A 288,358-nucleotide genomic window follows, 5' to 3' on the forward strand; every position below is an offset into this window, starting at 1 on the left:
TCGGTTAAGCTTAGATGTTACATTAAACATATAACCTGTCTGCGTCATCTATGGCTAATTTCACACCGCAACGGTCGTAAAAATCCATACAATACGGTTAAATTATGCTGAATGGTTTTTCATTCTATTATTTTAATTTATCTGTTGATTACTTATAGGTAAAATCTTGCAAAAGCAAATCGAGTGGAGTGTACTGGATGGTGCATTTGTTTGCATTACATAAATAAAATTAGTTATGAAATATGGGTGATGCGATAAAAATTGATCCACCCTGCGCAATTTAATAAAAGTATCTAAGGGCAGTAGCTCAATCACAAAAAACCATCGACGTGCTAATAAGCAACGTGATAACAATTTCTCAATTTGGTTGTTTATCGTATTCGCGATCACAATGGAACTTCCGTGAACACCTTATATTAAATGTCAAAATATTTACGTTTCACGATGTATAATCCTGCTGCGCAATCACATATTTGAATTTCACCTGTGTAAATATGGAAAATATTCCAAAACTGCTATTTGTATTTATTTATTTTTATTTATCATGATTTTTATTGCACTTAGCTGGCGGTTGGCAGCCAAATATCAAGAAAAACAGTCTTCATAGTTGTTGTAATTTAATTTTAATTTTTAAAAAAAATTGCATCAGATACTCCTTACTTTTTTGCAAATGCAATATATCGTATTAATTTTTATAGTAAACCCATCATCAATGAACTATATTTATTTACAAAGAAAAATAAAACACAAACCGGCACGAGCGTTGACTTAGAGATTACACACGCGTTGACTTATGACTGCGATACCTTAAGCATGTTCATTATTGTTTATTATGATCGCTCAAATGCTTAGCATTTTTTAGAACGTCGATAGTTACTTGTGATTGAGCTACAGGTTTTATAAACAATCTATCACATTTTTGTCAGTGCTACGAACCGTAAACCATTCGTAACAATAGCTGACGGTTGCGTGTTTTACAAACCAATTTTCTTAACGGACCGTCACCGGTTTATATTTTAATCGAAAATATTTTTTTAATTGATATTTTAGGTTATTAATATTTAAAGCATTAACTTTGTGGTCAAACATTTAGCTAAATGTTATTATGTTAAACGCATCCCTCAAAATCATCTTGAGTTTGCATCTGTTGTTTGGAATCCTCGATATACAATTTATATATCACAACAAGATAAAATACAGAATAGATTCCTTAAACTTCTAGATTATAAATCTCATATATTTTGACTCGTATGAAGACTTTTCTTCCTTTCATAGTTTAACTTCCCTCACTAAATGTCGAAGCATTTGTAATACGTCTTTCCTCTTCAAAATTTTAAACAATTTGATCGATAGTCCATATTGCTTGGAACGTATTTAAATCAATTGTCCCGTAAAGTCAACACGACAAGTTAATTTTTTTAATAATTCATTGCCCAAAAAAAAAAATGTTTAAAACTCGTTTTTTTATGTAGCTGCTCCAAGTTTAATTTACTTTGTTCCCATTTAGATAGTTTTAATACAAAATTTTGTGACTTCAAACAAAAACTTTTTGAAGCACTGTTAAATGAAACATTTGTCAGTGTGTAATAAGTTTATTTTTCTTTAATTATGTTTATTTTAATATCAAAATTTTGAATTGGTCAACTATATTATGAAAAACCCTCTCCTCCACTCTTCCACTCTATTTCCTCGTTTAACCTTCTTAGGAGATCTTTTTTTTTCTCATGTCTTATATAATTTTTTTCTTTACTGCGTAACATGTTTTTTCATTATATTTGTGAAAAACTTTAACTGGATGTAAGTACTATTTTTTTATATTTTGTATTCTTATATAACAACTGTTGTTTTTCCTGAATAAATAAAAATTAAATAAAAAATAAAAATTAAATATTTGTATATAACCATTTACCAACCTTTCTATGTCTACTGGTTTCTAGACGTATCCGTCTCTTCATCAGGACACGATTAACGAACATCAATAATCAAATAGAATTTAACATTTTCCGAAAACCAACTTATACGGATATCATCATTGATAACTCATCCAACCATCCTACTTCCCAAAAACATTCCGCAGTCCATTCAATGTTACATCGTTTAATAAATGTTTCTCTTTCTAAACTTAACTTTAAAAAAGAATTAAATTTAATGAAAAAAATGCTTTTAAAAATGGATATACAATTAATTTAATAAAAAATCATTTCAAAAAGAAAACTGAAAAAAAAATCTATCAAACAATTTTACTATCGTGTCAACAGTAATTATAATAAAACTAATAATGATAATAAATGAAGAAGAATTTTTACAAAATATTATCAAACCTGCTTTTTATACAAATAACAATATTGGTAAATTATTGCTTAATAATAAAGAAAAAAATAGTTTATTAAATAATTTGGGTGTTTACCCATTAAAATGTTATTCTTGTCCTTATGTTTACGTTGGAAGAACATCGTGAAATTTTGATATTCGTGTGAAAAAACATATGAAATGTCTTCTCAATAATAATTTCTCTGAATTCGCAAATCATCTAATCAATTTAAATCATGACTTAAATAAAAATACAGGAGTCTTATTCTTACTTATAAATAATAAAGGGTTAATAGGAAATAATATGGAAATATTTCACATTAGGAAAGCATTAAAAAAAAAACTTACTTTGATCAATAATCAAACGAACTTCCAATATAGTCCTTAATACGATGTTCCACTATAATAGTCACTCAAGTAAACCTTTTAAGCTTACCCTCTCCCTCCATCCCCTGTACTTTTTTCATTAATTCTCAAACAACAGAATATTTTCATAATTTAATCAGTGCATGTTCTTTTTAAAATGCATGTCGTGTTGGTTTTATATTTTTGTGCCACAATTATGGTGAAGGTGTATAGTGGGTATTGCATGTTAATATTTTATGTTTTTTTTCGGTTATTACTTTTTATCTGTCTAGCCATATTCTAGATATACGTACATATTTGACATTATTTTTACAAAACGATAATTACTTGACAATACATTAATTACAATACTTGACAATCAATTATTTTACAGCTATCTCATACTTCCGTTAGTTTTGAATAGTTAACCTTTCAGAACAATTCCTTTAAATGCCATGACTTTATTCCTTAAAATAACACCCTCTATTCCGGAGTTACTAAGCAAAAAATATGATTTATGTATGTTTTATTTTAAATGTGGCAGGCGCCATATTATGAAGACAAAACCGTACGTGCGATATCAACCATTTTGTAGAAGAGAGGATTTTGAATTAAATGGCGTTTGCTCGACGTGCCTACTTAGATAAACACGTCGAGAACTTTTCAGCTATTAACAGCACGTGACGTGTCCTGAAGAGTTAAAAAGAAGCGTCGGAAAAATAACAAATCTACATGCATATATATAAACTAAATATATTCTAAAACGCGCGTAAAAATTTAACTTTTCTGGCCACGACTATTTTGTGTCCACGTAATATGAGTTAGGTAATAAAAGATGTGGGTGTATAGATTACCCACCACATACCGCACACCACATCTGAGGACATAAGTCTCTTTGGCGGTGCCCACATACTCGGAAAATTTACTCGTTGTCAAGAAAGAAAAGCTGCTCGAATGAGCTTTCTGTAATCTAGTAGCCTTAGCATCTTTGTGCTGAAAGAAAGTAATCTAAAAATACATAATACATACTTTATTGGATTAAAAATAGAGGGAAGAGAGTTCTTCACTGACTGGGATTAAATTGATTGGACATGATCAATTCGCCAAAATAATTACAAAACTTATTAAAAGCCTTAAATTAAAATTAAAAATAATAATTATAAATTATAAAACCGATTGAAAAAGGAAGTGCACGACGGATTTATAGCCCCAACTTTTATGTATGGAAGAGAAACGTGTAACTGGCAGAGGAAGGATGTAAGCAGAAAAAACGCGGTCCAAATGCGATTAGTTATACAAATATATGAGAAATCAATGTATAAAAAGGTAAGAAATGATGAAATCAGGCGAGATTGCAAATCTGAGATAGGTTTTATTCATAAGATTAGAAAAGGTTTATTGTTAAGTACTGAATTTTCATTTTCTATTCTGGCAACTCATATAAGACTGTAAATATCCCGTTTCTACCCAAATCCTTCCTATTTCAAATCCTTGTGCTTCTTACCGTCCTGTGAGCAAGTCACAAGTGAAAAGTTGTCTCTCTAATAAATTTTTATCATTTACTGCGTCAGCATATTTTGAAGAAATATTTTGAGTTTGTAAAAATTTTTGTAGACAAGGACTGGATTCAACTCCCTGGGGAGCTGTTTATATTAACATATTACAACAGAGATGAAGAACATTTAAGAGAAGGTAATATAGAAGTCCAGGCATCTACAGGGCTTATGACCTGTCAATGGCTGGTTTAAGTGGCCACTTTACACACTGTGTAACATTCACCATTCTGCCTATATCTGAACATCTATATTCCTTCAATTCTTTCATCTGTTATATTACCTTAACTTAAATGTTCTTCATCTCTGTTGTAATATATTAATATAAACAGCTCCCCAGGGAGTTGAATCCAGTCCTTGTCTACAAAAATTTGGACAAACTCAAAATATTGTTGATAAATTACCTGGTCCATGAAGAAGTATAGAAATTGAAAAAATAATATTTTCAGGCGTTGCCTAATATGTAGGTGAAATAATTCAATTAGATGAATCTCACCCGCATAAATAAAGGTTTCAGCTCTTTAACTTCACAAACATCAACAGATGAAAGAATTGAAGAAGTAAAGATGTTCAAATATAGGCAGAATGGTGAATGTTACACAGTGTGTAAAGTGGCCACTTAAACCAGCCATTGAAAGGTCATAAGCCCTGTAGATGCCTGGACTTCTATATGACCTTCTCTTAAATGTTCTTTATCTCTGTTGTAATATGTAAATTTTATTATTCTCCTTAAAGTTATTTATATTTTTTACTACTTTTGTGTAAAAGACGTGTCTGTCTTTACATGTATAACATGTAAAAGCCTAAAATGCGTTTAAATAAATAAATAATGTTCAACTTTTGTGTCGAAGTACATTTAAATTCGAGCGGAATTTCTATGATAGTTTTGTTTGGTATTCAAGTTCTAAAACACATTTTGAAATATTTTCGACAGGTCCTAAATTTGTCAAAGATATTGACAAGCTGTCCAAAATCCTGATCGTTAATTTCAGTAGACAAAATGAAAGGGATTCAGGTATTTAACCCGCAATAAATTTACATGATCCTCCTATTTATCTACATATATTACTAAAAGCATTTTTTTTAAGATGATAATTAATGACAACCCAAAAAACTTTGCCACTTCTTTTTTATCAGCTCTGAATTCAGAGATTATTCAATATATGGTAAAATTTCAAAATCAGTTGATGTGTTAAAGAAAGATGAGTCTCCGTGGTACACAGTCAAGCGTCTTAACAACAACAGTAGTTAAGACGTTTGACTCACGCAGGGAAGGTTCCGTTTTCTTTTCCAGATGAGAACAAAAAAAATCAACGAGACTTTCATGAATCCTGGGTGTTATGTGCCATTATTTACCACTATATTTGAGCCTCCAGGCCTGTTGTGTTGCGAAAAAATATAAATAAGTAAACAAAATTAGAAGCCAGACAAGAAACTAAGACTTCTTTCATGGTGGAAAAAATACAAACTAATCTTAAAACAAAATCTTACAAAACAAGTATTTTTCAAAAAAAAGTGGAAGAGGTATGGAAATTTTGGAATGTAAGTAAAGGAGAATGCTAATTGTTACGTTGTATATATGTGTGAAATGCTAACACTTAACTTGGACAGTTGAATTATTTGACGAATATTGTTTACAAAATCGTATAAGGAAACAAACATGACGATAACATGACAGTAACCTAAAATACGTACATATATTAAAAAAATATATTTCCCGACAACAACAACACAACCTCGTTTAAAAAGCAAGGACAAATGCAGGACAGTTGAAAATACGAAACAAGGGTAGGTTTTCTTTTCCGTTTTTATTTGCTTTCGTATTTTCAAAAATTTAATTATCAACATTATTTTGATAATTTTTTATTACCTTTTTTAAAAGTTTTTTATGTTTATTTAATACGCATCTACACCATATATTTTATAATGTTTTCTTGATTAGTATACCCACACACATCCCATGCTTATGTGGGATTTTTTTAATCATAAATATATTATTTTATTTATTTTATCCATTTCATCCATTTCATCCATTTCACCCATTTAATCCATTTCATCCATTTCATCCATTTCATCCATTTCATCCATTTCATTCATTTCATTCGTTTCATTCGTTTCATTCGTTTCATTCGTTTCATTCGTTTCATTCGTTTCATTCGTTTCATTCGTTTCATTCGTTTCATTCGTTTCGTTCGTTTCGTTCGTTTCGTTCGTTTCGTTCGTTTCGTTCGTTTCGTTTGTTTCGTTCGTTTCGTTTCATTCGTTTCGTTCGTTGTGTTCGTTTCGTTCGTTTCGTTCGTTTCGTTCGTTTCGTTCGTTTCGTTCGTTTCGTTCGTTTCGTTCGTTTCGTTCGTTTCGTTCGTTTCGTTCGTTTAGTTCGTTTCGTTCGTTTCGTTCGTTTCGTTCGTTTCGTTCGTTTCATTCGTTTTATTTGTTTTATTTGTTTTATTTATTTCGATTATTTTTTTTATTTTTTTTTATTTTTCTTTTTAATTTTATTTTTTTTAATTTTTTTTTATTTTTTTTATTTTTTTATTTTTATTTTTATTATTTATTTGTCAATATCAGTCATAAATGACAGTATGTTTGAAAATGAGAAACAAGTTATGGTAGAACAGGGTTTCGAACTTTGGACCTTTTGATCTTGATTCCTCGACGACTGACTACAAACTTAATATTAATCACATTTCTCGGCTTCTGTTTAACATGCTAATTTTCTCTGGGAGGTAGTTAATTTTACTTTATAATGAAGCTTGTTTTATATCAGATTCTTAATGCAGCTTTTTGTCATAAGGATGACTTGTACTGTTCCTACGATCCTTTGAATGTCAGTATAATATACTCAAGGCATTGCTTTCCTTCAAGCATAAATTATAACGTTACGTCATGTAGTAATAATAAGGTACATGGTAAAATTAATATTGCCCTAGACGAGATAAAAGACAAATTATACTATGATATTAGTGAGGACGTATCACTAAGAACTTTGACAAGAGAAAAGGTATGAATATTGATGGAAAGAGCCTTCACAAACTTAGTTTGGCGAATCATTTATACTACCCGCATAAAAGGCAGCTATTTGAAAAAAAAACATTTGAGATTCGACGCTTTTGAGTATTTTTTTAACTTTGTGCAAATCTGTAAATTAATAATTAATAAAACCACAAATTAACCATAAATCATAAATAAAAAACACAGAATGTAAATATAAAGTTTATATTTGAAGCACTAACTTTGTCTTAGAAATTAAAAATGCCATTCATAATAAGAAAACAATAATTAATAACCATAAAACAATATTTTTTTTGGTCCTCTCCTGTCTTACTTCGAAAATAATGATATCAAATTACCACCCGTGTAAAGAAAAAACGACTTGATTTATTGGGTTCACGTGTAGTAATTAGTGAACAAGATAAATTTAAAAAAAGGAATCAATTCATAGTTACGTAAACCTTGACGAAGAAGCTTGTTTGCTTTGAAACCGGTCGGTGAAAAATAAAAATAAGTGGTTAAAAACAAAGTTGTTTTATATATTTTATTAGAATGTAAATAGTTTATAAGCAATGTCATACGTATTAAACTACAAAATATAAAATTAACAATGAGGAGAAAAACATAGTTTTAAAACTCGTTGTATGGCTTCGTGGTGTAACGGTCAGCGCGTTAGCCTGCCATGCAAGAGGTATCGGGTTCAATTCCCGACATGGTTGAGATGAAATATTTATTTAAAATAATGTTTTCACACTAGAATATTTCATAGTCCCTGGACTGGTACCTGAAGCGTAAGACTGATCATCTTACCTTTGTATAACAAAAATGATCAAGATACGCTGCGATTGGTGTACCTATGCAGTTTCTTATTTATAAAGGTTAAAAACATTACAAAATGAAACATGAAGAAAAAAAAATAATTGATAATTTTGAAATATTTAAAAATAAATTGTTGAAAAAAGTTCTTGACTTATTACATGAAGTTAAGGTGATTAGTTTTATGCTTCAGGTGTCAGTCCACGAGAAATAAAATATGTCTTAAATTTTAAACAACCATCAAATTCTGTTCAAATTAAATGAAACATTTTACGTCCACACTGCCAGAGAACCCAGGACCTCAAGAATAGAAGGCAAACGCGCAAAGGAGGCGGGCTTATCTACATAATTTCCTAATAGGACTTTTTCCTGAGAGCAGCCATCGAGTTAAAAACACTCATCCAAGAATTGTATTCTTCATCCACCTGGACAAAAAAACCATAAGTAAATAAACACAAAAAAAAAAAATAAGGACTTACGAAAATCTCCGAAAAATCGTGGACGATTGTTGAAATAATCTAGCATAAAGATATAGATGAAAACAGTTTAATAAGTTTATCGGAACCATCAATCATCAACACCTGTCAGATTTAATTCCATCATATATTACCTGTATCAAATATTCACGAGGAAAACTAATTTTATCGGACAGCAATAAAGAACATACTCCAGTGCCGCGATTATAAACGCTATCTTCATCTGCACATATCCAGACGGTACATTTAACTTCTGTACTATCTGTATCTACCCCGGTTTGTTCTACCGACTTGTCATCTTGACGTCATTTGATCGAATCCAACCAATGAATAACCCCAAAAATATGGCCTGCGTTGCTTACTTCACTAAAATTCAAAATAGTTCTTATTTATATATTTTAAATGGGCTTTTGCGATAAAAAGTTTCCACTTCAAAGCTTTTATCAACTCCGAAAAATCTCAATTTAAGCAAAAAATGCTTGCTTGAACATAGTTTTTCTATGATTTTTGACATTTACCAAGACAGTTTGCTTAACGATCGTCTTTATTTATCTACCGAGTGATTACAAAAACAGGTCCTTTAACTTACACTCAGGAAGATAGTAAAACAGATTAAAAAAATATGATAACTACATTTATTATTTAGTGGAAACATTTTACGCCTAGGTGCTATTATCGGACAGAATCTAGCATCATTATCTGTGCATCTAGGCGATCATTTTCAAAACTGACTTGTATGTCAGAATTCAATTTGACTTCAAAATTTACTTGTTTCTCTCTCATATTTTTTATAGGCTTTTATGAAAAAAAGTTCTTACCTCAGAACGATTGAAAATTAAAAGTCATCGTAAGTAAAGGAAAAATTGCAAGCTGAAACTATTTTATAAAGTTTATATTTGAAGCACTAACTTGGTGGTTATTCATTATAATTAAATAAATAAAACAACTTTGTTTTTAACCACAATTTTTTTTTTTTTTAATTGGTGGTTAAAAATAAAGTTGTTTTATTTATTTTATTGAAACTATTTTTTTTACTTTTGATGCGTAAATATGCGTATCGAGGGGTACTAAACCCATCGGTACAAACCGATGTACTTACTTCAAAACTTGATGGTGGGGGAATCGGTAGTAAATCTTTGTAATCGCTCGGGAGAATTCATCTTCAACTATGACGTCATATTGAAGCTATGTAATAGTGCCTAGGTATGTGTACCGTGGCGTAAGCTTCCCCTTGTTAAATATCGATGTATCTACTCAAATTTGAAGGTGGGAGGTCGGTAGTGTATCTTCGTAACCACTTGAGAGAATTTATCTTCAACTATGTCATCATGGCGAAGGTATGACGTCTGTAGCTTCCCACCGTAGTCACGGTCCAGGGCCCCGATTACAATGGGAGAGTTATCTTCGACTGTCTATAAAGAAAAACCGATATTTTTGTACGAAAATAAGTATATTTGCATAAACATTTTAAGTATCTTCGTCGGCAACCTATAATTGAACATGTTAAGATAAAAAAATGTGTATGCCTATTCTGCTTTTCATACAGAAAACTTAATTTTACCTTATTGATAAAATTGAAGATAAATGCCTTCCTGTTGTAATCGGGACCCAGGCTAGTTATATACCTTCTAATTGCTAATATATATTTTTATATTATTATGCCACGGCGAATTGGCGATGAACAAAATTAAGTCAAAAGTGATGGTATTTGAAAGGAATAGTGAGGTTACTGACTGCATAATAAATGTAAACAACGAATGTCTTGAACAAGTAGAAGAATTTGTGTATCTGGAAAAAATGTTATTAAGAAATGGAAGAGTAGAAAAAGATGTTGAAAGGAGAGTGAATGCGGGCAACAAAATGAACGGAGCACTAAGCACAGTAATCGCTAATAAAAATATGTCAATCGAAGCTAAACTGGCAGTGCACTACGAAGTTTTAGTCCCGACACTTATGTATGGACGTGAAACATGGAACTGGCAGAGGAAGGATGAAAGCCGAGTGAACGCGGTTGAAATGCGATCTCTTAGACGAATGTGTGGGAAATCAATATATGACAGGGTTACGAATGATGAAATCAGGTGAGAGTGTAAATCTGAGTCAAGTATAATTGATAAGATTAAGAAAGGGTCTCTGAGATGCTTTGATCACGTAGAACGAATGAACGACGAGAGAATTGTAAAACAAGTACATGTGGCAAAAATGAACGGTAACGTAAGACGAGAACGATCAAATAAGACGTGGCATGATCAGATAAACCAAAATCTTAAGTCTGGTCATGTCAAAAGCAGACATAACCGAAGGGCATGTATGACAAGATGTATAAATGAGGAAGAAGCTAGGAATGTATGATAGGCTAGACGTATGTGGCGGTCCATTCTCTCTTCCTACCCTTACGGGGAAATTGCGTGATGGTAGTAGTAGTAGTATTACGCCACGATAAAGGAACAGTGAACAGTCGTTATCCTAAACCTATCAGATGACAATGACGATGATGATGATGATGATGATGTGTAAAAAATACTAATTACATGTGTGTCATAAAATACTAATTACGTTTTTTTAATTCTAGGCGTAGAGACATCCGACCAGCTTCTTTTCCGTATAAACACTGGATCTACGTATGTTAGCGTGCGAAGAAACACCGCGCAGTTCGGTTCCAGGGCTCTGCTAGGGGGGTGTTCTGCCCCCCAGCGCCCCCGCTCTGCATACCCCAACGGACAACAGAACCGAGTATGATTTTAGGACAAGGTGGAACCCTTCCACCTTGAAAACAAATCAGAGAGACATAAGCTGCCCTGTGAAAATAAGTATTAAGTGAAAATAAGTGAAAAGTGAAAATAAGTGAAACTGAGAAAGGTTCAATAACACATTTTCCAAGACTTTATGAGTACCTTAATTCATATGAAGGAATTAAATGTGTTACTTTAAAAATAAATACATATTCTTAAGGGTATTTTCTATATTCAAAGCATTAAATTTACAGTCAAACATTCCTGCAAATGCTAGTAAATATCAGTAGATAAACGTTTGCCAAATTTTAAATGTCTACCGATTTTGAGAACCTACACGTTTTTGTTGTAAAATGTTGTTTTAAATATCTTAGTTTTTTGGCTGTTGGGGTTAGAACTCTTACTCTAATTGAAGATCGACAGAAGAAACTTTACATGGCGAATAAGATACAGCACTTTGTTATGGAGCGCGAGAGTAACGAGGATAATAAGTTGAACTGACTGACGTAGGTTACATGCTGGAACTAACTGACTGACATTACCACGCCCTGTGATCCTTTTATAGCCCAATTTTCTTTGTTTTTTATGTCTTCATGATGAAAATGAAGCTACTGTACTCCAAAATGTTGCACTAACTGTGCCATCCGATTTCGTTATTGAGTTAACGTCCGATGTGCAATACTGTTTATCGTGTAACGAATAAAAAATGCTATGTTGCTTCTTGGGTCATTGTTCTATATTTCAGGTAAAATAATTTGGTGCCCGTGTGTCACTAATTCGTGGACTATGACTCCCAGGAATAAAGTGTAAATATAACTGTTTATTCTTGTATTATTTGAGCATAACGAAAATATGAATACCAATGTACGTCTTGATTACGATTAACAATATAACATCGGTTAGTGGTTATGTATTTATTTTTTTAAACAACATTGCTGAAACGTTTTTATTGATTTGATTGTGTGACTTACATCTTACATTTAACATTATAAGAATACAAAAGCTTTCTTTGGACGTCTAAGATGAGAGTATTGCGCACTATAGCAGAGATACTCAAGGGAGTTGAAAATTCTGTAATAAAAGAGACCCGTCAGACAGAAGATATCGTAGAATGGACAAAAAGAGACCGTGGTACTGAAGATACCACGTGGATAGGGTGGATTGCAAAAAAATTCCCCATGTAGGTGTCCGTAATTCACCCGTCAGACAACGCCAGCCAGCAGATTGCCAAAATTAATGAAAAAATAGTTGCTACGCCACTTCCCTAGAGGATGGCTGCCGTTTAAGAACAGATCAATAATAGTGAATAAATTAAAGTAGAAGGAAAAAACTGTTGTCATTACACCAAAAATATGATTGAAGTTTGCCCAGTGTTATATTTAGTCAGCAGGAACCAGAGGTAGTTTCTCAGTATGTGCAAACGTGCAGTGCGCTGCGAAGTAAAAATATGTGTAAATAGATTAATAATTGATAGTAAAAATCTTTTTATAATAAAAAAATAAGAATTCATTTCAACATTGTACTTCTACAATATTATATTCAATAGTAGTGCCAAAGCAGGTTCGACTATAGTCTTATCTCCGCACGCGTAATGGACACCGTACATATTTTGTTTTCACAATATTTTACTATGAATTTGAATGAAAAATACCAGATCTGCTAAAACCGTGATTCGAGCGAAATAAACTACGCGTCGTACCTGTGAATCGTGCGTTCGAGTGAGATGACAATATATGTAGATATACATACTCCGTGCATTTCCAACGAATACGCAAATATGACATTCGAAGTTTATTTGTAACGTCACTTTGATATGCGTACTGACAGAATATTAGTAATTATTTACTTACGTGTAATGTACGTACAATGTAATTGCGTATTAAACAGTATGAAATCAAAAACAATGGTGGATTTAGCGTTACTGGTTCCGATGTGCGGGTTGTCATTTTAGAATATATCATAAATATTATCGCTCGTTTACTATTTCAGACATATTATATTGTTATTATATTATTAAACTTTATCGACAAGTTGACAAAATGTAAATAAATGCACAGCCAAGGTTTTTGGTTTTTGGATCTATTTATTTGGGAGTGAAATGTAGACATTCAAGTGCCCACTAACTTACAAAGCAATTTATTTCATAGTTAGTAAAAGACACCAGCTTTCAGACTTTTGTTTAGTGGCAAAAACTGACGTACCTCGGCCACATTATACGAGGAAGTCAAGATTTATTCTGAATAAAATTATAGGAAAAAAGGGTATCGGCCGAAAGAAATATATATAAATTATGCGCCCGTGGACAGGACAGAAGAATGCTGAAGATTGAAGAAGCTGGTTGTAGTGGTACTCTTCAACGCCTGATCTTAGGCAAGATAAACAATGAACAAGGAGTGTTGAGCATATATAAACATGTACATAATATCAAAAAAGTAGTCACATTGCGTTTTAAAAATTGATGTTAGAATAAGTTAGGTATTAAAAATATATAACTACATCATAGAATTAAGAAAAGTCAAGAAGGACAGTAGAATCATATTTGAATAAATCGGACTGTGTCCACAAACCCCCTACTTTTACCACGCGTATGCGTAATGTCACCGCGTAATGTTGCCATATCACGAAAGGTATAATCATAACACAAATGTCAGATTTGAAAAAAAAAGCAATTTGTTAATTTCTTTAAAATTTTATTGTACACGCGGAAACATTGATTGACACAACAGAGAAGATAAATGAAAGGTCATTTAATTAATGAACTTTGGACTTTAAAAATTAAACAAATTTTATTTTACATAAAACTAATATGTTTATTTCATATTAAATGATAATTGATGTTTTAAAGATAATGTCGGTCAAATTTCCACCACGGCTTTGTTTAATCCGAGAGGTCCAATTTTCATTAGTTCTTTTATTAGACGAGCAAAATAGCTTGAAAAGTTTAAAACTAAAAACTTCCCTGGCAATACTAACAAAATGTCTATTTGAGTTTTTTTTGACAATCTGACAGATGGAAAAATAATTCACCTTTTTAGTAATGTCTCTGCTACTTACCCATGCATTTGCTACTTACACATGAAATGTGATCCCATCCTGTTTCTTTAAGATTCTTCAAGAAAATGACACAACACGACATAGTTAAATTCAAATCCGGAGTTGCGTACTGAGCGACGTCTACAAATAAACAAATGGGTCAAAAGGTAAAACGTATTTACGTGGCCTTCTGTTTGATGCACGAATGCGGTTTTTGGACTATTCTTAATTATATGAACTACATTCTTGATTCATTGTAAAAATGTGAGAAACAATTTTTAAAACCAAATTTGTATTTGGATGGCTTAAGTAAGTAATTAAATTTGATGTGTAAGAATATATTTGTTTGTTAACAAAGCTTAATTTGATGTGATATGAAAATAAAATTTTTGTACATACGAAAAAAATCATCATTCTATTTTGAATTCATGAAAAGGAACGTGTGAATTGTTGGTTTAATTATTGTGATGTTAAATTTTAGGTAAGTACTAAATAAGATAAATTTAATTATAATAAGCAAAAATTTAAGTTCTAGGTGCACATATTATTATTAATACTAATGAATACCAAATATGTTTATGTATTATTTATTTTAGTTCATATCATAAATGAAATAAAAGTTAAATGAAATGTGAAATTATTTTTGTACCTACCATCTATTTCTTGCAACCATAAAAAAAAGTGTAAAAAATATAGTTTTAAGACTCTAATCGTGTGTAAGAAATGAGTCAAGTATAAATCAATTAAAATATTGTAACGAGTAGGCATTTTTTTTTTTTTTTTTGAAAACCGTTAGTCTCTTTTCTACGACAGTGATTATTTAAAATTTAGTACTATAAAAATGGTAACACAAGAAAAAACATCTCTGAGTTTCTCTATTGAAATTTCTAAATTAAATTAAATTTCCAAATAATATTTATTTTTTTTGAAAGTGGAAGTAAGGGTTGTCAATTACGAATAATTACAATTTTATGAAAACCGATTTTAAGAGTTTTATTTTTTTATTTCTATGTTTTAATAATTTTACAAATTTGAGTATTGCTAGAATATATCAATATACTAGTAGACCCGACAGATGTTGTCCTGCCCAAACGTTGGCTTACCTGCTATTAGCTTGGAAAATACTTTTCATTGATAAGTAGGTTCCTAGGTACTTGTTTATGGTTGAGTTCCAAAACATAAAATATTTCATTTTTAAATGTAGAATTCATTTTGCAAATGTCAAACTCGGCTCTTCTCACCAACAGGGGTGCACTTTATTCACGAATGTGATTTACGCTGTTTGTAAACATTAAAAAACAAACATTTTTAAAATGCATTATATTTTTTTTTTGTGTACGGATTCTTGTTGAATGCAATCCTGGTAGGTCGATGAATAAAACATTTATGCTCCTCACTTCTGTTTACATATTATATTGAAGATTTTATTAAATTAAATATTATTAAATATCCACACGTGCAGCGTAAAGATCTACATTTCGCTGAAAATCGCACCTAAATCGTTGAAGCCGTTTAAGAGGAGTTGAGTGACATCACACGTACAGAAGAATTATATTTATAAAGATATGTATCCTGCGCGGTCTATCTATAGATTGGATCGAACTAATACTTCCCTGAAAATTCGACTTTATAACAATAAGTATCTATTTTTTTTAATTAGCTATAAGTTAAATAATGTTTTAAATAACCACAAAAAATATTTTTTTTTAAATACACTGCGCTTAGTCTAATTCTGGAATATGGATCTGCGTAAGTGTTTTAGTACCTTTAAGGCGGTCTCCCAGTTATGAATTTCACATGTCTGAGCATACGCAAATTGAGATCTTAAGTATCTCTGGAACCAATTCAAACATACACATCCAGGTTAATTTTTCATATATTCTAACGGTTTTATAGCAAATTTAGCCCTAAAATCGGGTGATAAGATGGTACATAATATTTAACTATAAATATATAATATTAAATTATTTAACCTTTTTATGTAATATCAAAATGTATCATTGTTTATATTTTAATGGAAAATAAATGTTTGTTATTTGGTTGGTTATGTCAAGCGATTAGGGTCACAAAACCCTGTCACTGGTGAAAATAATTATAAATAAATTTTTAAAAATAAATACATATTTTTAAGAATATCATCTTGGTGTTTTTGTGATGTAAATAAAATTTTGTACAAATTTGGAATTATGAATTATTATTTATAAAAATATCTTCCTTAGCAAAATGATAAATGTATTTGATTGCGAGTACTTCGAAAACTTATTCAGCTCATAAGTAATAATTGTTCATACTGTAAATTTTATTGGGTGTATTCGAAAAATACTTAATGTAATTTAATAGAAAATACTTAAGGAAACAAAATAATGTAATTTTACTGTTAATTATTGCATCAAATAAGTAGTACAAAGTACATATTGTAGTATAAGGTTCATTTATAAACTATACAAATTAAAAAATATTAATAAGACATGAAAGGGTATTTTTGTTTTATAAAAAAATCAAATAAATAAGTATCATTCACATATATGTATCAAGGTATTGCATGTACGTATCATCTTTAAATAAATATTTGTGTATATGTAAGTAATAAAAATCTTAAATGTTTGAATTGTGTTTTAGTAATAATCATTATCATCGTCATGCTTTTATCCACACCATGTGGTACATAGGGCACTGTATTGGCACAACAAATGAGCACCTGTTACATAAAAGTAAAGTGGTCTTATGCTACAGATTAAGTCAAGGAAATATTAAATATTTTATTTAAAAAAAATATTATACCTACATCATAATCATAATATAATATTTAAATAAAGATTTTTATAATTATACTCTGATCCATGCATAGTGGTGCACAAGGCACTTCAGTGATATCTCGATAGCAGTGTATCAGCGTTCATCCGTAAAATAAATAAGGGCAAGATGATCAGGCACTTTTATAAAAAGAGTGAATAAAATAAATAAATAAATAATAAAATATACATAACAGTTGAAATGTTTTGGACTTTGACAAATGATAAAAAAAGAATACATATTTTTTTTATTACAAACAAGAATCTAATTTTATGTTTTACCAGTTTTATTGATTTTTAAAGTACCCACGTCCAAAATTTTTCTGCGACACCTATTCTCAAAACTCAGTATTTTGATTTGTATTTTGACGATTCGCAACCGTAGAGGAAAACAGGAGTAATTCCGGTGTTATAAGGACAGCATTTGAATTTTACTGAATAAGTATCCGATCTCCAGACAGCAAAGGCTGCTTAATATAAAGATATTAAATGTGGCGCAGCGACTCTTAGCTGCACTCAAAAGTCTTTTAAAAGTTACCATTTTACGTTACATAAACGAGTATATACTCGCGGGTAGTTGAAACTCTCGATTCAAAGGATTTTGACCATCAGAGCATCAAGTGTTACACATTACATGGGTTTTTGCAATATCTATTTTTAAACTCATGCATGTGAAATACCTATTTAGCTTATTTACAGTGATATGAAGACCCCTTACTGTATTGTCAATTAAAACCGCATCACCGGCATAGTCTAGGTCTGCGACCTAGACTATGCCGGCAGACCTTTTTGGGGGGATTTGAATTGAAAATCATTGTAACAAAGTAATACAGAAATTGTAAAAGAACAAATAAATAAATACATATACCTCTTGAAATTGACTTTCTCAAAATGAAGTCGATAAGGTTTATAAAAAGGAACGGCACAAAGACGCAACCTTGACGAACTCCGGTGGTGACCTTAAACCATCTTGTTACAATAGCGTTAATTCTGATTCGGCATTCGTAATACACTTTAAGGCTGATTAATCTTCCCTCGATTTAATTTATCAGGATTTCGGCCTACGAGTAGTTATTGAGTCACACGTCCAGGGTTTTTGTTTTATTCCACCCACAGAACTATATGCTTCTGGCGCGTCGGCGCCGAATGCTCAGCGGGACTGACGCACGGCGCGTACGGCGTGTACAGCCGCAGACGACTTAGTGGTCTTATTTTGTAGCTTATTCGTTTCGTAAATTCATTCGTATCGCATGAGAAGGGACAAAAACCAAATACGATTTAAATTGCATTAGAATAAGATGGATATATGATGAACGGACGAATTTACGAAACGAAATTATGACAGAATAAGCCTGCAGCGTTGACGAGGGTCAGCGCTGACCGGTCGGCGTTACACAGTACATGAATATGTATTGACCTGTATGAAATACAAACGTATATCTATCATCTGTTATGATGATAAGATGATCCGCCTTAGGTTTCAGATGCCAGTTCAAGAACATGAAGTATTGTAGTGTAATCCTACATTTTAAATAAATGTTTAATCGAATCCAAACCGAGGTCTCAAGCATGGTAAGCAAACGTACGCGTCAATCATTACACTCCAAGGAGAACTCATTTCCACTAAGTTTCCTCATTTATGATTTAAACCTGAGAGTAGCCAACGAGCTGAAAGCACTCGTCCAAAATTCTGGTTCTATTTTACAGTTTACGGTACAGAAATGTGTTCTTAATCTGCCCGGACACAGAGATTCCGGATTTAATGCTTGGTATTATTGCTCTTCCTTCCTGCCGACGCGAGGGGACATTTCAGGCAGCATTACATCGTCCATTATCCTAGCTGTTGAAATCATTGGTATCCGATAGGCCGTGAAAATCTAAGAACTTATGAGGTTATAAATAAAGGTTTTGGACTATGAAAACCAACGATTTTTTTCTTTAATCTTAAATAAAAGGTGACTTTTAAAGACGTAATACATTTTTTTAATTTTAAAAGCTCGTTAAGAAGTCCATGAAAAGTTTTCTGAGAAAGTTCTTAGATTTTCCTAATGCTTTTCTTTTATTCACAATGTTCCTTAATTAGTTATTTTAAGCGAAAAGATTTCATTATCCTCTAAAAATCCGCAGGCAGTTACTTGATAAAAGCGTAAAAACCCTAATTGTTTCATTAATTAAAAAGTTTTAATAGGGCTGATTGGTTGGAAGAAACAGTTTATTCAACGTGTATTTTAATTAATTTACTTCCTCTTCGATTTCCGTATCTCTCGCAGAATGCATGGGTTCGAGTAAAGTTAATTGTATCAAAACAATACATCAGCATATTACTAACCGGATCCATTGCCAGTGGTGCGAATGGCTCTGCATTAGTAGTAGTCTGTGTCATACATCAGATTCAGTCCACGGTCTTTAAAAAATGTTTTATGTCGACGTTGCTAGGAATTGAACACGGGACCACAAGCATGATAGGCAAACGCGCCGACTAATACACTACGAGGCGGACATGCATATCTCCACTCGATTTCCTTTTTCAGGATTTTACCTAAGAGAAGTCCTATTTATTCTTCTTCCGCCTATCCGTCTAGTTTGTATGACCTATTTGTGGTGGAGAAATATCCTAGGGTGACATTCAGTCTTCCTTTTATCTTTTTTTGCGGCTTTCCTGGTAGTCTCCTGCTACGGGGATTTTAAGTCCTGAAGAATTTCGCCAGCCTCGTATCTTCCATGAGGTCCCTACAAAATCGCATTTTGCTTCTTCCTCCCCTCACTATGTCTCCAACACCACAGACCCTATAGTTCTCATTCCGATCCGATCTCGAGTTCTGCCTGCGATGGAGCCTAGGGTTCTCTTTTCCACTACTCTTAGAAGGTTTTTGTCTTATTGATTTCAGCTCTCGTTTCCATTTCGTAGGTCATGATGGGTCAGACGCATGTCTCATATGTCCCGATCTTATTTTTCCTTAGCATGTATTTGTTTCTTCATATAGTGTCCCCCAAGCAGTCAGCTATATGGTAGGTGTAGCTTTATTAGTCCATGCTCTTATTTTACTAAAAAGGTCACTGTAGCTGGAAATCTCTTAACCAAGTTAAGTAAAACTCATGATTTGTTTTTTTTTTTTTTTTTTTAAATAGGAGTCGCTCTATTATTTACATTGCTTATAATGTAAAAGTTTTATATTTCAAAAAGTAAATTTTTCTGCGATTAAATTTCTTTTAATTTATCAAAACTGTTGGGATCAGGTGGGATAAACTAATATGGGCCAATATAGATCTTCTCAGCATTTGCTCATGTGGAGAGGAAACCACTTAAAACTCTTCAGGAGAAGCCGGCCTGTTGGCAGTAGTCACCAAGCCTTCCGCTCCACTGGGCCATGACTTGCTCGATAGGTACATTATCAATCATTGCATTTGAGTGACTCCTTTAAAATGGTTAAGGACTTTGTTTTACTGACGGAGAGCGTTATACAGCTAGCCCAACACATATTGCACACCACATTTGAGGACATAAGTCGTCTTAACGGTGATCACATACACGGAAAATTTTCTTGTTGTCAAACGAGCTTTCTGAAATTTGGTAGTCTTAAGTAAAGTAGTCCAGAAGTACATAACATGTATTCCATTAGACTGAGAAAAAAGGGAATTGAATTCTTCACTGACTGGGATTAAATTGATTGGTCATGATTAATTCGCCGAAATGATTACAAAACTTTTTGAAAGCCTTGAAATTCTATTTGGACCCCACCAGGTCTGTATATCTGACAGGACCTATAACAGGCCCACGGATAGAAGTGAGAAGCTCCATTTGATAATCATAGAGAAAAAAAAAGGAACAAGATCACAAAATGGGTTCAGAAAATTGATTAGGATATCCGAAGCAGCACAAAGAGGAGTCAATAATATTGAAAACAAATCATTTTTATTAAATTTACCATGACTTAATAAAAACTGCGTTGTCCGGTGATCGGGGATAATCCAAGAAGATTTTTAGCGCTGAGAGCGTTAAACAGAAAAACTTTAATAAAACGGACCTCTATTTAACGAACTTTGGATAAAGCGGACGAAAAATCCAATCAAATGTAAAAATAAGTCCAATTAATATTTAAAATGATTAAATTTAAGTGTCAAGCATGTAAACAATTTTTAGCGGTCATTATAATCACGTCAGTGGTAAGATCACATCTCGACAATTTAATAACATTTAGTGACTTTTCGTCAGATAACGAAGTTCAACTATATAATACGCGTTTTTGTAAGTTTAGAGAGTTGATTATAAAAAAAAACAGCAAACTTCAAAATTGCAAACAAAACCTGATTCCTTTTTTAAAACAGGATTACCGAACGCAATCCTGTTGATATAAAACAGCAACGTCACTTCACGACGAGTGTTCGAAGACAATAAATAGAATTTCTTTTGTGTTTTGTATTGTGTTGTACGTACATATTTTCTAAAAAAAGTTTTTTGATTTATTTGAAACCTATTTTTATGTACCGGACTTTTGGCTTTAACGGACACCCTCTTCCCCCAATTAGTCCGATATATCGAGGTTTTACTGTATTGTATTTTTTTTAAGCAAGCTGAAACTTTCAGAGCATTTTCTGAAGATCATCTTCGTTTTCTGCTGACATTGCAGTGTCATCGGCATAACATACTTTGTTGATTAGTTTTTTCATTCTGTATCCCACCCCCAAAGAAGTCACCTCTTGTATCATTTTATCGATAATAATGCCAAAAAATAAAAGGCGGAGACTGTTTTCTAGTTTGACACCGGTTGAGTGGGTATCTCCTTTGTTAAGAGAAGTCAAAAAATCGAAACACTCGTCGAGGATTCTGGTTCATTTGCGATTTTTTTATTTTGTTCAAATTTTTGTAGACAAAGATTAAATTTCACCCCCTTGGAAGTTATTAAGATTACTTTATTGCAACAGAAAAAAAATACGTATAATACGCAGGTCAGATTAATATGACTGATTTATATCACCTATTATGCAACGGTTAAATGTTTTTTTTTCATTTGTTACACCTATCTATTCGAGGAACAGTTATTTTAATTGATGGTTGTTTTGAGTTAATCCGAAAAAAAAAATAATAACTTTATTTCTGTATTCCTTTCCACAAAATGTTCTGCATTTCTGTTGTAATCACTAAATAGATATATATCTGTGGTTTTAATACCAACTGTTATTGTTTTTTCAATTTTCAAACGTTCTATGTTCACCCACAAAATGGATTTGGATATTGTACGTACATTTTTATTACAAACGTTGTAAGAATATCTGCCTTTATAACTTTGTATTTAAAATACAATATTTATATTTACACAAACTAAAAAATAAAGGTATGTATTTTTTTCCGTAACAATAAAAATCACTTATATTTAAAAATATACGTAAACTTAATTAGAGCATTCAAAATAATGTAGCTTAAAGAAAACATAGTTCGACAGTTGCCGAGGCGCAGTGGTTGGAAGGCTAACTTTGAAACTGGTGTCGCGGGTTCGATTCCCGCCAGTTGCATGAAGGAAATCCTAGAAATATTTTTTTTCTAAAAAAGTCTCCGTGTTGTGGCGTATTTTTCATATTTCCTTTCCACGTCCTTTCTTTCCCACCTGCTGACAAGCCTCTAAAATAGAAGCTTAGCGGATTATTCCTTTTAAACAAATCAAAAAAAAATCATAAGGAATGACTGGTTTTCATAAAATCAATTAGGTTTTCAATCAATTTACGATACAAACGACATAGGCGAAGGAATAAAAATTTGTTCATTTATTTGTTTTATTGAGGAATTAGGAAAAAAACAACTGAATATACACATAATATAAAATCTCGCTTGACCCGTCACCCTTAATAATGAAGAAGTTCAGTACTACGGGAAGTTTTTTATAAAATTATTTTCACACGCGCGGTAAAAAAAAGTTAAAGCATTTAATTCTTCGACAAAGTTTCTTGAAAATGCACGAAAAAAATATGTAAATGAACTGCTTAGAACTACGTCACGAGTTTTACCGACTCAACCAATGATGATGTTGTGATAGATTTCCAATTTATGGTAAGCTAACTCGCCAATCAGCAGAACTCACCGAAGAGAACTTGTGACGTGACAAGCGGAGTAATTTCAAACTAACTGAACTTTAAAAAATCATAGCGCTAATAAAAGATACATAAAAAAAATATGAAAACTTTTTGACTTAGTTTGATCGTCACATATATATTCTTAGTATCACTGAACTTCCTTGGTGTTCACAAAATACTAACAACAACAATATATTTTTTACAGTTTTGGTATTTTTTCCAAAATAATTTCATTTCCATTTATCGAGACACAGGTTCCAACTTTAAGTCCTGTATTGAGTTTGGACGATAATTATACTAAAATATTATGAACGCTGTTATGTTTGACTTGAAATGCGCGTAAACTCTCATAAATATATTATGATTAACACATGATTTTTAAAATCTTTTTTATACTTTTTCGATAAGAGTTTATTTTACAAAGCTTTATCAATTTATGTATCACAAGATTGGTAATACCTCATGGTCTAGGTAGATTCGTCTATTACATCACGTGATTTGTGATATACTTTTTATTTATTTTCTTAACCCCGGATATGGATAAAGTACTCGAAGATTTATGGGGAGTCCTCGAAAGTAAACCGATTTCGTTCTTCATCTAAATGGGATTATTTGATGAAATGGAAAAACGTATCTTCTGATTAAAGTATATTTTTGAAACGATCATATGAAAAACATATCATATATTATTTTTGAACAGAAATGAAAGAACAAATAATCATATTATTACATTTCTTATTCCATTTTTAATAAAAGAAAAATTCGTACTGCTAGCGTACTATTTTTTCCGTGAAGTTTACAAAACTCGAATGGAAGAGAAAAATTTTATTTTTAAAATTAATAATCTATGATCCAGAAATTTATTTTAATTTCTGGATCATAGATTAATAATTTGAAGCTTACTAGTTTGACCTCATCTCAAATGTTTTTCTTCAATTTGATCTCCATTCTGATCGGGTTGTGGTCCTGGGACTAGTGTCTCGGACTCACGGACCAAAGGTCTGTGGTTCGAATCCCACTTTACCCCAACTCGATTCCCATTTTCTAATAGTGAGTTATTTACAACTCGTTGAAAATATCCCTTAAAATTAAATATTTGGATAAATCATAAGAAAGCAAATATTTCTTTTTTCAATATTTAATGGAAGTTTTGTGGTTTTTAAATTTTTACTAATGCTTTTATTTTAATTTTGATCTGTACACTTTCTGATTTATATTTATTTTATTGTGTAATGAAAATCACACAGTAAAAAAAGAAGGTCTTCCCTAAACACCAGAACTTCCCGGTTTGTTGGGACCTAAAACAAAAAACTATGTGTATTTAGAAACAATGAAATAAATAAAATAATAAAGATATTCTAAAAATATCTCTGTTCAAATAAGCAGAATGGAAAAATTGATTTACTTGCCCTCCTGTCTGTTTCATATAAATCTGTAAAACTATTTTTCATTTCCGACTGACTATCACTTTTTACGGCTGAACACCCCAAAAATTATTCAGCAATAACAATAAAATAATATTATCCTTTCTGTTTTCAGTCGGCCTTAAGAGCTAAATTCAGCCACCTTTCTGGGTTCGTAGCTTTACCGAATTTTTTCAAGTACAAAATAGTACGAGTTTTCGACTGCTTGTCGCGAATGAGACTGAGGTATCATTTTTCGAGGCTTTGCTAGTTTTTTTACATTTAATTTAGTTTTGTCGAGAAAAAAGTAAAATAAAATGTTGTAAATAATGTCAAACGTAAATTTTATTTGTGTCTTTCCATATACGTAAGATCAAATGCTTATTTTTTTTTCCATTTGTAATATTTAATAGAATGAAGAAAAATATTCTGTATTTGTAATTTAAAAGAAACCTACGCAACTTAACTGGCTTCTTCCAGGTAAAAATCCTGAAATAATAAATCAGGCAGACATAAGTCCCTTTCGTGTGGTATTTATATTTTTTTATTATTTTGCTCGATGCTTGGCGTCGTAGTCTGTTGGGATTTCAGGCACTTAGTGTATGATACGTCTCCATTCCCAGTTAAATCAGTATGATTTTGCACTGCTTCAGCCTGTTACATCATATGGAATAATTGTATACAGTGGTTGTTCGGAGTCAATTTTTAAGCCACGCGCTATTCTACAAAAAATCAAAATTAAGGGGAAAAGCTACTCCAGCGCATCAACATAAAAACTATTTGAAAAAAATAAACAGTGCACTAAAAGCAATAAAAATTTAATTGGAAGACTTTGTTATGCACAGTTTGAAGAAATCATTTTTTTTAAGTTTGAAAATTGCAATATTACAGCCAGAAACCACAGATTATTTTTTTCTGCAAAGAATTCCGCAACCGGAAAAATTTCTACTGCAAAACGGTTTTTTTTTAAATAAATTTAGACAAAAATTTATGGAACTATTTGAGGAAATTAGAAAACTCTGTTAAAAAATAGTAGTGCAAATTTGAATGAAAACCTTCATTTTTTAGCAAAAAATGACGTGATTTGTTGTTAATAGCTAAAAAAGTTTCTAATAACTAAAAAAGACCAATCGCAATTTCGGCAAAGTTTTTGATGGAAAATGTGTCTGAGAAGATATTTTTCCAATTTCTAATAAATCAATGCATATTCGGCTAAATCACATGTCCAGCTAGTTTAAAAAATGGTTTCGAGAAAAACGCACGCAAAGTTTAAATTAATATTTAATTATTAGAATTTACGGTTTACCTTTAGTTTGCAATACCAGCTCCATACTTTTAACCTTCCAAATTAACATTCTTCTCTTTTTCCTTCCTGGTTGACTTCAAAGACTATCGAGAAGCTTTTTCACCTTAGTAAGCGATCGCTCACAAAACTGGGCCAAAAGAGCATCGATGCGCATAGCGAAGTGCCTTGAAAACTTATGAAAACGACCTCCTAAGAATTTTATCAACTTATCGTTTCTTATTTTTCAGACTGAATTAAAAAAACTGAATTAAACTGCTTGTTTAATACGTCTTTGAATTTTTGTTTCAGCTACAAAGATTTTAATATTTAATAAATGATTATTTGATATCAGTACACGATAAACACTAATCAAATCAATTATTTTATTTCATTTAAATTCCGTGCTAACTACTTGTATACACTACGGGTGGTTAATCAATCTTAATTTGTTTACTTATCGTTTCATCTCTTACTCGAGTATTCACGTAATATTATATTAAGAGTACGCTGAACAAACTGCTTGTGTATAATCCACGTGATTAATGATAGTGTTCCACAGAACTTGACAGGCAAGAAATATAATGCAAATATCGAGTTTGCAAATGTTGCGTTATTCCAATTGGATATTTTATCAACTCTGAGTAATTTTTTTTTAATTATTAAACTTTATGTGCATGGAAATTATGTTTGTAAAAATTAAGACTCCTCCTTATTGGGATAACCAGTTCTAAACAGAAAAATTTCATTTATATTGACACAAATTTAAAAAAAAAAATATTTTTGTACTTTACGCTTTGGCCAGTTTTTTATTTATTATTTATTTTCTTTGTCAACTCAATTTTTTGGGGAGCATTTAAAAAAAATATCTTAGAAATAATTCCCAAAACTTTAACTAAATAATGTTGTTTTCAAATTTATAATTCAACGTTTAAACATGTTTTTAAATACAAATGACATAATACGACACGACACGGTGCGACTTTTTTTTCGACGTGGAATTATTTCATACTTCGAGTGTGTAAAAAGGGTCTATAATTCCAACCATCCATGCTCTCTGAAGAAAATTTTTAATAACAAAAATGTAAGTGGAGATAAATTTTAGAACCGCTAGACCTGTTGGAATATTTATTACACAGCACCCCTGAGGTGATTTTTTTCAAAAACGTATCATTTATAAATGCATTATCAATAATAATAATAACGATCATACTGTATAAATAAGATACATTCTACAATAATTATTATGAAATCATTCCCTTTTTGCGTTATTGCTTCATAGTTCACTGCTTTTGTACAGCAACCGTAAAATATCTTGATCATTTTTAGAACATAAAGCTAGTATAATTAATGATCAGCATAACGCTTCAGGCAACTGTCCAGGTACTATGATATTAATTAACCACCTGAACATCCATATTTCTTACATTTCTTATATTAAAATCAACATATGGATCAGTGGATTTCGTATTTTTGTTGTCTAAGCTCAAAACACCAAATATGACAAAACCGGTTATGGTTCGGATCGTATTTACGAGCTAGACAACAGTGCATCAAAACACCAGCTCATCAATCGGAATGGATTGATATTGCCGCTGGAGTACCTCAAGGTGGAGTTTTATCACCATTACTATTTTCCCTGTTTATCAATCGGATTGCAGATTGTCTCAATTGTTCATATCATTTCTATGCAGATGATTTACAATAATATCTTCATTGCAGACACCACCAGCGAAGCAATATAATCGATGTCTAATACACTAAATTGCATGTCAACGTGGACAAAAGAGTATGTTTTGCTAATAAACCCATCTTAAACACAAATTATGTTTGCGGGTAGTCACGGATTGCTTAGTAAGCTAGACGTATCTTCACTCAATTCTCTTATTGCCGATGGTACCAATATTCAATACAGGAAATCCGTAAAAAATCTAGGAGTACAAATGGATGAACATCTCTGCTGGCGAGCTCATACTAATGAATTAAGCCGCAAAATATTTCTCAGTCTACACTCACTTAGAAGGTTGCAAAAATTCTTACCCATTAATACTAAATGCACCCTTGTACAAGCATTACTACTACCCATTCTAGATTACGCTGATGTTTCCATGACTGATTTAAGCTGTGAGCAACTCGATAAACTTGAACGACTTCAGAATACATGCATAAGGTGCATTTTTGGTCTTAGGAAATACGACCACATTTCTGATTATCGTGGGCAACTGAAATGGCTCAAAATTAGACGACGGAGAGACTGTCACTTCTTCTCACTTCTGTTCAATGTACTTCATAGTCCTAACGCTCCTACATACCTGCGTGAAAAATTTCAACGCTTTTCAGTTCATGGTTTACCTCTTCGTTCTAATTCTCATGGCACTCTCTTAATACCCATCCACAATTTCTTTTTCTTCTCTAACTCATGTAGTGTTCATGCGGCTCGACTGTGGAATCATCTCCCATCCACCATCAAAGATGTTACTTCATTATCTCTGTTTAAATCACGTCTGAAGAAACATATTTTTTCTCTTCCTTAATCTCTCCTCCTTTTCTTTTTCCTCTTTCCTCTTTTTTCCCTTTTCCCATTGAGTAATAGTTTTGATTTAAGGTAATTTATAAACAAATACGTTTATTACTATTTTTATATATCTTAAGCTTTTTAATCTTTTTTTTCTATTGAATATGTTCTGTTACTTGAATTATAAAAATAAAACTTTTATTTTATTGGTTGGTTGGAAGAAATTGCCATTTGGCTATAAGCCCGGCAATGTACAAATAACATTATGTACAAAAAGTTAAATAATAAAATAAAAAAAATGGAAGAATGTAAGAAATATGGATGTTCAAACATAGACAAAAGGGTGAATGCTACTTAGTGTGTAAAGTGGCCACTTAAACCAGCCAATTATAGGTCACAAGCCCTGTAAATGCCTACACTTCCACATACCCTTCTTTAAGGTATTCTCCATCCCTGTTGTAATTTGTTAATCTTAATGACTCCCGAGGGGGTGAAATCCAGTATTTTGTCTACAAACATTTAGACAAACTCAAATATTGTAATATCACTGTTATTATTGTACATGTAGGGTGAATGAGGATGTGTGTATATATGTATGGATGTGTGAGTAGTGTATTTATGTGACGATGTGTAGTGAATATAAGTGGACTTATGAAACAATGATTATATAAAAAAAAATGTTTTTTTTTTAAACCTTAATGAGGAAACCTATCAACAACCCTATCGATCGATGTAAAATTGTAAAAACGCTCTGGCCTAAGATCCTAATTTAAAAATATCCAAAAAATAAAAAAAAAGTAATAAAAAACAAAAAATAAAATACAAATATATAAGTTCTTATATACACACATACAAATATGATTACATGTATACCAAGTCGTGAAATATATCGAGATCTAATTGTTGCTTATTTTTAGTATAGTTTGTTGCTTGGTGAATTCTTCGCAATTTTTGTTTTTATATTTCTTAATTTGAAACGAGGGTGTATGCCTTGTATGGCGTAATGGTACATATACATTTATAAGAAAAGTAAATCAATAGTTCAATCAATAATCAATAAATAAAATATAATACACTCAAAAATAAAAATTAATGTAAAATGAACTGCCTCTCTAAACACGTGCTTTTATTTTATGAGAGAGCTAGAAACGTTTTAATTATCTATGTATGTACAAAAAATTTATAACATTATACTAACTTTGTCAAATTTATTTTTTCAGTAAACAAAAAAAAACTGTAGAGGTTTTTGTGGTTAGTACAGACGTACAAATTACAACAGGGATGGAGAATACCTTAAATAAGGGAATATGGATATCAAGGCATTTACAGAGCTTATGACCTGTCATTGGCTGGTTTAAGTAGCCACTTTACACACTGTGTAACATTCACCATTTTGCCCATGTTTGAACATCCATATTTCTTCAATTGTTCCATTTGTTGATTTTAGTGAAGTTAAAGAGCTGAAACCTGTATTGGTGTGAAGAGATTCATCTTACTGAATTATTTCACATACTAGGCAACGCCTGAAAACAAATTTTTAATTTTTACACTTCTTTTTTTTCTTTTTCTTCTTTTGTTAATCTTAATGACTCCCGAGGGGTTGAAATCCAGTCTTTTGTCTACGAACATTTGGACAAACTCAAATATTGTAAGTACAGATGTGCTTTTTTAGAAACATATTTTTAAAAAAGACAGTTTTATGAGTTAACTTGTACAAAGTTAAACAGTAAAATGAAATGTCGAAATTAAATATCATCTTTCTATTAATAAAAATGAAAAGAAAGGTGAGTTTGATTGCAAATTACTGCCATCTATGAAGAACGTAATAACTAGTAACTTTAGAAATCTCAACAAAAGCAGTATAATCCGCACGTTTACCGGCATCTACGTCCCGTTTTACAAAGCTTTTAAACAAAAAAGCTTTCAAAATTTTCATAAAAATACGTGCTTCAAAGAACCGTTAAATTTCGTTTCATAATTTGTCAAAAGATCGTCATATATTATGATAACTAAATATGTCAAAAATAATACTGCACTTTAGCTTAAAAAACATTCATAATATAATATTACAACAGAGATGGAAAATATTTTTGAAGAAGGGGATGTGCTGGTCTAGGTATTTAAAAGGGCCTCTGACCTATCATTGGCTGGTTTAAATTGGCACTTTACATACTGCGTTACATCCATATTTCATAATTTTCTTCGATAGTTCATTTTTGTGAAGTTAAATCTAGTACAAAAATTTAGACAAACTCAAAGTATTCTTGTTTTTCCATACTGTATTTCTTAATACTGCATTTTTACTATCTATATTGAACTGTCTTATAACTGTATATTGTTAGTTTTATTATGTTTTCTTTAATTTTTATGTATTTAAAAGCCTTATGGGTATGACAATTGTGTAAATAATTTAAGAAGATAATATTTTTGGTCTATGCTTAACATTACACTGAAATATTGAAAAACAAAAAAACACTTTTTTTTCTCCATCCAATTTTTTTTTAATGTCCTATTTTGAAACATCAACAACAGATAGTATTTTTTTATATTATGTTTTCGCTTCTAGGTAAAAAAAAATCTGTCCCTCAATACGTGTTTTTTTTTCTAAATCATACATTTCCAAAGGAAACAATTAATTTATCTTATTTTAATATATACCTGTATTTTTATCTTATTTTAATATATACCTGTATTTTTATCTTATTTTAATATATATATATATATATATATATATTTGGTTCATAAATTAACCCTACAGCGGTCGTTTGTCAATATGTGACGCGAATGGTCACGCGGGAGACATGTCACCCAATTTGATTTCGGGATATTAAAATAATTTGACTGTCCACTGCAGTTTTATTAATTGAAATTATAACACAAAATTTACTTGCATTTCAAATTTAATTACAAAAAATATTTATCTCTTTAACAATTGTTAAAAAGGGTCATTGCAAATAATACATTTTTGGACGCCAATTTCTGTCAACCAGCAAGATACAGAGATAAACAGTCTCACTCGATGTTTTTTGTCAAACTAACCCCTTACCCAGATGATACAAATATAATGTTATATTGGCGAGTTTTTCTCTATTTGATGGTGCGTTCTTTGTCTAAAAGGTACTGTCAACGTCCTTTTAAAAATCGCCTTACGGCAACTTACTATCTCAGAATGCAGTACAAGCTGGAAATACCTCTAATGCGTCACCTGTTTCTTACTTCGATCCAGATTGATAATCTTGTTTTTTGAGAAATTCTCGCTGAAGATCAAAACTTGAATCTTCTTAAAATAAGGTTCCTTGCCTGGTTCACGAAGCCATGACTCAATTTGCGTTTCTTGTCAAACGTAAAACTACTCATTTATGAGTTATTATGTCAGCTTCAGTTTGATGTGCGTACGCGGTTTCTGGATAATTTTAATTCAGTTTTAGCATCAAAGTGCAATGGTCAACGTGTTTGCTTATTATGTAAGAGGTGTCGAGTTCGATTCTCAACGTGGTTGATATAAAATATTTGTTTAAAGGGGTGCTTGTACACTAAAATATTTCACAGTCCCTGAACTGGTACCTGAAGCGTAAGACTGATCATCTTACCTTCATTTAACAAAAAATGATTTATCAATTTACTATTTTCAAATTGTAATACCTAAATAATACTATGTTGATTTTAATTGTTTACCGTTTATTGACTTATATCTTTATTCTAAATTAGTATTTTTTTCTAAGTTCTAATTATAAGATTATTTTAATATAATCTATACGGAAAAATGAACTCCTGTTCTCCACTGCGATATATGTATGTATTTTTATGTATCCCCATACCACTACCCATGTATTCTACTAATTTGTGATAATTTTTTTTTTTTTTTTTCTTTCTCTTCTTAATTCATTTTTATTTTTTGCTCTTTTTTTGTGTAAAATTAATTTCTGTCTTCATATATAAAAATGCACTTCTGTTCTCAACACTTTTATACTCATATGTAACGATGATATTTTTCTTTTTCTTCTAAAAATCATTTATATATTTTTTTGCTACTTCTGTGTAAAATACATGTCTGTCTTTATTTGTATGTGTGTAAAAGCCTAAAAGGTGTTTAAATAAATAAAGATACGCTGCGATTATTGTATGAATGCGGTGCCCTATGCACCATTAGTTGCGGAAATGGAATAATGATGATGATAATAATATGTGTTTTACTATAAACATTTCAAAAATACGCTTTTGTATAGCAGGTTTAGTGGTAAGGGGGCGGAAGCACTCTGCTCGCAAAAATTCGTGCTTCAGCCATTTAAGGTATTATTCGCGTTAGGGTATTTCATTAGTATGTATCAAAATTGAAAATTATTAAAAAGCCCGGTAATTTCCTGGAATCCGTATTGCTTTTTTTCAAAAGTTCTTCATGTCTGTTGAAATATTATGTAAAACATATGTTTTATATTTGTGTAACGATATTTACGTAAAATCGTTGTTCATGCCATGAAAAAGCAAATAAATGTAAAAAACCCGCCCCGGAATTCCAATTTGCGTCCATTAAAAAACGGATCAAAATTAGTAAGGCCTTGTTTGCTTCGAAAATTGGGCGAACGTTAAATTAACACGATCCATTATTTATTTTGAAACCAACATGGCTGGTACTTCATTATCCTTACATCACATCATTCCGGTTCATTCTTTTAAATCGTGGACGTTTTTTATCTATTTATTTGATCATGAATGAACAAATATTTGGTCCTTTACTGGAAGGGTTCCTATCGGAATAATTATTTTGGATCACCATCATTATTCTTTCCAAATCTAAAGGCGAATATAGGACTGCACTAAAACTCGGCATATTTGCGACCATTACAGTAAAGCTAACATGATCAGTTTTACGCATACACTAGTAAAATAAAACATAATTCGAATCGTTTTAGTCATTCTTGTCATAAAACCTGAAAAACGTATTACAATTCGAAAAAATGTAAGCTGGAAAGGGCTTTTTAATTAAGATTTGAAACACTATTTTTATGTAATATTTTGAGTTTATCCAAATATTTGCAGACAAAATATCTTCACACTACTAGTACTTACGAAGTAACACAAACTGCATGGAAAAAAATTCAATAAATGCCACTAGATATTATGAAGAAGCACTGAAAGAATTTTCGTGATACTCGTTCATCGATTATTACTGTGATAAGTATCGTGATAATAGGACAAGTACGTCTTAAAACCTGTAGATGGAAAATAAGCTGGTAAGTAACACTGATCAAAAATAGTCAAACCTATGTTTTTTCGTTATTATTCGAAGATATGAAAAAATTCATTATTTTGGTAGCCAAAAATACAGCAACGTAAAATAAATAATATTATATTTGTAAGTAAAACAATATGTACTCGTATATCTAAAAAAAAAAAAAAACCCAAAAAAATATTTAAACAAGAATATGTTTGACCCATTGCTTTCTCGGACTCTCCGCGACCAATTTTACTAAATAATGCAGTAAGTAGCATTTTTAACTTGAGGTTTTTAAAGCTCGATATTGGACTTTCGAGTCATAATGATGAGAAGCTGATGGGTGTCCGTCTCTGTTATTTTTATATTTTTTACTAATTGAGTCCTGATTGCATCCCTGATGTATGGGAGCGAAATATAGACATGGAAAAACAGGGATGAAAGTAGGCTGAAAGCTGTCAAAATGCGTGAATGTATGGTAAAACTATGTACGATAGATGCGCAAATGTGGAGATACATACCTTATGTAAGGTTGAGATAAGCATTATCGAAAAAATCAAGAAAGGAGCTCTGCGCTGGTCTAAACATGTAGAGCGAATGGATAGCAAAAGAACGGCTAAAAATGGATACTTTAGAAAACTGGAGTTGGTAAAAACGGAAAAAAAATATTTTTAAACATTTATCCTTTCGAAATGACTAACAAAAAACTGTACAAAATTAAAACTGTTTCGTTGAACTATTTTTAAAAAGAACAGTTTAAAGCAGTGAAAGCAAAACGAAAAACTAGTCGGGATATGCGAAACTGATTATAAGATAACAGTATAGACGAGTTTTGCACACACTGCTCTGAACTGCTTTTTTAGAAACGATTTTACATATCCTAACTAGTTTTCTGTTACTGTTTCAGCAGTTGCATGAATTAGATTTTTTACCAACTATTATTTTAAAGTCGTTGCACGAATCAGTGATATTTGTGAAACAGTAACTTGCTACTTATTTATTTATTTATTTTATTTGGGAAATCAACAGTTCTACATACATATTTATAGTAAAAAACAGATATAGTGTATAAACTCAGAACTAATAACAGATTTCCACATAGTATACAAAGTTAGTAAAGAGAATATATAACATATCAAAAAAATACATATTATTTATAGATATAAAAATGTTATTTTCATGTACTCGTAAATATTTTTCAATAATCAAAGATTTTTTGTATATTTATTTTAAGAACATTAAGTTGCTGTAAATTGGGCGAGATTAGGACAAGAATGCTTGAAGAGAGGATAAGGAGGGGAAAGGAGATGTACATATTTATTATTATAATGTCTACTAAGTTACATAATGCATTTTAAGTGTAAATTTTAAATCTGACAAGAGTGATGTTTGTGTAATCTATATTTTTAAATTTTGTATTGTACACTGAAAAAGTCCTACGAAAAAAAGCATTTCAAATAACCGAAAAAACAATCTCTAATATATGATATGACAGGCGCCGCGCCGTGGGGCGGTTGGTTAGACGGCCAACTGTGAAACTGGCATCGCGGATTTGATTCCCGCTAGTTGCAAGAAAAAAATCAAAGAAATATTTTTTTATCAAGTCTGGGTGTTGGGTATTTTTCATTACCTCTTTCCGTATCCCCACAATGCCACCTGCTTACAAGCTTCAAAATAGAGGCTTATCTATTCCTTTTTTTTAAAATATCGTATATACCTCAATAAAAACAGTAGATAAATTTTCTGTTTCATAGCCAATTGAAGTAATATTTTAGAAAGCATGACAAATATATCATCTTGTTCCCAAAATTCCAGAACTTTTACTATAGAAATTTATTACATTGCTTTGTAGAAGTTTGGCAGAATAACTTTTGTAATAACGATTTTTAGATAGAGAACATTCTTCGATCTGTAGAAAATTTAGTTAGATGTAAAGATGACTTACGAATCTGCCATAAAGAAATTATGATATTGTATTTTGTAAAACGTTTTTTTTTATAACTCTACGTAAGATTTTTACTGAGAGAAATTTTAATATTGACACATAATATGTCTGTATTCTTCTTCTTCTTGGTATAGATTGGTTGATCTGTTGTTGGCTAAAGATTGATTCCTGAGACGCTGAATTTCAACTGCATTTCCATCTCTTTGGTGGTCTTCCGGGCAGACGACGACCAGCTTGGATTTCATGGGCCACGGTAAAGGGTATTCTGGGGCTGTCTATTCTGTCGACGTGATCTCTCCAGAATCTTCTTCTTGTTCTGTTTAACCGTACTATGTCTTGGGTATCGCAAGTTTGTCTGATTTCTTGATTTCGGATTCTGTCCCTTAGAGTTTTTCATGCTATCGTTCTTAGTACTTTCATCTATGACGTTCTCAGAAGATTTTTTGTTCTCGTCGTATCTGCTCTTGTCTATACTGCATACTGGTCTAAAACACGTGTAGAACATTTAGTCCTGGTTTTCAAACCGCATGTGTTTATAGTGTCAAAACATATTTCTCAAGCATCCAGGTATTGCCAAGGCTCTATTAGTTTGTTCCCTTACTTTTGAGTAAACGTTGCTGTGGCTCGAGGTTTCAACACCTAAATATTTCAAAGACATAACCTGTTACACTGTTTTATCATCTTTTATTAGTTTTCATATTTAAAGATACTTTGATATCAAGACTGAGACATGCATTATTGACAGAATCAAGAAAGGGGTGCTGCGTTGGTTTGGACATGTAGAGCGAATGGACAGCGAAAGAACGACTAAAAGGATCTACGATGCAAATGTTGATGGATGCAGAAAACGAGGAAGACCGAGAAAGACATGGCACGATCAAGTCCATCAAATACTTGAAGATGGACATGTCAAAAGCAGGAATAATCGGCGTGCGTGCATAAGAAGATGTATGAATGTAGAGGAAGCGAGGTCTGTATGCCAAGATATAGTGTTATGGCGTTCTTTCCTCTCTGCCTATCCCTACGGGGGAACGGCGTGATGGTTTGTTGTTGTTGTTAGATATCAACAATATTTTGAGTTTGTAGAAATTTTTGTATACAAGGACTGGATTCAACTCCCTGGGGAGCTGTATATATTAACATATTACAACAGAGATGAAGAACATTTAAGAAAAGGTAATGTAGACGGCTAGGCATCTACAGGGCTTATGACCTGTCAATGGCTGGTTTAAGTGGCCACTTTACACACTGTGTAACATTCACCATTCTGCCTATATTTGAACATCTATATTCCTTCAATTCTTTCATCTGTTGATTTTTGTGAAGTTAAAGAGCTGAAACCTTTATTTATGCAGGTGAGATTCATCTAATTGAATTATTTCACCTACACCTCACCTGAAAATGTTATTTTTTCAATTTCTATACTTCTTCATGGACCAGGTAATTTATCAACAATATTTTGAGTTTGTCCAAATTTTTGTCGACAAGGACTGGATTCAACTCCCTGGGGAGCTGTACATATTAACATATTACAACAGAGATGAAGAATATTTAAGAAAAGGTAATATAGAAGTCTAGGCATCTACAGGGCTTATTACCTGTAATAACCTGTTTAACTTCACAAACATCAACAGATGAAAGAATTGAAGGAATATAGATGTTCAAATATAGACAGAATGGTGAATGTTACACAGTGTGTAAAGTGGTCACTTAAACCAGCTATTGACAGGCCATAAGCCTTGTAGATGCCTAGACATCTATATTACCTTTTCTTAAATGTCCTTCATCTCTGTTGTAATATGTTAATATATACAGCTATATATATATATATATATAATAATATATTAAGACATTATTTAGCTTTGCTTCTAAATGCATTTAATAATATATGAGCCCATTGCAGGTGAAGTCAATTAACTGACATAATATTAAACCGCTATAGGGCAAGACTTTGCGAAACGTTGAAATCATTTTTTTTAAACTTGTATGCGTTCACATATTATTTTATTCAATGGACGAGGTTTTTTTTTTATTTTGGGAATGGAACAGCATGGTAAAATGTTTTACCTGAGAAATTCGAAGAAGCAAAATTTAAAAAAATATTTATAGGGGAAGGGTGTACAAAATGACCTAAGCGGGTAAAATGACACAGTAATCATATCTCAGAAACCAAACTCTTGGTCATGTTTGAACCTGCACAAGAATGAGCACTGGTACGACACATAAATACTCACCAATATTTAGGACGCTTATGGCGACCGCCCGAGAAGGACGTTTTGCGAGTTACTTTGTGAAATAAAACAATATTTTCGTTGCGCGGACACCGAAGGTATTATAATTATTTTATTTGTATTATTCTACAACGCAAACTGAAAGTATATGTTGTGTCATTGTTAATCTTCATGTAAAACTATAATTTTGTTAAAATTTACTAAGTGCAATGTGATATTTTTTTTATGTTTTTTAAAAACAAAACGACATTGTTGGGGCAAAACGACATTTGTACAGGTAGGGTAAAATGACATACTTTGTCATTTTTCCCCACTTAATACTTTTATTTCTTTAGAAGAATAACAATGCTTTGCTATTATGTGCGTAAAACATGACATTTGAATACAACTCCAAATATATCAGAGGCTAAAGCTAAAGGTTCCAAAAACATATCCCGGAAAAGTGTAAACAAGGTTTATGTAAAAAATTGATTATTGATTTAAACACTGAAGACCTTCTACTTACAGACAATGAAGATGACTGCTCATACATTTATTGTAATGAGTTATATACGAGATCAAAACCAGGTGAAACATGGTTAAAATGCATTAAGTGTGGAAACTGGGTTCATGCAGAATGTGCTGGTTTAAGAATTTTTTTTTTTTAAAAAACAAGATTTTTGTTTGTGAAGTGTGCATTTAATATTTTAATTATTTAATATTCATAAAAAACTTATAAATTCTGTTTTTAAAAAGTGTTGAATAATCATCCCATCTAAGTTTATATCGTATGTCATTTTGTACACCCGGTGGGTCAAAACGGTTTTTTGCAGTATGTTTTTATTTTTGTATTTTTATTTGATAGATTTGTATTTTTTTCTACAACAACAGTGCTAAGATGTTAAAAAATAGTGTACATTTTGAACCAAAGAGATTTTTTACTAAATAAGTTACCAATGATTTTTTTTTTCATTTTACAAAAAATCTATGTTATTTTGTACACCCTTCTCCTATATTTTTTTTATTTTTCCCGCTCATAAAGCTTTTACGCACATTGTAGAGTTATTGTAAACATAAATTTATAAGCAACATAAAATTTTAAAAATACCAAAAAATAAATAAATAAATATTTTTTAAAAAAATTAAAAGAAATATCACTAAATACGGATGACCACTTTTTTGTGTATTTTATTTTATTGAAAATCATGGTTTTGTTTAAACGGTCTCTCAAATAAGAAATATAAATTAAAAACACAAAAAAACAGATACATTTTCATTTTCCAATAAAAATAATATTGAATTTACTTGAGCATTATAATGATTTAATCAAAAAAATTCTCTAGCGGAATTCTTTTATAAATAACATCTTCGCGACTAAAGTTATATAAAAGGTATTAATGCAACAGTTGTAAAAAACAACATATCTTTAGGGAAACATACTTATAAATAGGTTATTTATAGAGTAATGGTCTGTTTTATTGATTTAAAAGAGACTAAAGTTTAACATATGTATATACTAGACGCTCAGGAAACATTTTTTTAGTCAATCAATTAGTATTGAAATAAGAATATTTTATATTAAAGAGATAAATTACAATGTAAAAAAAAATCACACCATACAACGAGGCGGACTCATTTTCACTCGATTCCCTTATTCATTACTTAAACCTGAGAGCAGGCATTGAGTCGAAAACTATAACTCAAGGCTCTGGCGCTATTTCACACACAGAACTGTATTCTTCGTTGGCCTGGACTCATTCATTATTCGTTAATTTGCGTTTGAAGTGTTAGACTGATCCCCTTATCAGCATTTAACAGATTATCGACAAACACTGCATTTGGTTAACCGATCAAAAATGAGTTCGCCTTGTTGAGTAGTGATTGTAAAATAATAAAATAAATAAATGCAATGTGGTCCCGGATTTGACTTTTAGCAAGATCGATGTGAATGATTGATTAATTATGTAGTTTTTCCGTACAATATTTCTTAACAATTAATTTTTCCATAAACAGTTATTGCATATTTAAGGTTTATTTTTTTATTAGAAGTACCTATCATTGCAACTCAATTTGCTTTAAGGCATCGTTATTTCAATTTGAAATATATTAATATTTTTCCTCGGGCGAATAAGATACCTGACATCCATTATATTGAAGCATGTTTAGAAATGTAACACTTCTTTTGAACAATCGTATTTAATATTTTTGATATAAAAAATACCGTCTTAAAATTTTTGAAGGTCCATGACTTTAAGCTTTTGTCTAGGGAATTGATATTTATGCCGAAATCATAAAATTCTCAATGAAAGAACTAAAAAAATTTGAATATAAATATTTTTCCCTTTCAACCCACGTTTGACAAATATTTATTGTAATTTATTTAATGAAAAAACTTAAGCATTAGGTTATATGCTTTGTTTTTTCCTATGTTTTTTTACTCTATTTATTCGATATTTTGCTACGTTTATTTAAATATGTTTTTACCATACACATAATTAATTTTTAATAGGACTTTTAAGTGTTTCTCACTATGTTTTGACTACATTCATTACAATGTTTTTACTTTATTTTTTGCAATGTTTTTGCTTTATTTTTAACGATGTTTTTACTACGTTTTAACTATGTTTTTCACTTTGTCCACTGCCTATATAATTGTTTCTATATTTTGATTACTGTTTTTTTATATATTTTTTTGACTCTCAGAAATATAACTCTAATTCGATAGTCAAAGCAACTTTGTATAAATTATAATTTTGTAAATATCATAAATAAAAATAATAAATAAAATAAGGCTACATTTTTTAATGGATCGAATCATCTAAATTTGTTGCAACACAGAAGGAAAACATTTTTGAGAAGGGACTATGGAAGTCTAGGCATTTATTTACAGGGCATATTACCTGTCATTGGCCGATACAAGTGGCTACTTCACACACTGTGTAACATTCACTATTCTGCCCATATTTAAACACCCACAGTTCCTCAACTCTTCCATTTGTTGACTTTTGTGAAAACTTCTATCATGTGTGTGAGATTCATCCGGTTGAATCAAATCACCTACTAGGCAACGCCCGAAAACAATTTTCCAATTTTTATACTTCTTTTTTTACCAGTTAGTAGATTTAACAATGTATGGAGTTTTTCCAAATGTTTTCAGACAGGCTGGATTTCCTCTCTATGGAGTTTTTCCAATCGCTATTTGGTGCAACAAATAGAGGAACGATTTTCGAGAAGGGCATATGGAAGGCTTGACATTTACAGGGCTCATGGCCTGTCATACGTGGGACTGATCACCTAACCATCAAATAACAGATAATCGAGATAAAGTGCATTTAGTTAACAAACGCAGTGCTTTATGCACCACTGAGTGTAAAAATGGGGATGATAATAATGATGACGACTAATAAAATTTTAATCTTTATAAAACTTTGGACCCATAAACTAAGTAATTAAACTAATTTCTTGGCAATGTATCCTTTAGGATATTTTCACAAATGCAACAACATAACAATGTTTTTCATTTTTTATTTCATTTACTCACTTCATAAAAAACTTATATTAGAACAAAAAAAAGGGTTGAATCATTTAACATGTGTGTAAGATTCATCCGGTTAAACCATTTCACCTACTAGGCGACGCCCAAACACAATTTATTTTTTTAAATATGTCTTATACCGGTTAGTGTAATCAACAATATTTTGAGTATGTTCAAATGTATATATTTATTATAAAGATAGTGATTAGCCCCTACCCTGCAGGGAAGGAGACATTGTGAGTAAATCGATGGCTCTAAGAAGGATGTACAAGTAGGTGCTGGGGTACACGGGTTAGACCAAAGAATTTATATTCTCTCAGACAGTAAGGCTGCTGTAAAAGCAGTGAGCTCTGTCGAGATAAATACCTTATTAACCTTGAAGTGCCTACGGGCGCTAAATTGTGTGACAATAATTTGGGTACCTGGACACTCAAACATAGACGGTTACGAGGCAGATAATGTATTGGCAAGGATGGGAGTTAAGACGGCCCCTATGGGCTCTGAACTCTACTGTGGGTTGCAATATTTCAGGCAAATTATTTTAAGCGGACAAAGGCAACCTCTTCTGGCTCTTTCTAGAGCATATAGGACATGCTCAACGGATGCACTCCCGGTTCTAACGGGCTTGTTTCCTTTAGATCTCCTAGACGCTCCTAGACGCATACAACAATACTTATAACAAAGTGTCACGCTTTGAAATCTTCTCCTACAATTAAATAAGTTTTTACCAGTTTAAAATCAAAATTTCACTCTAATTTTATAACAAACTAACAAATTACGCATTTTAGATTGACTTGTCTATTTTAGAATCGGTGTTTCGCTGTGTAAATCTTCTTAAATTATCAAAAATCAAACTCTTTTATTATTGTGCCTGTCGTTAATACAAATAATGGCTTCAACAAAGTGCACCGTATGTCCCGAGCCGGTGAGTGTCAGTGACTCATTTACATGTTCGGAATGCAAAGGTGCATTCCATTACAACTGCGGCGGGTTGCCTGCAACGGCCTCTAAACGCCTTACTGCAGACAGGCGTAAAGTGCTGAAATGTACTGCCTGCCTACAATCACCTGTAAACAGTACATCGCCGGCAGGGGTCTCCAACCAAGAGGACTCAAACTTGCTAGTCGCGCTTCTTAAAGAGGTAAAATTAATGAGAAATGAATTCAAAATTCTCAGCACAATAAAAGACGATATGAATGCGTTCCGCGAAGAACTGTGTAGTACCATTGCATCTTTATCTTACAATATGGAAGAAAACAATTCTCAAATTAAGAGGCACGAGACAGAAATCGCAGAACTTAAATTAAAATTAAATAACGTGCTTCGTTTTAATGAGGACCGCGAGCAACGTGCACGAGTTTCAAATATTGAGGTGGTTGGGGTTCCAGAAAAATCTGGAGAAAATACTGCGGAAATTATTATTTCCGTCGCAAAGAAGGCTGGAGTAAACATTGACCGGCAGGATATTGAGTTTTCCTCAAGAATAACTCCTAAAGTTGCTAATCAAAGCAGACCGAAAAACATAGTAGCCAAACTTAAATGTCGACAAACGAGGGACAACATCATCTCTGGCGCGCGTAAATGCAGAGGTATTAGCACACCTGATATTGGGATCCACGGACCGAGTCGATCAATTTACGTGAATGAACATCTGACTCCGTGTAATAAGACTCTGTTACAAAAAACTAAACTACTGGCTAAGGAAAAAGGACATAAATTTACATGGACAAAAAACTGCCGTATATACGTGCGCCGCAACGAAGAATCGCCACCCATACTAATCAGCGAGGAGAACGACTTAAAAAAAATAGTTTAATATTTGTTTACATACTATACTTCACACATACATTAACACAAACACACGCATACTCATACATAATATGCTTAATCCTATTTTTGCAAAAATTTTATTTCGATTCTCTTACTTTTTCTTTTCCTAGTAGAACCACTTCAATACCTTTTCTTTTTTATACCTCTAATATTTACCAGTGGTCTACCATCCTATATTTTGCCTATGTTACTCTAATGCTTACACTTGGTATATTATTGATATACATGGAATGTTTAATGTGCGACACCTATATAATACTTGTAATTTCTCATTTTATATTTTATGCTGACTTCTGTTTATTTAAACTATTGAGTTACCCATCACCGGCGAGTTAAGCGTATACTATCAAAATGTGCGGGGTTTAAGAACAAAGCTACTGAAATTTTCACAAAGTGTACTTAATAACGACTTTGATATAATTGCTGTCACGGAGAGCTGGCTTACTGATGGTATAGCTGGCCCCGAAATAATAGACGATCGATATGATCTGTTTCGATGTGACCGTGATATATCCAGTACCGGCCGATCTCGCGGAGGTGGTGTCTTTATTGCAGCACGACGTACACTACGCGCCCAGCACAATATCAACTGGCAGTGCGAGGCTGACTGCACTTGGGTCACCATTCCTTCAGGTAACTTTAACCATAACAATCAACTTCACGTAGCATGTGTATATATACCTGGTGGCCCCAATCACACCTCTCAGTTACAAAATTTCTGTGATTTAGTAGACCAGCTCTCCATCGACAATCCTGACGACCAATTCCTAATAATGGGAGATTTTAATCTACCACACATGACTTGGGAACGAGATCCTGTTTCGCTACCTCTTAAACCTCATATCATAGGTAGCACAGATTATATTTTGAGTGAGTGCATGTCATTTTCTGACTTGCACCAGTATAACGGTACAGTGAACTTAAATGGCAGGTTGCTTGATTTAATGCTTAGTAACGTAGAATTAAGGGTTCAACGTAGTGATATTACATTGGTAAAAGAGGATAGTCATCATCCAGCACTTCTTGTTGAATTGAATATTTTAAACGCCCGGACACTACCTGAAGTGGAGCGTGTTGCGTTTAATTTTAAGCGCGCGGAATTTGAATGTATTAATTCCTTTCTTTCGACTATTGATTGGGAAACAAAATTTTCTAATTGTGATTGTGTGAATTCTGCAACACGGAAATTTTATTTAGAGTTAAAAAATGTTCTCAGTGCGTTTGTACCTCTAAAAACACTGAAAAATAACTCATATCCTCGCTGGTACAGCTCATCTCTCATAAAAATTATTAAGGAGAAATCCAAATATCATAAAAAATGGAAGAAATACAATAATCCACGTGATTATGATACATTTGTTTTGCTTCGGGCCAGGCAAAAAAAATTACAAAAATAATGTTTTAAAAAATTCATACTCGAAAGTGAGAAAGCTATTGTGAACGATCCTAAATATTTTTGGTCTTTTATTAAAAGTAAACGTAACTCTAACAACATTCCCTTGAATATGCAGTATAAAAACCAAGTGTCTAATAATGCCCAAGAAGTAGTCGACCACTTCTCTAATTATTTTAATTCGGTCTATACTCAAAGCAATTTGATCGATGAAGCCTGCATAACCTCCCCACTCCATCAAAGCACACGCAATGTTGCTACATCTTCAATTAACTTTTCTTACGACGATGTCCGTAAAATTCTTACTAAATTAGATTCTAGCAAAGGCGCTGGAAGCGATGACATTCCTCCATTATTCGCAATCAAATGTGCAAATCAACTTGCCAAACCTCTAACAATTATATTCAATCGCTCATTAAAAGATGGAGTCTTTCCGAGTCACTGGAAAAGAGCACTTATCATTCCCATTCATAAAAGTGGCCTCAAAAATAAAGTTGAGAATTATCGACCGGTCTCAATCTTACCAGTGTTTGGCAAAATATTTGAAATGTTAGTTTATAATCACCTTTTATCTGAAGTTGCTTTACACATCCCAAATGAACAGCACGGTTTTATGCGGAAACGATCAGTAGTTTCTAATTTAACGCTCTTCACAACCGATATTGCTGAGCATATGGCCAAGGGATTACAATCTGATGTTATTTACACTGATTATTCAAAGGCGTTTGATCGTGTTGATCATTCAATCCTCTTAAAAAAGTTAATAGCAATCGGAATTAATAGAGATCTCTTATGTTGGCTTGGTTCTTACATCAGTCAAAGGAGTCAGGCAGTCGTCGTTGGCGGGCACTCTTCTGACTTTTCCTTGCTTCCATCTGGTGTCCCTCAAGGTAGCCATTTAGGACCCCTTTTATTCAATGTATATGTTCATGATATAGGCGATTGTTTTAATAACTCTAAATACATTATGTATGCAGACGACATGAAGGTATACTTAAATATTGAAAATACTAATGACTGTCATAAAATGCAGGAGGACCTCACTAGACTGTCGGTTTATTGTTTAAATAATAAACTATCGCTTAACCCTGAAAAATGCCTAAAAATAACATTCAAAAGAAAGACCCGTGCCATCGATTTTAATTACAAATTAAATAATACAAATATTAAATCTGTCGAAACAGTCCGTGATTTAGGTATCCTCTTAGATGAAAAATTAACTTTTAATCGTCACATCGATGGTATTACTGAAAAATCTTTTAGAACACTAGGATTTATACTACGCACAGGCAAACCGTTTCAAAATACCGATACTCTTAAAAAATTATATTTTTCTTATGTTCGTAGTTTACTAGAATTTTCTTCACCTGTCTGGTCTCCTTATTATAAAATTCATTCCTGCAAAATTGAAAGAATTCAAAAAATGTTTATAAAAAACTTAAACCGTAGATTACATCTCAATTTTCCAGATTATCGCCAAGCGTGCGTTTTTCATAATATCCAAACTCTCGCTGATAGACGAACCACAGCTGATATAATGTTACTCACCAACATAATATCTGATAAAATAGATTCCCCCGAATTGGTTAACCGCATTCATCTTAAGGTACCACAGAGACAAACGCGTTATACACAACTTTTCCACATACCTAAATGCAGAACAAATTCGTCAAAAAACGCTACGATTAACCGTATTATGGATACGTATAACAGGAAATTTAACGAAATAGATATATTTACCAAAAATATTAAATTTATCAAAACTGCCATAGGTAATAAATTGTCTTTGTCCGCATCCTCATCTCCGTTGCTCTCTATCCCTGAACATATATAAGTTTTATAGTGAGAAGATCTTTTAATATAATTATGTATCCCCGTACTGCGGGCCAACTGTTTGTGACACCTGATTTTTATAATCCGAATCATTTCTATTAAACTTATATGTTATTCTTATTTATATATTATGTAGGTGCATATAATATGCATTTGTGTGTTCGTTTTGAATCAACGTTCGCGTATTGTCAATCCTTATTTTATTGTTGTCATTATTTCGTATTTACTGCATTTTGTGATTACCTACTGCATTGTATAGGACTCGTCCCACATTATTCATTCGATGTGTATCAGTTAAATTTAAAAAATAAAATGCTTTTTTTTTCTTCAGAATACGGTTTTGAAATTTAACATACTTAAAAAAAAAAAAAAAAAACAATTTATATCATTTCGTCATTTGAATTTTAACAAAAAGGTTTCTAACTTTTTACTAAGCTCTTTATTGTACCATTTTTAATACAATTTACAAGTTTTAAGCAAATATATTATTTTCATACTTACGTACCCATACAAACGCACCCTCTCCCTCTTTCATTCCCACACGCACATGTATCCTCTCCCTCATTCATTCACGCATACACACATTCACATACACATGAATACAAACGTCACACAAATACAATTACTAAACTTCTTTTCTTATATATTATGTGTCATTATATTTACAGTGGATTTTTTTAATTGGCTTTAGTATTTTTAAGATTTTTCTAATTATTTTGTTTATGTAATAGCTGTAAAAATCCCAAATAAAATGAAATAAAATAAAATAAATCTGGAGGTTCAGCGACGATCTGCAAATTTCCACCTAAAATGAAGGCGTTCCTCTGTTATTGGTGGCGTCCGTCTACTCCCAACTGAACGAATGTCTCAATCAAATATTAGAAAAATGACTTTAAATGCTCTTCTTAATGCTTGGCAATTGCGATGGGAATCTTCCTCTTCAGGGAGGGTTACCTTTCTTTTTTTTCCTTCAATCCGTTAGCGCTTAGAATCTTCTTGGGTTATCCCCGATCACTGGACTACGCAGTTTTTATCAGGTCATGGTAAATTTAATCAAAAATTATTTGTTTTTAATATTGTTGACTCCCCTTCGTGCTGCTGCGGATATCCTAACCAATCTTCTGAACACATCCTGTGGTCTTGTCCCTTTCCTCTTCTCTATGATTACCGAATGGAGCTTCTCGCTACTATCCGTGGCCCTGTTATAGGTCCTGTTGGATATACAGATCTGGTGGCTTCTAAAAAGAATTTCAAGGCTTTTAAAAAGTTTTGTAATCATTTCGGCGAATTGATCATGTCTAATAAATTTAATCCCAGTCAGTGAAGAATTCACTTCCCTCTCTTCTCAATCCAATGAAGTACATATTATGTACTTCTGGATTACTTTCTTTCAGCACAAAGATGCTAAGGCTACCAGATTTCAGAGAGCTCCTTCGGGCAGCTTTTCTCGTTTGACAACGAGCAAATTTTCCGTGTATGTGGGCACCGCCAAGGAGACTTATGTCCTCAGATGCGGTGTGCGGTATGTGGTGGGTAAGCTGTGGGTTGCCTAAATGTGCTCCTTGTAATGAGCTTAGGTCATGGGCCAGGAAACAGAGTGTTATGTTCTAGAAAAAAACATCTGGTCAACACTATGCCAACCAACTAATAATTTGTTTTTGACCTAATAAAAGTTGGCATATTAAACACGTTGCTAGAATGAACCTTTCCGAAACTTCTAGATGTAAGTTCAGCAGTGCAGATGAGGAAATATCTATACGCATTCCAAGTGAATGTGACGTTTTACATCATAAAATGATCCTCATCTACGGAGGACCTCTGATTAAACCCGAGAATGTTGAAGAGCTCGCATTCTACCTAACTCTCCGGTACTTTATGGATCTGGGCTTGGAGGGGGAGATTTAGGAAAATGTAAATTCCCGCCTTCCACACAGTATCCAGGCTCTTTATAGACCTGAACTTGGAGGGCGAGAACTATTCACAAGGACCCGTCTCAATAGATGTTCACAGGTCGCAGTGATGTCATGAGCTTGGATAGCACTGATCCCCACCTCTAAGAATTATAATAAGAATAATGTTCAAATGTTTTTAGACAGGCTGGACTTTTTCTCCTGGAGTCTTGTCTGGAGGTTATTAAGATCTAAATTTTCTAAGTGCTTTTCAGTTAAGTGCAAACACTTGTACGAGACAGTAATTTTAGAAAACTGTTTTTTTATGTTACCAAATATACACATTTATTAGATTGTGAAGGTCATCACCATCAAGCCGTACAGTTGGCAGGGCCGAACAACGTTCTGGCTCGTAACGCGTAACTCGACGCAACGTCAGCTCGGACAAGTAATCAAACGTTGTGCAGCGAAAGAATGTATACATTTCATTTTGCCATTTTGTGTCGCCCGTCCACCAGCTCTTCGCTAGTGTTCGCAATTGTAAACTTCTTGTGTACAAAATTGTAAGGATGTAACTCGTGTGTATCTACTCAATAAATAACTTCAATTGTAATCCATCTTTACCATTTTACCTCAAAATAATTCGTACCCATCCATACAAGATAATTTTTCTTATTCAAGGAAAAAATGTTTTATTCCTTCCCAATCCCTATTTTCAGTCGCAACTAGTTTTGCTGAGTTATTTAAAGCATTAAACACTATTTTGAATTATTTCAATAATGATCTTAATATAAAACATAATTTTAAAGCCTGTTCAACAACCAAATGCGCCATTTTTCGATTTGCCAAAATAAAGGTTAATGATATAGATTTCTTTAAAACAGTGTTTATACGAATTTTATTGCAGCAGACAGAAAAAACATTTCAAAGAAGGAATATAGGCGTATAAGCATTTACAGGCTGGTTTAAGTGGCCGCTTTACACACTGCAACATTTGCCGTTCTGCCTACGCTTAAATTTAAACCTTTATTACTACTCCCCGGGGAGTAAAACCCAGCCCTTGAATATAAATGTTTCTTTAGTCAAATCTTCGAGTCCAATTTTATTCGCTGCTATTCTTTTATTATTTTTGTAAAACTTTTTTACACATTTGTAAAAGAAAATTAGCCCATTGATGCCTAAATATTGATTTAGTTAAGTTTTTCAACTTTTTATTTTTGAATTATATCATTTATAGATTGAAAACGCACATTTCAAAAAAAATAGCAAGAATATGTTTATATATTTACAAAAATATATGAAAAACCTTCATTATAATAAAAAAACCTAACCTATAATCATAATAAAAATATTGAAGTTTATATACAAGTAGTAATTTTATGAAACCAAACGGATGGTATATTTACACAAAACTGAATCCCTAGAGTTATGTTTTTGAACTAATTACTTCGAAATGGCCGAAATTAATACAAACCATTTAAATATGTACAAATAGTGATTAGTTATATCAAATGCATTATCATATAAAAGATACATATAGTACAGCGTACTAGAATACTGTTCCATAATATAAAAAAAATAATAAAAAATTACAGTTTAAGTACAAGTCATCTAATTTTTAAAGTAATCGTTTTGCCGCATTTCAATTATTGTTTAAGTGATCTCTTTCTAAGCACTGAAAATCAATATAATGTCATGCAGAAAGCTCAAAATAGAGAAATGAATGCAATATTGAGATGTAGCAGAAACACGAAAATTTTCTTTCGGTAAAGTAAAAGGTAATTTGAAATACTTAAGAGTTAATATTTAAATTAAAAATAAATTATTGCCCGAATACCTGTTTTGTGATGTTCAGCAAAATGACGAAATTTGTCGCTATCCTACGAGGGGAGGTGAGGGTTTCAGACTCCCTAAAATAAGAATCCAGGCAACTCAAAACAATCTGTATCAAAAAGGACTTATGATGTTTAATGAGTTGCCAAAAGAGATAAGGAATGCTGGGTTTATAGAATCGTTTCGTGGGATGGCGATGACTTTTGTTAGAAGCAATCATCCATATGGGTAGATTGTCATCGGAAAGCGTCTGGATTTTATTTATTTATTTATTTTATAAAAATAAATTTACATGTTTATTTTGTTTATTAGTTAAGGTATAACTAAATGTTCAAATTTTACTTGTAAAACTATATAAAATAAAAACAATACAATAATTTTAGCAGCTCTAAATTGAACCACATTTTTGAAATAGGGATGGTTCAAAATAGATTTTTGCGATACTTATATCTTAATTAAAATAATAATTATTCATTCTTGTGTCCATCATTATTTCTAGCATGGGTGCCGGATTATGATCTCGAATCTCGTCGTCAAATTTGTTTTGGGAAAAATTTTCATAGGCTGATTTCTAAATACATATATTTCAGCAAACTTGGATTATAGTATATAATATAATCCAAGTATGCTGAAAAGGGTAACTTTGTATGTTCCCAATAATTATACTAGAGCGTGATCTCGTGCATTATTTTATGCACCCAGAAACCACACGATTGCAAGTCAGAATTCACCCATGAATTGGCAATTCGCTTGCTGAATACGGTTTTAGCAGACAACATATACCTATTTTTCTACACATATATGCAGTTTAGTAGGTATATGCTTTCTCTTCATTAACTTTTACCTTATATTTACAGCTTGCATTACGTGTTAAACAACGCGTTAAATTATGCAAACAACAATTGACGAATTAATAAAATTGTGTTATTTTACACCAGGTATATGCTTTCTCTTCATTAACTTTTACCTTATATTTACAGCTTGCATTACGTGTTAAACAACGCGTTACATTATGCAAACAACAATTGACGAATTAATAAAATTGTGTTATTTTACACCAGGACAAATTCGAGCCATTAGGGAGCAAAGCGTTAAGGGCATTAATTGACCGTATTAAAGCAGAAACCAGCCAGTCAACAATTTTGAACAAATAAAATATTGATGTTATCGCGTGTAATAAGGTCAATTCTATGTTCAGTTAAAAATAGCCTAAGCACTTTCATACAAAAAACTGTATTAATCACGTTTTGAAAATGGTGTTGATCACAAAAACGTTATTTCTCTATTTTCAAAAAACACCTACAGCGCTAGAAAAGTCTTATGGTACTTAAAAAATCATTAAAACTGGTCAAATACACACTTTAATTCTTGATTGTAATATTTTTTTTAAAAACCTATGTTTATTCATTGTTTATCATTTTTTCAAGTCAAAAACAGTCCAACTGTGTAGTGGATTTGATTATTTACTCTTTTTACAAAAGTGCAATTATCTCAGTTTCACTTTTGTATGGCTGGCTGCTTTCTGCATAATAAGTTCAATTTATGTTTATTTAAATTGGGTTGTTATTATTCCACCACTGATTATTTCTTATCACAGTGATATTATTAACAAGCGAATTCCAACCAGGGAGGCGCGCCTCCAAGGGGAGGCGCGGACTATTGACAAAGGAGGCGCCCAAAAATAAATGAATTGAAATTAGCTCACTAAAACAATTTTTTGAACATGAAACTTAAATTTAATTTTGCATCAATCTTAACAGAGAGTATGAGTCTTTGTATTTTTTTTTAATCAGCACTGGCTGCAATGAAAACCAAATATCGAGCCAGGTTAGTAGTCGAAAATGAGATACGAGAGGCCCTCTCCACATTGCTTCCAAGATTGAATAAACTCTGTACCAATAAACAAAAACAACGCTCGATTAAAATTTTTAGATTATTTGCCATCCTTTAAAATAAATATATATGAACGTTTACGTTATAACATAAGCATTATAGCATGTTGATTGTAATTTACCGTTTTTTTGTTGCAATCAGGTTTTTTATTATTTAAAACGTGTCAATATTATTAAAACTTTTTTTTTTCAATGTAGGGAGGCGCGGATTTTTTTTTCGAGGAGACGCAGGCATAGTAACATAAAGGTTGGAAACCACTGCTATGGACTATAAACTTTTCAAGGAAAAATCGTCCCCTAAAATATGTTTGTTCTATTTTGTCAAGACCTTGAAAAGTCAACACTTTTCAAGAAAAATGGGGATTGAATGAAAGGAGGGTTGAATGATAAAACATTCAGAGCACGCGTTTTATTTCACATACCCACTGTTGGAGTCTACGTTCACGACGCACAGACAAAAGGAATGTAGCAGTTTTGTGACCTCAGAGAAATAATTTACTACCCGCTAATAGAGAAAAGACGCCAAATATATTTTTTTGGTTTATTGAGATAAAAAATATATGGGTATAAAATATTGCTACTAAACACATTTTTTATTATAAATTTAATGCAGTCATGTATTTACAATAACGTTTTCCATTACGTTAAAAAAAACAGCGATTCTTGTGTACATAGTGGGGAGTGATGCTTTACAGTTATTTGATTATTAATGTTTTTACTGTAACTTATAAATTAAAAATAATAAAATGAATGGTGTTTTCAATCAGTGCGACACAAAAAATAATTATATATATATAAGATTTCGCTTCTTTCTTAAATTTGCTGTATATCTGAATGCACTTTATATGTCTTTTGTTCATTTCATTGTAGAAAAATATTTATCTTTAAGTATATTGATGTTGTGTTGTAGTTGCTGATGTTGTGTAAGATGCTGCCGGATGTGATCATCCCCGAAATAGCCGTTCTGCTGAGAATATCGCGGCTGTGGCTGAAGACAGCGCAGAGGACCCCGGAGTATCGGCCAAACGACGTGCCTCGCAATTGAGCATCAATCTGCGGTCTTTACAGAAAACTTTGGTGAAAGATTTGAAGATAGTGCAAATAGTGCATCAACTGCTAGTCGTTGACCGCAAATCACGTGTAACCTACGCTCAAGCCATCCCGAATCTCGACCACGAGGAAGTCAACTTTTTATCGTAAATCATCACGAGTGACGATACCCATTTCCATCTTTGTAGATATGTGAATAAGCAGAATTATCGCTTTTGGGGCATTAAAAATCCACGTTTATCCCAAAAAAGCCATTACACTTGCTCAAAATTACTAAATGGGGTGGTGTTTACGCTAACATTGCATATGCACGAGCCACAGCTAATATTCCGAGGTCTGCATTTCCAGGTCACCTCTCTCGTTTTGGTGATTTGCACTGCCCGGCAAGATCATCCAATTTAACAATTACAGACTTCTTTTGTGGCGTTTCTGAAAATCACGAGTTTATGTCAACAAGCCTTAGACTTTTGAAGCAATTAAATAGAATATCCGTCAAGAATGCGAGAACCTATTGCAAGAAGTTCTGGATAGAGTGATGGAAAATGTCATAAATCGGGCCCACGTGGTCATCAGTTCTGGCGGCGGTCACTTGGCCGATACCATTTTATTGACTTATTGAAAAAAAAAAAGAAATCAAATAAACAAAATTCAAAAGCAAAACCAAAAATTTTAATTCATATAAAAAATCACAGCCAAAGAACATCGGGTGACAACTTTCACGCCACATTGTACATGAAGTATTTATTTTACAAATATAATTTAAGAGTTCTCCTTACTCAGGAAACCTGTTAAAAGGAAGATTATTTTGTTCATTTTATAAATAACCGCTTTTTTTTTTTTTTTTGGATAAAAATACATTTATATTTGACTAGAAATCGAAATATCGATCACGCACATTAGAACGGCATGAACAGAACAGCACTTATGGCAAGGGCCCTTTGGGTGTTAGACGCGGGAGCGGGGAGTTCCACTTCGCCATCACCTCTTACCGCGCACGTCATAAACGTGGACGCCGACAGTACTTACGTTGAGATCCTAATTTTCAAAACACATATATCTTCTAATAATGCGTTGTTAATATTCAGTCCCCAAGGTTCTCAAGCAAATTTTTCCTTGACAAAAACAGCACAATGTTTCTAAATAAAACCTCCTATTATTTACGAGTACCTTTATTCGAAGTTACATTTTAGTTATATAAAAGGCAAAGAGAAAATAAAAGACATAACCCCCACATGCAAATAATTTAATCACTAGATCCCCAACACGAAGACAACTTAAACAAATACAAACTAATACCTCTTTTGGACAAAGGGATTTTGAATAATATTCATACTCAATATCCCTTTGTTATTAAATTAAATATTAACCTAAGTTAAAGATTTTAATTGAATATCCAAAATCTTAAGTTTGGGCATGTCAAAAGCAGGCAAAACCGAAGGGCATGTTTGACAAGAAACTAAAAATGTATGTCAAGATAGACGTGCGTAGCAGTCCATTCTATCTGCCTACCCGTATCGCAAAATGGCGTAATTGGTTAACTAACTAATGTGGTCACCTTTCATACTGTGTAACATTCACCATTTGGGTTGAGTTTTTATATTTATATGAAGAATGATACTTAGATTACAAAATTAAGTACGGCAAGTGATTGTTTTGCCGTAAGAATAATATTCATTTTTGCACCATGCTCAAGCGCCGCAATGCAGTTGGTTACACGGCCAATTTCAATATTGGCGTCGTGGGTTCGATACCCGAAAGTAGTAAGAGGAAAATCTAAGAAACATTTTTTCTCAATTGGTGTGGGTGTTAAAGGCTACGCGGGTTATTTCTTTCAAAATAAAATAAAAAATAAAACTGTTGTTATTTATTTTATAATATAATTTATTTATTTTATCCATTTAAAATTTATTTTATATACCCACACACCATTACACACTCATACAAACAAATTTACTCCCTCTCGGAAACAAAAATGGGCTAAAACATTTATAAATTTTGGTAAGAATCTTTAGAATTATTAAACTCAGGTACTAAGAAAACGTTTGAAAACACGTTTCTACATTTTAATTTTTTATCATTTATCATTTATTTATTCATATATATGTACATTACAAAATAAAATATCTTAATTCATACATATAGAAATAATTAGGTCAAATTAGGTATATATAAAAAAAAACACATTAGCATACATAATATCCAAAGAATAATATGTTACAAAAGTAAGAGAATCTTGTAACGAAAAACTCAGAGACGTGAAATATTTCAATATCCAAAGTGATATTGTTCAACATAGAGATAGCCCTTCTAACAGGCATAACCATTGGCAGGTTGGTCCTGTATATTGGAATGTGAAACAGTCTATGTTGATGCTGTCTAAGGTAATTATCAGGAACATAAAAGCTAATGCTCCGCATAATTTCAGGGTTGTCAATAATACCGCGCAACAATCGAAAGAAGTGCGTTGTTAAATACACATTCCTTCTAGTCTGCAAACTGCTGTAACCAAGCATACCCTGGAGAAACTCAGTGGGATAAAGCCATGAATAATATCCGCACTCCCTCATGTAGAGAAACCGAAGAAATTTCTTCTGAACCCTCTCCACCATAAGAGAGTACTTCAACTCACACGGTCCCCAAATCATCGAGCCACTCTCGAGTCTACTTCGCACCAATGAGTTATAAAGAATTCTCAGTACTCGTGTACTACCAAAAACCCTAGCAGTATGCAAGACGAATCCTAACATCTTCAATGATCTACTACAAACTGTTTCGATCTGATCATGAAATGTCAGGGAACTCACAAAAGCGATGCCTAGATCTTTAACCTTCGCAATCCGCATAAGATTCTGGTCATTCATTCTATAGCACGTAATTAATACTAGTCTAACTATAACAGTTCTCCCAGGAACTCAGTAAAAATTTAATTGGTTATTTGAGATACCACATAAGTCAGGTATTGAGTGGATGTGACTTTGACTTAAAACGCACTTCATTCCGTTAAGAAACCAATGTGTTATCAAATATAAATGTTAATAATAACAAAATTATGTTTCTTTTTCCTTATTTTTTGGCATTTTATTTAATTTTTTTTTTATTCACAAACACAAGGTTATTGTACATTTTTTGAGAAAATAAGTCCCAATTCCATGGGATTAAAAGTCCTGTGTTGAGATGGGACTAGCAATAATATGACACAGACACATGAGTATATCACCACAAATATAGGATCAGAAACATAAAAAAATATTTAAAAAAACATATATATGGCACATCAATATGGTAAACAGTAAACTCAAGCATTATGAAAATCATCGAGAAGTTTCCTACTCAAATCCCTCTCACTAAAGAAAATCCAGTTCTTGACTCCTTTCTTGAAAATATTTTTTGTCCTCGTGAGCTTAATAAGTTCTTCCAAAATATTGAACACTCTCGGTGCGATAAATGAGAGACATCATTGAGCAAAAGTCGTACGGGTTTTAGGTATGACATAATTCATGCTCTAAAAAACCCCGTACGGACATTCTGCTGAGACCTCTCTTTATTGTTTGACCAGAAGTGTGTAATTGCTTCTTTTAGGTACAGTTGTCTCATATCCAGCACTTTCATGCATAAAATACGTATATAAATATGTATATAATTATATGTATAAAACTATAATTGGCCTATAGTTTAGTTTTTGAATACCCTTTTTTTGTAACAACGGCTGTTGTTTTCTTTTAGTAAATAAATAAAGTTTAACCATCAAAATTATCTATGTTTTTTCTTTATTATGTTAACATGGAACTAACAACCAGCGCCCCCTGTTATAGTTTTAATTGAATTTAAATAATATTATTTGAATACATTTTCATTAGAAAATCATGTAATTTACACCAGTTTTTATTTTATACATTTAAACCAAACTTATATTCATTTAATTGTTATTACCTTATACTTGAATGATTTTAATTTAAACTCTTTCATTTCCATATTTATATAAAATCATAATTAACAACCCCTGCTTGCACTTGTATATAACAAAGAAATTTGTTTAGTCACCCACCAGTCTGACGATGTCGGTCACGACGAAACCCGGTCACCAGTAAAAATTTATAAATAAAAGTGGAATAAAACTATATGCGCAGATTTATTAATATAATAATATAACATTGTATTTAACTTGAATTTGGTACGAATTGGCTACGGCCGTTAGTTATAATAATAAATAAGTAAATAAATAAAATTTTTTTTTTACTAAAGTTGAAAAATCAAATACGCTATTTTAACCCATTTTCATCTAAATGAGATAAAAATTTCATAAATTAAAAAAAAACTGTGTTTCTGTGATTTCTAAAAAATGTACATTGACTGATTTATGGGGTTTCTCAAATAACGTGAAACTGAAAATGTACTCTTGGTAATTTTAAAGAACCAGACGAATCTGCTCGTGGTTTCCACTTTTAAATATGATGAATATATCTGAATACAAATCTTTGAATACGTGAATTTTATTAAGGCCAGTAGGGCTTATATTACGATCGACAGGTATTTAAAAAGATATGAAGAACCAATTTATCCCTTTGTTTAATGTCCCGAAAGAAACGCGTAACGGACAGTCGTAAATTTTATCTTTATTCGGTGTCCGAATCGCAAACCATGTTGTTGTGGTCGCTTAATAGTAGGAGTGGATTTGTTAAGGGGAACAATTAATTAATTACTTAATTAATCTCCCACTCCTGACCGCGCCCTGAGGTCACGTGACATCACACAAAGACGAGAACGTTTTTTTGTTTTGTTTGAAGTAAATTTTCCTGGCAAGAAAAAGACCCGTAAAAGGGGCATAGAGATATTTACTCTCAGTAATAAATATCTCAGCGTGTAAAGCTTCAAAACAAATGTTATATAAATTTTAATGAAATAATTACATGTAATATGATTTGTGTTTTGTAAGAGTCGGTGTAAACGAAAATAATCCCGAGCAAGTGTTTCCTATTTGATGGCGGCTCAGAAGAAAATCCAGAAAAATGAAATTAGATGGAAAAAAATCCGCCTCGTACTGTAGTGGTTGATGTCTTCGCTTGCCATGCTTGAAATCCCGGGTTCGATTCCTGGGAAGGTTGCCATATTTTAACGTTTTATTGTGGTTTTACACTAAAAAATTTCACTGTCCCTGGACTGACATCTAAAGCATTAGACTAATCACCTTACAATAAATAATAAATTTAAATAATAAAAAAAAAGGATAAAAAAAGTGAATGGTAGGGTTTTAGTTTTAGTAAACATATAAAAATTGAAATTTTTAAACTGTTAAAATGTAAAATTATATTAATAACATATTTTAAAAAAAAACAAATATTTTTAAATTTCATGACTTTGACGCCCTTCGTATAAGTCACCAAAAGACAAGTCCTATTATCATGCTTGTAACACTGCTTATTTAAAGGTTATTAATTTCATCAATTTTATTCAAGTTAAGTATTAGTTCCTTTAAAATCACAATACGATTTTCGGTTATTAATCTTCTTCTTTTTAAGAGTACTACATCAGCAGCGGTCGTTTTGCCAGTCAGCACTCCTGCTACCTCTCATGTCAATCCGGCGTCTCTAAGCTTTGCTGAGTACGGTCGAAAGATTCTCATCAACGGCCTTTCAGAACGACGGGAGCCCACAGGTGTGAAAATGAGGCAGTTGAGGTTTTTCAAAGGCATCCACAAAACATCGTCGCTTCAGTTCGTTTTTGTCGAACAGACCAAAAAAAAACTTCAGAAATAGGGTATTAAAGTTATTTTACGAAATAGACTTAAATAATGACCACAATTCAACACTCAATACGTTAAAACACCCCTTAAATATTTATTTAAAAATACATTTAAATTTGAATTTAATAAATAAAGGCTTTCACAGGGCTCCTGTACACTCAATTCATTTTTTTAAACGGTCTGTTGGACAAAAATGAACTAAAATGACAACATGTCTGAGTTAGGTGCAACGTCTTACCATTAAACAAATTTTAAAACGTTAGTATTTCTTATGAAATCAAACCACTGTTTTTTTATATTTTTATTATGAATCTTGGTTTCTAGGACTTTTTCAACCTTATCCTCACTGTCCCAAAAACATCCGAGCGTTACTTTATTTTATTTTAGTTTATTTTATTTAGTATTTTTACAGCTATGACATAAACAAAATAAGTAGAAAAAAATTAACAATACTTAAGCCAATTTAAAAAATCCACTGTTAATCTAATGACACATAATATATCAGAAAATAATTTACGTAATTGTACGTGTGTGACGTTTGTATTCATGTGTATGTGAATGTGTGTATACGTAAATGAATGAGGTAGAGGGTGCGTGTGTGTGGGTGCGCAAGTATAAAAAAATAATTGTTTAAAACTTATAAATATATTAAAAATGGTACAAGAAAGACCTTGGTAAAAAGTTCGAAACCCTTTTGTTAAAATTTAAATAAAGAAATTTTATAACTTGTAATTTTTAGAAGTTTGTTAAATATCAAAACCATAATATGAAAAATTAGCATTTAATTTTAAAATTGAACTGATACACACTGAATAAATAATGTGCGACGAGTCCCATACAGTACGGTAGGTAACCACAAAATGCAGTAAATACGATACAATGTCAACAATAAAACAAGGTTTGACAATACGCGAACGTTGATTCATTCGTTACAGTGCTGTGTAGTCATTACACATGCAACAAATGAGAGATTAAAAAAAATATATAAAATATTCATAGGCAATATTTTCAATTATTTGTGATTCAAATTTATAATTTGATGTGCGGATTCAGAGAAATTGAAATTGTGAAGACACCTCTTCCACAACATAAAATATTTTAGTAACCTAATCAGTGCATATAAGGGTTGCATAATAAAATGCATGGCATGTTGGTTTTATGTTTTTGTGCAGCAACTAGGGTGAAGGTGTATATTGGGTTCTGCCTGTTGGTTTAATTGGTGTCGTGACAAAGAGACAGTTACGTCTCGAAACCGGTAGAAATACAAAAGTCGGTAAGTGGTAACATACAAATTTTTTTTTTGAATTTATTAAATATTTGACTTTAAAGTTAATGCTTTAATTATTAATATTATACAAAAATAGAAATTTTAATTGAATGGTATAGATAAAACCGCAAAAACAATAATCAGACTCGAACACGATATGGCTTAATGACGCAACAAATTTTATCATTAATATAAGTCATTTTTTAAATTTCGATATTGAACAGCAAAAAATACCAATAGAACTGAGTTTATCACCAAATTAGTGTTGTCTCTGAATAGGCCAGGGTATTTAATAATTAGAACTAGATTTGTTAATATTTAATAGCTCTCCCTGTTTGTCATCAATACACAATTAATGGAAACCAAAAGCTTTATACCCACCCCATCTGTCAAGTTCTGTTTGATTTTGAAACCTTTATTAATGTCTACAAAGGTTTAAGAATACTCGAGAATTTATCGAAAAATACTTCCTTCTAAAATACACACATCACGCTACAAAATACAAAATATTTTTATTTAAATTTATAAACAGGAAAAGGGCGACAGCTTGAGTGAGACATTTATCCGTGAATTTCGGGATTAAATGTATCCTGCTTGTCCCGGCATAAAATTAAATATATATCTCTCGTATTTTTATGGAGGTAAAAGCTGTTTAATTGCATGACTTCACATTTTAAGGACTACTTTTTTATGTTATGGTTTTAAAACTGTAAAACCCTGACGACTTTACAGTTTTAGAATTTTTATAAGAATTCATGTGAATTTATGTATGCTGTGTTACATTGCTGTTGTGTTATAATGCAACCGTCACGCCGTTTCGTTGAAAAAAATTGCCAACCTAGAAACCGAAAAACTGTTACAACACAAAACAACGCTATAATTGATTGATTGTTCACCAGAACTTGTGACGTGTCAAAGTAGTTAATTTTTATTAATTTTTTCATACGTTTTTGAGAAACTTTGCCATACAATTCTCACTTTTACCCTGTGATATTTTTTTATCCACTTGTTTCGTAACATTAAATTTTCTCATAAAAATGTTAATTTTTTTATAATGTGATTATTTTCTTAATGCAATTTTTGTAAATTAAAACATTTAATTATTTTTTTTGTAAAATGGTATATTTTGTAAGCTACAATAAAATAAATAATTTATTACTCGGGGTTGAAAACATGGATTAATCTTTATTTTCTGGTTAAACGAATGAACTGTGAATTTTTCGTCTGGAGTCTAGACGAAACGTATTCAAGCAATATGAAATTATGTCAAATAGATACGTTTCATTTCGATTTATCACTCCAGTACCAATAAAAAATACCATTTTTAAATTTTATTTTATAAGGTAATTCAACAAAGATTAAAAGTATTTTTAAAATTTCATTGGCAAAACAATAATTTATACAAAGAGAGCGCGTATGCACGGCAGTAAAAAAATATAATTAGCTTCCCAAAAAGTAATTAAGGAAATAAACTGTTTAAAAAAATTTGCAGAGTTGCTTAAATTTTTTCTAATAAATAAATGTTTCTTTTCTATAAATGAATATTTGGAAGACGAGATTTAATTGATTGAAATGTATTAAATATAAATAATGTAAGAAATATACACCATAATCTAGTATAATGTTTGAACTTTTTGTGTCTACTTAACTCTTTTTTAATTTCCAATTTTGTATTTTTTATTTAGTTTTGGTTAGACTGTAAGAAATCCCTAGTAGTAATAAGTCCCTCATTCAACTGTGTATACTTTTGTTATTATTTTTGTATGTATGACATTGTATATTATGGTTTATAAAGATTCATTATTGTATAATTACACAAAATAGATAGAATTCCATTTGTTGTTGTTTTTTTTGTTAATTAATATATTAATTTTTTGATTTCTTATACATAAAAATACAATAGAAAATAAGTTGTAATCGTGTACATACTCGTATTAACTAAGATTTATTCCCAATAGATTAAACGCAAAAGTTGGAAGAAAATTATGAGAAATGTCAATTTTGTTTTTTTGGCAGTATTTACCTACATTCAAAACACATACAGGCCATAGGTGTGTGGTATGTAGCATTACTTGAAAACAATTGCAGTGTAAATGTGTCCCGATGTATGAGTGTTCTCAATCCCACATTTATTTGTGTTTTATTGAGGAGATTAGTATCTACTTTATAGTTTAAGATTTTAAAGATTCATTTTATATCGAAAACAAGGCGACATTTTGTCAGAAAATCAAAATGAAAAAAAATTGGAGGTTGCCGGTAATTTGAGTATGAACGAGGGTTCGAAATTTGGGATTTATATAAAAGGTACTTCAACAAATTATTTTTAATAGATTTCACCGAGTTTATACGATTTTAATATTGCGAACTCCTTACGCATGAAGCATACTCAAGTTACTGCAAATCAAACTCATATATAGACATATAACAGTTTCTGGTTTTTTATAGGGTTTGGTTACTCATTTTACCCTCCCTCCCCGGTGATGTGTAGCTAGTACACATTGCGTCTTATAAATATAACATTTTCATAAATATAATTAATATTGGGTTTAGATTTTCAGTATTCCTCCATTACACATTTACGTATCGACTGAAATAATTTGTTTTTTCAATTTTTATATATCGTATTATCAGCGCTACGATTTTTTAAAGTTTTGTATTTCTGAAATAACTCCGCGTGTAACGTCAGAGGTTCATTTCCGCTTATTCTCATTCAGTTCTTCCCATTGGTCCAGAAGCGACAAGCAGACCGGAAATCTTCCATAGCTCTCAGATCATAGGTTGATTCACATGAACCAGTGACGTCATTCAAAGTAGTGCGTTTTTATTAAAATGTTTATTATTATTTTTTCCGTACATTTTCAAGAAACTTTGATGTACAATTTAAAGCTCTAATTTTTACTCCGCGCAAGAAAACATTTTTTGTATCCAATTTCCCGTAGGGCTGAAGTTCCTAAATGAAGAAATATGCATTTTTAACATAGGCAAAATGGTGAATGTTACACATTGAGGAAAGTGGCCACTTAAACCAGCCAACGACAGGTCATAATCCCTGTAAGTGCCTAGACTTCCATATTCACTTATTTGCGTATTGATTGAAATAATTTGTTATAAAATAATATATAATTATTGGGCACAGAAAAGGGATTTTGTAACAAATCGGAGATGAATCACTTATTTAAAATTTTACCAATGTGTCGTATGTCGTAAATAAGATCGAATATACGGCTGTCTCAAAAACTTTTTACGTCTCTTTTCTTTATGCTATAGGTATATATATTCGTACGTGAGTGAGACAAACGCGTCACGTAGGCCAGTAGCAAAGTAACCTGAACTACTGCCACAGTACGCTAAGTTATGCACAATTGCTTTCGAGCCTTTGTCTCATTATCAAATCTGCGAACGTTTTTTTTATTTATTTATTCTTTTATTTAAAAGAAATATTTGCGTTCTTATGATTGACCCAAATATTTAATTTTGAGGGCCATTTTCAACGAGTTGTAAATAACTCACTATTAGAAAATGGAATCGAGTTGGGGTAGAGTGGGATTCGAACCACGGACCTTTGGTCCGTGAGTCCGAGACACTAGCCACAGAACCACAACCCGAATTAAATTTAGCCATTGAACTTCTGTATATTTTTATTAATAAAATTGAAAATACTATTTTTTTCGGCTTAAACTATAAGTGTATGAGCAATTGCCCATGAGTAATTAATTTTTTGATTTAAAATATTTAATTTTTTGCATGTGTATTGACTACTTAGCATCGTAACACGCGAATGTTTTTAGCGCAGTAAGGGAAGCGATAAAATGAGTTTTTTTCACTGTACTCAAAATAATAAAAATACCCACACGTCTTTTTAAAATGATATCTGAAAAATGAATAATGTAATATCAAAGACGCACATCTGTCATGTAGATATTTTGAGCTGGCTTCATATTTTCGACTGATGGATTTGTTCGTAAAATTTTTCTTTTGGCAAAATAATTATTTTACATATCAATCACAATCTGCCAAGACAGATTAGTATTCAGGGTACTCTGATACCAACCTTCTATTGGTAAATTGACAGATGTCTGATTTTTAATAACAAATAAATATGTATATGTAGATGTCCGATTTAAAAATCAAAATCGATTTTTGACGATGTTTTTTTGTTTCATTTTTGTCACACTTTCATAATACCATTCTTGTACTTTGAAATAAAATAAAAAATGTCCTAACTCCATGGGATTAAAAGTCTTGTGTTAATTTGATTGGAAAACCTTACTGGATGTCAAAAATAAAAATAAAAAAAATAAAAAAAATAAGGAATAAATGTGTGAGTGAAAATCTACTGATAATCTCCTGTTCGATTCCTGGTAAAAACATTCGAAATAAAATGTGATTCCCCGGATATTCTGTGCTGTAATTTACCAATATAATTAGGCAAACCTAGCGTTTTTTCCAAAATTAGTATTTTAGTTAAATATTACACATCTCATTATTAAATTGAATTAAAATTTCAGAACTTTAGATAGCAACAGAGATGGAGAACATTTTCGAAAAGAGAAAATGCAAGTCTAGACATATACAAGTCTTATGGCCTGTCATTGGCTGGTTTAATTGGCCTCTTTATACGCTGAGTAACATTGACCATTCTGCTTGCATTTAAACACACGTATTTCTTCAATTCTTCCATCCGATGACTTTTGTTGATTTCAAAGGCTGAAACATTTTTGATCATGGTGGTGAGATTCGTCTGACTGAAATATTTCACCTACATACTAGGCAATGCCTGAAAACATTTATTAATTTTTATACTTCTCTTTAAACAAGTTGTTTTTTTTTTTAATGAGTTAGTATTTTTTTTGTAGACAAAGACTTAATTAAACCCCTAGGGATTTATTTAAATTAATACAACAGAGATGGGGAACATTTAAGAGAAGGTAATATATGGAATCTCGTCGGTTTCGTGGTGTAGTGGTCAGCGCTTTTGCATAATATGCAAAAGGTCTCAGGTTCAATTCCCGACATGAATGACATAAAATATTAATTGAAAAAGGTGTTCTTAAACTGGAATATTTCATAGGCCCTTGACTAGTACCTGAAACGTAAGACTGATCATCTGACCTTCTTGTAACAAAAAAAATATCAAGATACACTGCGATTGGTGAACCAATGCAGTGCCCTATGCACCATTATGTGCGGAAAAGGAATGACGATAAGTTTATGGAAGTCAACGCATTTACATGGCAGAATGGTGAGTGCGGCCACTTAAACCAACCAATGATAGATCATAAACTTAATATATGCTCAGACTTTCATATTCTTCTCTCATAAGTATTCCCCAGTCACTGTTTGCAAATTTTTTGACAAACGCAAAATATATTTTAATGTTTTAGTGGGAAACACCTTCATAAATAAATGTTCCATGTCAACCATACCCTGAATTTAATCCGAGATCTCTTGCGCGGTAGGCAAACGTGCTGACCATTTGACCGCGAGGCGGAAAAATAATTCTACGTATTTATTTGTCAGGATTGAACGAACCTTAGGGTTAATATCAAATCTTGTTTGGATAGGAATGCTTGAATTCTTTGTCCTTTATACCGGCGAATACACGTTTCTTGTATTCTTACGCATTAGATAAGCCATTCTACTCACTACCCCATAAAACGTATTCCCGACAGTGAGAGTAATTCCTGCTATTTTTATTTAGAGAAATTCTACCCGTGAATTCGGAACTGGGAATTAAAAGGGTGTTTCCGCAAAACTGGGATATAGAAAAGAGCCCGAAAGGGGTTTATATCAAATCCATGTTTTTCTTAAAAACTTTAAAAAAAGGATATTGACCCGCGCGTGCTTGTGATGTGCCGGCGTTTAAATTGCAATTAATCCACATTTCGCAAATACTATGACTTTTACCAAGATTTATGTCATATTCAAGTAAACCTTAACATTTACATATTACAACAGAGAAGAAGAAAATTTTAGAAAGGACATAAAGAAGTCTAGGCATCTACAGGGCTTATGACCTGTCATTGGCTGGTTCAAGTTTGATAAATTATTATATATTATAATAAAAGGATTGAAGGAATATAGATGTTAAAAAATGGGTAGAATGGTAAATGTTACACAGTGTGAAAAGTGGCCACTTAAACCATCTAATAAAAAGTTACAAGTCCTGTAGATGCCTTCATTATTACCTTCTCTAAAATGTTATTTATCTCCGTTGTAATATGTTCATATTAACAGCTTCCCAAGGAGTTGAATCCAGTTCTTGTCTACAAAAATTTGGACAAACTCAAAATATTGTTGATAAACCCTCCTGGTCGATGAATAAGTACAGAAATTGAAAAATGTTTAAGGCGTTGGTTGCCTAGCATGCAGGTGAAACAAATTAATTAGATGTATCTCACTCGCATAAATAAAGGTTTCAGCTCTGTAACTTAACAAACATCAACAGATGAAAAAATTGAAGGAATGTAGAGGTTCAAATATGGGTAAAATGGTAAATGTTACACAGTGCGTAAAGTGGCCACTTAAACCAGCCAATGACTGGTCACAAGCCATGTAGATGCCTAGACATCTATATTACCTTCTCTTAAATGTTCTTTATCTCTGTTGCAATATGTTGATATTAAAAGTTTCCCAGAGAGTTAAATCCTGTCTTAGTTTACAAAAATTTGGACAAACTCAAAATACTGTTTATAAATTAAGAGTTGAAATTAAAAGTTAAACTTATAATGAAAAGTAGGATATGTTGAATATGTCTATTATTGGTACAAATTATTCGAATGTGTAAATAATAATCGATTTCGCAAAATATGTGTTTTGTAAGAAACGCATGAAAAAAAATCACATCACATACTCGTTTTAAGGTATATTCGATATTTTTTCCACCAGGATCTCATAATATTTAAATCATTCATTTTAAATAATGAGATGTTATCTAATTAGATCACTTAGCAAGACAAAAATATAATTTTACCAAATCCTCACCCGAACTAAGCATTACTAGATTACGCTGATGTTTCCATGACTGATTTAAGCTGTTAACAACTCAAAAAAATTGAACGACTTCAGAATACATGCATAAAGTTTATTTTTGGTCTTAGGAAATATGACCACATTTCTGATTATCGTAGGTAACTGAAATGGCTCAAACTTAGAAAACAAAAAGGCTGTCACTCCCTCTCACTTCTGCTTACTGTACTTCATAGTCCTAACGCTTCTTTATGCCTCTGTGAAAAATTCCAATGCTTATGAAGTTATGGTTTACCTTTTCGTTCTAATTCTCAAAGCAACTTCTTAATACCCATCCACAATTCTTCTTTCTTCTCTAACTCACAAAGTGTCTATGCGGCTTGACTGTGGAATCATCTCCCATCTATCTATATAGCAAGATATTAATAATTTGTGCAAAAATATTAAACAAGCCAAAATTCTACCAAATCCCTTCACCCTAAGAATTGTCTTCATAGGGAATTATTAATAATACAAATGAAAGAAATATGGAATCTTAAACACAGGCAAGATGCTTAATGTTACACAGTGCGTAAAATGGCCACTTTATCCAGACAATGAAGGGTCATAAGCTATAAAACTTCTACATTACCTTCTCTAATATGTTTTTTATCTCTGTTGTAATCGGCAATCCTTGTCTAAAACTACGACAAACTTAAAATATTGTTGATTAAACCAACCGCTGTGCATAAAAATTGAAAAATGTTTCCAGGAGTTGCAAGTATGTAGGTGAAAGAATTCAGTCAGATGAGTCTCATCAGCCTCAATAAAGGGTTCAGCCCTTTGCTTTCCCAAAAATCAACAGAAGAAAGAATTGTAGAAATGTGGATATTGAAACATAGGCAGAATAATGAATGCTACCCAACGTGTAGAGTAGGAACCTAAACTAGCCAATAACAGGCTATCAATTTTTTTGATTAACTAGACTTCAACATTTCCTTTGCCAATAGAGTCTTAACCACTGTTTTTATATTTAATTAATAAGGTTACATTAAATAATAATGACACATGCTTTTTTTGTAACGATCTACTTTTACATTTATTTAGTTAGCTTAAAGCTGTAACTTTCCAAATAAGCTTATGTGCTTTAGTTTTTGTACATGTGAAATTAAATAATTTCCTTTGAAAAATATTTCAAGCGTTATTTGATGCAACAAAATACATATATAAACACTAGTTAAGAATATTTTTCAAAAATACCTTTGATCACTTAGTGAATAAGGCGATATAAAAACGTTTTTGTGATTTTACCATCTGCTTTTAAGCGTTTGTGCTAATAATTATTCGATAAATGTGCTAGCATATATCATTCTTAACAGCACTAAAACCGTAGTTAGTGTAGTGACAGCCTAACTTATGATTTTCGTACCACAGCCATAACTAAGTTTAATTTGTGAATACTATTCATTTCGTAATGCTTTCTTGTCAAATGTCATATACAGGCAAAGGGTTGAAATAAATACATGTCGTTTATCACTATGTAGCGACGTAATGTTATTCTTTGCATTTTCATATAAAAATAAAATATGTTTTAAGAACACATTTTTTTTTATGATCATTCTTTCTCTTTCTGTATCCAGTGATGCATAGGTCATGGATTTGAAACCTGACATTTGATGGGCAGATATAATCGTATAACGGCGAAAAGGCAACTTTTCAGAATTTCAAAATTATTTAGCTACAAAACTCATATTTCGCGAAATCGATTATTATTTACAGATCATTTCATTTGTCTTACTACATTAGAATATTTTGTACCAATAATAGAAATATTCAACATATCTTACTTTTAGTTTTAACTTTTAATTTAAACTTTTAACATATACTTATTCATATGTATTTATACTTATTCATCTACTACCTGCATCTAATTAATTATTGTCGGTCGTGAATTTTTACTAAGAAATATAAATATTCATGGATGCCGAGAAAGAGCGGAGGAAAGTAGATTTGGAGCTATACAATGTCTTCTCCCTTTTATGTACTTTTTTTTTTAAATTTTTTTTTTTAGTATTCAATTATTATTTTTTCTCTCCTCCTGCATGCAAATAAATTAAAATGAAATCTGTTATTGGTCTTACTTTTTTAAATTGTTCTTTTGTATCTTGTATTTATATAAAGACTATGATTTCCTTAATAAATAAAACAAATAAATAAATAACCCATTAAAGGTAGATTTCACCACCTTGGGAGTCATTAAGATTAACAAATTACAACATTGTTGTAATTTGTTAATCTTAATGACTCCCAAGGGGGTGAAATCCAGTCTTTTGTCTGCGAACATTTGGACAAACTCAAATATTGTAATAAAACCAACCGGTCCAAAAAGAAGTTTAAAAATTGAAAAATTGTTTTCAGGCGTTGCCTAGTATGTGAAATAATTCAGTCAGATGAATCTTTTCACAACAATAAAGTTTTCAGCTCTTTAACTTCACTAAAATCAACAAATGGAAGAATTGAAGAAATATGGATGTTCAAACATAGGCAAAATGGTGAATGTTACACAGTGTGTAAAGTGGCCACTTAAACCAGCCAATGACTGGTCATTAGCCCTGTAAATGCCTAGACTTCCATATTCCCTTATTTAAGGTATTCTCCATCCCTGTTGTAATTTGTTAACATTAACGGTAGGATAGAAATAAATCTTATTAATATTTAAAGCATTAACTTTGTGGTCAAGCGTTTTCTTCTTATTCACATGTCATGTCAGGTCCCCCCGACGTCGACAACCACTTGGTAGAAAGCTTTCCTATTCTGAGGAGTGCGAAACAGCTCCTCCACAGTTCTAATTCCGGTCCATGCTCGGATGTTTCGAAGCCAGGAATGCTGTTTTCTTCCAACCCCTCTACGTCCCTCGATCTTCCCCTTTATGGCATGCTGAACTATGGCGTATTTATCACCTCTCAACACATGGCCAAAATATGAAATCTTACAGAGCTTAACGGTGATAAATAGTTCTCTATTCATTTTGACTCTACGTAATACTTCATTGTTTGTTATCGAATCGGTCCAAGATATTCTTAACATTCTTCGCCCTCAGTGGATACACATTTTAAATGCTTCAGGGCGGTTTATGCTATTAACTTAAAGAGTCTATGCCTCTACGCCGTACAGTAAGACCGACCATATAAAACATTTGACCATTCGTTATCTCAGCTTAAAGTTTATATTATCGTCACAAATATTTTTTTTTTGTTTAGTTAAATGCTGTTTGAACTGCTTCTGTTTTGCATTTAATCTTAATTTCGGGGTCGAGATTTACAGTGATGATACTGCCCAAGTACCGGAACTGTTTTACAGGCAGACATAGAAAAGTCGGTAAGTGGTTATATACAAATATTTCATAACGTTTAGTAAAGTTTTTTGTTTTCTTAATAACTTCATAAAATATATCAATATCACTTCATTCTTTGACATGCGTAATTATATGATCTCTGATACATATCACGTAAATATATGATCTCATTATTTTCTATAAGGATTTGTCAAATGAGCACTAAGCGAATTCATTTTTACTTTAAAACGTTGTTTTGATATTGAATAAAACTGGGTGCAAGCTTTTATTTTGTTTGAAAATTATTTTTTGGTTGTTTACCTCGCTTAACAATCCGTTTTGTCTTTCAAACATACAATTACTTTTGTTCGCTTGGTTTTCGCCATATTTTCGCAACCTACTTTTAACACGACAGAACATTTTTATTGGACAAGGCGTGTCAGTTTAGACTATAATGGCTTTTGTTAAATTCGCTATTATTTCGTGACACTTTTCATTCTGAAAATCGTTTTCACTTGGATACTGGTGCCTCACCAATTTACAAAAATACCGAAATTACGTTTTTCATTTACCGTCTCAATTAATTTTGAGAAGTTTTATTCCAACTAAGAGAATAAAAATACTTTTACTTTATTCTTTATATTTTATAAGAAAACAAAAACAGGGTCATAAACTTGTAAAAAAAACAAAAAAAACTACAACTAGCTGCAAATAATCGGTCATTAGGAGGATTCGCCCCTGACAACTAGTAATTGGTAAAGTTAAAAGATATACATAATTTACGATATTTTGAGTTGACCCAAGGACTAGATTTTACCTACATTACGTTTAACATAAGAGACAAACTTGTCGAAATCCGTTGCTCGCCGAAACTAGATTTGGAGATCGTGTTTTTACCGTTGTCGGCCCCTCTGCCTGGAACCAATTGCCTTCAAACTTACAAATCATCGACAGTCCCAGTCAGTGCAGATCTCAAAAAAAATCTCACTTCTTTAAATTATCATACCCTCAATTTTAAATCAGAAAATATAAGATGTCACTTTAGCTAAGTTAGAATGTAAGTTTAAGTATACAATTGTAAAGCGACCTAAAAGTGTTTTTTTTTAAATGGCGCTATGTAAATCAGACAAATATTAGTATTATTATACAAAAAAAGAGATGAAGAATAATTTAAAGAAGGAAATCCGGTAGTCTGGGCATTTAGAGGACTCATACATTTCATTGGCTTGTTGGACGTTCAAACCTAGGCAAAATGGTAATTGTTACAGATTGTGTAAAGTGGTCACTATAACTAGCCAATAACAGGTCATAAGCCTTGTTAATACCTAGACTCTTTTTATCTTTCTCTAAAATGTTCTTCATATCTGTTGCGATATTTGAATGCACAGAAAAATTAGATTGTTTTTAGTAAAACGATTTTTTTTTAAAGTTTTGTTGTGTTCACATGAACAACATTGTGACTATTTAACTTACCATTTTTGGCTGACTAGTCACCCTTTGAATGCTAATAAAACGCTGTAATTAGCGGGTGTAAAAAATATCAAATATTATTTTAAAATAGTGTCAAGCGTGCTTACCTGTGTTTATAAAACTGACCCTTATGGAATCACTTTTTGCACCTTTGCATATTATACAGATATGTCTTTTGTATATATTAATATTGCATAGTCACATTCTATATATAAATTGAACATAAACGTGCCATGCAGATTCAATTTATTTAGACATGAGTTTTTTTGTAAGTTAAAACAGTTCAGTTTTTCAGTTCGCCGCGTTTGTTTTTATTTAATCATGTAATAATAGTAATGATACCGTTCTTATTCAAAATATTTATGCATGACTATCGCAGCTAAAAATAAAATATGTAAAACATATGAAAACCAGTTCCGCAAGTCATAATCTTTCCAATAATATGGATTTATGGACTGGGTTAGACTTCGTAAGAAATAGGTTAAGTATATTTTATCAAAAAGGGTGAATAATAAAAAAGTGATCTATCATAATTTACCGCGGCTCTGTATAGATATGTAATGTATGTCTTTCGTACAAATACTTTGACTATGTGCACGGTCCGCCGCCAAAAGCATTGATCTTTTTCATATCGAATTCAATAATTAATTTCGGGATACCGTAATTTGATACGGGCAGGGATATTTTATTAAGGATTTGTTTATAATCTGAATACAAATATCTGTACAATTTATGTATGAAACATTAAGAAAATGTTTAAAAATATTAATAGTATATAAAAGGAAATGTCTTCCTCCTTATTCAAATCATTAAATTTGAGAACATGCTCAGTAAATATCGTGCAACAAAATCAAATATTTTCATACAAATTTGCAACAGAGATGGAAAATCATCTTTTGAGAAGACAGAGAATAAACCTAACCTAACCGTTACTGTAACTGTTACCGATACTGTAACTGTTACTGTAACTGTAACTGCTACTATTACTATTAATGCTACTGTTACTGTAACTGTTACTGTTACTTGTTACTGTTACTGCTACTGTAACAAATACTGTTACTACTACTGCTACTGTTACTGTTTTTGCTACTGCTACTGTTACTGTTACAATTACTGTTTTTGCTACTGCTACTGTACTGTTACTGTTACTGCCACTGTTACTGTTAGTGCTACTGCTTCGGCTACTGTTACTGTTACTGCTACTGCTGCTGCTACTGTTACTGTTACAATTACTGTTTTTGCTACTGCTACTGTACTGTTACTGTTACTGCTACTGTTACTGTTACTGCTACTGCTTTGGCTACTGTTACTGTTACTGCTACTGCTGCTGCTACTGTTACTGTTACTGTTATTGTTACTGTTACTGCTTCTTTAAGTATCTCACAATACATGCATGTAGGTCAATAAATACTAACTTTGTTATAATTTCTTCCGTAATTCAAATATAAATACCTAAATTCCCCATTACATATTAAACACTTACCCTCGCTCTTAACTATTGGTTTTTCCCACAATTATGAATAATGTACATGTTCATAAGATTATTTTTGATTTTCTACTTAAGCCCCTTGAATTATATTAACTATATAAAGGACATTCAATCCACCTATTCTTTACATTCGTTTGAAAATGCCCTAACAAGACGAAACAATCGTCACGAAATCTTGTTTTTATATTTGTAAAAATAAAATAAAGTCACCCAAAAATGAATCATACTATTGATAAAATAAAGTGTTCAGAAGACTCAAACAGTATTTGATTTTTCTACAAAATAAACACCAAATAAATCAGTTATCTATTGGTATGGTATACGTGATATTGCACGCATATTCTAGGTATTGTGATTGTTACCAATAGTTTGCTGACGCTTTGTTTGTGTAAAAGAGAAAATGTTATTTTGTCGGTCTAGATGGAACTCGGGATTCTCGAAATTCTTTCAAGGAGATTAGGGGAATTAATTAAATTATTCATCAATTTGTAAAAAAATAACTCATCAAACATAATTCTTTGATTTTTTAAGAGGGTTTATTCGATGGTACTGCATACTAGCAGTATAGTTTGAGAAGTTAAGGTTTAACCGGTAGTCGACTTGTTTAAAGAATTTTTGTTGGACCCCTTCTAGTCTATTAATACTAACATTATTGTTTCGGATTCATTTTCTTTTATTCAAGTGTCAAGCCATTCCTTCCTTTGATTCCGGTGGTCCTTGTTTTGAATCCCAATGTACCTACTTCTCCCTGACGGCGAGTCAAGAAAGCAACGCGTGACAACACAACAAAAAACCGTACCGCGAACAACAACGAAAACCGTACCGCGAGCGTGACAGTGATTTCGAATCACCAACATACAAGAAAACGTGCAAAGGGACCAGTGCAAACGATAAGGGTGTCTTCTGGACCAGTGCCAAAGGGAGGAAACCGTAAGTCCTTACTCCTTTCATTAATTCCAGGATTGACAATCAAAACCATAACGTCAATTAGTTTACCTAAAATCAAACGTTCCCCGTTTTCTTCGAACACGCGTATCGCGAGAGGGCAGGCCTTGTTTACAGTCCCGAGGTCGAAGGTATCGAGCATCCAACATTTGGTCTATCTTGCGAACCGGATAATTAATATATTCGGACCTTTTGCCCTTTCGCGACACGTTGTCGATGAAAATAAACCTGCATTGGTTAACGATTAAATTCTCATCGTATCATAACATATCATTAATTTATATTTATATATAATATATTATTAACCTATAATCATCGTAAAAACATTAACAACATTCATTTACATAAATCTCTGTGAGCCTTTTCGTCATACTCTTTTTCTTATTTGCATAAAAACTTTTAAACTACCTTCTTCGCGCGTCAATAATAAGCGCGTGTACTGTCCCGCAAAGCAAACGATAATTTTTAGCAGTAGCATTTAGCATTTAGCATTTAGCATTAGCAACTTATAAATCATTTTCACTTATTTTAACATAAAATCATGAGTGTTAGCGTAAATGTTTATACAACTAGGCGAAATCACGCGCTAAAAAGATTGAAGGATGCTTTACGATCGACAAAAAACGCTATGTCCGATCCAGAAAACATTCCACGTTTTTTATCGTGGTGCGAGCGGCTAAATCCTATAATGGATATGTTTAACGAAACACAAATAAAAATTTTGTGTGAAATTTCTGAAGATGAAGCTGCCGTAAGGGAAAACAATGAGATTCAGGAACGAATGGATGAAATCGCGTGTGAGATTTTCAGCATCAAGCGACTGGTTTTACCACCATTGAAAAAAGAAGTCCAGTCCGAATCATGTGAAAAGAAGCACTACGCAAAATTGCCGTTAATAAAATTACCTTTATTTACAGGTAAAATAAAAGAGTTTCCTGCGTTTTATGATTTATTTTTAAGTTTAGTGCACAGTAGAAACGACTTATCGAACGTGGAAAAGTTCCAATATTTAATATCGTCACTATCAGGGGAGCCTGTAAACATTATGCGAGCATATCCAACCACAGCTAATAATTATCGTGACGCATTTGATGCGTTAGTAGCGCGATATAATAATAAACGACATCTTGCATTTTTATGTTGGGAAGAGATTTTATACAATAAACAAATTACTACTAATACTCCTCAGGCGTTAAGAAAAATTCTAGACATTTTTATGGAAAATATTTCTATCCTAAAGGGATTAGGACTTCCGACATCTGACTGAGATTTTATTCTCTTTCACACTCTTTTGACTAAACTCGATAAAAAATCACGCGAAGCATTTGAATTATCCATTAAAGGGGTAGATTTTCCAGTTTTTTCAACATTACAAGAGTTTATTGTAGAAAGATGTCAGGCTTTGGAGAGATTGCGTCTTTCCAGAGATCGTTCTCCTGACGTCATCGCCAAGAAGACTCTGTTTAACAAACCGAAATACTCATCAACCTTATTGGCGAATACACAAACGTGTCTTTTGTGTTCGGAAAATCAATTCATATGTTCATGCGAACGGTTTAAGGAGAAACCCACGAAAGAACGTTGGAATGTCGTTAAGCAACTAAAACTGTGCGTCAACTGCCTGAGATCAAATCATAACTTATCAAATTGCAAATCAACTTTCAATTGCAAAAAATGCAATTCACGTCACAATACAAACTTGTGTTCTTCAAACGTCTCTGAAGTTCATAATTCACCAGAAGTTATCGTTTCCACTTCTAAAAATAATTATATTATTCCCGCCACTACTCTTAGCAATATGCATTCGGCCTCACGCCCTACACCTTCTTTTGTCCTCTTAGCGACAGCTGAAGTTGAAGTAAGGGATTATTATGTCAATTATCAAGTCGTTCGTATTTTACTCGATCCTGGTAGTCAAATCAACATAATTTCAAATCGCTGCGTAAACAGATTAGGTTTAAAACGTTGTAAGGTAGATACCCCGATGTCAGGCATTGGTCAGGTACCTACAACCTCTTATCATAAAGTGAGCATTGAGCTACGTCCAGTAGGTAAACCGGATCCAGTATATTTTACCGAAACTGTCACACTAGAGCGTATTTGCGGTGACATGCCAACCCACCAAATCACTACTCAATATCGTCACCTATCGAATATTGTGTTTGCTGATAATCGTTATAACCAACCTCGTCCCATTGATATTTTGATAGGCGGTGAGTTGTTTCCCAAGTTTCTTCTTTCAGGCAAATTAGAAGGAGATGAAGTGGCTCCAACAGCCGTAAATACCGTATTCGGTTGGATTTTAATGGGAAGAGTCTTGTCTGCAAACTCGAGCAATCAAATCAATTTACTGTCACATTGTCTGTAATTGATGACACCCGACTGGATTGTGCTGTGCAACAACTTTGGGAGATTGAAAACATATCTAACATTGAGTCATCAAATTTCTCTGCGGACGATCAACGATGTGAAGAGATGTACCAGAACACTCACTCCAGAGAGTCCGATGGGCGTTATGTAGTGAATTTACCTTTCCGCAATTCAGAGACACCATCGTTCGTCAATTCTTATTCAATTGCCCTGCGGCGATTCTATCATCTTGAAAAGCGCCTATTAAAAAATCATATTTTTTAAAAGGAATACAATGATCATATCATGGAATATTTATCAAGCAATCATATGGAGCCCTTTCCTCCCGGTGAATGTCAATCCTTATCTGCATATTATATTCCTCACCACGCAGTCGTGAAACCCGAAAGTCTTACGACAAAACTTCGCGTCGTTTTTGATGCTTCGGCCAAGGATGAGCGAGGTTCTTCATTAAACAACACCTTGTTGACAGGGAGTAAACTACAAAGAGATATCGTAAAAATTCTTTTGAGATTTCGTCTTCATGCAATCGTCTTTACGGCGGACATACGTCAAATGTATCGCCAAATCAAAATGACTAAAAGTCATCAAGATTATCAACGTATTCTATTCCGTTGCTCTTTAAATGAACCCATTCAAGAATATCGACTCAAACGAATTGTTTTTGGATTTTTTTCTGCTCCTTTTCTTGCTATTAGAACTATGCATCAATTAGCACAAGATGAGAGAAATTCGTTTCCCCTTGCATCTAGCGTAATAATGAAAGACCTGTATGTTGATGATGTAGTATCGGGCTGTGATTCACTAGAATCAGCTCGGAATCTCCAGACTCAATTAAACGGTATCATGTCTTCTGGAGGATTTGAGTTGAGAAAATGGTCAAGTAATGAACCACAATTTCAGAATACTATACCCGAAGAACACAGAGCTTCGTCACTACAATTCGATTCTAATCGTGATTTTATCAAAATTTTAGGACTTAAATGGAATTCTGTGGAAGATCAATTTATTTATCACATCAATCCACTTCACCGATCATGCACAAAACGGACTATGCTCTCAGAGCTAGCCCGTATATTCGACCCCCTAGGATTTTTATCGCCTCTAACATTCTTGGCCAAGTTATTAATACAACGACTTTGGCTGCTCGGGGTCTCTTGGGATAACCCCGTCCCGAGTGACATACATAACCTATGGGTAAGGTACACTACGCAATTACCTAATCTTACACAAATTAAAGTAAACCGACGTAAAACTAACAACGGATCTCATGAATATCAAGTTCATGGATTCTGTGATGCCAGTGAATCTGGTTAAGCCGCAGTTGTTTACTTACGCAGTTTGACAGTAAATCATCATCACCAGGTGGCACTTGTATGCGCCAAATCTCGAGTATCACCCGTAAAGCGCATGACGTTACTTACCGCGTTTAGAACTCAGTGCAGCTTCATTATAAGCTGATCTCATGCATTACATTCTTAAAACACATTCAGAAATCAGCAATATAACAAAAGTATATGCATGGTCAGATTCAACTATCGTATTATCTTGGATTCAATCACAATCAACCCGATATAAGGTTTTTGTTGGAAATCGAATTTACAACATTCAACGTAAGCTACCGTGTGCTGAATGGAGGCACGTGCCTACCAGTCAAAACCCAGCTGATTGTGCTAGTCGAGGTTTGTTGCCCGATGACCTGATACATCATCCACTTTGGTGGATCGGCCCCTCATGGCTGAAATTGGAGCTTAACGATTGGCCGAATTTGATAATTGGTAAATCTAATGACGTAGCAAGAAATATTGAATTAGAAAAACGACCTAACGTACTTGTTAACGACTCATGTCAGCGTCCATTAGAAGTGCTAATCACACCTAATTCTTCACTTAGAAAAATACAACGTATTGTAGTATACATATTGCGTTTCAAAAATTCATATCTTATAACAGATAGAGCACTTCGTCAACCTACAAATCAGAAAATGCATAAAGCTTTGATGTATCTTGTAAAATCTGTTCAAAACACCGCCTTCATTTGGGAAATTCAGAATCTGAAACTGGGAAAAGATTTACCGAAATCAATGAGAAAATTAAATCCCTTTATTAACAGTGAAGTATATACGGGTCGGTGGGGGAATAAAATCTTCAGATTCATCATACGACGCAAAACATCCAGCTTTATTCCCTCGAAAACATCTTATCGTATCAGTGCAAACAGCAAGTGGTTTGATCAAAAGACCATTTGTAAAGTTATGCTCTATTCTGGGTGAATAAGTATCGAGTTCTCATTCATAATCATCCCTCATTAGACATTGTTTATAATCACCAATTATCACTTAATATCCATATTCACGCAGTCACAATCGTATTATTCAAACCTTCATCATATCATACATCACATCGGTCGGCATATTTCTTTTACCGTTAACCAAAACAGAACCATTTACTGGGAATATGTCGTCATATTCCGCAGCGCGGGGGAGTATGTTTCGGATTCATTTTCTTTTATTCAAGTGTCAAGCCATTCCTTTCTTTGATTCCGGTGGTCCTTGTTTTGAATCCCAATGTGCCTACTTCTCCCTGACGGCGAGTCAAGAAAGCAACGCGTGACAACACAACAAAAAACCGTACCGCGAACAACAACGAAAACCGTACCGCGAGCGTGACAGTGATTTCGAATCACCAACATACAAGAAAACGTGCAAAGTGACCAGTGCAAACGATAACGGTGTCTTTCTGGACCAGTGCCAAAGGGAGGAAACCGTAAGTCCTTACTCCTTTCATTAATTCCAGGATTGACAATCAAAACCATAACGTCAATTAGTTTACCTAAAATCAAACGTTCCCTGTTTTCTTCGAACACGCGTATCGCGAGAGGGCAGGCCTTGTTTACAGTCCCTAAGTCGAAGGTATCGAGCATCCAACAATTATAGTAAGGTGACCAAATAGGTAGAATTAAAATCAAATTCTACAAATACTAAAACAGGTTATTAAATAACTCAAATACGTGTTAATTTTTTGTTTTAAAATACGTATATTTCAAAATATGTCGTATATTGCTAACTGTAACACGACGTCACAGTAGTCTTCAAGAAGATTTTTGAGCAAGTCTTTTACGAGTTAAAATCGGTTTTATTATCAAGTATGACGTAAAACTCTGATTCATTGGTAAATTATTGTATTGACCAATATTTCTGTGACACCGTGTATTCAGATAAGGTAATACTGCTCATGAAGGCTGCACGTGGCAAGATTATATTTCTACCAACATGTAATATGCCTCACTTAAGTTAATCGATGTACCTTTGTACGTTTTCCTGATAACATAGGTAATGTACAAGTGAATACGAAAATTAAACATACGACTTGTATAACATCCCTTCATTGCTTAACCTTTCCAAAATCTGTGATTAAGCTTCCTATTAGAAAGCATCCCTTAAATCCTCAATTAAAGTCTTAACCTTAAAAACAATCGTACGTTGAAGTATGATATATTAATATATTCCTTACATGGCTTGGAACGTGGTTTGTTCATATTTATATTTGTTAGCCAAGTACATTCAGTTTGAGTTTTAGTCTCAAAATACGTCATTACAACATTTGAGTGTTTTCAAATGTTCGTAGACAGTATGTGAAATAATTCAGTCAGATGAATCTCTTCATAACAATAAAAGTTTCAGCTCTTTAACTTTACTAAAATTAACAAATGGAAGAATTAAAGAAATATGGATGTTCAAACATAAGCAAAATGGTGAATGTTACACAGTGTGTAAAGTGGCCACTTTAACCAGCCATTGACAGGTCATAAGCCCTGTAAATGCTTAGACTTCCATATTCCCTTATATAAAGTATTCTCTATCCCTGTTGTAATTTGTTAGTCAAAATACGTAGTTCATTGGCAAAAAAATGACATTTAATTTACTTGGAACCACAGTATTTTAAGAGTTAACTTTAATAAGAAATTTTGCATTCTTTTAAGGATGTGACTAGGGGGTTTGCTGATGATTATAATAAAGAACAATAAGTTTACATAAAAAAAAAAAACTGTGAAATCTTACATCAGGATTTTTTTTCTACTGTATTTGAAAAAACGTATTTATAACACTGAAATTTAAAGCAACAAGCTGGAAAAACATTTTCAAGAAGGAATATCGAAGTCTAGGAATTTACAGATTTTACGATCTGTCATTAAATAATATAGGTTATTACTTCACACGCTGGGAAGCATTCATCATTCTGCCAGTTCAAACATCCATAAATATTCTGAAACCATCATTTTGATCCTTGTGACATAAACTTTTATTGGTTGGAGGAGATACAACGGGATAAAATTTTTCACCTACTAGGCAATCCTTGAAATAACTTTAACGTGAACGTTTTGTTAACACAAGCATTGTGTTGAATATCACTTGCTTTATAATTCTGTACCCTAATAAATAAACATGCTTAACAGCTTCATGTAGTAAATTTTATGGCTATATTATTCTAAATCTAGGTTTAGTGAATAAAACCATGAATTACAGCCATGGTGGCCACAGAATTTCAACTTCAAATAAAATAAACTGAGATTATTTAGTGCGTACTTAGCGAACACAGGCCAATTTTATGGTAAACTTCAAAGCTGTTTTAATGACTTGTTGACACGACTTTAAATAGGCTGAAAACGCTTAAAAACTTTGCCCTTTCTAAGGTACGTAAGTTTTATTGTTTGAGATTCTTTGAAAAGATAATTTGAAATGAAAAACGAATGTCTATTTTGAAAACAACTTGTATAAGCTTAGGTGCAAAAAAAACCCACAAAAACATTTCAAATTTAAGATAAAATATCTGTTTAACTGTACATGACTTGTATTACGCATTCAAGCGTAAATAATAATTCAGTTTTGTGAGTAAAATAAAACCGTAAATCAGAAAAAGAAAATCGGAGTAATTTTACTTTGTGAAAAAATGTATTTTCACGTTATACCATAAATTTGCTATTATGCTCAATGTTTATTTATTTTTCAAAAAAATATTGATAATTTTAAGTTGAAATTTTATTCGTATAATTTTATTTTAAGACGATTAATAATCTAGCTTCATTAGGTAAATATTATCAACCATCAAATATCTTAATTTAGTTAATCGAATCTAAAATTCCAACCATCCATGCACTCAGAAGCTGCAAGACTTGTTGTAATCTAACTTCTATTTTTAAAATACGTTTTTTTTTTAATATCTCTTAAACTTTAAACTTCATTGTCAAATAAAATAAAATAAAAAATGTGAATAGGGGCTATATTTCTTAATGTTCATGCGCTTTGTCACTGCAAGACGTGCTGTAATCTGGCTCTTTTATATCATAATTGTAATATATCATAATTGGAGACAAAGAACTAGAATCCCAACCATCCATTCGCTCTATAGCTGCAAGACGTGTTAGGATATTTATTTATTGGACAGTGCCCTTGCGGTGATTTTCACATAAATAGCGCTATATATATTTTTTCAAATATATATATATATACCTGAAGTCCTAGGTCCAATATTCAGCAAGTCAATAATAATGAACATATTTTTATTTAGGTGATTAACAATATTTTTTTTTAAATAAATATTTGGGTTCTCTCTTTTATTCGTAAATATCCGTGTCACAAAATGGGAAACAAGATGTGGTGTGGCGGAATTCGAACCTCGGACCTCATGATCCAGAGTCTTCAACACTTCCCACAGGACCATAACCCATTTCTTCGCAAGTACTTATTAATACGCAACAACAGCTTGTAAGATTCTGGTTTCCGGCAAGGAAGACGTGTAATATTTATTTTACAACCGTGTGTTTTTTTTTACGGCAACGTTTATTTTTTCCATACTAACGATGTCGCCTACAGGGTAACACTGTAGATTGTAGACAAGGACTGAATTCAACTCCCTGGGGAGCTGTTTATATTAACATATTACAACAGAGATGAGGAAAATTTAAGAGAAGGTAATATAGAAGTCTAGGCATCCACAGGGCTGATGACCTGCCATTGGCTGGTTTAAGTAGCCACTTTACACACTTCATAAAATTCACAATTTTGCCTATATTTGAACAATTATGTTCCTTTGATTCTTCCATTTGTTGACGTTTGTGAAGATAAAGAGCCGAAACCTTTATTGTTGCGAGAGAGATTCAAATTATTTTAAAATATTTTTTCTTGGACCAGGTACATTCATGAATGTTGGACAGGGTGTTAGGTGGCCACTTGAACCCGCCAATGACAGGTCATAAGCACTGTAGATGCCTTGACTTCTACATTCCCTTCTCTAAAATGTTTTTCATCTCTGCTGTAATATTGTAATAGTTTAATAAACTTGTACCTAAAATTGGCTATACAATGTAATTTAATGTGAAAATTAAGTACAAAATACATGTTAAACATTTACTTAACTGGGAATCGCACCCGGAAACTCAATTACAGTGGCAAACGCTCTCACCATTACATTACGATGCAGATTTCTCTTCTGCTGACTTCCGTTTCCAGAATTTTCTGTAAATTATTATTGTTTACAAAAATGAAATAAATATAATTCACAAAAATATATATATAAATTAACAGGAATCCAATATGTCAAAAACACTTGTCCAAGAATCTGTTTGTTTCTCTCACATCCGCATGGATGTGGCGATTCATTTGACAGGTACGTCTCGGTAGACATAAAGAGTCGGTTAGTGGTTAAATTCCAATATTTACCAACATTTATTTAATTTGAAAATTGAAAATACTATAGATATCCACGATTGGCGTATCTCTACCACTTTTTTAAAAACTGTATTTTAATGGAGCTAGGTCCATCCAAAAAGCATTAAAAGAGCCTAATTTTATCTGCTATCTTCAGACGCGCGGTAAACAAATCATTATCATATGACATATGTGATAAACAATTTATAAATTAAATATATTTGCAATGTTATAATTAGAACACACATAACAATATGTACGATATGTGTGCCCTATTTTAAGATTTAAATAAATAAGATTTATCAGCATCATTCATCGTCTGCGCCTAATGGTGCATAAGGCACTGCATTGGATAAGACCATAAAGTAAATAAAATTGTGATGAGTGGCCAAAAATATAACATTTTGCAAGTCATTCGACAGGGAAGGATTGAAAGAACGGCGCATATTGAAAGTCTAAATAACTTGTGTGACTGGTTCCATTGCCGTACTCAGTTCTTGTTCAGGGCAGCTGCCATTAAAGCAAGAATTTCTACGATCATTTCCATCGGAGAGAGGAAATATAAAAAGAAGAATAATAATTAACCTCCATAGCAATTTCTTTTTTTTTTAAAGGTTTTTTTTAAAATGAGTTTTTTTAAATGAGTTTATGTAATGGAAAAAAAAAATTCAAAATATTTTTTAAATGTTCGCTTTGAGAGGTCTAGGGTTCCTGGAAAAAAAAATATTTCATGGAACCTCGGCCCTTCGGCCAAAAATTTTGGACACCTCCGCATCACATCATGATACTTATGTGTCTCATCTTTGATCTGTTTAGTAAGAAGTTCAAAAAATGAAGTTAAATCTTGTGTGGCTGTGATTTCACACTAATCTTTATACAATAAAATAAACATTAAATTTGTTAACACTTAATGATCGAAGAAAATTTATAGACCTTTAATTAAAAATTGTAAATTCAATATGGGATTCCCATGAACTTTTATCCCTCATCAACTTCAGGGTGCCTGGAAGAATGACTAGACAGGTGCCACCGTTTTGTAGCAACAAATCACGGACAGTGTATACTTGTAATGCCGTATTGATCAGACTTCATGAACTCAGCAATAGTTGTTCCCACGTATAGGATATATTTAGTGTAGGGTGTTGTTCCCATGGAACAAACCTTTTGAACTTTTCAAAGATGGTGAATGGTAATTATTTTTATTTATTTATACATTTCATAATATATACAATTTTTTGTACACTTTGCCCAGCTGTATGAAACAGTACTTACGATTTTCTTGTTACATTTCTTTTAAATATTTAATTATTTTATTTAATTTTTACATTTATTCTTAAATTGTTTAAACTTTCTACTGAATATTTTGTATAATTTTTAGGTAATTTTTTTTTTAAATCTTGGGTCAAGAGAAATTTGTGTTTTTTTTAAAAATACTAAGCCAAATATGTTAGTATTATAAATTTTTGTAAAAGGCAGATTTGCCGTTAATGTTAATACAATAAATAAATACATACAAGACTTGATAATATATCTATTTAATTTTTTTAAATAATGAAGTTGTATTTTTATAAATCTTAAAAAAAATATTTTCACACTGGATTTGGAAAGTAAAAATTGTAAAACTATGCTGGATTTTACTAAATAAAAAATTGTCCCTGCGTCAAAATCTTAAAAAAGGAAATCGATCGAAGATAAGTCCGCCTCATAGTTTAGGTAAGTATTGGTCGTGCTTGTTGATTTCAATCAAGGGCGACTTAAATATTTGTTTGAAATAAAATAAATATGAAATATTTCTGCGCGAAACAATATTTTTTCTTGACCTTGACTGGAACCGAACCAGCAACCTCAACTGGGTTGTGGTTCCGCGACCAGGGTCGCGACGCGAAGAATAATTGTGACGTCAATACAGCGATAAATCTGTAAAAGAGAGAGCACGAAGAAATAACTCATAACAAGGAAGACAGAGACGCTTTGCTGTGGCTTGTGTTAGTGTAAAACTCGTGTTGATGTGGGACGCACGCATGCACAAGTGTACAGCGTATTAATGATTTTTAATTTATTTTGCTAAAACAGAACTAAATTACATTTAAAAAAAAAATTCATTACGGTGAAAAAATTGTTAAACAGAATGTTCATTTGTTTTTTTTTTCAAATGTCTGAATTTTAGAATATTCCGTATCTTGCTTGTGGTAACACGATGTTTCATCACCGCGCGCAAAGGAATTATTTACCATAGCCTTTTAAGAGTTGATGTCATCGACATAATCTTTCCTCTCATCAAAGTGACAACATGCTGCGTTTGCTAAATTGTTTCTCAGTTATGACATCAACCAACGTACGATCGGCAAGGTCGAACATTATGGTAAAAGTATCATCGTGGTATGAAACTTATCGCACCATTAACCCTTAACTGGTGTGTGCGGAAATATCACGTGACTGTATACGCTCACGTTAAATAACACGTTTGCACATTTTTATGATCTCGTTAGTTTTTGACATTTCGTTTTTTGAACCACAACAGGTTAAGGTGTCCAATTACAATAGTAAATTACAGCTTGCCCGCCATATACCCCGCAAAATTAACGTTCTTTTTTTATAGATATTATGTGGGAGAGCATTTTTGAGGACATCATTATCAAAGTGGGACGGTAACCAGTTTCATTATTTTTCAGCCGAGATGATTTTCTGTTTTGGATTTACGAGAAACCAATACTTCTAAATCTAATGTTGAGTTAGGATGCAACATAATGGAAAGTAGAAGTACGCATATTATTAAAGAATATTAAAATTAAACAATATTAGTTTATTTAAATTATTTATTGACAATTCTTGGTGGAATTCCATTGTAATGATGTAACAACTTATGTATACATATAAGTTATTTATTTTAAAATACTTGGTACACTTCCACTTATTTATTTGACCAATTTGCGTTTTCTCCCTCTAATGGGCATCTTCAGACTGGTGAATATTTTACAGAGTAAGGATAATTTATATAAAACTCAATATTATCTTTACTATAACACTTTAAATCCATAAGGAAAACATTCAAAGTATAACAAAATGTTATTAATATGTCTACCGGTTTCGAGACATACCCTCATCTTTGTCAGGACACAAATTAAACAAACATGCAAAACCAACTATACACCTTCACCATATTTTTTTCACAAAAATTTCAAACCATTAAGACATGTATTTGATCAAAAATCAAACAACCTTTCAATATAGTCCTTTATACGATGTTCCACTGTGATGGTCACCCTATTAAACCTGTTAAGCTCACCCCCTCTCTCCATCCCCTACACCTTTTTTAAACTATTTCTCAAACAACATAGATTATTTTCATAATTAAATCAGTGCATATTTGTCCTAATCAGTGCATGTGTTTATTAAAATGCATGTCGTGTTGGTTTTACATATTTGTGCAACAACTATCGTGAAGGCGTATAGTGGATTTTGCATGTTGGTTTAATTAGTGTCCTGATAAAGAGAAGAGTAGGTCTCAAAACCGGTAGACAAAGAAAAGTCGGTAAGTGGTTAAATACAAATATTTAATAACATTTAGTTAAATGTTTGACCACAAAGTTAATGCTTTAAATATTAATATTATATATACGTCACAAAACTTAAGTAAGTTATCTATAACAACGAGTAACATCTTAGTTCCAAAACTAAAAATAAGTACAGCATAACATTATCATACTTACAGAGAAATATTTTTCTTTAATGAAATGAACTAGTATTTTTTAATTAAAAATAAAAGAATCACAATATTGTAAGACGTCACTCCCCATTGTGTACAGAATAATTGTTTTTTCTTTTAAGCAATGGGAAATGTTGATATAAATATATTCGTATATATTATATTTATATAAAATTTGTAAATATACATATAATATTTTTATCTGAATCAACGTTAAAAAAAGCACAAAGGCAAATAATAGGCAGACAAATACTGTGAGCGTACAACTGGAGTACTTATATTAAAATTTTACAATATTTATAAAAAATATGTCCACTTCGAAAAATGGGAACAGTTTATTTATCATTTCTAATCTAATATGTGAACACAGATAACCAAACCAAAATGTTCAAAAATGGCACAAGCTCCAGGCACAATTGAACGTAGTTATGTAGAAAGCAGCCAGCAATAGAAAAATAAAACTGAAATAATAGCACTTTTGTGAAAAGAGTTTTTTTTTATTTATTTTAAAAAAATTAAAAATATTTGCGTTTTTATGATTTACCCAAATATTTAATTTTGAGGGCCATTTTCAACGAGTTATAAATAACTCACTATTTCAAATAGAAATCAAGTTAGGGTAGAGCGGGAATCGAACCACGGCCCTTAAATCTATAAGTCCGAGACAATAGCCACAGGGCCACAATCCGACTAGTTAATAATCAAATCTACACAAGTGTTGGAATATTTATGACTTTCACAAATGAATACATTAGTTTTTTTTAATATTACAAACAAGAATCTACTTATGTATTAGACCAGTTTTAATGCATTTCAAAGTACTGTAAGATTTTTCTAGTGCTGTGGATGTTTTCTACAAATTGACAAATCGCGTTTTTTGTGATCGACACCATTTTCAGAAGGTGATTAATACAATTTTTTTGTATGAAAACGGTCTTGCTGTTTTAAGCAGAACATAAAACTAAATTTTCTGCCCCGATAACATAAATATATCAAAAATTAAATCAACAGAGAGGGAAAACAATTTTGAGAAGGGAATATGGAAGACTTCCATATTTCCTTCTCAAAAATGTTTTCCCTCTCTGTTAAAATAAATTTAAATATGAATAGCTCCCTAGAGAGGAAATCCAGACAGTCTGCAAGCATTTGGACATACTCAAACATTGTTGAATCAATATATCATTTTCCAGAAATTGTGGACTGCCCACTTTCTGCAGAACTACGTTCAATCAAAAGTCTAACAAGAATAGTGATAGTGAAATAAAATATATCTATTTCTTTGTCATTAAGTCAAACATTATTTTTGTTTTAGCGGTGCGTGATTTTCATATAAATTTTTGTTTAGCGAATAATTTTTGCTGTCGAAATAAAATTTAGTCTGAGGTAAACATTAGAGCAAGACGGACGTTACGTCGCTTAAGGTGTTTTTTTTTTTGTTTTTGTGCATCGCATAAAATACCTTATTCTCGTGTGCTTGCTAACCTACTTTCTTTCCTTCATTTCTCCTTATCAACAGCAGAATATTTGGTATTCCTAAAATTCGGTAGTAAAACTATAAAAAAACTAATCAATTTTACGAACTTACCTGAGTCTTCCCACATTTAGTTAACGTTTCTTAGGTCAATCATAAACTGCTAACAAATTACCATCAGGTGGCATATTTGATGTGTTTATAATAATTTCAAGCTTAAGGAATAACTTTATACATTTTTGATGAGACGTTATAAGTCCTATACATGCATTGATCACTTTATATTTTTTCTCAAACGTATTTTCCATCTCTTTTGTGATTAATTTAATATTAACAAATTACAACACAGATAAATAATATTTTAGAAAAGGTAATATAGAAGTCTGGGCATCTACAAAGCTTATGACCTACCATTGGCTGGTTTAAGTGTCCATTTTACAGACTGTGTAACATTCACCATTCTGCTCATATTTTAACATCATCATTCCTTATATTTATTAATTCCTTCAAAACAGGCACCGTGGCATAGTTAGTTAGATCGCCAACTGTGAAACTGGCGTAGCGGGTTCGATTCCCGCCAGTTGCAAGAAAAAAATCCAAGCAACATTTTTTCATCAATTGGCTGGGTGTTGTAATGTATTTTTCATTACCTACTTCCATATACCCTCTATTCTACCTGCAGACAAGCCTCAAAATATACGCTTAAATACGCTTATCGGTTCACGGTTTACTTCTTTGTTCTAATTCTCAAGGCACTCTCTTAATACTCATCCACAATTCCTCTTTCTTCTCTAACTCATTTTACATTTTTCTTACATTTTTTTTTTGCACCACAACAGGCCAGGAGGCCTAATTACAGTGGTGAATTACATCACAGAGCACCCAGGCTTGAGAAAGATCAAATTTTAATTTTTGTGTTCTCACCGGGAATCGAACCCGGAACCTTCCGTGCGTGAGTCAAGCGTCTTGACCACTACACCACGGAGGCCGCCGTCATATAGTGTCCATGCGGCTCGACTGTGGAATAATCTTCCATCCACCATCAAAGATGTTACTACATTATCTCTGTTTAAATCACGTCTGAAGAAACATTTCCTTTCTCTTCCCTAATTTCTCATCTTTTCATTTTTTCTCTTTTTTCCTTTTTCCCATTGAGTAATAGTTTTTAATATGTTTATTTCCATTTTTATATATCTTTAGCTTTTTAATATTTTTTTTCAATTGAATATGTTCTGTAACTTGAATTATAAAAATAAAACTTCAATTTTCTTGGTTGGTTGGAAGAAATTTCCATTTGGCAATAAGCCCGCCAATGTACAAATAAAATTAAGCACCAAAAGTTAAATAAATATATATTTTTTTAAAATAGAGGCTTAGCGATATATTCCTTAAAAAAAAAATCTGTTGATGTTTGTGAAGTTAAGGGAGTTGAATCCCGTCCTTGTCTTTAACAATTTGGTAAGACTCAAAATATTGTTGATTAATTTAATAATTTACTCCCGTGGTTGGATCTCAGTCTTTGCTCAGAAACTTTTGGACATATTCAAAATATTTTTGGAACGCAGTAGGTACTAGTATAAAATAATATAAACCACTGAGAACTTTTTATTTAGGCGATAAATTTATAGTAAGTAACGTTTTAAAATATTACAAGAAATAAAGAAATCATATTTTTGAAGAGAAAACAGAAATCTAGGTATTTATTTACAGGGATAACGACCTATCATTGCCAGGTTTAAGTTTCTCACTCACCATTCTGCCCATGTTTCAACACCCACTTATCCTTAATTCTTCTATCTGTCGATTTTTTAATATAACGACATCCATTTTGAATGACGTTTAATACATATCAATTTTAGAGTTAAATTAAATCTACGCAACCAAAAAAAACAATCGTTTTGATTTTCACCATAATTCGTAAAAACAGTTGTTATAGAGTTTGATGGTACGAAACAGTGGTGGGAAAGGCGTCGCGGCGCTTACTCCGAGCACGACGCCATTCCTAGCAAGTTTCAGTGCATCGTTCGACGCCGCCGGTGTAAGTTGGACGACGCCAGACGCTCTGAATTTCAGGAACTGTGCCGCCTGCCGCGAAAACTTTCAGGAAAACTAAACAAAGTTTATTTTAAACAGTGGAAAACAAATTGCATCTATAAGGATGTGAAAAACTTTTTTTTTGTATTTAATCTAGTGAAAACTGTATGTTGTCAGAGTAAAATTAATTTATTTGTACATTTAAATTTAGAAGTAATTTTTATATCTGTGTATAGAATCAATAAAATAATTATAAATAGTGCAATGATGTAATTAAGGCAACATTCCAAACGTAAGTAGATATTTTTTTTATTTATTTATATTACTTTATTACGTTTTTTCTCAAACACGATTCGAGTACGTAAAATAAAATAATGTTTTTATTCTTTAATCAGTGTCATTTTGAATAATGAATTTATCATTAACCTTTAAAGTACTAGGCATCAAAGATTTTTTTAAACCATAACCCTACTTAAATATATAAAAAAATTAATGTATTATAAGACATAACTGTTTTAAAACATATTTATTCGATAAAAAAATTATGTTTTTTTTGTGTTTTCAATTACTTGTTCATAAGAAAATAATAAAATAAAATTTAAAAAAGGGCTAATAAAAATTGACAAAAACTTTAATTATCTTAATTAATTTAATCCAAAATAATACAAATACATAGTTAACAAAAATGTTTATACAATAGGTAAATTCAATAACATTACCTTTTTATTTATGGATGTGGCCACTCCACTGGCCTACAGGTACGTTTCGGAGTGTCAGTGTATTATTTATTTATACAAAATAGTACATACTTTCACATCAAGTTTTAAGTCACATTAAAATATTAATGGTGAAAAAATTCAAAAACATATTTAGAAAAAATTTAAACATACCTACATGAATTTTGTGAAAGAACATTTAAGTGTTCATAATATTGGGGTGACATTACAGATTATTAAGAAAGTTATCAATTTAACAAACGTTTGCTACATGCATGTTGTAACTTTAAAGTTCGAAGATAAATATCTTTAATCTTTAAGGTGTCAAAATAACATCGTAGTAAAAATATTGTTTTTGTTTCTTAAAGTATTTTTAATAATATGATTAATTGTTTTACAATGAATAGGCAAAAACATAACGCTCAAACTAAACACATGATATTGAATCCATTATGAAAACAATGTCGATAATGCCATAATAAGCTTTAGTATCCTGTAATAAAAAATAATAAAACTTTAAAAAATATTTACTAATTTTGTTGATATTTTTTGAGAATTAAAAAAAGTTAAAATATAGGAAATTGCGAAAGAATAATTCCAAAGTCTGATGTGTTGTCAGATAAGTCACAAAACTGTAAAAATAAGATTTAAACACCCCATGACGAGATTTTTTTTTGTCTTTCAGCGTAAGCTTGAGTTCCGAAATTAAGTTCATAGTATAATTTTCTTAAGAGGTAACACAGTCTGACTATTATTCATACAAACGTAATCCCTTACTTTTCTTCTAGATATGGCACTAGAGCAGTGATTACTTAACACATTATAGATATTTAGCATTGACGTGTCTGTTATGATATTAATTATACTTTATTTATTTGACATTGAAAAAATCACACTTACGTCGCACATATAAAAGACAATGAATACATTAGGGAAAATATTTATGTATTAGCCTTTATAGTACAGTATAATGTACCATGTATATTTTGCAAAGTAAGTTTTTTGTTGCATGTATCTAAGTAGGTAAACCCGTACCAAGATAGATGCAAGTTGTATGCGTATGTATGGTATTGGTAGGATATCGCACCCGTAGGCAACTCAGCAAAAAGCGACAGCAAGGCGTTCCACGATTTTCCAGTTACATATTTTAATATCAGCCTAAATGAAAGCGGACCACCCCGCTATCACCGCTCACAATATTCAACACAATTACATAAACAAACATATTTATAAGACCTAAAAAAAAAGAATGAAACAGAAATATCAAATTATGTTTTCAAGGACATTGTGCCTTGTCCAAGAGTTACATTGCCACAGTTCTTAAAAACCTCTGTGGTGGTTTTATATCATTTTATATCGTTTTGCTTTTTCAATCAATTGTTTTTCGTAGAAACACGGAACATTAAAAAAAAATCATAAAAGCGCCCAGTTTTATCTGCCGTCTTCGAACACACCGTAAACAAATATGTTATGTAATTATGAAACGGAAAAAAAACATCAATACGTAAAATTTTATTCTGATACTTTTTAGAAATAAAAACATCTAAATCTACTCAGTTTTTGGCAGTGGAAAACCGGACAGCAAATCGTCGATATTGTCGATTTTAGTTTACCATAATTAAGTGTATTCTTTGCGCGGTATTGGAGAGAAATATTTTTTGTGTTTGACTAAATAAAAATAATAAATCGATAATGTGTGTAGTAAGTTTAGTCCATTAAGTTAGTTAGATTATGTGCCAATCCAGATAAGGCCACCGCTTATTTTTTATCGTCAAAAACGTAATGAAATATATTAATAAGTAAGCATGTTGGACGTAACATTTTCAATAAAATAAATCGGTATTTATTACATGAACAAACACAAGTATAACTATTGTTATTAAATATTAGTATATAACCACTTACCGACTTTTTATGTCTACCGGATTTGAGACGTACCGGTCTCTTTGTCAGGACACTTAATTCACCTACATACAAATATTAAAATACAATTAAGCCTTTTGCGTTGTACTAAATATACATTATTGTTTTACTATAAATTTACACAATTATAGTATAGACGAAAAATAGATACTTTTCATGCAGAGTTAAAGGGGATGCAAACACTACCATGTCCGAACATGCACTAAAAATATATATTTTTTATATTCAGTGGTATACTGGGAAAAGGGTAGTGAAAGAGGGTTAGAAAAGGGAGGGGCTAAAAGGTTGAAAATTACACGGTTGTCTCTTTTTCAAATCAAAGAGCTTTATTTTGTTTGTGTGACGTTTATTTGAGCAATACTATTTTTCAAAGTTTTTTAAAAATAAAACAACTCCATGTTCTGAAAATTAAATGTCCTTTCAGTATTTAAATAAATATTTATTGAAGTTGTGACAAAAAGGTGTTTTACATTTGCGTTGTTTTTAAACATAATAAATTGCTTTAAATACAAAAAAGATTCATAATTATAGATAGATAAATATGGAGAAATTTTTAAAACTTTGTTTTCGCTGTATCTCAAAATGCACATTATGGACTAGATGTATAGCATTTTTTATGATTTTAACATTTAATGTGGAATTTAATTTGGCATGTAAATGAAACTGAAGAAAATAAGGAGAATTATTTGACATTTATACTTGTTTGGAATTTAGCAAATTAAAATAACTCTTCATATGATGTAATATGGGTTTCAGATATTAAGAAATGACTTGATCATTCTAGATTTTTTTTACAAACTCGTATTTGGCTTTGATGGGAATGTATTATTAAAAAGTTGTTTTTTATTATTAATCAAAATATGTGTACTGTTTCAAATATCTCGTCTCATACTTGAGTAACATGACATTACAGCACCGTTTGTTAAATGTATTATCATCACTTTTTTTAAGAGAGGAAAAAGTTTTTTGGTTTAAATCAATGTTTGATTTAATAATAAAATTTAAACAGGCGCAACAATAATAATCAAATTTAGTTTATAGTTATTTACTAAGCAAAGAAGATTTCGTATTAATTCAAATAAATATAATAATTCTTGTCAAGATACACAATGAAGTAGATAGGTACTTGAGCCTTATTATAGAATGTATTTACCCACAGCTGTTTTAAACAAAAGTTCTATAAACAAAACTAACAATATTTAAATGTCGCTACACAACGAAACAGAATAATTTAAATAAAATTATAATAACAATTAATTCAAATAACAAACGATTTTCTTGCCTGCTGTTTCCATGTAAGTTTAATGAACAAAGTTTTAATTACATATATCTGAATTCAAAATATTGATAATTTAACTAAGCGATTCAAGAAGATGTGTTGTAATATATTTTCAGACCTTTTCCCATAGAATTATAATAATTCAGAAACCGCGTCTGCGCTTTAAAATAAAGCTGACTAAACTACTCATAAATGAGCAGTTTTGTGTTTTGACCATTAATCACTCTGATTCTGACTCTTTTTTTGTCGTTTGTAAGTGTCAAAATCTGCTGGGATGTAAAGAGAATAGGATGGGATAATTTTTCGTATATAAGTAGCAAATTCACAAATAATTTCATTTAAGAATTCGATTATTTTACTGTCAGATTGTTAAATAAAACAAGGTAGACGTTTTGTTAGCATTGCCAGGGTGGTCGATTTTTTTACCCGGCTTTATATTAATAAACCTTATTATAATAATCAACGGTATTAATTTACTTAATTACCAAATTATTTAATGTTTTTTTACGTTTTCCTAGTAAAAGTGCTCTTTTTTTTTACTGTATTGTTTTATCGAAAAATATTTGGTGTGGTAAAAGTTAACATTACAATACACAAAATTATCTTATATTTGTGTTATGATAATAAATTGTTCGCGCTGTCTGGTAACATTACGCGGCCACTTCACGCATGCGCAGGCGGAATATCAAATTCTTGGACACAGTGCAATGTACGCAAACATGATTTTATGTGACTTCTGGTATATTATAATTCTATAATTAGAACACAAGTTTCAGGTTCTTATTCATTATATGGATGGATTTTATCTTTTGCAAATCAATACTTCCTGATCGAGACATATAAGTAAACTTCCCCTTTAAGTTGAGCAACTTGCAGAGCACAGATGATGCGGTCCTTTTTGAAAAGTCTGTTGGTGATCTTAAGACAATATATTGTTGACAAACCGTTTTGAAAGTCCCACCCACTTACTTGGATCTGATTTTAAGATCTTGGGCCTCTTTTCAGATCCGCATATTGCAAAAACAACTTTTGTTTAGCTGTAATGAACGGAAAATATTTTTTTTTATTGTCTTTCCTTAAACTCTTGACTTGAATCTTCAATTTTATCTTGATTTGATCTTAAATTCTTGACAAACTGCAGGAGAAGTCTTCTCGTCGGGGTCTTGATATTAAAACCAAAATGACTCAGATTACGTGCAACAAATCCTGTCCTGACCTTGATCAGCCTTTTTACAATAATAGGCCAAGGATCGAAGAAATTGACAGCTTGATAATTCACATAACTGAGGATAGAAGCATACACTCGCAATCCGACTAGGAATTGCTGCTTTTTATTTATTTATTTATACATTTTATCATAACTACAATTTTACGTTAACTTTGCCCAGCCTACGAGGGTACAAAACTCGTTCCAAGCTAGGCAATTACATTGTAATACCTGATAACAGTTTACAAGTTAATAGAAAGCACAGACTAATAAAATAAAAACTTACTCGTAAACAGACACATTTTTATACATATACATTCACACATACACATACATACATAAACATATATACGCACATACACATACACATATATACACATATATACATATACACACATACATACATACATACATACATCCATACACTCACATATACATACAACCATGTGAACAACCATGTGACAATTGGTAGTATTAGTGTCCAGTGGTAGTATTGTGGACTCACGGGCCAAATGTACGAGGTTCAAATCCCACCTTACCACAACTCGATTTCCATTTTTCTAGCACAAGTTATTTACGACTTATAGAAGTTGGTCTAAAAATTTATATGTTTGAGTAAATAATAGGAGATACAGAAAAAAATAAATAGTAAAAATAAATAAATAAAAATACCTATTAAAATTATTGTTAAAAATATGTTATTAAAATAAGAGAGAAAGAAAATAAAATTGTTAAAATTTTTTTAACGAGAGATAAAAATACTGTTTTACGTAAATAATAAATCAATATAGAAATGTTCTGTTTATTAACCACTTCCGTAATAAAAACATAATTTTATTTTTATTTTGACACGTTTTTTTTAAGTCAAGAGGCAACATATTAAATACTTTTGGTACAATATAATCCAACGTACGCTATCCACATTATTAATTTATTTAATTTTTATTTTTTTACAACTATTTTGGTATAATTTTAAAAACCTGAAACTAGTTGTGTTCTTATGTTTAACTCGTGTGTAGTATATAAACTTCGGGTGTTTGATTAAAAGTATGTTTAATTATGTATGATCTCTATATATACAATTTCATTATGAAACAATAATCAATGTTCAATGTTGTTAAGTGAGGATGTATTTTTATTCATGTAAATTATAAATAAACATGGATAGGTTTATTAATTGTATGAGACACACATTAATATTTATTTATAGAAACTGACTAAAAAGAACACAAAACTATGTAGCAAAGACGAACAAGGTCAATGAAATAATGCCATATAATATACTGAAAAATACAATCAACACATAAGACTTTGAGCTAACCCTGTCAATTCTCTTCAACCCACACTGTTTTAGTGGCAAAAAGATCTACAAAATGCTGGAAGATCTGTTCAAAAGAATTCCGAGTTGTGTGTCGAATTTACTAATCTACTCATTCTGGACATAGGTGCATAAAAACAAAAGCTGCTCTTAGAAGATTTAATAAATAGCAGATTTTGACTTGCAGTGACACAGTTGGGAACAAAAATAAATAGAACGGATACATTGTGATACATCTTGTGGCATTTAGTATTAAAAAATGTATATTAGAACCATTTCAGTTCTATGAAAACTGCATAAGTAATATAAGTACTTATGTAATGTATTAATATCATACATGAATCAGAGAAACAGTCCATGCGCTCTGTAGCTGCAAGATGTGTTGGGATATTTATTTATTGTACAGCGCCCTTGAGGTGATTTTCACAAAAATGGCGCTGTGTAAATTATCCATACATTATATTATTATTATTAGGTAAGTAATTGAGTAATTCAGTGGTGTAGAAATAGTAAACATTTTTTTGAGTATGTCCAAATGCTTGCCGACTGGCTGGATTTCCTCCCTAGGGAGTTATTCATATTTCAATTATTTGCAACAGAGAAAGAAAACATTTTCGAGAAGGGAATATGGAAGTCTAGGCATTTACAGGGTTTACGACCTGTCATCGGCTGGTCTAAGTGACCACTTTACACGCTATGTAACATTCACCATTCTGTCTATGTCATGGCATTCAGATTTCCTCCACTCTTACATCTGTTGACTTTTATGAAGAAAAAAAGCCGAAACCTTTATCATGTGGGTGAGATTTATCGGACTGAACCGATTTACCTACTAGGCAACGCCTGAAAACAATTTTCCAATTTTTACACTTCTTCTTTTACCTTATCTAAATTGTTCCCTTCTCAAAAATGTTTTCCCTCTCTGTTGCAACTAATTTAAATATTAATCACTCCCCTAAGGGGGAAATACAGCCAGCTTGCAAGAATTTGAACATACTCAAAACATTGATGAATCAACAACCTGCTAAAAGAAGAAGTATAAAAATTGGAAAATTGATTTCAGGCGTTGCTTATTAGGTGAATAAGTTTAGCCTTATGAATCTAACCCACATGATAAAGGTATCAGCTCTTCACAAAATTCAACAGATGGAAGAGTTAAGGATATGTGGATGTTTAAACAAATGCAAAATGGTGAATGTTACACAGTGTGTAAAGTGATGACAGGTCATAAGCCCTGTAAATGCCCAGAGTTCTATATTTCTTTCTCAAAAATCTTTTTCCTCTCTGTAGCAACTAATTCAAATAGAAATACTAAGGCCATATAACTTAAATTTATTTTACATTTCTTTACTAATTCTATTATTTTATTGAATAACTAGTTTTCCCAGTAAAAACGAATTATTTCGAAAACAATATTACGAATTCGACAATTGAAGGAAAATGAATTTCGAAAAAAATGCAAAATGGTAGCTTGCCTATCAAATATCGCATCTTAGGGGCTTGACGATACTCGTATGTAAGGAAAAAATGCTTTATTTTGCCAAACAGGAAAAGCTGCCCAGAAGAGTTTTTTGTGAGCTGATGGCCTTGGCAAATGTGTGCTGAAAGAAAATTATCTAGGAAAAAAAATATGTACAAACGTTACTCTTAACTGACTGGAATGAAATTGATTGGATATGATCAATTCGCTGGAATGATAAAAATTAGATTTTGATTGGCTACTCGATGGCTACTTTCTTGGTAAAAATCATTAGAAAAATAAATGATTGGAGGTAATTCCGTCTTGTTCTGTAATGATTTATTTTCTATGCTTCTGAGGTACTGGGTTCAATTTCTAGCAGGGCAGACATGAAATATTGGTTAAGAAGGCAATTCTATGCTTCAATGTTGAATTTATTCAACAGTGCGACTTTTTACGCTCTCTAAGGGAAATTTTTTTTTATTCCTTTTCTTTCCTTAGTTCCTCTTTTTTCTTCTTCCAAACTCATTATCCGATTCCACATTTCTCATCATTTAATAAATAAAATATTATATATTTATATATAATAGAATTTGTGCAACCCTTATTTCAATAAATTTGGTATTTTTGCGTATGTTTTATGATATACAATTTTTTACCAACTCTTCTTTTGATCTGTCTATTTTTTGGTTGGCGAGTAGATATTGCTTTAAGCAATAAGTCCATTTAAGTACTTCGTATTTGTACGTAAAAATTTAAATCAATAAAATAATAAAAATAAAAAAGCGTTGCTAGCACTTATTTTACATACCGATTGCCTTCTCTCAACGCATTGTCTACCCCTTAGAGACGTTCAAAATCGCACTTCTAGGCACTTAAGACTTATCATTCATCTAACAAAAATTGTAAGGACGTTTCAATTGGAGTATTAAAACAGTGCCCTATGGGTCATTGGAACTTGAAAGGAAATTATGATATTGATAAATTTACCAATAATTCAAAGTGGGGGAATCATAATAATTAATAATCAATTTTGTGGAAAACGTTTGAAGTGCTTTCTCCGATAACCAAGCGATAAGAAGTTAATCGTAATTTATTGAAATTATACTGAAGGGTTTATTATTTTAATAAACGAAAACATGATAAGGACGTAAGTATAAATATGATATATAAAAGGTCTAAAATTATAATAGTTTACGTAAGCGTTTTACACAATGTGTATGTATAATTAACTATCTTGCTCATGGTTGAAAAATCTTATTATTTTATTCGTGTGTAGCTCTGTTTTTTTGTTACTAAAGAGGATATGCGGTTAAGAGCGGTTTGATGAATACGTATTCAAACACGGTATTTCTGTCACTTTCTCGCAGACGAAAAAAACAACCGCACATCGTATTGATTATGCCTAGCAAAAATCAACAAAATGTTTTCTTCTTTTTCCGTACCCGAAAACTGAAACGGTTATTTTATTTTTATAAGAAAGAGTATAAAATTAAATTCCATGTAACTTTTTTTGAGGTTTTTCAAAAACGTTTTATTTGTATACAGTACATTTGAAAAGATAAAACTGGGTTCATTTAAGGGTTTTTGGGTGGTTTAAACACCCACAAGAAACAGTTTATCTTGAAAATTAAACTATAAAGACACGTGAATGGTAAATATCCATAATGTGTAAAAAAAATCATTACTCTAGTGCCATAATCCAGGGAGAAAATACGGAAATACGTTTGTATAAAGAAACGTCAGACTGCATTTCCTATTGAAACCCAAAAACTTTTATTTTCAAATGGATGTAATAAAACTTTTTTTTATGCTGATAAACTCTCCATAAATTTAAATAAGGTATCTAATACACCAACATTGATGAATTTACTGTTATTTTTTTCGTATCTAATAATTATTTTAGATAATCTTAACAGCGTTATTTTTTGTGAAAATTGTCTCAGAGGCGCTGCACAATAAGTATCTTAACGTTTTGCAGCTTGAGAGTGCAAGGGTGGTTGGGATTATATTTCTTCATATTCTAGTTATAATATAATTTAATAACAAATTGAAGCTACAAAACAACACGTGTTACGGCTACAAAGCGTTTGAAATTTAGTCCCTGTTTACATAATTTCGAAGTTGAATTTTTATTAAAAAAAAAAAATAGCGTCCAAATTATACGGACGGTAAAAATTGTAGACCCTATTTACAAAATAAAATAATGATAAAGTTTGGTAGTTATGAAATTAACACACGGAAGCTAGATGAAAAAACGTCTTGTGGCTATGCAGGGTAAAGGTAGTTAAGGGTTGAAGTTCCTACCCCAGTTATAGATTGACAGAAAAGACACGAAGTTGCTGTTTAATGCATATTTATTACATAGCGAATAAGATACAGCACTTGGTTGTGTATCACGAGCGTAGCGGCGATGATGGGTTGAAGAGACTGCACATGAACTACATGCTGAAACTGAGTGACGTCGTCGAACTGGATTGAAGTGAACTGAACTTGTTGGGCTGACTGACGGGCGTTGCGTCCTATGGTCTTTTTAAGAACGACGTTCCTTTGTAGTTGATTTCTTCGTGGTAGGGACGATGTGAATGTACTGCAGAACGATGCCCTTCAATTTTATGTGCAATACTCATAGAGTTGCATTATACGTATGTATTGGATTCGATATAAAATGATGACATTGCATCGTCGGTCATTAGTCTACTTCAAATGAACTTATTTAACACGTATGTTTCATCGACTATGGACTATGGACCCCACAGCTATAAAGCAAATGTGTGAATGGAATTCCTATAATTATGGCTAGCTAAAAAAATAATATAAATATATTTGAATTGAGTAGTGTGTAAATTTGTCATGCGTTTTCGATAAAAAGTAAACAATAACCGAATTACAATATTTGAGTTTGTCCAAATGTTCATAGACAAAAGACTGGATTTTACCTCCTTGGGAGTCATTAAGATTAACAAATTACAATAGGGGTGGAGAATACCTTAAATGAGGGAATATGGAAGTCTAGGCATTTACAGGGCTTATGACCTGTCATTAGCTGGTTAAAGTGGCCACTTTACACTCTGTGTAACATTCACCATTTTGCCTATGTTTGAACATCCATATTTCTTCAACTCTTCCATCTGATGATTTTAGACTAGCCTAGCCTAAACTTCCATGTTTCCTTATTTAAGGTATTCTCCACCCCCGTTGTAATTTGTTAATCTAAATGACTCCCGAGAGGGTAAAATCCAGTCTTTTGTGTACGAACATTTGAACAAACTCAAATATTCTAATGAAACCAACTGGTCCAAGAAGAAGTTTAAAAATTGGAAAATTGTTTTCAGGCGTTGCCTAGTATGTGAAATAATTCAGTCAGATGAATTTCTTCACATCAATAAAGGTTTCAGCTCTTTGACTTCCCTAAAATCAACAGATGGAAGAATTGAAGAAATATGGATGTTCAAACATAGGCAAAATGGTGAATGTTACACAGTGTGTAAAATGGCCACTTAAACCAGCCAATGACAGGTCATGAGCCCTGTAAATGTCTAGACTTCCATATTCCCTTATTTAAGGTATTCTCCACCCCTGTTGTAATTTGTTAGTAACCAAATTGATAAATAAAACTCCGTTTTGACATATTTTATAATTAAGACAAGGAAAATGACGCCCGATTTCCAAACGGGAGTTATTGTAGGTAGTCCCGCATTCGGTATCCTCTGCCTTGTTACTAAAAACATGTGGTTAACAGTTGGGACTGAGGCTGCAAGGCTAGTTGATGATTCCTGGCAAATAAAAAATCCACAGGTTGAGGTACCAAAGGATGTTGACATTTATTCCATTGGCTTACCAATAGTGATTAAAATCTTAATTTGACATTATTCAACAATTTTTTTTTTTATTTAAAAAAAAAAACAAGTTTTTCGTCATACTTTTTTGTTTGATTAAAAAAACGGTAAATGAGGTATTTTTCGTAACATTCCCAATTAAAAATATATTATTTTTTACTCCGCATTCCATGCTGTTTATCATTTGAAATCTTCAATTGATAAGGGTTGGAGCTTACTTTAGATTTCCGTTGAAAGCTTTTTGTGGAGGTTTTATTTTCATTAATCCTTCACTTTCCTTGAAAGGACCACGTTTAATAGACCAGAGATCATCTTGAAATGCTTAAAAAATAAAATAAAAAATACTTACCCGAGATCAAACCTTACGTTGGTTTAATTTTTTTTTTATTATTTATAAATCCTGGTAGACTCTTATAGGAAATGAGTAAAACCGTACTCTTAAAAAATATATTTTTAATTAGTTTAATATAAAATTCAACTGCAAATAAAAAAAATATAAAACATATTTTGATTTGTTTTACTGTAAATTGGTTTTTTAATTCTGTAAATTACAAAACGTGATAATTTAAATAATAACAACAAAATGTCCCTCAAGGCGTGGCCTGTCTAACTTTAAAGAAAGAATATACAAGTTATACTGTCATAATATTCAGTCGCATACTGCTACATGAAAGAAAAAAAATGGTGTTATTTACTTATAAAAATAGTTTATCATAAAACCTGTGTAATAAATAATAATAAATTATTGATTACAAACATTTGACGTTTTACAGATTTTGATTTTTTAAAAGAAAAAATATGAACTTATTTACGATCTGAACAAATACATTTTTTTTTTAATTTTTGGAATAGCTACCTCACTAAACTTTGGGTGGAATAAAATCTTTATTAACACATAAAATTAAAAAAACTACTATCAGGTTTTATACTTTTTTGTCGATGTTACAAAATGACGTATTGTATTTCAAACCCGACGAAACTCTTGAAACATACTTTTCTTTGATCCACAAAAACTTTATCGAAATCCGGTGAACTTTGGTTTCAAAAGAAGTCTTCAGAAAGGGGAATATTTAATGTCTGGTTCAAAATGAGGTTTAAAAGGATTTACAAAGAGTTAATTTGAAAGTATTTTGTGAAGTTTGTTTATTTATTTTCTTTTAAAATAAACTTACAAAGGAAAGCAGCACAATAATTGTTAATTAAACCAACAAACCATGAGGGTATTTTTTTTTAAACAACAGAAACGAGTTGTTGGTAATTTGAGGGTTTCGATTGCTAAAAAGTGGTTTATTTGCTGTGTATACACTTTATAAAATACTTTATTTGAAATGTTAAAATTATTAGATTTTTTTTGTTAAATGATAGTCTCAACTAAAGTTTTGTTTTATTTTTTATTTAGGTAGGGACCCTCTCAAAGCCTCTCACCTAATCTTATACATTATCTCAATCACTCATTCCCCAACCGATAACTTACATTATCTCTCATTTGATCTATTTAGCAATTTTAGTATGCATCTGATCACCTATTTACCTACACACATACTCACCCGTCACCTATTTACCCACTCAGCCACTCACCTACTCACCATCTCACTCAAACACCCACTGAACTACTTATCCAGCTACTTACATACTTTTATACTCATCCACAAACCCACTCACCCACTCACATTTTTCCTTCTCACTAATTATGTTTTTTTATATTATTCTTATTTATTTTTCTAACGCATACACTTAACCATTTTTTTCATCTTATGATTTCCAAAAAAAAGATCTTCGATTTTTTAATACATTTTACTTGTTTAATTCGTTAATTTCATAAATTACCTACCCATTAAATATATTTTATCATCAAATAACCCTAGAAATGCAATATACATAAACCTGCCTATTTTAATCAATAACAAAATGAAATAAATTTCTATAAGGTATATTTATTCGCTTTCAAGAATACAATAGTTTTACTCAATATATTCATTTTACCACTGTCTTTGAATATTTCTCAATCCCAGCGGCTGTTTAAAATTTAACTAATTTAGTTAAACTGATTTGGTAACGGTGTGTTTTTTGTTGGAAGCCTACCATTATTGAATGCATTGATATTAATTAATTTATTTTATTTTATTTTATTTTTATTTATTTGGATAATCAACAGCTATAAATATCTCACATTTATATAACAAAACAAATAACAAATACGCCAATTACAGGTTTTCACAAGTAGCATCACAGTAAGTTAAAAAAGATTCTCGAACATAAAATGAATAGTAATTAAATGTAAATTTAAAAGAAAAGAAAAAAATACTACGAGTTATTTCGAAAGCAAACGCCGCACGTTATTAAGATTATTTTCAAATAAATCTATGTTAAATGATTTATTTATTACATTAAAATTATTAAAAGTTCGCCATAAATATGAATTTTGCCTATAATTAGATGAAACAAGAGGTATGTGAAGAAGAGGGTTATTTCTTAAAACTTTGGAAGGAACATTGATAGAAAGTTTGCAAAGTAGTTCAGGACAGTCAATTGAACCAGAGGCAATTTTAAGTAAATAAATTATATCCGCTATTTCACGACGTTTTTGCAGAGGCAGTAGGTGATTTTTTTTACATATATGAATATACTGGTCAGATTTAAACTCAAGTTTCAACCGGAAACACATGAACTTTACGATTTTTTTTTAAATATTTTCAATGCGTAATTATAATTGTATTTTAAAAGGGTTTTTTCAGAAATTAAATTTACCTTAATTTTACATAATATTTGTAAATAATAACTGGAATCTCAGCCCGACGGGAAATTGGATACAACAAACGATTTAGAGTAAAAATTAGAGCATTAAATTGTACGGCAAATTTTCTTGAAAAAATTAAAAATATTTTAACAAAAACGCCCCACTCTAAACAACGTCACTCATTCATATAAACCAACTAATGATATGATAACAATGAAAGACATCCAGTTGGCTTACCGTAAACGAACCAATCGGGAGAACTGATAGGGAATAACCTTTTAAAAAATCATAGCGCTGATAATACGATATGTAAAAAAAATGGATTACTTCAATTATCTATTAATGAAAAAAAATTTAAATAAAAAACACTGAACTTTCTCGTTACTACATGTGTGGGTGTTAGAAGCAAACTAAGAAATCTCCATTGAAGGAGTTATTTGCGAAAAACTTTGCAAAATGAATTGTGAGATTTGTAATTATGCTTCACAAACTCAATAGAGAATTCTAAGTTTGCGGTGTCAAGTGGAATAATTGAAATCTGTTTTTGCAATATTTAGAGATGGTTTTGAATTACGCTATTATTTAGGTAGGTGCGTTTTGATGTATAGTTTATTTTGGTCTAAATAACTTATTCTCCGTTTTTAGTGGAGATTTCTAAGTTTGCTACTAATACCATCATGTGATAGATTTTACTGTGGAAATATGCGTATTTTTATTAATGTTATTAACTAGAGTCAATGAATTATCTTAATCATTTCAGAACCGCACTCCATGGTGCGTAGATACTCTATTTGAAGCGTATCTGGATGATTTTTGTTACATTTGTTTTATAAAGTTGACAAACTCGAAAAAGGTAATTAATAATTAAAAAATATATAAAATAATAAAAATTAGAGTTGAGAAAAAAATCATTAATTAAGAGAGTGAGAGACGTTTGGGTTTTGTCGGGCGCCAGTTATTCGTAAAGAATAACAATTAGATTAAAGTTGCATTCAGTTTAATTATGTCAATGTAGAGGGTTAGAAAGAAATAAAGATAAATTATGGAAATTAAATGTATTTAAATTAAATTATAAACAAAATCTAACCTAACTTAGAAGTAGCCTTAACCTACTTAAACAATAACCTTAAAATTAACCTTACGCCCTGATGCGGCGCGCGGCGTGGTGACGCGAAGGCGGCGTGGGTCCTTGGCGGGCGGCGTGGGCACAGGACGCGATGGGGGCGGCGGCGTGGTGCATCGTAGGGGGAGGCGGCATCTGGCTGCGGCGACAGGGGTACCTGGGACGGCGGCGTCCAGCTGCGGTGAGATGTGCCGCGAGGACGGCTCGTCATGAGCGGCGGCGTGGCTTCCTGTCCCATGGCGGGGCATGAGAAGTGACGTCGGGTGCGTGGAGGGACGCACGACGTGGGCGGCTCGTCATGAGCGCAGCGGCGTGGGCGCGTGGGCGCGTGGGCTGCGTCACCGTGGTGCGGCGACGTGAGCGCGTGGGGTACGTCGTAGGCGGCATCGTCGGGACTGCGGCTTCAGGGCTGGTTAGCCAGCGCGGTGGCTTCTCTCCTGGGCTGCTGACTGGGCCACGGGGATGGCAAGGCACCCGCCCGTGACCCTTGAGGTCAACTCGGAGAGAGAGTTCGGCGAAGAGAGTGTTTCCGTAGACAGAGAGTTTAAGTGGAAGAGAGTCTAAGTGGAAGAGTGTCTAACAAGGAAGAGATTCCGTAGGAAGAGAGTCCGGGAAGCGGGCGTCACGGTTTTTATCATCTTTTAGACGTCCCCCCTTCCCGGTTGGTCTCGTCGCTCTGATTGGCGGGCGCACGCTTCGGTCGGGGCGGTCTTCTTTTCCCGCCGAATTCCGTCTTTCCCGCCAAATGGTGTTCTTAAAACTTATTCTACTAAACTTAAATATTAAATTAACCTAGTCTTATAATTAACTTATGATAAGAATCGGAATAATCGGCGAGCGTGCACGAGAATAGGTATGAAGGTAGAAGAAGCGAAGTCTATATGCTGAGATAGAGTGACGTGGCGTTCCATCCTCTCTACCTACTTTTACGGGGAAACGGCGTGATGGTTGCTGTTATAATTTTCATGTAAATTGTAAAATATAAATATGTTGTTTATGTAAATAAAGTGATTTGGATTTTAAAATATAAATATTATTTTAAACTATTATTATTCGCGTTTTTAAAAGTGTCCTGAGCTTCACAAATATTGACATGTGGCTGGTTCTTGGGGGTACCTTCTCGGCAAGAACAATAGGCTCCCGATTGCCTGGGCGAACGGACTTTTATTACCTTCAACGACCCTTGCGAAAGGCGCAATTCGGGTCCTTGTTGCTTCCAAAATAATCTAACGGTATTTATTAAAATATAGACGCGTTCACAATAACTATTTTTAAACGAGAAATTATAGAATTGATGGATTTGGCACAGCGGTACTTTCGGTCTATATCAAAGTCTTTATTCAATAAAATATACATATTATTACAATATTAATACATTATAAAGAAAACAAAGTATTAAGATATATTTTGTCCGGATAAACTATTCAATAATAGTTTGTCATCGGGTGCTCAGACATGAGTTTTAATTTATAATCAAATTAGAAGAGTACAGACATAATACTGTTTACGCATAAAATATATATATATATATATATATATATATATATATATTTTTAAAGTAAGAAAATAGAGTAAAATAATACAATTAAGATTAAAGAATAGTAATTTATATTATTGATATTCAAAGCATTAACTTTGTGGTCCAACATTTTAATATAATGTTAATAAAATTTGTATAAAACCACTCACCGACTTATCTGTCTACCGGTTTCGAGACGTAAACCGTCTCTTAGTCATTAACCCTCGATGGTGGCGTAGTGAAGCATGTGTCTAACCTGCATGTCTATTTTATATTTTTGCAAATCTACTATGGTGAAGGTGTGTAGTGGTATTTGCATGTTGGTGTAGTGTTGTTGTCCTGACGAAGAGACGGGTTACGTCTCGAAACCGGTAGACAGATAAGTCGGTGAGTGGTTTTATACAAATTTTATTAACATAATATTTATAGTAATTTACTTAAATATATTTTAAATAAAAGAAAGAAAATAATAGACACATATATAAATAGTGTGTGCTCATAAATGTAATCAAAACAAGATAGAAAATAAATTAAACAAAGTAAAGTAAATCGAGAATTTCAATTCATATCTACAGAAAAAAAATATTAATAAGAATATTAAAAGTACATATTAAAATTAAGATCTAAAAAATGTAAATGAAAAAAGAAAGTAAGAAAGTAATAAAAGAAAAGAAAAGGTTAACCCAAGAAAATAACAAAAATGTATTCAATGAGGGATAAAAAAAAATATATATATTTAAAAAAAATAATAATAAATATTTTTTTTTTATTAAATGTATTACATAAATAAAAATAAAAAATCAATACATGAACGTTTTATCTACTAACCACTTACGTAATAGAAACTTAATTTTATTTTAACTATGACATGTTTTCATGTCAAGTGGCAACAAATTAAATACTTTTGGAACAATATAATCCAACGTACGTTGTCCATATTTATTTTTAAATTTTGGTACTACTAGGCCATCAACAGATGTAAATCTTGTTAGATAGCTGTGTTCTTATTTATTTTTATATATCGAGCTGAACATCTGTTGGATAATACTTTTGCTCCATAAAATACCCTTAACTGGTAAAACATTTAATTTATTATACATAAATGGGGTAATTTTATTATGGAAAGAAATGAGTCTTACGCTACAGATGCTAGTCTAGGAATAATATAATTTTTCAGTATAGAACCACCGTTTAAATAAATATTTTATGTTTGAAGATTATCTTTTTGGAAAACAGTATTGTTGACATTATTCCTGTAGGGCTATTTTTCTTTGAGATGATACAATTATCATATGACCACCATTACTTTCAAGCAATTATATCGCAGGACAAGTGACAATCGACGTGGCTGTTTTTGGCGATATTCATTTCTTGAACAAATCAGCCAGTTGACATTTCAATCGTAATTGGAATACCTAATACGTACTGAATTCATTGTGCTATTTTTTATATACGTCATGTATTAAAGCAATGAATAATATACCTTCCTAATAAAATATATTACGAAGTTAATAATAATCGTCGTTTGAGCTGATTTCATAGATATATGATGTTCTATCACACAGAACCACAGTAAAAATAGCAATTTACAGTACATATTACACACTAAGTATAGACAAATTCAAATATTTTTTTACAGCTTACCTGTAGATAAAATTACCATTCGCACTGCATGCCAATCCATTTTTATTCCGCATTGTGGTAATGGCAAAGAGATGTACGAAAAGTTGTAGGATCTTTCCTAAAAAATTCCGAGTTGTGTGACGAATTAACTCGGTAGTCAAATGCCAAAAGGAACCATGTGTAATTTTTTCAGTTTTTTAGTTATCAAAAGTTAAAATGAATATTTCAGTAAATACACATAGAAAAAAAACAGTTTAATTGACAATGGTAATTTATTATTGAAAAGTTAAATAATCGTATTTCAGTTTGTGAATTAAAGTCGTAAAATTGAGGTTCATTTTAGCTTTCATGAACACATATTACAGTTGATCCCTTCTGCCATCTGACTACCGAACTAATTTACACGTTTTGGAAAGTCAGGCATAAAAACAAAAGTTGCTCTTAGAAGATTTGGATGATTTAGTCATGGAAACAAAAGGCTTATTCTGTCACAATTTCGTTTCGTAAGTTTGTCATATATCCATCTTACTCTAACGCCATCAAAATTATTTCGCTCTCTTTCCCTCTTAAACGACACGAATGAGTTTACGAAATAAATTCGCTACAGAATAAGGCCACAGCAATGTTAATTATTGGAATGGGTAATAAGATTGCTGGTAAAAGTGAGCATTTTTCCTCCTTAAATTATATTTTAGTCTCTTTTGAGATCAAATACACGGTTTTCTATAGCCAGACCGCAAAACTTCAGAGGAACATTCCCCATAGTAAGCTTTCAAAAAACCTAATAAAAACATTCCAAAAAGATATTTAAAAAAAAAAGTGATCTCAAAATTTAGTGAATCCTTCATTTCTCGGACAAACAGTCCCTCTATTAGCCCGTACTCCTCTCCCACCCAGCCGGAAAGGATGCTAGTCCGAAAGTTTATGGATATACTCCATTTTGAAATCATTCTTTATTTTTATTTTTTAAATGACTTTTTGGAAAAAAAATATTAGGATTTTGTTTAAAGCTTACCATGAGGAATGTTCCTGTGAAGTTTCTAGGTCTGGCCCTGAAAAACCGTGTATATTTTAAATAGGTGTTAAATAGTATTTTGAAAAAATATTTATAAAGTTTTATTCAGAGCATAAAATACGTTATGTTTCAACTTAATTATCTTAAATCGGCGCACATTTGCATTCCATGATAGTGTTATGTAATGCTAATTAATGGCATTTCATTAGTATAATTATAATTATTTCAATATAATATTATCACGGAATGCTAATGGCTGTAATTTATTCTAACAGACTGGGTGATTGATGGCGGCCTCCGTGGTGTAATGGTCAAGACGCTTGACTCACGCACGGAAGGTTCCGGGTTCGATTCCCGGTGAGAACACAAAAAAATATAATGTGATTTTTCTCAAGCCTGGGTGCTCTGTGATGTATTTCACCACTGTAATTAGGCCTCCTGGCCTGTTGTGGTGCAAAAAAAAAAAAAAAAAAAAAAAAAAAAAAAAAAAAAAAAAAAAAATGTAAATGTAAATGTAATAAGCATGCAACGGAACGGTATCCCAATATTTTATTACAGCATTCCTTAAAAGTAAAACAATTAGAGTCAAATTAAAACACGGAAGTCGAAAACAATTTGAAAATTATTTTAATTAAAATTATAAACTGCACAATTAATTTAACTTCGTGGAAGTGAAATTTGTTTAAAATTATTATAAAAAAAAACTCATGAAAATTGTATAATTAACACTTTGAGTACCGGCCGAATACACACATAATTTACCCTGTGCCCGGCCCATTTTTGTGAAATTTCATGCTTTGTGAAGGGTTTCTTAAAAGTGCCATAATTATAAAAATACTAGGTTAAATCAATTGAAACTTCTCATATTTATTTGAAATAATTAAATTAGTAATTTCTGTATGATAATTTTCATTTTTCATATTGATTTCATTTTTCATTTATTTTTGCACCACTACAGGCCAGTAGGCCCAATTACAGTGGTGAATTACATCACAGAACACCCAGGCTTGAGAAAAATTCATTTTGATTTTTTTGTTCTCACCGGGAATCGAACCTGGAACCTTCCAAGGGTGAGTCAAGCGTCTTGACCACTACACCACGAAGGCCGCCAATTTTGCCAACATTGGCCTTTATAGAGAGCCAGGGCCTCACTCTTTTTTGTGCTTTGTATCCTGGAGTCGAGTGATTATGATAACCATGCGTTGTGTCCCTGTCCCGTGTTTTCACGTGATTTACCAGCAGCAAAAAAGTACTAATAAAAGTCACTAGATGTCAAAAAAATGCTATTTTTTGAACAGCTGGTAAATCACGTGAAAACACTGGACCGGTACACAATGCATTTTTTTTTAATAAACAAAATAAATAAAAATAATATAAAACCCTGCCGTGGTCTCTTGATGGTGTCGCGAACTTTCAATTTCACACTCTAAAATGGCGCAAACATTGAAATATGTTGTGCATATGGCACATCATTGGTACTTAAATCGCGGTGTAGCCAGTTCAAATAATTGATGTGAATTTAGGTAAAGTAGAACAGTTTTTTTTCAGTGGCATTTCACGGTACTGGAGACCAATTTTTTAACATGTTGGACCATGGCGTAAAGTCACTTGTCAGTAAGTTGCGAACAGGTGTATAAAATGCAGACTTTTGTAATATCATGTCGATGCATATTTTTGTCTGCTTTGATTGAATCTCATAATTTATTTCTTATTTTTTGTTTTGAAAATTATAATTCTGTTTCAATTAAAATTCCTATGGGGATTTATTTTAACTGATTTAGAATCATCTTATAATTAAAAACCATATGGAACAAAATGACTCGCCGACAGTTTGTATTAAATGCTGCGGCGAGACTTATTTTCGGAATCTCTAAGTTCAGTCATATCACTCCACTACTTTGGGAATTACACTGGCTACGTTTTCCGCAGAGGGTGGAATACAAACTCTGTTGGCTTATGTATAAGTCACTGCACAATTCTACTCCGGAATATCTAAGGGCACTATGCATTCCAGATGAACTAGCTGACAGGCGTCTTACGCTTAGATCAGCTACGTCTACGGCAGAGAAAAAGTTATTATGCCTTTACGCAAACAGCGCACTAAATTCAGTGAACGCGCGTTTGAGGTCACAGGCCCTATGGCACGGAATGCTCTCCCAGCAGAGGAGCGAGGCTGTGAGAGTGAAATAATGTTTTGGAAAAAAATAAAACTCACTTGTTCTCTAAACCATTTGAATAAATCCATCGCATGTGATAACAAAATAAATTGTTTTAATTAAAAAACAAATTTGAAAGCTTCAATTAACTTTATTTATCTATAAAATCACTATGTAAAGCACCTTTGAGGTCTCATGTTATTAAAATGGCGTTTTTGAAGTTATCCATAAAAATAAAAATAATAATAACAATAATAATACTGCATTCCATTTTTCGACATATATTTTTTCTTTTTAACTATATTTTTTCTATTATAATTATAACTATTTGTATTTTTCAATAATTATTAAGTATGTTTTTTGATTATTTTGTATATTGTTTTAATATGGTAATAAATATTTTTGATTTATATATCGAAGAGTCCCGATTTAACACGGAATTTTCTAACAAGTCGGGATATAAAAAACATTTTATTGTGTCTTTGATAAAATTGTGTATTTTGTGCATTAAATAAATAAAAATAATATTAATAATAATAAAAACATAGAAGGCCCTGTTTAATCACAAGAAACTCCTAGCAAGTAAAGACCTGAAATAACTGATTTGCAGTACATTGCCTCAACAGTAAAATAACTCAATAAACCTGTTCTTGTAGTTTTATTCGTAACCTACACACCCTTCTGTAAATGTAGACAAATATATTCCCTCCATTTGTTTTGAGATATTTATGTTCATGTCTATATTATGGTGTTATAAATTAGTTGAACGAATCTTCGCTGTCAACAGTAACATGTAAGAGAAACTAAACGCTGCTGCTTCAAGAAACTTATGAGCATAGTTATGTTAGTCCACAGCTTTCGACGTTTAAACTTAAGAGGTTTATCGGCGATAAGGAGGTTCGGAGAAGATTTTCAATGGAGGAATTATGTTGACTGTTTGTGTTGTGTAGGCAATGTGACTGGGATGTTCCGAACTATTATTGTAAAGTTTCTAAGTTGCATATTAACTTCCATTAAACGTAATTTTTCCAAACAACGGTTTGGGAAAATTTGAAATTATAAAAAAGGACATATCGCAACTGAGTGATAATAATAGTATAAGTCTGAAATCGTCATTTTTGAGTTGACTAAGTTGACTTTTTTTATCCCAGGTTTAAGATTTTTTGATATTGTAGCTCCTGTTTGACTTAGAAAAACCCAAATACAGTCAACGCGATTAATTTGTAGCGCGTTATATAGAAACTACTGCCACGTTACATGGATAGGTGGCGATTATAATTTTGCGTGTGTATTATTTGACTGAATCGTTGATCTGTGTTAATTTTTGCGGGAAATAAAAGATTAGTTGCGCGATGGTGGCAGATGCGGACAAGAACGTTATGCGGCCAAACAAACTACAGCAGACGAAAATCGTACCTTCGGGAAGTCAGGAAAGGGAATCAGGGGCAGGAATCCGGATGCTTTCTTCAAGTCCTGGCTTCTGGGTAGTGTTTCCCTTTTTTGGTGAAGACAGTACTTTCACCATAGTTATTCAGGAAAATTATAGATAAATTTGGCGGCGCGGCGGTCAGAATATGTAAAAGTTTGCGGATACGGGCAGATAAAAATATGATGCATGCGATTGTTGACATAACAAATTATCAAGAAAAGAAGAACGTGATTGTTGATGTTGATTGCTATGGATATGGAAAATTGTTCTTATAGCAACCGTAGCTACACATTGCCATAGAGATAAGGAGAATAAACAAACATTGGAAGTCGGAAAATCACAGGTTGGGTAGGATAGGTTGACCATCATTAACTGTTGGTCCATACAGCCACAAACCACTCAATTCTACTAACCACTTGCGCAACTACCGCGCTATACAAAACTCGGAGTTAAAAAGTTAAAAATAGTTCATTTGTTCGACTCAATATAAGAAATTTTAAATTTATTTTTATATTTATTTATTTATTTATTTATTTATTTATTTATTTATTTATTTATTTATTTATTTATTTATTTATTCATTTATTTATTCATTTATTTATTTATTTATTTATTTATTTATTTATTTTATTTTTTATTTTCTTTTATTGACCTATCATTGGCTGGTTTAAGTGGCCACTTTACACACTGTGTGCCAATGACAGGTCATAAGCCCTGTTAATGCCTAGACTTCCATATTCCCTTCTCAATTTTTTTTCCCTCTCCCTGTTAAAATAAATTTAAATATGAACAACTCCCAGGGAGGAAATCCAGCCAGTCTGCAAGCATTTGGACATAATCACACATTGTTTAATATTATTTTATTCACATATACACGACATTTAAGATATATTTACTCGTATGTACTCCCGTACCTACGGAAATTAAAAAGTGAAGATTTTCTCTTTATTTTTTTTATTTGGGATACCAACAGTTCTACTACTACTTTCTACTTTCTCTATAAAAAACAGACAGAAATAATGTATAAACTAAGAACCAATAACAGATTTCCACAAAGTGTACAAAGTTAGTAAAGAAAATAATAATACATATTAAATAAATACATATAAGTTTATACAAATAAAAACGTTGTTTTCATGTGTATTTTTTTTAATAATCGAAGATTTTTTTTTAAGAACAGTAAGTTTTTGTAAATTGGGCGGGATTAGGACAAGGATGCATGAAGAGAGGATAATGAAGGGAAGAGAATTGTACATATTTATGATTATAATGTCTTCTAAGTTACATAATGCATTTTAAGTGTAAATATTAAATCTGACAGAGTGATGTTTGTGTAGTCTACGTATTTCAATTTTCTATTATATACTAATAAAGTCCTACGAAAACGAACTTTAACAAAGTTTTATTTATTAGTACATGAAACAGATGGTACCGTCTACAAATCCTGGATGGAACATGTATTGTTATTAAACCAAGTAATTCTGATCAGTCAACTATTTCCGTCATAATTTTGGGAAGCAGTAGTTGGTCTGCATATACTCTGTGGTATTCTAGAGAAGTGATTCCATGGAAGGTTGAAGCAGTGAGAGTAGATACATAAGAAATACCGGTTTTGTATTTGAGGTACTTTATAAATTTGGAGGAGACAGCGAGCAAATCGGTAAATAAAGTATAAGATGACTCAACAAAATTAACTTCTGGGAATGAGGATGTTTAGTGTTTTTTTCATTTTAAAAAAAAGTCATTAACCTGCCCGTTCTTCTGATGTAACCGACGCATAGTGGGCCCAAATTCACAAAACACAATAAAACAAAATTTGATAATTTATTACTAAAAATATTTTTTAAATAATATTTTAATCGTTTTGAAGGTTCTGCTATAAAAATGGGCAACAAATTAGTGTCAACACAAATAAAAGTATTTTGTTTTTTTTTTATTAAAAGTTTTTGATATTATTTTTAATTTTTATAAACATGTTTGTATTTATTCACTATTTCTTGAATCAGATTCAATACTCCTCTCCATTTTATAATGTTTTTATTTTAAGCATATATTGTTATCACAATATATGATTAAAAACACAACTCTCTGTTGTATTTCTAAAATTTGGAGTACAAGAAACTCTCGCGCTTATTATGAATAACTATTTCTAATTTAATTGGTAAATTTTGGAGTAAAGAAGCATAGAGATCCAATGGTAGAAGAATCATATTCAATAATATTCTCGTTGGTATTGACTTTTGAAGATTTCTTCGCAAAACTTCCACGAAACGTTTCACGTTTTTATTTCTTGCCTCTTTCCTGTTTCTTCCGAAAGTTCTCAGATTTAAAAAAAGCCTATTCCATGACTTCAGAATCACGAGAAAACAGGGCTGTGAAAAAGCTGTGCAAAAATAAAAAGAAGAATTCCATAATAACCAAGGATTTAAATTTAAAACATTTTGGCTGTTTCTCAAACACGCATTCTAAGCGTGTTTACCTCAATTTTATGGCCACTTAATATTTGAAGGTATTAGACGCAAACTTAGAATACTCCATAGTTACTGAGATATTTGCGAAAAATCGATAAAAACTTTTAAAAAAAGAACTGAGAGATTTCTAATTATGCTTCACCAATTCAATGGAGAATGCTAAGTATGCGGTGTCAAAAAAAAAATTGAAATCTGTTTTTTGCAAGATTTAGAGACGGTTTTTAATTACGCTTTTATTTGGGTAGTTAGATTTTTATAAATTTATTTTGACGTCAGTAACTAATTTTCTGTTTTTTTGTGGAGATTTCTCAGTTTGCTTCTGAACCCTCGTTTGTGTATCTAATCTGTATGGCATATGCCGACTCGGGCATTAACGATATAATATTTTTATTTTTTTTAGATTAATTGCTGAGATTTAAAAAAAACGGAAAGAAGCCACCCTGCTTTATTCTTATTTGTGCTTGCTGTTAAAGGCAAAAAATACTTAAACTCCATTTTATGTTTTAGCCATTCTACTCTTTTTCTTTTAGTATTCTTGAACTGTAATGACTTGTAGTTCATTTTATTTATAATCACTATACGAATCGCGATACATTACGATTTATAATATTGAAAAAATGTTCTCGTAGACAATCAGTGTGCATATTAAATATTTTTCGTAAATATCTGAACTGCTCTTGACGACATATTTGTTTTAAGATTCGATAATACCATAAAGCTCTTCCCTCTGGAAGTATGCCTCTAACATATATAAAGTTGTAGTATATAAATCTATGTAAATGTGAAAATGTGAAAATTAATAAACTGAATAAAAATTAATTAAATCTTATCTGATGTAAAATATACGAGAAAACCAGAACAACTCGTTAATGTAAAAAAAATCTCAAAAATCTGGATAAATTTGGATATAATTTTGATTAGTTTTTTAATAAACATAGTAAAAAAAAATCTGCGTAATAGGGAAATATTTTCTTTTACTATTTTAAAGTTAAAAGAGTAAGTCTAATTACTTGTCTTGTTTTAAAAAAATGGTTTGCTATTTATTAGTAGCATAGAAAATATTTTTAAATTTGTAATTTTGAATTCTCGCAAAAACCGTCATTGTATTAGACACGCCTCTAAAACGTTATGATTCGAGTTTATTTTTAACGTTTTTCTAAACGATTTGAATTTTTTTAAAACATCGTCACGAATCTTGGCATCAAAACTAGCAATGCCAAACATGTCACGTTTTTCTAGTGACATATTTTTTAAATATATTTTTTTAAAGTTATACACGAAAACGTTTTTCCACAATATCCATTCTGATTTTGAAAATACAAATTATTTTTAATTCATTTCATATATTTTTATCGGTATTCGTAACATGTGACATTTCTCTATTAGATGTCTAGGTCAGAGGGTGGAAATGTACTATAAATCAACGCGAAATATTGTTCACCACAATTTGCCTACATCTAATTTGAATATGTCACTATACTATATCACTTACTTTGCGATTTAATAAAAAATACTTTTAAAAAAATAAACAGTAAAATAAAACTCGGGGATTCGTCGCAACAAGCCAATATATGATACACGTGTTCGCCCACGGTTGGAATACGACTACACAACTAAAGCGAGGGGTCAAGCGTAATTTATCCCTCCACTTCATGACCACCATTTGTGGTTTTGAAAACGCACTTTTTTACAAAATTTATCTGTTTTTAATAATAAAAAATATGAAAGTAATTTATTCTAATATAAAAATAATAAAAAAAAACATCATCATCGTTATTCCCTTTCCGCGAACGTAAGATGATCAGTCTTGCGCTTCAGGTACCAGTGCAGGGACTATGAAATATTTTAGTGTGAAAACACCCTTTCAAATAAATATTTCATATCAACCATATCGGGAATTGAACCTGAGACCTCTCGCAAGGTAGGCAAACGCGCTGACCATTACACCACTAGATCGATATTGTATTATTTGTTGATTCAGCATTTACTTTATGGAAAGATATTTTGAGTAAATTTAAAAATTAAAAAGTGATAATAGAAGTCTAGGCATCTATGTAAAATTTTTATATAATATGTACACATTAATAAAGTTTTCCTCACTAAGAAAATTTAGAAAGATAGAGAAATAAGTCCAGATAATTACTACACAAATTTTAATTTAATTTTAAGTCCTCCTGTAAAAATATTTCCTCTGATTCATATAATTCAGTTTCATATATGTATATATATTTTTTTTCAATGTTTTATAATTTTAATTGTAACGCTAGTGATTCTAATTTAGTATGTCCTGATGATGAAGTAGTAACCTCGATACCTATTTACGTACAAATGAAGATTAAAATGTTATAACTGAAGATTAAAATGTCGACCTAGTGATATAGTGGTCAGCGCGTTTGCCTAACATGCAAGAGGTCTCAGATTTGATTCCCGACATGCTTGAAATAAAATATTTATTTAAAAAGGTGTTTCAACACAATAATATTTCATAGTCCCTGGACTGGCACCTGAAGCCTATGACTGATCATATTACCTTCATATAAAGGAAAAATGATCAAGAAACGCTGCAATTGGTGTATCAATACAGTACAATAAAGGAATAATAATGAGGAAGATAAAAATTATTTACACAAATTTATTTAAAAGAGACAAATTTGTTACAATTTTTGCTTTAATTACGACTTTTATTTCGAAAATTTTTAATCGGTCTGAGGTAACCATTTTTTCCTTGAAAACTTATTTTAAATACAAAAGAGAAAATTTCGTTTTAGGAATTTAATTCCGTCTCTTAATACAGCAGCATTCAACGGTTTATATTTAATTTCATTATTATCGATATGTTTTCTAATGTATAATAATTATGTCTCATTTGTTAATTACAAATGGTATATTTTCTAACAATGATTCAATTTTTTTTATTATTACCCGCATGCTTTCTAATTTATACTTGTATTGATTTTTTAAATGTTATTATTATTCTTTGAGTTTAGTAAGCATCATTCAATTAAATAAAAAAAAACATGTAATAAAGAAGGTCCTTCCTAAACACAGGAATTTCCTAGCTAGTTGGAACCTGAAACAAATAAACTCTGTACATTTTAAAACTGTGAAATACATAAATAAATAAATAAATAAATTTGAAAACACGGGGTAATTACAGCACATCGTAATGTCATCATGAAACGAAATTTGGTAAAAATGTTGTCAATAAGAAAAATATATGTCATTGTATTTATTTATTTATTTGACACTTTATATACATATACAACATATATACATATAAGGGCGGGTATATTGCCTTAAGGCAATTTCTTCCTACATACCCAAACCGTTTAGTTTGAAAAAAATATAAATACATGGACATATTGAATCTTACAATTTTAAACAAAAATTAAAAACAAAGATTAAAAAATAAAATTATATTTAAAAAAAATTAACACTATACTATGAAGAGAGGAGATTGTAATCTTCCAGAGAACAAGTATTGACATACTATTGTTAGAGTCGGCTTCATAATATCTCGGTAGATATAGATAGATCAAAAGTAAACTGTACCGTTTTGTAAATTTTCTCATGTCATGAAAAAATCACGTCATAGCGAACATTTTTATTTTAATAGTGATTAATAGAAAAATTGTTTTGAAGTGGCTGATTTTCATCACAGAAGCCTCTGTAAAAAAACGAAAGAGAAATAGGTGCTTTAATTTTAATTTAGCATTGAACGCGATAACCACATAACCGAGTATCGCAAACAACTACACTTGCTATAAGGCATAGAAGAAACATTTACATTCTATCACTTCTTCACAATATTTTAAATAAATAATCCCTCTTCGCCTGTTTATCTGAGAGAGTTCATCCAACCCCTTTCCCAACATAGACTATCTCTTCGTTCTAGTAACGAGAGAACCCTTTTAATACCCTGTCATCGCTCTAATTTTCTTGCCTCCTCTTTTACAGTAGTAGCCGCTCGATTGTGGAATAATCCTTCCACTAATGTTAGAGACGCCCCTTCTTTATTTACATTTAAGTCAGGATTGAAATGTCACTATCTAAATATTTAAATTGTTCCTTTATCCTTCTTCTTTCTTTCCCATCCCCTCTCCTCTCTTCATAGTATTGTGTAAATAGTTTTTTTTTTTAATTTTATTCAATTTTTGTTTTTAATTTTTTATAAAATCATAAGATTCAATATGTCCATATACTTGTATTTTTTCAAACTGAACACGCTTGCCCTTATATGATTGTAAATTGCCTTAAGGCAATATGCCCGCTCTTATATGTATATATATGGTATATGTATATAAAGTGTCAAATAAATAAAATTAAATAAATAAATAAATAAACGCGAAGTAAAATTTCAGCGCCACATATTGGTTGAATTTGATAATATGACGCCTCTGAGATGACGTAGTAAAAACACGTATCAACATGTCAATAAATTAAAGTTTGCCATACCGAGGAAGACGTAAATAGTAGAAACGTTGAGTGTATTGTCTCCATCCATACCGATGAAGGCAGCGTTTGTAATTGCGCCTCAGAAGACCCTATGGCTAGCAAGCACTCTAGCCCGATCTCACGTTAATTCCGCGACCTTTAGTTTCACCGAACCATTGGAAGGTGCAAACTATTATCATATTTTCGTAAAAGGTAAAACGTTTATTATGTGATACATCAAATTAATCTGTATTATCTGACGTGAGGACTTTGCACAGTCAAAAATAACCCTTTTTTCTACGGTATAAATTTGTAGTATCCGAAGCTATAAGCCAGACGGGCATAGGCGACTTCACCCTATCTAAGATTGTATTTACAGCCCGTAAGCTCGTACATTGTCAGATATTTATAGATACCAAAGGAACTTGAAAATGTACTGCATATTAATTATTCAGCTGTGATCTAATTTATTTTTGACCCAAGCTAAGGCCACTTTACCGGTTGTAGTTAATGCTTCAGAAACGAATCAACTAGTCTTACAAAGTTCGGAGAAAAGTAAAGGAAGCACGCAGAAAAGGGATTAAATAAATAAACAGAATCCACCCTTACCTTTAAATTTTTAACTTGCTTATATAGATACATACACATACATTTTTTTAAACAAATAACCGGCTTTGCTTTTATTTCATCTTGTCAGCAGGTGAGAAAGATAGGATATGGAAGAATGTTACAACATACATTACATGGCTCAAACAAACTAAGGAAAAAAAACTGTTTTTTTCTTGCGACCGGTGAGAATTGGATCTACGACCCTAATTTCATGGTTAAATGAGTTGAGGAAATGTAGATTGTTATAAAAAAACACAAAGTAGTGAATATTACACAGTGTGTAAAGTAGCCACTTGAACTAGTTGGTAATAACATTCCAATTGAAGAGCTTAACAACAAATGTTTAATGAAGCAGTTATAATTAATATGTTTTAGTAATGGAAGGGAAATTTCATATTTAATGCCGCTTTTCAATTTATTAAATAATTTTCTTGACAGTTCCGAACTTTCAAATTGTGTGAATTTTTATGTAAGACAGCGTGGGGCGAGAAAAACTACTTATTTTGCTGTTGATTTGCATAGTTCAAACTATGCCAAATACTCACCAATTCCACGGTTCCACATGTTAGCAAACAATCATTTAAACATAGACTTATTTAATTTGTCTTTATACTAATTAAAATAATTACTTTTTAATCATTTTTTTTCTAAATTATAGAAATGTACTGAGTGTTATACTTGTTTTACTGTTTATGCTTTGATACATGGCCTCTGTTACTTCAATACTTTTCTATTTAAACCCTTTATTTATTTAACAAATTACAACAGGGATGGAGGATACCTAAAATAAGGGAATATGGAAGTCTAGGCATTTACAGGGCTTATAACCTGTCATTGGCTGGTTTTAGTGACCACTTTACACACTTTATAACAGTCACCATTTTGCCTAATTTATTGTTGATTTGCTGCATGTCTACGTTATAATATCTTATTCAATTTTTCTGAAATATTTCCTTATTTTCTGCTGATTTTATTTCATGTATCTATATTTTTTATACTGTGTTCAGGTGTTTTGTTTTATTATAATTTTTTTTCAATATTATTTTGTACTTTGTCAAAGGCGTAAGCCGTCGAAATAAATAAATAAATTGTGTGAATTTTTATGTTAGACAGCGTGGGACGAGACAAAATACTACTTTTTCTGTCAATTTGCACAGTTTTAACTATAGTAAATACTCATCTATTTGTCGGCTTCACACGTTAGCAAACAAACAGGGAATTTTATATTAATTTAATTTATCTTTATTCAAATTAAAATCATTGCATTTTAATGTCTTCTTTTCTAAATTACAAAGTTTTTTTATTGTTTTACTGTTCATACTATGATACATCGTCTCTGTTCCTTCAATTGCTTCAATACATTTTAATTTATTGCTTAATTTTCCCTTAGTTATTTCTTTATTTCCTGCTTATTTTATGAATCTAAATTTTCTTCACTTGTATACAGGTGTTTTGTTTCATTATAATTATATAATAGAAATATTGATTTTTTTTTCAGATAACAAAAATAAGTTTACAAGATTACTACTAAATACACTTTTCATATTAATGAAATACATATATTTACATTAACGTATCCCATTACGTAAAATAAAATAAAAACTATTCTTGTGCACATAATGAGGAGTGAGGTCTTACAATAGTTCGTTTATTTTATTTTTAATTATAAATACTTTTGTATAACATATAAATTACAAAAAAATAATCAACGGTGTTTTTAAACATTGCTGAACAAAAAAGAATTATAAATAAAACTTTTTACCTCTTTCTTAAATATGTTGTATTCCTGACTGCACGTTTTATTTTCTTTGTTCAAGTCAGTTAAGAAAAATATTCCCTCGTAAGTATAATTATGTACTGTAGTTGTTTTTAATTTAAGAATTAAGATAATAAGAAATAATAATAAGATAAGATAATGTTCTAGGTTGCGTATTTACGTATTGTGACGTAGAAACACTACTAATTATTTTCTCTTTATGTATTTGAAGTAAGCAATATTATAAGTCTATACTGTTTTAAATTTGAAAGACATAGAATAAATACATAAATAAATAAGCCATGTGATATATCTTGGCGGCCTCCGCGGTGTAGTGGTCAAGACGCTTGACTCACTGACGGAAGGTTCCGGGTTCGATTCCCGGTGAGAACACATAAATTAAATGTGATTTTTCTCAAGCCTGGGTGTTCTGTGATGTAATTCACCACTGTAATTGGGCCTCCTGGCCTGTTGTGGTGCAAAAATAAAATAAAATAAATAATAAAAAATTAATGTCTAGACTTCCGTATCTTATTTCAAAAATATTTTCCCTCTCAGTTGCAGTAAATTTAAATCTTATCGATTTTCAAGAAAGTGAAATCTTGCCTTGATTACAAACATTTTTTTGAATATGTCCAAATGTTCGTTGACAGGCTAGATTCCCCCCCAGGGCCTAAAAACATTTGTTGAATTAACTTGTGGGAATAAGTAGTTTAGGGTTTGGTTGAAGTTCCTTCCCCAGTTAGAGATTGACAGAGAAGACACGAGGTTGCTGTTGGATGCGTATTTATTACATGGCGAATAAATAATGAATTATGTCGGACGAGTATTTGATCGATGATGGGTTGAAGAGACTGCACTTGAACTGCATGCTGGAACTGAGTTACGTCGTCGACCTGGTCTGACGTGAACTGAACTTGTTGGGCTAACTAACTGAACGAGCTGACTGATGTTGGCTGCGTCCTGCTTCTTTATAGATCATATTCCTTTATAGTTCATTTTTTCATGGTAAGGACGATGTGAATGTACTGCAGAACGATTCCCTCCGATTTCATGTGCAATACTCATAGAGTTGCATTATACGTATGTATTGGATTCGATAGAAAATGATGACATTGCATCGTCGGTCATTAGTCCACTTCGGGTGAACTAATTAAACACGTGTGTGTCATCGACACATGGACCCTACAAATTAACTGGTATAAAAAGTTAAAAAATTGAAATATTATTGTCAGGCGTTGCCTAGTAGGTGAAATAGTTCAGCCAAATAAATCTCATCTAGTTGATTTTAGCTCTTTTATTTCACAAAAGTCAACAGATGGAGAGTTAAAGAAATGTGGATGTTTAAATATACACAGAATGGTGAATGTTACACAATACGAAAATCGCTACATAAACCAGCCAATGAGATTTTGTAAGCCCTGTAAATGTCTAAACTTCCATATTCCCACCTCAAAAGTGTTTTTTCTCTCTGTTGCCACAAATTTGATTACAAACGGTTTAACATTTTTTTTTTCCATTATAAACAAAGATTAATTATAAAAATGATGTGACCTCACTAGAGTTACCCGCTTAACGCAAGTTAACACTACCTATTTAAGTTTATATTTAATTTGTGTACACCTATATTAAATATTTATTTTATAAAACGCACAATAAAAGAGAAAATAAAACATTATCTATATACTTCTACTCAGCTCCACTTTACATTTTTTATAGCCTTTTTGAACATTTTCAAAGTGTGAGCTTGTCATTTTTTTTTTTAATATTTATTTAATATTTACATACAATATTACATTTTCATTATTTTTTAAAACATTTTTTAAATAATTTTTTTACAGGAATCAATAACCCAATTAATATGGCTCTTCGGTAAAAATCCTTTAGTAGGCATTTTATTGAAAACATTATTTCTTTACATATCTGTATCTATATCTATATCTATATCTATATCTATATCTATATCTTTATCTATATCTATATCTATATCTATATCTATATCTATATCTATATCTATATCTATATCTATATCTATATCTATATCTATATCTATATATATATCTATATCTATATCTATATCTATATCTATATCTATATCTATATCTATATCTATATCTATATCTTTATCTTTATCTATATCTATAGCTATATCTATATCTATATCTATATATATATCTATATCTATACCTATATCTATATCTATATCTATATCTTTATCTATATCTATATCTATATCTATATCCACGTCTATTTATATACCCTTACATGCACACATACATATATATACATACATATATACACCTATATACACATACACATTCATACATACCTATGAACATATATATACATATGTATAAATATCCATGTCAATATTAAATATTTAATTTTATTAATATATAAACTCCTGATCAAATAGAAAGTTTATTATTTTGCCCTTGTCACTTTTGGTAGTGCCATTTCTAACATTGTTTGGTAACAAATTGAACATAACTGAAACCACATATTTTAGAGTTCTTTTCCCATATTTGTTGCTTGTCTTTGGAATAACTAAACATTAATTTTGTGTGAATCTTGAATAATAACCGTGTTCCAATATATTTTTGAATTTGTCCCTTTTTCTTTGTTCCGAAATGATACAGAGCCACAGAATTCTTCGAACCAGCAGCGCCTTTATAGATTTATATAGTACACATTTGTTACTCCTTATTTTTTAAATATCATAAGAGACTATTTTTTAAACGATAGAATACTGTAAACTCTACATATACCATTTAATATTTGTGATTGTTGAATGACCCCATGCTTTTATACCATATTTTAGTATTGCCTCCACTCCTTCATTAATTGTTTAAAAAAAAATAACATTCGCATTCATACAGAAATATGAATTTTAAGCAAACGTTCTCAATCTCTTTTATGTATTTTTTTGCAATTTAAATAGCAGCATTACCAATAAGAAAAGATAGCTCATCTGACTGAAAAAAAACAAAATTTATGGTTCTCGAAGGACGTTTTAGTTAAAAAGGGGATGGATCCTTTAATAATTATTATAGCCGAATGGTCAGAATTCCAGATCGCTTTGAGGTGATTTATTTTATTGGCTTTCATTTTACAGGAATTTCATATTTTAATATTACTAAATTAATGACGAAGCCAAAAAGGCAACAAATTAATATTGAATAGGATTACGAAAATATGATGAAATTGTTTTCGATGTTTATTTGTAAACACTTATTTATTTATTTTATATACACGACAAAAACTTCCATTAACACAAAAAAAAAATCATTAAAAAAATGTACATTCAAATTTCTTTGTATTTTTTTTGCTTTCGAACACTATTTTTTTTTTAACATTACAATCTTAGGAATGACTTAGACTTACATTTTTTTTAAAAATTTTGCTCTCACAATATAATACAACACTGCTCTCACATGAGTTTCTCGAGCAGTTTTACTATAAAATGGCTTATTGCTTTTCACCTATTGAAAATTAACTAGCATCTCTATATGAGTTTAAAGAAAAAACTAAAAGATATTTTGGTAATAGTCAAAATGCAATTCCTAAAAATATTTACTGGAATGTAATATAATTTCAAACAAAAATAAAGAACAAGTACAGCATGAAAACGAAAATCTTTTTAAAAAAATAGTTTGTTTCGCACTTCGTTTTTCATCACCCCACTAGTCGTTTCTATTCAGCCCACTTGTCATTTCTATTCACCCCAAATTGATGAAAAAATCAGACATCACCTCGAATCACCTAGCGTTAATCGAATTTCATTATTGGTGACGTTTATTTTTGTGACTTAAAATGTAGACAATAGACCAATAAATGGATTTAAGTAATAGTTTGTAACATAACCTTGGGTTAAACTTGTGAATTATTCAAAGTTTTTTCTCTAACCCTCACCGACTTCTAAAGATAGTCAATGTTAGCATAAAGAGCGAGAAATTATTTTAAAAGTATTGTTTTAATATTAGCTGTCCGGATGGAACGTAACTCGCTTTCATGTACTGACAAACAATTTTGGAATAGTTTTAACGTGAGTTCTCAAAATCAAAACCAGGATTTGACTTAAGTTATTTGTTATTAATTCTTGATAGAAGTAATGATGCAATAACTTATATTTACATATAAGATATTAATGGTTCACTCCCAAAAATTGATTCAACCAATTAGTGCTTTTACCTTCTAAAGGGCATCTTCAGACTGATACATATTAAACTGTGTAAGGATAAGTTATGTTAAACTAAATATAATCTTAATTGTAAGTACATTAAAAAAATAATAAAATAATTTGTAACTTACATGTAAATATAAGAATTACCTCATTAAAGTTGACTTAAAGTAAGACCAGAGTTTTACCAAAAACTCTCTAAAATTTTTTTCTTTCTTTATTAGTCTGAGTGTTGTTGTGTGCTTTTTTATAATTTTCTTCCATATTTTTCCTTCCTTCTTCATCTGCTTACAAGCATTTGAAATATAAGATTACGGGTTATTCTAGTATTGTTATCATATCAATATTATTGAAGAATTGGATAACAATATTACAAGATTTGTTTGAAAACATATACGTTTATTGCTAAACCGACTGCAAATGCAAACATTCAAATCTCTTATGAGATTTACCTTTCAACGCCATTAAGAAAACAAGCACTGTTTGTTTGCTTAAAAAACTACTTTTCTATGTAGCTGATTCTAAAGCATGGACCGCGGTCAAAGTAAATAAACACGTACCCTGGAAAAAGTTGCAGACGCGTATGCTTCCCTTGTTATTTATTTTAGTATTTTTTTTTATAAAAAAGAGAAAAGATGAATAAAAAAACGATGAGTAGAATCCAGATTCTGAAATAAAGGTCAGAATTGAAATTGCTAGATCAACCTTCACTAATATGCAAAAACTCTTGTGCAACCGAGATCTGAGACTAAGCACAAGATGGAGAGCAATAAAGGCTTATGTCTTGCTAGTGTTGCTGTATGGAGTGGAGGATTCGACTCTTAAAGTTTCAAAGATGAACAAAATTGAGGCCTTTGAATTTTGGTTGAACTGAAGAATGATTCGAATTTCATGGACTGATCGTGTCTTCAATAAAGCGGTTTTAAGCATTATGCACAAAAAGAGGGAGTTACTGACCTCTGTCAAAAGAAGAAAAGCCTCATACTCTGGTCACATATTCCGCAATGAGAAGTATCATCTTCTTTACCTTGTTACGGAAGAAATGATAGAGGGCCGGCGGGATATGGTACGAAAAAGAGCATCATGGCTCAAAAATCTAAGACATTCGGTGTGTCGGATGCAGCAGCGCTGATTAGACTGGCCCAGCATCGTGATGAATTTGTAACGATGGTCGCCAACCTCCGAAAGGAACGGCAAAAGAAGAAGAATAAAGAAAAGCAGTGGGTGATTTTGAACTTATGAGTTTATAACCAATTTGAGAATAATTGTTATTGGCTCATAATTTTATTATTTATTTGATGTGCTAAGCGTAGTACGGAATCGAATAAACATGCTCAGTACCCTGTATGTCATTAGGTACGGGTATAATTCATCTGATGCTCTTTAATATGCATTAAGTCTTGAGTAAATGAGACTTTATGGAGCTGCAAAGAACGCCATGAAGGGTGGAACACTCGCATAGCGAATAGAATGGCTGGGAAAAGTACCAATTATTTCCATATCAATTATTGGCTTAGGATTTATTAACATTTTTCTTGTGTATTGAATATTTATGAGTATGTACATTTTTTCAAGAATAAAAAGTTTTTTCTATTAAACTTAACATCAAAAACTGTAACTGGATCGTTCTTATGACTAATTTTTGCTGGAATTTACCTTTTCAGGAAAATTATTTGAGAGAAACCGTCGAGCCAAAAAACTCGTCAAAGGTTCTTGTCTTAATTTACAAATAAAAAATGATTATTAATTTAGCCAAACTCGGTAATGCTTTGATTTTGCTATATTTGAGTATATATACTCGTTTATATACTCAAATTCAATATATATACATATATATAAATTGAATAAACACTATCAAAAGTTTGATATCAATAGCTGTAATAACTTCAAATTAAATATGTATATGTGGGGTTCACAGTCCATTGATTGATGACACACATGCTAAGTAATTCACCTGAAATAGAGTGCGACGACTGGTGAAGAAAGTCACCATTTTATATAGAAAACAATACATTACATTCAGAGAGAGAGATCAAAGTTCCGCAGTACATTGACATTGTCCCTTCCATGGACAAATGAACAACAAAGGAACGAGGTATATAAAGAGACCAAAGGGTGTGGTAATGCCCAGTCAGTCAACATCAGCCAGCCAGTCAGTCAGTCACACGGTTCTAGCACGTAGTTCAAGTACAGCCAGCTCAACTCCTCTTCGCCGTAACACTGGCGCCACACAATTCATTATTTATTCGTCATGTAATAAATACGCATTAAACAACAACCGGGTGTCTTCCGTTAACCTTTACCTGAGTTAGGAGCTCTAACTCTAAGCAACCTACTTCTACGTATTACATAAACATAACTTTTTTTGTGTTTCGGATTACAAAAATAGTTAGGATATGCGGCGACATAAAATTTTAATAAATAGGTATTTGAACAAGTTGTTTTTTGTTACTGTCTTCCAAATGCCTAATCGATACTGTTAGAAAAAAACAACTGTATTTCGGCCCTTTTAATCCTAACTAAAATAGACAAAATAGACGTTTCGTTGTCCCGTTTTCCGCATCTTAAAACTGAACCAATTTTATTGTTATTTTACGACAAAGTATCAAAATAAAATTTTCTGATGTAATGCATAATATTTGTATACCATGCGCCCGAAGATAGTGGATAAACTGGCCAAGTTAACGGGTTTTTGAAAAATTCTAGTTTGCAAAAAAAAAACGATTTATAAAAAAAAAAAAACAAAGCAATAGAGACTCGCCAATAGTTTTTTTTTTAAATAACTGCTCTAGTTCCATAATCCAAAGAGAATATACGGGAATGTGTTTGTATTAAGGAAACTCAGATCGCGTTTCCTCTTAAGATTAAACATTATAAGGTATACTTACAAAACTTTGCTTCATAATGCTTTTACACTTAACTCATGCCCAAAAGCTCAGTTGTGCTTCATGCGTATTAAGTCATTATTTAACCATCGGCTGGGTTTTTATTTGAGCTTGACATTTTATCCGATACCAAAATGCTAGATAGTGTAGTGAAAGCGTGTGAAAACCGTTCGGGTAAACATAAAAAGGATGATTTAACTTTTTATTGGTAGGTATGTACCTAGGTACTTGTTTGTGGTTGTATCCAAAACTGAAAATATAGAATTCATTTTGAAAATGTCAAACTCTGGTCTTTTCACCAACAGGGGTGCACTTTATGTAGGAAAAAAAATGTATTTAATATCTGTTAATATTAATTTAGCATTACCAAAATTCCAGTTTAAAAATAAAATAGGCAAAAATTACAAGGAATTATTGGAGAGAATCTGATTGGGATCTATAAAAAAGGAATGTTTTTTGTCAACGTTTAAATATAAACTTTATACGAAGAAATAGTATCCTCCAATTTTTTTAGTATATTTATGCATTCTCGTCGAATGCAACCCGAGAACGTTGATGAATAAAACATTTATGGTGCCAATTTTTTTTCAACAGATTAAATTGAATATTTTAAGAGCTATAAACATTTTCAGTGCAAAGTTCATAATTTAGGAGAAAACCGCACCTTCATTGGTCCAGTAGTTATTGAGTTTATTGGAGGCACACATACGATCATTGCCTTTTATAATTATGTAGATTTATTTTGCCTGGACACATAAAAATTGATTGATGTTAGTGTATTATTATTGAATCGAAAGGGTACTGTGAGGGGAGCAGAGATCGTAACTTAAGCAAGTAAAATTAGGACTAATTGGCTCTTCTCAAGTAATAATATGGCTCCTTACAGTAATGACTATCGATACTTTACAATTTCGCGGAATATACGTGGTATGGCGAAACTTTCCCCGTTACCACTAAAGTATCGAGATTCCACGTAATTACATTGGAAAAGTTTTAACTGGTAACTACAGTATAATATACAGTAATTTCTAATTCCAGTAGCCTCAACTCATAATTTGCTTTTACTTTTAGTTTAATCCGACCTGTTATGATTTATTTTAAGCTAGTGGTTGTAATAATACCTGAAAATACATATCTAAAAATGAATTATTTATTTCTTGGATGTATAAACTGCAATATGCATTTTATTATTATTATATTTTTTTAAAACTGATGCTTTTTATGTTGATATTTGAAGCACTTACTTTGTGAAACATTATTATTTAATATAAAAATATAAAATCACTTTGTTTCTGTGTACAACTTATATTTTCATAATTTGATAACGAACTAGTTTCGGCAACACTTTGCCTTCTTTAGGATTAATTACAAACTAAAATTACAGATATAAAATGTTCAAGTTGATCTGCTATGACTGCAAGTCATTTTATATAGGAAAAAAATCACGTGCTTTCAGAACTAGATTTAAAGAACATATAAAATGTCTAAAAAACCATAATTTTTCAGAGTTTGCTGACCATATCCTAACAAATGGTTACTCATTCTACTTTGAATATGGCGTTAAAAAGTTACGTACAAACAAAAAAGGATATGCACTTGATTATTTTGAAATATTAGAGACAAGAAAGGCTGTAAATGAAATTTTTAATTTTATTAATAATCAAATAAATCTGAGTAATAGTCCAGTCCTATTTTAAATATGTTCCCTCTTCCTAAATCCACACACAAACCCCCTTTCATCTCTACTCCCGTAGCTACCCTCACTGTGAAAATGTTATATTTGTTATGTTAGGTTATAATTCACCCCGAAGAAGGCATAAGGTTGCCGAAACTAGTTGGTTGTTCAACAAAACGGCAGGCAATTGCAGTGACTACTATCTATCTACACCACGAGGCCAACCCGGCGCGATAAAAACATTTAGCCCTAGCATAAAAATATAAATTACATAGGAATATCTTTTTATTAAGTATGTGCACGAAAATGTTACATAAACTATGAACCTGGATGTGAGGCAGCTGAACGCTCTTTGAAATCACCTTTCTCAGCCCACGCGCAAGGCACTACTAAAACAAAGAAATTTATTGATACGTTACCTTTTTTACTCCAGGTTTTGAATGGAAAGGGATGCCACGCTGTCAATTCTTTAAATAGTGCGCGTTTAGAAATGTGCCGGGTATCTTACCCCAAGGTTTATTGACGCCAGGTTAAACACATAAATGTTTCTTTGTTTATGAATGGCCAAAGACAATTTAATAAAATTATTTTTAAGAAATAATCAAAAATATAGTTTATACAGAGTTAATATAATAAATCACATGAATGGAGCATAAGGATTCTAAAAAATAACTAAAGTTATCCAGTTTCAGTGCAGCAGAACAGCATTTTTTTAGAAAAATATTATAATTAGTTCCCCCCTTTATTTTAAAGATTTTTTTAGAGGGACAATATTTTTTAGGACATGTTTATTGTACGCACTTTTATATTACATATTTATATATTATCATTCAACAGTCACTTTAAAGTATAAAGTAGACCAGGGCACCGATTGCAATGGGAAGTTATCTTTGACTGTCCATAAAGAAATATCGATATTTGTGTACGAAAATGAGCATATTTGCATGAAAATTTAAAGAATCTTCATTAGTTACCTATAATTGAACATGTTTAAAGGAAAAAAATGCATGCATACTATGTTTTTTATACAGAAAACTGAATTTTACTTTGTAGAATAAATTAAAGATAAATGTTAACTTCCCATTGTAATCGGGGCCCAGATACTATAAAATTAGAATGCCAGAAACAGTAGAAGTATAGTAATAGCAATGGTAGACAAGAGGTAAATGAAATGGTTTTCTTTCGACCTAATGAAATTAAGTCGAAACCAAGTGAGGGTTTCCACCCTAGACCTTACTGCAGATTGAACAGTAGGAAACGTTGCTAGGATGAATCTCTCTAAAACTTATATATGTAGATTCTCCAGTGCAGACGATGAAACACCTATACATATGTTATGTGAATGTTAGGCTTTATATCACAAAAGAAACCGCATTTCGCTGGACCATTGATTAGAATTGAGGACGTGAGAGCACTAGCTCAATAGCCCGATACAGAACTGGGAGGAATGGGGCCGTATAATATATCTAGTCATATAATACATCTAAGTTTTTTCATAATTACAAAAATTTCCAAATAAACAAACCTGCCGCGTGATACCTGACGGCGAATAGCCTATTTTACACATATCATATAAATCTAAACGGCACGGTAAAATGACAATGAATTTACACTTGTTAGATTCGGTGGTACCAAATTAAATTTAATAATAATAATAATATTTTGAGTTTGTCCAAATTTTTGTTGACAAGGACTGGATTCAACTCCCCGGGGAGCTGTTTATATTAACATGTTACAACAGAGATGAAGAACATTTAAGAGAAGGTAATTTAGAAGTCTAGGCATCTACAGGGCTTGTGACCTGTCAATGGCTGGTTTAAGTGGCCACTTTACACACTGTGTAACATTCACCATTCTGCCTATATTTGGCCAGATTGGTGAATGTTGAATGAACCATTCTGCCAATATTTGGCCAGAATGGTGAATGTTACACAGTGTGTAAAGTGGCCACTGAAACCAGCCATTGACAGGTCATAAGCCCTGTATATGCCTAGACTTCTAAATTACCTTCTCTTAAATGTTCTTCATCTCTGTTGTAATATGTTAATAATATTGAGTTATTTCTTTTTTTATATAAAACTCCATATTTAATTACTTAAATAAAAATGTTGTTAAATATAATATTTTTTACAAAATCATTAGCGTTCTGATAATTTACCCAAATATTTCAATTTTGGTGACCATTTTAAAACGAGTTGTAAAAAACTCACTGTTAGAAAATGTAAATCAAGTTTGGGTAGAATAGGTTTGAACATGGGACTTCTGATCCGTGAGTTTGCAACACTAGCCACGAACAAAAGCTTTGTTCTAAAAACGAATAAAATTTTATGTATGTAAAATACTTATGTAAAAATAAAATTATGTTTTATGCAACTACTCTGGGGAACAGGAAACCAAAGTGACATTAATTGACTACGAAGACAGCAAAATAACATATTCAAGTTAGTATACGACCTCTTTTATCTTACAGAAACTATCCTTAAAATTTATTAACCAAATTATCCACTGATATAATTATAGACGAAGAACTAAAACTTTGTAGGAGATATAGACACGATATGAGAATATCAGAACAATATCATATAAAACATTCTAAATCGAGACAAGGACAGTCGAGACTAATAAATCAGGGACAGAAATTATACAATAAACTACTAGACAAAACTAAAAAAAGACTCAGACAAACTTTACAAAATATGAATTTATAAAAGGAAAATTATTTTGTTAAGTGATTGTTTTTTTGTTTTTTTTGTTTTTTTAAAATATATATTTAGACCCTTGTATTTAGTAGCCTTACGTGTCATGTACAAGGCTAAGGTACTCGGAAAAAAAATCGATTTTTTTTCTCTTGGAAATAAGATGTTCGATCACTGTTTTTGGTTTATTACCTTTATGAGTCCAATCACCATTGTTGCAAAGTTCAAGAACAATGGCGCGTGATAACTACTTTTAACTACAGTATGGATATATGTTAAGGATGTTTTATCTTTCCTGCATTCTGCTTCAAGATTGTGGCGTTGTAAACTGAAAAATGGGCACTGAAATAACAGATGTTCGATACTCTGTAAAAAAATCATCGCATGGACAATAGTCATCATTCCTTAATTTAAACCTATATAGATAACTTCTAATAGCTCCGTGTCCAGTAAAAATTTGGGTAGTTTCGAAAGTACTTTGGTGATGATGACGGAAGTTTGCTGCATCAGCCAGCGTTGGGAAAAACACTTTTGTGATTTTACCTGTAGAAGAAGTGCGGTAATGATCCTCTCAACGCTGCTGCGTACTTTGATTTATACAGCGTTTAGCAAAGCTTAGGGGAAATTCTGAGAAGAAAGGTGCCGTTTTTTTACAAGTTGCGGCTCTTGCTCGTTCATCCGTTCTCTCATTTCCTACGATACCAGCATTGTTATTCGGAAAAGTTCTTAAATAAATTTCAATTAAAATAATACGGCATCTCAGTTTCTTGTCTGGGTCTAGGCCTTTTGAAAAAAGACTGCAAAGATATTTGAAGATTTTAACCGTCACTTTTTCTGACCCTCAAATTTCAGGAAATTGTCGATTGTCTTATAAAAACATTTCCCTGGAACTTGATTTAACTTCTTAATAAAAAATTGTATTCGCATTACACACTATGTTAACTGTTAATATTTTAACAAAAACAACTACTCATGTTTTGTAAAAAATAATCAAAAATTATGTGGAATATTTTATTTGGAAAAACTCAAAGATAGCTATTCAAATTTGAATATAATTGTTGGCAATTCAAGGTGATTTATATCGCGTGATTCATTAATATAAACACAAAGCAAGTTTTGGGGGTATTTAGAGCTGAATGAAATGAAATAACCTTTTAAAATTATTCACGCCAAGTACTTTAGGTATTAACATTGGATTTTAAAATTCGTTAAAATACTTTTACACGATATTATATTTGCTGTCACATTTGAATTCACAAAAATATGCTTGAAAACATGTTCAAACAAAATGGCGCAGCAACCAAATGATGGGATTAAAAAATCCACCCAAAATACAGCCAAGTTAAAAGCGCTGAAGCGATGAAGTATTAATACATTTTGAATTAATGTTCCGAGACGAAAATACATTTTGTAACTTTTATCGTAGCGCTCTGTGGGCTGAAACATTTAAAGCTTAAAGTTTGATGCTACGTAATTGTCGAATTCCACGATCTGATGACATCAAAATAATAACTAATAATAAAACATCATTCGTTTAATATTAGATTAAAGCACTTCGCACAACAATGAGCCAAATCCTCAAATCCAACTTACTATCCAGCCAATTCTTTGCTCGATACATTTGTTTTGCGTTCAATTACATCAAAATTAAAATGCAAACGGTTTTTTGCCTACTGTACTAGTATATGAAATTTTATCTGAACATTTTTATTTTACCCCCATGCTTTTAGCTTTTTTTAATCTTAAAAATCAACAGTTGGGGGAATTAAAGAGATATGAATATTCAAAAATGGCAAAATGGTGATTGTTACATTGTCTAAATGATCGCCTACACCAATCAATGACAGGCCGTGAGTTTTGTAAATATTACAAGACTTCTATCTTTTATTATTTAAAAACATCTTTTTATTTGTAGAGACAAGTAAAAATCGAATTCTGAAATGAACATTAAAAGTATGCAATTTCGATTTAAAAAATATATTGTTTACCAATCAAATACTAAGGTAATATAGACACACTTCATTAACTGTTTAAGTCAAGAGTACATTTTTGACTTAAACGTTAAATTGAGTTTTTCAATCAGTATAAGTAAAGAAAATAGCAAGAGATGATTTAAATTCTTTCAAAAAAACGTTTTAACCTCAGAGTAATAATGCGCTAAGATATAGAGGAATCCAAACGTAGGAAAACCATTCTATGACTATTGGGTATTAAGTTAGCTACAGTTCGCAGAAAAACAATGGGCCGTACTCAGGTCGAGAATTGCCAAATGGATATTAATTTACATTGTAAATACATTTTAAATATGTACCTGTGTATTTATTATTGGAGAGTTGTTTCAATTTATTTTTCTATAATTCGCCTATATTTATTTTAAAAACTGAAAATACGTGTGTGTGTTTATTTTTTTATTTATTTATCTATATTATTAATTATAAACTTATGTTATATTTATTAAAACATAAATCCCAACCTTATGAAACCAAAGTCTTGTGTTGAGTTTGTTTGTTTGTCCGTCACATCTCCAAAACGGCGAGTCGTAGCGGCCTGAAATTTGGACACGTTATTTTAGATGCGATTTCAAGCGTAACATTGCTATTTTCGAGTAAAATTTGAACCGAACTTTACTCGATAAAAACTCAAACTTTATATGAATGCCTAGTGCGGGCCCGACGTATTGCCCGTAATAAACTGTCATTATCAACAGTAAACATACTATAATTTACAAATTTATCTCCCAAATTATGAAAAAATAGTATCTGAAGTAATTATGTTTTTATAAGGAAAAGTTTTTAAGCAATATACACGCGTTGGAACAATAAATGACAAAAATTAATGAAAATCATGGGAAAATATTCGAAATCAATTACCTGTGAAAACTGACTCTTTTAATACTTTTGACGCTCCTACTGCTGCAACCAAACATACTGCAATTTGCCATTGTTGATTTTTATTTATTATTACGTAAATATCCAAGTTATTAACAAACAAAGCCAAGCACACCAACAAAAGCATTAGACAGAACCGTTATGTGTTTGTTGTCAAACAAAACCATATGGTTGCTAACCAACAAACCAACATCGCTTGCGTTCTATTAAACATGGTGATAGGGTTACGCATTATTACTCTGAGGTTTTAACACATTTTTTTTATTATTCACACAAATGTTTTAATTTTGGGGGCCATTTTCAACGAGTTGTATATAACTCGAGAAAGTGGGGATTAAACCTCGGATCTATGATTCGTGAGTTTGCGACACTCGCCGTAAAAATAATTAAAATTAATAATAATTTTATATATTTTATTATTATTGAATCCTTTGAAATACACCAAAGCTTTTTGCTAAAATACAGGTACAGATACAACCTACCCTAAACTTTTACGCTTTGACAATGGAACAGGCATGTTTTGAATCCGGTTGCAGATTAATTTTAACAAAATAAATCGAGTTGTAGTCCCATGGCTAGTATTGTGGACTCACGGATCAAAAGTTTGAGGTTAGAACTTCTTATTTTTAAATAATGAGTTGTTTACACCTCGTTTTAAATGATTGCCTACAAAATGGAAATTTTTTAATAAATTATAAGGACGTAAATATTAATTTAAAATAAACATGTACTTTAATAACGAAATTTTAAGAGGAGCTTTTAAAAAAAAAATGATTTGTTATCGGAAAAAAAACAATGGACAATTGTAAAACTTTGGAAATAATAAAAATTTTGGTTCTGAGTTTGAATCTTTTCGTGGAAATAGATCAACAAATTCAAGATTGGTATAATTAAACTTGCTTTTACTTACAACTTAAGGATTGTTAGTTCCGGTGAATTAGATCAAGTAAGTTTAATTCCAGGCAACTGTATTCAAATTACATTCTGTCGTTCCTGTCTGACTACGAATGGAAGTAAAATAAGTTTCAAATTTGCAAAATTGGACCCTTATGTCAATTTAGCTACGTGAACCAGATTTAAATTATTTCTGGAACAGGGCTCCTAAGATAAGCCTATTTTAAACTAGGAAAATTATTTAAAAATAGGATTATGATATATTTTTACAGTACGAAATATTTATTTAATGTAAATTTTTTTGTATTTAATACATTGAGTTTTTCCTTCTTACAATTTATGTTTCCCTAAAATCCGACTCTGGTGTAAAACCCAAAATAAAATCTTGTCATAGCCATAACAACTAATGTATTCATTATTATTTACGGATCAAATTTTTATTAACAATATCATTATAAATTAGAATTGAAAAGTGGGTACGACATAACTATACACAAACCATCAGTGCAGCGTCCCAGCACCTAAAGTTTACAATAAAAAAATTGCGATATGCATAATACATAATACACACTCGACGTAGGTTTACATATTATAAATAGTAAGGGGTCGTGAACCGTTGGTTGGTAAAAATATGTATCTTTTTGTTAAAAATAAGGTTATTGGTGGAAAAGTAACGAAACAAGAAAATTGCTTACATAATTATGTTGTAATTATTTTGAAATTTTTTCAAAAATATCCTAATTATTAAATTAATTTTTGTAACAGTTTTAATTCAATTTAACGTAGTAAGTTTTTCGAAAATTTTGCTTTACGTAAACAAAGAAATTGAATTAACCGCGTTCGTTTCTGAGGTAATCTTCAATGATTGCAAGCAGCCTTTATCAGTAGATATTTTGTCAGAAAGGAGATTATAGATCAGAACACAATATAATTTGTAACAAAATGATTTGCCTATCTGCAGGGGTTTGAAAATTTTAAAAAGTGCACGGTTCACGAAAATTATCGTGTAGTCTTCGATTTACTTTTTTAAAATTAGATTTTTAATTTGGTCTAAAACATGATCAAATTGGTAAAACAACTCTAGTTCACTACGTACGTAGAAAAAATAAAATCGTTTCACAGAGTTAATGTTTTGAAAGGGCTACCAGGTACGTAGTATGAATCCCAGAGTTTTGAATAATTTGTCTGGAATGTTTTTGATATGATCACTATTATAAATTAGTTTTCTACCGAAAAATATATCCAACTCCCCTAACCATATGCACAGACTTTATGTTACTGCTTTTAAAATTGTAAATGTAATTGGTACTACTGGCATTTTTTAAATTTATTTTTTTAATATCGGCAAAAGCGATAGCATGTTAATTTTACAGTACTCTGACAATCTTAAGAGATCAATCGACGCTAATTAGATTATAAGAATCAAATGTTTGCCACGATTAAACGCCTTGGAATAATCTGTAAAAATCACGTCAGATTGGGAACCCTTGGCCATATACTCAGTTACGTGCTTTGTGAAAAGTGTTTTGTTTGAGAGTACTAAACGTTTTTGCATGAAACCGTGTAGTTCATTAAAAATGTCAAAAGTAATTTCATGTAATAATGATTGTAAAGAAGCAGTTCATTTTTTTTTCTTTACAATGCATCGGTGTGATGCAATGCATGTATTATTTCAACTCAATGCTCGATGCCGCCCTTATAAATATGATTTTTAAGTGACTTTTTCCTACTATCCGGAAAAATGCATTCTTTTAAAAAGTTATTAAATACAACGGAGAGGTCAAACCATTTGATTAGCACGTTTAATCATAAACAGTTTATGTAATTTGTTACAACAAACGCATCTAATCATTTAAATATTTTTAACACATTTATACTAGAAAAGTAACATTAAATGTTTAGTAGAATGGTTTTGAAATTTCTTATTTTTAATCATTTGAATTGCTGTGAGTATATTAAGAAATGTTGTTAACAACTTCCTGGTCATTTGATATTTGATTTTGGTATTATGTGTTCAAGGGTATGTTGTAAGAGTTTTATTTACTTTTAACAAAGGACCAAGTAATACACTAAGGGTCGTTTATAATACCTTGTAAACAATTAATAATATTTTTTTGTAAACATTCCTTTAGAACTTATTTTTCCTAGCTTAGCAAGAAAGGCAAATGTACCGTCATCATGGTAATTCTTATATATTTTTTTTTTGTGAAATTTAGATTTTTATTAAATTATTTTCATGTATGATTGATTTTACTAGCGAGGGTGTAAGCTATTTTAAAGGTTTTTTTGGAATTCAAAGTCATCGAGATCACTTATCATTGACAAACAAAGTACTTTGACAGCAGAATTTACATAATGGCAATTAGAACATTTTTGTTACCAATTTATAGCAGATAGTTTTCAATTATTTTATACTGCGTAAAATAAAATTTATAAGGAACGTGCTCTTTTTTAGATGTGGCAGAGCGATCAGAGCAAATGCATTTATTTTAGCTTATTAAAAATCCGTATATTTACTTAAGTTGAGATAAAATTAAGAATACAGTTATGTTCATGAAGTCAAACCAGCTCTTTTTAAAATTCTGAAAAATAACGAACTGAGAAGAGATTTTTCCTCTCTGTAGGGTAGTGGTTGGTGATTTTACTTACCATGCTTTAAATTATCGTAAGACTGATCGCCTTACCTTTCATGCAATAGATTTACAAAATTATTAAAATGCCCTTCAATTGTAGTACCAATGCAGTACATTATGCATTACTGGGTCAAATGGTTGCGGATAGAGAATTGATGACAATTTATCAAAGTTGAATTGGTTTCATTTGGAAAGATATTGTTTGGATTTTTCCTAGTGGGAAAGATTTGAACGGGAAACTTCTAGTTGATTTTTTTAATGTTTGAGCTTACTGTTTACCATACTGATGTGCCTTATCTGTTTTTTTATATTTTTTTATTATTGTTATGTTTCTGATCCTATAGAATATTTGTGATAATATATTTATGTGTTTGTGTCAACTAATTGCTCGTCCTATATCAACACGTTTAGTCCCATGGAGTTGGGATTTATGTCTCAAATAATTTGTAATACACAACTCATAAGTTTAAAAAAAATATGCACCTCAAATTTACGAAAATAGTCATCATATTCTTGCAATGGTGTTTTCAAATAATATTTATTGTACTTCTTACATTTATTATAAAAATATATTTTTCTTTGTATTAAACCATTTACCTTCAGTGGTTATAAACTAATATTTACTAACATTTATTAAAATGATTGACCATTTATTTAAAAATAAGTTAATACTTATTATTTCTGGCTGCGATACGATCCCACTTACTATTTAATGATGCACACTCCTAAACACTTACTCCCACACTAATACACATAAACACACATCTACACTTACTCTCATACAAATACACATAATCACATAGTTTTGTTGTAACACAATTTATTATTATGTATGATTTTTATTTAGAAACTTTGCTGGTCTGTTTGTTTCTTTGAAATTCTAAAAAAAAAAAATTTAAAAAAATAGTGACAAACTCAACTTTTTTAGTAGTAATTTGATATCAACAGAATAAAGGTCTTGGTAAGTTTTATCCAATTGCATAATATTTTATTTTTATATAACAATAAACATTTTGGTTTTTGTTGTTTTTTTTTTTTATTGCATGTTGTTGACCTTTTTAAGTGTACAAATGCTTGTTATTAGTAGATACATGCTTACAAAAAAAAAAAAAAGTTGCATACGGTCAATTTTCATAAATCTCAGTCTTGGTACAGCTAGGATAACAACTTTCGTACGCAATGTATTGATATTCTAGAAATATATTATGTATATGGGGGTTGATACTATGTGATTCAATTTGTGGGTAATGATGACACGTAGACATGAGTTTCCTCAATATGCGGGTTTCATCCAACGAAAAACCACGATAACGAGTATATTGCGAATAGTTCAATGCTTAAATGCTTGAAACAATAATATTTATGATTAATTTTATAAATAAATCACTACAGTTTATGATTTTGAAATAAATATACAAATAATTCCTTTATTAAGTCTTATGATTTTGTGTTATATTACCAACGAGTACTTTCATCCAGGTAGGCATCTTAAATTGCTGTTATCACAAAATGGCGGTTCTCACAAAATACTTAAATACGAGTCACTACTAGCAAAGGAAAAGAAATGTTTTCATAATTGTTTATATTTGTATTTTACTGGAGGTCAATCTTTATTTATAATAAAACGACTTGGGATAATTGGGATTTGAAAACAAAGTTTCTTATTATTGTGTGCTCTTAAAGTAATTCTCTATAAAAAAAATCGTGCGTAATTAAAACGTTGGACGCAAACTACGTGTTAACGACATAATTTTTTTATTTTTATTCACAAAATGACGTGTAAAATCGTTAAGTGCTATTGTTTCCTAACCTTTAACCTTACGTGACAAGCTTTACACATTGGAAACATTGTCAGTTCACTGCGAAAAGTCACTAACTAACTAAACAACTAGGTACTGAACAACTACAAAATAACTATTACACAATTATTTAATATTATTTAAATTTAAAGCATTAACTTTGTGGTCAAAATTTTACTAAATATTTTTTAATATTTGTATATTGCCACTTACCGACTTTTCTAAGTCTGCCAGTTTCGAGATGTATCCGTCTCTTCATCAAGAAACTAATTAAACTGACATGCAAAACTCACTAGGCACCTTCACCATAGTTGTTGCACAAAGTAATGGCCTAGGTATAATGCTGGTAGACATAATAAATATATTTAGTTGTTTGGCTTAAGAACTTGCGCGACTGGTTCCATTGCAGTCCTTGTTCAGGGCAGCTGCCAACAAAATAAAAATCACAACGATGATTTCCAACCTCCGTCGGGAAGAGAAACGATAAGAAGAAGAAGAAGTTGTTTCACACAGAGTAAATATTTATTTTATTATTTAATTTAAAATGTTATCAAAATCCTAATATAATCGCAAATCGTTGGAAAGAAAATATTTCATTTAAAAAAAAGGGTATTTTACTCTACATTTGTATAGATAACCTGACGAACAAACATGTGTACACTCCAGGAACTAGACGTAAAAAAACAGTAAATATTCATGTGCAAGAAAAAAAACTTGAAGTTCTTTGAACATTTTTCCAAAGAGAACATTCATTGTTTGGAAAACACTATCCTCCTGGAAAAAGTCGAAGGAACAAGGTCGCGTAGACGTCAACCGACAATTTGGAGCAGCATGGTCACTGAATTATCTGAACTATAACTGACAATTGCCTACTGAACAGTTCAAGACCGTTCCAGATAGAAGGAGATTGTCCACAGACGAGCCATTCCTTGAGTCGGGCGTGATTATCACCCTCAAACATGAGGCATGGATAGAAGAGAGAGAGAGAAAGAGAGAGAGGCATAATTAATTCACGTACTGTTCGTCCTTTCTGCTGAAGTTTCAGGCACTATTCCAGTATCTGTCATCTGAGATGACGTCATTTCAGAGAGACCATTAAAAATAAGAACTTGATAATAATCTCCCGGTAGTGTTGTGGATACACGGATCAGAGGTCTGAGTTCAACGCTCCACTATAGCTTTATTACTCAACGACTCGTTAATAGTTAAGAACGCTCATGTTTCTTAGTAAAATAAAGTTTTCCTCCATCATCATTCGACTATCTGGTGTATACAAAATATAATTTATGCAACATACTAAATGAAAGGTACACTTATTCTGCATTAAGAATTTTCACATACAGCCTTCAAGAACACTTTTGATCTGCCAAAATAGACGCAAAAGCCAAACAACAGTACTTTACAGAGTTACACAAAACACTCGTAGAGGGAATTTAAAAGCCCACAATCCACCCAAAGCCGTTATTGAGCCCTCGGGGACTATGTAAGTTGCGCACAGAGAAATGCGAGTTAGCTAAATTCTTAAGGAATGCTAACTTATTGCAAATCAATAAGGGGGAAGAAATATAAAAAAAAGCCAATATGTTGTTCCCTCTCTTAGGATTTTTTTGATTTGTCTAATTTTTCAATTAAAAACTTTACGAATTTATGAATATGGTCGAGAAAAAAAAATACATTTCAAATCATTTTAATCTCACCGTGAATTAAAAACAAAAACCCTTTGCGTGATGTAAACATAGCAAACATAAAACCACAGTGGTGCCGAAACGAATCAATACCCAACAAAACTCTAGATTTGAAAACATATTTTTTGCTATCAGAGTAAAATTTAAGAAGAACGAAATTTGTATTTTGGAGCATTTTTTTTTATTTATTTGGACGTTCAACAAAAATACATAAATACATACATTTTTTAAGTTAACATTACTAACGTTCTTCATATATATTCTCAATTATAGAACTCCACCATCTTTCATATATTATATAATATAAATAAGTGTGGAAAATCAATTTAAGTAATGATGAAGATTAAGTTTAGTGAAAGATAAGAATTAAGACTAATTTAAAGAAATATAATTGAGTTAAACATAGGAAACTACATTTTTCTTTTCAGAAAAGAAAAGAGAAATTAAAAACATATAAAATGTAATAAAATAGACTAAAATTAATGTACATACACGAAAATAAGGATTAGGCATTTATGCATATTATTACATTTAATACTGACCTGAATTTTTCGTGTGTACTCTAAAAGTTAAGATAAAGTTACAAAATATCTTTAAATGTTCTTTAAAACAGACAAAATGGATTACATGAAAAAAAAGCTAACTTAAACAACACGTTTTGGTCTTTTTATGAAGACGATAATTTAATTTTTTAGATGCAACTAGTTGGAACTCAGTTTTAACCGATTTGTTTATTTATTTATTTATTTGTTCACACTCTTTATCAAAATACAATTCCATATTCACTTTGCTAGCTAACAAGGGTACATACCCCGTTCCAAGCTAGGCAATTACATTTTAATATATTATAATACTTAACAAATTAATATAGAGCACAGACAAACAAAATATAAACTTATTCGGATACACATTTTGATTCATATACATACAGACATACACATATATACACACATGTATATATAAATATACACATATATACACATGTACATACACACACACGTACATACACCCATGCGCATACACATACATACATTCATAAAAACATAGACAATTTATTTATGCGAAACTTCATGGTTGTCATCTATAAATATATATTTTTTAAATTATTCCTTATTTTTTATATTTTATTTTTGACATCCAGTAAGGTTCTCCAATCCGTGGCATGCATCAACTTTTCTGACTCCCTACGACCAATGTCATGAAAGAGCGAGGTCAACACCTTCCGTAACTTGACAACACTCCCGTCTTTCCACGATTCTGGCAAAAGGTTATGGACCTTCTTGCCTACGTTATAGTGTTGTCTCGATGCCAGAACAGTGTTGACCCCTTCACTTAGTATCAGATCCCTATTAAGAGTATCTTGTATTATGGTTGTGGTTGACGCTTGGGTAAATGTCTCTCTTTATGTGTGTAACCACTACCGTTCTCAATATATACTGTTGAATAATATTCAGTACTCTGAATTCTTTGAAGAGCAAGTCACTTGGATAGCAAAATGTTTTTTTTTATTTTTTTTAAGATAATTTTAATTGTTACTTAGTGGTTTCTTGCAGCAAGCCGACGATACATCATATTTTTCTAAAACGTGATTAATGTACATTTTGAGATGGCATTCTACTGAAAGGGGTTAAGTTTTACCAGGTTTCGCAGGTCGGATATTATTTTTGAAATCCGAACGTAATAAACCATAAATTTTCTCATTTTGGTTAGTTCGCCTGTGAAATGGTGAATTTATGGGGAAGCTGACATGAGCCCATGTTCTCGCACTTTAAGCTTATGGTTATTATTAAACCTTAAACAGGTCTGTGAAAAAGAAGTCAATACCTTTATTGAAATTTATTGCAATAGAGAGGGAAAACATTTTTGATATGGGAATGTGGAAGTCTGTACAAGATTTATGACCTGTCATTGCCAGTTTTTAATGGCAAATTAACATATTGTGTAAGATTCACGATTCTAGCTATGTTTTATAAAACAAAAATATTAATGACATATTTTTCTTTGCATTTTACAAAAACAACACAAAATAAAAACACTATTAAATAAACACACAAAAAAAAAATCCCCTCAAACGCATGGCCTAAGTGTGAGTATACATTTTGTTTGAAATTTTGATAAAGGAAACTAGAATAATACGGTAGATATTCAAAAATAACAAATAAATGCTTTTATAAAAACACAATTTTTATGCCAATAAAAATGAAAAAATAATAATGAAGTATTTGCTTTTCTTAAAAAAATACGTTTTTTAAATCTGTTCAAATAACCATACTTTCTCAACTCTTCCATCTGTTGACATTTGTGATGTAAAAGAGCAGAAACCTTTTTTGATATGGGCGAGATTCTTTCTGGCTGAATTTTTTCACCTGCTAGACAACGCCTGAAAATATTATCAAATTTCTACAATTTTTAGTTTGTCCAAGTGTTAAATATATTATGTCTATTGCATATTTGATTTATTATCGCAATATACGCATGAAAGCACGCGACTTTAGACTTAGATTTTTGGAATCTCTAAATTGAGTCATATCACTCCACTACTTCGGGAATTGCACTGGCTACGTTTTCCACAGAGGGTGGAATACAAACTCTGTTGGCTTATGTATAAGTCACTGCACAACTCTGCTCCAGAATATCTAAGGCAACTCTGCATTCCAGATGAACTAGCTGACAGACGTTTTACGCTTAGATCAGCTACATCTACGTCGAAAGGAAAAGTTATTATACCTCTACGCAAACAGCGCACTAAATTCGGCGAACGTGCATTTGCGGTCGCAGGCCCTACGGCATGGAATGCTCTCCCAGCAGAAATCCGAAACTGTGAGAGTGAAGTGATATTTCGGAAGAAACTTAAAACCCACTTGTTCTCTAAATCATTTGAATAAATTCTTAGCATGTGCTGGAAAAGTAATATGAAAAAGTAAATTATTTTTCCTGAATTAAAAAGTTAAAATTAATTTTATATCTTTATATAATTACTTTATAAAGCGCCCTTGAGGTATTATATTACGAAAATGGCGCTATATAAAATATCCATAATTATTTTTATTATGTTGAAGGTCGCACCAAAAGTTTATACATATAAGGAGATACTCACTTCTGTGTCCAAGTGCCGATCAAATTGCCAAAAACGATTTTTTAAATTAAGACTAGCTGAGGTCTGGTTTACGATGTATACTCTTTGTAAATATGTACCGTTATATTAGATATAGGGTGTTTCATTAAAGGTTTTGTCTAGCACGATTATCGATAAAAGGTCTCTTTGGTTGATAAATATTTTATCATAGAAATTGAAACCTTTTTCGGGTGGAAATATGGAAGTATATTTACAGAGTATAATATGACAAGTTGTGGCTATTTTAATTATTTAAATCAAATATTTATGTAATTTATCTTGTTATATTCGAAGATTTACCCACAGCATCGGTTAGTTTTTGTAAGGATCGATCTAATACCTTGAAATTGTGGGCAAAACTCTTATGAATTACATATTTTCCGTACTAAGAGTTGGTTTTTATTTATTAACCAAATATGTTTACAATTAATAAACAATATCATTTAAAAATATAAATATTCAGATAGTAAAAAAACGTTGAATTTTTCATAATTTTTTTTCACGCAAATATAAAAATGAATGAAATACATATTTTTAAATACAAATATGAATAAAATACATATTTTTAAAAAGGTTTTTTTCATAAGTAAGATTCAAATATATGTGTTAAATAAACAGAAATATCATGTTAATTAATGATTACAATAAAAATATTGTTAAAATTGTTATATTTGTATAACAACCAATATCAAATACCTAAATTTCTTCATCTTAATATTATTAAATCAAACACTGTTAAGTCTATCACTTCATTTTACTTTAAAAGCTTATAGCATTGCTCGTGCTTTAAGTTCTTAATAATGCTTATTTTACTTTTTTAATTTATAAAATTTAAATGTTTTTCTTTGAAAAAGAAAAATAAAAAACGTGCTGACAAGCCAGTTTCGCGGTTTAGTGGGTTTCATTATTTTTTTGTACATGTTTTACTTTCTTAAATGTAATTAAATATAAACAAAATCATTCCATGTAAAGTAGGAAAACAACATAAATTATGAATTCCTTTTTTTCACCTACAATTAATAATATTATACAACCAAACGTTTTTAGTTAATAAATGTTTACTTAAATATTTTGTTATAATTTAATTATAATAAATGACCTTTTTGTCTATGGAAACAATATCTTCACACAGACTAACGATTTAGTAAATAAGATTTTTTTGTGTCACATAACTTTGTCTTAACAGTCAGAACTTGTTTATTTTTTCTACAATTTCGATGTCAAATGGTCAAAATTACTGTATTTTATTGGGTATTTTAGTAGTCAAAAGTATTTCAAAATAGTTCATTCAATAAAAAAAGGCGTATGAAAATATAATTTTAAATGGTAATATATTTGAAAAGTAACATTAGTTTTTTTTTAGTTAATGGATTAAAGTTTTAAATTTAGTCTTGTTTCAGCTCTCATTATTATTTTTAAAAAATTAAAATTTTATTTTCTAGCATCTGACTGCCGAACTGTTACACGACTTTTATTTTACTAAAACACAAACATTTAATATAACATGCTTAAAAACACAAGAAACCGCTCTTTCTTATTAAGCATTTGACTTAAATTCGACTTTAAATGCCCAAAGGAAGAAGAGTGAGATTTTTCAGTGTTCCACCAGTCACATTCTTTCAAATTATAAATTCCCAGTATATGTTGAGTGTTTGGCTTTTTCCTCAAAAAAAGTAAAATAAAAAGGTTTTTTACACTTATTAAAAAAATTTTACTCTTGCATTTCGATATCATAAAAACGACTCAAAGTTGGTCAAAAAACCGACATTAGTTTCGCCTTGCCAGGGCATTTTTAAAATAAGGTTATTTTGCTAATGAAATTAACTAGTAGACTCAAATAAGTGTTTGATTTGATTGTTTATATGACATTATCGAGTTTTACAATATTAACAGCAACTCAACTAAAATACTTATTAAACCATGCATCAAATTAGATTTTACTATGTTTCCTATTAGGTAAAAGAAAAAAAACCATTCTTGTGAACAAAGTGGAGAGTTGCGTCTTATAATAATTGGTTTGTTTTATTTTAAATTATGGCTATTTACTAAGTATAACATGTCAATTACAAAAAAAAATAGTAAACGGTGTTTTCAATCAGTACTAAAGAATAAACTATTTGAAATATTAGTTTATACTTTTATCTTAAATATGTTGTATTCCTGACTGCACTTTTTATTTTTTTCGTTCATTTCATTAAAGAAAAATATTCCTATGTAAGTAAAATCATTTACTGTAGTTGTTTTTAATATAAAAATTAAGATGTTACCAAATATTCTAGGTCGCGCATTTACAATTTGTGACGTAGAAACACTATTTATATGTATATTATCTTTAAATATCGATTTTATAACTAAAACCCATTTTTTACCAAAAAAATTGACAGAGGAAAAAGAAGATGGGTTTTTTAAATCAACTTTTAGAATAACATATGGAATTTTAATAAGACGAAAAGAGATAGTGATCATTAAGCGATTATTTTTTTATGGCTTACTGGAATTTTTCTATCACGTAATGTTAAAGGTTAATAAACGTGCTTTGTAAAATATTACGTCATAAGCCCCCTTAATGTCCAACCTTGGTTTCCTTATCCAGGATTTAAATTGAGAGAAGCAATTTAAAAGGCAAAAAGACTCGTCCAGTTTTTGAATACGGAAGACTGTATTTTTCATCCGCCGGGACACGGACAAGTATTTTTTGTTTCAATAAATGTTACCAATAACAAAAAAAAATGTGCGTTTTCCAGATGTACAATTATTTTATTTTATAAAATTTACAATTAGTATCAATTCACGATAGTCAACAAATCACAAAAATTATGAATCGGGTTGCGGTCCCGTGGCTTGTATTGCGAAATCACAGATAAGAGGTCCGAGGTTCAAACTCAAACTTGATTTTCATTATCTAATAGCGAGTTATATGCAACTCGTTGAAAACGGCCACTGATATTGAAATATTTGGGTAAATTATAAAAACGTATTTCTTTTTCTAAATAAAAAAAAAACATTTTTTATTGTAGTTGTGGCCAGTTTACTAGCTCATAGGCACGTTTTGGAGAGCCAAAAATACATTATTTTATGTGAAATACTTAAGGGATTTGGATACTATCCGTGGTTGTCTGACTTTATACTGGGAATGCTTGGCTACAATAGTTTGGAGAAAAGAAGAAATGCATACTTGCTTCTATATTTTTTCCAAATTATCCGTGGTATTACGATCAACATAGGTGTAATGGAGACTATTTTTCTTTATGCTCCTAATGACTACCTTAGACATAGGCAGCTTAAGCTGTTTTATCTTCCTGCTTGCAGAACCAACCTGCCGATGATTATGCCAGTAGGAAGAACAATGTCTACTTAACCGTATCTCTTCGGATATCGACATCTTTTATATAAGTAAAAAAAATTCAGAGGGGATAGCTTTCTTTTTCTATAATTGCTGGGTATTTTTATTTTACCATAGCAAAATCCATCTTTCTTTATTTTGAGCAAATCACAAAAAACTGATACAATACTTAACTTCAACCTTTTTACCAATTTATTTTTTTTTATTACGATCAGTAAATATTTTATACGTAAGCAGTGAAGCATGATTATGTCAAAGTAGAGAAACAGTAGAGAAATAAAAAAAATATATACATTACCAACTTTGCAATACTAAAGTACAGGTCGTCATGTTTGCAACAAAGCCGATAGTTTAAAAGTCAAGTCTTACAAATTAAGCCGCATTTTAAACTGACAATGTTAAAATTATTATAAAAAAATGAATTCTGAATAAGTTTCAATTAATATCTCACTTTTTTTAAATTGTGGATTTTGCTGGGTTTGCAAGTAGTCCCTTTATTTGCGTATTAAAATTTTAGTATATTTTTTCATGTTATGTATGCGTTGAAATATTTATGTAAGTAAAATAAACGAATCGAATTGAATTTATTATTTATATCACTCACGATGTATTTTTTTTTAAATACATATTACAAGAGAGGTAGAGGAAATTTTAAATTCAGAAATTTATTTGTCTGAAAATTGAACATTATAAAAATATTATAAAAAAACCAGAAAAGGATTACGTATTAATCTGACGTACGGGAAATATTCCTTCACTTCCGTTCTAGTTATTTACGAATTCAAATCTGTTATTCATTTTATTTTTTGTCAAATTTATTTTTTGTCATTATTTTTCTGTTGATATCCTTTATAAATTCATAGAAATACTATTTTTAGTTATAAACAATAAATGCAGAAGCGGTTTGAGGCGTTCTGTTTTTAACTACTAAATATTATGATATTGACTTAATATTTAAGCCACATAATACTCACGCATTATTACGCGTATCTTGAATATTCAGAATGACGTAAATTATAATTACGTCAACCCCTAAGTGAAATATTTGTCCCCCTTGAGATCCGTTTTCATGTTTATTAAAACCACGTTGTAGGTTTATAATGTTAATGTACAAAATAATTACTTTTATACAAGTAATGGCCTAACAATATTGGACGAAACTTGAACAAAAACATTTCAATTAACTTTGTTTAAATTGTCTATGTTTGGGCGGATAAAAACACAATTTTGACCGCCTCGTAATAAAATGGTCAGAACATTTGCCTGCCATCAATGGGGGGTTCAATTCACGACATGTTTCATTGTTGTTTTTACACTCAAATATTTCACAGTCCCTAAACTGGAACCGGTCGCGTAATGGCGACCAAGATAGGCTGCAGTTGGTGTAATAATGCAGTGCCCTATGCACTAATAGGTAAGGAAAAGGGAATGATGATGATGTTGATGATGAGTGAAATGAATGTAGTTATTCCAAAGTCAAAAATTTTGACAAAAATAGATATTGGTGTTATTGGGTGCAGTAAAATTCAATGTTCTGCTATAACCAGCCAGACCGCTTTCATAAAAAAAACTGTAATAATCATATTCTAAAAATAGCATCAATCACAAAAACGGCATTTCTCAATTTTCAGAAAACACCCACAGTACTAGAAAAATCTTATGGTACTTTAAAATCATTAAAATTTGTCATTTATAATATTTTTTAAAATAATGTTTTCCTTGTTTATCATTTGTCAAAGTAAAAAATATTCTAGCTGTTGCGAAGATTTAACTGTTAATGGTTTTCACAAAGGTTCTATTATCTAAATTTCACTTTTCTATGTCTGACTGCTTTCTGCCATTCTAAATTCAAATAGAAGTCTGAACGAGTATTACCGACTCGATGGCTACTCTTAGGAAATTGAGTAGGAAAAATCTGCCCCAGATTCTAGTAGTTACATTTGCCTGCCATAAATGGGTCATGATCAAAATTTAAGTTAATTAATTTTCAACTAATTTTTTTTATTGCAACAGAGGAAAAAATAGAAACTAAAATGGAAGTCTAGTCATCTGTGTAGTTATGACTTGTCATTGGCTGGTTGAAGTGGACACTTTACACACTGTGTAACATTTTTTTTCGAATTCGGTTTTTACACTTTTTGAAATAATAAAGTATCTTGGTGGAATTAGCAAGTATCTAATAGGTACATGATTTGTTAAATATATTTTTTTTCAAACTAAAATTTTATTTAAGTAAAGAGTAAAATAATATTAGCGTTGTAAATAATATTTAAAAATATACGTATGAATTATTAAATAAAAAGAAAATTAAAGTTTTGACCTTTAACCTTTATAAAAACCATCATAAAATCAAACTACGCATTGCCTTCAAATGAATTATAACACGGTTTTAACGAATTCTACAAAAAGCATTGAAATCTTACACATATTTCGTAATGGTTGAAAGTAAGATTAGTAATTCTATAAATAAATAGAATAAAAATTCATAATAAGCAAATAAAAAATATTTCTTTTAGTCCTCTCCTGTCTAGCTTCGAAAATATTGATATCGAATTACCACTCTTTTAAGAAAAAAAATGCTTTATTTGGTTCCACGTGTAGTATTTAGTTAACATGATACAAATAAAATAGGAATTAATTTATTAGTTACGTAAACCTTGGCGAAAAAGATTGGAACTTATGAACTAGAAACTATTACAATTAAATTATCAATAAATAAATGCAAAGTAAATCTTAAGAATTTTCTTGAACAGGTGTAAAAACCGCATTCAATTTTAATTAGTATTAATGTATTATTATTTTCTGTTTTTCTTTGTATGTCCAATATTTAGTCAGATAATCTATTCACAACAACAAAGGTTTCAGCTCTTTAACTTCACTAAAATCAACAAATGGAAGAATTGAAGAAATATGGATGTTCAAACATATGCAAAATGGTGAATGTTACACAGTATGTAAAGTGGTCGCTAAAACCAGCCAATGACAAGTTACAAGCCGTGTCAATGCCTTGACTTCCATATTCCTTTAATTAAGGTATTCTCCATCCCTGTTGAAATTTGTTAATAACAGTGTCACTCTTCAAGCACAAGAGTTAGTTTCTTTTTTTGGAGAGTTACAGTTATAACATTTACTAGATATATAAAAGTAGATTTGAACATAATAAAAAAAAACTTGTAAAATATATGAAATATGTTCATAAAAAAATTAGAAAAAAACACAAACCAGACGACTGGATAAGTCCCGATTTCTGTAGTTTATTTTCAAGGTGGTCCATCTCAAAAAGTCTTACCAAATTGGAATCGATCAATAATGTATATCCTAAGATTTGTGAATTACTAAAATACCACACAGATATTTTTATACAAGGATTTTGGCATATAGTTTATCCACAATTCTAAGTCTTAGGTACCAATCAATCTTATTTGTTTTATTACCCTTACAAATCGATATGTTATGCAAAAATGTGTTATAAGACACAAACCTCAAACTAAGATTATTAATGTTTAACATTGGGCTCAACTTTTAAAATAACAATTAACAACTTAACTTGGCTGATAAGTTAAATATAACTTTAAAGGATAAACCACTGGAGTGAAAAACATTGAATGAGACGTTCAGAAAACAAGATTTTCCGATTGTGTGATTCCCAAAACATCTTAACTTTTGTACCAAATGAAATCACTCAAATCAATATAAAACTTTTAATGAAAAATTATGATTTTTTTAACATAATACAAAAGAAATAAAGAACATTTTAGAGATGGTAATATTGAAGTCTAGGCATCTACAAGGCTTATGACCTGCCATTGGCTGGTAAAAGTAGCCACTTTACACACTGTGTAACAATTGCCATTGTTCATATTTGAACATCTATATTCATTAAATTCTTTCATCTGTTGATGTTTGTGAAGTTAAAGAGCTGAAACCTTTATTAATGCGGGTGAGATTCATCTAATTAAATTAGTTCACCTACATACTAGGCAACGCCTGAAAATAAATGTTTCACAGTGAGTAAAGTGGCCACATAAACCAGCCAATGACACGTTATAAGCCCGGTAGATGCCTAGACTTCTATATTACCTTCTCTAAATGTTCTTCATCTCTGTTGTGATAAATTCATGTTTAAAACTCCCCAGGGAGTTGAATTCAGTTCTTGTCTACAAAAATTTGGACAAACTCAAAATATTGTTGATAAATCCACCTGGTCCATGAAGAAGTATAGAAATTAAAAAAATAAGATTTTCAGGCGTTGCCGAGTATGTAGATGAAATAATTCCATTAGATGAATTTCACCCGTAAAAATATAGGTTTCAGCTCTTTAACTTCACAAACATCAACAGATGATAGAATATAGCTGTTTAAATATGGGCAGAATGTTAAATGTTACACAGTGTGTAAAGTAGTCACCTAAACCAGCCAAAGACAGGTCATAATATCTGTAAATGCCTAGACTTTCATATACTCTTCTCAAAAATGTTTCACTCTGTTGCAACAAATTTAGATCTAAAGAACTCTCTTTGGAGGAAATCTAGCCTGTCTGCAAACATTTGGACATACTTAAAACATTGCTTAGAATATAACTTTTGTATCGTGATTCTGACACTAATTTTTTTTTCGACTTTGTGGCTTGATACATTTTTGAATAACAACATCCGAATAATATATTGAATACATGATGAATGCTTTGATTCTAAAGAAACTCGAGAATTTGCGAATAAAGCTTGGTTAAGTCCATATTACATACATATTAGTTTGTATGTTCAGAATAATTTTCCATTAAGTTGGGATATTATTCCCCACCTAAATTATTTACCCTCTTAGACCTGAATTAATTCCTGTGAATGCTTAAAACCTTTTGTATTCGTCATTATTATTATTTCCATCTTCACATCCACTCGTGCATAGGCCACAACATAAAACATCACATGCAGCGTACTTCGATCATCTGTTACTTGAAGTAAAGGTCTTACGCTCTTGGTGCCCGTCCAGGGACAGTGAAATATTGTAGTGTAAATCCACCTTGTTAACAAATATTTGACGTCTAATATCCAGATATGGAACCCTGAAACTTAATCATAGCTAGGGAATGCGCTAACAATTAGGCGGACCTTTCTCCGGTTTCACCCAAGAGTAGCGAAAGAGGTAGAAAATATTGTGTTCTCTTCATACAATAGTGTGTGTAGATAATTGGTTAATTTTTGTAAAAAAATATAAGATTTTGGATTAATAATTTACGTAGAACACGTCCATGTACTTTCTATTTTATAAATACAATAAACAACCTGTAGGTCCCGACTCTCCCCCAAAACCATATTTTTATTTTTTTAATAAGAGAGATATATAAATTTATTTGTCCTATGTTGACTTTTCTTACACCACAGTGACACAGGAGTTTAATGCTCCTTTTTTTTGCGTGCAAGAAACAATTTTTTTATATCAAACTTCTCATTGATAAAAACAAAATGTGGATATTCAAACAAAATCAAAAAAGTTTATATTACAGTGTGTTACGTAATAAATTAAATTAATCGGTTTGTGGTTCCATGGCTAGTATTGTGGTCTCACATTTCAGTGCTCCACTCTAACGCAGCTTTATTTTCATTTTCTAATGGTGATTTATTTACAAATCGTTAAAAATGCCCTCAAAAATTGAAAAATTTGGGCAAATTATAAGAACGCTAATATTTCTTTTTACTAAAAAAGAATATGTCAATGATGCTTCTTACGCTAGACAAAACTCAATTTTCCATTGAAAATGTTTATATTTGGAAGTTAAAATACCTTTTGATTTAAAAAAAAACCACGAAAGAAAATTTCGTTCAGTTACATAAATTCATTTTATTAGAATATAATGCTTTTTAATGATTCACTTGACATTTACGTTACGAAATTAAACGATAATAATACGTTTTTCATCGATAATTCAAAGCATAATTGAAATTTTTCCTTCTTGTGGAATAATTTTAGTAATTCAATATGAATCGTAACCTTAAGTAAACAATTTTCCATTACTCACATTACATATCAAATTTCATTTTTGATTGTCGATGTTTTCATGCAGCGATATCAAATATTGAAAAATGTCGCACGATTCTGTTCCAGAGGTAAGCCAACAAGCAACCCCTGTGTCAGAAACGTATTTTATTAGTTTACGTGTTGCTTTATACATATTAAATATGTTTATAAAAGTTATTTCACATAAAATTGTTTATTTTTATTTAATTTTACTGGTGTGCACGACGCAAATGCCTTTTGTAGATATAAACTTATGAATATTTAACATATCAGTGCTCTATTACATGACAAAGGTATATAAACAGATTATTTTTAATGGAAAAAAGTAAAATACTTAGTAACAATATTCTGAGTTTGTCCAAATGTTTGTAGACAAAATACGGATTTCAACCTCTATGGAGTCATTAAGATTAACAAATTACAACAGAGGTGGAGAACATTTTATTTCTCTAAAATTCCCCCCTCTTATATGTTTTCCCTTTGGACAAACTCAAAATATTACAATAAAACAAAATTGTCTAAGGAGAAATTTAAAAATAGGAAAATTGTGTTCAAGCGTTGCTTAGTATTTGAAAAAATTTAATCAGGTGAATCTCTACACAACAATAAAGATTTCAGCTCTATAATTTCACTTAAATCAACACATTGAAGAATTGAAGAAATATGTATATTCAAACATAGGCAAAATGGTGAATGTTACACAATGTGTAACATTCCAAACGAACCAGCCAATGACAGGTCATAAGCCCTGTAAATGCCTAGATTTCCATATTCCCTTCTCAAAAACGTTTTCCTTCTCTGTTGAAATAAATTCAAAAATCAATGGTACAATACTTAAAATCTATCAGTGGTAAGTTGAGATGAATGAAAACTTTTTTTTCAGCATTTGTTGGTAGCAAACAATTACGCTTTTCCTCATTATGAATACCTCACAAGATCTTGTTTTACAGTAAATACACAGTCAGTTTATTTTCTTCACTACAAATTTCATAACATATCCAAATAGGCGATTTTTTATTTAACCGTGCAATGATGTACAATGAACAAATAATTACTAAAAACTACTAATAATTATTACTAAGAGGAATATTATTAACTCATAAGTAATAATGACTGGTGGAACATTTGATTTCAGAATTTGACAAAATTTGAGATGTTCATATATTTTTAAGAAAATACGAGACAAAAAACCATTATTTTATACAGTTTTCAAAAAGATCCAAACAAACGTGACGTTTTGTGTGATTATTTTTCTAATAAATATAACTGGCGAGACACTGAAAAATCTTGCTTTTTTACCTTTGCGCATTTGAAGACGAATTTGGGCAAAACTTCTTTATAATAATGAGATAATTTTGGCTGTTAAGTAAATGTAATATTGAACACTTTTTTTAAATAAAATTAAAGGCTTATTACTAGTGAAGAAAAAACAATTGACTGATGGGACAAGGCTTTGTTATACCTTATAAAAAAAATACTAAATCTTCGACTCTTTGGTAGACTGAAAACAAGGATTGCTTTTTTCCCGTTACGTTTTCGAAGAAAATTGTTAAATGTTTGTTTGGTTTTCGCTAAACGTTATAATAAATGTGTCAGTCCTGGAATTAAATAAATGAGAAAAGGACTTACGTTTTCCTTCCGTGAGCGCTAGTTCCAGGATGGCTTTACGTTAATTTAATTGATCCATGCACATTATTTTTACTCGGTTTCAATGATGGTTTTTCAGGCGTGGTGTTCGTTACAATATTTCAAAAAGTACTGATTTTCATTGACGTCAAGGACTGTCGAACTCAAAACATGAGGACAAGATTTTAAAGGAACTAATAATTTGAAACAATCAAAAAAACTTACGATTCTGAAACAGTAACTCTGCGTGAAGAAATAGTCAATACAGGTAAAAAGAGTATTTATTTATTATTATGATTTTTTTTAATAGGTTTATAAAATAAAGACGTTCAGCTATGTTATTATTAAATTTGAGGTCATAAATAAAATATTTAATTTTTAATTTAAACCCGTCTCCACGTTCAACTCCACGATTACGCTTATTTAAGTCATCTCTTATCTTAAAACAATAAACCTGTTTATGCTGCTCACGTTTTGTTAAGTCAACTCCTTTCAACAGTTTTCTAATGTTAGACTGAAAACCTTATTCGCATTTAAATGGATTTTAACTAAGGCGTTCCGTTTGAGCCGATTTACATTAGAAACCTTAAAACAGAGTATAATTAATATACAATAAAGATAAAGGAAATTTTTAGAAGGAAATGTGAAAGTTTGGGCATTTACAGGGCTAGTGATCCGTCATTGGCTGATTTATGCGACCTCTTTACGCACTGTGCAACATTCATTCCTTTTAACTTCCATAGTTATTCAATTCTTTCATTTATAGATTAAAGTGAACTTATAAAGTTTTGAGCTGAAATCTCTGTTGTTCTGAAAGATTTATCTGTTTATTTTACATACTAAGCAATTATTGTTTGTATGTAGACTACAATGATTCATAAAACTTTTTGTCCGAGTTTTTGAAGTAGATAAGCATGAAATATCTCAGGATCCATTTTAAGATGTTATTTTGTCTGTGCCTAGACGGATGAAAAAGATAGTTTTGTTTGTGAAAAAGAATCAAAACAGGTAAAAGTTTAAAAAAAGTAAATCAACTGCATTTGTTGCTCCAATGCTGAGCCCTATGCACCATTGTGTCTGAAAAGTGCGATAACGATGTTGAAGACATTTCTTGATAACACTTCATAATTAACGATTCAGATGAAATTATCAATAAAACTTCTTGTATAAACTTTATATATGTTCTTTAAACACGTGTAAACTTCCCTATCATAAAATCTAGGTATTATAAAGGTATTTTGCAAATTTAATCTGCTAAAAGGCATTTTACTGTCACTTCTTCCGTATGTTTATTTCTTACCTTTTAAAAAATAATAATTATAAATATTACAAGGACTTAATCCTAATTTAGGTATAAAACTTTCCAAAAAATGAACAGTATTTGCAAACCACTTGTTATAATATTTATGTTGTCTTTTCCCTAATAAAATACTTATGTGATCTTCTTATACCCAAACCTTGTAACAAATATTAAAAAAGTTCAAACGTTGTCAACAATTTACCAGTCCTGAAAATGCCTTCTTACGCAAAAGCGCTCGTTGGCCAAAACTAAATAAAAGTGAAACTAAACCATGAAGTTTTATTGATCATTTTATTTCTAATTTTATCTTAATCATGTAATATTTTTCTTCTTCACACCGTGATTTGGGAATATCATGCATTCAGAATCGTTTATTGCGTTTTTTCTGCCTCCTCACAAAGACATTATAACTTCGCCGCAATCGTCTATATTATTCGACACCAAGAAAGACAATTTTAATCGTAAGTGGTTCTGCTAAATAATTATTAATATCTTATTTACTTATTTAAACACTATACGGATATGTACATTGTACAAACACGTGCATAAGGGCGGGTATATTGATTTAAAGCAATTTCTCCCTACCTAACTAGGGAAGAGAAAGGAAGAATTCTCATATTTAGGAATTGACATTTCATACGTGATTTGAATGTAAATAAAAGAGAAGCGTCTTTGACATTATAGAATAGATTATTCCACAATCGAGCAGCTAGTACTGTGGAAGAGGAGGCAAAAAATAGAGAGGTGAATGAGATTGAATGGACTCTCTCGTTACGACAACGAAGAGATATTCCATGTTGTGAAAGAGGTTGGAAAAGCTCTTTAAGATAAACAGGCGGAGTGGGATTTGAAAATATTGCGAAGAAGTGATTTTTTTAAATTTTTTATTTATTTACAATTTTAAAAAACCCGTTAGGGTTACATTATAAATTTAATATTGTCTAGTCATTTTATGTCTCATCTAGTCTAGTTAGTTCAGTCATCATGTGCTTTTTCAGATTGATTGAATGTAAATGTTTTGTCTATGCCTGCTCCGCGCTCGTGTAGTTTCGTGCGATATTGGTCAAATTTGCGAAGATCAAAGATATAACGGATACAAATATTTTGCAATCGTTCCAACTTATCTAGCAATTCAGAATGAGCATCAGGATACATACATCTGCATATTCAAGGAGTGGAAGAAGTAAGCTTCAGGCTAATGTTTGCTTAAAATTAATCGGGTTGTGATCTTGTGGCTAGTATTGTGGACTCACGAATCAGAACTCCGAGGTTCGAACCCCACTCTACCTCAACTAGATTCCCATTTTCTAATAGTGGGTTATTTACAACTCGTTGAAAATGGCCCCAAAATTGAAATATTTGGGTTAATAATAAGAACGCAAATATTTTCTTTTTTTTAGGAAGAAAAAATTTGCATACAATTCTGAAATCTTCAAAGTGACTGCAAACTGCTGTAGAGTTTATGAATATTTTCGTTAACCTGATCGTGCCACCCAAAATGTTTATGTATGATTCCTAAATTTTTGACTGAAGTCGTTTTGGGTTTTTGTTAGATTTATGAGAAGTCCATTATTTTTGTGCATGAAGAGATATGCTCGAGTGCAGAAGACATTACTTTATGTGCTTCAACAATATCATTAGGTTTTTAATAATAGTAATACAATGAAATGCACTGACGTGCTACTGCAGCTGTAGGGCGATCAGTAATTGAGGTGTAGCGCAGTGTTACTGTCGCTCAGCGACACTCTAGTGCTATTTTGCCTTAACGAAAACTGTCATTTTACAAACCTACATACGTAGCTTATATATATCATTTTGTTAGTTTACTATCAAGCCATGTTACCACAATTATGCTCTCGAAATATAAATCCATTTGTGTCTGGCTACAAATTAGTCAACATACATTTATTCAGTGTGACACAAACCAAAATTCTTCGCGTAATTCTGTATTTTAAAAAAATTAAGTCGATAAAAAACCAATCGAAAGTTTTAACTAACATATTACAACAGAGATGAAGAACATTTAAGAGAAGGTAATATAGAAGTCTAGGCATTGACAGGGCTTATGACCCGTCAATGGCTGGTTTAAGTGGCCACTTTACACACTATCTAGCATTTACCATTCTGCCCATATTGGAACATTTTCATATCTTCAATTCTTTCATCTGTTGATGTTTGTGAAGTTAAAGAGCTAAAACCTTTATTTATGCGGGTGAGATTCATCAAATTGAATTATTTCACCTACATACTAGGCAATGCCTGAAAATGTTATTTGTTCAATTTGTATACTTCTTCATGGACCAGGTGGATTTATCAACAATATTTTGATAATATAAAAAGCTTCTTAGGGGGTTGAATCGAGTCCTGGTCTACGAAAATTTGGACAAACTCAAAATATTGTTGAAGGTTTTAAATTTGCTGCAACAGAGAAGAAACATATTTTTGACTAGGTTATATGGAAGTCTAGGCATTTACAGAGCTTATGACCTGCAATTTGCTAGTTTTAGTGGCCGCTTTGCACACGTTGTAGCATTCACCATTCTGCCTTTGTTTAAACATCCATATTTCCTTATTGTTTTCTTCTGTTTCAACAAATTTGAAATCTTATAACCAAGGGAGAAAATCCAGCCCATCTACAAGCATTTGAATATACTCAAACACTGTTGACTAAATATTTATTTATCCGCTCAGTTCTGTTCCGTAAATTGCGCTTAATTAATGAAAATTTCGGTATTTATAATGAATATCAACATTTTATTTGTAATTTTCAGTTAAACATAAGAAAACATGACACATTGAAGAATCTTTATTAAATAATTTTTAATTATGTTTTTTTTCTAGCAGTAATTTTGAAAATGACAGAATATCGGGTACCTTAAGACAAATATATAAAACGTTAATTTAAGAAGAGACTAATGCCCGTATGCAGAGACAAACCTTAAGGTGAGGAACGTACATTCTATTGTCTTCACCTTCGGGTTATTCTCTGCATTTGAAATTAGAATGTACTTTCCTTACCTTAAGTTTTGTCTCTGCATACGGGTATAAATCTAATTAGATCACTTTGTAAGATAAAAAATTATAATAAGATGAAAAGAGAGCATAATTATCAGGTGATCATTTTCTCACCTGATGTTAACCAAAAGTAATCTCAGGTTACCACGCAGTGACTCAAGGGAGTTTTTTTTACACAGTTTATTAAAGGTTAATATTAAATGTATAAAAACATAAGAATTTTTTTTTTACGTATTTATTAGTTTTCCGCAGAAATCCTTTTCAGTTATCTGAATAAGGTATCAAAATGAACAACTAATAAATGTCGCTTTAAATTTTCATCTAGATAAAATGTTTTCATTCTCTAGTGACAGTTTTATCGTTTGAATCAGAAAGAAGCACCCAAAAATTTTGCGAAGCGTATCTCGTACCGGAACGCATCATACATTACTTTAACCATTTTTTTTGATAAATAGGTATTTGAACATAGTTTTTCTGTCACTTCCTCGCAGATACCTTCCCAATATTGTGTGAATATTGTACTAAAATCGACATGATCAAGGTTTCGTTATCTCATTCTCCACACCTTAGAACTGAACCAATTTCGTTTGAAAAAGCGTATTAAAATAAAATTTTGTTCATAAGTACTTTTTCCATTTTTCTTTTTTTTCAATCATATTTGTATCGTACGTCCGAAGACTGCGAATCTAGCTGGGAGCTTTTCTGGGTTTTTGAATGACTTTATCTCCCATAAAAAAACAATTGATATTAAAAGTAAAACAATGGAGATGCTTTTATAATAAATATCTTCAGGGTGTAAAAAATCCAGCTAGAAAATACAGGAATATGTTTGTATGAAGAAAAGCCAGACCACCTTTACTCTTAAGACGTTCAATTTAGGAATACGTTTAAGTAATTTTTTTCACAATTCTATACATTAATAATACCAATGACAGCTACTGACAAGTCTCTTATCTATTAAAAAGTTACAAATAAATTTATATGAACTAATGAAATATGTATATATCTTTCTCAGATGAATGTTTGCATATGAATCGAAAATTTTTTTTTAATAAATTGTTTAGCGGCGTTATATTAGAATAATGTCTTTATTTTATTAAACATCAGTTGTTACGTAAAAAATTAAATGTCATCTTGGGAAATGAGTAACCAAACTAAAAAAAGTATATAAAAAATTATATTGATATAAAACGCATAAAATATAATTTAACGTGATATTTTTTATTAATATAATTCATCTCCACCATTTTCAGTTGCTTATGATCATTTAACCTATCAATTAATTTTTAAGCCTCAGCTCACAGAAAATTTTATTTTTTTCAAATTGGAACGTAATTACAAAAATCAAATTAAAACAATATTTAATTATTTTCCATAAAAAAGGTGACATTCATTCAAAAGGTCGATTTATAGTACGATTTCTTTCAGTTTTGCATTCATTTGCTTACTCTGCGGTTAATCGCTGTTCTGGAATTTGACGTCGGTAAGATCATGTATAGTAATATAAAACTACAAAGTTGAAAAGTTCTAAAGTTGGCCTTTTGATAAAAGTTATCTTTTATGTAGATTTGTTGACCTTTTTTGACATTTTATAATTTTATTTGTCCATAACAAGAATAACTATCTCATGCGATGCTGACAAAAAAAATAATAAAAACGTTTATTCCGAACAAGCTTCTATGCTTCATATAAAATAAAGAAATGAAAAAAAAACATTATTTAACAAAAATTTAGAAGAGAGTTTAGAAAGTATTCTAAATAAAACCGTATACATGTTTATTAAAATTGTCACTGTCATGGAAGAAGAATATTTTTTTACTTTTAATTATTAAAAGAGAAAAGAAATTCCAGTTTTTCTTTTTGTACATTAGTAACATTAGTACATTGAATAAATGAGACATATTTCCTGAGAGTATTATTCAGTTTTCAAAATCTCCAGACACTTAACCTTATTTTCATGATTCACTTTTTTACTCAGAAAACAGTCTACCTTTTACGCTAGGTTTCAGAATTAAAAATTTTAAGGCAACACACATTTTTGAACAAATTGTTTTTTTATACATTTAATGTTTGAATTTTTTTTTTAAATTACTACTACGAATTTTAAGAATAACTGTTAAAACGCAAGTCAGTGATCATAAATAATCAGCTTTTTCTCCGGAAAAGGGCACGGTTTTTGTATACCAAATACAGCGTATCTCGATCACATTTTACATAAAAGAAATGTGATGAGTCTTATGCTTCAGAGACCAATCGATAGAATATTGCAGTTGAGAGCCGCCTTTTAAACTAAACCAATATTTTTCACCCACCCTGACAGAAATCAAGCATTGAATTTTAAGCATGGTTTGCAAACTTAATAAGCACTACACTACAAGGCCGGTTTATATCCACTCGATTTCATTTTACCTGAAAACAGCCATCAAGTCTAAAATGCTATTCTTCCCTTAAAATTAATTTGATTTTTTTTCAAATAAATTTTCCCTTATACGAGTACCAATTGATTTTTATGAAAAAAATTATTTTTAAATTCGTAGCGTATCAAAAGCTTCAGAAAATTGATAAATTGACAGTGCAATGACATTACATAAAATATTTTATAAAGTGTGCAAAATCTTACAGAAAATTAAAGCTCTTTTTTGTCTGAAAACCATGTTTAAAGTTTACACACCTATTTTTTTTTTTTTTTTTTTTAATGCAAGTTAACAGTCAAATCAATCATCCTCTTTGTAGGTTGTTCAGATTATGCTAAGTTTGAGCATCTTCACGGAAATTAAAGGATTAAAAACCGAGGCATGCTTTTTGACACCGCGTATTCTTATAATACATATTATCTATTCCCGTTGCACAAACTTTTTGATTAAAAAAAATTAGGCGGTCAAAATTATTTTACAGTGCAATAGATAATTTTTAATCCGTGTCTGAAATATTGAATTCGATATTTGGGTCACCTGGTAGGAACATATTGATTGTTTCAGGGCAAAATGATCTTGGTTTATTTTTTTTTTGTTTGTTTCATGCTACTTAATAATAATGAGTCTAATCTCAACAGTAGTCAACTGTATATACCAAGGTAACATTCCTCCCTCGAACATTCTTGTGTAGTTTTCACGGTATAACCGAAATTGCTTATTTCGGGCTTCTTCTGCCTCTTCCGACAACTGTCCTATGGGTAATAAGGCATTTTCAATTATTCCTAATAACCAAGCTTCATTGGTTTTGAAAAATAATGCTTCTTTTCTATGGGATTTAGACCATTTTCCTTTTGTTGGTATATTAAAGTACCCAATATTTGTTTTAAAATGCGTAAATTATCTGATGTATCACCTTCATTTGACAAAAAGTAATTTTCAATGTATGTATTTACTTTTTCATCCAAATTATGCAAACATTGCTATTGTTTTTCATCGTAAATATATTAACGGCTCACTGTTTTTGTACCCGAGGTACCAGGTGAACCTAAAATATTTTTAAAAAATGCAGTTTATTACATTTTAAATAAAATTGTTTTTTTTATGTCATCCTTAAAAAAGCCTATAATTTGGCCATCCGTAGCTATTCGCACTTAAATTTTATGTTGTTATTTAGCCTAATATATGAAATATACAGCACAACAACAAACATTACGCAATAAGAGGCAATAATAAAACAAAATGTCTTATAAACATGAACATGACAATTAAAAAATCATCACAAAACAACCTTTTTATGAAGTAATACAAATAATATGAAATAAAGTTTAAAATCTTGTAAAAGTATCAAAACATAAAAACTATTATCTGAATTGTTCGAATCCATTACAACAATTTTAAAAAGTTATGAGGACATCACAAAATGTATATTTGTATAAACGTTTACACGGAGCGCTGAGAACAATGACAACCTGCACTTCGCGAGACGACCAAGTTTTAACTAACTGCGGGCGCGCACGGTGAAAGGTGCGTGAGTGAGGATGGTAAATTTTTGTTACTCGACAATTACTCGACATTTTTTCGACTTAAGGATTTTTTTGGTATTTTTAACGTCACTTTTGAAATTTTGCTTACAACCGGCTAATTCTAAAAAATCAACGTTTGTGCGATGTTTAAGAATATTTCATATAAGGTGTTAATATTTTTTGTTATTTGAGAAGTTTTAGCCCTAGGTAGACATAGCATGCTGTTAAGTATACAAATATATTATCCCACTAGTTTTAATAGTACATTTGTGTAGCTATTTTTTTATTTTAACTTACCATTATTGTAGTTTAAATTTCATAAAAATATAACGTGATAAAAAACACTTTTAAAAATCATAAAAAATCATTAGAATAATACGCCTAGTAAGTAAGAAAGTGATGAATTAGTAGTGAAAAAATAGTGAATTTCAAAAACAAATAGTTCAATAATTATTGGAAAGTCTGTGGCAACAGAGTTCTCCTTTTGCGATTTAAACATATTTTATTATAGCGGACAATTAAATTATTTTCTCCAAAACTGCCAATGTGAGCAAGGGGATTATGCAGCCAACAATCTATTAAGATGTACTCAAACCAGATAAAATCAATATGTAATAACACTGACTAACCCGGCGTTGCGTCTTCTTCCTTGTCGGCAATCAGCTCGCGCTATCGGGGAAACCGGTGGTCAGGAAAACGGCATGCATACAATAGTCTGGAGTCTGGAGGCGGCGTGGCGGATGATGAAGAATGGCGATGGATGATAACATGTTTCCGGCGTTGTGGAAGTCAAAACGTTAAGTAATATTACCTTTCACGGCGAAAAAGCGAGAAAAACTTTTATTAAATTAGAAAAGCGTGCGAATATAGCTCGTTGAAAATGTGAAGAAAAAGCAGTGTTGCCAACCAACAAAATGTCCCGTCAGACGTGGCTACCTCACAAAACCAAAACTAGCCAGTATCTACTTACAAACGATTCTTCTGGCTAAAATACTTTGAAACAAATTATCGGCTCAACCAATTATTTTATTTTACTTACGCATTATTATTATCTTTTTAATTTCAACTTTTCCATAGTGTTATTTTAAGTCTGCGTAAAAAAAGCTTTGTAAAAGAGGTTTCGGTGTATTTGTTTAATTAATTTTTATATTGTGTTTTGTATTCTCTTTGAAAAGTTTCGTTATTTGTTGATCATTGTCGTCTATTTCATAGTACATCTTTAATTATTACTTTTACAATTAGTCACTCGTAGAATCTGCCTATAATTTTCTCCTACGATTTTTCAACGTACTTTTTGTGTATTTTTCTATTTACTATACTTTTTTTAATATACTTTATAACTTCTAGTATATAAACAAACAGGTGCAGCCGCCTCCAGCAGCTGCTTCCAGTTAATGTGTTGAATGTGGCCGTTAATTAATTTTTCAGGTAAGAGAGTAATGTGCTGTCTGAGAAATGAATTCAAAGTTTATTTTATTAATATGAAATACCCATCTGAGCTTTACTGTAAAAAAACATCAATCACATTTTTAAAAAAATAACCCGTAACAAAATTTTCTACCTTAAGATTATTTGAATGCCCTATTCCTCAAATGAATGTCGCAAGATAGTATCATTTATTACTGTATAACCAGAATTTATAGAGAAATTTTTTGAGAACTTGCAAATTTAAACATTTGGTGTATATTTTTTTATTCGGGAGAATTTATTCATAAAAAAATCACAATTCTGTAGAGAAGTAATATAAAACCATTATAAATGTTTTAAGGCTGTATTTTACGTCCTTTTTGTCGTTAGCGGGATGCCTACCAAAACAATTACCTATTCACCAATTAGTCAATGAAGTAGTTTAACAAAAAAGTAAAATATTTTCAGCCGTTCTTTTATAAGTTTAAAAATTTGGTAAAATTTTGCAGACACCTTTTTATGTTTACAGGAATAATCTTAATAGAGGTAATAATTGAACGTATACAAGGTAAATTTTAGACAGTGTGTAAAGTTATCACCGTTTAAAGCCAATAATAGGTCATGACCCCAGTAAATTCCTGGATTTTTGTTTTTTGGATTTAAACATGTTTTCCGTCTTGTAGAAATATTTATTTGTCGTCTTTCTTCTTCTTTGTATCTCCAATAATCTGTTAAGACTGAAAACTCTTAGGACGTTGAGATCCAACTGTCTCATCATCTTTTAGATGGTTTACCAGCAAGACGATGACCAGTTGGAATTTTCTTAGCTACAATGTAAACGTTTCTGGAGTTGTTAACATAGACTCTCCAAAATCATCTTCTAGCTCTGCTCCATCACACGTCTTTGGTGCCACAGGTCTGTCTTATTTCTTTATATTATATTTCTAAGCACTCTCTCTGTAATTGCCTTTAAAATATTTGTCAAACTCAAAAAACTCACCAGCTATAGGGATTAAATCCAGTGTTGTCCACAGAGATTGCAATTCTCAATGAATAATTATTTTTACCTTTATCATTACCGTTTTCCTATCTGCACCCAGTAGTGCATAGAACACTGCATCGGTACTCCAACTGCAACGTTTCTAGTTATTTTTTTCCAGATAAACTTTAAGCTTCAGGTGTCAGTCCAAACCCCATTTTTTTATTTTTTTCAGTATATGAAGGGTCGGCAAGCCAGAAATATTAATACGCCTAATGTTGCAATCGGTTCCTATATGGGCAAATGCTTGTTTTAAGAAACCGATTTGTTGCGGCAAATATGGTTTACGAACATGTTTCCTATAAATAAAAAACAATATTGAAGAAATAAAATTAAAAAAAAAACAGTTATAGCCCAAAAGAGAAGAAAAGAAAAAAAAGTTTTTAAAAAAAGAAGAAAAGAAAAAAAAAACATTTGATGTAAAAATACAATTAAATACATAAATATAAAGCATACATACTTCGTACATACATACATACATATATACACACATATACATACATATACATATATATACACACATTCATACACAATATATATGCACATGCGAAAATACAATAAATTTATATATGATTCAATGGGATAGCATAATATTTAGATTACTATCTTCAATAAATTCTCCGAATCCTTACTTCCAATGTCTGTCAACCAAATCTTTAAATTTCTTTTCAAAACTGATGGTTTATCAGATTTCCAAAATGACGGTATCAGGTTGTATAGTTTAGGTCCGTCATATAGAAATGATTTTTGGAATACCGCTGTACGTGCTATTGGAATCACCAAATCGTTTCTTACTGTACTCCTGGTTGAGTGCGCATGACTCACAATCACCTGAGTGCTCCTATTTTTGTGGATGTCAAGTATTACTTTCCTTATGTAGATTTGCCTTAAGCCAAGGACGTCTAAGGATTTGAAAAGGCCTTCACTCGGATGATTGTACGGTTTTCGCAATATTATCCTCAATATTGATTTATGTACCTTAACCAAGGGATCAAGAATAGTCTTGGCAGCTCCTCCCCAACAAATACATTGAATATTGCAGAAAAGAACCACGTCCACCCTGCCAGAAATACAATCCAGGACCTTAATAATAGTACGCAAATGCGTCAACTACTAGTTTGTATCTCCATTTGAAGTCTTTTTTCAGGATTTTAACTTGGGAATAACTATCAAGTTGAAAATATTTTCTTAATGTTCTGATTGTATTTCACATATAAACTGTGTTTTCCGTACGCCTGTGGCCTGGACACCAAAACACAGGTAAAAATAATTATTTTTATGTGTTAAACATCTTCAAAAGTGTATCGAATATCCAAAATGAACTTTTTTGGGAAAATAACAGTATACGCCAAAAGTAACGTAATTATTTAATATTATTCCATAAAAGACCCTACATCAAATGAAACCCTCAAGTCCTTAAATTTTATTAAAAATACGTAAAACCCTTTCAAACTAATCATAAACCGAAACCTTTCATATATTTTTACAGACAATCTTCCATGATTAAAGGAAATTTTTATGAAAATTTTGAAAAGGAATTTTAGGGACACGGTACTCGTACGAGTATCGTCATAATATGTTGATATGTATGTACGTGTAGAATAGTACCGCAAGCGCTTATTAAAAATAACTCAATTTTATCAAAAGGGTTTTCATATAATTCTAACGAGTAGAACTGTAGAATATTGTGTTATTAAAGTTTTCATCTTTTTCTTTATCTTTTAAAAGGTCCTAAGATCTGTTTTACAGAAAACTAATAGGTCTCCTGAGATGATGAGGTCCAACTGTCCCTCAATCTCTTGGATGGTCTTCCAGGCGGAAGTTGTCCAGGTGGGATTTCATTGGCTGCAGTGTACACAAGTCTGTCGTTGGTCATTCTGTCCACATAGTCCCCCTCCAGTATCTTCTTCTGAATCTGCTCCATCGTACGATAACCTCTATTTTACACGTATCTTCAATAATAGTATTACGGATTCCGTTTTATAATGGACCTTTAGACCTTCATTTTAGCCGTTCTGAGTATCCCTTTAAAAAAAATTTTTATTGTAAAAATAAGATTCTCAAAGTAGTTAATCTAGTACAAAACAAAACGAACAAACAAACCAACAGGCCGTTTCCCCAGAGGAGTAGGCAGAAAGGATAGAATGCCATGTCACTCTGTCTTTGTATAAAGATATTGTTTTATCTACATTCATAATACATACCTTCGCATGCACACACGATAATTTTTGTGGCTTTTAACATGTCTGTTTTTAAGTATTCGTTGGATTTGGTAATGTCATGTTTTTTTTAGTCTGCTTCGTTTTCTGCATCCATCAACAACCACATCGTTTATTTATTTATCGTTATTTTACGGCACAGGTGCGTTTTACAATTTAAAATATAACATTATAATCAGTTCAGTTACACAAAAATTAAAAACAATTTTATAACATAGATAGATAAAAAGAAGAATAACAAAAAAAAATGTTAATACTCGTATATGCATACAAAAAATAAAAAAAAAGTCAGTGTATTATGGACATAAAATTAGTTATCAGCAGATCATTAGCATAAGTAGCTTTTGCAAATTAATCGTTAATCGTTACTATAGAACATCATAAAATATTTATAAAGAGATGATTTGAGTTTATAGAGATTCGTGTTAAAAATATCGACATCACAGGTAAATTTGTTTCCTAGTCTATTAATTCGTGGTACAGGTGTTCTCAAAAAAGTTTCTGAGACATCTTTACATGATAGAGTGCGGGTATTATCGATGTACTCGATTACGGAATAATCCACCCACTAATGTCAATATTTACATTCAAATCACGTATGAAATGTCACTACCTGAATATTTTAGTATTTTTTTTCTCCACTCTCTTTATTTCACTCTTTACCACCCCCTCTCTTCATGGTATAGTGTCGATATTTAGTGATTTTTTTATTTATTAAAAAATATGCGTGTTTTTGAATATTTGGTTATAAAATGAAAATATTACAATATACATTCCACTGATTTTCTCAAATCGGATGGTTTGGATCGGTAAGAAAAATTCCCCTTAAAACAATTGGTCCGCCCTTATGTATGTGTATGTAAACCGCATATGTATATAAGTGTTTTATAAGTGTTCTCGCCCGGAACTCAGAACCTTGCGTCAAGCGTCTTAGCCATTACATCACGGTAGTCACCGATTTCACAGTCCCTGGATTGGCATCTGATACGCAAGACTCGTCAGATATGTTCGAGATACACCGTATTAAATTTCTTTCACGATGCAGTGCCTTATTGACCATTACGTGTGGCTCAGGATTTGATGATACTGACTATATTTTTATTTGCAAAGTCCTGGCCAGAGTATAGACACGTGCAATAATGCAATCGTTGACAAACTGCAGGAAAACTCTGCTCGTCTGGAAAAGACTCAGATCTTGTGCAACAAATCCTGTCCTGACCCTTATTGGATGGACAAAGAATCAAGAAAATGGACAGCTTTAAATACTTGGGAGTTCACAAAACTGAGGATCAAAGCATGCACAAAGAGCTCACAACCTGCCTGGGAATTGCTGGAAAAACTTTTAACATAATGCGTGTTGTATGAAACTCCAGTTTTTACTCAGTCAAAACAAAAGGCTTATTATTCAACCCTTTTATTATGCCAGTACTTCAATATGAGTGTGAATCTTGGCACTTTACCAAAGCGCAGAACACCAAACTTCTGAGTTTTGAGATTAAGTGCTTCATGATAATATTAGGTATAAAGTGGTTCAATTTTATAACCAACATTGAAGTCCGAGAACGAACTCATCAGCCTCCAATAACGAGCGTCTTGAAGATGCGGCGGTGATCCTGGCTCAGACACGTGCTGCGCATGTCTCAAGAGAACTTAAACTAAAGTTGTCTCTTTTTTAAACCTGCGGGCTCTCGCCGTCCTGGAAAGCCGTCGATGACGATCTTTCGACTTGATTCGGCGGAACTAAGGGGCGCTGGATTGACGTGGGAAGCGGCGAAGGTGCTGGCAATGGGGTCTGCTGTAGGCAACTGGTGATGTCCACATGCTCCACTTAAAATCGGATGTGGAAAAGAAAGAGAGATTTTTTTTTTTTTTTTTGGTTTTACGCGCCACAGTCTGAGAATTTTCTGCCATCGATGGCAAATTATTCTTCGTAACAATCTTGAACTATTTCGCATAGTTTATTAAAGCATGTGGGATACACACTTCGGAACAATACGTTTCGTGTTTATGTACGTAATTTGAATGTAAAGGACGGTCTATTGTTATGATTTAACCCCTTGAGTGCTCATAGTTGACATTTTAACATAGTTGCAAATTAACAGAATTTTGACTATGTCAGAATTCCACTTCCTTGTGAGTTATTGAATTGAAATGCCAAGCCTTCCATACTGTCTTGAGAAAAATGTTTTCTCGATTCGTTGTTCACAACAACAGGCCAAGAGGTACAAATACTGTGGTGAATGGGAAAATATCACATACCACGAATACCAATAAAAATATTTTAAATGGATTTAGAAAAATTCAATGTACTTTCAAAACCAATATGAATTTTATAAAAAATATATATACATACACACATACATAAATGTAAAAAAGAAATTCAATAAAAATATGTTAGCAGAAAAACGCGACGTGTTTGGCCTTGGTTGTTGTGACGCTAAGATTCATGAAATTGTTCTTCACAAATTTTAATAGCAGAAACAAATAAACATGAATCGTGAAGTATTAGGGGCGTGGCCAATGGAATGGCCGAAACTTTTTTTATGCTAGGTACTAATAATTATAATTTTTTTTTTTCACTGGACAGTATTTCATAGATCTTTATTACTTTAAAAATGTAAAAAAAGTGATATTTTTCTATTGTGACGTCAAGATTCGTGAAAAAGTTCTTTTTAAATTTAAACGGTCACAAATTTATGTCAAAATAGCCGAATCATGAAATTTTAGAGGCGTGCATTGCAATTTACTTAAATGAGGCATGTATTACTTTAATCAAAAGTTTACTTCCTAATAAACTTCAAAATAATTAAAAATTTATTAAAAAAAAATATATATTGTCATTTTTTTTAAACATTACAAACAGGGCTTATGAATTATTATTGGCTGATCTCGGTTACCTTTGATTGGGCTAACCTTTAATAATTGTGTAAAAATATACGTTAAAAAATATTTTAAGCCCTCACATCTGTATGTATTTTGATTTGTATTTTCTCCTATATATCATGATTTGTAATGTTTGATAACTTTGTAAATATTTATAATGTTTTACTACAGAATGTTGTTTTTGAAGTTAGGACGGAGACATTGAGGGAGACTGTGGTAGAGAAACCGTGTATATTTATTGATTGCACGCTCTTTTCTTCCCGATTTTGACTAATCTAACTTAGCAAACGCTTTACATTTATCTAGGACACAAAGTCAAACTTGGTAAAAATAGCCAGATAGCGGAGTTACCAAAAAGAAAAGGGCTAAGTTGAGCTGCTTTCGGCAAACTCAAATATATATTTTTTTTAAAAACAAGTCCTTATATGTTTAAAAAGACAAGAATATGAATCGTGCATATTGCCGGTGACAACATACGGACTAGAAACCATGTTTAAAGCACAAAAAAGTAGCCAGAAATTAAAATGCACGCAACGATCCATGAAAAGACAGATGCTCGGTGTATGTCTAAGAGAGAGAATAAGAAATGAAGAAATAAGGTGCTAAAATGGAGTCGTGGATATCATGGATAGTGCAGCGAAATTAAAATGGCAGTGGGCAGGACACTTTGCGAGACAAAATGATGGCAGGTAGACACCCAGAATAATAAAGTTTAGACCATGAGCAAACAAAAGAAGTGTTGGAAGGCCACAGAAAAGATGGGTTGACGACATTGCCTCTATTGTCAGTAAAACGTGGATGATGAAAGCGGGTGATAGGAAGGAATGGAGTCGTTTGGAAGAGACCTTTATCCATCAGTGGAGAGAATAAAGCTGCAAAAGAAGAAAAAGAAGAACTCAGACAAAAAAAAAATATTTAGAAGGTAAATTCGTTTAAATAGTGTGGCTGACAGAGAGTTCCCCAAGACTCTATAATAGCTGCATGTTGAGGTGGGTTTTCTCCCTCAATGTTAACTTTTGTGAAGTAAAAGAGCTGAAACCTTTATCACGGGGGTAAGGTGGGTGAGGTTCATCCGGCTAAACCAATTCACCTTCTTTTAAAAAAATAGTACAAATAAACAATTTGGGTAAGGTTGTTGTACATTTAACGCTGAATGAACGCACTGTTTCTTATTTATTAAAATTGCATATAATAAAATACAAACAAAGGAACAATTCAAAAAAATTCAAAAACTTATCCAATTATAATTTTGTTTATGTTTCTGTTATGCGAATAAAAAATAACGTAAAAGCTGTACAATTTATACTGTTTAGGGGTGTACTTTATGTAAGCACAAGTAATTATTCATTGGATGATGATATAACTTTAGTCACTAATGATGATTAAAGTCTGGAAAGATATTACTTGTAAAATGTTATGTAATAACCTTTTTATATTTTTGTGATGTTCATCAAAGTAACATAATTTGTTATGCTCGAATAAATGGAATACTTTCCTTTTGATATTAAACAACCACTATAGTCCATTATTTAAAGTAAGACCGGGATTCTTTTACCCCTCTTACATATGCACTCGTGGGGGTCAAAATTTCGTGAACGATGAGAAACACACGTGCCAAATGACTTTATTTTACAAATGAACATTAAAATAATATGAACTGACATGCAATACGCTTTTATAAATTGCATCCATGAATAAAGTGCGCCCCTGTTGGTGAGAAGAGCCGAGTTTGACATTTGCGAAAAGAATTCTATATTCGAAAATCAATTATTTTATATTTTGGAATTCAAACATAAATAAGTGCTTAAATTTATTTCAACAAAGAGGGAAAAATTTTTTGAGAAGGGAATATGGAAGTCTAGGCATTTACAGGGCTTATGAACTGTCATTGGCTGGTTTAAGTGGCCACTTTACACATTGTGTAACATTCACCATTCTGCCCATGTTTGAACACCCACATTTCCTAAACTCTTCCATCTGTTGACTTTTGTGAAGTAAAAAAGCTCAAAACCTTTATCACGTGGGTGAGATTCATCCGGCTGAACCAAATCACCTACTAGGCAACGCCTGAAAACAATTTTACAATTTTTATACTTCTTCTTTTACCAGGTAGTAATCCAACAATGTTTGATTATGTCCAAACGCTTGCAGACTGGCTGGATTTCCTCCCTAGGGAGTTGTTCATATTTAAATTTATTTCAACAGAGGGGGAAAAAATTTCTGAAAAGGGAATATGGAAGTCTAGGCATTTACAGGGCTTATTACCTGTCATTGGCTGGTTTAAGTGGCCACTTTACACACTGTGTAACATTCACCGTTCTGCCCATGTTTAAATAAATTTAAATATGAACAACTCCCTAGGGAGGAAATCCAGACAGTCTGCAAGCATTTGGACATAATCAAACATTGATAAATAAGTGCACTTACAACTACAATAACTTAAATCTATCTCCATCCGCAATAAATTGGTTTTCAACGTATTTGCGTGGCCGTCGACAATGCGTTAAAATGGCAGATGTCTTTTCAGATTGGATTGATTTTACCGCTGGTGTGCCACAAGGAAGAGTTCTTTCTCCACTTTTATTTTCCTTTTTTATCAATCCAATAACACTAACCTTCTCTGCTTGTACCATTTACATACCGACGATTTGCAATTGTATATTCATTTCAAACCCGTTAATATTGTTGAAATACATAAAGTAATGTCACTTGCACTCGAGCATATCTCTTCATGGACAGAAAACATTAACTTCTCATAAATCCAACAAAAACCCAAATTGTACTTGTTTTAAGTAAAAAAAATGGCTCAAAGGTGATCTTTTTTACACTTCCTCTTTTCAAAATAGATGGTACAGAAATTCCTTTCATGACTTCAGTCAAAAACTTGGGTATTATTTTTCATGAGCATTTAGGGTAGCACGATCAGGTCAACGAAGTTAGTCGTAAACTTTACAGCAATTTTCACTCACTTAAAAGATTACAGAATTTCTTGCCAATTAATGTTAAGCAAACATTAGTCCACAGCTTACTTCTTCCACTCCTTGACTATGCGGATGTATGTTATCCAGATGCTAACTCTGAATTACTTGATAAGTTAGAACGATAACAGAATGTTTGTACACGTTATATCTTTGATCTTTGCTAATTCGACCACATGATCGAATATCGCACGCAACTACACTGGGTTATCAGGCATAGAAGAAACATTCACATTCTATCACTTCTTTACAATATTTTAAATAATCCCACATCGCCTGTTTATCTGAGAGAGCTCTTCCAACCCCTATCAGAACATGGACTATCTCTTCGTTCTAGTAACGAGAGAACCCATTTAATACCCTTTCATCGCTCTAATTTTCTTGCCTCCTCTTTCACAGTAGTATGGAATAATCTACCCACTAATGTGAGAGACCTTCTTTATTAACATTTAAGTCAAGATTGAAATGTCACTATCCAAATATTTAAGTTGTTTCTTTATCCTTCTTTTTTCTTTTCCATCCCCTTTCCTCTCTTCATAGTTTCGTGTTTATTTTATTTTGGTTTTATTTTTTTAATTTTTGTTTTTTAATTTTATATAAAATTGTAAGATTCGAGCTATGTAAGATGGCGTTCTATCCTCTCTGCCTACCCCTATGGGGAAACGGCGTGATGGTTTGATTGTTTTGTTTGTAAATATATAAATCCAGAATTTGTTTACGAAGATTAGCTTTATGCGATTTCTTTATACCACTACCACTTCTAGTAACTTATCCAGTAATCTATCTCTAATTGCTTTGGCTCAACCACTTGACATTCTCCAAGTTTGTATTGTGCGGGTTTGTTGTATTAAAACTAGATGAATATTTCGACCTATTCGCTATAATAAATCGCTGTAATATCCATTGATCAATAATGGTGTGGATTTTAAGAGGTTATAACGTCATCGGATTTACTCGGCTCCTTTGAATAACAACCAGGTATTGCATGAATCTGGGTGTTTTTGTAAACAATATTTTTACATGACATGTTTTACTGTTAGAGCCACATTGCGCATCGCAATGTTCGCATATATACAGAGCCTCACTTCTTTTTTTGTGCTTTGTATCCTGGAGCTGTGTAAACACGTGATTATAATGACCATGCGTTGTGTTCCGGTCCCGTGTTTTCACGTGGTTTACCAGCAGCAAAAAAAATTCACTAGATGTCAATAAAATGCACTTTTTTGGACAGCTGGTAAACAACGCATGGTTATTACATGGCTTCGGGATACAAAGTTTTAATGTGTGTTAGTAATTTATTATTGTACTGTCAAGGCAGATGAACAATACATAATGATAAACTTGGGAAGTAAAGAGTCAGAAAATTTGTTGACAGTTATAACTTAATTTGTACCTTTATGTTAGATAATACTTAAAATTATGAACATACTTATTTTATTATGTACATACTTATTTATTACATTCATATGAATGTAATAAATAAAATAAATAAATATTTATTATATCCGTGTACACTTTGATTTATCCTTCGTGTTTCAGTAGAATATTTGTTTGTAATTTGGCTTATTTGATTTTCTAATATATAAATAAATAAATAAACACAGTCATTACTTTTTTTCTCTCAAACCTTTCAGTGCTTAAAATATTCTTGGGTTACCCCTGATTACAGGACTGTGCAGTATTTATCAAGTCATGATAAACTTTTTGCAAAATTATTTGTTTTTTTTATATTGTTGATTCCACTTCGTGCTGCTGCGGATATCCTAATCAATCTTCTGAACACATCCTGTGGTTTTATCCTTTCCTCCTCTCTATGCTTTTCACCACTATCCCTGTTTGAGAACTGGTTGGATATACAGATCTGGTAGTATCCAAAAATAATTTCAATGCTTGTAGAAAGTTTTATAATCCTTTCGGCAAATTAATCGTATCTAACGAATTTCGAAAATTCCGTGTTAAGTTGGGACTCAAATCAAAAATATTTATTTACATATTAAAAGAATATACAAAATAATCAAAACAATATACAATATAATAATAGAAATATATAAATAATAAAAATTACAATAACAAAATATATATAGTAAAAATGTATACATGTCGAAAAATAGAATGCAGAAAAGTTATATAATCAAAACAATAATAATAAAAAAATATAAATAATAAAAATTTGTCCATGTCATAAAATAGAATGCAGAAAAGTTATATAATAATACGTATAACAGTGATGATATACACATATAAGTTTATTGATTATAATGAAGACAGCAGCGATGTTATATATTTGTTCCCAAATCAATATCATATAGTGGTCTCTACCCCTCAATACAATCCAATTATAGATCTTCATATTAAATATAGACATTATATAGACATATATATATTCGAGTCAATTATCAATTCGATTCCTATTTTTTAAAATCCAATGAAGTGTATGTTATGTATTTCTGGATTGTCTTCTTTCAACACATAGATGCCTAAGCTACCAGATTATGTAGATATCTTTTGAACAGCTTTTCTCGTTCGGAAACCAGCCATTTTTCCTTGTATGTAAGCATCGCCAAGGAGAATCATGTCTTCAGGTGCGGTGCGCGGTATATAGTGGGCCACCGGCGTTGGTACATAATATCTCACTATATATTTTTTCTCAATTTTAACAATCTCTTCAGTATAAATTACACATTAAGAACATAAAGAGAATTCAAAAAAAGTATTTGAGATTCGTAAAGTTTAAGTTGAATATTTCCTTAGATAGCATAAATTACGCGTATCTATTAGACACTTTAAATTTAATTTTATTAGAAAATCGTAGAAAAATATATGACCTTTTATTATTTTAAATTTTAAATTCGGGGCTCGATTGTTGTGAACCCCTGAATCTTATTAAATTCGAAATACTGAATCGAGTCACTAGAAGTACGGAGTTGTTTGCAACTACATACATAAGTACTAACTATGCACGAAATTCTCCGATTCCGCGTTTACATTCCTTAGCCAAAAAATTTACTTCGGATAAGGACATTTTTAAAACACCAATTATTTATTTTAAAACGTTCTTAAATGCTTTGTTTAAAACTAATTGTTAAAGTCGTAATAAACTTTCTTTTTCGTGCAATTTTTTCATTGTTTTTGATGTGTATTATTTTTATCTTATCTCTCCATGAAATTAATTTATATTTTTTTTTGTGTACCGTATATTATACTATTATCTTACTTATACCTCCTGTCAAATATTTTTTTCTATTTGTTTTTAACATTAATTTGTTAAAACCATTTTTTTGTTTTAATTCTTTACACGTTATTTACAATTTGCTTTTTATTTATAAAATTTTTCTGATGTCCACATTTTTTCTTTTTTATTATGCAAAGTTTCACTTTTTATTTTGCTTACTTAGCATGCATTTTCGTTTCTTCATTTATACAAAAAAAGTGTTGTTTATTTTTAAAATTATAACTTACTATGTTTGTACTTACCTGTATATTTTTTGTAAAATCCCCTTGGGCGTATTGTAAAATAAAATAAATAAATAAAAAATGTTTTGCTCTTACATGAAGGTAAAATGATCAGTCTCAAGCTTAATGCCAGTCAAGAGACTGGTTTCCGGAAAGATTCAGTTCCCTATAGGTCAACCATGTAGGGAACCGAAATTGAGACTTCTAGCAGCGTAAGCTAACGCGTTAATCATTAGACCAAGAAGTGGACGAGATAATGAATGAGATATTCTTATTTCAATGTAATAGTGATAATCATTTTATCCACACCCAATGGTGCACAGGGCATTGTACTGGTATTCCAAATGCAGTTCAACTTGAACATTTAAGGTAAGCTGACCAATCTTGTGCTTCAAATTCTTATTTCAAGAGTTATTTAATTGAAGTGTCCTAGGTGTCGTTTTAAAAAAAAGATATAAACACTTCAAGAAATGGTGTTCGTGCTGAAAGATTACTCTAAGAACTAGTTATTTGTTATGCCTACTTCTCCCTTGTCAGAGTGGTAAGATAGTCGGTACAAAACAAACCACAAAACGGTCGCTAGGGTGTTTCCGACCCTCTGAGTGAAAGGAAACCTATTTATCATGGTTTCGTTTATATACTCTGCTAGGACACAAAAACAACATGATCGTCTTATAAGGGTCGCAAGTATGAAAACAACTCTTTTGAATATCCATCGTTTAAAAATAAGGCATCGTCTCGAAAATACTTCACCCTTGCACTTTTGAGTAAACAAAATTAATAGAATTTTATTTTATTTCTTTTATTTTATTCCTCATAAATAAATAAATACCTTGAGTAGAATTGAGTTGACAAATATCAAATGCTAGACATTTGCTCTACGAAATAGAGGGGAAAAAGACGATCATTTCAGTACTATTCAAATTAAAACATGTCTTCGTTATTACAATGAAAACACTGTCAAAAAACTTTTTTTCTATTCAGAAGCTATGAGGTCCACATGGACATTGTGATCGATTGTTGTGGACATACTGGCGTTTAATATTGATCAACTCAATTTCAGTCTATATTTTCTATTATAAAATTGTTTTCACAGTCAATGATGAGTAGCATCACCATCTCTACGTGGGAAAATAAAAAATACAGCCTTTTTTATTTGTTGAATTGTTATTTTAATTGTAAATATAATTTTTAAGCTTATTGAAAGTAAAACTTTGATGGGACGTGAAAATAACGAAATAGTAATATATTTTTTTCATTTTCCAAACAGACGATATAAGCTGATTATAAAAATATAATTTACCCTAATAAATATTCCCACCAGAAATTCATATGATATAAATGCTTACTTACTAACCTTGAGCTATAATATCTCGTCTACAGTCGGGATCAGCTCACCATCATCAGGGTTGTATTTTGTATTCAATGTGGCAGTAATTCTTATTACGGGAGTAAAACAATATTCTCACATCCTGTGACATATTCGAGATTTGCAATGACAGTATTCAAATCTCTTCGTAAAATGGCTTCAAGATACTTATCAGACATCTGTATTAAGGAAAATATATGTTGAAGAAAATCTGCTCTTAGGTCATCATTTGATTCAGACAGAGGTTTGGAGATCGTGCTTTTGCCGTTACCGGCCCCTCTGCTTGGAACCAATTGCCTTCACACTTGCAAATCATTGAAAGTCCCAGTCAGTTCTGATCTCACTTTATTTTGTTACCGTGCCATGAATTAAAAAAATAATCATATGAAGCGGTAGCTTAGTTAGCATGAATATTTAAATAAGCGCTCTTGAGGTAATTTTTCATAAAACACAGCGCTTTATAAATCAGTCAAATATTAATGGTGATCTCCAGGGCCCCAATTACAATGGAACGTTAACAGAGTTATCTTCGACTGTCTATAAAAAAAAAGATATCTGTGTACAAAAATGAATTTATTTGCATCAACATTGTTTTTCTTTTATTTCATTGGAAAGTCAACAGACATTTATAAATTTATAAGATACAATTATATTATAAATACATTTCATAAAGTCCAATTAGAAGCTTCCACATAATATTGTTATTGTAAATGTTGTCACATAATAATTATACATAACATAAAATAACTAATCATACAAAAGTAATAGTACATTTTATTAAAAATACACATATTTTTAAATATTGGTCACACAGTTGCACATATAATATATAATACAACTATAGTTGACCATACAGTGTACATTTATTATGTGCATACATACAGAACTGCCCATAACCTGCATAATATAGGCTGCGAATTCAAGGCGCAACATCATAACTTGAATTATTTTTGTAAATTTCATTTTAAAGGAAGTTAAAGATCTGTTATTAATATCAATACACTTTAATTTTTGATTACACATATTGCAGGTTTTATAAGTATTTACAAATAAATTTTGAAAATTTGTAGTAGAACATTTAGAAATTTTAAAAAGAGACTGGTTTCTGGTCTGCGTTACTGGGACTCTAAAATTAATAAGTGATGTAACGTCAGAGGTTCATTTCCGCCTATTCTCATTCAGTTCTTCCCATTGGTCCAGAAGCGACAAGCAGACCGGAAATCTTCCATAGCTCTTAGATCATAGGTTGATACACATGAACCAGTGACGTCATTTAAAGTAGTGCGTTTTTATCAAAATATTTTTTATTATTTGTTCTGTATATTTTCAAGAAACTTTGCACTAGGATTTAATGCTCTAATTTTTACCCCGCGTAAGAAAACATTTTTTTTATCCAGTTTCCCGTAGGGCTGAAGTTCCTCATTAAACAGCAGAGTGCGTGTTAACTCTCTAGTCGACACGAAATTGTCTCGATCTTGAGACTAAAGTTAGTGTCAAGTCTCCCATACCAAGTGATCTCAAATGGACAACACTTTGAGACCGATCTTTACACTTTCTCTCTAGATTTTATCTCAAATGGACACTTAGCCCTTAAAGAATTCAATATGAGTATGTTTTTATTTATTAATTCTTATTTTCTCTAAATATATAAGGTTTATGATACTTAAATCCACAAACTTAGATAAACCAGTTACTAGCTTCATTGCAACATCTAAAAGACATGTTTTTTATAAAATAAAATATATTTGTGTGATAATTAAAACTGTATAATTAAAAAAGGTTTTTTCTAATATTTTCTGACTGAATTATGTGGTTGAACGAGTTTTATCGAGGGTCATCCACAAAAGTATAATCTTTGTATCAAAATAATTTAACTGATAAAATAATTATAACTGAATTACGTAAAATTTCATGTAATTTTTTCAAAGCGTCAATTTTGAATTAACCATTCAAAATATTAATATGTTTGATTTCAATAATATTAACAAACTCAAAAATATTTAACACGTGACGTTAAAATAAAGATCAAATTATTTTCGTAGACTAATTCATAATTACTGGATTTCATGTACATTGTCATGTTTTAATTAATTCATACTGAATTTACAAACTGATGTCATAATTAATAAGCAAACGTTTTGATCTACAATGTTTCAATTATAACTTGTACAAATAATATAAGTTAATTTTATTGAAATTCCGCCCCAATCATGATTTTCAACGTTAATTTTCGAAGATCTAAGAAAATTTAAGAAATATTTATCGTAAAGGGAGCTTTGCACAATGGCCTATAACCGACCACCAATTAGTGAAATTTTATCTGAAATACCACGAGTTTTAATTACAAAGAGACTTAAACAATAAAACTCAATCCCGAATTGCAAATTAAACAATCTCTAATATTGCCGAAACCCATTTGGAAAATTTGAAAATGGAAACATTAAACAATCATTTCACAAAAGATGGACATCTTAAAAAGCCTTTGTTCTAAATACCTTTTGCTAAAATTGACAAAAAAAACAGTATTTATTTTTTCATATCTTTAAGTACAAAGAACCAGTACCAGTACAGTGCTAAAAGTAATACTCGTTTCTTATAGCTAACATAAAAACAGACTGGTCCAAAATTTGCCAATATTTTATATATAATTAAAAATAAGAGCTGTTTTAACAGGGAGATAAGGTTAACCAATATTAACGTAATAATAATACATTTTATATTCATATTTAATTAATAATAACGCTAATAAATAAAAATATTTAAAAAATGAAAAAGTAAAAACTCTACTCACAGATCTATAACAAATAGACACGTTTTTCTCTACCTGCATATAATTAGGGAATTGAAGTGCCCCTAACAATTCCAATTCCAAATCAGCATGTCAGCCTCTTGGTGTAATGGTCAGCGTGTTTGCCTACCATGCAAAAGGTTTCATGTTCGATTCTCGACATGGTTGATAAGAAATATTTATTTAAAGGGGTGTTTTTACACTAGAATATTTCATTGTCCCTGGACTGGTACCTAAAGGGTAAGACTGAGCACTTTACCTTCATGTTACAAAAGAAAATCATCAAGATACACCGCAATTAGAAGCATATTCTTTTTTTTGTTAACCTTAAACATGCTTGTGAAAAACTCCCTTGAGTCACGGTGTATTAAACGGAGGTTACCTTAGGTTAATTATAGGTAACTCAAGGTTAGAAAATGATGGCCTAATAATCACTGTCGCTTTTAACCTTATTGAAATCATATGTGTCTTGCTTGGTGATTTAATTAGATAACATATCTTTCTCTCAAATTAATGTTTTATAAATTTGTTTTAAAGTACTCGACTTTTGTTATTTTCGAGGATCCTGATGGGTAGAATATTTCATTAAAAATTATTTATCATACCTATGTGATGTTATTTTTTTCTTTTGAGTTCAAATCTATTTTAAAGTTAAAAAAAAAATATGGTTATTTTCAGAATAAATGTCAAGATATTAATTAATTAAATGCAATTTGCAACGCCGCGCCGCCGTCGATTGCATCACAAGAACGCGCGGGTTAATATAGGTTTTTTTTTAAACCCTTATTTATTTATATCTTTTTTATACCTGTCAAATGGAACTCACTTTCAGGATTGACCATGTATAGTGATGGCAATACGCGCGAATATAAGTTCTATTGTAACGTATTATTTAATAGTATACCTTTGATTCTACTAACGTTATATTTTGTGTGTAAATATTTTATGATGCTATAATTGAAAACAATGATTTATTAGGTTTATTCTCTTTGATGACTCGAATTGACAAGCTTTATTAGTCTTTATGAAGTTGATCCCGTAAAATGAAACAATGGTTCCTTTGAAATATAACAAAGCTATAAGTATTACTTCTACAATTAAACTGTTAAGGACCTAATGTCTGCTTGTAGACAAAGAATATGTAATCAAGAAATTCTAATCTCTTGACAACTTTTGTTTAGTTGTAACAATATTTCAACGAATTGGAAATAGTTGTACATTAACAATATGGACTGGATTCAACTCCCTGGGGAGCTGTTTATATTAACATATTACAACAGAGATAAAGAACATTTAAGAGAAAGTAATATAGAAGTTTATGCATCTACAGGGCTTATGACCGGTCAATGGCTGGTTTAAGTGGCCACTTTACACAATGTGTAACATTCACCATTCTGCCTATATTTGAACATCTATATTCCTTCAATTATTCCATCTGCTGATGTTTGTGAAGTTAAAGAACTGAAACCTTTATTTATGTTGGTGAGATTCATCCAATTGAATTTTTTCACCTACATACTAGGCAACGCCTGAAAATGTTATTTTTTCAATTTCTATACTTCTTCATGGACCAGGTAAGATGGAAGAATTGAAGGAATATAGATGTTCAAATATATACAGAATGGTGAATGTTACACAGTGTGTAAAGTGGCCACTTAAACCAGCCATTGACAGGTCATAAGCCCTGTAGATGCCTAGACTTCTCTATTACCTTCTCTTAAATGTTCTTTATCTCAGTTAAAATTTATTTAAAATTTATTTAATATCATAAATACACATGGGAATAACAAACATAATTTAAAAACAGTTGTTTGTTTAATTTCTTAGAATATACATATTACATACATGGTAACCAAAATAGTGTAATGGTTGAGACGCTTGACTCACACCTTCCGAGGTTCCAGGTTCGATTTTCGGTGAGATAACAAACATTTAAAATGTAATTTTTCTCAAATTTTGTACGATTTGATATGATTTACCACTGCGATTGGGCGTCCTCGCCTGTTGCGGTTCAAATAAAAAAAAAAGAAAAAAAAAACGTTATGGTTTGATAAAAAAAATACAAGGAAAGGTATTTTAGTTTCTAATTTAAAAACGTAATTGCGGGATTTTTTTTTTTTTAATAATGGTAGACGTGATTTTAAATGATCTTTCAACTTTCGGCCATTTTGGGCGCCTAGTTAGTTTCTGACAGAAACTATTCAACGCAAACGCACTGTGATCGGTAAATTTTTGAAACTATCCCAGAGCGAATAAGTGACGGACGCCTGCTTACGCCTAGCGGGATGTATGTGATATTTTCACTAAAAATCAGACTTTATTGATGCCCCAGCTACTGTGTTTACTGAACTTGATCCCTTGCATCTTTTTCTTGTTTTTAAAGATCAGGAAGACTTTAAAAGAACGATGTTTCGAGGCCACAAGGATCATAAAGACTGAATTGCTGAAGCTACTAAAGGCCATACCAAAAACTGTGTTCCAAAAATGATTTGATGTTTTGAAGAAATGCTTGCATAGCCAAGTGCGTAAGTGTATTACATCCGATCGTTAATATTGATGAATAAATTAAGATTGTTTTATTGCAGACAAAATGCGAATTCTCTGAATTTTTTATGAAACTACGTATGTTCTTAATTATAAAATTATTCTGCTCTCTATAAAGACGTATTCAACGAAAAAAGACACAATTACAAATAACGTTGTTTTGTAATTGTATACTTTTTCGTAAGATACGACAATGTATGCATTGTTCTATTACACACGTTTATCAAAAAGCTATTATTGAGGGTTTATTTTTATTGTTTTTAAAGAAAAAAAAAACACGAAACACCTACCTTTACTAAGTTGTTAGTTAACAGAAAACATTAGCCCGCCTCTTTTTTAAAAATAGTTAAGTTTGTGAGATTTAATTCCTGATAAAAGTTCATCAAGCCGACTTTAAATTTATGCGAGGTTCATGAGTAAGAGTTTTCGCTTTACCACCCTAATTCTAAAAACTATGCCTAGACGTAATTTAATAACAAGTTTATAAGTGTATCCAATTAAATTTAATTAGTAACGTCTAAAGGATCGTTTAACAAAGTGTCACAGGGTTCAAAAAAAGGTTTGAACAATGTTATTTTAATATTCTTAATACTGATTATATTGATATGGCTCTTCTTTTTCCCGTTTTGTTATTTTGATTTTTGTGATGTAGTAATCAAAGACGCCATTGTAAATAAAAACATATTCTGTAATTATTGTAAAAAATAAGATAATATAAGTTATTTGTTTGGTAATTTCAATCGCATTCGGATTATACGACCACGTATTTTTATATAAAATATCGAATCAACATTTCTGTGAATCAGTTGTACCGACCCATTATTTTCATTATCAAAACTTTATTTAATCAAACGTTTTGCCGATTTTCCACGCGATATTTTCTTATTTGACACAAATTAATTTACAGTAATATTTTTAACTTACCTAACTTAAAAGTAATCAAGAAATTTGAATACAAGAAACATTATCAACAAATTGTATTAAGAAGAAATAAATAATTGTTGAATTGGTATAAAAACATTGTGTAATAATATCATTTATATTTTTTTGCGAAAAATAAATATGACCTTTTCGTAAATCATGACGTATTGTTCATGTGAATTATTAGCACGAAATACAAAAAATCAATACCAAGTATTTTTTCATAACGAATGAAAGTATGAATTCATAAATACAGCGTGTCCCAAAACACTACTCTTTGAGAGCTGGTAGGCCAGATCACAACCCACTAGAATACTTCGAAAAATTGAAAATTTTTGAATATCTTGAAAATCTACGCCCTAAATCAGTTTATTGAGCTCCACAACTACAATTTTTTACATTGTAGTATTTTAATCTATTTGATGCAACTCTATCAAAGTCCAAAATAATATTATTGTATTGCTGTACCTTTGCGGCATTTACAGATTTTTTAATTTGAGAATTATAAAACAAAATCACGGCACCTTCATTCATCAAAACTTATGGGCTTTTTTATTTATTTAATTTATTTATAATTTGACAATGTTTATATTATTTTTTTATACATAATAATGTGACCTTACTTGGGTGTCTTATGCCTAGGGAAATTTTTAACAATATATAAAACATGCCTAAAATTAGTAATTTCACAAATTTAACATAATAATAAAATAAAAACGTAATTAATCTAATTAACCTCATTATCATTAATATAATTAGCAATATAAACTAAAATAATAAAAGTAACCAATTAACATAGACCTGTAGAACAAAATTCTTAAACAGGACACAATTTTTTACCTATTTGGCTTGATTCACTCATCGATCCGTGCGCAACCCACCTCCACTAACCATTTCTTAACAGCAATTTTAAATTATAATTATTCATTTATTGTCCTTATGGATAATGGAAGTAGATTGTACACTTAAACCGAGTAGTAGGCCAATCCTCTTTGACCGAAAGTTGCATTAATTTTTAATTGTTTTTGCAGCATCAGGGTGGAGAATCTAGTAATTTTTGTATTTGTGGAAGCAGTTATGGAAGGAAGAGAATAATGTTTGTGTGCGTAATGTAATGAAATGTTATTGTGAATACTAACCCACTTTCGAGTGTAATGTATCGTCACAATATCGGGCAAACAGGTGTATATCATCAATAATTTTGTAAGTAATAAGAATATGAACATAAAATTTAGAGTTAAATATGATGGATAAATATAAATTTATAAAACATAAAAAAAGCAACCGTTTAAATTCAGAGTATGTATACAAGGCCTGAAAAAATACACATTTGAGAAAAAATATAGCTCTAATTCTAGCCATAAAATATATGAATATTAATCTAGATATTTTATATTCCTATCAACCATTGTGGTTTTAACAAATCAATCATATTTTTAATTGAATCGGCATTCACTTTTATTATATATTTATAAAGTTTTATTTTCAGAATAATTTCATAATAACTAATCAATCGTATATCTTGATTTTATATAAAATTGTTTGAGGTTAACATTTTTAGAATTGCCGCCGACACAATTACAACAAAATGAAATATATACTTCATTATCATAGTTTCAATGTATTCTTCTTATTAGTCAAAAATATACTGAATTCATAATTATAAAAGCATTTTTTTTATAAAATTAGCAAAACAATGAAGTTCTTATAAATTAAGTATTTTAAATAATACTCTGTAAAAATATTTTTTTTTTCAGAGAATGGCGCAATGGGCGCAAGATTTATTCTTAATTCTTAAATTACGCTTATTATTTAATAAATAAATTATAATAACCAACCATTGGCAAATTAGCTAATAACGACAAGTTTTGTTAAATCATGATTTTTTTCTTTCTTTATGTTTTTAAATCCAACATTTAATTAACCGAAATAAACACCTAACCATAAAAGTTGGACGAGTTGGTACAATATTTAGGTGACCGCGATGTCCGTGCTGCTATTTACCTGAAGACTGAAGACCTCGCTATCGTTTGGATATATTTATGTATGCGTTCTCATATCTTTAAGAGTCTATATAAGATATGTCGGCATCGTGGTGTAATAGTCAGCACGTTTGTCTACCATGCAGAGGTCTCAGGTTCGATTCCCGACATAGTTGATATGACATATTTATTCAAAAGGGTATTTTTACACTAGAATATTGCATAGTCCCTGGACTAGTACCTGAAACGTAAGACAGATCATCTTACCATCATTTAAAAAAAAATGAATAACCCACTAAGCCTCTATTTTGAGGCTTGTCAGAAAGTGGGATAGAGGGGATATGGAAAGAGGTAATGAAAAATACACCACGACACCCAGACCAATTGAGAAAAAATCTTTCTTGTATTTTTTTCGTGCAACTGGTGGAAATCGAACCCGCGACGCCAGTTTCACAGTTGACCGTCTAACCGACTGCGCCACGACGCTGGTTATCGGCTCATGTGACAAAAATGATCAAGATATGCTGCGATTGGTATACTAATGCAGTGCCCTTTGCACCATCAGGTTTGAAAAGGGAATGATGATATAAGTTAAATGTAATTAGAAGTATAAAAAATAAGTTTTCATTTCACCCACTTTTCAATATTGTCTATTTCCGCACTTATTCGAGCAGTTTTTTCCATTTTTCTGTATTCAGACCGCTACATCGTTTTAAAAGACTTCTTTCAGCCCAAACTTCCAAAAATAATCCTATTTATTTGTCGGCAGACAAAGATTGTTTGTTTCCTTTGATTTATGTGCATATGTTTCGCTACCTTTTGACAAATAAGTCAAGGTATAATACATCAAACTTTTTATTCCGGATAAACGAACAATTTCAATGCGAGTCTTTGTATATCGTGACGTGTATAAATCCATTATTCAGGAAGCACCACATACTATGTTAAGGAACTTTGTTTGTGACAAAAGTAATTCGTAGTTTACCTATTTTTTTGTGCATATTATTGTTTTTTTTTTTAATTTTAAAGTTAATTTCATGAAAAAACGTTTAAAATTAATGAAAACTGCAAAAAAAACATGTATAGAAATACTGAAAAATGCAATTTTATAGAATTTTTAATACTTCTTAAGTATTTATAAATGTAAAATGTCATAATATATAAAGTATCAATGATGTGTACAAATTAAAACTTAATATATTTGTATAAAATATAATATAAATATGTATGTGCGAATATATATGTATATATGTGTGTGAATGTATGGTTATGAATGCATTACAAGTGCCCCGACTCAACACGGATTTTCTAGTGAGTCGGAGCAAGTTCACAGACATGGGTCGTTCCTGATTGTGTCGCTATAAACTGTGTCTCTCTCCTTAAAAAATGTTTGTATAATGTAATTAATAAATTTTAAAAAATATACATATATATATATATTATATCGAGTTTCTCTAGGTACATTTCTTGGTTAAACTGCGTTTGAATTATAATAATAAAAATACGTTTATATTTTTATTGTATAATAGGGTTGTGATCCTTTGGCTAGTATCCTGGACTCACGGACTAAAGGTCTGTGGTTTGAGTCTCACTCTACCCCAACTTAATTACATTTTCTAATAGTGAGTTATTTACAACTCGTTTAAAATGGCCCTCAAAATGAAATATTTAGGTAAATCATAAGAACGCAAAAATTTCTTTTTTTTTCTAAAAAAAAAAACACTTTTATATAATTTTTACCAGTAATTGGGTTTTGTTTTAACCTTGTAACCGGCGTCGTCAGACTGGTGTCCAATTATTAAAATTATTTTTATAATAATTAGACACCAGTTTAATAACAACACATGTGCCAGCCAGGATTTGTGGACGGTACCACCTGTTTCATGTACCAATAAGTAAAACATCGTATGTTAAAAATGCTTTTTTTCGTAGGACTTTTTCAATGTACAATACAAAATTTAAAAATATAGATTACACAAACATCACTCTGTCAGATTTAAAATTTACACTAAAAATTTATTATGTAACTTAGTAGACATTATAATAATAAATATGTACATCTCCCCTCCCCTCCTTATCCTCTCTTCAAGCATTTTTCTCCTTATCCCGCCCAATTTACAGTAACTTAATGTTCTTAAAATTAATATTAAAAAAATCTTTGATTATTGAGTGCATGAAAATAAAATTTTTATATGTATAAGTTGTATGTATTTATTTGATATGTAATATATTTTCTTTACTAACTTCGTATACTATGTGGAAATCTGTTATTAGTTCTGAGTTTATACACTATATCTGTTTGTTTACTAAAAATATGTATGTAGAACTGTTGATTTCCCTAATAAAATAAAATAAAAAATAAATATCGTTAAATATTCAACAATGCTAAAAATGACCATTTTTGAAAATTATTGCAAAAACCATCCTAGACCTAGAAAACATGACATCTATTAGACAACCTTAAAAAATATATGAGTTTTGATATTTGGAAGAAAAACTGTAAATTTTGAAGAAGTGCGCCTTATTGTTCGTATTTATTTTTTTTAAATGCAAATATCTCTTAAGATAAAAAAAGAGAGACATTTCAATAATTTATATTTTTGCGGATGTTTGAAGAAACAACTATTCAATTAAAAATATGATTCGTCGTACGAACTCTTCTTTACAGAGTTTCTTTCCAAACGAACGACATCGATCGACTTTAAAAATATATGTTTTTACCAAAAATTCTTAAATTCATTTAATAAAAAGAGAAATAACAATTTTTAACCCGTACACATTTAACTTATTTAATTATTCATCGGCATATGTTTTTGAGAAAATAATCATAAAACAAAATGTAATACAAAACACGTGTGCACAAAAAATGTAAACATAAAAAAAAAAAAACATTTAAATCTGAAATTTAAGCAAACGTAACAACATAACATGAAATAAAAAGGTTTGTAAAATAGGCAGTGAATCATACACCGCAAGACAAATAAATTTACGAGTTCTAAAAAAAAACTAAAATTGACATATAATGAATTATTCTTGATATTTAATTAGTTTTTTTTATATTCTTTGACATATGTGATGACTACTCGTTATTTCAAGGTTAAAATAAAAAATCTTACTCATGAATTGTACTTAGAAATTGCCATTATATATCAGGTATCAGATTACCCGAACCTTAGAGACCCATAACGGTTCATTTATGGTCGAGTGTTTGTGATGGAATAATAAAAGACATGTTATTTTTTAATTCATATTTAAGAAGTAGGTTCTTATCGCTTTATTTTAAATTAAAGTATTTTACATTTAAACATATTTATAACATTTAAAAATATTTAGTACTTAGTGAATTCACCTTTATTTTTTATAACATGTAAAATTCTATTATTTAGAGAAGCGTAAAGCGAATCTAACATTTCTGATGTTATTTCTTCTTCCCAAACTTGAATTAAGTTTTTTTTTAATTCCTCAATGTTTTTTGATTTTTTTTTCCCGACTTTTTTTTTCATAATCGCCCATAAATTTTCTATCGGGTTCAAATCAGGGCTATTCCCGGGCCACGTCAACGATTTTAAGCCAATTTTCTCCTTGAATTCATTGATTTATAAAAAAACAATAAATTATTTATCATGTGGTCACAAAATGCATTTAAAAATATATATATTTGTACTCACAGTGCGGGCTCTATGGCACGGCGCAGAATCGTCCTGAAAAATTGGGTCCGCGGTATACTGCGTAATGTCCTCGATTGTTGGAATAATATGTTTTTTTAACACTTTTTTGTACTGAATGGCATTCATCGTACCCTGTACAAAATTTAGAGGTCCTAAACCGTATGCTGTCATGCACCCCCAAATCATCACGTAGGGTGAATGTTTAACGGTTCGAGTGACGCACGACGGATGATATCTTTCCCCACGTTTTCGTCGAACTATCTTTCTGCCGTCTGGACCAAAAAGGTTGAATTTTGATTCATCAGAGAAAACAACATTTTGCCAATCCTCCAAGGTCCAATTCTGGTGCTCTTTCGCCCAATCCAGTCTAGCCTTCTTCATTTTGTCCGTGAGTAATGGTTTCTTTGCGGGACTCCGTGCTTGGAAACCATGCTCCAACAGCCGCCTGGACACTGTTTTTACTGAAAATGTTGATGTGCTGGTAGACTGCACCTCTGCGTGTATTTCAGGTGCCGTTAAAAATCGATCGCGCATAACAATTTTTTTTATTAAGCGATCATCTCGGGCAGATGTCACGCGCCCCCGTCCGCTTCCTTTTTTCCGTTCTATGGATCCAGTTTCTTGGATTTTTTTTAATAAAAACCTCACTGCACCTTCTGAATACCCAACTCGACGAGATATTTCACAATTAGATATGTTTTCTTGCGACAATGTGATTATTTTGGATTTTATCGCAATCGACATTTGCTTTGCACTTTCCATGATTGTTGTGTTATGTTCACTCAAACGCGGGTAAAACAAGACTGTTGAGACATTTTAAAATGTAAATATTGTAGAAAGGTGACACATAGTGTCCTTAATTTATTAAACAAAAGAAAGAGGTATCGATAAAGGATTTCTTAGAAAAAGGGTTCAGTAAAGTCAAGGGGCGCGGTAGCAGGTAAACTCGTATTTTTTTTTGTCTTGCGGTGTATTATGTTTGAGCGTCAGAGACAGTAAAACAAAAGTTTGAAGTTAAATATTGGTAAAGAAAAGCTTAAAAATAATGTTGAACACAGTGGGAGTAAACCAAATTTGAGATAATTTTTCACATAAGGTGCATTGTAAATAATCCATTTGATATTTAATTTATGAGAAAATCAAGTCTTACGTAATCTTGAATACCTATTTTTTTTACACGGCTAACTTGCTATTTGCCAGTTCAAGTAACTCTATGTAACATTGATTGAACATCATTTTTTTTTTTCAAATAGTATTTATTTTATTTTATTTATTTGGATAACCAACAGCTATAATTATCTCATATTTATATAACAAAACAAATAACAAATAAGCCAATTACAGGTTTTCACAAGTAGCATCACAGTAAGTTAAAAAAGATTCTCGAACATAAAATGAATAGTAATTAAATGTAAATTTAAAAGAAAAGAAAAAAATACTACGAGTTATTTCGAAAGCAAACGCCGCACGTTATTAAGATTATTTTCAAATAAATCTATGTTAAATGATTTATTAATTACATTAAAATTATTAAAAGTTCGCCATAAATATGAATTTTGCCTATAATTAGATGAAACAAGAGGTATGTGAAGAAGAGGGTTATTTCTTAAAACTTTGGAAGGAACATTGATAGAAAGTTTGCAAAGTAGTTCAGGACAGTCAATTGAATCAGAGGCAATTTTAAGTAAATAAATTATATCCGCTATTTCACGACGTTTTTGCAGAGGCAGTAGGTGATGTTTTTTACATATATGAATATACTGGTCAGATTTAAACTCAAGTTTCAACCGGAAACACATGAACTTTACGATTTTTTTTTTTGAATATTATGTATTTATGAATATTTTTTTGAATATTTTTAATATTATGTAGGATATTATGTATTTCCTCTCCTAAAAAAACCATCTCGTTTGAGAGTTAAGACATATTAAATTACATGACATTATTTACAACAAATAATCGAACATGTTCTGAAAATTTATAATATAGTGAGACTATTTCCAGGTTTAAAATTCTACCGATGTTTTCTAATATAATATCCATGTTAGCGATATAATGGTTAAGTTTGCTTACCGAATAATACGTAGCTTAATGAATTCAAAGAAATTTTCTTAAGTCTCTTAGAATTTTGTTGAGTCTGTTAATAAATTTTATCGCTCAGCTATAAGAAAACAAGAACACTTTAATGTAAATAATTAAACTGGAATAAATTGTTGTTATCGTCTTTTCCACAGTATCAGAATACAAAATACCAATTTCACTGTTAATTTCAAAACAAATGGTCTACATTTAATGTCTACTTTGACTCTCAATCTGTGCACTTCAAAACGGATAATTTACGTTTTATTTAGATCTGTCATTTTCGAAAGCGGGCACATTTAAAAACAAATTATAAGAAAAAACTCATTATTTTATTTTGTTTTTTTGTCTAAATAGCTTCAGAATGATTTAAAACTTTTAACAGTACAAAAATAATGGACAGTTAGTTAGTCGTGAAGATCCAAGTTGTTGTTTTTTATGTAATATGTACATATTGTACATAAAAGTGGGCCGATATTTTTTTTTCCCATATTTTTAAATGAAAGGGGCTTACAAAGTTGCCTTCTGGATTACTCGGGATTCTGAAATCATTTAAAAAGATTTTCTTTTAAAAATCGATACTACTTTTGAGCCTCAACCAGAGCTCGAAATTTTCGAAAAAGGTGATTTTTTTGCCCTTAACCAACGGTCATTTTGTATTTTAGAAAGAAAATCAGTCAAATTAAATTTTATTATGTCCATTAAATCTAATTTAATAAGAATCTAAGGGCGTAAGTTGCACTTGCTTTTGTTATAAATGAGTAGCATTGTTTCAATTAACCATTGTTTTCGTTAATATTAGCCAGGCGCTCAACGGTATCAGTTCCGTGGAGTGTAAACTTTTTGCATTTCGGTAGTTTTAAAACGTGCTAAAATTTGTAACGTGATTAAGTTATTTCTTTAATAAAAAAAAATGTATCTATATAGATAATTAATAAAATGTTCAGACAGTGATAAACGTAAAACCTCGGTTGAGGGCTTAAAGTAGTATAATATATTTTTTAAATAATTTTTACGTTAATTGTTATCCAAAATGCATATTTTTATACCCTCCTAATGCCAATGATGTTTGAAGTTTTTATTTTTTTAGACATCAAAGTTAAGGGGAGTCTAAAAAGTTGCATATTGGATCACATTGAACGTATGAATTATTTAAAAAATATTCCATACTGTTTTTGGCCCTCAGCCAAGGTTTAAATTTTATCAGTAGCTGAACATTTTGTTAGTTATCTATATTGATAAAATATTTTTTTGTAGTAAAGATAAAAATTAATCACATAACAAATTCTAAAATGTTTTAAAACTACCGAAAACCAAAAAGTTTTCACTCCGCGGAACTGATTCCGTTGAGCGCCTGGCTAATATTGCCGGAAACAATGGCTCATTAAAACAATGCTACCCATTTATCACAAAACAAAGTGCAACTCACGCCCTTGGATGCTTATTAAATAAAATTTAATGCATATTACAAATTTTATTTTGACTGATTTTCTTACCTAAATACGAAACGACAGCTGGTTTAGCGCAAAAAATCGTCTTTTTTGAAAACTTCAAGCTCTGTTTGAGGGCCAAAAGTAGTGTCGAATATTTTTTTTGATATCTTTTGCATTCCAAGTAAGCCAAAGGGCAACTTTGTAAACCTCTTTTATTTTAAAATTCTGAAAAAAAAATATCGGCCTATCCTAATGTGCAAAAAATTGAATAAGTAACCTAGTTAATTGAAAATGCTGTTGTAGTTTTTTTTACAACAAATTTTTATGACTACTTTTTTGTGTTAATTTATAAAATCTTTTTTGTACAATTTCCAAAATATTATTATGATAAAAGCAAGTCTTTATAGAAAATTACGAATAATTATTCCTTCTTTTGAATTTTTAAGAGTCAGTATTTTTTTATTAAGTTTTCTTTTTTGGGGTAATGCAATATCATTTATTTATATCTTTTTGATTAATGTTTTTTTTTCGAAACAGTCTTTTAAACAAAAATTTCAAAATTCTGAAAATGGTCAACTTCACTGATAAGTCAAATTATTTATAATTTATTATTGTTATCAAAAACATTTTTCACTTTGCGGTATGAGATTTTACACTTATATTTTATCGGTTTCGAGGTAACTACCTCGTCTTTCATTATTGACAATTGATTACAATTGAATAAAAGTTAATATTGAAAAATCTATGAAAGTATTTTTAATTATAACTTACATCCAATATTATTTTGGAATTCCAACAGTAATAATATTGTTAATTAATAACAAATAGAACAAGAATTACATGTTTACTTTGCCATGAATAAGTTTAATCATTAAATTATCACCTTGTTTCTGTTCATCAGGTTAGTGTTTACATACTTTCAATGACAATTAATGTTATATTTATACCATATTACATATGTTCGTTACTGACTGGAAACCAATTACAATAAATTACTTTTCTGTTTAAATATTAATTTACTGTTTTAAATCTCCGGAATTAAGTTTGATAATTTTCAAATTCTAGACATGCATTGAAAACATCAACGGAATTCAATGTACTGACGTGATGGTTTACAAAAATATATTTCACGGTATATTTTACATTTTAATGATATTTTATACGTTAAATTTACAAAAATATCATAACATGTTTAGAAAATACTTATTCTTTCTTTTTAAATGATACAAATACAATAATATCGGTTAAAATTATTTAAAATCGCTATTTAATTGTACTTTCCACCTAAATAAATAAAAAATAAGACTTTAAAATCTACATTTCGCTGACCAAAGATAAAACTTTTACAACGAAAATGATACAATTCACCGTAAATCCTCCCTTTGCGGACACGGTCGTCAAACGGACAACTTTATCTAATGGACATTATTTCACGACGACATACAGTTGAAATTTAAGCTTATCAAAGCTTAACACAGTACTTAGTGTAGACCCTAACTCGACAAAATATTATCTTGGAAGCGATTTGTCATATGTGTTATTTAAAGCATAAAAACGATGAATTGATATAAGCACTGTTTTACAATTAACCTTTAAGATGGTAGTTAAACTTACTATTTGGAAATTTGGGATAATTTTTCTTTTTTTTTTGATTGGACAAAAATGAGATAAAAAATAAAACAAAGTATTTAAGGCGTGAATTGGAACAAAATATCAGGATAAATACCTTTAAGCAATCACCAAATATTATGAAGACACGATACTCTCCAATGACCAAATAATTAATCTCTTAAATTAATACAGTTTCACTGATCTGAAAGATGTTGACCTCCAACGTTATAATGTTTAGTTGCTTGAATCCTCTTCCTTTTGACATTACCAGAAGCAGGTTGGTTCTGGAAACCATGGAGTAAAACAGTATTTGCTGACGTAGTCGGAGATGTTCGCCCAAATCATTAAAATAAAAATTCTGAGTTTTCGATGCACCCTCTTATCATTCTAAAAGAATGGGTCAGAGTGAACCCACCCCTTTAAAATAAATACTGTTGATCTCAAACATGCCTAAGAGAAATGCAATAAAAAAGAGTCATAGATAATGTAAACAGGCAGGCATCAAGAGTATATTTACAAAATAATGTAAAAATCATTTTTCTATAAACATAATATTATCTACCATAGAACATACATATATACAATTGTCCATTTAAATCCTATTTTTTATGAGTCAGTATCTTATGTCGAACAAAATAAGAAAGTCACTGTGTCGAATTCATAGGGTTACATTACAGCGTTCATTATCGGAGTTGATGCGACTGTCCATTGTAGATACTAAATGTATAAACCATGATCTGTGCAACTCTGTTATGGCTTATGGTTGTGTTTATTAGGGAGGAGCTGCCACAACTATTCTTGGTCCATTTATTATAGTACATAAATCAATATTCTGGATAATATTGCAAAAACTTTAAAGTAATAATGCGCAAAGCTATACAGGAGCACAAACGCAGGAAAACCATTCTATGACTATCGGGTATTAAGTTAGTTACAGTTCGCAGCAAAACAATAGGCCGTACATGGTCAAGAATTACCAAATTAATATTAATTTGCATTGTTTATACTTTTAAACATGTACCTGTTTATTTATTATTGCAGGATTATTCAAATTTATTTATCTATAATTCGCCTTTATTTATTTTATAAAACTGAAAATACACGTGGTGTTCATTTTTTATTACTAATTCATTTCATTCACAATATACTTATGTTACATTTATCAAGACATAACCCCCAACCCAATGGAACCAAAGTTTTGTGTTGAGTTTGTTTGTTTGTCCGTCACACCTCTGAAGCGGCGAGTCGTAGCGGCTTGAAATTTGGACACGTCATTTAAGATGCAATTTCAAGGTAAACATTGCTTTTTTCAAGTAAAATTTGAATCGACCTCTACTCGATAAAAACTCAACCTTTATATGGATTTCTAGTGCGGCTCCGACGTATTGCCCGTAATCAACTGTCATTATCAACAGTCAACATACTTTAATTCACAAATGTATCTCCCAAATTGAGAAAAAATAGTATCTGAAGTAAATATGTAAAAAAAGTTTATAAGCAACATAATCGGGACAATAAATGTCAAAAATCAATGTAAATTATGGGAAAATATTCGGAATCAATTACCTGGGAAAACTGACTCCTTTAACACCTTTGACGCTCTTACTGCTGCAACCAAACATACTGTAATTCACCATAGTCGATTTTTATTTATTATAACGTAAATATCTAAGTTATGTACAAACAAAGCCAAGCACAACAACAAAAGCATTTAACTGAACAAAACAAAATGGTTGCTAACCAACAAACCAACATTGCTTGCGTTCTATGAATTATAGTGATAGGGCTTCTCTCTAGGATACGCATTATTACTCTAAGGTAAAAACCGTGAAATGTTATCTAAGTAAAAACCTTTTCAAACGTTTGCAGACTGGCTGGTTTTATTCAGATCTAAATTTGTTGCAACAGAGAAAAGTCATTTTAAGAAGGGAATATGGAAGTCTAAGCATTTACAGGGCTTATGACCTGTCGTTGGCTGGTTTAAGTGATCACTTTATATACTGTGTAACATTCACCATTCTGCAAATGTTAAAATATCCACATTTTCTTAACTCTTCCATCATTCTACTTTTGTTAAGTAAAAGAGCTGAAAGCTTCATCATGTGGGTGAGATTCATGCGGCTGTACCAATTTGACAACACTGAAACATGATAAAGATTTCTGCTCTTTTACTTCATAAAAGTCAACAGATGGAAGAGTTGAGGAAATGTTGATATTGAAACATAGGCAGAATGGTGAATGTTACACAGTGCGTAAAGTGGCCACTTAAAACAGCCATAGACAGATAATATGCCCTACCAATGCCTAGATTTCCATATTACCTTAACAAAAATGTTTTCCCTATGTTGCAATTTAGACCTTTTCAAATCCCAAGAAGTTTTTGACTTAAGACAAACCTACAAAAAAAGTCATACTTGATTTGTACAAAAAATGAAGCAGTCGGGTGATAATAAGTCATGCATATTCTACCAGAAGTACGGGTGCAACAGATTAATTTTTTTAAATTTACTTTATATTTTTGTGAAACATACTAGATAATTGTCTTTTTTTTTGCTTTAACAAATTGGTTCCTTAGAAGAAGCATTTGCCCAAAAAGGAACCAGTTTTAGGCATAATAATCATTCTAGCGGGCAAAACCTTTCATATATTGGACCTATTCTTAGGCCAAAATTAGTTTTGTTCAATCTCCCACAAACCATCATTAACATAAAAAATCTTCAAATGAAAAAAAAGAACTGAAGAAATATCTTTTAGATACTTTATAGTGCCTGTTTATAAATAAATCTGTAAAATATAAATAAAATAAATGTAATATAAACCTGTCATAAAAAAAAGAAAAAAAAATGTGTCCCACCAAAAAGTCTTTAGAATTTGTTACCCACTAAGTAGTGGGTAACAAATTCTTATATGTATTTTTAAATTATAAAATAAGAAACTGAAAATGGACAATGTCCATAAATAAATAATTAAGCTTAAGTAAAAAAAAAAAAAAAAAAAATTAGGAAGGAACAAAATCATTATTACTGCCTCTGACGCTTATGGTGCGTCTGGCATCCGGGCGTGTACTTACATGTTTTTGTCGTTTGGTTAGAATGTAGGTACGCTGGATTATTTATTTATTACAAATACGGCCTAAGCCAATTACAATAGATATAAATATGTAGAGACATATGTACGAGAAACTGAACGAAGATAACATAAAACTATGCAACAAAGACAAACAAGGGCAATACAATAATGGTTTACAATATTAATATTTGTTATGGAGGGCGTTTTTGCTTAGTTTTTTTAGAAACACCGTTATTTCATATATAATATTTTTTGTTTATTTACAATGTTTCTGTTTCTACCCTTTTTTCGTACTGCGTGTATGCTTTCATCATCATTGTATATATCTGTTAAATGCAAATAAATAAATACTATTCCCTACCGCAAAATGGATGTGTCGAAGAGTTAACTCGCTCGAATAAATTTGATTGTCTCTTTACAGTCGAAACCAATCATAGAACATATTTTAAAATATCGTCCAAGCGTTTCATAGTAAATCCATCAAAAGACTTGATTCAATATAGAAAAGGAGATGACTTAACATAATTTGCCTTTGCATATCGGCGTTTCGCTTGCGCCCATTAAAATTGGTGCTTGGGGGAGCGAAATAGACGACTGGCTTTTACAAATTGCCTCGTGCGGCAGTAGATTATTGAGGAAGAATTTATTGAAGCGGTTTTAATCCAGTGGATCGCATGCTCTGAAATGGTCGCAAATGGTGCCCAAACCAAACACGTATTGGTGCTGAATTTCATTCATAACAACTGGCATTTCAAACTGAATACCCCAATTTCATTATTTTTGTATTGCCTACAAATTAACTTACATGAAAAAAATAGATATTTAAATTCTGCATGATGGCTAAATGAGGGTTATTTGTGCTAATTTTAATTGAAGATAACGGTGGTTTGGTTTTTTCTTTGTTACACTGTACAATACCGTGGTGCTGACGCGGATTCCTGGAATAAAGATCGAATCGTTGGTATACAAGGAAAACCCGTAACTCCTAAAAGCCAGTTTTGCTTAAATTTAATTTTAAAGTTAGGTTGTTCATTAAAAATCAAGTTTTGTTTTTTTTTTTTAATATTTATTATTTAATATTTATGAAACATATTTTTATACATGACAGAATTAATATGAGATAAACAGCGACAGAATTTTGAAAAAAATAAATAAAGTTAGATAAAAAAAAAAAATCCGCATTTAGCTGATTTTCTTTGTGAAGAAATTTGTGCTGGTTGAGTTAGCCGGTGACATTGTCTAATTGAATTTGAGTTGTATCAAATTCAACACTGTCTTTATATTCAGACATAGCATATATCACATTAGCGGAAGTGGAAAGACTCTTATACCATGGTGAAATTTTTCGGGAATGACTCCTGTTTTGCATAATTTTAACAAGTCTTTTTTAACATAGTTTTCTCTGTAGGAAGGTTTCATTAGTGCAGATATTTTTACTTCAATGAAAACTAGATAAACTAACAAAGTACTTGTTTTCACTTGTAATAAAAACTTTGGATGTGATATTGTTTTAGTTACGAATACTAGACAAAGACACTTAACCGTTTTTCTTTGTATATTCATTTTTAAAAACGTAAACTTCAATTCAAAAACAATCACTTAAAATCATTTAGGTGATTTTCTTTGTAAAGATTTGAGAAGAAATGCTAAATATACGTTTTTACTCGCTCTACAATTATCTGTAACTCAGTTAATTGCGGTAATATAATTTAACCGATTACCTATGATAGAGGATAAAAATTTGAATTTAACGGTATTCATAACTCAAATATGCCAAAAATGTAGTTAAACGGTTTTCCTTGTATACCCACGAAATGATCGAATCTTAAGCCGTAATTTATTTTGTAATTATTTTACTTTTGTTCATAATATTGATTGTTTATTGGCGGGCCTATTGACAATTGGCAATTTCTTCCAACTGACCAATGAAATAAAATTTTAATTTTTATAATTCAAGCTAAAACATTTTCAAAAGAAAATAAATATTAAAAAAAGCTAAAGATATATAAAAATAGAACTGAATGTGTTTGTGTATAAATTACTCAATGGGAAAAAAGAGGAAAGGAGGAGAGATTAAGGAAGAGACAGGAGATGTTTCTTCAGACGTGATTTAAACAGAGATACTGTAGTAACATCTTTGATGGTGGATGGGAGATTATGGTGGTAAGAAAATAATACAAGATCTTGTGCAAAATTTGGCCTTATAAATATAATGTCTTGTAAAAGGTACATAACTTTGGTTCAATCTGTGAAAATCAGAACACGTCATATTTTATTTATTTATTATTATTGGCAATTCATCTTACGAAGGATGATTTCTACGTCATATTTTCAAACAAATATTTGAACCTGCGCGCGCATCCTACTCTTGTGATACCATTAACTTTAAATGACGATGCTTATTTATTATTGATTGTGTCACTTAATTTAACCTCTGCATTGCCAACCTCCACCTACCTAAAACTGGTAGATTCAGAAAAATAAAACGGTTGATTTTTAGTCGCTGCCAAAAACTATTATTTAAGAAATAGGTTAACATTTTGTTTATTTGAATGTGGGGTGGGGCCACAATTTTTTCACACTGTTCTAAAAACTGTTTTTTTTTAGTAGAGTGTTTACTAAAATATAGAAAAAAAAAGAAGTTTTTTTTTTGTCCTAGTTATTAAAACTTTCTAGTCTATTAATTCTTACATTAGAAAAAGGTGACTAAATAATAGTACAGTATTCTAGCTGGGGCGAACAAATGTTTCATAAAGTTTTTATTTTATTTTTATATAATATGATACGGTTTCGATATAAATTCGTTAGACGTTTCCCGGAAAGGGTATGTTTAGTCAAAGTTTATATTCAAATTTGTATTTATCTTATTTAGCGATTTTATGAATTCCCGTACCTTTAAACCACCAATAAATAAAAAGGATCTAATGGGAAATGGTGGTTTAAAGGAGGTATTATTAATTTAAATATGAGCATGCGTTTTATCTCAAGGTTCATTGAATATTCATTTCAACCCTATATTTATAAGGGTAAGCTTTAAAACTTTTAATTAAACTCCATTATAAAGGTGTATTATTTCTTGTGTGGCTGTGCTGTCACACTAGTTTACATAAAATACAAGATTTGATATTATATCTCGCTAATTATTTTCAATAATGTAATTACATTTTCTGTTATCTTCAAATGTACCATTTAACACGGATTTTAATACAAAAATATTTATACCTGCTACGCAAAGAATAAATGTCCGTCAATACAGCAATTAATTTGTATAAAAGAGAACTTGAAAATAGATTTCATAACAAGGAAGACAGGCACTGTTTTGTGGCCGGTGTTGTGTGAAACAGATTCAGTCGGTTATTGATGGTTATGGAAGACGCACGCATATTATATAAATGGCGTATTTATAATTTATTTTGCTATAGCAGGGGTAAATGTTTCCATAACTGATTTAAGCTGTGAGCAACTCGATAAACTTGAACGACTTCAGAATACATGCATTAGTTACATTTTTGGTCTTAGAAAATATGGCCACATTTCTGATTATCGTAGGCAACTGAAATGACTCAAAATTAGACAGCGGAGAGACTATCACTCCCCCTCACTTCTGTTCAATGTACTTCATAGTCCTAACGCTCCTATATACCTGCGTGAAAAATTTCAACGCTTTTCAGTTCATGGTTTACCTTCTTCTTCTTGAGGTGCCTTGTCAGATCCCCCGACGTTGGCGATCACTACGCCGAAAGCATCTCGGTCCTGCGCTACTCCGCAGCCAGGACAACTGCTTATTGTATGTATTCGCCATAGTGATTCCTGGGAAAAGATGACCAGAGTGGTTTCCCGTTGCCTTCTCTGGTGGATTTTTCTGTCGGGGTTACCTTCCCTTAGCTGGTTGGTTCTGGTTTGCAGGCGCCAGATAATCGCCTTTCATCCTCTCGTTATCTGCTGCGATCACACCGTTATAAGTGTGATCCCATTGTCCGGGGTTCGCGACGTGGACGCTAACGAGTAGGACTAGTCAGTAGTGTTGCCGGTGGAATGCAACTGGGCGTTTGCAGCATTTTATAGAATCACACCATCCAGCTAGATGTGACTCACTGTGACCCTACTGACAGTTTGAACCCCTCTTGAATGGTTAACCTTGAATGGTTTACCTCTTCGTTCTAATTCTCAAGGCATTCTCTTAATACCCATCCACAATTCCTCTTTCTTCTCTAACTCATATAGTGTCTATGCGGCTCGACTATGGAACCATCTCCCATCCACCATCAAAGATGTTACTACAATATCTCTGTTTAAATCACGTCTGAACAAACATCACCTTTCTCTTCCTTAATTTCCCCTTCTTTCCTTTTTCCTCTTTCCTCTTTTTTTCTTTTTCCCATCACGTTTCTCTTCCTTAATCTCTCCTTCTTTCCCTTTACTTCTTTCCTCTTTTTTCCAATAGAGTAATAGTTTTGATTTAAAGTAATTTGTAAACCAATACGTTAATTTCTATTTTTATATATCTTTAGCTTTTAAATCTTTTTTTTTCTACTGAATATGTTCTGTAACTTGAATTATAAAAATAAAACTTTTATTTTATTGTTTGGTTGGAAGAAATTGCCATTGGGCAATAAGCCCGCCAATGTACAAATAACATTATGTACAAAAAGTTAAATAAATAATATCGTGGGTATACTGGTAAAAACGTTTACTGGAAAATATGCGGATTCGACTAAATGATGCAGTTTTGTAAAGTTTTCGACGCTCTACAAACTGGCAGAATACACCAAGTCATTTTAAATTTCATAAATATATCTGTTGTTTTAAAAATAAATTTAAGGTTAAGTCGTATACCGGGTGTTTATTCAAGCTTAAAGCTTTAAATAACTTAATATTTACCTAATATAAAATTAAGAAACGGAAAAATTATAAACATGTTCTCAAATGAGCACGTAACATCATACTATATTTGAATAAGATATAAAAGAGTAAAATTGGAACAAAACTTAAGTGTTTAATTCTCAAAACAGGGATTTGAGAGTTAAGTTTTTTTCCAGTATACCCATGAAATATTCGTTTATATAAATTATAAAAAAGGAATTATTAAACTGCATGTCACCATATATTTTTTTTTTTTAAAGTATCTTTGGAATATTCCGTCTTTTGCTTGTGGTAACAAGATGTGACATCACGGCGTTTTTGAATTGATAACAAGCTGCGATTGTCGTACCAATGCGGTTCCCTATGCACCATTAGGCGCGGAAAGGGTCATGATGACGACGATATATTAGATTCAGTATTTTGGAGACAGTTCAAAAAATAGAATTATGTATATTCATTACTAAATTATACTTTTATAAAGGTTTCCTCTTTTACAGTAGTTGCTGCTCGATTATGGAACAATCTACCTACTAATGTCAGAAACGCCCCTCATTTATTTGTATTAAAATCACGTATGAAATTTCACTTCCTGAATATTTAAGTTTATCATATTTCCTCCCTCTTTCCTTCCTTCTCTTCATAGTATAGTTAAGATATTTAGTCAATTTATTCTTCTTAACAAATATGTGTGATTACCAATATTTTGTTATGTAATGAAATTACCAATAAATCAGCAATTTATTTATTTATTTACAAACATAAGGTTTTTGTACGTTATTTGAGACAATAAGTCCCAACTCCATGGGACTAAAAGTCCTGTGTTGAAATGGGACAAGCAATTATATGACACAGACACATAAGTATATCACCACAAATATAGGATTAGAAACATCTTTTTTTTTTTCAATATTATAAAAACTTATATATGGCACATCAATATGGTAAACAGTAAACTCAAGCATTTGGAAAATCATCACTGAGTTTTCTTCTCAAATCCCTCCCACTTAGGAAAATTCAGTTCTTAACTCCTCTCTTGAAAATAATTTTTGTCCTTAGAGCTTAATACGTTCTTCCAAAATATTCAATAAGAACACTCTCAGCGCGATAAATGAGAGATGTATTTGAGCAAAAGTCGTACGGGTTTTGGGTATGACATAATTCATGCTCTGGAAAAACCTCGTATGGACATTTTGCTAAGACCTCTCCTTATTGTTTGACTAGAAGTGTTTAAGTGCTTTTTTAGGTACAGTTGTCTCATATCCAGCACCCTCATGTATTGGAACAGCTGTTCTGACGGGTATGTTAGAGGGCGCCGAAACATTATTCTCATTAATAATTTCTGTGAAATTATGAGTGGCTTGAAAATGGATGCCGCACAACCCCCCAGCCAGCTATTCCATAGATTGCCGTGGATTGAAACAGAGCAAAGTACACACTTCTGAGAGTGTCAATATCCAGAATGTCTCTAAGAGAGCAGAATAGATGGCACCTAGAGTTTAGTGACTGGACCCGAGCCTCCCATCGTAAATTCCTATCAATGATAACACCAAGGTATTGTACTACTCATTGTAGCGAAGGACGCGTGTGTTTTGTTCGCTCCGTTTTTAAATTTAATAAAGTGTTCACTATGTCGAAGGATCTCAGTGAAGTGATGGCAGAACAGAGTAAACTAATTGCTCTGTTACTCTGCAGAGTTACATCAATTGAGGATAAGGTGAGCGTTGGATTTGGCGAGATTTTGGATGCTTTGAAATCTCTGCCTAAGCCGATCTCTACCGACTTGTGTAACGGCAACAATATGTCGCAGTCCGCGTCAGCCGACCGCGGCCCGCCCGGCTCGCCCGTCCTGCCTACTAACGTCGCGTCGTTCCGGCACATCCTGATACGGCGGCGTTACTTGCAGACTGCGTCGCAGTGTCTACAGCGCGTACTTCTGCGCACTCCGGTCCTGCGCCGCCGCTGTCGGCGCGTGTAGCCGAGTCGACTATGGTACCTGCGCCGGTAATAAACGAGAAGCGCAAAATTAATACTCGCTCAGTTGGAAAAAAATCCACAAACGTAATGTCTGCGATCTCGCGGAAGGATAGCAGCGTACCGGAGCGACCGGGGAAGGTAATGACTGAGGTTGCCCCGATCCCCAGTTGTTCGTATTCACTACTTGTCACTGCTCCTGCCGCTGCCACTGCTCCTGTCGCTGCCACTGCTCTTGCCGCCGCCGCTGTTCCTGTTGCCACTGCTGTTGTAAATCCAGCAGTGACACCGCCATCTTCAACCCGCGACGCCACAGAGTGGAAAACAGTGAAAAATAAAAAACGTGTCTTCATTCGTGGTAGCATTGGAAGACGAACTGAGCAGGATTTAAAATTTTATCATTTTTATCCTTTTCACAAGGACACCACGAGTGAAGACATGTTAAAATATTTGAATTCTTTTGTAAGTACCGCTTCATTTAATATTGCAAAAATTAAAGCACGGGGTGATTATTCGTCGTTTAAAATCGGTATTCCAAAAGGAATAACGGACATAGTTTTGAAACCGGAAAATTGGCCACGCAAATCTTTTATTAAAGAGTGGGAAGACAAGCGAGATCCTCCGCGTCTTCCAAATATCAAATGACTCTTTTGTGATGCATCAAATGAAAAGCTGCATTTTTATTACCAGAATACTCGCGGTTTAAAGACGAAGTGTGTAGAGTTCTACAACAATGTCGCAGCTGGCGATCATGACGTCATCGCGTTAACCGAAACGTGGTTAAATGATACCGTCTTTGATTCCGAGATTTTTGATAGTAATTTTACAGTTGTGAGAAGAGACCGGTATGGCCACAGGCAGGGTGGGGGGTGTTTATTGGCAGTGAGAAATAGAGAAAACTTGCGAGTCGAGCGGTTTTCTATATTGGAAACTACCAATGAAGATCTTTGGGTAAAACTAACATACGCTCTCGAAATTACTTTTATTTGTGTACTTTACTTTCCTCCGGCGAGTGAGGCTAACACATATCGATTATTTTTCGACAGGGTTTTGTCCAGTTTAGATTTGTTTCAGAACAGAAGCGTCATTATATTGGGGGATTTCAATTTACCTTCAGCGAGCAACATTGAAGGTATAGAGGCTGATCTAACTTTTTTGTGCTCATTGTTGAAACTTTCCCAGTGTAATGATGTTTTGAATTCTAGAGATAGGATTCTGGACTTAATACTTGCCGGGAAAGAAGTTGATGTGTTTCGGTCATTGTCACCTCTAACAAGAGAAGACAATTATCATCCCGCGCTTGAATTTTGTATCAGTGTGTCGATTAAACGTCCCCATCGAACTGAAGTTCCCACGGAAGGCACAGTCAGTTGGAGAGGCTGGAACTTCAATAAGGGCAATTTTGACCAGCTATGCTTTTTAATGGCCAGTATCGACTGGAATGAGGTATACGACACATTGGATGTAAATGAGGCGGTGCAAAACTTTTATTGTATTGTTGAAGGAGTACTTGATTCTTGTTTTCCTAGAAGGTCTCAGACAACTGGAAGAAGGCGATATCCAAGGTGGTTTTCTGGGGCTATTATTAGGGATATTCAGGTTAAGCATTCCTACCATAAAAGATGGAAAGCTGCGGGCTGTCAGAATGATTATGAAATGTTTGGTAGATTAAGATCTAGCGTTAAACGTGACATTCGATCAGCGTACCGGTCATTTATTTCCAATATGGAAAACAATATTCTCAAAAATACAAATTGTTTTTGGGATTTTATTAAATCTCAAAAGGCAAACGGCGGGAATATTGACACCATGACATGGGGTGATCGAACTGTTCGGGGCGCAGATATTGCGGAAGCGTTCGCAGGTCACTTCAAAAATGTATACAGTAGTGAACCTCCGCTTCTTGACGTTAACGCTGCTAAGCGGTGTACTACGCAAAACGGTGCACAATCTATTGTTATTCCAAATATCAATGAGAAAGACGTAGCTACGATCATAGATAGATTGAATAATACCAATTCTCTTGGCCCAGATTTTTTACCGACGTTCTTTTTTAAAGGATGCGTAGATTTTTTAAAGGGGCCGCTTTGTTTTTTATTTAATTTGTCATTAAATACAGGAGTCTTTCCAGAAATTTGGAAGATATCTAAAGTTACTCCTATACACAAGAGTGGCTCTAAGTCATCCGTAGAAAACTATAGACCTGTAGCTGTACTTTCAGCGCCAGCTAAGGTATTTGAAATTTTAATAAGTAAAATCATCGCTTCTCGAGTCGAGCCATTTATAATAGATGAACAGCATGGGTTCAGGAAGGGTCGCTCGGTTGAAACAAATTTAATGATATTTACAGACTATATTTACGGCTGCATTAGATGCAGGACATCAGGTTGACTGTTCATATAATGACTTTGCCAAAGCCTTTGATACAGTCGATCATGATGTTATGTTAAACAAGCTGAGTGAGATCGGTTTCTCGGATGGAATGCTAAAATTAATGGCGAGCTACCTCCGAAACCGAAATCAATACGTTTCACATGGCTTGTTTGCATCAAAAATTTTTAATACTTACTCAGGTGTTCCCCAGGGATCCAACTTGGGTCCATTACTGTTCTCTATTTTTATCAATGATATTAAAAAAGTTGTAGTCAAATCGCGTTTTTTATTATTCGCGGATGACTTGAAACTATTTTTGAGGGTTAAAACTTTGGATGATTTTCGTTCTCTCCAAACGGATATATTAAACGTATCTGAATGGGGAAGACGAAATAAATTATTGTTCAATATTTCAAAATGCTCAGTTATGTCTTTCACCAGGGCCCACAAAACGCTATTCTTTCGCTATAGAATGAATGACCAGAATCTTATACGGATTGCGAAGGTTAAAGATCTAGGCATCACTTTTGTGAGTTCCCTGACATTTCATGATCAGATCGAAACAGTTTGTAGTAGTTCATTGAAGATGTTAGGATTCGTCTTGCGTACTGCTAGGGTTTTTGGTAGTACACGAGTACTGAGAATTCTTTATAACTCGTTGGTGCGAAGTAGACTCGAGAGTGGCTCGATGATTTGGGGACCGTGTGAGTTGAAGTACTCTCTTATGGTGGAGAGGGTTCAGAAGAAATTTCTTCGGTTTCTCTACATGAGGGAGTGCGGATATTATCCATGGCTTTATCCCACTGAGTTTCTCCAGGGTATGCTTGGTTACAGCAGTTTGAAGACTAGAAGGAATGTGTATTTAACAACGCACTTCTTTCGATTGTTGCGCGGTATTATTGACAACCCTGAAATTATGCGGAGCATTAGCTTTTATGTTCCTGATAATTACCTTAGACAGCGTCAACATTGACTGTTTCACATTCCAATATACAGGACCAACCTGCCAATGGTTATGCCTGTTGGAAGGGCTATCTCTATGTTGAACAATATCACTTTGGACATTGACATTTTTCACGTATCTGAGGGAGTTTTTCGTTACAAGATTCTCTTACTTTTTTAACATATTATTCTTTGGATATTATGTATACTAATGTGTTTTTTTTACATATACCTAATTTTACCTAATTATTTATATATGTATGAATTAAGATATTTTATTTTGTAATGTACATATATATGAATAAATAAATGATAAATGATGATAAATAAATAAATGAAATTATATGGAATCTACCCGTTGCAGAAGTTGGTGTGTTTTATCACTGTAAATTCCTAGATTAAGCGTATTGCTAGTTAGTGAATTATTATTTATCCCAAATGTCAGATATTTAGTTTTATCGATATTAAACGTAAGAAGATTATCATCAAGCCATTGTTTAACGATTTTTATACCAAAGTTTTCTTTCTGAAAGATAGAGTTCCAGTCACTGGCCTCAAATAACAAAACCGTCTCATCGGCAAACGAAATATGTTTTTCGGAATTATTTATTTCGCAAAGAGAGTTTATGTAGACTAAAAATATGATTGGTCCCAGGAAGCTGCCCTGTGGAACTCCAAAAGTAATAGTCGACTTTCTACTTTGCAATTCTCTCTGTGATTTATGAATTACTGTATGTTGTGATCTCAGAGATAAGAAATTTTTAAGTATGTATGTTCATATACCACTAATTTTCTCAAATTAAACGGTTTTTGTAGGTAGTTAGAAATTGCCTTAAGAAATATATATATAAATCAAGTGTTTAATTAAACAAAGGAGACCGTTGTATAACATAAACCGGACATATAAATGACATTGTTGCGTACATAAATTAATTAAATAAATAAATATGCAATTATATTTAAAAAACAAGTAAAACTGCAATTAAGTTAATTTATTGAGTTTGAAAATTCACCAATTTGTTAAAATATTGTCTTATTCTGGCGGCAGGTTGTAACTTACATCCTTAAAAACTGGTTAAACAGGGTCTCCAATTACAAAATATTTTTTTAATTCGTTGTTTGATTTGAGAACTGAAAAGAGTAATCTCTAATAAATTTTATATTTAATCTTGTATCTGTGGATAAAGCAAAGATGCCACTTCCAATCTGATGATTTGAAGAAATCACGCCATTTCACCAAAGAGGTAGGAAGAGAGGATAGAACGCCATATCACTCTGTCTTTGCATGTAGACCTTGCTTCCTCTACATTCATACATCTTCTCAAGCACGTACAGTGAATTTTCCGACTTTATGGTATATAAATATGAAATAAATATCTATTTACTCATAGCGAGTTAGGATTTTGAAAACATGGAGCGTTCGGCACCATTTATTACACGTTCGAAATAATTTGTTTTTGTCCAAATTAATAGATACGAGTAGAAAGTGGTTGGAACACACCCAATTGTTATTTTCAAGGGACAATTATTCCGCCCTGTCATATGGATCTATTTATTTCGCCTTATTTCATCTATCGGGAATTTACAAAAAACCTTAATCAACTATATAATACTTATAAATTTAATGATAAAATGGTTACACTAATAAATAACATTTAAGTGAATACGTAATATTTTAAGGTAATGCACAGCCCTGGCAGTCTTAATTATAACAGCCGCCCCAAAAAGTGGTCATAAAAATACCATTCAAAATTGGCGCAGATGTATTGTTATTTATTTTAGTTACATTCAATAAACGACAATTTCACATTCTTTCAGTGAGATAAATAGAGAAAGAATTATTATCAGATGTCGGTTGACTCGGTAAAAGATCATCGAGTTTGCATGTCTTGAACATTTAAAGAAATATTTGGATTTAAACGATTGAAAAAGATGATTTAAATTACAAAAACCCAATGTATAAGGTATTTGAATTACACAGAAAAGAATTCTAAAATAATTGCTCAAATGATAGTAAAAAAATATTGGTGCATTCATGTTGAAAACTACCAAAAAACGTATTAATGTGAAAATTTATAATATTTGAAAAATACCTTTGATAACTGAAGCGTTTTCTACCTTTTTCAGTTCTATTTGAACATCATTTCATGGCACAAGTATGCACAAATAATTTTGATATAATTAGCACTAAATACGTTTAACAATCATCAAAATACCGACAGAGCGTTTGACAGTTCGAAGCAATACTGCCCGCGTACGTAAAAAATGAGCATCGTAAAATTCTAAAATCGACTCTAAAACAAAAAATGAGGACCGTACCCACAGATTTTTTTTGTCTACCTTTCTCTCATTTGGAACATATTGTAAAAAATGAGTCCGCTATAACAGGCAACATGCATTGGATTGGTAAAATGTTTTGTTATCCCTCTACAGATGTATATACTCTAAGGATGAATAATATCCATTTTGACCAATTGGGCAAAAGAATCAGTATTTTCTTGCTTTATTGGCATATCATATACAGCAGAGTTGGACCTTTTATCTATTTTACAACATTTTAAAACTTTACGGCCTAGAGTACGCTGATGGAGCGGTTTTAATTGACGATTCAGTCAGGAGTCTTCATATCACTGTAGATAAGCTAAATAGGTACTTTGCATGCATGGGTTTAAAAATTAATATTGCAAAAGTCCATGTATTCAGTAATACTTCGTGCCTTGATGCTCAGAATCCCCAAACTCTGTCAAACCAAATCATCAAAAGGGTCGAGAGTTTGATTCCTGGGAGCATATGTTACAGAGAATGGCAGCTTTCAAAAAGAACTGGAAGTGTGGTTAGGAGTAGCAGACGCCACATTCAACAGAATGAAAGCTGTCTGGAGATCGAATATTTACTCATTGAAAACCAAAATCCGCATGACACCTGTTCTTCTCTACGGTGCAAATTGTGGCACCTCACTAGAGTTAAAAACAGCAAAATTCTGAGTTTTAAGAAAACTTGTTTTAGAAAAATCTTGGGTGAGCGGTAGTTTGACTTTGTGAGGAATAAAGTAACAAGAAAACAAACGCAGCAAACTCCCATGCCAACTATCGTCAAGCGGAGGCAATACGATGGGCAAGGCCGTATACTGCGGATGCCTCTTGAGAGCCTTAACCACGCTTGCCTACTTTACAAGACATCAAGTTTTTAACGTCCTGGATGTCCACTGCTGACTGTTTGTCGGCAGTTTATGTTAGAACTTCGAGAGGAGAATCTGACGGATGCAAAAGAGTTGAGAGCCGATAAAGATGCATGGGGGCTATTGGTGGATACCATATGCTCCAACAAGGGAGCTGACATGGAATGATGATGATTGTTTTAACTTACTATCCTTATTTTCTGTCTTTAGCTTAAGTATTATTTTTTATATTTATAAATTCTTTTTTGTTGAAATAACATGTATGTTAACTGTACAAATTGACTTAGGCTGTTAATAAATAAATTGAAAATTATTAACTTCCGCGAAAATTAACATATTTTCACATAAAATAAACTGCCAATATATTTTAACAAAAGAAAGTTTTTTTCAAATCGACCAATAATACCTTGCATAGTTATAAATAGAGATATTTTTAACAGAATTAAAATCATAAACAATTTTGGTTGACCTTTTTGATATTAGCTGACGATTTGAAACTTAAATGGACCATTCAGTCCCCCTTGACTAAACATAATAAATTTTTATATTGCGATAAAAATTGATGGTGCAGGAAAATTCGAAAGAACGAACAAAATATTTAAAGCTTTTCTTAAAGAAACGGGTTTGTTATTGCCAGTTTTAGAAAACATTTTCTTAAACCACATTTGTTTTTTTATAAACAAATAAAAAATATTTTGCTCTAATAACTTTATGTACCAAGTCGTCCATTCCATAATTTAATGTTGCTAGAAATTTTAATAAACTTATTAGATATGCATGTCCTTTTTTTATAACACGAGTATTTAGTGTTTACCTAAGATGTGTCCGTTTTTTTTTTAATTTGCAACAAAGTGCCAAAAATTAAAAAAAATACTAAAGGTTAAACATAATCAGAAGACAATTTTCTGGTCTTCAAGAAATTTATATGCCGTTACATATATTATTTTATTTTATGATGATGATAATTTTTTTTTTTTTCTTTTAGAGTTGCATTAAATTTTCTTTCAAATGACGTATAACGTGTACCTACCATTTATTTTTATTTTTATTACCCATTTTTAATTTTGTAAAAAACGGAAAAGATAAAACATATTTTTTCAAGCAACATTTTTTTAATTTTTAATATATACCTGCATATTTATTATTTGTGTTTTATTGTATAATTGGCATTCAGGATTTTTTCTCTGAGAGTAGCGATCGAGCCAAAAACTTTTTTACACACATATTTAACTCCATGCTTAATCCATGTGGATACAGATAATCAATAAGTACGCACCTATAAATTTAAAAAATACGTGGCATTGAAACGTCCTTCTAGTGAGATTTTTGATGATCATAAATGTGTAGGTATGTTTTACTTTGTTGAAAATGCTACTCTAACAATATAAAAAATATTTTACTCCGTCTAAACCGTGCTTTAGAAAATAGTATCCTACCCAGTGAAATAATCAATAGTACTTACTTCATGGTCGACCATAGATATCCCTTAGAAATTCAACAATGGAAGCATAGATCTTCCCGCCTAATCCGAGTTCAGACCGAATCAGGTTGCAGAGATAAAGGAAATCTTACTTCTGTTTGTCCGTAGACTGAAAGTCGAGAATATTCTAGATGGAAAGAATTTTCTAGAAGCACTCATTCAACCATTTTATATGCATAGACTTCACTCTTCATATCATCCGCGCCAGATTAAAAAGTAAGTAGATTTAAAATATTTTTTGTTCTTCATAGAAAACTTACAATATTACTCTCGTAAGTAATTTTCCAATTTTAATAACACGTTGTTAGATTAAATTAGAGTTTGAGAAGTATTTTTCCACTCATGCTAAGGCGGTTAAGAGTAAAAGTTGTTTTGAATTTGAGTACAAAATTTTCAATACAATTTTCATCTTAATCAATCTCTTATTTGTATATGATTGTATCTATAATACTTACTACGTGAAGTAAAAATGATTAAATTTTGCTCCAATAACGGTCTATGAAACCTTTTAAACTTGGTGAATTTTAAAAAAACGTTCTCGAATAATCTATGAAAACAGTCAATAAAAAAAATAATGTTAAAATGTAGCTATGATAATTAAAACAAGACAAGGACAATCAAGACTAATGAACCAGGGACTGAAATTATACAATAAACTACCAGACAAAACTAAACAAAAGACTCGGACAAACTTTTCAAAAGACGTAAAAAATATTATTTTGAACAACAGAGTATGAATGAAAAATGCATTTGTTATTCTATGTAAAATGAATGTAATAATCCGTAAGGGTTTATAAATAAATTTTCAAATAAAAAAAACACATTATTATATTTATTTTTTCATATTATTGTTAATAGACTGTCAAACTATTTAAAAATTTAAACAAAATATGAGTCGCATTATCATTTATTTATTTTTTGTTTATTTATTCAATCCAATATATAATACAAATACAGAGTTTACAAAAAATGTTTTAACTATGGGTACATTTAATGACATATCCTTTATTATTAATGGATGAAGCTACTTCACTGGCCCACTGGCACGTTTCGGAGTTTCAGAGTATTGTTTATTTTATACATAATAGTACATACTTTTGAGTTTTGATTACAAACTAAATAATAATGTACTAATGAGAAGGCACGAAATTAAAGATCTTGGGATTGTTTTAGACTCAAAACTACTTTTTGAATCGCATATCAATAAAATTACCTCCAAAGCATTGAGCATGTTAGGCTTCATAATTCGAATGAGTAAACACTTTGATAATCCAAAGGCCCTTATTTCATTATATTATACATTTGTCAGAAGCCATTTGGAATACGCCTCTCAGATATGGAATCCCCAGTATGCCATATATATAAGTAGAATAGAAAATATTCAAAACAAATTTATAAAGTACCTTATATACAAAACCGGTATTTCTTATGTATCTACTCTCACTGCCTCCACCTTCCATGGAATCATTTCTCTACAATACCGCAGAGTGTGTGCGGACCAACTACTGCTTTACAAAATTGTGACAGGAATGGTTGACTGTACAGAGCTGCTTGTTTTAATAACAATACATGTGCCAGCCAGGATTTGTAGACGGTACCACCTGTTTCATGTACCAACAAGTAAGACATCGTATGTTAAAAATGCTTTTTTTCGTAGGACTTTTTCAATGTACAATACAAAATTTAAAAATATAGATTATACAAACATCACTCTGTCAGATTTAAAATTTAAACTAAAAATGTATTATGTAACTTAGTAGACATTATAATAATAAATATGTACATCTCCCCCCCCCCCCTCCTTATCCTCTCTTCAAGCATTTTTGTCCTTTTTTGTCCTTATCCCGCCCAATTTACAGTAACTTAATGTTCTTAAAATTAATATTTTAAAAATCTTTGATTATTGAGTACTTGAAAATAACATTTTTATATGTATAAATTGTTTGTATTTATTTGATATGTAATATATATATTCTTTACTAACTTTGTATACTATGTGGAAATCTGTTATTGGTTCTGAGTTTATACACTATATCTGTTTGTTTACTAAAAATATGTATGTAGAACTGTTGATTTCCCTAATAAAATAAAAATAAAATAAAATAAAATACTTTCACATCAATTGTCATGTCACATCACTAAATTATAAAACAAACCTTAATTAATAAAAAAGGAATTTCATGAAATTAAAATTGTATTCTGAAATACGAAACATATTACTTAGTCTCCAGTCTAGTTCTTATAGTAATCCATTTATGGACAACAGGTTTAAAAACATTGTTTTTAATTTTGCTTACCGATATATTTATACTTAAAAAGTTGTGTTGCTTAAGGGCTGAAAAATTATAGTGTCTTTGTCCGCAATTTGTTTTTTTTGTTGGTGGCAAATGTATTGTTTTTAGTCTTCGCCTAGTGTCGTTAATTTGTTGTTTGTCATTATGTCTGTCATGCTGTTGATGAAAATGTCTTATAATTTCAAAGGAATAAATAAAATTACTTTGTTTTGTGAGCCACTTATTTATTATCACAACCGACTAGTAATGAGCCAAGGAACTAGCTGAATTTTCCAGCTTATTTCTTCATACAAATAAGTGTAGTTTATTTAGAACATTTTAAACCCAGTGGCGGGATTTTTCTACTAGAATAAACTTTCAGATTAAACAAATACTTTGAAGATTCTTGGTTTGGAAAACAGTATTTAAAAATGATTTTTTAAAAGACTATTTTTCTTTGAAATGATATTTTTGACATATTATGACTCGCAACACATGTGGCGCTCGACGCGGCCGTTTTTGATATTATTCGTTTCTAAAACAAATCGGCCAGTCGACATTTAAATCAAAATGAGAATAACAGCACCCTTGAGGTGATTTTCACAAAAACGGCGCTGTATAAATTATCCAAATATATATATAATTATAATTTTTGGATCAGATTGTAGTTCTGTGGCTACTGTTGTGGACTCAAGGATTAGAGGTGAGAGGTTCAAGCTTCACTCTACCCCTACTTAATTTCCAAATTGTTATAAAGAGATATTTACAGCTCATTGAAAATGGGCACCAAAATTAGAATATTTGGGATTATTATTACAGTACTTCTTCCAACCAACAAAACAACTCATTGATACCGAGACTGCATAGGTTAGGTAACACTTATGGAACGGCTGCAGACATTCTGTCCAATTCTTTACCATCTTATAAGTCCAAAATATCAAGTTTATTTGAAGCTGCTCATCAAACTATTATTGACAATTCAATTTCATAAATTAGAAAAAATACTTACTTGTTTATTTTTATTACCTTATACTTGTTTTTTATTTTTTACTATTATATCAAATTGCACTGTAGTATTGGCAAATACGCATTTCGTAGATACATATTTTTATTTCTTATTTTTTCGTGATAATATTTGCTTGCTTGTTTATTAATTTAACTTAAAAATGTCTTTCTTGCTTACCGTAACACTTTATTTATTGTTTGCCTTACATAATTTATTTCATAAGCTTATATCTTTGCATTTTTTGTTTATATGCTTACTGTTTTTTCTTGCATACCTTTGTTATTATTGTTTTTTTTTTTACTTTGTAAAACTTTTTATCATATCCTTTTTAACAAATTTCACAATTTTTTTATGTATATTCTGTTTATTATTTCGTATGTTAGCATGTATTTCATTTGTATTTTTTGTAAATGCCTTTTGGGCGTTAATGAACAAAATAAATAATAATACTTTTTTCAAGGTTTTTCAACGCCTTTATTAAAAAAAATTAAAATATATATATATTTATACCCGTCCTCACACGGCCTTGGCCACCAAGGCGCTCTTGGACTCATTTGACTGGGTTGTTTTGAACCACTCCCTGTATTACCATTAGCGCTTCAAGATTTTCATATTTTCACCTCCCTAAAGCAAACATGGGTGGAATCAAAATTTCAACTGACGAGCAGGTGCAAAAAGAGGTTCTGGAGTGGAGGAAAGAAAAGGAGGGCATAAATACACTTTTGCCACGGCTCACCAAATGCATTAAACGGGATGGCAATTATGTCGAAAATTGTCAACAAGTGTACATACAATATACTGTTTTTTTTCTAAATTCAGTTTTTCTAAAGAAAATACAAAATTCTTGTGCACATTTCTCTTATTAAATTGACCTAAGGGCTAGAACAACTACATTTCTTTTGAACCACTTGATAAACTTGATCATGCCATGTTATTTTCGGCTTCATTGCTCAATAAAATTAGCATCGTAAATCTGGCTTCCAATTCTTTCACTCCCTCTACGTGCCGAAACTGTTAAAATATCAACCCTTTTCTCAAGTTTATTGATAACACTTCTCGGTCTTGCATTGTTGCCTGAAATCAACACGTGCTTTCCGTCTTCTGTAATTTTGCCTTACAATCGCTTGAGAAATCGTTCTGACCAAATTATATGTTAAATACTGGACTCTAATTCAATAGATTTATTTTTATATGTACAAAATTACAAATGATATGAATGGTTATTTAAATATTTTTTATCTTTTAACTTGCATAAATCCGTTATGATTTGGGAATATACTACTTTCATAAGCAAAAAGTGACTATTTGCAAAATTTGTATTTTGAGATATTGTAAACGGTCAGTGCGGTAGGTTGAAATAAATTATTTGGTCTCAGGTGGGCGACATTATAGAGATAGATTATCAAAAATCAATAAGTTAAAAAAATTCTAAGATTAAAAGAATAATGCAGATAACCAGATAAAGTACCTACAAACAAGTACCATTTCACCAGTTTCGCTCAATCGGCAGGAACATGAGATTTCTCCAAAAAAATATAAGATTATGTTGTATAAATTTAACTTTATGACTGAAATCAAAAACGTTATCTATAAAATACCTTACTGTAAAATGGAGCAAATATGACTTAAAGATCTGGGTTTTATGAAATAAGCAACTCGTTAGTGAAATACAAAATTTTAATAAAAGAAGCCATTCTCTACAAATGTACCAAGATTAGTTTATATAAAAATTAAGAATTCTGCCTAGCTTATATGAGTAAGTGGTTGACAATAAATTTATCTAAGAAATAAATATTTGTAACAATAATAATGACAAGTGAAAAAAGTTCTTGATTGTTTTCTTCTCGAGATGATATGCAATAATGTTGATTTTACAAAATAAAATCCGCAGATGGGACTCGATTTAAGATTTCTTCGGTTGGTGTATTTTATTCGGTGTTGCTTCAGTTGATGATTTCCCAGAAGATTATTTGTTGACATTTTAATTCGGTAAATGATCGTCTGCTTCCTTGCATTTGTAAATTTGTGTCTCATGATCTTAAAAAAAACTTGAAAATGCTGACATCGACTTTTCCAGGTATTTACGAATAAACTTCGTAATAATTAGTGATCCATTTGAATTATGGAGTAAATATACTACATTGTAAAATCTTTATCATCGGACAAGGTAGATAAAAAATGGAGTAAATAAAATAGAATAAGGTAAAAAAGGTAGAGAAAAAGGGAACCTGTATAAAATACAATCTCATTAGAATATGATATCTCTCTCTACAAGAATTTCGGTAAAAAATTTAAAACAAATAGGCTTACGTTACGTTGAACGTTCTTTTTCTTGAAGGACTACATTTTTGAAATGTGCAATCGCCTCTCTTTGACTCTTTGGGCGACAATTGGACTGTTCGTCACGAGTTTTCAAATGGAAAGAAACCTATTTCTTATGCACGGATATCGAATGGATGAGTTACTACCGCGGCCGTCAGATGGCGCTAAATCAGGCAACTCAGAATTATAATCCATTACTAAAATGCTTTTGAAACGGGGTACGTTGAACTTGTTTTTTACAACGTTACAATATGACATAGCTATTTAGTATTTATTAACTTTATGCAAATATTTTAAACTGTAAATAATGATAAGTAAAAACACAGTATCTCAATTGTTTGTAAGCCTTACATCTTTACTCTTTTAGATATATTTATTTATTTTCATAACTATAATGTTGAAATGGTGTATTATTTATTTAGTTTATTGTTTACTTTTATGCATGAATACTTGACAAATTATCTACTATGCTTAATGTTTTTTTTTGTTCATTGCTTTAATTTTAAATTGCTATAATTTCACTCGTATATGCGCTTTGTAGCTGCAAGACCCATTTTAGGTTAATAAAATGAACTCAGTAGATCTTAATTGATTTTAAATTTTGTAATTACTTATTAAATACCCACATTAACTGTAAATACTATTATGCACCAATATTATTAAACTCTATAAATATTAAAATTAGTTTGATAATGTCCTAACAAGACAAAACACATAACATATATCAAAAGTAATGAATAAAAGTAGAATTAAATCCAATAAAAGAGTTTTAATTTGAAAACATTAACAAAAACCTTATTATGAGTCATAACCAAAAACAGTTTTTTTGTACGGTTATCATTTTGCCAAGGTGTGTTATTTTGCCGTACATTTTATTGAAAATAATGGTGTACCGATGCAAATAAATATTTTTCTGCCATTCTATCCTTCCAAAACTAATCCCTGGAGCAAAATTGCCTTGCAAAAATACATTTTGAGTAATAATACTAAAAGTTTATACATTTTGGATGTAATTTGCAGTCTTTCCGGCGTAATTGCTTACTTTAAGGGAGCCATTTGAGCTTTTTTACATTATTTTTACTTGGATGAATTACGTGTGAGTCGTTAAGATAAGACCCCATAGCGTGAGTATTAGAATGATGGCATACATATGTGCTACGAAAAAGATAAATTAATAAGAAGTTGCGATAACTTTTAATGGGAAATAAAACTAATTCGACTCTGGAATATGATCTAATAAATAATCCCAAATGCCTGTCACAGCAAAAGTACTTTCAAAATAAAATATTCACCCTAAAGTTTTTCTGCGAACACGATCTTACAACTGTAAAAGTATTTTTAATTTTTTATTAATAAATTTCGTTTAAAGTACAATTTTTGTGAAATTCTAAACATATCTACTTTTACACATCTAGTACTGTAACTCTCCAAAAAAAGAGACTAAATCTTGTGCTTGGAGAGTGACTAACACTGTTTTAATTGTTTATTTATAGGAGTTTATATAATTGTAAATACGAGTACATGAAAAAGAAAAATTAAAACATAGGATATATAAAGAAAAATCATCAAACAATTATACATTCATTCTTATTAAAATTTAATGTTGTTTTTACACGTTTTCAACAAATTTCTTTAGATTAACTTACAAAATTTTAGATGTAATTTCTTACTCGAGTTTTTTTTTCTTTTAAAGATGCCGAAAAAGTTTGTAATTATAACAGTACCCTACCAGCCATAAAACCATAAAAAATATAAAAACTAAGAAAAATAATATAAAAAAATCGTTAAGAAGTGGACGCGGTGTGAAGAATACTTCGTCCTAGGAGGAGAAAAATTTAGAGTGGACTGTATTGCTGGGAATGGAAGGTTGCACAACTCCACTAAGTTGCTGATGATGAGACGTGACGTGTTCTAGAACCCTGGTGAAGCTGGCGGTCGGCACAAAGCGGTCTAAAAAGGACGAAGGCACAGCTCGCTTGGGTAAAAAATAGTAAAGCACATCACTCGGTTGATGTTAAATTGTGTAATGATTATATAACGTTTTTTCCGGTACTCACAAGTAATAATGTTGTTGTTGCGTGGAGTGCGCTATGAAACGGAAAAGACGGGTGGGTAGATATGGATTTGTTGAGAGTTGATCCGAACAAATAACATAATTTATAATATAGTTATATGAATAATGTATAATCTTTTTGGTTCTGGAACTTAGCAGTCGTGTAAGCAAAAAAGTAGAAAGGACACCTCATTAAATTAAAAGAAACATCTTCTTTCTCTTCCTTAATCTCTCCCCCTTTCCTTTTTTCTCTTTCCTTTTTTTTTCTTTTTCCCATTGAGTAATAGTTTTGATTTATGGTAATTTATAAACGAATACGTTTATTTCTATTTTTATATATCTTTAGCTTTTTAATATTTTTTTCTATTGAATATGTTCTGTAACTTGAATTATAAAAATAAAACTTTTATTTGATTGGTTGGTTGGAATAAATTGCCATTTGGCAATAAGCCCGCCAATGTACAAATAACATTTTGTACAAAAGTAAAATAAAAAAAGTAAAATATATAAATTAAAATTTACTTTATTTTTCTGACAGATTTAGTAGTACAACAGTAATTTATTCAGATGAGCGTAACAAAAAAGGCGTAGATGACAAGAATAATGTAACTGGAAGTTCTGCGATGGTAAGACGTATGAAAGCAGAGGAACTGAGGTCCGTATGCTAAGACAGAGTGAAACGGCGTTTTATCCTCTCCACCTACCCCCGCGGGAGAGCGGCGCGAGTAACAACGCCCTCGGATCTAACTGTTTTGACTGTTTGATTAATCGAACAAAGATTTAAATGTGTTACTCTTTTATATAGGAAAACAATAAATTGGTTTGTTATGAAACAAATGGCCGGCGCCAAGGCGACAAACATTTATTTGCTAGGGTTGATTTTAAAGCACCGTTCACTCTGTTCCCTGCATTCAAGACAAGGACTGGATTTAACTCCCTGAGGAGCTGTGAATACTAACAAATAAATATTATACAGACTCAAAATATTGTTGATAAATCTACCTGGTCCATGAAGAAGTATCGAAATTTAAAAAAATAACATTTTTAGGCGTTGCCTAGTATGTAGGTGAAATAATTCAATGCCATAAATCTCACCTGCATAACGATTTCACCTCTTCGACTTCACAAACATCAACAGATGAATGAATTGAAAGAATATATATTTTCTAATATGGACAGAATGGTAAATGTTACACGGTGTGTAAAGTAAGCACTTAAACTAGCCAATGACAGGTCATAAGCCCTGTAGATGCGTAGACTACTGTTTTACCTTCTCTTAAATGTTTTTTATCTCTGTTGTAATATTTTAACATTTTACATTTAAAAACTTATTATTTTTGTCAACATTGACCGTTAAATTCGCTCTTTTTATAGAAGAAAGTATGAGTATATTTTTATTACAAAATACAAGTTGGATCCTGTTTACCAAAATATGTAAGTATTACAGTCGATGTTGACAAAAATAAAAAAGTTTATAAAAAACGCATACTTTTGGCGGGTTTCCAAACTATTTTTGTTTTAAGAAAACATTAGGAAACCGGAAATGAAGAATTACGTCACAAAATAACATGGATATATTACAGCATAAAATAAAGTCTTGGTAGAATCACTTCACGGTGAATCAAAGGAATCACTGTTTGAGAGAAAAAAGGTTGTGGCCATTATATAAGTAGACGGGGGTTGATAAGAAAAAACCGTAGCTCAGAAGCTGGAATATTGGATTGGAAATCTAAAGGTTGGGTTGAATTTGGAATAGAGGGGTAACATTTTTTTCTTTTAATTCTTAACATTTTAATGTGTGAAAGTAAAAAATATGTAAAGCTTGGCTAACTTGATGTGATACTGAAAATAAGCTGCAGGCATATTCTGTCGCAATTTCGTTTCGTAAGTTCGTTCGTTTGTCATATACATGGTTTTTCAGAGCCGAGAGTAGAGAGAGAGAACATTCCTCATAGTATTCTTTTTAATTTCGTAAGGATTTGTTTAAAGCTAACCACGAGGAATGTTCCTCTGAAACTTCGTGGTCTGGTCCTAAAACCGTGAATATATCTCATTCTAACGCAATCAAAACCCTATTTCGCTAAAGAACTCACACGAGAGGTAGTATTATACATGGTCAACATAGTACAGGCAATTGGTAAAATAAACCAAAGTAGGGAAGAAAATGCCGAACACTCTTCTAGTGGAACAAAAAGCCTGTTGACTACTGCCAACAGGCCGGCTTCTCCTGAAGAGTTTTGAGTGGTTTCCTCTCCACATGAGCAAATGCTGAGAAGTTCCCGATTGGCCCACATTAGTGTACTCCTCCTAATCCCAACAGTTTATATAAATTTTAAGAAATTTAATCGCAGAAAATTCCATTTTTGAAATATAAACCTTATATATTACAAGCAAGGTAAATAATGAAGCAACTCCTTTATAAAAATTAAAAAAAGAAAAAACATATTTCGCTATCGATTCCTTTCATACGATACGTATAAATTTATGAAACGAATTAGTTACAACATAAGACTGCTGCTGGCGCCTTGCTGGTAATTTTGACCTACAAGGTGACGCTGTCAGATATTTTTGGCATTATGCTAGTGGTAAGGTCGAGATTCACACAATTATTTTCTATGGGTCTAGTCAACTCTACGGTGATATTCTGAGTATTCTCCACACCCTAGATAAAGATTTATTTAAAGATTTTTAATTTTTGCATGCATTTAAATTTTGCTTTATATCTTGCCATTTTAATGATCAAACGTCAAATAAATATAAACACGTGAAATCAAACATGTTGATTTTCATTAAGAACAATATTGCGACCTTAAGATTTACTCGAAACACGTATTAACTTAATAACAAAATTCATCACTATCCTACGAGGAGAGTTGAAGGTTCCAGACTCCCCAAAACAAGAATCCCGGAAACCCAAAACAATCTGTATCATAAAGGACTTAAGATGTTTAATGTGCTGCCAAAATATATCAGGCATGCTGGGTCCATCACATCGTTTCGTCGAATGGCGATGATTTTTGTTAAAAACAAACATCCGTATGGGTAGAGTGTCACCGGACAGCGTCTGGATTTTATTAGTTAAGATATAAATAGGTGTGGAAATTTTATTTGTACATCAACTATCTAAATAAATACATTCCATTACATAAGTTAGGTTAAATTGACCAAACCGTGTAAGTTTTTTTTTCCATTTTTAAACATTTTTACATATCATTTGACGTTTAATCATCGGAGTGATTATTATATGATGCAATATTCTGTCATATTAAAAAAATAAAAAATACCCAAATTGACCACTTTCGAGAAGGGAGGGAAGATTCAGAAAACTGCCACAAATATGTATATATATATTGTTTTAAAGGAATAACCCGCTAAGCTTTTATTTTGAGGCTTGTCTGCAGGTGGGATAGACGGGATAAGGAAGGAGGTGTTGAAAAATACACTAGAACACACAGAACAGTTGTTCCAATACACGAAGGTGCTGGATAAGAGACAATTTACCTAAAAGAAGCACTTGCATACCTCTGGTCGAACAATAAGGAGAAGTCGCAGAAAAAAATCCGTCCGAGGTTTTCCCAGAGCATGAATTTTGTCATACTCAAAACCCGTACGGCTTTTGCTCAGAGACATCTCTCATTTATTCGCACCGAGAGTGTTCAATATTTTAGAAGAGCGTATTAAGCTCTCAAGGACAAAAACTTTTTTCAAGAAAGTAGTTAAGGACTGAATTTTCCCTAGTGGGAGGGATTTGAGTGGGAAACTCCTTGTTGATTTTTCGAATGTTTGAGTTTACTATTTACCATATTGATGTGCCATATATATATATTTTAAATTATTTTTTATGATTCTGATCCCACATTTGTGGAGATATACTCATGTGTCTGTGTCAACTAATTGCTAGTCCCATCTCAGCACAGGACCTTTAGTCCCATTGAGTTGGAACTTAATGTACAATAATGTACAATAACCTTATGTATGTAAATAAATAAATAAATGTTCATATTAATCTCAGGATTTTCATTCAAACCGCGCAACAAACGACAAAAATGTGTAGTCAAATACATATTCCTTGTAGTCTCTTAGCAAACCCCGGAGAAACTCGGCTGGGTAGAACCAAGGACAATATCCGCACTCTCCTCTGTAGAGATATTTCAGAATCTTCTTTTGGTATTTCTCTATCATAACAGAGTACTTCAGCTCAGCTCAAAACAGGGCACTAAACAAGGGGAAACTTATAACAAATTAATTTATTTGTTCATACCAGATAGAGTTAATCAGAACATTAAAATAATTATATATATTCTTTTAATTAATAATTTTCCATTATCTCTTCTAGGTGGTGTATTCAGCGTTTTTCAAAAACTTGCTTGGGACGCGCTTCTTTAAGGCCAGTTTTATTATCCGTAAGTAATATTTATACCATTTAGAATTAAGATTGATTAAAATTTGTGTTTCCACTATAACATAATTAAACATGCTCATAGATAGCGAGATTCAAATTAACAAAGCCTGTGTCAGGCCCATTATGACATATTGTCGAGTTTCTGGCACAGGTTGGTTACTACAATATATCCTTAACTTCATCTAAAAATTAAATATACAATAAAAAAATAAACTTATGATATTGTGCCTTGATTACGCAGCCTATATTATGCAGGTTATGTGCAGTTCTGTATGTAGGCACATAATTAGTACACTCTATATGGTCAACTATAGTTGTAATATTTTGATTTGCAACTCTGTGACCAATATTCAAAAGTAGATTTAATTTTAATAATATATTTTAGATAAACATTTTTAGTTATATTATGTTATGTATAATTTTTATTTGACAAAATAAAAACTTTTATTTGAAAGCCTCTAATTGGACTTGATGATATGTATTTTTAGAATAAATGTATCTTAGAAATTTATAAATGTCTGTTGGCTTTCCAATGAATTAAAATAATATCAATCCACAAATGTTCAAAAAATGATGTGTCTTCATAAACGGCATCAAATAATTTTAGTTTAGATAGTAAATAAAAACATTTCGTCTTATATACTCATAAATACAAAAAAAATATTTTATAATAATATTCTACTTGCGATTTTATTTGGATTGTTGATTTCGGGTGAGCTTTTAACTTTAAAAGTGCTTTTTTTCATAACTCGACAAAATCAAGAAAGGAACTCTGCATTGATTTGGATATATAGAACGAATGACAGCAAAAGGACGGGTTAAAATATTTACTATACGAATGGTGATGGATTCAGAAAAAGCGGAAGACCGAGAAAGACGTGGCATGACCTAATTCAACCAATATTTGAAAATGGAAACGTCAAAAGTCGGAAAAACCGGCGCGTATGTGTGATAATATGTATGAATGAATAGGAAGAGAGATCTGTTTTCAAAGACATAGTGATTTGGCGTTCTATCATTTCTGTCACCCTTAAAGAGACACAGCTTGATGGTTTATTAGTTTGTTTTTAGTTACCAACTTGTGCCAGAAACCCGTCGATATGATGTAGAAACTAAGGGTTAACACAGTTATGTAAGGCCAAAAACCTTCATCGGACGTTTGAAATTATATGAGAGTTTGTACACAATAACTGAAAGGACTCCGGTACAGAGTTAGAAATTCTGGAATAAGAGAGACCAGTCAGACAGACGATATCGTGAGATGGGGCAGGAAGACACGGCGTTACTGGAAAGATCACGTGAATAGGATGGATAATAAAAGAGTGCCCCTGGGATGGTATTTTGAACCCAAAAGCTTGAGTAAAAAACGCATTATTAAGGCGTATTTACGTACTAAATTCACGCTAACAGAGCAATCTCTTTGCGCGAAATTCCGTTCAGAATACCAGCCCTGGGTGCTTACAATATGCCCGTGGAACAATGCTGGTGCTTCACTTTCCAACAAGACGGCTTCCATTCAAAAACAAATCAATGACTTAGAACAAGTGGAAAAATTCACTCAGCTGAAATGAAATTTGTCATGAAACTCGATAACGGCGTTTGAAAATTGGTCAAAACGTAATCGATCAGTTCTCTTTTTTTTCTGATGACAATCTCCAGAATTGATTACCAATAAACACCTGTATCTCCTTCTTTACTCAGTCAGCATTTTTACTACAAGTAATAAATGTGGCAAAACTGTTAATTGATTTATTTGGGACTTCTTTAAACTTACATTTATGTTCTGTAAAAAAATCTATTACGAGATGGATCGTTAAATGTATTTTTTGCCGATAAATTTATTTTGGATACTGAAACTGAAGTAATGTTTTCGATATTAAAATAACTGTTTATTTATATTAACACGTTATCATAAATTTTTCTAGAATTGTACAACAAGGAAGTTCAGTTTTGCAGGAAATTGAACCTAAAAATATTTTCTTACACTCTAAAAAATTCAATTTTACGGCAAAGTTTCTCAAAAATGTTTACAAAAAACTAATGAAAACGAACATTCAAGACAATTTAATGTAGAAATCTAGGCATCTTCAGGGCTTATGACCTGTCAATGGCTTGTTTAAGTGGCCACTTTACACACTGTTTAACATTCACCATTCTGCCCATATTCGAAACTCTATATTCCTTTAATTCTTTCATCTGTTGATGTTTGCGAAGTTAAAGAGCTGAAACCTTTATTTATGCGGGAGAGATTCATCTAATTGAATTATTTCACCTACATACTAGGCAACGCCTGAAAATGTTATTTTTTCAATTTCTATACTTCTTCATGGACCAGGTGGATTTATCAACAATATTTTGAGTTTGTCCAAATTTGTGTACACAAGGACTGGATTTAACTCCCTGGGAAGTTGTTTATATAAACATATCACAATAGAGATGAAGAACATTTAAGAGAAGGTAATATAGAAGTCTGGGCATCTACAGGGCTTATGAAGTGTCAATGGCTGGTTTGTTCTTACATAAAGATGCATCGTTGTTATTGTTTTTGCTTTTTCATAATACAAAAAAAAATTAGGTGCATTGGAAAACTTATTTTCGTTCATTGTTTCAAAATGAGTAAGACAACTTTGCTCCCATTTGTTATAAAAATACAACTTATATTTTGATTTTAAAAAACCTTAACTTTTGACCTAAAATTACAACAATTTTTAAATAATTAAATACGATGTGAAGTTATGTATTTTTTGTTTAAATTTTTATAAATATATCATTAATCAACCACGCATATAATATTTATACACAAAATAAAAACTCCAGCAAATAAAATCCGTGCTAAAAAACTTTAATAACAATTTACTACAATTAATAAACAATAGTTTTATATTAATAAGCACAAGTTTTTACCACAAACAAAATTTTTTACGTAAAAAAAATTAATGCCCAAGCAAAATAAATACAAATATGGTCGTAAACATGGGAAAACTAGAATAAATTGAGAAAACAATATAAATGAATAAAAAAATATTTAATATTCATGAGACGGAAAATTTATTCTGAAAGCGAAATTCTTCTCAAAAAAAAATAATATGAAACAAAAGTTTATTTCTTATCGTTATATCCATCAATAAATGACTTCCGACGTATGAAAATTTTACCGGATGCAAAAAACATCTCTTGGAAGTATTACTTCCGGTGGGGGAGTGCGAAACACCTGGGGTAAATTTGGATAAATCGCTAATAAAGCTATATTCGGATCCACAAAAAATCAATCGCTTCATGAGTAAAAAGAAATTTCGTTGATAATATTATCTTTGTAATGTTGTATATTATGTTTGACACGACGGTGATGGTAAGTAATGTATTTTTTTCCTAACTATGATTATGACAGATATACCATTTATTATACTACAAGATAAACCCGGTAACGCTTTGCTGTTGCTAGATTTGCGTACATAGTCGTATATTTATTAACATATTACAACAGAGATGAAGAACATTTAAGAGAAGGTAATATGGAAGTCTAGGCATCTACAGGGCTTATGACCTGTCAATGGCTGGTTTAAGTGGCCACTTTCACACTGTGTAACATTCACCAGTCTGCCTATATTTGAACATCCATATTCCTTCAATTCTTTCATCTGTTGATGTTTGTGAAGTTAAAGAGCTGAAACCTTTATTTATGCGGGTGAGATTCATGGCATTGAATTATTTCACCTACATACTAGGCAACGCCTAAAAATGTTATTTTTTTAAATTTCGATACTTCTTCATGGACCAGGTAATTTATCAACAATATTTTGAGTTTGTCCAAATTTTTGTAGACAAGGACTGGATTCAACTCCCTGGGGAGCTGTTTATGAATTATTACTTCTTCATCTCTGTTGTAATATGTTAATATTGTATATTGTTGTATTTTTATTAAATTAACAAATCGAAAGTTTGATATCAATTATTGTATTTGGTCCAAAATTAGATATGTACATATGCATTATTATTTTTGTGTTTCGGCTTCCATAAATTGTGACGACAGAGAATTTTGATAAATAGGTATTCGAACATTGTTTTCCCGTCACTGTCTTGCTGATGCCTCCCCGATACTGTGCGAAAAAGACAACTGCATGTCAGACCTTTGGTTAAAATAGACAATATCGACTTTCGCTGTCCCGTTTTCCGCACCTCAAAACTAAACCGATTTTGTCATGTTTTTAGACAGACTATCAGAATAGAATTTTCTGTATTGGTACGTTTTGCGTTTTTCAGAAAAGGTTATATTTGTATATCGAGCGCCCGAAGACAGCAAATAAAACTGTGCGTTTTTACGGGTTTAGGTGGTTCAAGTTCCTATAATAAACTATTTTAATAAACGAAACAAAAAAGACGCGTCAATGGTAAATATCTATAGCATGGAAAAAATCACTAGTGCCATAATCCAGTGGGAAAATATGTAAATACGTTTGTATGAAGAAAAGTTGGACTGCGTTTTCTCTCAAAATTAAACATTATTAAGTTTACCTACAAAACTTTACTAAAAAATCTTTAGTAAAATCCGTTCGCCACAAAACCCTATCTTTGCATACAGATCTCGCTTCCTCTACATTCATACATCTTATCATGCACGCGCGCCGATTATTCCGACTTTTGACATGTCCATCTTTAAGTATTTGTTGAATTTGGTCATGCCACGTCTTTCTCGGTCTTCCTCTATTTCTGCATCCATCAACATTCGCATTGTAAATATTCTTAGCCGTTCTTTCGCTGTCCATTCGTTCTACACGTCTAAACCAGTGCAGAGCTCCTTTCTTGATTTTGTCGATAATGCTTGTCTCAGCCTTACATAAATAATTAATTTTCAAATAAAGCTATTTTTTGCAAATGTCGTACTCTGCTCTTTTCATCAACAGGAGTGTACTATATTTAGGAATGCGATTTTTTTTAAATGCATTAAATGTCAATTTATATTAGTGTTTCCGAAAATCTAGTAAAAATAAATATATATTGGTAGAAATTATAAGAATTTATGGAAATAATGTAATTGGGATCGATAAAAAACTAATCTTGTTTGTAAACATTCAAACTATTTTTTTTATACACAAAAAATAACATCTTTCCAGTTTTTTCGGAAATGCATTCTCGGCAAACGCAGCCCTGGTGAAAAAAGAAAAACATTTGCGCTACCAACTTTTTTTTTCTACTTGGTAAATTGAAGATTTTACAAGCTTCAAATATGCTCGAGGCAAAGATCTACATTTTTCCAAAAATTACACGTAAATCGGTCAAGTAGTAATTCAGTCTATCGAAGACACACATACTAACATTGTCTTGAATGAGAATTAGATTGATTATCGATGTTCAATTATGGTAAGCTGCAAATAATCGCTTATTTGTATCATGTCGTTGAGACGACGTACGACCTATTTTTTTATCTGTATCTACCTTCCTCTTGCATACACCTGATTGGTCTGACACACGTTTTGTATATCCGAATCGTGCTTCCAATCCACGTGTTTTTATCGTGCCACACGATATTTCTTAGGCATCCAGATGCTGCCAAGGCTCTACTCGTTTATTTCCTCACTTGGGAGTATAGGACGCTGTGATTTGAGATTTTTAAACCTACATTTTAAGACATTTAATTTTTTGTTTGACCAACTGAGATAGATACGTCCTATTCATTAGGAATTGCCAATGTCACTATGGCAACATCGTCTGCGTGGCATCTGATGTTAACGACCTTATCTCCTTTAGTAATAGATTTACCACTTCCTCCATTCTTGAAAGCGTTTTCATATATTTATTTTGTTTGCGTAATAAAAGTTTTTTTGTTTGTACATTATTGTGATATATTTAGTTACAAATGTGTTAAACTTGCTTCGTTTCTATGTTGTTCTGAACATGAGATTTAAAATAAATAAATTATTTCAGTCCCAAATTGAGTTTAAGTAACTACTGGGAATGTTATTCATGTGTGTATTTTTTTTTCTTTTTTATAAAAAAGAAATATTTGCGTTCTTATGATTTACCCAAATATTTAATTTTGAGGGCCATTTTCAACGAGTTGTAAATAACTCACTATTAGAAAATGGAATCAAGTTGGGGTAGAGTGAAATTCAAACCACGGACCTTTGGTCCGTGAGTCCGAGACACTAGCCACGGGACCAAAACCCGCACACTTTTACTTTGTAAAATAGCAAAAGTGAGTTAATTCATAAAAGAAACAATTAAAAGAACTAAAGAGTGAGTAAACTATTTCTATACAGTCCACACAACTCTAATTTTCGCTGTTATCAGTGTACGATGCCTGAAAGGTAATGATCTGAACAAACAGGTACGTACTTTAAAAAATCTTTTAATAAGAAACATAGAAATTTAGGCATTAACAAAGATTTTGACCTGCTTTGTCAATTTTATTTATTCTATGACGGATTTGGGCGTTTTCGAGAGCGGTATAAAATGTTAGGCGTCTGCTTTTTAAGATTCGTTTCGTTTCAAAGGCTTTGAATAAATTGGTATAAGGTACTCAAAAACAAGGTATAAAGCAAACGTAAAATTTTATCTACCGGAACAGTTAGAGTTGTAAATATTACCACTTAAGTGCTTTGAAATAAACAAATTTAACATTTAATGCTTATTTCTCAATTTTATGGTTTGACGTCATCGTCTTTAATTTTTTCATAGCCTTAAAATAAAACAAAGTGAATTGCTTATTTCATTTGCTGTATTTTTGGAGAATATAATATAAATTTAAGCCCTCCAAAAAACAAATTTTGCAGGATTGTCATTAATATTTTTTGATGAGAAATAATATATATTTTTTTTAATATATATTTTATAAACAACATATCAAAACAACAATTAGGCAGAATTTCAGTTGTATTCCAATTAAAGCCTAAATTTGTAATTAGGGAAGTATGTCAAAACCATCAAAACCGGGTGTTTGTGCGTATTTTGAAAGAGAGAGGATGAAGGAGGGTGGGTGAGAGAGGTGTGTGTGTGTGTGAGTGTGTGTACGTGAGTGCAAGAGTATCATAATAAATGCAATGATATAAGTAGGGATAATTACATGCTAATATATTAAACCCTCTTAAAACAGTACAAAGATTAATTATTAAAGTAATTTTAAAGAAACCCTCAACATTCAATACAGAAAGTCTATTTAAAATGTTTAAGGTTCATACAGAAGACACTCTTTATAAAATAAATTATATTATACAAGTATATAAAATATAAAAAATAAAAGAATTTGAAATGAATAGGTCACTCGAATACCAACATAATATCAACATTTCTAAATTCCATACAAATCATGGTCAAAATAGCTTTGTCTTCAAAGGTGTAAAAAATTATAACAATCTTCCTAATGAACTAAAAACTATTAAAAATAAATAAATTTAAATTTAATCTAAATAATTTTTTTGAACTCGTGTAAAAACAGCATTAAATTTTATTTAGTATTAATGTATTATTTTTTATGTTTATTCTTTTTATATCCTATGTTTTTATTTTTCTTTTCATGTACTCTTATTAAAATTATATAAATTCTTATAAATAAACAACAAAAACAGCGTAAGTCACTCTCCAAGCACAAGAGTTAGTCTCTTTTTTTGGAGAGTTACAGTGATAAAATTTACCAGATGTGTAAAAGTAGTTATGTTTAGAATTTAACAAAAACTTACTTACTTTTACGTACTTTTTATGAATTTTTTTTTTTTTTAAATTGCGGTTTAGAATTTTGTCAGAATATTATTATAAAAGTTTTATGTGTCTTGTCTACCTAGGTGGGATATTTATTTATTTTATTTTATATACTCGTATATATATTTATTTTGAATCAATTCAAAAACAATGTAGGCAATACAGGTGTTATTTTATTTTATTTATTTTATTTTTATTTTATTAGGGAAATCAACAGTTCTACATACATATTTTTAGTAAACAAACATATATATTGTATAAACTCAGAACTAATAACAGATGTACAATCATAAGGACTATGTAGGATAAATATACTGTGGATGCCTCCTGAGAGCCTTAACCACGTTTGCCAACTTTACAAGGCATCAGATAATCGACGTTTTTAACGTCCGCTGCTGGATGCTCGGCAGTTTATGTCAGAAGTACGAGACACGAACCTGACTTGGTAGATAGTAGCCGACAAAGATGCCTAGAGGCTCTTTGCGGATAATTCAAACGACAATTTGTTATGTCCAATTTCGTGTAATACTAATTCGTTGATTTTATGAACATGGTACAAAAGGATATTTTATGTAGTCTCCAAAATTTATATTTAATATTCATTGGTCAAATTCTAAGAAAATTTTAACGTTTATTTAATAAAATATCGACTGAAATGGTGACTCAGTCACCTATCTTTTTCAAAGTCAATATACAGATGGCCGGAGAAGTGACGTCCAAAGGTAAAATGTAGGTAAGGGGTTTCCGAATTAACCCCATGTGTGTTCCGCAATTTTGCATAGTTTTCGAGTTATGATTTTTTCAATAGGCTTAAAAAATTCTGCTAGAACGGTTTGAACTTCTGGAACGTTTTTTTAGGATTTTTTATTGTATTTCATTTTTTTTTATTGTATTTTCATGCATAAAATAATCAGTTTCGTAACATTAACAAAAGCTACAAAAGTTTGGACCTAAATGCAGAATTTAAGTTCTTGTGAATCAGACTTGAACTTTGAACTTAAAATTTAAAATGTAAAAATGTGATTTCTCAGTTTTTGAGTAGCTTTAAAAACTGCGCTCAACTCTAAGATTTTGTAAAAATTATAAAAAATATATACTCAATTGGCTATTATTCGCTGAAATCAGCCTTCAAAGATACTGAGGTGGAAAGATCCTAAGGATAATTGAGATAGAAAGTAAACAACTTTTAGAAATAAAATAGCAACACGAGTAGCAGTTAAAACAATATGAGAATAACTCCAAATATTTTATTATATTTTGGGTGCTCATTTTTAAATTTTAAGAAAAACGGACACATTTCATGCTAACGCCCAATTCAATAGTGAAAATGGATTAGCTTTATTTAAATAAAACCAGGCACATGTTTAAAATTGAATTTACATCCAGTTAAATGTTACGTGACAGAGGTTTGCAAATTTCATTCGAAATTGTCGACAACTGTCGAACTAGTTGAGCGTTAAATCAAAAACATATGACCGTCAAAGATTAAAATTGTGATGCTTCTTACGAACTCAGAAATTAAAACATATTTAATAAAACTGAGCTTAAAATTTACAGTTCAAATTCCTCCATACTGAAAAAATAGTGATCCATAATCATCATACCCTACTTCCCACCTAACAGTGCATAGGGCACTCCATTTTTAAAGTACATGCAGTGTATTTCAATCATGTGTAACAGGAAGGTAAGGTTATTTATTACTTACGCTTATTCTGATCCAGGGACCGGGAAATATTGCAGCTTGCCTAATACCACACACCGCATCTGAGGACATAAGTCTCTTTGACGGTGCCCTCATACACGGAAAAATTGTTCGTTGCCGAACCAAAAAAGCTGTCTGAAGGAGCTCTTTGTTAACTGGTAACCTTTATATCTTTTTGGTGAAAGAAGGTAATCCAGAAGTATTTTGATTTATTTGAACACTTTATATACATATACAATATAAATATACAAAGTTATAAGGGCAGGCATGTTCAGTTTGAGAAAATTACAAGTACATGGACATATTGAATCTTATGATTTTATAAAAAATTAAAAACAAAGATTTAAAAGTTTTTGTAAAAAAACACAATTTACATTATACAATGAAGAGCAGAGAAGGGATGAGAAGGAAAGAAGAAGGATAATGGAACAACTTAAATATTTAGATAGTAAAATTTCAATCTTGACTTAAATGTTAATAAAGAAAGGACGTCTCTAATATTAGTAGGAAGATTATTCCACAATCAAGCAGCTACTACTTTCAAAGAGGAGACAAGAAAATTTAAGGGTATTAAAAGGGTTCTCTCGTTACTAGAACGTAGAGATTGTCCATGTTTTGATAGAGGTTGGAAGAGCTTTCACAGATAAACAGGTATAGTAGAAATTCAAAATATTGTGGAAAGTAATACTGAGCCAGTGTAGTGCGATATTCAGTTATGTGGTCGAATTTGTTAATATAAAAGATATTACGTATTCAAACATTCTGCAATCGTCCCAACTTATCTAGTAATTCAGAGTTAGCATCTAGACAATATACATCTGATTTTTCCTTTTTTACCCAAGAGTAGCCGTTGAGTCGAAAACACTCGATTTTAGTTCTGGTTCTATTTCAGACCCATAACTATTTGTGTTTCTTCATCCATCTATACACAGAATCAATAGTTCAGATAATAATTTGTTAAACTGTGTAAAACTTTTAATAGAAATAATAAATAAAATAAATAAATAATACATTGCTTATATTGTATACCTATGTATAAAAAATCAATATATTGCTGCTCTTACTATGTGTCATTAATTTACATGATATTTTAAAATTGACTTAAATTATTTTTTTTATTTAAAGATTCTTTAAAGATTCGCCTCATCGTTTTTTGAATCCCTTAAAATATGTATGTGTATATTTATGTTTTTCCTTTTTGAAAAATGTAAGTATTATTTTATTTTATTTTTACATCTGAGCATGTTTTTCAATCTTTATTTTAATTCTTAACTTTTAACTAATTTTACAAATTTTCTTCATTATTTTTACATTAATTTTAATTTTTAAACAACCTCTATTTATATTTTTTTTCTTTCTCTTTTTTGTACTTTGATTAAATAACCTTACATATAATTACTTCATAATATGGAAACTTCGCTGGTCCATTAAATTTAAGTCTAGCTGGGTAAAATAGAAAACTTTGTAACTGTACTGTATGTTTTCTAAATAAAAGAAAATAAAAAAAATCAAATAATAATTAAAATAGAAAAGCATATTCCTGTATAAGCAAGAAGTTAATAAAAAAGACCCGCACAATATAAGCATTCAATCTCATTAAAACAACATTCTAATATAAACTTATGTACTCGTGTTTTTGTTTAACAGCAGCATTCCGTTAAAAGATTCCTCAGACAAAATTAAATTCATATTTCTTTGATATTGTAATTTTGAATTATTTATGCTTCTTGATTTTATGAAAATAGATTTAATTTTATAATAAACATACCAGTCTTGAAAACGTCGTGAAAACGATGAAACTGGTCAGTGGTTATTCTTAATTTTATAATTTAAATATCAGTGGTAATGTAATACTAATTTTCTTGAATGTTTTAACCATTTTATTCTGGGTGTTTATTCAAATATACACGAAATCCATGTAGTTTTATGTTTTGACCCATTAGTTTATTTAAAGACGTCGCTCAGTAAGCATCTCCTGATTCGAATTCAACTATGCCGTGTTGTGTCGTTTTAAAGTGTAGAAATACTGCTGGGATCTTAAAGAAACTGGATGGGCTTACATTTCATGTGTAAGTAGCAAATGCATTACTTAAAAATGGAATTATTTTTCCATCAGTCAGATTGTCAAAGAAAACAAAATGGACATTTTTTTGTGTTGCCAGGGTAGTCAAATTACTACTTTGCTCATCTAATGAGAAAACTTATGGAAATTGGACCTCTTGGATTAAGCAACGCCGTGGTGGACATTTAACCGACATTATCTTTAAAATATCAAATATTATTTAACATGACATAAAAATATCCGTTTAATGTGAAATAAAATTTGTATTATTTTTTAAATTTAAAGTTCATTGATTAAATTGCTGTTATTAAATGGCCCTTTACTTATCTAGTCAGTTGTGTCAATCAATGTTTCGGAGTGTACTATAAAATTTTTGATAAATTAAGAAAATGCTATTTAAAAATTTAATAATCTTACATTTCTGTAATTTTTCGCGATCTGGCAACATAACGCGGTGACTTCACGGATGCGCGCGGTGAAAGTGGGGCAAAGTGGGGGGTTTTTTGGACACAGTCCAATGAATTCAAATATGATTCTATGCTCCTTCTGGACTGTTTTTAATTCTATCCCTACATCATCTATATATCCGTGTCCATATTATATATTTATATTTCTGTTCTATATATATCTATAAATACATATTTTCCATTTTATTCATTAAATAAACTCCCGATTGAATGGCCATTTTCTTATTTTACCCCTGTCGCTTTTGGTAGTACCATTTCTAAAATTGTTTGACAACAAATTGAACACAAGTGAAACCACATATTTGAGTTTTTTTTTTCTATATTTGTTGCATATCTTTGGAATCACTAAACCTTCATTTTGTGTAAATCTTGTACTATAACGACGTTCTAATTTATTTTTGAATTTATGGTTAGAATTGCACAAACAAGTTCGTTCATTAATTGTTTGGTTGCATTTTTTTCAGGCTTTAAACGTTAGGTTTCGTTACTTTTAGAAACAGTTTGACCAACCGGTTTAATTTGTGAATAACAGTTTTATTAGTTTTTTTTTAAACAGCTTTTTGGGTGAATAACTAATTAATTTCTTTTACTTTTTTTAATTATTTAAAACGATTTTCAAATGCAAAATTTAACCCACAATTTAAGAAAAGATACAAACATTGTCATATTTAAAATTATCTTGTTTTATAAGTAGTATTTTTTTGGAAACAGCTTTTTTGACTTACTTTTATTTTTACAACCTTGAGCTTTTTTAAACGGTCAATTAAGACATAATCTCACCTAGAATTTAGGAACAAAATACAAAATTTGTCCGATTTAAAAATAACTTATTTCTTTTAAATAACAAAAATCGTATTTTTTTCTTACCTAGGTTTGGTATACATTTCTAGAAATGAATACTAGGCGCAATCTGTGGCTTATTTTAGTTACAATTCATAGTAAATTTAAGTATATTTTTCATCAGAAACACCTTAGAAAATATTATTTTTATTTGATCATATATAATATATGAGTGTTTTTTAATTTTTTCACTATACCAGGCATAAAAAGCACAATTTCCAAAAAAATAAATGCCATCCAACTAAGAAACTGAGTTTAAAAGATACCGAATAATATTTCACCATAACAAGTCACTATAAAAGGATTTGAGATTTAACCGGTCCCAGCAAGCAATAAGGCAGTGTTTAATAAATAAAAAAATGGTTGACTGAACATGCGAAATTGGGATTTTTAATCTGAGAATACTCTCCAGGACTAGAATTCAGAGGAAGGAGCTAATTCCCAAACAGAACTGTGAGAAAATCGAGATAACGTGAATAAATCAAATGGAGAAAAGAGGGTAAAGGACATCTTTAATCATTTTTAATTCACATTTATTTTTTTGAAGTCGGTAGGGTGAAAATGCGGGAAAAAAATTCGTGAAATTTGTGGAATTGTACGCTACGCTGCCCATGATAATTCGATTTTAACTTTGAAAAAAAAGAGTCATGAATAACGTAAGATATAAAAATATTTTTTCCTCAATCCTTTTTTTGTGTTTCGTATTTACACGACTTGAGGCTGTAATCTGATAAAAGGTGGTGAAATCATACAGTTTTGCAATTTTCAAACGCCGATCTTTCGAAATTATGAACTAAAAAAATGTTACGCTAGAATAATTATTTTCAAGATATTTTTGATGAAAAATATATTTTCAAGTTCATGTATCTAACGATTTATATTTTTATTCTTAAAGGGGGGAGTAAGTGCTATGTTTTAAGCTCCTGACATCACTGCAACCTGCGAAGATCTATTATGGCGGTACTCGTGAATAGTTGTCACCCTCCAAGCCCATGTTTAACCAATGTTTCCTAAAGATGAGGCTTATTTTATAATCCAAAACATCACAATCACATAGAGTGTGTATGGGTGTTCCCTCATCTGCGTTGCAATACCTTTATCTAGAAGTTTTGAACGGATCATTCTAGCAAGATGTTTGTTTAATCTGCAGTGCCTTGTAAGAGCTCTGGGGATAATCCTCACTTGATTTCGGTTAAGCTTTACTAGGTCAAAGGCAAACCTTTGCGAGTACTCTTTTATCAGTTCCTTCCCATGGTGCTTTTTGTAAAAGCATTACGCTCTGCTTCCTGGCCTATGACAATTGACAGCATAAACATTTTTCTAAAAATATCCTGTAGAAACTTAATAACCATTAAAATATTTTTCTTAATAAAAGAAATCGCAAAACCAAACGTTTGTCTTGCTGGTTCTTGCACCGGTAACTTAATGACTTCTCGGTTTTTATAAAAAATGTTATTTTGAGGTCTGTCGATCACATTTTGCCAGGAATCTAAGCAATTACTGGTCATAAGTCCGGTAAACCTCCCCACTTTTATATTTCTTCCTTGAAGAAAATGTCCAATAATGTTAAAATATCTTCAAAACTTTGCATATGTTACTTCAAATCAAAATTATAAGGCACATGTGTGTCATCTTCAATCTACTTATGTTTCAAGACAAAACGTCTTCGAAATACCTGTTGCAAGTTTTACATTTCTCATTGTTCTTGTAAATAGGTCAGACGAGTGAGTGCACAACCTTACTATCTACGATGCGCCCTACAAAACTGGTCGGGTACCTGGAACAAAGTTAACGTCATGTATTATGTACACATCCTTAGTCTGTACATAACATGAGACAGTGCAACTAGTAAGTACTGAAATTTCTGAGTAGTTTTGCATTTGATATAACTTATATTTTAAGACTGCGTTCTGGAATAGATAAAAAAAGAAAAAAATATAGGAACGAAACAGTTTTATAAATGAATTTTAAACAAAATTCCGTGGCTAGTTTCATGGACCGAGGTTTGAACACCGCTCCACCAAACACAATTTCTATTTTCTTGTAGTGAGTTATTCACAGCTCGTTGAAAATGATTCCAAACATAAATGCTTAGGTAAATCATAAAATAACGCAAACGTTTATTTAAAAAAACAAAATATTTGAATATTTACGAACCGGAGGATATCTTGGGATGGAGTAGATCCAGATGAAGGTACTCGAGGGACCATGGGGGCAGGATGAGCAATGATAGACTTGAGTACGCTGCAGCCAATGAACTTTCATATGGACAATGTCCGTCTGGAAGATCACCCAAAAGATAGAGAAATAGCTGAACCTTACCATTTAAAAAGAACAGCTAGTTTTCTGTCACGTAGATTTAGGATACCTTAGAATACAAAAAAGAAAAAAAAATCATTTCGTTCATCGTCGTACAAATATCTGGACCATGTTGTAGTTGAAAACTGTGCGGACAATTGTGATATCTGACGAAAATATTGACATTATTGTACAAGAGCTAATATGCTAGCACGAACATTTTTTCAATGCCCCGTGGGAGTAAACAGATTTTTTTTAGGGTGCTATGCATGCAGCAATACAACAGTGAGATGTGGTGTAAATACAACCAACGCCAACGTAGTGTTGAAAATATAAAAAGGTGATATGACAATGGTTATAGAGCCCTTCACAAGCCTTCCCGACATTGCAGCGTGAGTGGGATGTTTGCTGCTGCCTGACTTCCTCACTGAGATGGATTGCTGCGATACCAGATAACAAGCCTGACAAAACTTAAAATTAAAACAATTTTCTTTACGTACTAACTATGTGCATAAGGATCAAAACCTCCAACGCTCATTATGTGTAAAGGATCTAGGTGTCTTCCATGATAGTAAATTACTTTTCGACGCCCATGTCGACAGCCTCATAAAAAAGTCATCGCGTGCGCTTGGCTTTGTTATGCGTAGCTCTACGTCGTTCACTATGGCAAAGACACTAAAAATCCTTTACTGTACATTAGCGCGAAGCAACTTAGAATATGCATCACAAATATGGAATCGTATGTACAATGTGCAGATATCACGCATTGAAAATATTTTTAAAAATTTCGTAAAATTCATGTGTTTCCGGTTGAAACTTGAGTTTAAATCCAACCAGTATATTCATATATGTAAAAAACATCACTTATTGCCTCTTCAAAAACGTCGTGAAATAGCGGATATAATTTATTTACTAAAAATTGCCCCTGGTACAATTGACTGTCCTAAACTACTATGCAAACTTTCTATCAATGTTCCTTCCAAAGTTTTAAGAAATAACCCTCTTCTTCACATATCTCTTGTTTTATCTAATTATAGGTAAAATTCATATTTATGGCGAACTTTTAAAAATTCTTATGTAATAAATAAATCATTTAACATAGATTTATTTGCAAATAATCTTTATGACGTACAACGTTTGCTTTCGAAATAATTCGTAGTATATATATCTTTTCTTTTGGATTTACATAAAATTACTATTCATTTTATGTTCGACAATCTTTTTTAACTTACTGTGATGCTACTTGTGAAAACCTGTAATTGGTTTATTTGTTATTTGTTTTGTTATGTGTATATATAAGATAATTATAGCTGTTGGTTATCAAAAAAAAAAAAAAACGGCTAGGAAAAAGCCCAAACATCATAATCAGCTAAATGGTGGAACACTGCTAGGAATCAAGTTTGTGGCAGAATCTGACTAAATTATCGGCATGACTAAATTATTTCACATACTAGGCAACGCCTAAAAACAATTTGCCAATTTTTAAACTTCTTCTTGGACCAGTTGGTTTTATTACAATATTTGAGTTTGTCCAAATGTTTGTTGACAAAAGACTTCAGTCTGATGAATCTCTTCACAACATGAAAGGTTTTAGCTCTTAACCTTTACTAAAATAAACAAATGGAAGAATTTAAGAAATATAGATGTTCAAACATAGGCAAAATTATGAATGTTACACGGTGTGTAAAGTGGCTACTTAAACCAGCCAATGAAAGGTCATAAGCCCTGTAAATGCCAAGACTCCATATTCCTTTCTTTAAGGTATTCTCCATCCCTGTTGTAACTTCTTAATCTTATTGACTCCCGTGGCGGGGGAATCCAGTCTTTTGTATACACACATTTGGACAAGCTCAAATATTGTATTAAAATAAAGGTTTAATAATTATTCACCATCTTTAAAAAGGTTCAACAGGTTTGATCCATTAGAACAATATCCTACCCTAGATATATCAGATCATCATCATCATCATTCCCTTTCCGCACCTAATGGTGCATAGGCACTGCATTGGTATACCAATCGCAGTGTATCTTGATCATATTTTTTTTTGTTACATGAAGGTGAGATGATCAGTCTTACGCTTCAGGTACCAGTCCAGGGACTATGGATTATTGAAATATGTGAAAATACCCTTTTAAATAAATATTTTATCAAGTCGGGAATCGAACCCGAGACCTGTTTAATAGAAGGTAAACGCGCTGACCATTACACCACAAAGCCGACAAAATAAGATATATCCGATACTTGGGAATAACTATTATTATTTTTTTTTGTTAAAAAAATATTTTTACAAGTATTATACAATAAAAGTGCTTTATGATTTATTAGGTCAGGATTATTCAGCAGAAAATAAACACATCTTTGAAGTAAGTTATTGTTCCAAAGGTTATTGGTAATTTTCTACGTGTTTAAGGTTCCAAATAAAATTTTCTCATTAATCATTATGTTTTTCACTGCGGATAGTTATAGACCTTGTTGCTTCAACTACTAATAAATAGAATAGAGATCTAGAAGATAATTTCTATTTAGGTGCGATGATCAATCTTTGCATCTGCTCCAAAAATAAACCGGGGTGTCAGTTTTAACTATGAAAAAAGAACCAGCTGTCGGTTTGCCTTGCGATTAAATCTCGCATTTTGCTATGTACTCGTAAAGCGCGATAACAACGCCTCTTCGATAGATTTATACAAAATAATATACAACTTATTTTAAGTATTGGTATAATAATCTATTTTTATTTCTTTTCTGTGTCTGAGTGGACAAAGAATACAGTTTTGTGAGTGTAATAGAATCCTGGATATACACTTTTTGTTTCTGGGAACAATACAGAAAAAGAAAAGTTTGTGGAGAGAGTTTCGAAACGAAACTTCTTCGAGTCACCGCGTGGTAACCTAAAGTTATATTAGGTTAGATTTAGATTTAAGATTTATTTATTTATGACAAAAAACATATTTTTTAACTATTCACAATGCATTACATTACATACTTTATTTGTATGAAATATTACCAATCAGCAAAAGTGCTGGATTAAAAGATATAATATACTCGTATAATGACACAATAGTTTTAATGAAAAGTCGATAAAATAACATCACGTATATTAATCGTCACACGAGCTGTAAAAACTGTTTTATTGAGATGTTTTTAAAGTACGTATTTGTTTTGTATATTTTTTAGGTCATTAGAAATTGAATTGTAGAATCTTATTGCTGTTCACTCAAAACTATTTTTATTCTGTTTGTTTTTTCTGTCCTTGGTTGTTTACAAGTTAAATTATTTGACGATCTTGTATTTTTTTAATGAATATTGTAGGTCGTTTAAATTAAATTAAATATTTGTCTTTATTTTATTATTTTTCATCTTAAATATCTTTTTTACCTTTTCTGTTTAAATTAATCAAATTCAGCATTTTTGTTATTCTTAATAAATCTCCGGTTCTAGTATATGTATTAAAATCAAATTTTACTGTTAGTGCTATATTCATTGTTCTTTTAACTGATTATTGCATTTGTTTACTACATTGTGACCATATTGTTAATTTATATATATATAATATAAATTAACTTCTTTTGAACCTGAGGTTAGGAAATGATTGCCTGATAATGACTGTCTCTTTTTAAAAATTTTATTTAAACTATAAATGTGTCTTGCTAAGTGATCTTATTAGATTACATATCTGTCTCTTAAATATATTTGTTCTCAGGGTACTCGATATTTAGTCATTTTCTGTGATCTTGATATTTATTTATTCATTTCAAATTACATTTGTATACATATTCACTAACATATGGTGGCTATTCAGGCTGTGCCCGTGTGAAACTAGAAAAAATAATAACTAAAAAATGCAAATTAAATGAAAATAATTACATATGATAAAATATTTTTAAAAAAACAAACTAAGTACAAGATATAAAATTTAATACTTCAAAAATAATAATTACATAATATGATACAATATTAAAATCCAAATTCATCTATTTAATTTAAAATTATCTAATACACTTAAATACGTAATTTCTTTTTTAATTAGGTGTTGAGGTTTACTTGAGGATTACGAAAAAATCCACGGTAATATTCATTGTGTTTTTTTTGTGATTTATAATTTGTAACAATGACTTTGTTAATTTTCCTATAAACATAGTTGCTATAGCACATTATTATCGAAAGTCAAATATAATGGTTAACTGTGCATAATCGCTTATTTGGACGATTCGCCTTTGGTGTCTATAGTATGTAAAATCATTGCTCTGGCGTCATAATCCCGTGAGAAAAAACGGCAATACGAAGGAAATGAAGGAAAGTCACATTCGCGGTATAGTTTGGACCAGCTTTCAGCATCAAATAAATATCTACTCTTCGCTTGCGCTTCGTCTAATTCTGGAATACGGAACTGCGTTACTCTTTTGGTTCCTTTAAGGCGATCGCCCAGTATTGAATTCACAAATCAGCGCATGCGATTTGATGTTACCGTGATATTAATTAATTATGTGCGATTATTTGAAACACCGTGCCGGTTATATCACAAGAACGGGCTGTGACCAGACTATTAATCAAATCACGGAAAAGTCATCTTTGTTTCATTGAATTCAACTAAGGGGAACAAAAGATCCTTAAAGTTTTTCAATTTTGTTTTATTCTCTTTTCTGTGGCTGCTAGTAAAAATACGAAATTCGCGGGCAAACGATTTTATCAGCAAAAAGGCATGTGGAAATAAAAGTTTATCTGTTTTAGGTAACTTTGATCTCCGAATCGAACCACCTTCGTCTAATTGTTTTGCACGAGAACTTTTTTCAGATCATTTTGAGCGTCTTTTCAAGAAAATTTTTCGCTTCTTCAAATATAAGGGTTTTCACTTTATTTATTTTAGAATAGGTAGCTACTTAAAAATACATAAATAATAGTATAAACTACTCGTATTATTTTAAAAAGCATATTTTATTTTATTTGGGATTTTTACAGCTATTACATAAAAAACAAGTAGAAATATATACACAATACTAGAGCCAATTTAAAAAATCCACTGTAAATCTATTTTTTTTTTAAATTATTTGCATGCTATATTACATTTAATTTTTTTATAAGATTTTTTTTTACAGGACTCACCAAGCCAATTGATATGGCTTGTCGGTAAAGATCATTTACATGAAAATATATGGTATTACTACATAGTTGTATAAAAATAATTACTACCAACTTAAATATAAGGAGCAAAAAATAAACACATGTAGTTTATGTTTTTAAAGAATACTTGCATTAAAAATGCAAAAAAAGTATATGATATTGCAATTATACGAGATAATATGAAAAATAAATACAAAACCGGAATACGAAAATTTAAAACAGAAGTGTGTGCATAATTAATAGGAAAAAGCCTTTTATTATATACAAGCATTATTTCTTTAGATATCTATATCTTTATCTTTATCTATATCTATATCTATATCTATATCTATATCTATATCTATATCTATATCTATATCTATATCTATATCTATATCTATATCTATATCTATATCTATATCTATATCTATATCTATATCTATATCTATATCTATATCTATATCTATATCTATATCTATATCTATATCTATATCTATATCTATATCTATATCTATATCTATATCTATATCTATATCTATATCTATATCTATATCTATATCTATATCTATATCTATATCGTTATCTATATCTATATCTATATCTATATCTATATCTATATCTATATCTATATCTATATCTATATCTATATCTATATCTATATCTATATCTAAATCTATATCTATATCTATATCTTTATCTTTATCTATATCTATATCTATATCTATATCTATATCTATATCTATATCTATATCTATATCTATATCTATAACATTTGAACATACTCAAAACATTTTTGATTAAAGTAACTGGCATAAGAAATATAAAAAATGAACAATTATTTTTAGGCGTTGCCTAGTATGTGAAATGGTTCAGCCGGATGAATCTCAGCCATATGATAAAGAGTTCAGCTTTTTTACTTCACTAAAGTCAACAGATGGAAAAGTTGAGGAAATGTGGATGTTTAAACGAAGGCAGAATAGTGAATGTTACATTGTGCGTATCGTGGCCACTTCAACCAACCAATAACAGGTCATACATAAGCCCAGTTAATAGCAAAACTTCCAGATCCCCTTTTAAAAATGTTTTTCCTATCTGTTTCAATAAATTTAGATAGCATTAAAGGATTTGAGATACAATTTTTTTTCTGCTTTTTTAGCATATTATTTTACATTATAACACATTAAATATCAAAAAAATTTTATCCCATCGGCCGCTCAGACACTAGTGTTAATTTAAATTTAAATCAGAGAGTGATATAATAAATAAATATTGTAAATATTTCAAATATTGAATATAATAATTGTAATTTAGTTGCTTTAAAAAAAAAAAAACAGTATTTTAAAACAACTCAACAAAACCAGATTAAAAAAGTAAAATATTTGAAAAGTTTACAAAAGGACAATGTTATTTTTATTAAATTAATGAATAAACAAATGCATTACACTTAATGTTATGAAATATTTGTAAATAACTACTTACTGGCTTTTCTACGTCTACTGGTTTAGAGACGTACCCGTTTCTTCGTCAGGACACCACAAACCAACATGCAAACCAACATGCAAAACCCACTATACACCTTCACCATAGTTGTTACACAAAAATATAAAACCATCACAACATGCATTTTAATAAGCACATGCACTGATTTGGACTTACATGCACTGATTCATGATGATAATATTCTATGTTTTTTGAGAAATAGTTGGAAAAAGTAGAGCGGATGAAAGGAGAGGGTGAGCTTAATAGGTTTAATAGGGTGACCATTACAGTGGAACATAATATATAGAACTATATTAAAAGTTTGTTTGATTATTGATCAAAGGAACGTTATTTTTTAACAACAACAAACCATCACGCCGTTTCTCTGTAGGGGTAGGCAGGGAGGATAGAACACCATAACACTCTATCTTGGCATACAGACCTCACTTCTTCTACATTCATACATCTTCTCATGCACGCACGCCGATTATTCCTAAATTTGACATGTCCATCTTCAAGTATTTGATGGACTTGATTGTGCCATGTCTTTCTCGGTCTTCCTCGTTTTCTTTTATTGCATGCATTATTTTTTAAAGCTTTCCTAATGTGAAATATTTCCATATTATTTACTTTTAACCTTTTATTATTTGTATGTAAGATTTTAACTCTAATGTTGGTTTAATTGGTGTCCTGACAAAGAGACGGGTACGTCTCGAAACCGGTAAACATAGAAAAATCAGTAAGTGGTTATATACAAATATTTAAAAGTATTTAGTTTACTGTTTGACTACAAATTTAAAGCTATAAATATTAATAATAAATGCATTACAGTTTTATTGCTTCTAGGAGAAAAATAGTGATTGCTCATAAATGCAACTAAAACAAGATAAATAATAAAAATTATACCAATAAATATAAAATTTCAGTCGGTTAAAAATATTTAAATTAAAATGCTAATTATAATTAAGATTAAAAATATGTTTATTAAAAAGAGAAGGCGAAAAAAAATAATTAATTATATTATAGAAAGAAAGATAAAAACATTCCATTTTTTTATATCATGCGTCTGCTTATCTGATGATTTTATTTGAATTGCTACCTAGAGAAATACAAACCAATTTTTTTAAATGTTAGTGCTTAAAATAATCCGCTGAATTTATGGCCAGTAATTTAGTCGATTTACAACCCCGACGCGTCGATCAATCCCAATAAACTTGACAGAACCAATATTACTGAGTAAAATGCATCATATTTGATCGAGTTCGTAAAATCAGATTGGAACTTGATTTTAGAAATAAAGTTCATTAAAAAATATTGGCAATTAGACAATATTATACATGTAAATAAAAAATAAAATTTAAGGCACTTACTTAGTGATTTTTCATGTCAATTCTAACTAAATATTTACTTTGCATGAAATCACTTTATTATAGATGTAAAGACTGTTGATTGCTTACTAAATTCTGTCAGTATAGCCTCAATATATTTCAAATATTTTTTTAAATATTGGTGCAAGATGTTGATTACAAATTTTAGGCCGCCTAGAACAAAAATTACTCTTTTAAAGCCTTAAAAAAAAAAATATGAGAAATTAAAAGAAATAATGCGATTATCCCGGAACGTGATTTAATGACTTAATGCATTCTGTCAGTAGAGCATCAAAATGAGATAAGAATGTACTCCTCGCCTGTTTTTCATCTTTGGTTTTGCTTCTGAATACGGCCATTGCTCAAGGAAAATGATGGAAAGATAAAGACGTCATACCTTCACCTTGACATTATAGTTGAAGATAAATTCTCTTTCGTGATTACGAAGATACACTACCGACCCCCCACCTTCAAGTTTTGAGTAGGTACATCGATATGAAACAAGAGGAAGCGTACGTCACGGTACACATATCTATGCATTAAAGTGACATAGCATCAGTATCACGTCATAGCTGAAGATGAAATTCTTCCGACTGATTACTAAGATACGCCACCGATCCCCCGATCATCAAGATTTGATGTAAGTACATCGGTTTGTATCGACAGATCGAGAACCTCTCGGTACGTTTATCTACGCATTAAAAGTGTAAAAAATTTTATTCCACCGAGCAATTTTTCCTTTAATTACAATTTATTAAAATTTTAATGGTTTTGAGGTAGTCACTTTTTTTCTTAAAAGCCTATTAAAAATATGAGAGAGAAATAAGTAAATTTTGAAGTCGAATTGAATTTTGGAATAACTGTCAGTTTCCTAAACGAGTGGCTAGATGAAAAAAATACTGTGGCTAGATTCTGCCCTATTAACATATAAGAGTATCTAAGCGTTAAAAAGTTGCCGCTACAAAAAAACAATTTGTTATTATATTTTTTTTAGTCTGTTTTACTATCTTCCGGAGTGTACGTATCGAGACGTTACAGAAACTGGCTATGTAATCGCTCGGTAGATAAAGACAGACGATTATTGAGCATACCGTCTCGTTAAATGTCAAAATTCATAAAAAATCAAATTCAAGCGGGAATTTTTTGCTTAGATTGGGACTTGTTGGAGTAAATAATCGCTTTGAAGTGAGCACTTTTTATCATAAAATATAAATGAGAACTATTTTCAATGTTAACTCTTAAAAGACTGTGCTGAATAATCCCTTTGCAGCCGGTGGTGTAACACAATGTGACCACAAGCATAAGTCGAGATATTTTGAAATGTAAGCTAAAATACCAAATTATTTACAATGGTATGTGTTAAAAATGATCTTTATTCAAAGATGTTACATAAAAAATATAAAATTAAAGCATATTTATGCAAAATAAAGTTAGAAATTGTGTTCATTCCTTTTAAAATCCCGCTAGCAAGCGCTGCCGCCCGCGCCTGGTTGTCGACTGAATTCCGAATTACACTTACGACAGAATTTAGCGGAAATAGATCAACCGGGAGACTAGAAAGTATGCTATGCTAATACAACTCTTTTTTGAATGCAAAAAAGAATATCAAATTTTTATTGCAAATAAATACTAGATTTTATTAGAATAAATAAAAACGCTGTTAAAACATATTCTTAGAATACATATGAAACAGTGAATATTATAAATTAGGATTTTAAGTGTATAATAGTGATAAATAATGTTAGAATAAGTATAGATGTAAATATTGTGTTGTAAATATATATTAGACTATGTAAATACATAGAACTAAATAAATAAATAAATAAAATAAATAAATAATAATATTGAAATAAATCCTAAAAAAATAGCAAAAAAAACTTGTAAGAAATAAAATAATAGTACGTAATACGTGATATAATCAAATCATAATTAAACATACACAAAAATGACAACGTGAACACGTTTTTTAAAACTAGTTACGAACAAATTTTTTGAACACTTTAAATGAAATAACTTTGCACACTTCCTTGGGTACACTTCCACTTATTTGTTTGACCAATTAGCGCTTTCATCCCATTATGGACATCTTCAGACTGGCGAATATTATACAATGTAAAGATGATTTATAGAAATCAAAATAATATCTTAAGTGTGGAAATGAGTGGAAGTGTACCAAGTATTTTTGATTAATAACTTATATGTAAATGTATGTAAATATTACATCATTACAATGAAATTCCATCAAGAATTGTCAAAAAATAATTTAAATCAGATAAATTGTGAATAAATTGTAGAAACATTTCGGGAACACGGTGTGTTAAATACAGCGTCAGCTTAGTATACTACAAAAAACTTCACGCGACTGATGTGTTCTCTGTCCCACAAGTGGTATAATTCTGTATCGTGCTCTTTCGGTATTGTTTTCTCGGTCATTCAAGCTCCGCCCCTAACGAATAGTGTCCTTGTCGGTCTTCTGATATGCTATATTCTCGTGCTCTTTCTTATAAAATTTAATAAACCACTTATAATACTGGCATCTCTTTCGTTTGTTTTAATTTATTTTACAAAATGAAGAAATTGTTTTTTATAGAAAAAGCCCGTGCATTTTTTATAAAAATGTTTCCTTATTTTGGTGTAAAAAAGTCCATATAAGGATTACAAAAAATATGAGTTGGTTATTTAAAAAAATAAGAGAGTTATTAAATGTTTTTTACCCGAGGTAGACATCCGTTACCGCATAGCCACACATGAGTTAATGACGTAAGGAACGCGGACTAAATTGTTGCGGTCATTCAATGGTTTGTTTCGATTATATGATGTCGAGATGACAAGTAAGTAGAACATAACTAGATAGATACAGATAGTACGGGAGTTAAGTTTACCGTCTCGATATATATGTACAGATGAAGATAGTGTTAATAATTGAGGCCCAGGTAGAGGTATCTTGCAGTGAAAACACTTCGTCCGCATACTAGAAACCGTTTTAAGCCCGACCATCTTTATCAGTTTTACTGCATCATTTGAAATTTCTTACACGTGTAAAATTTTTACAAATCGCGATATTAATTTATTAAAATTTGACGGTGGTGACTGTATATTTCACTGCAAGTTTGTACGTATGTTTAAATTAAATACTTTAAGTCAGATTGTCATATAGTGTCATTTCTAATGGCTTTATAACAAATAAACAAGCTGTAAAAAATTCAGATAAATAGTTACAATACATGCATTAGGTATATTTTTGGTCTAAAGAAATATGACCACTTTTCTGATTATCGCAGCTCACTGAAATAGCTCAAAAATGGGCAGCAGAGAGACTATAACTCCCTCATACTTGTGTTCACTATACTTTATAGTCCTAACGCACCTCCGTGAAAATTTTTAACGCTTATCAGTTCATGGTTTACCTCTTCGTTCTAATTCTCAAAGCACCCTCTTAATACCCCCCCACAAATCCTATTTTTTCTCTTACTCATTTATTCATTAATTTGACTAATTGTGGTCTGCATTACTTTACGATCTGTTTAACCCATCGCGTAATGCAGACTGTTATTTTTTAATAGAAGTTAATGAATAAAAAACTGAAACTTCTAAACCGCCGATATGAGCAGAAAAATAAATCCATATTATCCGCAGAAACCGTATTTAGCAAGCAAATTGCCATACCCAACAGAATATAAACACTCGTTCAGCAACACAAATTAACTGTATTGTCCCATTTGTATCAACCGCCTTTGGTAAAAAGCAGTACAATGTAATTGCTCCAAAAATATTTAATGATTTATTGCCAAATATAAAAGACTCAAATTGTAAAACAAATTTTAAAATAAAAATAACGAGCGTAGCGAGAGATTTTTTTGAAAAATATATGTAAATCAAAAAACGTAGTACTTTATATAATTGGTACACATATTATTTATATTTTCACGTATTTCATTGCTTTGTATTTGTTTTATTATATATTATACTATATTATTTATTTTTAAGTAACATAATAACGATTTTTAATTTCTAACATTTGATTAACTAGGCATTTATAATTAAGTAGTTGTAGTTTTTCTTCTTTATGTTATTTTTTAATTAGTATTGGACTACTTATGCTATGAAGGTAGAAAATCTCCATCTTAGAACAAGCTGTGCCATGTTACATGGAGACTTTCATAAACAGAGAACACTCCACTCAAAGTGGCCACTAAAACCAGCCATTGACAGGTCATAAGCCCTGTAGATGCCCAGACTTCTATTTTACCATCTCTTAAATGTTTCTTGTATCTGTTGTAATATGTTAAGAGAACACTCCGTTTTCATTTTACATTAATTGGTTTTATATAGTTTTATAAACTGAAAACCATAAAGAAAAGAAAACTTGAGTACTTTGGGTATGTGATGAGAGGCGAAAAATATACAATTTTACAAGTCATTCGACAGGGAAGGATTGAAGAGAGACGCAGTGCAGGTAGAAGGCGCATCTCTTGGCTTAAGAACTTGCGCGACTGGTTCCATTGCAGCACTCAGTCCTTGTTTAGGGCAGCTGCCAATAAAGTAAGAATCGCAATGATGATTTCCAACCTCCATCGGGGAGAGGAACCATAAGAAGAAGAAGATTTTATAAAGATTCCCTGTTATTAAGTATGCATATTTTTTTTTGCAATAAATTTATAAATAAATCAATGAATACATAAATAATAAAAATAATGTATTTTGTTTTTTTTTTCAAATTGGTTTTGAAAACTGAAATGATCTAAATGTAACGTTTATTTTATTAGATGTTTGGAAGAAATTGCATTTGGCAATATGCCCACAAAAGTACATTTTTTATCATGTAATAAATATAATTAAAAAGAAAAGAAAAAACTGGGTTATATCACACGTATAATCCCTTGTCAACTGTATGCATCTCTTATCAACTATCCCCAGAGACTCGCCTATCGCACGTTACTATAATATGATCCGTGTCCGGTTTTTTGTATGGCAATTATTCTCTACTGACGCCACTAACGACATATTGCCTGCAGTCAATTGTTACGAGGTGTTCTGCTAGCAGGTCATAACGAAATCCCGTTATTTTTAAGTATCTTTCAAGTTTACTAGACGCGGGTTTAAGGTGAAATTTACGACGCGCGACGGACACAAAAATTTCACTACTTCCTTAGTCACGCCTTTCGCAATTTGGTTTTAAGTGATAAATTAATATTTCATGTTATTTTTTAGCTGTTATAATCAGTTTTATTAACTCTGTTATAATATTGCGTATATGGGATTGCAAAAAATATTAACTCTAAATCAAAAGAATATTAAGCTTTCCTGAAATCGAAAGGTAAGTGAACGTGTATTTTAACCATATTTAACATAACTGACAGGAGAAAGTAATTTAATGTAGTTATGCAGAAAGCAGCCCGCCATAGAAAAGTGAAACTGAAAAAATGGCAGTTTTGTGAGTAATTGAATCTACAAAACAGTTGAAATGTTTTTAACGTTCGCAAATGATGAATTATGCATGCATTTGTCTTTTTCATCGTACTTTTTTTACAATTATGCATGTATATGACAATATTTGATGATTTATAAAGGCTAGCTACTCAAACAACCTAAGATGCGCATTTTACAGAAAACAGCTAGTCCTAGTAAAACTCTGATGTGTGTTATGTCAATATGTATTGATTACATTATTTTCTGTTTATATTCTAGAGGTCTATATAAATTGGTTATGTTTTTTATAGTTTATGTTGCTTGTTTTGTTAATAACAATTAGGTTAATTAGAAAATTTACGTTTTTATTTTATTATTATGTTCACTTTGTTAAATAACTAATTTAAGGCATGTTTTACTAATTGTAAAACATTTACCTCGGCACGAAATACCTCAGTAAGGGAACATTATTTTATATAAAAAAATAATACAAATATTGTAAAAGTATAAATAAATAAAATGATATAAGAGTACTTAATTGTAAAGAATCACTTAATTACAATACTAAAAATACGCAGAGAGTTTTATTTTACTTTTATTAATATTTTTTAACAGTGATCAGGTTTCGTCACGACCAACATCGTCCGACTGATAGGAGACTTCACAATTTTTTATGTAATTTATAAAACTATATTCGTATTTTCATTTTTATAATTCAAATTCAGTTCCACCAAGAAATATGAGTAGAAAAACTAAATCACTCAATTCATTTTAATAATTACTTTAAAAATAATTGAATTTTATGGTATCTCTAAATAAATCTGTTTTTGTTATGTCAGCATATGTTAATTTGGTTTTTCTTTTATTTTTCTTTTCTTTTCTTTTCATTTCATACCATATTTGTATGCTTTAAATTTTTTAATAATTACAAAAGGAATGGCCCACGCTCAGACGCTGAAGTCTTTGTGAGCATTTTTTCCAATTTATGTTATATCTTTATTTTAAGATGTATTTTTCTGTAATTACATTCGTAATTAAATAGACTCGTACTTATTAAAATTTGATTATTTTTGTGATTTGAGGGTTTTGAAAACTAAATTGATTTATTCAAAAGGTAAAATTAAAATTTTAAGGATAACAATAAGTATTTGAATAGAAATATTTTTTTTAGGTTCTTAAATTAATACGAGTACATAGTACATGGATTCAGTTGTTTAATGAATTCTTTTGAATAGCGTAATAAAATAGAATCAATAATAATGTTAATTTGCATGGATAGACTTCTCAAAGTGATTATCCTTTTTAGTTCAAAAAATTTGTCTTCTTTTATTTGGCTAAAAGTTCTCGTAGATTGAATTCGAACAATTTGAGTTTGTATGAGGTTTGATTAAATATTCAATCAAGCTTTTTTCTGCAAAATTTATATTTTAGGTTGTGCAGTCAACCAGACTTTAAAAAATCACCAAAACTCCTTAAAAACATTAAAAAAAAAAATGTTTTTTTTTTTTCCAATCATATATTATTTACATAGAAACATAATTACAAAAAAAACACAAAGAGGGATTTTGAATCAGGTTGTAGTCCTGTGGTTAGTGTCTCAGACTCATGGATCAAAGGTCCGTAGTTCGAACCTCACTTCACTCCACTTGATTCCCATTTTCCAATAGTGAGTTATTTGCAAGTCGTTGAAAATAGCCCTAAAAATGAAATATTTGGGTAAATCTTTAGAACGCAAATATTAAAAAAATATAAAAACTTCAAATAAATTATGTTACAAGCATAGTTCATAGAGCGCTGCATTGTAACACCAATTGCAGTGTATCTTGATGGTTTTTTTTTGTTACATGAAGGTAAGATGATCAGTCTTAAAAATCAGTCACCGGTCTAGGGATTATTTTGCATATTTTTTTGAGCCAATCAACAGGTTTGTAAGAGTCATTTTTACATTGGCATTAAATATATCGATACACCAACTAAATTTTTAATTCGTTAACTGAAAATAAACAAACTTAGAATCTATTTTAATGTACAATAGGTATAGTCATGGTATGATTTAGGCAGACATGGAAAGTGTGACATCTTAAGTCAGGAGTAATAATACCGCTTTCTTCTTAAATGCATACCTTTGCTGTAGGAATACATCGACAGTTCTGTTAAGTGACATTTTGTTAACTGTTCTGAAGATCCTTTGCAAAGGGGAAAAGAATCCGTCGTTGGTTCTAAAATCTCTCACAGCAAAGACAGCTAATGACATATTCTAGCGTAAAAACAAGTTTTTAAATATATATTTTATATCAACCATGTCGAGAATCAAACTCGAGACCTTTTGCATGGTAGGTTGACCACGAGGCGTAGTGATCATTAAAACAAAAAACCTTTTTTTTCATCGTATTTATTATTTTCAAATTATAAAGTGGAAAGTGGAAAAAAAAAAAAAATGAAAAACCTTTCCTTTTTGTATTACAACAGTTGTTGTGGATGGGTACTGCGAAGGTGCTTTGAGAATAAGAACGTCGAAGTTATCCATAAGCTGATAGGCATTGAAATTTTAGAAAGGTATAAAAAAGCGTTAGGACTATAAGGTAAAGTCATGACCAGAGTCTACTACGAATATCCAAAGTTGAGGATCTGGGCGTTAGATTTTTTGTCAGCACCCTGAAATTTCATGATTATATGTGATAAATCAGTGATAAAATGTTAGGATTTGTTCTGCTTACTGCTAGGGTTTTCGAAAAAACTTGCGTAATGAGAACTCTTGTTATGTAGTAGATTTACATAACTTTCATACAGATCTAACCTACCTATATATAGATTTAATATGTAATATTAAGAAATCGTTAGAGTCGAGGGAATATTAGTACAAAAATTCTTAAAATTATTATCACCTTATCTATGGAAACAAGGAAATGTTCGCTTAAGCAGTTTAATGATAGAGAAAATAATAACTCACAATGAAATATATCTGCCAGATGTTCAAATTTACAAGCGTTTACCATAGTGAAGATCTGTTCCTTTTTGCATTACGCCAACATCAGTGGCCGCTCTGAAGTTCGGGGAATTACGCACACACACAGATAAAGTGGACGTGACCATAACTCAACATTTTTTTTAAATTGACCGCTAGTAGATCTTATTGGCTTATTTATGGATAGAATTCTAGCGGCCATTTTGAGTATGTATTATCTAGTCTCTCATTGGACATTTAATTTTGCACTAAGCAGTTACAGGTCTAGCTCTTGCTATTGGCCACTCACACTGTCAAGCGTAATATTTTATTAATTAAATGCTATAAAAGCGAAAACTTAAATTTAAGAGCGGGCTTCTAACATCGGTTTGTGTCCGTAGTTTAATCTTGTCGTGTCGCGGTCTTATTCCCGCCGAATAGTTTGGATTTCATCATGTTGAAGATGGACAAAATCCTATTCCTCTGAAAAATTGCTAAGTGCGGAATCAATTAATTAAATACACTCCTGAAAATATTTTAAATATTATTTTCTCCTTCAGCAATTCTTTACCGTCGATTCCGTCGCCTAGAGACTGGAATCAGGGAGTTTAGTCATCGCTGTCTACCGGAAATAATATTTGTGAATGGGGTATGTAAACCCTTACCCCAACCACTAAACTCGAACGTCTTAATAAGAACCGGAGCGGTAAATTAATCGTATGGATAATTGCCGACGCGCAATTGTGCAAATAAATCCGTCAAAAAGTTACGAGTGGAAGAGCCAGTGCCCGGCCGTCCCCCAGACCTTAAAGACTACATTATCGACCTAGAGCCCTACCCCAGTTCTGGCCAGGAAACTGCAAACAGCCGTGAGTCCTTTTTGTCTTCCAAATAATTTCTTATCTGGGCAATATGATTTGGTAGTTTAGGTTAGCTGCGGCAATTATTTAGCTCGCAGGGATTGAACTCCCCGTCATGTATTCGTACACTTTATTATAACAGCTGTATTCTTAAGCCTAATTTTAGTTGGTTGCCTAAATATAAATGCTCCACCAGAGCTTATCTTAAATTGGATTTTTATTTCCTATTGACCATCTAATTGTTATACCTCGGACACGTGAAATCAGACCTGTGGGAAAGAAAGGCGGAATATATTGAAGGGGTCAGAAGTCACGCCCGTAGATTTATCCGACGGAGCCTAAAGCCGAGGTCCACCTCTACAGTCTTTACAACTCCTTTGTGCGAAGTAGACTTGAGAGTGGCTCAATGATTTGGGAACCACATGAACTGAAATACTCTCTTATGAAAAAGAAAATCCAAAAGAAGTTTCTGAGATTCAATACGAGAGAGTGCGGGTATTATCCTTGGCTTTACGTGACCGAATTTCACCAGGGTATGCATGGCTTCAACGTGGCTACAACAGTATAGAGACTAGAAGAAATGAATATTTGTCCACACATTTTTAGCGATGGTTGCTCGGTATGGTCAATAATGCTGAGATTATGATGAGCGTTGGTTTGTATGTTCCTAATAATTATCTAAGACAGCGTCAGCATAGATTGTTTCATATTCCAATATACAGGTTCAACTTGCCGATGGTTATGTATGTTGAAAAGGCTACCGCTATGCTGGACAACATTCCTCTAGATGTTGATCTGTTCCATGTATTCGAAGCGTTTTTTAAAAATTTATTTTATTAATAAAAAGAAATAATACATAAAGACACTCTTGTCAAGGAAGTAGGAAAATTCAGCTCCAGAAAACTGCTTCGGATACATGGAACAGATTAACATTCAGAGTGATGTTGTTCAGCATAGTGATAACCCTTCCACCAGACAAAACCATCGGCATTTAGGTTTTGAATTTAAATTTGTAATGAATATTTTATTTAAAATAAATTAATTGAATAGTTAACACAGGTAAAAGGGAGTGATAGTCTCTACGCTGTCTAATGTTGAGTCATTTCAGTTGCCTACGATAGTCTGATGATGGTAATTGTAAAAATATGCTACCCTAATAAGTAAAAATGACTTATTTTTGATATTTTTTCTTTTCACAATGCTTTGGTTTAGGAAAAATATAAATCATTTTACTTTTCGCTCTTGTATTTGTATAGACGTTCCGTAAATGAATTACGTTTTTGATTGAATTTAGTATGAGAAAAGGCAGCATTTTATCTTTGATTTCCCTGGACAGATGAACGCAAAATGAAAACAAAGCCTTCGGTACAAGTCAATGCAAATAAAACGAAAAATGAGCAGTCAACAATGTGATCTGCCGTGGATAAATAATATTTTTGCTTTCTACGTATCGGAAAGAATAAAATACAGACTGATTTTTAAACTGTTTATCTTTGTTAAAAGGCACGCTTTAAGGTGAACACGAATCACTCAAGTAATATTTCGTAAAAAAACAATTCGCATATGAATGATAATTGCATTTAAAAAAAATTTTTTAACTGTTCAAACAAACATCGAAATGCGAAATCAAGATCAAAAATCATAACTCACGTAAGATTAGTTAAATATAAAATTGAATTATAAATTAATAATAAATCGTTACGTAAGATTAGTTAAATATAAAATTGAATTATAAATTAATAATAAATCGTTGGAACTAATCCAACTTGATCCCGTCAAAAAAGAAACATATTGATAACAGTGACCGTGAAAATCTTCGCACCTGTTTAACATTTATGATATAACGAGAATTTATTGACAGAATGCGTTAAGTCTTTATATTTTAAAAATATTTTTAAATATAGGTGTTAAGTCTTTATATTTTAAAAATATTTTTAAATATAGGTGTAAGACGTTAATTTCAAATTTTATGCTATGTCTAGAATAAAAATTACTATTTCAAAGCTTCGAAAAGAATATAAAAAGATATTGTGGGAGAAATAATGCGTTGAAAGAACAATAAAGCTTGAAATGCGACTATCTCGGAACTTGTTTTAATGACTTTGTTCATTCTGTCAGTAAAGCTTCGATAAGTTCACACATATTGTAAACACTACCTCTCTAATCTAAGTAATCGGACTGCTCGTGTTTAGGAAAGGAGTTATTTTGCCTTTCTTTCCCGTATGTATTTTTCCAATTATTCTTACATTTTTAAACGCACTTATAGTAAAATTACGTTTACAAATAAACGAATTTCGTCTTTTTGAAATTTGTATTTATGTTTTAAATATAATGGGCATTTTTTATTTAAATTGTTTCATCATCATTCATGAAAAACCGCACGTTACAAAATAAGTTCTGCCAAAACTTTTTAAAAATAAAATGCAAATTTTTCTGAATACGGTTTTGAAATTTAACAAACTTTTAAAAAATACAATTTATAACATTTCTTGATTTAAATTTCAACAAAAAGGTTTCAAACTTTTTACCAAGCTTTTTCCTGTACCATTTTTAATATATTTACAAGTTTTAAACAATTTATTTTTTTACTTACGCACCCACACACACGCACCCTCTCCCTCATTCATTTACGCATACACACATTAACATACACATGAATACAAACGTCACACACATACAATTAAGTTAACTCTTTTCTTATATATTATGTATCATTAGATTTACAGTGGATGTTTTTTATTGGCTTAAGTATTTTTAATATTTTTCTACTTATTTTGTTTATTTCATAGCTGTAAAAATCACAAATAAAATAAAATAAATTAAATAAAAACACAGGAATTCTTAGTTAGTCGTGACCTGAATTAAAGATTCTCTATTTGTTGTTAAAAACAGTCAAATAAATATTTAATAATAGCGCAAGCCCAAAAATTTCATTTTTGTGTTCAGTACACATTAGTACATGTTTATTGACATTCGCATAATTAACGGAATAATTCTTAAATATATTTATATTACCGCAATCCTTTGAGACTGTATGTCTGTTCAAACGAACAGAAACTTTTTGATTTATTTTTTTCTATAATAAATCAAATAAAAATATTGGGTTTTTGTTTTTCAATTGCTAGCAACCCATGATTCCGCCTTAAATAGCATTCACATTTTGACATTTCAACTCTCCTTAGAGCACCAGATTCCTTCCGTTGCTTACTGGCCTATGACGTAAGGTGTTCAAATTTATGTTTGTTATAACAACTGTTTTTATTAAATAAAACGGATTTTACTGTGAATTTGAAACTGGTATTTATACTTTTTGAAACCTGATGTCTATTTAAAATATGCATACTAATAAAATAAAACTTAAAAAAATTTATATAAATTTTAAATAAACAGATTTAAATCAGGTTTCATATGGTTAAAAGCGAAAGTGACAATATTGCGACAAATTAATTTTTCATATCCAAGAAATAATATTGGCACAATTATCAGTAATCAATCAATCGAAAATCCTTGTTCGCACCGGATGCTGCATAGGGCACTGTATTGGTACTAGTTTCATTTCGATTTACGCTTTCAGGATTTTAACATGAGAGAAGCCAATGATTGGAAAACACTTGTTCTAAATTCTCGTTCTAATTCATACACTGAACTGTAATATCATTACATCTAAACAAGCAGAGTTTTTTTTAAACCTAGCTGGACCAAAAAGGGGATTCGAATCCCCTATAGACCGATTTAAATTCGAAAACTCAAGTATTATTTAAGTTATTTGCCGTTTATTTTTTGTAATCGTGAAATTAATAGAAAGAAGCATTTTCCTGGTTTTGTTTTTAAATTTTGAAAAAGTTGTTTTTTTTAATGTATAATAAAAAAAAGACGTAAATAATACAAGGGTCAATTTCATTTTATATACATAAGCATTTGACAAACTAACAAAAATGAATAAAATACACGAATGAGTAAAATATGTGTACGCGAAAATATGAATAAATTATTGCACGGTCATAAATACTTCCAACGTTTTTTTCTCCTGACGGGACATATAAGTAGGCGCTGGGGTCGTTTGGTCCCCCCGTTCGGATCATGTGTAATTTGGATGTTTTATGAGGAAAAGATTGAAAAAAATCGATGTGTCCAAATATTTGTCTACATGTATTAGATTGCAGTACGAAAGTACGAAACTGGTACATAAAAGGAATTAATAGCCCACCCATCTACCTGCAGTTATTAATTCCTGGGGTTTCTGTCAGCTGCACAATGAGGAAAGTAAACTTAATTATTTTTTAGGGGAGAAAAGATGAACAGAGGCCGACAAGTCATCCCTACCCTTCACATTCCATCAAATGAACTAAGAACTTTTGCAAAAGGTGAACATAAAACAAATACTCGTTTACATAAACCAGAAGATTAATATAAAACAGATATATCGATATTATTTTTAAATCTGAACTGAAAACAAAATAAACATTATACATGAGTCCATCAGTATTAGAAAAAAGATACCTAGTAACAGGAGCAGATAAGGGTTAAGAGTAAGCACACAATGGAATGTTCTCCTATAAAGTGGATGGACCAAATTGAAAAGTAAACGCGGTGTTCTTTCAAATCTTCCTTAAACTTTCCCAAGGTCTGGAAAAAATGGAGGCGTATCATACAACCAGCATCTGACACCCCTAGTTACTACGCCGAACAGCATTACATTAGCAATTTAAAAAATATTAAACTGTATTCAACCCTGTAAGTGGTTAAAGATATGCATACAATATTGATATTTTTGTTAATTTGTATGATGCATTTTACAAGAATGATGCCAGTTTTAGAATAGGCTAATAATAGAGTTTTGTCTTGAAAAAGGTGACTCTGGGAATATAAAAGTGCCTAAATCAGGGTGTTTTTGAAACAAGCAAATTAACGATAGGAAGTTGCTCTGTACGAACTATTGCAGAATGGCCGGTGAAAGGTAGCAATGAATTTGGTATTCCCGAGCGAACAAATTTCTCGCGGTTTATTAACAAGCTAATGAACTAGCATATTTTAATAAAATAAGTTAATCATTTAACATAGATTTATTTGCAAATAATCTTAATGACGCACGGCGTTTGCTTTCGAAATAATTCGTAGTATTTTTTCTTTTCTTTTGGATTTACATAAATTACTGTTCATTTTTGTTCGAGAATCTTTTTTCACCTAATGTGATGCTATTTGTGAAAACCTTTAATTGGATTATTTGTTATTTGTTTTGTTTGATATTTAAGCATTTTAGCTGTTGGTTATGCAAATAAAGAATAAAAAAAAAATAAAAAGAATATCGCCGTAAGAATTGGGAAAATTGTATTAATGGTGACAGTGAAATCATTCATAATATTACGCTGAGGTGCAATAATAATGATAGAGGTATTGAAAACAGAAAATTTAAATAAAGCGAATATTTTGTAAAGAAATAATAATTATAAAAATTTTTGAAAGTTTTTTTTTTTAAATATTTGAGTTGCATTATTATTTTACCTTTTTTTTAATATAAAAGGTTTATATTTACTTCATAGGAATAGTTATTTTTATTTGTTTACTTTAAAAAAATCATTTATTCTTTTAAATTTTTTTCAATGAAAAACTTTGTTTAGTTATTTATTATTTTATTTTATTTTATTTTATTTTATTAGGGAAATCAACAGTTCTACATACATATTTTTAGTAAACAAACAGATATAGTTTATAAACTCAGAACTAATAACAGATTTCCACATAGTATACAAAGTTAGTAAAGAAAATATATTACATATCAAATAAATATCATATTATTATTATAAAGATCGGGTAGGATGTTTTGGCTGTGGACTGTTTCGGGAGTTTTTTCCGCATTTGCTCTAGTGACGAGGAAACCACAGAAAACTCGTCAGGAGAAGGCGGACTGTTGTCGTCCGTCAACAGATCTTCCGATCCACTTGAAAAGTGTTCGACATTTGGTGTCCTGGTATCCTTAATATCCATTATGTATAATTTTACCTCTTTTAACAAGTTCTTATGACTAATTACTATATGAACATCGTAAAAATCCTCATTTAGACTTCTGCATCGCGCCTCCAGTTGCATTTTCTGTAGGCTAAAAAAAAGGCAATGCATCATTAGATGGGATACATCTTGGAGAGTAGCATCATCGTATGGGCAAGAGTTGATCTCAGATATCTTGAATCTGTGTAAATAGCTTATAAATCCGCCATGTCCTGTCAGGATTTGTGAAAGTTTGTATCCTGCGCGCTGCAGTTTCTTGAATTGAAAAGCATGGTAAATAGATGAAAAAATCATTTTGATACCTTCTCTGTGGGTTTTGCAAAATAGCGATTATAAAAAAAAAATAACCAATTGTAAAAATTAAAAATTTGGTGGATGCATGGATCTGAAAATATGCTGCACGACATCTAAAATAGACCCGGGTCAGTAGATTTGAGGCTTTTAATGTGTGATGAAAAAGAAAATGATAATTAAATTTGCGTATATTTCTGAATGAAGTAAATGTCTACCACGATTGAATTTTCGTTTGACACGGTTGACAGAAAGCCAGATACGTCTCCAAAATTGACGTTCAATTTCAGTAAGTGGTAATAAAATTGGAATCTTACCCAAAACACTTCTGACTGAGTTTAGTTTCCGTGAGATTAAGCTTTAAAAAGTGGCCGGGGATAACCCAGATGCCTACAATACTATCTATTATACAGAGGTCGTAAAAAGATTTTCACAAAAAACTTTGTATCAAAGCCAATAAAATTTATACCTCGAGATTGTTCAGTTGCTAGGTCTATTCTTTAATTTGTTGAAATATTTTATTGTTGTGAAGATGTAGTTTTGGTTTTCCAAAAATTCGAATTATTTAATACTTTGTATCCCGGAGCCGTGTAAACACGTGATTATATAACCACCCGTCGTGTCCCGGCCTAGTGTTTTCACGCGGTTTATCAGCTGTCCATAAAAGTGCATTTTATTGACATCTTGTGACTTTTATTTGTACTTTTTTGTTCCTGGTAAACCACGTGAAAACACGGGACCGGGACACAACGCGTGGTTATTATAATCACGTGTTTATACCTCTCCGGGAAGCAAAGCACAAAAAAGGAGTAAGACCCTGTATATGTGCAAACATTGCAATGTGGCTCTCCATAAAGGCCAATGTTGGCAAATTATCATACAATAATTAATGATAAAATTGTATTTAATAAATATAAGAAGTTTCAATTTATTCAACCCAGTATTTTCATAATTATGACACTTTAAGAAACTCTTTACAAAGTGTGAAATTTCACAAAAATGGGCCGGGCACCGGGTTAAGTGTTCACACGTTTATTATTCCCATTATTTTTCGTTTATACCCCTGCGAATGCTTAATATTCAGGCTTCACAAATAATTTTTTGAACTAAATTTAATAAAACGGAGACCATTGCATGTGACACATTGCAAAAAACGATCAATTCATTTCAATAGTACACAATTCATCATGTATAACACTTCATCGGTATACTATCTGCAGGGTATCTTGATCATTTTAATTTAAACCATGAAAAAATATTAACGAGTTCCTAGGTTCGACTTTTGCCGGGGTGGGTGAATAGTATGATTTTAAAGGTTTTTTAAACTGCAACATTTTATAATTCCTGGACTGGCACCTGAAGCGTAAGACCTCATGTAACAAATGAACGAACAACGCTTCATTTGGCGTTCCAACTTAGTGACCTATACGTCACCGAGTGCGAAAAGAAGGAAAATAATGACGATTATTGTTCACATTCTTGTACATATAATTTTTTTTAAGTACGTATTTTAAAGTATTATATCGTTAATGAAATAAATAAATATAAAGCAATATCATGTGAACTGTAATAATATTATATGATTTTTTTTAGTCGATTGATTTGAAAGGCCGCAAATAAAAAAATACTTTATACCTACTTATTTCCTTAGAAATTTTTGGTAGGTATATGCGGTAATTTTTCTTCAAAGATTAAATCCAAACTTATATTATAAATTTGATAGTGTGTTTGTTTGCGTTTCCTTCACGTCTCAACGGAGCAACATAACGTAATTTTTTTGCGTCAAGATAGCCTGAGAGGTGAAAAATAAAATAAAATACTTATTTTAATCCCGACTTTTCAAAAAGTACAATAGAAAAGAATAATACATCAGCAATGAGACACATTCCTTTTTTTAATTAGTAGGCGGTAAGGGGGGTCATGTCAAAAAGAATATGTTTTTAATTAATTCTGTCAATTTCTATAACTGACTTGATTTATATAAATAACCATAGGATTAGTTTGATTAGTTTTCGTTTTGGTTTTGTAAAAGGGTTTTTTATTTATATGTTTGTTTATTTATTTTTACATAAACGGCATAAATTGCCTTTAACAAATATTAAACATAAATCTGAAAAAAATACACTTATAAATACAAAATAAAAAAAATATTAAATTGCATAACCATAACAATAGTAACAAGTAGATAAATACACACTAGCAATCAAAAATATTAATGAAATATATTTGAAAAAGCAAAAAAGAAACACAAAGAAACACACAAGAAAAGTTTTAAAATTCTATTGCGAGAGAAAAAAAAAAAAAAAAGAAATCAGACTCGTTTTATAACTATCAAGTCCAGAATCAAATATATCAGCCTTGTCCTCATACTAATTACTATATCTGTGGAGCCTGGGGATAGGCGAGTGCATGTGATAGTTGGTCCTAGAACTTGCAGAACAAAAAGGAGATCTGTGGCGGGTATGTCGACCAAGTACACGGAAACACACCAACTCCAGTAAATCTGGACAGTCAATGAATGAATTGATCACTTTATAAAGTTGATTTAGGTCAGTTAGGATTCTTCTATTGGAAAGTTTTAAGAGATTTGCTCAAGATGACAATTTACTATAATTTAATAAAGCAGCTGGAATATGTTGTTTAAAATTAATATATTTTAGAAATCTCTTCTGGACGCGCTCGAGTGAATCAAAATGCACACTTTAATGGGGCGACCAGACTGGAGAAATATATTCTAAACAACTTCTAGCCCGGGAGCAATAAAATGGCTTGATTTGTGTGATACTTTTAAATTTGCTTATAACCCTGCAAATAAATCCCAACTTACTTAGCGCCTCATTTGAAATCTTGTCAATATGTTTGATAAATGTAAGTTAATGTTCAAAAATTAAGCCAAGGTCCCTACTGAAATCATTTTTTTTCGTATTTGCGTGGTTCAACCATTAGTTAAAAATTAAAGGTATCTTACTTTTAGTAAAGGAAATAACCTGGCATTTATTTAAATTGATAAACGGACTATTTTTATTGCACCACTCGTGAATTCATCTGCAGGGTATTGCAATCATCAGTATTATTTAAAACTCTATAAAGTTTGAGGTCATCAGAAAAAGTAAATATTTTACTTCTTTTACGTACGATTTTGAATTTACCACCAAAGAACCATTGTTTTTCTTTCATAGCGATAGTTACAAGACCAAGCTACTTTTAATCTCGATAAAATATTTCATTTCACCATAAAAATTATTATTGATTATTAACACAACTAACACATTATCTAAATAATTTCTCCCTAATACAACGTGAGAAAAGCTACGGGCGAAAGCCAGTAATCCATTAATGAAAATAAATAAATGTCACTTCTACGATACGAAAAAATTTTTTGGTTGTCAACTGGTTATTTTTCATAAAACTGTGATTTTGTGGTTGAGGCCTTTTTATCAACAAGACGGCGATATATCATAACATAAATAAATTCACGGTTCCACATAATTTACTCTAATGTATGAAATCACATCTGTAAATGACGAGGATAGCCCTGATACAAAGAAGAGTCTACTAAAGTTGGTGATGCAAAAACTTCATTTCCTCTCTAGAAAATCGTTTAGAATCCTATATATCCTTCGAAATGTTTTTTGTATTTCCAAATCTTTAAAGATGGGTGGGTGGAAGTCTTTGCAAGTGAGATTCATTTTTGAAAAAGATGTCATATTAAAATTAATCCCATTACAAATTAGATGGTTTCAGGATATTTAAAACAATTCTGAACAGTCGTAATTTATTTATTTGCTAAATTTAAAAAATATTTTTTTTTTATAAATTAACATATGAGATGGTAATTTATAAATTATTACATCATAATAAGTATTTGAGTTTATTTATTTTTTAGTTTTATGAGATTTTAATGCGTAAACTTTTGTTGTCTTTTTGTTTTGCATACGGGAATATAGAGGGCGCTCCGAATCAAATGTTACTATTGAAAAGAAACAGTGTTGAAATTTCAGCGAATTGTCAAAGTTCACAAGTTATTCGAGCAATGGAATTAAACAAAGAAAATTTTTGCGTAATAATATTTTTTTATAACTCTTGAAGACAATTATCTCAACAAGAATGCCATCCTACGTTGGTTTCTGTTTTTGGAAATGAAGCACGACATTAAACGATGATTTTTCGTTGGACGGCTGAGTCTAAGCGACGATCCAAGGACAGGTGCACCAAAAATGGGAGTCACCCTGGAGAACGTCGATGCTGTGCACAAGCTCATCAAAGAAGATCAAAGAATCGAGATATCGCGAGATTGAAGCAACATTGGGAATTTCAAAGACCTCAATAAAAAAAATGTACTCAGAATTGTGTTCAAAAAAATATGTTTCGCGTTAGATACCACATATGCTGACCAAAGAACAGAAAGAGTCAATTAGTGTCAAAAAAACTCTAGACCGCTTCAACGCAGAAAACTTTAAAAGTGTGCACAGCATCATCAGTAGTTTTAAATTGTTGATTTACTCATTCTCGTATCAACCCGAAAATAAACGCCAATCGTCTGTGTTTCAAGGTGAATAAAAGCTGACAAAAGTCATCCGTTCTTAAAAGGTGCCAAAAAGATGGTCATAGCATTTGTCTCAAAAGCAGGTCATTTAGAAACAATTCCTCTGCGAGATCAAGGAAGTACTACTGTCTATTAGAATACAACCATTTGATTTCCGAAAGTTATCGCTGAGCTTCGACTGACGAACCACCAAGATAGTTCATGTTTGCATACAGCTAGAAAGACAATTAAATTTTTAGAGGAAGAAAACGTTGAATAGCTGGACCATTCTCCGTACAGTCCCGACCTTATTCCCAAAAAAAATTTTTAGCTTTCCGAAAATCAAAAACGGACTACGTGGTCAAAGGTTTTAGTTTTGCCAGAAGAAGCAGACGACGCCTTCAAAAACGATTGGTTGAGTTGGTTCTAGTGCATACAAAAATGTTTTAATATTCGTGGAGAATAACAATAACGTATTTTAAAGCTATGTACTGTTTTATTCCAACTCTATATACAAAACTTTTTTAACCTTAAAAAATTTAATTTTAAAAATTTAACCAGCGTATTTGAAACTTAATATAATATTATTTAGGTAAATTTAAATCTTATAGTAGATCACTTATATTTTACGTTTGAATGTGAGGAAATGTAAAACAAACGACATAAATAATTTGACATGTTTCCTGGTAAATCCGATGAGTTTAAGATATCAATAGAATAAAATAAAATCAGTTTGTTTTTTATGTACCATTTTATTTTTAATGAGCCAATTTATTTTTAATAAATAACCTTAGTAAAAACAATAAACAGGTGCTTACAAATTATATACAATTCTTGTCCTTCAGTTCACGTTGAAAAAACATCAAGAAATTTTGATATTAGTTAAAAAACACACAAGAGGTCGTTGCAATAATAACTTCTCCGAATACGCAAATATAAACTATTTAAGATTTGAAGTTATTAGTACTGAATTATTTCACATTAAGCAGTTTTTTAAAAATAATGTCTCTTTATATAATGTTCCGTTGTAATTTTAATTGTAATTTAATTTTAATTTAGTAAAATCATGTTCTTCCTTTCCTTCCTTCTCCTTGTTTATGATGCACTGTTTCTCCCACAATATCAAACATTTGCATCAATTATCAACAGTGCACGTTAGTGTTAGTTTATAAAAGCATCTGTCATATAGACAAATTTAGTTAATATTGTTGTGCAACTACCATGGTGAAGACGCATAGTGGCTTTTGAATATTTGTTTAATTAGTATCCTGACGAAGAGACAAGTTTGTCACGAAACCGTTAGAAATACGAAAGTCGGTAATTGGTTACACACAATTATTTACTAAAATTTAACAAACCACATTTACTCGAAAAACAATTTGTAGAATATGAAGGCGCGATATTTTTATTTATTTTTTAATAACGAGAATATTATTTATTAAAATATTTAAATTTTCAGACCAATCTCTCTCTCTCTCTCTCCGATGGCGCTACAGCCCATATCGAGCTGGCCTCCTGCAACTTTCCCCTCTAACTCTGTCTGTCCTCAGCCGCCGTCTTCCAATTCGCCACCTGGAGAAGCTGCGCTGCATCCTTTCTCTCTTCATCCTTCCATCTCAGCCTGGGTCTTCCCACTGATCTCCTTCCACCAGGGTGTCCGCTCATTAATCTTTTAGGGACACGTGAATCAGACATTCGCTGTACATGTCCGGCCCATCTTAATCTAATATGTGCTGAAATGCTTGTGGCTTGGTATATATTGTACAGTTCTTCGTTATATCGAATGCGCCACTGATTATTCTCTCTCTGTCTCATTTTCTAAAAGCCGGAGGTAACTTATGCTGGAAATATGGATATCGAGTTATGGTAGAGTGGGATTTGAACCTCGAACCTTTGGTCCCGTGAGTCCGCAATACTACCAAGGTACTACAACCCAGTTTTTTATATTATAATTTATATATCAAATATTTTTTTGCTGTTATGTTATTTAAATATTATGTCCTCGCTGAGGTAACTTGTGCCGATGATTTAAGTTTTCTTTTTATTCAATTTACATTTTCAAAAAAATAGAAAATGTATTTCTCGTCTTAATTATTAGATTTAAACTAAACCAGTAATATCCGAGAAAGTGCCGAAGATAATTTACCCGTAGTCTTTTGGTCCGATGCGTCTTACCGTACAAATCTTTTTTTTATTCTAAGAATTGATAGATACATTTTTGACGGAGCGTCTTATGGTTTAATGCATCTTATTGTCCGCAAAATACAGTAGAAATTTAAAAAAATATTAATAGAAATTATTTACAATCAAAGAAATTACGTTTTGAAGGCGAATTTTTATGATCAAAGAGGCATTTTTGTTTTAAAATTCATAATTACGTGATTTATATTTGTGAAGTCTAATAAACTGCCATTAAAACGGTAAACTTTCTAAAAATATGAATGGCTTCAGAAATATGGGTTCTTTAATTTCAACGTTTAACTTTTTTAATATTTTCTAGTCAACAATAGCAGTCGGCAATTTTAATTAAGTGAATTTATTACGCAAATTTTAATTAACTTATTGAATTAAAGAGAGTTTTTTGTCCTTTTTTTAAGATTTCTTTATTAGTATTTCATTTGTAGAATTAAGAATGATTTTAATAAAATTAAAGTAAAAAGATTTTACAATTATTATTTATACATATTTCTATGATAACAGAAAATCGTTCTTTAAGCATTCCGTGTAATCCCACTTAAGTTCGTTATTTTTTTTTAAATATTTATTTTTTTGTATTTTTTCAATAAACATAAGAGGTAAAACAGAGTATACTAAAAATAAAAGACAATTACATAGCAATGAAATACATATTAACAGTAAGATAGTAAACAAGAAAATCCCACAAAGGCATGGTCTGTTCGTAGAGATACAAGAAATGTTTATTAATTTTTGCTCCTATAATAAATAGACACGTATAAAATGTTTTATTATTAAAAAATAGAAAAAAAAATCTGTAAAAGATTAAAAGGTACTTTTTAATTTTATTGTAATTAAAAAAGGAAATAGAAAATATAAAAAAAAAACATAAAAATACTCATTATTAAAAAATAAAAATTAAATTATCATAGAAAAAAAGAGTTCATAATTTTAGTTTAAATCCAGGATAGTGCGTGTTTTTTAAAAGAATGAAAATTTTGAAAGTTTGGGATCAATAAAATGTTATCAGTAAAAAAAGAATAACAAATTTGTTGGCCTATAAAATATGCTTGTCTCTGTGCTAGCCTCGTTTTACAATGTGGTATTTCTAACACACGATTTCTTCTTTGACTTGATCTGTTTGAATTACTTGAAAATACATTCTGGTGCTTAAATATTAACCTGACATATCAAGTCTTGTATCGTATGTTGATAAGTGGGACATGACAGTCACTTAAGAGTTAAAAAAAGATAATGCGGGAAAATCAGTTTAAGAATTAAAAAAAAATACTAGGGTTTTGTTGAATTTATGATTATTTCCATTGTATTTTGTCCATGAAGAGATGCTCGAGTGCATGTGACATTATTTTATGTGCTTCATCAATATCATCAGGTTTGAAATGAATGTATAATTAAAAATCATCGGCATGTAAATGGTATGAAAAAATAAGGATTTGGTTCAAAGGATTCTTAAAAACCTAAAATAAAAGAGGAGAAAGTACCCCTCCTTGTGGCACACCAGCAGTAAGATCAATTAAATCTACAAAGATATCTGACATAGGCACGAACATGAAAACATTTTCTATTTCAATAGCTGGCTGGCCCTTGCAAAAATCAATCGATCTTTTGTTTATCTTGAGCCCATTATCTTGTGAAGATTGTTTCCATATTATTCCTGAACACAATGGAATTTTATTGACTAGAAGGATATAGGATAAACATTTATTTTTGATTGATTATGTGAGATACTCGACATATTTCACGAAGATGACATCAACGGCGCAGATTACAATGGAAAGTTAACTGAGTTTTCTCCAATTGTCTGTAAAATCGAATTTGCCATACGAATTTGTGTGTTTTTGGATTATTTTTATTTAAAGCATGTTTAATTACAAATTGTCTACAAAGATATTTGAAATTCTTGTAAATTTGTAACCATTTTTGTTCAGAGACTTCGATTTTACTTTTTACCAAGACAGCAGCTTGCCCATCGCATATCACACATTGCATCTGAGGACATAAGTCTCCTTGGTGGTGCCTTTATACAAGAAAAAATTGCTCGTTGCCGAAAGACAAAAGATGCCCAAAGGAGTTTTCTATAATCTGGTAGCTTTGAGAAAAGAAAAGATTTAGAAAAGAGGGAAGTAATTTTTTCACTAACTAGGATAAAATTGATTGGACATGATCAATTCGCCGAAAATTTCAAGACAATTGAAGATAATTGTGTGAACTTTTCAATTCTTTCTTTTCAGAGTCCGTCCTGAAGAAAGTTCTTAAATATATTAATTTTAAACTACATATTCAAGGTGTTTTATAAAATAATAATCAACAGAAGAATTCCAACAGACATAATATGCCTCACAAAGTGATAAATTCATTCGTTGACTGTCAAGATTTGCTGGAGTTGGTATGTTTCCGTGTTCTTGGTCGAAATACCCACCAAAGATCTCCTTTTAGTTCTGCAAGTTCTAGGACCAACAAGCACACCCACTCGCCTATCCCTGGGCTTAACAGATATGATTATCGGTATGATGTTAAAGCTTGATAGTTAAGAAACTAGTCTGTTTTTTTTTTCAGGCGATATAATTCTTACACTTTTCTCTTTGTTTATAAATGTTTTCCTTTTAAACTTTTTCATATTCACGTATATGTTTCGTTAATATTTTTGGTTACTCATGTTATAGCTGTGCAATTTCATAATTTTTATTATTTATTGGAATATGTATAAAAATTGCACTTTAAAAATGAAAACGACTGACATAACACGAAAAAATCTTAAAATAAGTTAATATCATAAAACAACTTCAATGAACCATTATCCACCTTTCCGCTTTAAAAAAAAATGCAACATTCGGGTGGGAATAGGACAAAACCATTACATCGGTCACTTTATTTCTCAGAGATTTTAGATTACGTGTCAATACGGAAGCGACGCAATTAGTGTTGTGTTTATATTGCTGTGTGAAGGAAGCAACGCAGACGAACATATAATGACCAAAAGCCGGTTAAGTCGATTTTATTCCAATACAAATGACATGCTTACTTTTTTTTTAATATTAAAAAAATAAAGTAAACGCATAACCAATCTAACTATTTGATTGTTTCGTTCCGACTTACCGATAATTTTTGTGACTTATTTGAAAGTTAATGTCATTTTTTTATTTAAATTATCAATAATCTTAGTGACTTATTTACGTTTATGTCATTTCGTGAATAAACAAAAACATGTGATTGGTGACCTGATCTGACTAAATAGAAATTACGTCATTATCTTATTTATCAAAGTGCTTTTGTTTGTTTCTTTTTTTAAATTTAATAATGAGTCATAAAATAAATGTCTTATTAAAACAAAAATTAATTCATTTTCATTACGTTTTTTTTCATAGATTCATAGCTGAAAGCCTTTGGTATAATAGTTAACTCAAAATTTGGTACTTACTTTGAAAAATACGAAAGAATACGAAGGTGTCACAATTTACATTCTTCTTTTGCAATTTTCCAAACACATGTTTTTTTTAGTTTAGTCGTTTTCATTCTAAAGGTGCGATATGTACACATGTATTTCTTTTTCTTCACATTTATGTTCAATGTATATGTTAAGGCCATTTTTGCCGTTTACATAAAAATAAATAAATAAATGAATAAATATTATCGTAGTCCCGATAAACTTCGCTATTAAATATTATTTCTCTCTTTTTATGAAGAAACTTGGTGATAAAACTTTGAAACATGGATGCTAAGAGGAAACTAAAAAACTTTACCATAGAAATAAAAGAAAAATGAAAAGAAATTTCTCAACTTTATAAAATATATTGAAAGGAATCTTGTGACTTTTCATTTTATGAATAAAATGAATTTTGCATTTGAAAAATATTTTTAAATCTGGACATTTTAAAACCGGAAACCTTTATTGAAGCGATTGAGATTCATATGTCTGAATTATTTCACCTATATACTCGGCAACGCCTGAAAATATTTTTAAATATATATGTCTTCATGGACAGGTTGTATGTAATCAACAATATCTTGAATTTATGCAACTTTTTGTAGACAAAGTCTGGATTTAACCTGTTTACTTTTAAAAATATTCAGTCCCGATCTGCGAGAAGCTGGTGCGATCACTCAAAGCTGGCACAAAAAAGCTTTACCTTCCTGCCCCTTAAGTTCTTTATTTATTTATTCATATCTTTTCTCTTCCAAACTAATTATAGATAAAAATAATGTGACCTCACTGGGGGGTTACTCGTGCCAAGGACACTTCCCAATATACTTTTTTTTAAATATTTTTACATGTGAGAATAAACAATGAAGACTTTTGATGTAAAACTAATTATGTTTTTGTAATATATATTCTATTAATTTTGATGATGTTATTATTCTTTATACTGATTTATGTTGATTGCTTTATATATATGAATATTCTATTACTTTTATTAGTTCTTAATGTAATTTCTTTTATTTGGATTGCTTTTTAAAAAAAAATTACTGTTATTTTTAATATTGTATCATACGAAATTAATATTATCAAAGTATGTTATGTTATTTCTTGTGAACATATTACAACAGAGATGAAGAACATTTTAGAGAAGGTAATATGGAAGTTTAGGCATTTACCGAGCTTATGACACGTTACTGGCTTGTTTGAGTATAAAAATGGAGAAAAAAAAATTTAGGCGTTGCCTAGTATGTAGGTGAAATAATTCAATTAGATAAATTTCACCCTCATATATAGAGTTTTTAGCTCTTTTACTTCACAAACATTAGCAGATGAAAGAATTGAAGGAATAAAGACCTTCAAATATAAGCAGAATGGCAAATGTTATACAGTGTGTAAAGTGGTCACTTAAACAAGCCAATGACAGGTCATAAACCCTGTAGATGCCTAGACCTTTTCTAAAATGTTCTTTGTCTCTGTTGGAATCTGTTAATATTAACAGCTTTCCAGGGAGTTGAATTCAGTATTTGTTTAAAAAAATTGGGACAAACTTAAAATATTGTTATTTTTTGTTTATGTTTTTTTTTATTTTTATATTGCATCTTATGAAATGATTTATTATTTTCGGAATTATGATAATAATATATTTTGTTAATTATGATGGCTTATCACGGGCACAGCCCTAAAAGCCATAATATGTTGGTGAATATGTATTCAAATGCAATTTTGAATAAATAAATAAAATTAATATATATACCAAAAAGAGATTTTTTTTTAACAAAACAGCTACAAGAATTGAAGAAAATGTCTTCAGAATATATGGTCAAATATAGGTAAAATAGTTATTGTTACACAGTTTGGAAAGTAGCCACTTGAACCAACCAACCAGTCATAAGCTCTGTAAATACCTAGACATCGTTTTATATTCCAGTTTATTTAATGAACGTCCTTCTCAGTTGTTATGTAAAAATAATTTATACGTTTAAAAGTAATTCTCAAATTGTTGACTGCAAAAAATCAACTCCACTTTCTTTTTAATTTTAACGAATAACTTCAGCAACAGAAATTCCCAGCCTTTGTTTTTATAAACAATAAAGAGGTAAATACTTTCCTTACCTTAATATCACAGTATTTTCTTTTAATTGCAAGTTTACAAGAATAAAAAAATATAAAGAAAAAGCAACGCTTTGATGTTTTTAAATACTACAATAGGAAATAAACTTAAAGGCGATGTTTCATAAAAATAAATGATAATATAATGTCTATCGATATTTCAACAGAGAGAAAAGATAGAAAAAAATAATTTCACCCGAGGGTTATCACTTTACTAACTGAGTAATATTTACTATTCTGCCCATAAAACCAGCTAATTACAGTTCATAAGCCCTGTAAATGCTTCTATATTCTTATAATTTATTATTCTATAACTTCTATATTCCCTATACGATTTCTTCCCCGTCGGTTGCGATGAATTTTAATCATATAAACTCCTAGTCAGCGCGTTTGCCTACCACGCAAGAAGTCTCAGGTTCGATTACAGCATGGTTGGTATGAAATCATTATTTAAAAATGTGTTTCTACACTATAATGTTCATACTCGTAGTCCCTGGACTGGCTCCTGAATCGTAAGACTGTTCATCTTATCTTCATGTCACAAAAATGATCAATATAAGCTCCGAGACGGAATGATAATGATGTGAAAAAATCGGCACTCTGGTGCTATAATCTAGGGAGAAAATACGTGAATTCGTTTATATGCAGAAAAGCCAAAATTCGTTTCATTTTATAATCAATTCGCCCGCTTTTGTGATGTTACCGGAGCGGCGCGGTGTTAAAAAAAATGCACTAATAAACTAATATCTCGGCAGCTGCTATAAATATTACCACCACAATAATTAATTCCTAATCTGCAAGTATAAATAAAATTTCTATCATGTTTTTTAGGTTTAAGTTGATTCTATTCGTTTTATTCTAAACACTAACAGAGGTAAATACCATTAAACTTTTGTATACAACTTAAGTGCATAGCATTCGTTGGGAGAACACAGAAGAAGTTTCTTCGTTACCTCTACATGAAAAAGTATGGATACTACACATTGCAGTACTCATCATTGTTCCTTTTAGGTATGCTCGGTATCACAAATTTGCAAGCCAGAAGGAGCATTGTCTTGCTTATGATATCTTTTAAACTTATCAACGGGTTAATTTACAATGCCAACATTTTAGAGCGCATAAAATTATATGCACCGAGCAACTATTTAAGAGCTAGGAAACTCAGACCATTAGTTTTTCCAGAATGTGGGAAAAATGAACCTTTGTTGATGCCTGCGGGGAGAACGGTTGGTCTGTTGAACAGCCTACCGAGAGAGGTGAATCTTTTCCATGCTGGGATTACCAGTTTTAGACTCTCTCTCTCTAACTATGTATCATAATATGTATTAGTGACTTACTTTTCTTTGTTGTCTATTGTTGATATTTATTTTATTTTATTCAGAAAACATACAGTCATACATAATATGTATTAAAAACAACAATTTTTTTTAACAAAAAGACGTATTTAGTTTTTATAATTATGCAAAAGATGTAAACATTAAATGTGACAAAAAAATAAATAAATAAGAAAATCAAGTGAAAAAAGAATAATTGTTAACATTTGCGTTTTACATGGTGGTTATGTTGGTAAATTATTAAAATAAATAAAAATACCGAATGCACACTCCGATCTATCCATGCACACTTCCTTATTTCTTTATCAAAAACGTTTTCCCTCTCTGTTGAAATAAATTTAAATATGAACAACTCCCTAGTGAGAAAATCCAGCCAGTCTGCAAGCATTTGGATATACTCAAACATTGTTGTGTTTCCATATTATTTACCCTTAATTATTTGTGTGTAAAATTTAAAAAGTAATGATTATTTTTTATTTTTTTAAATGAATAACCCGCTAAGCCTCTATTTTGAGGCTTGTCAGCAGGTGAGATAGAGGGAATATAGAAGAAGTTGATGAAAAATACACCACAACACCCAGACTAATTGAGAAAAAAATCGTTCTTGGATTATTTTCTTGTAACTGGCGGGAATCGAACCCGCGACGCCAGTTTCACAGTTGGCCGTCTAACCAACTACGCCACGGCGCCTGTTTTGATTAGGTGATTTGCGAATTTGGAGAAATTATTATTGTGAAGACACCTCATAATATGTTTTTTAACACGAATATCAATTATTTTATATTCTTCCAACGGAAACTGAAGGACAAGAATTGCATTTTAATTACGTCTTGAAACCGGTAAACATAAAAAAGTCGGTAAGTGGTTATTTACAAATATTTATTAACATTTAGTAAATAAGATCATTTTTAATTGATTTTTTTTCATCGGGATCTCCAAATTTGCCTCTGAGACAAATGTTTAACACATTCATTTACAAAAAAGAGATGTTTTATAATTTTATCACTAAGCAAGGCACACGTGCAAATAACTTTATTGGGATGAAAAGAGACAATGAACATCGGGTGATCATTTCCTAACCTCAGGTTACCACACAGTGACTCAAGGGAGTTTTTTCACACAGTATGTTAAAATTGAGGAAGAAAAAATATTCTCCTTTAAAATATTGGTCCTGTCCGATTTCGATGTTTTGCCAATGAGGAATTCCACTGTTTTCTAATCTATTTTTTTCTATTAGCGTACTATATAACAATGAAAAAAAAAAGTTTTTTTTTCGTGCGTTTTTTACAAAGATATGATTTTTTTAAGTTACGTTTAACAAATACCGCGCCAAATGACTGTAATCAGTGTGTCACTTTTCAGAAGTGACGTCATGAAACGGTTGGCGTTCTTACTTTCACTGACCTGACAAGAATCTATGGAATATTGCTTTGATTACTTTATTTAGTTGATTATCGAGTTTATCGAGTTGTTAATTTGCTCATATCTGTGTTATGGTTGTTTTTACGAACGTTTCGATTTAGAAAAACCTAGAAAGTTGACATAATCTCTGGTTGAAATGTCAAATTATACAAATTATACTCTTTTTTTCTATGGTCAAAACGTTCCTTACGAGGTGTGGGGGCTTTAAAGCGGAAACCGGAAATACTACACGTAGATATAAGGAGTGAAGTCATTATTTACGATTTTAAAATGAGTACTATTTTTGACATTTTTTATTTATTTTTGGTGCGTTTTTGAAATATTTCATCCTACTCCGAAATGTTTAAATATTCACGTGTACACGAAAACATTTTTCAATTTTAATTCCGGGTTGGGCTGGAATTTCTCATAACGCCTCAATATACTACCGGGATTGGATAGATCTATTTCCAACTTTTGCGACTAATCTCTTGGGAATTAATTTTAATTAATAGTATTATATATGTACACGTGTAAAACTTTTTTTGCCTCACACTTTAATTTCAAATCCCAGATGTAATTTGATAAATTTTGTGTATTTAGGAAGTTCAGTGTTATTTTTCTAAAATATACTATCGTTTAAAGCCAAAAAATGCTTTAATTGTCAGCGTCGTTCAATTATCGTAGTTGATTTTTATAAAAATCGCTTTTTCTATTTTTTTCATACATTTTCATGAAACTTTGTTGTGCAATTTAATGCTCATATTTTTACCACGTGTAAGAAAATATTTTTCATTTTCGATTTTCCAATAAGTTTTTTTTCTTCTCATGTACTCTTATATTCAAAATTATATAAATTTTAATAAATAAATAACTATAGCAGTGTGAGCTAGTTTCCTTTTTTTGAGAGTTACAGTTATAACATTTACTAGATGTTTTAAAGTAGATTTGTCTAGAATTAAAAAAACATATTCAGATGAGCGTAACAAACAAGGCGTAGATGTCTAAAATAATGTAACTGGAAACGAAGTTCGAAAATAAGACGTATAAAAGTAGAGAAAGCAAGGTCCATACGCAAAAATATTGTGATTGTAAGTGAAACCTAAATGTGCTCCACTTTTATATGGGACAACAATTTGTTTGTTATGAATCAAAAGGCCGACGACAAGACGCGCTTGTTTTAAATTTAAGCCAACTAGAAAAACCACATAACTCCAAAACATAAAATAAGTATTTCCTTTATAAGAAATGTTACTGCGCACCAAACCTAAATATTTAAGAGCTTTCTTATTCTTTACACAACAGTCTAAAAATAATTATTATACAAAAGTACATATTTGCAGCTTTAACACTAAAATACAATACAAAAAAATGTTAGTACTAATAATATCATACAAAAAATATTCGTGTGCATACGCGATATGATATAATTAGAAAACTCTAGCCTAGATGCAACATTAAAATATCTCATAAAAGGTTTAAATTTTGCCATTGTACACTCTTTTTACATTAAACATTTTGTTATATAGCCAGAATATTAAAAAAATATAAATGGTTTAAAATCTATAATTTTTCTGTAAATGAGCCTGGTGGGGGAGAGAGGGCAAGCTCCTTACCCTGCCTCACCGTGGTTACGCTTATGCTCATTGACTTAACTAAAAATAGTTCACTGTCTCCCTCTACACAGGGAAACCTTGATAGGTAATTAGTAAAATATTTTTTCAAGAACAAAAAAAAAAAGAAATTTTCACCAGTAGCTTAAAACAATTATTCAACAATCAATAGAAATTTATTATAGATAATCTTTGTAACAAATACAAAACATTGGCTATTAATATTTCTTATATTTTGATATATTTAATTTTTCATTACCCAATACCTAGAACAAAACAAAGAACATATCCTAGGCAGAAAAAAAACCACCTAAATACATCTCCACCAGTCTGACGATATCGGTCGTGGCAAAACCAGGTCACGAATGAGCATTATAAAGAAAAGAGGAACTAAACTAAATAGATTATTTTTATTTTATTATGTGTACACTTGTTACCATATATTTGAGTTCACCGCGCCCGCGCCGCGTCGAAAACACTCGCCATTGTGGCCAAGCACGCAACCCTATTGAAATGCAGTTCTTCCAAGAAATGTCGGAGAAACCTAATATATTCAATATATCTGGTTAAAATAGTTATAATTTGTGTAATGTACTTACTATTGTACAGAATATCATTTTGTTTAAAATCACTAAGTATAAAAAATGTGTGTTTTTTAAATATATATTATTACAATATTTGAGTTTATCTAAATGTTTGTAGACAAAAAACCGGATTTTACCCCCTCGGGAGTCATTAATCATTTGGCGGCCTCCGTGGTGTAGTGGTCAAGACGCTTGACTCACGCACTGAAGGTTCCGGGTTCGATTCCCGGTGAGAACACAAAAATAAAAAATGTGATTTTTCTCAAGCCTGGTTGTTCTGTAATGTAATTCACCACTGTAATTGGGCATCCTAGCCTGTTGTGGTGCAGAAAAAATGAAATGAAATGAAAAAAAAATAATATTAACAAATTTTCCCTTATTTCCCTATTCTCTTCTTTAAGGTGTTCTCCATCCCAGTTGTAATTTGTTAATCTTAATGACTCCCGAGGAGGTGAAATCCCGTCTTTTGAATACAAAAATTTGGACAAACTCTAATATTGTAATAACCTAAGATTAGGTTTGTTTTGATTCAAAAACGGGAAAAATATTTTCATTTATTTCCTTGCCTAGTATGTAAAATAATTCAATCAGATGAATATTTTTTCAACAATGGTTTCAGCTCTTTAATTTTAATAAAATCAACAAATGGAAGAATTTATTGCGGATGTTTAAACAAAGGCAAAATGGTACATTTTACACAGTGTGTAAAGTGGCCATGTAAACCAGCCAATGACAGGTTTTAAGCCCTATAAATGCCCAAACTTCCATATACCCTTCTCAAAAATGTTTTTCCTCTGTGTTGCACAAATTTAAACATATAAATGCGTAACAATATTTTGAGTTTGTTCAAATAATTGTAGACGAGGACTAGATTCAACTCCGTAGGGAGCTGTTTATATTAACATATTAACTCAAAATATTGTTGATAAATCCACCCGGTCCATGAAGAAGTATAGAAATTGAAAAAATAACATTTTCAGGCGTTGCCTAGTATGTCGTTGAAATAATTCAATTAGATGAATCTCACCCGCATAAATAAAGGTTTCAGATCTTTAACTTCACAAACATCAACAGATGAAAGAATTGAAGGAATGTAGATGTTCAAATATGGGCATAATGGTGAATATTACACAGTGTGTAAAGTGGCCACTTAAACCAGCTATTGACTAAAGATGTAGATACCTAAACTTCTAAATTACCTTCTTCTTAATGTTCTTCTTCTCTGTTGTAATATGTTAATATCAATGTTTCATAAACACTCTAGAGTGCCATCGAAAAACGTCTAAATTAAGAACAATAATTTATTAAAATTATTTTTGCATATAAAATTCATTTTGTGCTGCTATTAAGATACAATACCTAATATTGCAAGTGAATAAATCAATGATAAATTGTATAACACTACGCACAAAGTGAAACATGCATTGATCCAGTTGAAATGCAGTATTGTATCAGTCATTGTAGTCTTGCGAGAGCCAATTACATGTCGTGCACACTGCTGAACTCGATTTAGTACCAGTACTTGGGCAGATACAGGTTGCGCCATAATTGTATACAGTTACATATATAGGCATCACAATGTTCCCTAGCTAAAAGCTTAGGCGTATCAGGAAATACGTCTATGAAACAATTCAATATGACCGAGTGATGGATACGAGATATTATAACGTATTATTTGGCTGTACATGTAAGTACTTGCAAAGGTTATCAAAATGAAATGTAGGACATTGCTTTTACCATAATTGAACCAATCGAAAATTTTCTTTTTGAAATATATATATATGTAATATACATTGTATTTTAATGGTAATGGGGGAATTATAGATTTTTTCAATCCAACTACAATTCCATCTTAGGTTTAAAATTATGATAATTCATTTGATTTCCTAATTTTGTTGGTCACTTGATTTTTGTATTGAAACAATTAAAGTAACTAGCAGGCAACTGTTCCGCACAAGGCAATTTCGCCCTTCAGGCATGTAATTGGCCCTCCGGGCCTCATTTTACAGCACTCCATTCCTCAGTTGGTTAGAACCTTAAACACCTAGAAATATCACCCATTTGGGCCTCACTTTTTTTTTGCTCAGAACAGTCTAAATGCTATGAAGAAAAATGTCACTCAGAATAATGCTTCCAAAACCTATTTAAATTTACAGGTATGATATATTAAATATTTTGAAATCAGAAATACGCATTTCCATCATTTTTCAAAACAAATTGAACATAGACAAAAAAAAATTTACTTATAGTTTACTGTACATAGAAATATCAACCTCAAAAATCTATAAATTAATAGCCAACTGCTCATTTTATTCAAAAGTTTTCACTCCTTTGACAAATACTCGTATTTTCATAACTTTTTTAATAACTTTGTAAAAACCCAATCAATAACGACAAAGCATCTTAATTTACTCTAGTACAGTCTACAACAAAAATGACCTAAGCATTTAAAATATTGAATAATCACCCAAATAAAATACAATTATTTTGTTTTTATTAATATGTTATTGAAAAAAAATTGAAATTTCTTTTAGGGGGCGTTTTCCAACTAAACAATTTACTCTTTATTATCTGCCAAATAGCTAAGATAAAATTATGTGATATATTCCAAAAAATGTACGTTACTCTATTGATATTTGATACAGAATCACTACATTTAACATTGTACACATTTTATTTTTCATTGTATTTTGAACATATTTAATGTATCTAAAAACAATTCATTGTAAAAAAGTCGGCAAAAGCTATTTTTTATAATTATGAAAATAGCGAAATACGTAATTAAACTGGTGAAATAACTTATATAAGTTACTAAGTTAAAATACTTGGTACACTTCCATAATTAGCGCATTCACCCTCTAATGGGCATCTTCAGACTGGTGAATATTCAATGTTTGAAAACATATCAGTAATATGTATGACGCGTTTTTAATTTAACATGAAAATGGTTGCAAAACTATTTATACAATATTTTTTATATTTATAAATAAAATTGAAAGTATTATAACTTAAATAGAGGGAGTTTATTTCAATTTTAAATCAATCACTCATTTCACTTTTATTTTAATTTTATTTGGAAACGTTTTAATGCTTCAATAAAGTGAATAGTGTTTTTTAATATATTTCATAAATGGTACATGTTTTTTTTTTAAATCTATACAAATCTACTTTTATACATCTAGTAAAAATTATAACTGTAACTCTTCAAAAAAAAAGACTAGCTCTTGTGCTAGGAGAGTGACTTACACGGTTATAGTTATTTATTTATTGGAATTTATATAAATCTGAATAAACAAGTAAATTAGAAGAAAAAACTATAAAAAATTTCGGCGGCCTCCGTGGTGTAGTGGTCAAGACGCTTGACTCACACACGAAAGGTTCCGGGTTCGATTCCCGGTGAGAACACAAAAATTAAAGTGTGTATTTTCTCAAGCCTGGGTGTTCTGTGATGTAATTCACCACTGTAATTGGGCCTCCTGGCCTGTTGTGGTGCAAAAATAAATAAAATAAAAAAATTAAAAAAAGGAATAAAAATAATAATACACTCATAGTGATTAAAATTTAAAGCAGTTTTTACACTTGTTCAAAAATATTTACTTTGAATTTATTCATTGATTTATTCGTTTTAATAGTTTTTAGTTC

General features: G+C 31.2%; 1 long non-coding RNA gene across 1 annotated transcript; it reads right to left on the reverse strand.

Annotated features, from left to right (window-relative positions):
- Positions 1-8,056: 8,056 nt before the first annotated feature.
- Positions 8,057-14,790, reverse strand: LOC148275130 (uncharacterized). Its single transcript, XR_015824109.1, has 3 exons — positions 14,297-14,790; positions 9,591-9,903; positions 8,057-8,440 (listed from the first exon to the last, which is right to left on the reverse strand). It is a non-coding gene; the product is annotated as an uncharacterized LOC148275130 (long non-coding RNA).
- Positions 14,791-288,358: the final 273,568 nt, after the last annotated feature.

Source organism: Micrasema longulum, unplaced genomic scaffold (genome assembly GCF_059751315.1).
Source record: "Micrasema longulum isolate JH-2025_06_02 unplaced genomic scaffold, ASM5975131v1 h1tg001506l, whole genome shotgun sequence".
Lineage (NCBI taxonomy): Eukaryota > Metazoa > Arthropoda > Insecta > Trichoptera > Brachycentridae > Micrasema > Micrasema longulum.